At 35.5% G+C, this 260,062-nt stretch overlaps 15 protein-coding genes, 3 long non-coding RNA genes and 1 pseudogene across 21 annotated transcripts; 7 read left to right on the top strand and 12 right to left on the bottom strand.

Moving 5' to 3' along the window:
- Nucleotides 1-2,435: 2,435 nt before the first annotated feature.
- Nucleotides 2,436-4,863, bottom strand: LOC129946098 (ras-related protein Rap-2c). The gene has a single exon (XM_056056134.1). The coding sequence runs from the start codon at nucleotides 3,997-3,999 to the stop codon at nucleotides 3,451-3,453; it is 549 nt and encodes a 182-aa protein (XP_055912109.1). The 5' UTR covers nucleotides 4,000-4,863; the 3' UTR covers nucleotides 2,436-3,450.
- A 9,277-nt stretch (nucleotides 4,864-14,140) lies between these two features.
- Nucleotides 14,141-15,793, bottom strand: LOC129945717 (B-cell CLL/lymphoma 7 protein family member A). The gene is made up of 3 exons (XM_056055584.1): nucleotides 15,464-15,793; nucleotides 15,192-15,394; nucleotides 14,141-15,075 (listed from the first exon to the last, which is right to left on the bottom strand). The coding sequence occupies exons 1-3, from the start codon at nucleotides 15,550-15,552 to the stop codon at nucleotides 14,954-14,956; spliced, it is 414 nt and encodes a 137-aa protein (XP_055911559.1). The 5' UTR covers nucleotides 15,553-15,793; the 3' UTR covers nucleotides 14,141-14,953.
- A 9,528-nt stretch (nucleotides 15,794-25,321) lies between these two features.
- On the top strand, nucleotides 25,322-147,281 carry LOC129948426 (palmitoyltransferase ZDHHC8). Of its 4 annotated transcripts, XR_008781870.1 has the most exons (10): nucleotides 25,323-26,585; nucleotides 103,814-103,932; nucleotides 107,289-107,446; nucleotides 107,511-107,683; nucleotides 119,859-120,053; nucleotides 120,116-120,371; nucleotides 133,408-133,655; nucleotides 137,809-137,994; nucleotides 141,657-141,761; nucleotides 145,374-145,511. XR_008781870.1 is itself a non-coding variant. In XM_056059429.1 (9 exons), the coding sequence occupies exons 1-9, from the start codon at nucleotides 26,494-26,496 to the stop codon at nucleotides 146,572-146,574; spliced, it is 2,613 nt and encodes an 870-aa protein (XP_055915404.1). In that variant the 5' UTR covers nucleotides 25,322-26,493; the 3' UTR covers nucleotides 146,575-147,281. The 4 variants fall into 4 exon arrangements, 3 of the variants coding, with proteins under 3 accessions (XP_055915404.1, XP_055915405.1, XP_055915403.1); XM_056059429.1 differs by lacking the exon at nucleotides 141,657-141,761 and having other exon boundaries at nucleotides 25,322-26,585; nucleotides 107,304-107,446; nucleotides 145,374-147,281; XM_056059430.1 differs by lacking the exon at nucleotides 141,657-141,761 and having other exon boundaries at nucleotides 25,322-26,585; nucleotides 120,116-120,302; nucleotides 145,374-147,281.
- A 13,404-nt stretch (nucleotides 147,282-160,685) lies between these two features.
- On the top strand, nucleotides 160,686-162,542 carry LOC129944960 (probable isoaspartyl peptidase/L-asparaginase CG7860; annotated as a pseudogene).
- Nucleotides 162,543-162,989: 447 nt separating this feature from the next.
- Nucleotides 162,990-163,401, top strand: LOC129944959 (uncharacterized). Its single transcript, XM_056054621.1, has 2 exons — nucleotides 162,990-162,995; nucleotides 163,072-163,401. Exons 1-2 carry the CDS (start codon nucleotides 162,990-162,992, stop codon nucleotides 163,399-163,401), a joined length of 336 nt encoding a protein of 111 aa, XP_055910596.1.
- A 3,478-nt stretch (nucleotides 163,402-166,879) lies between these two features.
- LOC129947563 (uncharacterized) lies at nucleotides 166,880-167,497 on the top strand. Its single transcript, XM_056058173.1, has 2 exons — nucleotides 166,880-167,037; nucleotides 167,091-167,497. Exons 1-2 carry the CDS (start codon nucleotides 167,032-167,034, stop codon nucleotides 167,436-167,438), a joined length of 354 nt encoding a protein of 117 aa, XP_055914148.1. The 5' UTR covers nucleotides 166,880-167,031; the 3' UTR covers nucleotides 167,439-167,497.
- A 4,116-nt stretch (nucleotides 167,498-171,613) lies between these two features.
- LOC129947720 (cuticle protein 16.5-like) lies at nucleotides 171,614-172,203 on the top strand. The gene is made up of 2 exons (XM_056058382.1): nucleotides 171,614-171,748; nucleotides 171,802-172,203. Exons 1-2 carry the CDS (start codon nucleotides 171,743-171,745, stop codon nucleotides 172,147-172,149), a joined length of 354 nt encoding a protein of 117 aa, XP_055914357.1. The 5' UTR covers nucleotides 171,614-171,742; the 3' UTR covers nucleotides 172,150-172,203.
- A 4,478-nt stretch (nucleotides 172,204-176,681) lies between these two features.
- On the bottom strand, nucleotides 176,682-177,295 carry LOC129948115 (uncharacterized). The gene is made up of 2 exons (XM_056058964.1): nucleotides 177,142-177,295; nucleotides 176,682-177,088 (listed from the first exon to the last, which is right to left on the bottom strand). The coding sequence occupies exons 1-2, from the start codon at nucleotides 177,145-177,147 to the stop codon at nucleotides 176,741-176,743; spliced, it is 354 nt and encodes a 117-aa protein (XP_055914939.1). The 5' UTR covers nucleotides 177,148-177,295; the 3' UTR covers nucleotides 176,682-176,740.
- Nucleotides 177,296-179,766: 2,471 nt separating this feature from the next.
- On the bottom strand, nucleotides 179,767-180,358 carry LOC129948060 (uncharacterized). The gene is made up of 2 exons (XM_056058877.1): nucleotides 180,243-180,358; nucleotides 179,767-180,166 (listed from the first exon to the last, which is right to left on the bottom strand). The coding sequence occupies exons 1-2, from the start codon at nucleotides 180,246-180,248 to the stop codon at nucleotides 179,837-179,839; spliced, it is 336 nt and encodes a 111-aa protein (XP_055914852.1). The 5' UTR covers nucleotides 180,249-180,358; the 3' UTR covers nucleotides 179,767-179,836.
- A 3,117-nt stretch (nucleotides 180,359-183,475) lies between these two features.
- LOC129948368 (uncharacterized) lies at nucleotides 183,476-184,303 on the bottom strand. Its single transcript, XR_008781864.1, has 3 exons — nucleotides 184,074-184,303; nucleotides 183,807-183,982; nucleotides 183,476-183,729 (listed from the first exon to the last, which is right to left on the bottom strand). It is a non-coding gene; the product is annotated as an uncharacterized LOC129948368 (long non-coding RNA).
- A 6,060-nt stretch (nucleotides 184,304-190,363) lies between these two features.
- LOC129948079 (uncharacterized) lies at nucleotides 190,364-190,974 on the top strand. Its single transcript, XM_056058900.1, has 2 exons — nucleotides 190,364-190,518; nucleotides 190,583-190,974. The coding sequence occupies exons 1-2, from the start codon at nucleotides 190,513-190,515 to the stop codon at nucleotides 190,889-190,891; spliced, it is 315 nt and encodes a 104-aa protein (XP_055914875.1). The 5' UTR covers nucleotides 190,364-190,512; the 3' UTR covers nucleotides 190,892-190,974.
- Nucleotides 190,975-194,217: 3,243 nt separating this feature from the next.
- LOC129948416 (uncharacterized) lies at nucleotides 194,218-194,703 on the bottom strand. The gene is made up of 2 exons (XR_008781867.1): nucleotides 194,519-194,703; nucleotides 194,218-194,435 (listed from the first exon to the last, which is right to left on the bottom strand). It is a non-coding gene; the product is annotated as an uncharacterized LOC129948416 (long non-coding RNA).
- A 10,215-nt stretch (nucleotides 194,704-204,918) lies between these two features.
- On the bottom strand, nucleotides 204,919-205,409 carry LOC129948414 (uncharacterized). Its single transcript, XR_008781866.1, has 2 exons — nucleotides 205,223-205,409; nucleotides 204,919-205,146 (listed from the first exon to the last, which is right to left on the bottom strand). It is a non-coding gene; the product is annotated as an uncharacterized LOC129948414 (long non-coding RNA).
- Nucleotides 205,410-209,360: 3,951 nt separating this feature from the next.
- Nucleotides 209,361-210,022, bottom strand: LOC129948136 (uncharacterized). Its single transcript, XM_056058992.1, has 2 exons — nucleotides 209,897-210,022; nucleotides 209,361-209,823 (listed from the first exon to the last, which is right to left on the bottom strand). Exons 1-2 carry the CDS (start codon nucleotides 209,900-209,902, stop codon nucleotides 209,488-209,490), a joined length of 342 nt encoding a protein of 113 aa, XP_055914967.1. The 5' UTR covers nucleotides 209,903-210,022; the 3' UTR covers nucleotides 209,361-209,487.
- A 9,490-nt stretch (nucleotides 210,023-219,512) lies between these two features.
- LOC129948398 (uncharacterized) lies at nucleotides 219,513-220,115 on the bottom strand. The gene is made up of 2 exons (XM_056059388.1): nucleotides 219,967-220,115; nucleotides 219,513-219,907 (listed from the first exon to the last, which is right to left on the bottom strand). Exons 1-2 carry the CDS (start codon nucleotides 219,970-219,972, stop codon nucleotides 219,575-219,577), a joined length of 339 nt encoding a protein of 112 aa, XP_055915363.1. The 5' UTR covers nucleotides 219,973-220,115; the 3' UTR covers nucleotides 219,513-219,574.
- A 5,488-nt stretch (nucleotides 220,116-225,603) lies between these two features.
- LOC129948179 (uncharacterized) lies at nucleotides 225,604-226,245 on the top strand. Its single transcript, XM_056059059.1, has 2 exons — nucleotides 225,604-225,740; nucleotides 225,800-226,245. The coding sequence occupies exons 1-2, from the start codon at nucleotides 225,735-225,737 to the stop codon at nucleotides 226,124-226,126; spliced, it is 333 nt and encodes a 110-aa protein (XP_055915034.1). The 5' UTR covers nucleotides 225,604-225,734; the 3' UTR covers nucleotides 226,127-226,245.
- Nucleotides 226,246-230,600: 4,355 nt separating this feature from the next.
- Nucleotides 230,601-231,232, bottom strand: LOC129948205 (uncharacterized). The gene is made up of 2 exons (XM_056059096.1): nucleotides 231,087-231,232; nucleotides 230,601-231,015 (listed from the first exon to the last, which is right to left on the bottom strand). Exons 1-2 carry the CDS (start codon nucleotides 231,090-231,092, stop codon nucleotides 230,704-230,706), a joined length of 318 nt encoding a protein of 105 aa, XP_055915071.1. The 5' UTR covers nucleotides 231,093-231,232; the 3' UTR covers nucleotides 230,601-230,703.
- Nucleotides 231,233-243,754: 12,522 nt separating this feature from the next.
- LOC129947829 (uncharacterized) lies at nucleotides 243,755-244,417 on the bottom strand. The gene is made up of 2 exons (XM_056058557.1): nucleotides 244,271-244,417; nucleotides 243,755-244,192 (listed from the first exon to the last, which is right to left on the bottom strand). The coding sequence occupies exons 1-2, from the start codon at nucleotides 244,274-244,276 to the stop codon at nucleotides 243,869-243,871; spliced, it is 330 nt and encodes a 109-aa protein (XP_055914532.1). The 5' UTR covers nucleotides 244,277-244,417; the 3' UTR covers nucleotides 243,755-243,868.
- Nucleotides 244,418-250,615: 6,198 nt separating this feature from the next.
- On the bottom strand, nucleotides 250,616-253,434 carry LOC129946296 (cap-specific mRNA (nucleoside-2'-O-)-methyltransferase 1). Its single transcript, XM_056056428.1, has 3 exons — nucleotides 253,312-253,434; nucleotides 252,504-253,248; nucleotides 250,616-252,441 (listed from the first exon to the last, which is right to left on the bottom strand). Exons 2-3 carry the CDS (start codon nucleotides 253,213-253,215, stop codon nucleotides 250,700-250,702), a joined length of 2,454 nt encoding a protein of 817 aa, XP_055912403.1. The 5' UTR covers nucleotides 253,216-253,248; nucleotides 253,312-253,434; the 3' UTR covers nucleotides 250,616-250,699.
- Between the last annotated feature and the right edge of the window lie 6,628 nt (nucleotides 253,435-260,062).

Here is a 260,062-nt window from a genome sequence, read left to right as displayed (position 1 = left end):
TAAAATTCAGTGTTAAAACAGTTATCAATCAATACAAATCTCATTACTACAATCCTTGAGAAGGGTTAGTTCTATCTTAATTTTATCATCATTAAAGAAGAAAAAGTTGATGAAAATGTTTACCATTTCTGCTAAAATGCCTGAGAGTTCTCATAATAAACCAACGAAAAAGATTGGAATTTGTCCGTACATTTAATTTATTTCAATTAAATTTGAAAATATTCTTTTGTTTTGAAAAAAAAAAATGTTAAATGCTTTTAGAAAATTAACTTATTTAAAAGAAAACTTTAAAAAAAATACAAAACTCGAACTAAAAAGTTAAAAATAAACAAATTACACATTTTAATTTGAATTGCGCGGAAACCGTTATTTGCATTAAAAAAGTATTAGGTAAAGTTTGAAGGATTAAACATTCTTTATCCATGTCAAAAAACAAATCAAAAATCGGTCCAAATTTGGCCAAGTTACAGGCAGTTAAGAATATATTTCTCCAAAATTATAAAAACCGTTATAACTCGAAAGGGAAGCTGAAATGAAAAAATTATGTCTTAAGCTTTTCGACTCAAAATCATCTCAGGAACCCTTAAATATCTTTTTTGTCGAGATCCGTAGTATACCCTATACATGATGCCATCATAATATTTTACAGACAAATGCAAGGAAAATTTAAAAATTCTCTTTCAAGTGCACCTAAAACGTCTATAACTTGAAAAATACTGCACCGAATTTTATAAATTAGGTGTTTTTAGAAAGCTTAATTTGTCACTAAGACGATACATTCAAAAAAACAACTCGATCTTAAAAATTGATTGAGTTAGACAATAAAATCTAAAAAAATCAAGATTTTTTCAAAAACGGGTCGTATTATTTTTATTTTCAAACCGATTTTCAAAATTCAAATTTCTTTATATTCTTGACAAATAGATAAAAAATTTGGTATATAAATCATTTTGATATGTCTACTACAAGCTTAAATATAGCGTCTTAAACATTGTTCAAAACAAAATTGAGCAAATTTCTAGGCTATTGGTCGTTAAAATTTTTGTTTCAAAAAAAATTTATAAAATTATCATAACTTCGCAAGTTCTTGTCCGATTTTCAAAAAATAGGTATCAAATGAAAGGAAATAAAACAAAGGCTTTTTCTAAACCAAAACAAATGTTTATTGTTTTTCCTTTATTCGCAAACATTTCAAAACTAAAAATACATTTTGTATGTAATAAGAAACTAATTGCAGGGTATCCCAAAATCCTCACCCTCTGGAGACAACGATGGGTTCCTGAGATCATTTAAAGCTCAAAAACGTTTATGAGATAGTTTTCTTGTTTCTGTTGCTTCCTTTTGAAATTAGAACGTTTGTTTATAACTTTTGGAAACATTTAATAAGTTAGCTATAAATTTGTTAAATTTTAGCTGTTTTCCGATTTTTTTATTTCTGTGTAAACAAACAAGGGCCTCTTGACCTTTTTCATTTCCGATAACGGCTTCCAGTTATTTTTTCCTTTTTTTAATTTTGAAGGTTTTTTTTTATGATTTTATAACATTTGTTTTAGAAAAATACGTTGTTTATAATTATATTAATTTTTATTTTGTGTAATGAAAGTTCAATTTGTTGCAAACATTATGTTTGAAAACAGTCATTTACGTATGTTATCGACTTGAATCAAAACGAAGGCAAGGACGAAGCAATTGAATTAAATTATAATTAACTATTCTTAAAACGAATATAATAGTCAAAGATTTATTTCAATAACAAATCTGAAAACGTATGTGCACACTATCGATTAAGTTTTGTCCTTTTTTCCCACACAAATTGGAAGAAAACTGTTGCGAAATCTAAAACAAGCTAGAAGATTCTTGTTAAGTTCCCTATTAACCTAGTTTGATGAATACACATGTTTTCTTGGAGTAGAAGAGCATTTTTAAGATGATCAGAACATAAGAAGACTAACTTATCATCCCGTTTAACAACCTATTTTGTAAGGTTCCCAAAAATGAAATACATCTCCGTCTAAAACATGCATACGCTCTTATTCCTATTCGGACTTTCGTGTATCCATATCCTCGTTTGAAATTTGTTTAACTGCTACTATGAAAACATCTACTGGGTCAAATCCAAGATTAACTAAACAATTGTTAAACAAAAATTACAAAAGTAAATATGTAGACATATTTTTTCGAACACAATCTGTGAAGCAGCTGTGTTTTCAAGAAACTCCCAGATAATAAAATCGTTCTTCTCGACGTCGTCATAAAATTAGGATCGTTTTCCAATGCACTGACTTTTACCTAAACTCATCAAAAGGGTCCTTATCACCATCATTTCCAGCAACTTATCAACGCTTACCTTTAAGATTTTCCAAGACCTGAAATTCAATCAAACGACTTGGTTGCTCGTCCTGCAAAAAATTACTTATAAATGAAAAATTAATACATATTTTTTAATTTTTCATAAAGAAAATTTATTGACTAACGGTATTTTTTGCGCTATACAGTTTCTTAAATTATACAAATTTTGTTTGCTTTTTTAAGAAGAAAAAAAAAATAAAAACTAAGCAAGATTGAAATAATAATTATTATATAAAATATGTAGGTAATATAATATTGTAAGTATTTTTATGTAAAGGGTTCGTTTGTTTTTAATTCTCATAATTTGACAAAGTTTGTTTTGCTTTGGAAAGTTTTTTTTCTTTCCAAGAAAAAAATAATTAAATTAAAAGAAAAATGTAGTAATTTTTTGTTTTGTTTAATTTTCCTGTAGACCAGCACACAACGTACATTAGTTTCTTTTTAATTTTTTATTTTCTTATTTGCCACTCAGATATCATTACATAATTATTTTTGTTTGTTTTAATTTTACCACATGCTTTTTTTTTTAAATTTTTATAATAATATATATGCATATCGTGTGTTGTTGTTGTTGTTGTTTATACATCTAGAAGAGGGAACTAGGTGTTAGAGGGATGATGATTAAGATGGGTACGTTCTTCATTAGTGGACATTTAATTGGGATTGGGATTGCGTTGCTAATTGGGGTTGATAGACAAGGAAGATGCAAAGGAAGAGGAACAAGGTAATAAGGATAAGGGAATGAGGATAAGGATAAGGAGAAAATGCTCTTAATATTTCTTCGTTTCAATGAACATTAAAAAATGCTTAATGCTTCCCATTATCGTTCTCGATTTATCAGCTAAACATGTATATAATATGTATAGAATTTTAAGTTCAATATATAAAAAATTATACATTAATTTATATAAAAGTACTGTTTTATTTTTATTTTTTTTGCTTTTTTTTTGTTTGTTATTTGTCCTTTATTTTGGATTAAGTTTTTTTTATTTTTTTTTTGTTTTTTTTTCTGTTTTTTAGTTCACTTGCACGTAAATGATTATTTAATTTTTTTTGTTTTTGTTTTGATTAATAAATTGCTTTTGTTTAAAATAATATTCGCTATAAGAGCGTGCAACACCAATCACTTTTTTTCTGTCTTTTCTCTGAAGAAATATTCATTTCTCTTACAATTGTTGCAAACACTTCGTTGACATTGATTCGATCCTTTGCCGATGCCTCGATAAAGGGACATTCCCATTGTTGGGCCAAAGCATTGCCTTCAGCTGTGGAGACCTCTCTTTGGCAGTCTAGATCAAATTTGTTAGCGACTAGGAGAATGGGGGCGGGCTGACTGCCCTTGACGCGATTGATGACATTCTTCATGCTGGATATATCCTGGAAGGTCTGGTGATTGGTCAGCGAGTACATCACAATGAAGCCGTGGCCGTTCTTTATGTAGAGATCCCGCATCGAAGCGAATTGCTCTGTGCCTGCGGTGTCGAGGATCTCGAGGACGCATGGTGAATTATCGACTTCAATTTCCTTGCGGTAAAAATCCTCGATGGTGGGGTCGTACTTCTCGATGAAGCAGCCCGACACAAATTGCACTGTGAGGGCGGATTTGCCCACACCCCCGGAGCCCAACACCACAACTTTGAATTCGCGCATTATTGCTTTGCTTTTATTTTTTTTTGTAAATTATTTTCTTTAGTTTGTTATTTTTGTTGAAGTTGTTGTTCCTGTTGTTGTTGTTGTTGGGCGAACGTGATGGTGGTGGGTTGTATGGAGTGGAGAACTGGAGAGTGGCTGCTGACGGCAGGCGGCGGGCGGCGGCGACAGAGTGGTAGTTCTTTGTGATTTTTTTTTCTTCTTTATGTGTTGTTGTTGTTGTGTTCAATGCGATATTGTACTACACCCTCGTACTTGGACGGGGATTCGGAGACGGAAACGGCAGAGGGAGGAGGAATGAAACGACAACGGCAACGACAACGACAACGACAAAAACGAGCCTGCTAAAAGTCGTCGATGTCGATAGTTGGGCTGAGTTTGAGAGGTGCGAAAGTGCAACAGAAGAAGAAAAGATCATGAAATCGAGAGTATACACTTGGATTGGAACAAAAGCAACGATTTTATTTTCTTTGTTGGTGCACCGATTAGATAGATTATTTAGAAAATAGAATTCGCCATTAAGAAGGAATTAGTGTAATTTATTTTCCTCTTTTTTCTATGCAGTAATTAGCAATCACACGAGCCAATGCCTAGTCACTTTGGTCAACACACCCGCACATAATCCACATAGTATAGTCTCGATAAGACCACTTTGAAGTAAAAATTGTGAGCCACTTAATTGGGTATATCCATTATTGAGTTCATTATTTTGATTTAGATGCAATTGTTGCGTTTGTTGAATGCAAAATTAAGACTTTTTATGAACAATAATGAGAAAAATTAATTTGTGTTTTCTTTTATTTTTTAATGTGAAAGGAAGAATGCAGTCCGAGTGATACATACAAGTGCGTTCAGTTGAGCACCTAATGACTAACACGAAAATGGCAGCAGTCAGAGAATATTTGGAATTAATAAAAAGTGATGCCAGTTTTTTTTTGTTGAATGTGATTCGTAATTATTTGTTGAGGGCGATAACACACTTCACTTTATCAAAATGAGATTTAAGATGGAGATTCTTAATTCTATTAGAGATTTCCGTACTAAATAGAAAGCTGTCAAAAAACACTGTTTGAATTATAAGTTAGCAATTTCGCATACCATGCCAAGAATCTGCTATAAAATGTCTCAAATTCGATCACATTAAAAAAAAAACTGTTAGAAATCATAAAAGAATAAAAAAGATTTATTTGTGACTTTTTAGATTTCAGCGAATACGAAGTGAAAATTGATATTTATATTTTATTTCGGCAACGGAAATTTATTGAAAAGGAGACAAATGTTTGATTGTATTTTAAAGCCTTTAACAAAAATGTTGACTTCTTTCTGTGTTTTTTTTTTTGTAAATATTTAAAGAAGATGGCAGTTTTCTATTGCCTATTATTTTTAAAGTCAAGAATATTTTTGAGTACTTCCACTTTTAAACTAAATCAAACATAAACATATTTTAAAGAATTACAGCGTATCTCAATTAAAAGTCCATTCACGTTAATTATCAGTGCAATTCTTAATGTTTGATCTTTATATAAACTTGACCGAACTTAATAACCTTTGGCTCAGAAAAACGTACGTCATGTTTATTTTGCAATCCCGAATATCTGAGTGATTATTATGAGAATGAGGTTAATTTTAATAATTTTAAAATCAAAAACTATACTTTTTGAAAAAAAAAACCATTTGACGTTTAGACATACAAATGTCTGAGTGACATCAGCGATTTCTTAAGAAGGCATCTGCATTCTTTGAACGCCAATCTATTCGAAGACAAATAGTAAGTTTTGCAGGTGTCGTAAACTTGGAACCTTACTTCACTTACGTTGAACTTTATTTATTTGCACAGAAAATACTAAACTATGAGTATGTAAAATAATTTAGCTAAAATTATGGAAACATTTTTAAATTATAGCGTTATAAAGTTTAGCTCTCAGATATCCTATAGTTAAACTCAATAGGATAGCATGGCAGACTTTTCTTAATTGAAAAGAAGTTTATTTAAAGCTGGCCAATTATCTTGAAAAGAGTTCAAAAAGCTTCTGGAATGCCAAATAAAAACGTCAATAAAAATTTAGGGAAATTAGCAAACCTATAGATAATCGGATTTTCGTTTTTGAAATAAACTTCTTCAGTTATTAGTCTTGTAGTACCCGTAGCATGATGGTTAGGGCGTTGGACTGTCATACCCGAGGTCTTGGGTTCCATTTAAAGTTTTTTTTTTCCGAGTACTGCCTCTTGCGAGGAATTGACAAATTTTCCAAGTGCTTTCTCAAATTAGCCGTTTGGATTCGGCGTAAAACTTTAGGTCCCCTCCATTCCTGACAACAGTACTCGCACACAGGAATGGTTAAGAGTTGTAAGTCACTAGGCCCAAGTTCTCAACGGACTGTTGCGCTACCCAATTTATTTATGTATATAGTTATTTGATTCATATACAAAATTTTAGGGTAGGCAAAATGTTACAAAATTATTTTCCTGCGTTGTTTTATAATAAATTAGTTTATTTAAATTTATATTTGTCTTTTAAATACTTCAAGTTTTTTTGCCAAAAGTTAGATTCCATTTTAATAAAGCAAAATTTTGTTACTAAAAACAACATTCATTGAATTCTTTTATTGTTTATTAAAATTAAAATACGTAATGAATTGCAACCGAGAAATCGATTACTTTAAATGTACACCATGTCACAAAAGTCTACATACGATGCGAAATTTCTTAATCATTTTGTTGAAATAAGAGAAAGCTTTTTTTGTATGCACTTTATGCATTATAAAGTATTCTAATATTTATAAGCAACATAAAATAGTAACATTTTCTTACACACCGCAATAAAATCGAAAATAACTGAAAAGAAACGCAAAATAAATGTCACAAAAGTCTACATGCGATCATGGAATTGGCCGAAAATACCGTTACCGCGAATGAAGGTAAATATGATTACACATGTTGTCGTGTTTAAGTAACGTATCTTGCATTTAGTTTATTTTTATTTTGGAAGTATTATAAAAACATGAAATGTCTGGCAGAAAAGAAATCTCATCCGAAGTTCGAAAAATCGTTATAAAACACAAAAAACGAAGGAATGTCAATGGCGAAAATTGGGAAAAGATTGGATTTATATAAGGCCTCAATTCAGACCATAATAAAAAACTATAACGAAACGGGTAACTACGATAGTAGGCGAAGAATTGGACGGCCGAGGAAATTGGATGATCCGACGATGAGGAAAGTTGTGCGAAAAGTTGTGGAGAATCCAAAACAGAGTGCCATAAAACTTGCGGCTGAACTGCAATCATTTGAAAATATATCAGTTCATCCCGAAACTGTTTATCGTGTACTAAAAAGGTCTGGTGTGAGCTCACGAGTAGCAAGAAAAAAGCCATTGATAAGTTCCAAAAACAGATTTTAACGATTGGAGTACGCTAAAAAGTATAAAAAAAACATGTTACTGATAAAAAATTCTGGGAACGAGTGATATTCACTGACGAATGCAAATTTAATGTTTTTTGACGAGATGGAAGGTCCAAAGTATGGCGAAAGCCAAATACAGCGTTCACCTTGAAAAACATTTCTCCAACTATTAAACATGGAGGGGGATCTGTTATGGTATGAGGATGCATGCCGGCGAAAGGAGTTGGGGAGTTGCACTTCATAGACGGGATAATGGATCGGCATAAATATCTTAACATTTTAAAGACAAATTAATCAGGAGCACACAGAAATTGGACCTTGAGTCCAATTATATATTTATGCAAGACAACGAGTGGTTGCTTTACAACGGTAGATCAAAACTTGAACATCCCCCAATATTGCCTGACCATAATGCTATTGAGCATCTATGGGCCCATCTTAAGCAGAAGCTTAGAGAAAGGACCGTAACATTGATTCCAATGCTCAAAAGTGTTTTAGCTGAAGAATGGGCCAATATTTCACCCGAACTTACCCAAAAACTAGCTCTTTCTATGCCATCACGATTAGGAGAGGTTATAACAGCAAATGGTGGCTCAACACGATACTGATAGCTACAAATTCATTACCAAGTAATACCGTATGTAGACTTTTGTGAATACCAAAAACAGACTCGTATAACCTTTTTCTATTTCAGATTCCCAGTTCTGAAGAACTTTTTGTTATTTTTTATTTATTTTCTTATTTAAAAGAAATGTGAAATATATTAATGAAAAAAATCTTATGTTGACTACTTTTTAATAAAAAACAACAATTGAAAACAATTTGAAATCGTATGTAGACTTTTGTGACTTGGTGTAATTTAAAAGTGCTTTTTCCCAAGAACTAAAACAAACATTTTGCAATATTTAATGACATGTAATTAGTTAGTGAATTTGTTTCAATTACAATATAAAGTAATTGAATGGTATATTACTAATTACTCGTAATTGAAATTAAAGTTGAAATCAATTGCAAAAAGTAATCATTATTTCTTAATAATATTGTGGTAATTAATAACATACATTTTTACGCCTCCAATGGCTTGATTTTTTGAGCTGATTTATTTTATAGAATACTTGTTTATTATTTTGTAATGAAAAGAACTTTTTATATACATTTATATCAAATTGCTAACCGAGCTGACGGCAATGCCATAGCTTAGGTTAGCTTAGGTTATATTGGCTGTCCAAGATGGAAACGGACACACTTAGGCCAGTCTAATGGCCCATTGTGATACCACATGAATCTTGAGGCTTCCTCCTAAGCTCAATGGAACCAGCTTGAGTCCCTTACGAAACGTGAGAGGCTGATTATACCGATATGATTTAGATCGTTTAGATCGTTAAAGAAGAATTCTCCTAGGTTTTCGAGCTAGAGCAGTTCATGTGCAGAGAAAATGAAGAACCGTTTCTTCCTCGTCCATACAGCTTCTGCAAAAGTCATTTGAGAATACGCTTAGTGTCGTGGCGTGCTTTAGACAGTGTCTGTTTATCGAGCTTATATGCGATATGCTTAGAGAGAGCAAGCACCTTGAACGTTTTAAATCCAGTGTTGGCCAGGTGTTTCATCTGCCTTACAGTTACCTGGAATAGCTCTATGGCCCGGCACCCAGCAAAGGTGTATATTAAACTGTTGCGCCATCTCCATTAGAGATGATCGACAGTTATGGACTGTTATAGAGTTTGTAGAGACCGAGTCCAGAGATTTGATAGCGGCCTGGCTGTCAGAGAAAATACGGATATCAGATGTTGATATCACGTTTTCTTTGAGCCAAGGCAAGACTTCTTTAGTCGACAAAAGTTCCACCTGGAACACGCTACAATGATTGGGAAGGCGGAATGAGAGACTTAATTTCAGTCGTTCAGAGTACACACCACCACCAACCCCTTCTTTGGTTTTTGAGCCATCTGTGTAAAAGTGGATTGACTCATCCTCCAAGAATGTCCTATCCTCCCAAAAAGATCTGGTAGGTATAGAAATCTGGAAGTTTCTGTAGAATTGTAGTTGGGGGATGATGTAGTCTGTGTGCTTTGGAAATGATTCTAAATACCTAAGAATTACGGAGTGGCCAATGTTGTGGTTAGTCCACTGCGACGAAGCTTTGAGGCGAATAGCAGAGCTTGCAGCTATTTGTTTGCTAAATATGTCAAGAGGTGTAAGGTAGAGCAAGGTGTCCAGTGCTGCAGACGGAGTCGTACGAAGCGATCCGCTTATACATAGGCAGGCTGAACGTTGGACTTTATTTAACTTATCCCTGTTTATATCTTTCTCTAAAGCAGTCCACCATACTGCCACACCGTATGTTAAAATCGGTCTGATTACCGATGTGTATAGCCAATGCGTGATTCTGGGCTCTAAACCCCATTTATTACCAATAGCTTTTTTGCAAGAAAAGAGAGCTACAGTAGCTTTTTTGACTCTTTCCTGTACGTTGCGTTTCCAATTTAGTTTTTTGTCTAAGACAAGACCTAGGTATTTAGCCTCGTCTGAGAATTTTAATTGGATTCCTTTAATATAAGGAGGGTTGACAAATGGAATTTTGTATCTCATCGAAAATAAGACCAGATCGGTTTTGTGTGGGTTAACACCCAGTCCACACCGATCAGCCCAAAGTATTAGTCTGTCCAAGGAATTTTGTAAGAGTTCTTTTAGGATGTTAAGATGCTTTCCTGAAACTGCTTTAGCAACGTCGTTCGCATAGGCTATCATTTTAAAACCCTCCGCATCCAGACTAGTTAGGATTTCATTCACCACTAGGTTCCAGAGGAGAGGGGATAGAACACCACCTTGTGGTGGCCCTCTACTAACGAATCGTCTACCAGAAGAGTTGTCCAGTTTTGAGTTAATTATTCTGCTAGTAAGCATTGAATGCAGATGTGTCCACATTGTTAAAGGCACCTTCGATGTCAAGGAAAGCAACCATAGTGAACTCTAAAGTGTGTAACGCTGTTTCCACCGATGTTGAGACGAAGACAGAAGTCTTGTATCGATACGTGCCCTTAAACGGATATCAATCAATCTTCACAATATCTTAAGAAGGAATGATGATAGACTTATAGGTCGCAGATCTTTAGGATTGATTTGCGAGCATTTACCTGCTTTAGGTATAAAAACAACTTTAACTTCTCTCCATGCCGAGGGAACATAGACCAGGTAAAGACAGTTGGTAAAAATTGCCTCAAGGATTGGTGCAATTATATCAGAAGTCTTTTGTAATTCTGCTGGTATTATTCCATCTAGTCCTGCAGCTTTAAATGGTTTGAAGGTGTTGAGAGCCCATTGTAGCTTATCCTTTGTGATCAGACCTTGTGGATATGTTGTATTTGAACTTGAACGTATAAAACTGTTGCAAGTTTCGCTAAGAGAACTACCAGGAAAGTGAGTGTCCAATAGTAAGTTCAGCGATTCATTACTTGAATTTGTCCAGGAGCCGTCTGTATTTTACAAGCAGCTTGGCATAGATGGATTAGTTGAAAGAATTTTCCGTAACCTAGAGGCTTTAGAAGTTTCTTCTATCATGCCACAGAAGGATCGCCAAGAAGATCGCTTGGATTTCCTTAGTGCCTTCTTGTAGATTCTTAGGGATTCTTTGTAGGAGTTCCAATGAGAGACTAGTCTTGCAGCTTTGGCCCGGTTGAAAAGTTTCCTGCATTCTTTCTTGAAAGAGTCAAGCTCTGAGGCCCATCATTGTGGTTTCCTCTTTCCTCTTTCCTCTTATGTGTATAAGTGGACAAGCAATTTCTAGCGATCTGTTCATAGCTGAGGTTAGGTCATTGTCTTTGTTGTCAAGTTCGTTAGCGTTAGAGGAAGGACTAGATAGTCCAGGTTCTAGTAAACTCTGTAATGAGTTCCTGTATGAAGCCCAGTCAGTTTTCCGATAGTTTCGAAAAGTCAATGGACTCGGGTTATCATCCTCATTTATATTAAACTGGATATATCTATGATCAGAGAACGAGTGTTCTTTGGATACTTTCCAGTCCAAGATCATATGGTGTATACTATCTGAGACAAGAGTTACGTCTAAGACTTCTTGTCGAGTTTTTGTTATGAAGGTTGGTTCATTACCAACATTACTTACTAAGAGGTTAGTACCAAGAATATAATCAAAAAGAGACTCACCTCTGTCGTTTATATTCATGCTACCCCATACAGTATGATGAGCGTTAGCATCGCTCCCAATAATTAGGCGGATCCTTTGCCTTTCCGCTTCAGCGACGACTTTCTCCAGGGTTTTTCCTGGCCGATACCAGCCAGAAACTCCCTTTGGTTGTTTCCAGCCTAGCTACGGTGGTATTTCTGTCACTGAAACGATGGAGTAAAAATACATTAATGCTGCGTTTCACTAGTATGCAAGATCTAGGTTCACCTTTATCTGTCACACAAAGTGTGTAGTATCCAGGAGTCCTGAGTCCTCGAACAACGGATCCTACAATCCATGGCTCTTGGATCAGGACAATGTCTTCCCCGTTACTCGCCAGACGGAGAAGAAGTGAGGCCGAGGCCTTTATGGAGTGTTGGAGATTAATCTGTACTAACTGCAGCATTATGGCTACAATTAGGCAGATCAACCTCCACCACGGGTTCATCCTCTAAGTCTGAGGATGAACCCAAGAGTTCGTCCTCGCTCAGAAGGATAATGTTAAGGTCGTCCTCAGTCTCCATTAAGGATGGACTGTCTACGACTTTTGTAGAGGGTGGAGTCACAATTGGAGAGGGCATGGGTGCATCGTCACCCTCTGTTAGGAGAGAAGACGACGTCCCAGGTTCACCAACCGCTAGTTCACCTTCGGTAGTTTTTGAAGGCCCGCTTTCCGAGTTAACCTCATCTTTTTTATAAATTCTAATTTTGATGGATTCGAAGCCATAGTTTACGGAGCCCTCGTTTAGGGCTAGAGGAGCCAAGGATTCTTTATTGAGTACCACAATGGCGCTCCTATAAAGACCCTTCACTTCCTCTAGCTTGGCTATTTTCCAGTTATGCGTCGAAAGGGACGGGTTACACACTTTGACCATCTCGAGAATGTCCTCGATACCAGCAGGTTCGATCGGTATCCAGATGCGGCCTCTAGGTCTGCTAGGAATGTCTTCCACAGCGACAACCTCGAGCTTCCCACCTTTCCAAACTTCACCTAACCGGCTGACAAGAAGCTTGTAAAGCTCACAAGATCTCTGTTCGCCACAAACCATGAGTTTGACATGGCCTTGATGCCAACCCTCATCGCTTATGGAAGGAAGTGGTCCTGGAAGCTCTATCAAAATGCTCAAAAAGCCACCCGAGAGCTTAACCTTGACCAACTGCCAACGATCAGCCGACATTGTGCCATCATCATCGCTCCTGTCAATTACCGCAACCACGACTTTGCCCTTCGCGACGTCACTGAAACTGGATTGTTTCCTGATGGGATTGAGGGGGGTGCTGGTGTTATGCACCCGAGGCCGTTTTGGTGTCGGTGCGGCCCCCTCAGGAGATCTTTCTCTTTTGGACGTAGAGTCCTTATTGGATCTTGTTGTAGCAAGTATGCTTCTGGCCCATTCGACACTAGAGGTTTGCTGCGGTGTCTTTTCAGCCCCCGATGATGTACCAGAGGCCTTCAAGATTTTCGCCGCTTGCCGCCTTTGTCTATAAAGGCCTTTAGAGAGTTTTCCATTTCTGGAAGTATTCTCAGTAGTAGTGGTAGGGCCATTTTTAAAAACCCTACCACTACTGAAATTAGGTATCGCTACCTTTTTATTCTCGTTGCTACCAACAGCAGAGGAGGGTCCATGATTAGCCACTACTCCCTTCTCTGTGTTGGCCGCAAGAGATTGACAGTATGCTTTGACACACAGCTGCCGCCCGGTCCTGAAGAGATACCGGTCTCACATATGTTTTTATTTTTGTTGTTTGTTTTGTTCATTTGTTGGTCCCACGAGACGCGAAGAAAAAAAGGTCCATCCGCACAGAGATTCGCATGTACAGATGAGGCTAGTTAATCCGGAGGTCGCCAGGTATCCGGATGCTCCGTTAAAGACTGGGCTATTTTCGAATTGGGCCCCCAGCCAGGCTGATCATCGGCACGGGTCGTTTAACACCTTAGATCCAGCCCAATAATGATGAGAGGTGGTTGGGGAGGAAGAGAAAGGGTGAGGAGTCAGTTGATGTTAATTCATCATTCTGACGTGTAAGGAAAAGATTGGGATTCTGTAACAGCAATTCAGCTAGGTTACCTAGAGTAAGAAGGAGTATAGGAAATAGGACCGTTGCTAGCTTTTTAGCCATTAAAAACGTGGGAGGTGGGATGAGAGTTGGTGACATAAGCGTAGGCTGGTATGCCTTGTTTATGTGGGAATGGATGATGATTTTGGGAAGGTAGAGGGATAAGAACGTCCTTTAGTTTCAGGACTCATCTGGAGAAAATTCTCGAGAATCATTGACCTTACTCACCTTCTACAACTCGACAAATTCGACGTTCAGAGTAGTTATGAAGGTTGGTTCATTTCATGCCATAGCTTTAAATTCATTCAATTGTTAACAAATGTATTAAAACAACGAATCAATAAATGAATACTTACTTACTTACTAACTGTAGTTTCAAGTGAGTTATCTGATAGTTTTCTACACTGCTTTTTACAGTGACAATTTCCTTTTCTAAACAAGTTCAACGCTTGGAGAAATCATTTCAAAATGGCGCAACTTGGAAGTTAAAAGTAAAACCATTAATGAAATTCATTACGTAATTTATTTATGATTCAATTCATTTTTAATTTATATATATAATTGTATTTATAAATAGGAAAACGCACTACAAATAATTTTTTTTAACTGTACAGTTCTTAATAACACTTATGCAATATTATTAAAAGAAAATAGTAATAATAATACAGAGCTGCGTCAGTACGAATGAAGAAAATAGAATTTTATGAACCTAAGACAAATATGTTGAAAAAAAATATATATATTTATGTATATAATGAATACAACTTTCTTTCGCATAATTAAGTGAGAATGTAATATAATAATTATTTTTTGAAATATAAATCTTCTCTTTGAATGTGGCTAGTTGATTAAAATCTAAAAATAACTTTCAAGCTTTTATTTATTTTGTTTTCGTTTTTAATTTTTTTTTTAAATATTATTTGTCACTAATTTTTTATATTGATTTATTTTTAAAATGAGTTGTTTTTAATTGTTTAATAAATATTTATTTATGTATCTTCAGTTTCACTACTAATGCTTTTTCTAATTATTATTCAACTGTCTTTCAAAAATTTTACTTAATTAATTGTTTTGTTTTTATTTTTACAACCAAACCCTTATGACCATCAAACTTAAGGGAGAACCTAAGAAAATAAAAAATAGTGACTGACCCACGACCACGAGGGCGAATAGGTGTTATCGTTTTCGCGTAATCGTACGGCAGTTACATTAGCAATAATTACTTAACTTATTTAACTTAACATTTACAGAGACGAGGACGACAAGAGGATGGTGGTGTGGTGGAGAATTGAGCGAAGTGAGTTGGGTGTGTTGGGCTTAGTCGCTCGTCTTCAAGCGTTTCACAGGTCCATCGCTGCCTTGAGAGTTCGAGTCTTCGGAGAATGGCATACTTGAGACGAACTCGGTGGCACCTTGCGAATCACTCACCATTGAGAAACCTGCAAGAGGAGAAACATAAATTTGGTTTGAACACACAATGGTCTTTGGGGTTTTGAAGGAGGCTTGAGGGAGATTCCCTATCGATTTGACTTTTGGGTCTACGGTCGGGACTCACAAGTGTTTGAATCCTCCGCAGTGAGGCCTCCGGTATAGCTGGGGGTTATTTGGGGCGGTGTGCTCTTCTGGGACGTGTTCTCCTTGTCTTTGGAATTCGAATGGTGCGAATGGTGGTGGACTTTTTTCTTTTCGCTATTCGATATTGGCACCCATTTGTAAATTTTCATCGTTGTATCACCGATTGTAACCCATTTCTTTTCCCTAGAAAGTTGAAATTGTAGTCGATATCATTATCAAAGGTTTTTATTTTATTCTTTTTTGATTTCTTACCAATGCCGAACCTTATCGACGGCTTGCATTACACGCTTGATGTCGTCTTTGGCACGACTTCGTGTCTCAGCGCGTACACTACGGGACATTGTGGCGGTAGCAATTTTAATAGATTTTCAACCGACTATAAATTGAGTGAATTTTGGTGGTAATTTATTAAATTTTTATTTAATGATATGCACTCTGAGAAATTGTAACTTTTTCTTTCGAATGCACCACCTTGCCAAAGGATGAATAGATGTGTGTGAGATTGAGATTGAGAAACAGAAAAATGTAAACATATGAAATTTTTTAACAAATATGGCGAAGCTTTGATGTAAATTTTGTGACAAGCAGGGAACGGATGAGTTTTGAAATATGGGTGAAAACTTAACGAAGGGTGTTTTTGTATTATTTAACGATAACACGAGAACTGCATGGGCTTTATAGTTGTACTAAGAACTTAAAATCCACATTGGGTTCGTTTAAACGTGGCAGTTTTTTATTACCTCGAAAATCAAAACGAAATTGTGAAATGCAATTTTATGAATTTTATAATTTAATTTCAGGCAACTGTAAACTGATACTGAGATAAGTTTTTTTTTTGATATTTTTTGGCATTAACTTTTTTTTTTATTCTAATGCAGCCTATAGGACGGATAGTAAGCGAGATATTCGCATTTTAAGTTTGAACTTGGATTTTTGCCCATAACTTGTTGTAAAATTGGTCTCATTCAAAGATAGGTGCACCATTGGAAAGGGAAGGAATGATTCGTAGATCACAATCCTGAAACTTCAGCTATCTAGGTGTTTTAGATCGAGAGATAATCTTCTTCTTCTTAAGGTGGCGCTACAGTCCGGGGTGGACCTGGGCCTCATCCAACAAGCGTCTCCAGCCAGCTCGGTCCCTAGCTACATGTCTCCAGTTTCGCGCTCCACTTCACTTCCACCTTCCACTTGTGCGCGCCAACTGATCCACGGTCTTCCTCTACTGCGCTGCCCTGTGGGTGTGGATTCGAAGACTTTCCGGGCCGGAGCATTGGTTTCCATGCGCTCTACGTGACCCAACCATCGTAGTCGTTGGACTTTTACTCTTCTGTCTAAGTCTACGTCGCTGTACAGCCCGTACAGCTCGTCGTTCCATCTTCTCCTCCAATCTCCTTCACTACATACGGGACCGTAGATCACACGAAGAACTTTTCTCTCAAAGCGAGATGCCTTCATCCGCTTTGGTCATAGTCCATGCTTCTGCACCGCATAGCAGAACGGGGATTATAAGGGTATTACATAGCAACACTTTGGTCCCTTGAGAGAGGACTTTACCACTCAATTGCTTTCTTAGTCCAAAGAAACAGCGGTTATCAAGAATTATTCTGCGTTTGATCTCAGCGCTGGTGTTGTTTTGTGCGTTTACACCGGAGCCTAGGTAGAAGAAGTCCTTGACTACCTTAAAGTTACGTCTGTCGATGGTGACGTTTTGACCAAGACGTCAGTGTTGTAAGTCCTTTCTTGACGACAACATTTATTTTGTTTTGCCCTCATTAACCGTTAAACCCATTTTTGCCGCCTCTGCCTCAATACTCACAAAAGTCTCATTGACATCACGCTGAGTTCCTCTGATTATGTCAATGTCATCAGCATATGCCAGTAATTGGACAGACTTTTGAAAGATAGTGCCTCTAGTGTTGACGTGTGAGCTCTGCACTATTCTTTTAAGTACGATGTTAAAAAAATCGCATAACAGCGCATCACCTTGTCTAAAACCTTTTTTGGCATCGAAAGGTTCTGTTAAGTTGTTTCCAACTTTTATGGAGCAGCGTGAATTCTCCATGGTCATCTTGCACAAACGGACGAGTTTGGCAGGGATGCCAAAACTAGACATGGCTCTATACAGCTCGTCCCTGTAGATGCTGGGTGTCGATTTGGTGTTCTTGGGTTTTTTCCAGGATCTGCCGTAATGTGAATATTTCATCAACTGTGGACTTTCCTGGTCTAAAACCACACTGATAAGGACCTTTCAGGTTGTTGACGATGGGCTTTAGACGTTCACATATTACGGCAGAGAAGATTTTATAGGCAGTGTTAAGTAGACTGATTCCTCTATAGTTGGCGCAATTTAGAGGGTCTCCTTTTTTCAGGATCGCGCAAACAATACTGAGGTTCCATTCATCGGGCATGCTTTCTTCCGTCCATATCTTACAGATAAGTTGGTGCATGCTCCTAACCAACTTATCTCCAGCTTCTTTAAAGAGCTCGACATTCAAGCCATCCGCTCCAGGGGCTTTATTAGACTTCAGCTTAGACTTCGTCTAAGTCGGGAGGACGGGATTGTTGGCTTTCGTCGTCTATGTTGAATGGAAACGGAATTCAGTTCGTCGTCGCCGTTATACAGTCTGCAGAAGTGGTCCTTCCATATCCTCAGCATTGACTGCGGTTCCACTATGATTTTTCCACTTTCGTCTTTGCAGCCTTCGGTTCTAGGTTTATGTACCTGTGAATTTCGTTTCACCTGTTCATTAAACTTTCGAACCTCATTCCTGCTTTTATACCTCTCAACATCTTCGACCGCACGCTTCTCATGCCCTCTCTTTTTCCTTCTGAGAAGTCGGCGTTCCTCTCGCCTCTTCTGCTCATAGAGCTCACGAGCAGCTCGTCCTTTTATGCAGCGCCGCTTTGCATGCCTCTTGCTTGGCTGCATTTGCCTGCCGACATTCCTCATCAAACCAGGGGTTCCTTGTTGGTGGCTGTTTGAAATCCAGCACATTAGAGGCGGCTTCTCTGATTGCATCTTGGCAATGCTGCCACTCGTTTTCGATACATTGTGTTGGCAGCAGAGAACTTCGAGAGAGGCTACTTGTAAATCGGTGGGAAAGGATTTGGCGATCTCTGGCGATTGTAACCGTTCGACGTTGTTGTCCCAGCAACTCCCTGTTTTCCCTTTGGTCTGGAAATCCGAAGTGCTACCTTGGCTGCAACGAGGTAGTGGTCCGAGTAGATGTTAGCTCCTCGGAAAGTCCGGACATCCATGATGCTGGAAGCGTGTCTGGCGTCGATCGCATTTTGGTCAATCTGGTTGACGGTAGATTGATCTGGAGAAGTCCAAGTTCCTTTGTGGATGTTGAGGTGTAGAAAACGCATACTGGCTACCATGACGTTTTGCGCTCCAGCAAAATCTATGAGCCTGAATCCGTTGTCTGAAGTGTTATCGTGCAGGCTGTTCTTCTCGATTATTCCACCAAAGATGTCTTCCCTTCCTAGCTTGGTATTAAAATCGCTCTCGACTATTTTAATATCGTAGCTAGTGCACTGCTCCTATGTTTTGTCTAAGAGCTCGAAGAACATATCTTTGGGGTTGTCGTCTTTCTTTTCTGTGGGGGCGTGCGCGCATATCAGGCTAATGTTGCCAAATTTAGCCTTGATGCGTATGGTCGTGAGGCGCTCATTGATGCACCTATAGCTCAAGACTTCTTGCCTAGGTCTGGCTCCAATGACGAAGCCACATCCAAATAAGCGCTGTTGGTTTTCGTGGTAGCAGTCACCATAGTAAATATCTCAGTTTTTCATCCTCTTTTTGCCCGGCCCATCCCATCGTATTTCCTGGATGGCGGTGATGACTGCTTTATAGCAGTCTAGGGCCTCCGCTAGTTCGAAGTTCGTTGTCCTTTATTCGTTTGCGTTGGTTGTCAACAGGAAATCCGTCCGTATCCGAGGCTTGTTGGTGCTTCGCAACTATGAAAGCTTTTACGTGGCCAGGAATCCTGCAAGCTTATCTAATCGTTTTTTTTTAAAGGGATCGGTTTGGGTTAAGGGAGAGCTTTCATATTTTTGGGCGATAGAATTCCAACTTAGGTCGATTGACATTTTAATTTTTGTTTTTATATTTTCAAATAATATGCCTCGCAAAAAATTATCACAATTGTTTATTTTTGATATTTTATAACGTTAACAATATCTTAAACATACGTTCTGTTTTATTTATTTTTAGACTATAGGTTATCGTTTTAAAATGTGTTTAAATTTTCTATAAATAAAATAAACTATAGTTTAGTTCAGCAAAAACAAAATCAGACCTTATCCAAGAACTATGGATATGACCCAAAAATTTAATTTTTAAATAAAATGGTGAGACGTAAAAAAGAAGCGCTTTTAAGTGGGTTCATATAGGAAGACCGTTTCATGTTGTGTTTTGTAATATTAGCTAAATTTTCGGTGGAAAAATTTGGTTAATTACACATTTTATGCCTAGGTTCTTCTAAACAATTTCAGAATTGATCCAGATAAGTAGAAACTTGTCTCAAACTTTAGAAAACGCTTCAAGGTTGACTACGTTCTCCTTTTTTTGCATTTCTTACAATCTGAACTCACAAAGAACCTCTATATTGTAGTATAAAATTAAGGCAACTATCATTAATAATGTGTAATTCCCCTTATGTTTAGGTTTCAGAGTTTCGTAGCTAGATGTCGCACGCTGAGCGCGAAACTCTGAAACCTGAGACATAGAAGCGAGACAAAAGGTTGTTTGGCTCGCTCTCATAAAAATTTGTATTCTAACGTCTATTCTTTTCAACGGACGCGCCCAAGCCAGTCGAATTAGATTTGTAGTCTTTAAATAAGAGTTATATTTTAATAAAGAAATTATATACCACAACGTCAGATGTGGGGTAATACACCAAAAGAAAACTAAATTATTGTGTATATTACCTCTTTTTGCGGATTTAAAGCCAGCTATGACAAAACTCAACAAAGCACAATTGGTTGAAGCACTTCAGAGCGCTGGAGTAGATGTGCCAGACACGGCTTCTCTAGCTCAACTTCGGGCATTGTATGAAAGTACAGTTACAGTGGCACCCCAACAACCTTCTGGTGAGTTAACTGAGAAAACTCCACCTTCTGCTGAGCTAACCGAGGAAACTCCACCTTCTGCATCTCCGAATGGAGAGAATACTTCCGAAACACTGGCCGCTTCTGATAACAGGCACAGTAATACAGCTTCTGATGTCCAAGACTTGGAAGAAGAACAAGAGCTGGCCAGACTTGAGCGTCGGAAAAAAATCCTTGAGCTAAGGAAAGAATTGGACCAGATGGAAGCGCCCACAACATCTTCGGTTGCACCATGGCGTGCAGTGGACTTCTCAGACATCGAAAATGCTGTTCCTGCATTCAACGGTGACGATCCATACAGCATCACTAAATGGATAGTTGACTACGAAGATGTGACCGACTCGCTGGGATGCGATGACCGATGCAAGTACTTGTCTGCACGCCGTCTCATGCAGGGAACTGCGAAAATGCTGTTACGCACGGTCTACGTTGACAACTGGGATTCTTTGAAGCAAATACTTATCAAAGAATTCGACCATAAGATGAGCAGACAGCAGGTCTATCGTCAACTGAGTGAGAGAGTACGTCGTCAGGGCGAGCCACTTCTTCGATATGTCATATGTATGCAAGAACTTGGGTCACATGCTGAAATCGATGAGGCAGAGTTGATCGAATTCATTATCGATGGTTTGAGGGATTCACCAGCAAATGTCTCTATTCTTTTTGCCGCCAAAACTATAGTAGAGCTCAAAAACCTCTTGCCACGATACGAAAAAAGAAGAGTTCCGAGGACTATGGTTGCTAGGGCAACAACTTCTGGAGGAAATATGGTTCCCTCAACTTCAGCATCAAACAACGAGCAGTCCAAGAGATGTTTTAATTGCTCAAAGTATGGGCACATCGCAGCAAAATGTCCAAAGGAGCAACGACCAGCTGGATCCTGTTTCAAATGTGCTGACGAGGGGCACACTTACAAAAACTGCCCTTATATTGTGAAGACCAGAGTTGGAGCCGTGAACCGGGATGCCCTACATGATGACACCAAGGAGCTGACTCAGAGTTTGGATGCTGTTCAGATGGTGAGTGTCGCCTTTATGACAAATAAGAATAAGTGCACAAAATTTATCGATTGTTGTTCTCTTTTGGATACCGGTAGTCCGATTAGTTTCATACGAAAGTCTGTTCTGCCTGAAGAAATTAACGTTCAAGAATCATTAACGTATTCAAGATTTAAAGGATTAGGAAACATTAAACTCTTTACGTACGGTACGATTAATTGTTATATTAATATAAAAGATAATTTAAATCTTGTTTCCCTTATGGTTATTCCAGATGAAGTAACTCCTATACCTTTACTTATTGGTCGTGATCTCCTTGAAATCTTTAATATAAAACTTAACATGAACTGTAATAAAGTTAATATAACTTCTGAGCAGTGTCAAAATGAAATTTGTTCGAATAAAGTTTTTCTTTCTAACCAATTGTATATGTGCACTTATTCTGATGAAAAAACCGAACCTTCAGAGTGTAGTCATTATAAGAACAACATAAATGATGTTTTTGGGAGCAGCGTATTAGCCGGTGAATTAAAGATACAACCTAAAGAACTTAGTGATTGCTTCAAAGACAAGTTGAATACATTTGATCATGATCGGATTAAGCTTAAAGACGATCTTGATGTGAAGAGAGAATACAATAATGTTGAGGTAGATAGTGATTTATTTGGCTGCCATGCTTTTGAGATTATATGGGATAGAAAAGATTATATAGATATTGATTCAAATCTTAGTTTAGACATTTCAAAAACTATTAAAAATATAGTATCTCAAAATTATTTGAATTTTGATAAAACTATGGTTTCACCAAAGGATTTTGAGATGCACATTAGACTTACATCTGATATTCCTGTTTGTTTTGCTCCGCGAAGGCTATCAGTCTCAGAAAAAGGTACTGTGAGTGAAATAATAAAAGACCTATTGGAAAAACGAATTATTCAGCCAAGTAGTTCTCCGTATGCTGCACCAATAGTTTTAGTTAAGAAAAAATCTGGTGAAACCAGAATGTGTATAGACTATCGAGCATTGAACAAACGTACAGTAAGAGATCCTCATCCAATACCATTGATAGACGATTGCATTGAATACCTGGAGGGGAAGAAGGTTATGACCTTATTAGACCTTAAGAGTGGGTTTTACCAGGTAAAGGTAGCAGCAGATTCAACACAATTAACATCTTTCGTAACCCCGAACGGTCAATGGGAATTTCTTAAAATGCCTTTCGGCCTTAAGAATGCGCCCAGTGTTTTTCAGAGATTCATAATTCAAATTTTTCGTGAATTTATAGACAGAGGAGATATAGTTGTCTACCTAGATGATATATTAATTGCTAGTAAAACTATTACTGAACATTTTGAGATACTTACTAAAATTTTATGTTGTGTAGCGAAGAATGGGTTGGAGCTCAACTTGTCAAAATGTCGCTTTGCATATTCGAAACTTGATTACTTAGGGTTTAAAGTAACGGAACATGGCATCCAACCTAGTGATTCCCATATTCGAGCGATTGCTCAATATCCTGTGCCTAAAGACAGAAAGAAATTGCATTCATTTTTAGGACTTTGTTCATACTTTCGCAGGTTTGTCGAATCCTTTTCAAGAATAGCAAGACCTCTTTATAATTTATTAAAAGCTGAAACTCCTTTTAGATTTACTTCCGAATGCGAAGATGTTTTTCAGACTTTAAAGGAACGGTTAACATCTCCACCTGTATTGGCAATCTATAGTCCAAGGAAAGAAACAGAACTGCATTGCGATGCAAGTTCATTAGGGTATGGTGCAGTTCTACTCCAACGACAAGAAGATGATAAATTACATCCGGTAGCATTCTTCTCTAAAAGCACCACTGATCAAGAGGCCAAATACCATAGTTTTGAATTGGAAACTTTAGCCATAATTTCAGCTTTACGTCGGTTCCGTGTTTATTTGCAAGGTATTCCTTTTACAATCGTAACTGATTGCAGTTCTTTAACAATGACACTGAACAAAAAGAATGTTAATCATAGAATTGCTCGATGGGCCTTAGAGCTGGAGGATTATGATTATAAGGTCAAACATCGTAGTGGTGCCAATATGAATCATGTTGATGCCTTAAGCAGATGTAATGTTATATCCGTTATTGACTCTGAGGATGTTGATTTCCAACTCAGAGCAGCCCAAAATCGAGATGTAAAGATTTTGGAAATGAAAAACAAACTATATTTAAAAGATAATAATTCGTTTTTAGTTCAGGATGGTATTGTCTTCAAAAAAAATAAAAACGGTAAACTTCGATTCTATGTCCCATCTGAAATGGAAACTAATGTTATAAGAATGATCCATGAGAAAATTGGGCATTTAGGTGTAACAAAAAGCTCTGATCAAATTGGCCGTCACTATTGGTTTCCGAATGTTCAGGAAAAAGTTGAAAAATACATTAAAAATTGTATCCGTTGCATAATGCACTCAGCACCAGTTCGATCTAATATACGCAATTTGTTCAATATTCCTAAGGAGCCCATTCCATTCCATACAATACACTTGGATCATCTTGGTCCTCTCCCTTCAATAAAGTCAAAGAGAAAACATATATTAGTGGTAATAGATGCATTTACAAAGTTCACTAAATTATACCCAGTTGTATCTACAAGCTCAAAAGAAGTATGTGCAGCACTAAGAAAATATTTTGAGTATTACAGTAGGCCATCAAGAGTAATTACTGATAGGGGAACCTGCTTTACATCACTAGAGTTTAGTTCATTTGTTATAGACCAGAATATAGATCATGTTAAGGTGGCAGTTCATTCGCCACAGGCCAATGGTCAAGTAGAGCGAGTCAATAGGGTATTAACTGGCATGCTTGCTAAGCTTTCGGAACCAATCGAGCACTCAGATTGGGTTGTTACTTTAACACAAATAGAATTCGGACTAAATAACACTATACATCGCGCTATTCAAAATACACCAAGTCAATTGTTATTTGGTATTAACCAAAGGGGAGTAGTAATCGACAAATTAACAGAATTTCTTGATGATAAACAATTAAGTCAACTGGAAAGAAATCTTGAATTGTCAAGAGAAAAGGCTTCAGAAGCAATCACTAAGATTCAGGAATATAATATTAAATATTTTAATGAGCATAATAACCCGGCACGTATATACGATGAGGGTGATTATGTAGTAATAAAAAATGTAGATACAACAACCGGTGTAAATAAGAAATTGGTTCCAAAGTTCAGAGGCCCATACGTTGTTTACAAAATTCTACCTAATGATAGATACGTAATACGCGATATCGAAGGTTGTCAAATCACACAGCTGCCATATGATGGCATTGTCGAGTCTCGAAATATTCGACTTTGGAAGAATCGAGACTCTGAAGGTTCGGTTGATTAAGGGCGACACCTACCATCTCATGATTATAACTTAAGACTTGTTTGTTTAATTTAATCGTGGGCGATCAAATTGTCAGATTGGCCGAGTTGTAGTATAAAATTAAGGCAACTATCATTAATAATGTGTAATTCCCCTTATGTTTAGGTTTCAGAGTTTCGTAGCTAGATGTCGCACGCTGAGCGCGAAACTCTGAAACCTGAGACATAGAAGCGAGACAAAAGGTTGTTTGGCTCGCTCTCATAAAAATTTGTATTCTAACGTCTATTCTTTTCAACGGACGCGCCCAAGCCAGTCGAATTAGATTTGTAGTCTTTAAATAAGAGTTATATTTTAATAAAGAAATTATATACCACAATATTTTGATCTTCTGGCTCTATTTCTATAATAAACTTTTTACTTGTATTACAGGACTTCAATGCAGCTACATGTAAATCAATTATTATACACGGAATGGATTACTGAAAATATAGAATCACACATACGTGTAGATCTATCATTTATAGCAACCCTGATTCAATGGAAGAACACGTTCCACTATCCACTGTCAGCCATATTTGAAACACAGAAATTTCGTTAAAATTAAATCCACCACCACGAAAAGAGCAAAATGACAACAAACTCAACGATTGAATAAAGAAAAACCAGAAAAGTCAGACTCAGAGCACAGGTGAAAAATTGTCGTCTCGGGAACATGGAAGTGCGTGAGAAAATTTCATAGAAAAAAGAAATTACCAAATTAACACAAAAAAAGGTTAAGAAAAAAGTTAAAACCAACATAACCATCATCAAAATCTCCAAAAATAAAATTACCACATAACTAGCAAAATCGATTCCTCTTCCATCCAATACCTTTTCCCTTAATTAAACGAACGACGACGACGAGTCCAACAACAAACCAGCAACCAGCAAGAAAGAAAATTTCATCCCAACTAGAGAAGAGGAGAAAATTCCAAACTTTCGATCGCTTCCATTTTCCGCCGCTTTAAGAAAATATAGAAAAATTACAACACAAAAGCAGAAAGAAAAGAAAAACGAACCACCCATTTTTGATCATAATTCATAATTCATTAATCAAATATCGAATTAAATCATCCGCGAAAAATATTGCGTGCGATTAAAATTCTGTGTGCCTTTTTTCGTGCAAGAAAAATATAAAAAAAAGAAAAAGAAAACCCTCCGCCCCTCTGTTTATAGCATAAAAGTGTGTGTTTTCTGAAAAGAAAAGAAAAAAAATCGTTATCAGAAAAGGAGGTTCCCTTTTCCACACGAAACCAGGCAAAATATAAGTAATTCCAAAAAATAAAATTAATTTAATAGTCGGGCGCAGTAGTGGATTATCTTTTTTGAGTAATACAAAAGAAAAAGAGTGCAGAATAAATAGAAAAGAAAAAGTGTTCAGCGTGTGTATATATAATTATTTTATACACCTGTCTGTATTCTCTCGGTTTTCGCGAACAAGAAAAGAAGTAGGCGACGAAGAGGAAAAAAAAGTCCATCAATGGATGAGTGAAATATTGCCTAATCCCGAAGGACACTCTAGAGAAACCCCCTTCTCTCTCTGCGTTGTGTGCAAAAAATCCCCAAAAAGAAAAAGAAAACGGAGGAAAAAAGTGAAAGCAAACCTTTCCTCAAGCTTCGCATCAGCATAAGCAAAAGCAAAAAAGAATCAGACCAGAGCGCAGCAGCTTCCTAAATCTTTCACAATTAGTTTCTTTGAATTTTATTTCTAATTTAATTTTAACTTGAACACAAGACAAAAAATACCCAAAGGATAATTAGCAATAAGAGCAGAAAGGAGAGATGCCGAAATGCGATGTCAAAACTCGATATATTCCTGCGACATTTGCCTGGATCCTGCTCCTGTCGACAACCTTCCTGTTTTTCTTTTATCCGTGAGTACCTATATTGCCGAGAGATAGATATATTTATTTTTGCTTCTTTCGATTTCAGTATAAACGTTTGTATACTTATATTATGTACTGTACATTGTACAATGTTCATATGTAAGCTTTGTATAGGTATGTTGGAATGGAATGCTTTCGAAAGAAAAATGTGTCTTTCCAATTCCTGTTCTCATTTTCCTTTCTTAGTCTCCGATCTCTTAGTCTCAGTACCAATGCCAATCATCATCAACATCATCATCGTGTTCGCATAAAAAATGCTTTTTCCAAGAAAACCTCATAAATTACAACAACCAGTAGCTTATCGACTGAAATGGATAAAGACGTTCATGATGACTTGTTCTCTGAACATGGCCTTTTCTCGTTGTCGTTGTCGTTTTCGTCCGACGTCGCGGTCGTCCTCAGCTTCGTCGTTGGTTGTTCTCGTTCTCGTTTAAACAAGAAGAATTGAAAATTGTAACCAAATGTTTTGTTGATTTTGTATGTGTTGCCCAAAGTTTTAAGTTTCTTTAAAACATTTTATTTGTTTTGATTTAACCGACTTCCAATTGAAAAAGGTATTCTTCACAAATGAAATATTGAAAGAATGGAATTAATGGTGGCAATAAGATGGTTAGGGAACTATACTAATTAGGCACCTATGTTCTCGAGATATTTCAACTATTTTAAAGTCTATGGAAATTGGTATTTCTAGGAACTTTTTGTAGGTCTTAGGACCGTTTGCTGTTACGAACTTAAGCCTTTATGTTCAACATAAAAGCTTAAGTGACACATATTGCTTTGTACCAAACTCAAACCTAAACATAAAAGTCATTAAGTCAAACATAATTTATGTGTAAGAGGAAGTGTCGCATAAATTATTTAAGTAAGACATAAATGATTGAATCAATCGTTATAGCAATTTTTGGACGTTCTTGTAAGCTAATATAAATAGTGATTAAAAAAAATCAATATCAATAAAACAATATAAAATGGACTTCCTGGATGTATTTGATGATGACGTTGAAATCCTTGAAATTGCTGAACTTGGGGTTCCTCGTCAAATATACAAGAAAAATGAATATTTTGTGTTGTTTTATGAGCTCTCGTTTTCCAAAAGATTTCTATTACCAAGAGAAATAACCATAGTTGTTTTAGAAAAAATAGAAAGCTTATTAGAATGCCCTTCAAACAGGTACAGTCATTTTAATAAAATTATAGAAACTGAATTTTATTTGTGTTCTCAGAAACAACTCCATCGCTCTTATCAACCAACTTTTGGCCGCCTTGCCGTGTTTTGCAACTGGAAACCACCTTCTAAGCATAGCTTGATTTTTGGAGAGATGCATGTTTCGACAGTTTCAAGGATAGTTTTGAGAGTTTCCAAAGCAATAGCTAGACTTGCTAATGACTACATCCCATTTCCTGATAGTACAACTGATACCTATATTAAAACCTATAAGGGATTTTTTTGAAATAGCATCGTTTCCAAATATTCAAACACATGTTCAAACGCTTTAGAACAAGGTTATGAAGTTGACTGTGTATACACTGACTTTTCTAAAGCTTTTGACCAACTTAACCACGGAATTATTTTATTTAAACTTAAGGCTCTTGGTTTTCCACCATTTTTCTTAGCTTGGATTAAGTCATACCTTGAAATTGTCATTCTGAACCTTTTGTTGCTCAATCTGGTGTTCCCCAAGGAAGTCATCTTGGCCCTTTTCTGTTCATCCTGTCTATTAACGATGTATCGTCACGTCTGCGCTCAAGTGAAGTTCTCATTTTTGCTGACGATATGAAGATTTTCAAAATAATAAAGTCCACCCATGATCGTATTATTGTTATAATAATAATTATTATTATTATAAATTCTTTATTTGACCAAAACTCGATATACATTTGAAAAATTATATAAGAACATTAGCATGGCAAAAAATATATTTGCCGTCTGCCTGAAAATTGACATTTATCGAGAATGAAAAAAAAGAAAGTTTAAGATTATAGTAAGTTTATAAATAGATTATGTAGACAATTGAATAATTAGATTGAATTTAAATAAGCATAATATCCAAGTTTATAATATATATTTCCTCGTTACATCTTAGATAATGATACATGAATATACATATATTTAAAAACTTAAAATTACTCTAAAAAACTGTTTCGGTAATCTAAGGCATGATCAATAAAATTGTAAAGGTCCTTCCAACCCCACTCTCTGTTTAAAATTTGTTTCGCTTCCTGGTGATTTAGAAAGCTTTTTGAAAAATAAAGTCTTCGGAGTTCTTGTAGAATTGGACAAACGGCTAAAAAGTGGTTGACGTCTTCGATTTCATTTCGATTGCAGAGGTTACACTTGGGATTATCATTTCTGTGAGGTTTGTAATTCAGATTTAGCATCTCAGTTCTTGCTTTAAACAAAGTACCTATTTGATTTGCCGAAAGATTACTATTAAAATAATTGTTTACAAACAAAGTGTGATTGAGCTGCTTATAGACCAATCTTCTTGGAGAGGTTCGAGCCCTATTCAAGAACTTGAGATACAGTGAATCATCAACCAACGCAATACATTCATAAAACCTACCTTTCCAATTATCAAGAGAAGTTGTACCAAGGTTTAGATTAAATCCGTGCGCATTTGCTATTTCATACCATTTTTTAAACGGCGATAAATTCCTTCGGAATGCGAAATCCATCATTTGCTTATGAAGATTTTCATTTGACCTTTGCATTACTTTTATTATGTAATCGGCATTAAATTTACGATTTTTTAGAAAAATCGGAGAAATCCCTAATTCCACATGTATATCGTAAGTTGGTGTATAGTTTGGAAGTTTAAATATTCGTTTAAAAAAGAAGCGTTGCACTATCTCAAATTCATCAAGATCTTTGTAACCAAAAACTTGACTGGCATAGCATAAGCATGAGTTTTTAGTAGCTTCAAAAACTCTAAATTTAGCTGAGATGTCTATGTACTTATTGCAGAAGATTTTGTTCCATATAAGGTTTATTGCAGTTTTGCCGATAAGCATTTTTCCTTAACATGGGACCTGAAATCTAGATTGCTACAAAATAAAACACCTAAATACTTAAATTGGTTAACCACCTCTATAGGTTCACGATCCAATGACCATGCTTCTAGCGGGGTTCTCCTTCGACTGGTGCTTTAAAAAAATCATAATTTTTGATTTTGAGGTGTTTATATTCAGGTCCCATTTATCACAAAAGTTTTTAAGTCTATTAATTTGTAACTGTAATGTCGTGGGGTTGTCCGACAAAACAACAAGGTCGTCCGCATAAAGTAGTACCTTAATAAGTATATTTCCAAACCTGACACCCCCAGGAAAATCACGGGAGACATCGTCAATGAAAAGGGCGAACATAATCGGGCTTAAGGGGCAACCTTGGGTCACACCGCAATCAGTGTTAAAGAAGCTGGATATGGAACTCCCATTTGACACAGTAGCGCAAGTATTTGTGAGGAGAAGTTTATAGAGTCTTAAAAATTTCGTCGATATACCAAATTTTGATAATTTATAAATTAGTGAATTCCGGTTGATAGTATCAAATGCTGTCCTAAAATCAATGAAAAAGACATAAAGTTTTTGTTTGTTATCGATGAAATGTTTTGCTATATTGGAGAGTGCGAAGATTTGATCCACAGTTGAAAGACCAGAGCGGAAACCAGCTTGGAAAGTGCTGAGCAATTTGTTTTCTTCTACCCACATAAGCCTGCAGTATAGAATTTCTGTAAATATTTGTCTCAAACAAGGAAGAATCGAAATGCCCCTATAGTTTGCTGAAAAAAATCAAGAAGAAGATTTAGGAAAGACGGGGATGAGTTTTTATAAAATTCAGCTGGAATTGCAACTAGCCCGGTTGCTTTGTTGTTTTTCTTGTTTTTAAGGGTTGCTTGCAATTCATTTAATGTAATAGGGTCGTTTAGGTCTGAAATAGTGATTGAGGGTGAAGCATATTGAAATAGTTGTGAGTTTGTTGAGGCGTTAAGAAGTTTCTTGAAATGGTTTGCTGGTAACTCTACATTTATTGAAGTTGCTGAACCATTTTTAACGCTACCTAACAATCTCACTTTAGACCAAAATGATTTTGAGTCTTTACAATTTGAATAACCTACTGCTTAACCAGCCATAAAAGTTTTTTGTTTATTTTTGCATACTCGCTTATACGTTTTATTTGTATCTAGGTAGAGCGATTTAAAGAAATTAGACTTTGTTTTCCTAAAAATTTTAAGCATTGCAAAGGACTTTTTTCTGAGTATTATGCATTCCCAGTCGTACCACTCAGCAGTAACATTTTGTTTCCTATTGGGTGGCATGGCTGAACTCTTAATAACTTCTATTATTTCGCCAGCCGACTGCTCACAGGACCAGGAGACATGATCGTATTCTTTTACAAGCCGACATTTATAGTTTTACATTTTGATGTGGGAAAAATAGCCTTTCACTCAACCCTTCAAAATGCCAGACGAATGGGCAAAGGAGTTCAATGATGCCTATGTTACCCTTTCTTTGTATAATTGCCATGTTCGTCCTCATCTTGAATATGCTTCGCAGGTATGGACTCCCTATTACGAAATTCATAGAATCAATTCAACATAATTTCATTCGCTTTGCCCTAAAAGGTCTTCCTTGGGAAGATCCTTATGATCTGCCTCCTTACTCCTTAAACTTACTACTTTCTGAAATTCTGAAGTGCAAAAATGTTATTGGTGCCATTGAATGCCCTCATGTTAAAATTCAGTCTCATGGTAAATATTATTTTTTTTTTATTTATCAAAATATGGATTACGAATATTTTAAGGTGGCTTGATGCAGAAGTTTTTCGAAACAGAAAAAACCTTATTTGATGACGCCACTGCAGAACCCACATGGCACAGCAGAACAGTTGTATAACGAGTCTCAAATTCTTTCGAGAGGAGTAATCGAAAAAGCTTTTGGCATTTTAAAACGAAGATTTCCCATTTTCGCCTACGGTGCCCGTTTGAAATTGAGTACTGTATTAACCATTATTGTTGCAACCTGTGTTTTGCACAATATATTGAGGAACAATAATATAATCGATGATCTGTCTGAAAGCATAAACTTCAATAATAAAGATCTAGAACGTGTTATCAGCGCTGGACAGATGGATATTGAACATTTTACCCAAAAAAATAATTCAAGAACAACATGCAAAACTTAACATGCAGAAACGTATGAATTTGATAAATAATTATTTTACACGCTTGTAACTATTAAATAAAAGATAATAAAGCGCATTATTTCGATTTATATAAAGAGATTTTTTACACTCTAAAACGATAACAATATAAATTCATATAGGATTATAATAAATGTCCATATTATGCAGTATAAAACATGTATCAAGAAAAGTTTGTTTTTCCGAAGGACATATTTTTAAGAAAGCTTTTCTCGGGTGATCTCGATAAGATAAAGTTCAATGTCATTTAAAATATTTTGAGCATCTTTGGCAGTGCAGTCTTCCTTTCTGATTTTTTCAAAATCTCACTTTTTATTTCAATATCGAGTTCCATGTATTTCCACTTCAGGTCATGCTCGATATTTATCTGATATTTTTTTGCAATAACTTCTTCTTTCAAAGTATCGTACTGCAATTTGCAAGTTCTATTTTAATTCTAAAAAGTTCTGAATACTGTTCACATATTCTGTTGTTTGGTGGACTTGAGGCAACGGGTCTTCTTTTAGTAAACCATGGTGTATTCACCTCTAGCGAACTACTCTCAAATTGTTTTTTGAAACCTTTTGACAAAACAACTGTTGGTGGATTTGAATTTCAGGCAAATTGCTTTCTTCATTGAGATCCTGTAAATCGGTGTCACTAATGGTATGAAGTGGGGTTCTTAATTTGGGATAAACAGTTTTCTTCAGCATAAAGGGTTTGTAGCAACCCCAGTCGTTGTTCGAGTTTTCTGCAATCTAAAAAATAGTTAAGAAGTCAAGCAGTGAATTGTTGTTTTACAATTACCATTTTCGCCTTGTTTTTCTTTGACTTTATTGTCACCGTCAAACTCGTTCTCCAAGCAATGAACAGTTTTTGGGTTTATAATACAGATAGCCAGTTCAAAATTTGAGTCTGTTGGTTTGAACGGCTTCCCACCTTTGCTAAGTTCAACATAAATTTGTATGTGCAACATAAATAAATTTATGTTTTACTTAAACTCTATGTGAAACTAAGCTAGTAACAAGATTTATGTTTCGTATCAGCAAACGGGCCTTAGTCTCATTTGATAAAGCGAAACTTAAATTCCTTAAAAGATCTTATGTGACAGTTAAAGTTGAGGAACATAACCTTTTCTGTTGAACTTAATAATTAATGGTTCCTGGTATCAAGTTTATGATTTTGTAATACTCTATGAAAATGATTTCACACATCAATCCAAAACGTAACTTAAGATTAAAAGCCACAGAAAATTAAATTTCCCTGGTGTTAATACAAAGAAGGTAGTATCTTTGCGGATAGTTCATAAGCATATGAACATAAGTGATAGTGACCGCAAATAAGATTGATTGAATCTCAAGACAGCAAAATAGTTCATTTACCTCCTGTGAGACGTAGTAAAGGGTGATTTTTTGAGGTTAGGATTTTCATGCATTAGTATTTGACAGATCACGCGGGATTTTAGACATGGTGTCAAAGAGAAAGATGCTCAGTATGCTTTGACATTTCATCATGAATAGACTTACTAACGAGCAACGCTTGCAAATCATTGAATTTTATTACCAAAATCAGTGTTCGGTTCGAAATGTGTTTCGCGCTTTACCTCCGATTTATGGTCTACATAATCGACCAAGTGAGCAAACAATTAATGCGATTGTGACCAAGTTTTGCACTCAGTTTACTTTATTGGACATTAAACCAACCACACGAATGCGTACAGTGCGTACAAAAGAGAATATTGCGTCTGTTTCTGAGAGTGTTGCTGAAGACCGTGAAATGTCGATTCGTCGCCGTTCGCAGCAATTGGGTTTGTGTTATTCGACCACATGGAAGATTTTACGCAAGGATCTTGGTGTAAAACCGTATAAAATACAGCTCGTGCAAGAACTGAAGCCGAACGATCTGCCACAGCGTCGAATTTTCAGTGAATGGGCCCTAGAAAAGTTGGCAGAAAATCCGCTTTTTTATCGACAAATTTTGTTCAGCGATGAGGCTCATTTCTGGTTGAATGGCTACGTAAATAAGCAAAATTGCCGCATTTGGAGTGAAGAGCAACCAGAAGCCGTTCAAGAACTGCCCATGCATCCCGAAAAATGCACTGTTTGGTGTGGTTTGTACGCTGGTGGAATCATTGGACCGTATTTTTTCAAAGATGCTGTTGGACGCAACGTTACGGTGAATGGCGATCGCTATCGTTCAATGCTAACAAACTTTTTGTTGCCAAAAATGGAAGAACCGAACTTGGTTGACATGTGGTTTCAACAAGATGGCGCTACATGCCACACAGCTCGCGATTCTATGGCCATTTTGAGGGAAAACTTCGGAGAACAATTCATCTCAAGGAATGGACCGGTAAGTTGGCCACCAAGATCATGCGATTTGACGCCTTTAGACTATTTTTTGTGGAGCTACGTCAAGTCTAAAGTCTACACAAATAAGCCAGCAACTATTCCAGCTTTGGAAGACAACATTTCCGAAGAAATTCGGGCTATTCCGGCTGAAATGCTCGAAAAAGTTACCCAAAATTGGACTTTCCGAATGGACCACCTAAGACGCAGCCGCGGTCAACATTTAAATGAAATTATCTTCAAAAAGTAAATGTCATGGACCAATCTAACGTTTCAAATAAAGAATCGATGAGATTTTGCAAATTTGATGCGTTTTTTTTTTTTTTTTTAAAGTTCTCAAGCTCTTAAAAAATCACCGTTTATTTACTTGAGACATACGTACGAGTATCTATGTACATATCTTACATACAGATTTAAAATTTCTCGTCCTGAGTTACCTAAGCATTCCAAATAAAAAACATGTTATTAGATCATCATTTAAAAAAAAATGTATATAAAGTTTATCGTCAGTGGTGTAACAAACATTGAGTAGAACTTTCCTTATCTCATGCACAAAAAAAAAAAAAAAACAAATTATTACTTATACACAAGTGTATAAATGACAAAACTGCTGACATACCTAAGTATAGTTTGTAGAAAATACACTGCCAATCACTAGGATGAGGCCACCTATTTTTCAACCGATTTTCGTTCTTTATACCTGCTGGAAATTTCGTACCAATAAAAATTTACTACATTTGAGTAGGTAGATATTTTCTTTAAAAAAAGTAATAAATTTAAGGGGTTAAATAGAAAAAACAGTTGGAATTTCCCTACATTAATTAAAGAGCTACTTAAAAACAGTATGAAAAAGTGCGTCACTTGGATGAGGCCACATGAAAAATCTTATAAAATATCAAAAAAATGAAAGAAATGTTTACAGTTTTTGGTCAAACATTTATTTATTAAGTTTTTCTAAATTAATAATGAGTATGCCCCCCATTTTTCGATATGACCTCTATTAGACGGTTTGGAATGGAATCATAAAGTTTTTTTTAAATAGTCAAGTGAAATCTCGTCCCAGGCATCACGGATAGCTTCAATTAAGGAGTCCTTGTCTTCAAATTGTCTACCGCCTTCATAAACTTTTCGAGATAGCCATGCCCATACGTTTTCGATTATGTTCAAGTCCAGTGAATAGGGTGTCTATGGCAAAAGCTCTACGTTTTCTGATAAAATCCAGCTTTTGACAACCCTGGAAGTGTGGATGGGGGCATTGTCTTGTTGGAAAATCCAAGGCAGAGGTCCAAAAATATTTTTCATCTTCGGAAATGAGCGCTCCAACAAGTATTTGTAGCTGTTTTCGTTCATTGTTAGAGAAAGAAACTCCAATTCGATTTTGCCATAGTAGGTGATAGCTCCCCACACCATAACACCTGATATACGGCTGTGATGTCTTCCCAAAATTAGTTCCTCTTTTCTTAAATCATGGAAATAAAAGTTGTAACCATCGGGGCCGTCAAGGCTAAACTTTTTTTCATCCGAAAAGACGACGCGTTTCCATTGACTGCTCCAAGAGACATGTTCTGTTGCAAAGTTCATTCGCAGCTCCTTGTGTACTTGCTTTAGAACAGGTTTCTTTTTGAGTTTTCTTCTCTGGATAGTACCATCTTGTCTTATTATCCTTCGGACTGTCGAAATACTGGCTGATAATCCGCTTTTGGACCTTATTTTAGTAGCTGATTGAGTAGAATTTGAAGCAATACGTAAAATTAACCGCTTTTCTCGGGATGTTGTTGCTTGGGCTGTGCGTCCTTTTTGGTTTTTTCCATAGTTTTGAGGATCAGCAAGATAGTTGTTTACAACTGTCTTACTTCTGTTCAGCTTCCTTCCTGAAAGCTTGAGAGTCCCATTTCCTTGAAAGCATCGATTTGTCCTCTTTCTGCTACTGTCAACGTCTTTCCGGAACCCATTTGTAGTTGAAATTTAATAAAAATAGTTATTTGTAAAACGTTCTGAAATATTGTAACCCAAATTTTGAAAAAAATTGCTGATCTGAACTTCTACAACGAAATATTCGCAATGGCCTCATCCTAGTGACTCACTTTTTTATATCCTTTTTAAGTAGCTCATTCATTAATGTAGGGAAATTCCAACGGTCTTTTCTAATTAACCCTATAATTGTATCACTTTGTTTTAAGAAAATATGTACCTACTCTCATGTAGTAAAATTTTCCGGGTTAAACAAATTCCAACAGGTATCGGACCGAAAATCGGTTGAAAAATATGTGGCCTCATCCTAGTGATTGGCAGTGTATACCTATTGTTTTTCATTCAACATTTTGGTCAGTTTATTTTTGTATAAACATTAAATTTTTCTTCGATCACGTCACTATTAAAGGCCAAGACACATAATTTCGCGAAAGTCAGACAAGCTTTCCTCATTCGTATCTTTTAATTTGATTAACACTATCAATACTTGGTAAAAACTCTGAGAAGCTGAGGTATCTTATTTCTTAAACATTTCTTAAATTTTAAACAAATTTACAAATATGTTAACAGTCTTGGTACCAACATTTTAAATGAAAGCAGATATAAACAACTGATTGAAATCCTAAAACTTAAATGAATTCTATTACATACCTTCTTTGTTTGAAATTAATATCTCTTCTATGACAATTGAAACGATTTTTGAATACAAATTTGTTGTCATAGAGAGTAAAACTTTATGTTGTAATAAAATAATTGATTTATAATTTCCTCACCTCAAATTCTCAAAGCAAAACACAAACAATTTTAAACTTTTTTTTTCTAGACCAAAGCAAAAAATAAAAACAAAACAAAACAACAGAACAAAAAACCAATAAGAGGAAAGAACAAAACATTTATTGTGCAGTCTGAATCAAGGACGATACTGTCAGGGAAACTCTAAGGCTTAAGGTTAAGGTTAGAGGTGTAAGAAAAAATAAAAGCGAATTGGTAAACTAGAAGCAGAGAACATTTAACTCCATTATTATTACACTTATAAATTGAATTTCTAACCTCTCTAATACTAAACCACCACCACTACCTGCCAACTTTGAAATCAATTCCACTCGTTCTGATTTATAGCTTTTCAAAGTTTTATTGTTTATAACCTAATTTGAAGGACGATCGATAAAAGACGCTCCTTTTGTTAAGCAAAACCTATTTTACGCTGTGTTATAAAAAAAAATAGTTCCCACTCAAAGCCAAACTCACTGCTATTGTCAGGGTTATAGAATAGTGTTTCATGCATTATAATTATTCGCTAACGCCTTTGCTCTTTCCACTTTACCATCGTCCGTTGGCGTCGCCGCCGTGGCTAACATAAGTTTACCTGTATACACCTTGTTTATTCATGCGACTTAATAGTGACAGCAAGTATGTAGTAGCTAGTGTGTGTTTTGGGGGTGTTTTTTCATTACTGGGGCAGATGGCAAGGTCGCATTGGTATCATCTTTCATTCAGTATTATTTCCGCATTGGTTTTCTTTTGTTGAAATGAATATAATTCTCTAATTGGTTTCCTTGAAAGTGAAAACAGTGAAATGAAATAAGCGAAATTTCCCTGCTGCTTCTTATGCGGGGGAGATTTAATAACTTTCGATTGAAATGCTATACCTACTTACTAATCATTACTTAGTTCACTCAAGTTCATTGGGTGTCGGTTTTTTTTTCTGAATACATTTTAGGCATTTTTGTTTTGGGATGTATTGACCTTTGTTGAAGAGACAGACTCACGTGGAAAGCCAAATACACATGCAAAAGTGTTTTACTGTGTCTCATTTGAACACAATTTTGCATGTTTCCATTATGGTATGGTAATTTTTCTATAAATAATAATTTAATCGATCTATTTTGTGTATTCTATGCTGAATAATTATTATGGCCTTGAAATCAGCGACACATATATAGTTTTTTTTTAATTTGAATTTTGTATCGTGAATACAAATTGTATGCTCAATTATTTTGTTAACATTTGTATTTTAATGTCTTTAAACCGATTTTGGAACAAATATACATAAAATTTAAATTTTAACTACAAACAATTTTCAAACAAGATATTTCCAACTGAGCTGAGCACGTATCGTTGGTATTTAAATAAAAAAACAATTAGTTACTCGTTTATTTGGATGTGGATATTTTAGGTAAAGTAAAATAGTTCCTTACAACTAAATTAATTTCCTAAGCTTAAATACTAGTATCTTATTAGGAAGAAAGCTGTCATAGTTGCACGTAACCCATTAATCATTCTGACATTTTTTCTTTCTGTACCTGGCTTAAACAAGATCTACAAACTACAATAAACTGTCTTACCAAAAAGTATTGCCTTTGCTTAAAATATTGTATGAAACTTGAACAATTCTTAAATCAAAAAAATTAATATCATATACATACAGTGGCTCCCACGACTAATCGAACATAGAGAATGTAAATTTTCGCAATGCAATTTCTCCAAGAATATGTATAGAAACAGTAGAACTTAGTTATAATTTTGTAACATATTCAATAAAAAAAAGCAATTCAAGTTATTAATTAAAAAAATAAATAAGGTGGCGCAACAGTCCGAGAGAATTAGGGTCTAGTGACTTACAACTCTCGCTGGGATGCGACCCACACTGATAACTTTCCATCCCGTCTGTCGATTTGTCTTGCTTAAAAGTTTGTCTATAAGTACTCGTATCAATTTTTACCAAATTTGCGTACTATTTTATATATATTTAATATTTTATGAAAAAACGGACTGTTGGATTTTTATATAAAAATTACTGAATATCGAAAACAATATTTCTGTGATATAAATAAGTTTGAAGCCAATATTTCAAATTTTTTTTAAAGAAATTAAGTCGAAAATCAATTTTTACCAACTTTTGTTTAATGTTTTTTTCCAAAATTTGTCCTAATGTTGAAAACAATATTTCTTATAAGTAAAAACTAGTCAGAAGCTATTATATAAAATTTTTGAAAAGATATTTGAGTCAAAAATCATTTTTTACCAACTTTCGTTATTTTTTTCGGTTTTCAATTTTTTGTAAAAAAAACTGTCAATTTGATTTTTTTCAAAATGTTACTGAATGTTGACAACAATATTTTTTGAAAGATAAAAGTAAATTAAAGTTTTAAAAAGATATTTAAGTCGAAAATCAATTTTTACCAATTTTTATCCACTTTTTTTAGGTTTTTATTTTTTTTTGTAAAAAAACTGTCAATTCGATTTTTCTCAAGATTTTTCAAAATGTTAAAAACAATATTTCTTATAAGTTAAAATAAGTTTGAAGCCTAAATTTCAAGTTTTTGAAAAGATATTTGAGTCGATATTCAATTTTTACTAACTTTGAGTAATGTTTTTTTTAGATTATTATTTTTTATAAAAAAAACTGTCAATTCGATTTTTCTCAAAATTTTATGAGATGTCAAAAACATTATTCTTCGGTGCACAAAATTGTTTTGGAGATGAAATCATATTTTAGTCGTAAAATTTTGGTGGTGACAAATTTTTTTTTCAGTTTTTTTTTTGATTTATAAAAAAAACCGTTAAATGGATTTTGTTTTTTTCAAAAAATTTACTTCTTTAATATCACGTTACAATATATTATATAAAATTTAATTCAAGTCTCTAGCGTTTTTGGTTCGTAAGATATTTAGGGTTAACCAAAATTTTCACCTCTTTTTCAAACTGCTATGGTAAAAAAACCACCCACGCAATTTTCTTGAGAGCCGTTTCTGGATCTTTCTGCCTTATTATCTGTATAACAAAATTTATTTGAAGTCCATATCTCTTCTGGTTCTTGAGTTTAGGAGGACGAAAAAAACGTCGCGAATGTACGGACGTACAAACGTACGTACACACGCACGCACAGGCATCTTTCTAAAAAATATTTTCTTTCGACTCTAGGGACCTTGAAACGTCGAGAAATGTCAAAATTTTCAATTTGACAAATTGGACCCATTACAATAACTTCCTAGGGGAAGTTAAAAAGTTTTCCAAAATTTTGTTACAAGTATGCCAAATTTATGTTAACAAGTCTGAATAAGTAAACCATTATTATTTATGATGAAGTCCACTCTTGTGTTGTTAGAGAGCCTCAGAGAACCTGCACAATTAAAGAGTTACTGAGAGTAAGATTGAGGCGGTTGAAATAGCATTGCGCTAATTAGTTAAAAAAAACCTTTTTTTTTGCTCTGCTCAGCTTCTGCAGGGAAAATACAGTTATTCTTATTGCATTTTTTTTTGTTACAAGTAAGTGCTGACTGTTAAGCTATTTATTTTGGGTGGTGCTGTGTTTTTTTTTTTTTTTTAAGGTGGCGCTACAGTCCTGTGTGAACTAGGGCCTCACCCAACAAACTTCTCCATCTAGCTCGGTCCATAGCTAGATGTCTCCAGTTTCGCGCTCCAAGTTGGGTGAGGTCACCTTCCACTTGTGCGCGCCACCTGATCCGCGGTCTTCCTCTACAGCTCTGTTCTGATGCGGGTGCGGATTCGAAGAAGCATTGGTTTCCATGCGCTCTACGTGACCCAGCCATCTTAGTCGTTGGACTTTTGCTCTTCTGGGTAAGTCTACGTCGCTGTACAGCCCGTACAGTTCGTCGTTCCACCTTCTCCTCCACTTCCCTTCGATGCATACGGGACCGTAGATCACACGAAGAACTTTTCTCTCGAAGCGACCCAAGGTGCTTTCATCTGCTTTTGTCATGGTCCATGCTTCTGCACCGTATAGCAGGACGGGGATGATAAGGGTCTTATATAGCAACACTTTGGTACCTCGAAGGAGGACTTTACCACTCAATTGATTTCTTAGTCCAAAAATCAGCGGTTAGCAAGAGTTATTCTGCGTTTGATCTCAGCGCTGGTGTTGTTTTCTGCGTTTACAGCGGAGCCTAGGTAGACGAAGTCCTTGACTACTTAAAGTTACGTCTGTCGATTGTGACGTTTTGACCAAAACGTCGGTGTTGTATGTCCTTTCTAGACGACAGCATGTACTTTGTTTTGCCTTCATTAACCGTTAAACCCATTTTTTCCGCCTCTGCCTCAATACTCACAAAAGCCCCATTGACATCACGCTGAGCTTCCGATTATGTCAATGTGATCAGCATATGCCAGTAATTGGACAGACTTTTGAAAGAAAGTGCCTCTAGTGTTGACGTGTGAGCTCTGCACTATTCTTTCAAGCACGATGTTAAAAAAATCGCATTAAAGCCCATCACCTTGTCTAAAACCTTTTTTGACATCGAAAGGTTCTGTTAAGTTGTTTCCAACCTTTATGGAGCAGCGTGAATTCTCCATGGTCATCCTGCACAAACGGACGAGTTTGGCAGGGATGCCAAAACTAGACATGGCTCTATACAGCTCGTCCCTGTAGATGCTGTCATATGCGTCCTTGAAATCGATTAAAAGATGGTGGGTGTCGATTTGGTGTTCTTGAGTTTTTTCCAGGATCTGCCGTAATGTGAATATTTGATCAACTGTGGACTTTCCTGGTCTAAAACCACACTGATAAGGACCTATCAGGTTGTTGACAATGGGCTTTAGACGTTCACATATTACGGCAGAGAAGATTTTATAGGCGATGTTAAGTAGACTTATTCCTCTATAGTTGGTGCAGTTTAGAGGGTCTCCTTTTTTCAGGATCGGGCAAACAATACTGAGGTTCCATTCATCGTTCAAATGGTAGACATGTGCATTCAAGAGGACACAAGCGTCCACAGGTTTTTCTAAAAAACAACATCTGTCTATCAACTCCTACTCTCACCTCCCCGTGGTGAACATCGGGTGCCTAGTACCTCAACTGGAGATTGGGTTCCAACCCCAGTGGAAAGTTGTTGGGGGCAGCAAACGAAAGAGGTGGGGAGAGGTGTTTCCACTAAGGCTCCTCTCCTTATCCAGACGGCAGCGGAGGAATTCCCGAGATGGAATCAACGGTGGCGTCTACAGTTCCAGTAAGGTTGAACTACTTAGTGAACACCTTATAGGGCTTTTTCGATTTATTCGGAGCCCAGGCCTGTGAGGAGCGGTTTTATCCGGCTCCCCATCCTTGGAGTAATACTTAGGATCTGGCCCTCCAGTTTGGGCGTTGTGCGTCGGGGTGACTTCCTGGCCACGTAAAAGCTTTCATAGTTTCGAAGCACCAACAAGCCTAGGATACGGACGGATTTACTCGATTCTAACTACTGCCGGTAAATAATATGGGTTCCAAACCACAGAACAATCAATGCGCGATTTAAATGTTAATTTATTTGTAATGACTCGTTGCAGAGTTTCATCTTGCAAACCGTAGCTAAAATGAATGATATCTTTTTTCCTGGAGCAGGAAAGAACTTGGCATTTCGATACGTTCAAATGCAGAGAATTTAATTCACACCATTCGGAAAGTCTAGAAAAATCGTCTTGAAGTATCTATTTTTCTATAAAGCTTTAAGTCATCAGCGTATAAAAGGCACTGAGAATTTGTAAAAATCTCAGAAATATCATTAATAAATAAAAGGAATAACAGAGGGCCGATGTGGCAACCTTGCGGAACTCCTGAAGGAACATGAATATAGTCTAAAAAAGAACTCTCAATTTTTACAATCTGTTAAATAAAATTCTATCCACTTAAGGAGGTTGGAGTGAAAACCTAGGCATCCAAGTTTATGAAGAAGAAGCTTGTGGCTTACTCTGTCAAAGGCTTTAGTCCGTAAAGATAGTATCTGTTTGGGAGTTTTTCTCAAAGTTTGATAGAACATAATTGACAAAAATTGTAAGATTTGTTAAAGAAGACCTTCCTTTTATAAATCCGTGTTGGTAAATTGATAAATGCTCACGCACAACGAAGAATATCTATAATTTAAAATATCTTGTTTGGAACCCGCTTTAAAGATAGGAGTTAGAAGTGATACTTTCTATTCATTCATGAATAATCCACTTCGAAGAGAAATATTAAATCATATTGATAATGGTTCTGCTAGAAAAGCCGCTGCTTTTTTAGCAGAAATGGTGATAATTCATCAGGTCCAAGAGATTTGGAGTCATCAATTCCCTTCAAAGCATTTAAAACTTCCTCTTTGCTAACATGAAGGTTGCCAAGACTAAATTTTTGAGGAACAGTTGGCAGATATTGAGACGGAATGTCAAAAGCATAAATTGATTTGAAGTATCTCGCAAACAAAACACAAATTTTAGAAATGTTACTTGTCGAAGAACCCAAATAACTAATACAGCGCGGAAACCCTGTAGTTTTTCGTTTAGAGTTTATACATTTCCAAAATCGACTACTATCATCCTTAATTTTAGCCTTAGCTGAAGATATGAAAAATTGCCTCATAGTTCTTCGGAACTAACAATTTGTGAAAGGTAAAATATATCAAATAACTAACATCTATATTTTCGTACAACGTATGGGGTCCAGCGTCATGGAATCCAAGACAATTTCATCTTGTACCAGGAAAACTACCCAAAGCACACATCTTATACGGAATGATCGCGGTTATTATATAACTGTCCTACGGTGCTTATAACACTGAAAAACTTAACTGACATAAATACAATCGGGCATATTTGGGATGAGCTTGGACATCTCAAATCAAATCAAATGGGGTGGCGCAACAGTCCGTTGTGAACCAGGGCCTAGTGACTTATAACTCTCAACCATTCCTGTGTGCGAGTAATGTTGTCAGGAATGGAGGGGACCTACAATTTTATGCCGAATCCGAACGGCTAGTTTGAGAAAGCACTTTTTCATGACAAGAATTACTCTTGAAGGATTTGTCAATTCCTCGCAAGAGGCAGTACCCGCGAAAATTAATTTTTATTTTAAATTAAGGTGGCACAGTCAGGGATTGAACCCAAGACCCCTTGCATGACAGTCCAACGCACAAACCATCATGCCACGGAGCTTGGACATCTGGTTTGTTAAAAAAAACTTTAGAAACATTGAGGACCTTAAAATGGGCCTTCAAGATACGGAACTAAGTACAAGTATTACGTGTTTGATTATGTGTGAGGTGTTAAATTATAGAGTTGCTTTTGTTTTTAATATTAATGAATTAATTATAAAGTTTTACTCCCTCCATACATTTTCTTGGAGAAAATGCATAGCGAAAAAGTATAGTTCATGTGTCCGATTAGTCATGGGAGCCACTGTATGAAGTTCATACTATGAACATATGTATATACATTTATTGAACCATGTTATTTTTCGAAGTCATCAAGTGGTTCAAATACTATTTTGAAAACTATTTTTAAATTATATTTGGAACATTTTGTTTGACACAGAATAAAACGTTTGCCTTAAATTCGGTTGCCATAAGAAGACCCTTCTTGCGTAGATAATGTAAAAAGAGGTGCTACTTATTATTTATTTCTATTGCTTAATTCTCTTTGAAAACTTTGATTCCAATTATTGATTGTCAAGTGAATATGAGTTGTTCCAATATTTATTACTTATTATTATTATTTTGTATTGTTAATTTGTTGAAGTACGAAATATAACACTTTCAATTATAGTACCAAATTCTTATTATGCTAATTGATACTAATTTGATTTCAATTATCAGTTCGTTATACATACCAATATACCAGTCCTCAAAACTTCAACATATTTTCAACTGTATAACTCATTCTTATGTGTACAATAGATCAAGTTCAATCTTTATTCTATCCTAGAAATTGTGAAGTTATTATAAGAAGACTAAGATCTAGTACTATTAAGATCAATTATTTATACTCACACTATTTGAAAAGTTGATAAGATTTGCATGAGAAATTAATTCTAAGCGCCCCGTGTAGTTGAAAACAGCTATTGAAGACGTGATTCTCAATATTATGAGGATTTTTTCTATTAAATATGTTTTATTGTTTACAGATTTGAAATGTTTAACAAGTGTCATATATCGTTTTTCGCTTGGCAAATTTTTGAAAGTATTATAATTGATTGCTGAATTAAAAAAATCAAGGAAGGTTCAATAATACTTGTGTTTTCTTAAGACCCAATACATAGTGCAGTAAGAAACTGCCAAAAATAAACAATACAGTTGAATTGTCGGACTAATTTAAAAATATATTTAGCAAATTTTAGTTCTATTTCACTAAATACATACTTTTCACTTTGCAACTTTGCACTTTTACTTTGCAAATAGTAGCAATCACATACACATATCGAGATTTCAAAAACATTGATTACTCCCAACTCGAAGCAGATACCGAAATATAGACTGGCACAATATTTTTAACTTGTCTTCGTCCACTGCAGAGGTGCAGTTTTTTAATAATAATGTTGCTCAACTTTTTAATAGACACGTTGCCTTAAAAACTTTACAAAATAAATCAAAAGATCTCAACTGGTTCACTAGTGAAATACGTATCTTAATGCAGCAACGTGATCGAGCGTGTACAACTCGTGGAAAATGTATATCGTTTACCTGAACTTAGACAAATATATCAGTCACTTCGCATTAGAGTAGTGATGGAAATTCGTTCAGCCAAGACTAGGATTTATTCGGGTAAACTTAATACCGCCGGCTTTAATAACCGACAGCTGTGGAGTAATCTGCGTAGCATTGGGCTTGGTAAATCAAAACATAGTCATATCGAGAATGTTGACGGTAACTTTTTGAATAGAAAATTCGTCTGTAATCCTCTGCCGACTTCTCTATCTAACTCTGTGCTTCCAGTTCAAATTTTATCAGCGCAAAATACTTCCTCCAACTTTGGCTTCACAGGTGTTAGCTAGCAGTATTGAAGTTGTTGATAGCCTACTTTCAGTAAAGCCAAATGCCATAGGACTCGATGAAATGCACCCTTCCTTTTTAAAAATTATACTTCCCGTTGTGTTACCACTATCACTCATATCTTCAATACTATAATTACTACTGGAGAGTTACCTTCTGACTGGAAATTGGCAAAAGTTATACCTATACCCAAAAATGCTAAGTGTAGCGAATATAGGCCTATTTCCATTTTAGCTCTTCTTTCAAAAGTTTTTTCCTTAAGGAGAACAATCTTTTAACTCCAAAACAGAGTGGCTTTCGAGAGCTGTGTTACGGCTCTGCTTGATGTCATAGAGTACTTCCGTCAAGCATTGGATTGCGATTAAGTTAATTTTTTAGTCCTCCTTGATTTTTCGAAGGCATTTGATACTGTGGTTCACAGCAAACTCTCAAATAAACTTCACCAGCATTATAACTTCTCCTCTGATGCAGTAAAACTTATTTATTCCTATTTATCCGGAAGAATGCAAGCAGTTGAAGTTGGTAACAGGTTGTCTGACTTTCTTCCAACCACTACTGGAGTTCCACAGGGATCTATTCTGAGACCATTACTTTTTTCTTTATATGTAAACGACATTCCCTCTGTAATTCATAACTGCACACTGCACAGTACATATGTATGCTGACGATGTACAGATGTATCTCGGCTGCGATCTTAGTCTTATTGAAAATGGTGCTTACCGCTCAAACGAGGACCTTGAAAAACTATCAGGTTGGGCACAGTTTAACAGACTGACATTAAATCCATCTAAATCTAAGTGTTTAGTTATATCTAAAAGAGTTCTGGATTTGTCATTCTTCCCACAAATTATTTTAAACAATGCAACTATTGAATATGTGGACTCTGCTTGGAATCTTGGAGTCATTTTTACTCATAATTTGACATGGGATAAGCATATTAACGCTATAATTGGAAAATCATACGGAGTATTACGCATGCTTGGGGTCTCCCAGGCTTAAACACCTATGAAGACGCGTGCAATGCTTGCAAAAAGTTTAATTCTTCCAATTTTGGCCTATGACTGTAAGTAAGTGTAAAGTAAGCTTAACGTCATTTTCAACAGCATCATCAGATAGATACATTTATGGGCTTCGTAGACACGACAGAGTATCTCATTTTAAAAAATAGTTTACTTGACATGCCACTAGAGAACTATTTTCAGTTTCGTACCTTATCATTGTTTTCCGATGTCCTGAGAGAATAAGAAGGGCTTCTCCAGTTAGGTCTGACCAGTTGATTCAACCCCGATATGCCTCCCTAACATCTGAGCGCCAATTTTTTATTAATGCTTCACGTAAGTGGAATTCTTTGCCTCGCCATATTAAAAGAATAAACAACATTAAAAATTTTAAATCCCAATTACGTCAATTTTTATCAGTATCTTAATTTTTTTTTTCCGTTATAGCTTCATCTTTCCTCTTTTCTCCACCTCTCCACTAGAATGTCTGCAGATTTGTTCATCGAGTGTTCAATATTATCTTTGATAAATTTCTCTCAGACAGTTGCTGGGCACAAAATTTCCTTATGTAGCTGGATGTGTTGAAGGTACCATGATAGATGTTGATTCATCAATTTTTTCAATGCATATTTGATCTTAATAAACATAATACAAGGTCCGGAAAAATGATGGGTCCGGCAAAAAGATCTCACATATTTTAATGATAATAATTCCTATAAAGCAACACTGCTATGATTTCAAAATTCCGTATAATTCGATCAATCGGTAAAAGCTTACGCTTTGGACTGCAGATGCTTACTTACTTAAGGTGGCGCTTCAGTCCTGTGTGAACAAGGGCTAGATGTCTCCAGTTTCGCGCTCCAAGTTAGGTGAGGTCACCTTCCACTTGTGCGCGCCACCTGATCCGTGGTCTTCCTCTATTGCGCTGTCCTGTGGGTGTGGATTCGAAGACTTTCCGGGTCGGAGCATTGGTTTCCATGCGCTCTACGTGACCCAGCCATCTTAGTCGTCCGACTTTTAGCCTTCTGGCTAAGTCTACGTCGCTGAACAACCCATACAGCTCGTCGATCCATTTTCTCCTCCACTCCCCTTCGATGAATACTGGACCGTAGATCACACGAAGAACTTTTCTCTCGAAGACATGGCTCTATACAGCTCGTCCCTGTAGATGCTGTCATATGCGCCCTTGAAATCGATGAAAAGATGGTGGGTGTCGATTTGGTGTTCTTGGGTTTTTTCCAGGATCTGCCGTAATGTGAATATTTGATCAACTGTGGACTTTCCCGGTCTAAAACCACACTGATTAGGAGCTTTCAGGTTGTTGACGATGGGCTTTAGACGTTCACATATTACGGCTATGTTAAGTAGACTAATTCCTCTATAGTTGGTGCAGTTTAGAGGGTCTCCTTTTTTTCAGGATCGGGCAAACAATACTGAGGTTCCATTTATCGGGCATGCTTTCTTCCGTCCATATCTTACAGAAAAGTTGGTGCATGCTCCTAACCAACTTATCTCCAGCTGCTTTAAAGAGCTCGGCATTCAAGCCATCCGCTCCAGCAGCTTTATTAGACTTCAGCTTAGACTTCGACTAAGTCGGGAGGACGGGATTGTTGGCTTTCGTCGTCTATGTTGAATGGAAACGGAATCCAGTTCGTCGTCGCCGTTATACAGTCTGCAGAAGTGGTCCTTCCATATCCTCAGCATTGACTACTATTCCACTATGATGTTTCCACTTTGGTCTTTGGAGCCTTCGGTTCTAGGTTTATGTAGGTACCTGTGAATTTCGTTTCACATGTTCATAAAACTTTCGAACCTCATTCCTGCTTTTATACCTCTCAACATCTTCGACCGCACGCTTCTCATGCATTCTCTTTTTCCTTCTGAGAAGTCGGTGTTCCTCTCGCCTCTTCTGCTGATTGCATCTTGGCAATGTTGCCACTGGTTTTCGATACACTGTGTTGGCGGCAGAGAACTTCGAGAGAGGTTACTTGTAACTCGGTCGGAAAAGGATTTGGCGACCTCTGGCGATTGTAGCCGTTCCTTCTCCCAGCACCTCCCTGTTTTGCCTTGGGTCTGGAAATCCGAAGTGCTACCTTGGCTGCAACGAGGTAGTGGTCCGAGACGATGTTAGCTCCTCGGAAAGTTCGTACATCCATAATGCTGGAAGCGTGTCTGGCGTCGATCGCAATATGGTCAATCTGGTTGACGGTAGATTGATCTGGAGAAGTTCAAGTTCCTTTGTGGATGTTGAGGTGTGGAAAACGCGTACTGGCATTTAAATCGCCCAGGACTATTTTAATATCGTAGCTAGGGCACCGCTCATATGTTTTGTCTAAGAGCTCGAAGAACATATCTTTGGTGTTGTCGACTTTCTCTTCTGTGGGGCCGTGAGCGCATATCAGGCTAATGTTGCCGAATTTAGCCTTGATGTGTATGGTCTTGAGGCGCTCATTGATGCACCTATAGCTCAAGACTTCTTGCCTTAGTCTGGCTCCAATGACGAAGCCGCATCCAAATAAGCGCTGTTGGTTTTCGTGGCAGCAGTCACCATAGTAAATATCGCAGTTTTTCATCCTCTTTTGGTCCGGCCCATCCCATCGTATTTCCTGGATGGCGGTGATATCTGCTTTATAGCGGTCTAGGGCCTCCGCTAATTCTCCGGCCGCACGTGGTCTGTTAAGGGACCTAACATTCCACGTGAATATCCGAAGTTCGTTGTCCTTTATTCGTTTGCGTTGGTTGTCAACAGTAAATCCGTCCGTATCCGAGGCTTGTTGGTGCTTCGCAACTATGAAAGCTTTTACGTGGCCAGGAAGTCACAACCCCCAACCTGGAGGGCCAGATCCTAAGAAGTACAAGTAGTTTTCTAATAATCATAAACATTAAGTGTTTTATTAATACTCGTTAAGTACAAACATAACTTAAAACAATTATTTCCCTCGTCCCCACAACCTTTAGTTCGAAAATGTATTATTCGTGTTTTTATATTGATAAGAGTCAATAGGTACGTATGTATGTAGGTACATATGTTACAACAGAATATTAATTGATTCGTTTTATTATATTGACAATGTAATAAATCCATCCTCGATTTCTTAATCATCGTGAAATTCAATCTAATAAATATAAATCAATTTTATCACACAACACCTACTGATACCCCAGATACCTAGAATGAAACTTCTAGTCCCTCATCCACCTCATAGCTTCTAGAGCTCTCTCATGACTAATGACACCACTAATTCTCACTTAAACCTGCCACTGCCACCCAACAAAATAAACACATACCTTCAAATTCTATACACTCAATTTTATCTTATAATACTCGTACATACATATGTTAATAGGTATATACATACATACTTATGTATTTACATACATATTTAAACAACAAAAACAGCCGCAAATAATGTTGAACATACATATTTATAGGGCTCTTGACATTGTATCCGATAACAAATCTATTGCAGCGATTTTCAAACAGCAAAGCACAAAATAAAAATACAAAAACAAAATCTTTTCGAAATAAAATAAGACTTCAAAAGAAAAACAAAATATTCCCTTTGGTGTTCAGGCCTTCATTTACAACTTACGACCACTTATACCAGATGATGTATAGACAATCTTCTCTATATAAATGCTCGAGGTAATAAGATGAAAATGTTGTAATTTCTGGAAGCATTCCAAAAACTGGAGGCCGTCTTCGTCGTCGAAATAAAACAAAAAAATTTCAAAAAAAAATCAATAATGAAACGAAAGATCGAAAGAAAAATCTTAACACCTATTAAATTGAAAAACAGGCTGCGAAATACCGTTTAAGAACAAAAAAAAAAAACAAATAAACACAAAAAAGGATATAATTGAGGTAATAAAAATGCACCAAATAAAGTGACACATTTGTATGTGTTAAACAGTGTCTTATTTTTTTTTTTTTTCAAAAATACAGCCTTGACAAATATACTAACTTTTTAATTATGATAATGAAGCAAATGTGGCGTATTTTGTAAGCATAAGTAAATTTCATTTTTTAGAATTGTTTAAAATTCGGGCTATTTTTTTTTTCAAATTTTACAAAATAGCCATACGGCTTCATTTAAGTCGAAATAAAATACAAATCTAAAAATAGTTGACAAATTCAACTCGACGCGATTGAATTATCGTCTTTTAACACTTATGAATTCTTGAATCGATTTGACTTGAATGATTTTGCATAGTTTTTTAAATTAATAGGAACATGGAACCCAATTTTAATCGTTTTTCAAACTTCAAAATGTCTATTAATACACTGAAAGCCATCCCTACAAATTAAGATATCTTTTTGTTTTAATAGAATCATTAGCAGTGTTTTTTTTTGTATTGTATTTTGGAAATCCCGTCAGTAGTACGGTAGAAGTTCATATAAAAAGCAAATACAATATCCGAGATGATAGAGATTTGAATTTTATTCCAATATCAAAACCAATTTCGAGGTTTTCAGTTTTAAACGTCGTTAAAACGTTTGATATTTGATGGCAGTGATCGTAGTTTAGTGTCTAACGTATAAAACTTCGATATTTCGACAGAAGTTATTTTCAATTTATTTTAACTAATTTTTCATAATTTAATTCCTCCAATAAGCTTAAGTAGCAATTTTGGTCACGTATTTTTTGTACATGCATGTTTCTTATAAGTTCTGCAACATTTTCTGGCAACTCATTAGGGTTAAGAAGGTAAGTTTCCGTTGTTTTAAAGCCAATCCAATTGAGGAAAACCGGAATAAGTTAAAACAAGCCAGGAAGGCCTGCAACGCCCATATTCGACGGACCAAATTTTTACATGACCAAAATTTACGGCAAAAAATACTGCAATGTCCCAAAGGCAGTACAAATTTTTGGTCATTTGTAAAAAACATGAGGAATTCTTCCTCTTCTTCGGTTCCTACGCTCGTTGTTAATGACACTCCTTTTGTTAGCTCTTTAGAGAAAGCTAATCTCTTTGCTAGGCAGTTCGCCGCCAATGCTACGCTGCCAGTGAGTGTTATGACTCCGCCTGTACTTGAGCGAGTTAGTGATTCTATGGGACCAATCTTTTTTCGCACTCGTACTGTGGCAAGAGTCCTAAGAGATCTAAACACACATAAATCCGCTGGTCCGGATGGTATCCCCGCTATTGTTCTGAAGAGGTGTTCTTCAACGCTGGCAAAACCACTGCGTAAGCTTTTTCATCTGTCCTACTCCTCAGGTCTCGTTCCGAGCGGATGGAAAACGTCATTTGTCCAGCCTATTCCCAAAAAAGGCGAATCTTCCTCACCCTCTAACTACCGACCGATTGCACTTACGTCCCTTCTTTCCAAGGTCATGGAAACGCTGATTAATTATCAGCTCAAGAAATATCTTGAAGATCGAAAGCTTCTTAATGACCGGCAATACGGTTTTCGTAGCAATAGGTCCATTGGTGATCTCATGGTTCATCTCACCGAACAGTGGAGCAAATCTTTACATCGTTTTGGAGAAAGTAAGATTATTGCACTTGATATTTCAAAAGCATTTGATAGGGTTTGGCATCAGGCTCTCTTATCGAAAATGCGTGCATTCGGTTTTCATGAATCCCTGCTTCATTGGATTAGTAATTACCTTCGGATCGTTCAATACAAGTAGTATTGGATGGATTCAAGTCTGAAAACCATAAAATAAATGCTGGTGTGCCCCAGGGCTCTGTTTTATCTCCAACACTCTTTCTCATTTTTATTAATGATCTTCTGTCTGCAACATCTAATCCAATACATTGTTTCGCTGACGATCACTCACTCACATCCCTCTTCTTCGGATGTGGAACTGCAACGACAAAATATGATAAGCTCATTAAATTCCGATCTAAACACCATTGTTCAATGGGGATTAAAAAACCGCGTGGAATTTAATGCTTCGAAAACCCAATGCTGTCTTGTATCGTTAAAGCGAGATATACCCCCATTGCCATTATCCATGGATGGCACTTGCATCAATGAGACTGAACACCTCGATATTCTCGGTATGTGTGTCACCAACCACCTCTTATGGAATAATCACATACGCGATGTTGCCAAAAATGCCGCAAGGTGTTTGGGTTTTCTTAGGCGATGCAAGAAATATTTCACCCCTTCTGATCTGGCTGTTATCTACAAGACTTACATACGTCCAAAGCTTGAGTATAACTCCCATCTCTGGGCTGGTGCTCCTGCAACTTACTTAAGCCTCTTAGATAGTATTGAACGTAGAGCATTTAAATTGATAGGTGATAATATCATCAAAAGTTCATTTACTACGCTTGAACATCATCGTAAGGTCTCTTGTCTGACCCTTTTTTACCGTTATTTTAACGGCTTATGCTCTAGTGAAATAGCCAGTTGCATTCCTCCCCTTAAACAGTTCAACCGTAATACTCGCGCTTCTAGGAATGCTCATCAGTATACCCTCGAGCCCAACTTCGGTCGTACTGTCAAATACAGCGATTCGTTCTTTAGCCGTACTACGCGAATGTGGAATGCCTTACCACACTCTGTCTTTCCTAGTCATTGCAATATTCAGGAATTCAAAACCAATGTGCACCGACATCTCTTTTTAAACCCTCTCTCCTCTTCCTAGTGCTCACACTGTGCATCTGCATAATAAGGGTAGTAATATCCCCTTGAGTGTGTGTATATTATAAAAAAAAAAAGTAGCAATTTTTGTCACATATTTTTTGTACATGCGTGTTTCTCACAAGTTCTGCAACATTTTCTGGCAACTTCGTTCCGTACGGTAAAATCTAAAAATTACCATGGTAAGTCCTCCGAAGAAAATACTGATACAAAATTGAAATAATAATTCCTATTCTGGTTTTTAACTTTGCTCAGATTAAAATTTGATATTTGAGTACCCTACGCTTCCTTATATAATTTTGTATTCTTAATTGTTAAGAAAAATAAAAATATAGTTCTAATTTCGGTAAGCTGACGTCTTGACTGAGTTTCTTTATTAAACGGTAAGCTGTATTATTGTTTTTGTTTTGTTATTATTATTATTCCAAGCTTTATTCACTCATTGATACTTTAAAATTTACAATAATTTTATAATTACCATTTGATAGAATATATTTACATTACATTTAAACAAGTATGTGTACGTAAAATTAATTAAATTACAAGAAACAAATAATTCAAGCAAGGTTTAAAACTAATTTAAATATATACATTATTTGAAAAGAGAGGTATAATTTTAGGTTATCTGAGCATAAGCCTCCCCCAGACTTCTCCATCTTCTTCTATCTAGTGCTTCTCTTCAATAAAGTGGGCATATTTTTCGGATGTCATCCTTCCAGCGTTTATGTTGTCCACCTACGCTTCTTTTGCTTTCTAAGGGTATCCATTCGGTTACTAATTTTGTCCATCGATTATCAGGTGTACGTATTACATGTCCTGCCCATTCCCATTTGAGTTTCTTAAGCCTGTGTCCAACGTCTTCAAAATTAGTTTGACTTCTTATATTCTAATGCTTAATTTGCTGGGCAATATGAACGTTCAAAATAGCTCTCTTCATTGCTCTCTGACATGATTATAGTTTCATTTCAGTGTTTTTGTGACTTGCCAAGTTTGGCACCCATAGGTGAGGACTGGAAGAACTGTTGAGTCATACACATATTTCCTTGTTTTATTCGAAATATTCAATTTAAGAAGATGCTTAACGTTCCAGAACTGCCTCCAAGCGTTCGTCATTCGCTGCTCTATATCCTTTTTTTCTTTGTCTTTGAATGAGATAATCTGACCAAGGTATGTGAAGTCTTCAACGTATTCTAGTATATTTTTATTAAAACGAACTGGATCATAAGAACCATTTGTCATAATTTTAGTTTTCTGTTGATTTGTTGACAACCCAATATTTCCGCATTTCGAGCACAGTTCGTTCAGCATCGTTTGAAGTTCTTCACTGCTGTTTGCGAGGAGGTTTGAGAGACATTTGCCATTTATCTTCAATCCTTTGTCTTCCCAGTCTAGCTTTCTAAATACTCCTTCTAAGGCTGCGGAAAAGAGTGCTGGTGAAATTGGATCTTCTTGCCTTACACCTCGCGATATTTTAAAATTTGGTCCGATGCATTCTGTTTTTATGTGGAATGTGCTCCTGTCGTACATTTTCTTTAGGATTCGAACTATTTTATCGTCTACACCTTGATTGAGAAACGCCTTCCAAATAAATCTCTGCTCTACTGTGTCAAACGCTTTTGCAAAATCGATGAAGGCAAAGTATATTGTGATGTTATACTCTTTTCATTTTTCTATTATTTGATTAACGGTTTGTAGATGATCTATTGTCGAAAAACCTGATCTAAAACCGGCTTGTTTAAAAGGTTGATTTAAATTAAGAGTGGTTTTCATTCTCTCAAATAAACACTTCGCAAAAACCTTGTATATCGATGATATTATGCTTATCGGACGATAATTGTTGATATCGTCCCTGTTCCCTTTTTTATGTATGAGAATTATTTCCGATTTCGTCCATTGGTCTGGGACTTCCTCGGTGACCAAAACCTGATTGAAAATAGTAGTCAACCAGTTGGCCAGTGAAAAGTTGCTGAACTTTAGGTATTCAGCTAATATCCCATCGTTTCCTTTGCTTTTTTCATTCCTTAAACTATTTATTGCTTCACTTTTAAGAAAAGGTGGAAAATCTTCTTCCTGGTTTTGTCGCTCTAGAAATATATCATCAGTGTCTTCTATGCGTGTTTTGTATAGATCAATGTAGAAGTTTGCAGCTATTTGGTTAATATTCTTCATTTCATGAATTCTTTTATGATTATCCGCCATTGCTGTTATCTACTCTTTATAATCTTGGATTGCATTCTTTGCCTTTTTTATTGATCTCGTTTCTTCGATTACTGTCTTTAAGAGGTTGTGATTGAATTTTTGGATGCCTTCTTGACAACGTTTCTTGATGTTATTTCGTATATTTTTCAGATCCTGTTTTTCTTGGGCATTCAGATTGGTTTTTTTTCGAATACTATCACGAAGTGCTATCATATTTAGAGTTTCACTCGATAGTTTTTGCGGTTTTTGAGATACAGCAGTAAGAATATATGTTACATGTTCTGTGTTTGGTATTCTACGTTTAGTGTTCGATAATTGCTTGCATTTTGCATCAAATACGTTTTGTGTTAATTGTTATATCGAACATGTTGCATTAACCTTAATTTGTAAAGTGGTGCATTGTTTACAATTTAGCTATTTACAAAGTAGCTATTTTTTAAAATAAAGAGCATTTTTAATTGAAATCGATTTGAAAGGAATATATGTTTGTATGTATGAACGTTGGTTAGCTTTTTGGGTATTTAAATCCAATAATTTTTATCTGATCACATAACACTTCAAAGAAGCCTTATATATTTCTTAAAGATCGGCAAAAAGTCTGTTAGCTGCAATGCTTTTCTCTTCATATCACATCTTGCAAAGGTGTTGTTGTTTTGGCAACAAGGCTTTAACCTCCAGCAAACTTATAATTGTGTTAAATTTACAGAAATTGAAGTCTTTTCGAAGTAATTTTATAGTTATAATAAACTTACAATGACATTTAAAAAAGTCAATTGCTATTAAATCCTTTTATTGTCCTTTACTTACTAAGAATTTAATTAAAAATTAAAATAAATTGCATGTCTTGAGAGGGAGAAACCAAAACAACCAAAAAACTGTCATTTTTATTAAGTACTACAATCATTTATGCATATACATTCATACATATGTAAGCTATGTGGATTTGGAAAGCTCAGTACACTTTGCAGGCTTTATTAAAATCAAACAACCAACACACAATAAATATAAAAAAATGAATAAACTAATTCATCCTGCTAGGCAGGCAGGCAGGCCTATAAAAACGCAATAAAGCAAAAAGGACACATATAAGTGCAAAATAAAAAAATAAAAGGATAACTCCACTTCACTCCCACACACAAGTGGAAATTGTTTATCCACTATTAATCTACAAGAGTTTAATATGAAACTATATATAAACATAATGTATGTACGTATGTATGTATGTTTGTACATCTCCAATATAGTTGTCATTCAAGAGAAAAAAAAAAATAAACACAAGCAACAATAGAATCCCCATCAGGAGCAGAACAATGGAAAATGGAGCACTGCAGGCAGCAGAATGAAAAAAGTCTATAAATGTAGAATGTACGCTCTTTTGGATCTGCCCTGCACTAAAAACACACTTCGCCGTGAATGCAAATGCACTTTTGTAGGAAAATTAGAAAGTCAGAGTAGGACGACAAACTTTGACATATGAAATTTGAAATTTTTCAAAACAAATGTGCATATGGACTAAATTGGATGGTGGGGGCTTTGAGATTGAGCGAGATCTTGTAAGGTGTGGGGATAATGTAATGTCGTAATGTGAATTGGTTGTCATTTTATTAGAACTAAACAAATTTGGGTCTTAATTTCATGGAAATAAAAAAGGGTACCCTAAATAGCTTTAGCTAAAAATTCTAGCTTACACTTCATGTTTTAACTAAATTAAATAAATAAATTGGGCGGGGCAACAGTCCGTTGAGAAGGAGGGTCGGCTCGGTCCCTAGCTAGCTGTCTCCAGTTTCGCACGCAAAGTTGTTTGAGGTCCCCTCCCACCTGGGTGCGCCACCTGAGTCGCGGTCTTCCTCTACTGCGCCGTCCCTCGGGATTGGATTCGAAGACCTTCCGGGCTTGAGCGTTGATGTTCATCTGCTCTACATGGCCTAGCCATCTAAGCCGTTGGACTTTAATTCTGCTAACTAGATCAGTGTCGCTGTACAGCCCGTACAGTTCGTCAGTTCTCAAAGCATCCTAAGACGCTCTCATCTTTTTTTGACAGGGTCCAGTCCAAAGAAGCAGCGATTTGCAAGTGTTATTCTTCGTTTGATTTCAGCGCTGGTGTCGTCATTAATAGCGGTGCCTAGGTAGAGAAAGTCCTTAACTACCTCAAAGTTATAGCTGTCCATGGTGACGTTTTCTCCAAGACGTCGTTCAGTGTCCTTTTTTGATGACAGCATATACTTGGTCTTACCCTCATTGACCCCTAAACCCATCTTCTTCGCTTCCGTGGAAATGCTCAAAAACGCTCTATCGATATCACGCTTTGGTCTCCCAATTATGTCAATATCATCTGCGTATCCGAGTAATTGGATGGATTTTTGGAAGATTGTGCCTCTAGTGTTGACGGTTGAGTTTTGCACAATTCTTTCCAGAACGATGTTGAAGAAGTCGCATGACAGTGCTTCGCCTTGTCTAAAACCTTTTTTGACATCAAGTGCATCGATAAGATCTTTTCCGACCTTGATAGAGCAGCGTGCATTCTCCATCGTCATTCTGCACAATGGATAAGTTTGACAGGGATGCCAAAACTAAACATTGCTCTGTAGAGCTCTTCCCTATAGATGCTGTCATACGCGGCCTTAAAATCGATAAAGAAATGGTGGGTATCGATTTGAAGCTCCTGGGTTTTTTCCAAGATCTGCCGTAGTGTGAAAATTTGGTCGATAGTGGACTTTCCTGGTCTGAAGCCACACTGATAAGGACCAATCAGGTTGTTGACGAATGGCTTCAGACATTCACATAATACGGCAGAGAGGATCTTATACGCAATGTTAAGGAGACTGATGCCTCTGTAGTTGGCGCAGTTTAGAGGGTCTGAGATTTCACTCATCGTTCCTGCTTTCTTCCGACCATATTTTGCAGATGAGTTGGTGCATGCTCCGTACCAAGTCATCGTCTGCTGCTTTGAATAGTTCGGCAGCGATGCCGTCAGCTCCAGGAGCTTTGTTTGACTTAAGTTTAGGTATAGCTATCTTCACTTCGTCAAGGTCGGGTAGGCGGAATTGTTGATCTGCATCGCCGAAGTTGAGTGGTTCTATCTCCCTTACAGTGGAATTCGGTTCGTCATCGCTGTTATATAATTTGGAGAAGTGGTCTTTCCATATTCTCAGCATCGATTGCGGTTCTACTACGATATTCCCCTGATCGTCTTTACAGGCTTCGGTTCGTGGCTGGTACCCTTGGGAGGTTTTTTTACCTTTTGGAAAAATTTACGAACCGCATTCCTGTTGTGACATCACTCTATCTCCTTGATCGTGCGCTTCTCATGCTCTCTTTTTTTCCATCTAAGAAGCCGGAGTTTCTCTTTCTCTTTTTCTGCTCTAGTCCTTTTGTGCAGCGCCGGTTTGTAAGCCTGTTGTTTCGCTGCGTGCGCTTGACAGCATTTGTCGTCAAACCAGGGGTTTCGTGGTGGTGGCCGTGTGAAACCTAGGACTTCAGAGGCGGCATCTCTGATGGCTGCAAGGCAATGTTGCCACTGGTTTTCAATGCCTAATACAGGCTGCATAGTTCTCCTTAAGAGGTTACTAGAGACTCGATCGGAAAAGGACATGGCAGTCTCTTGCGATTGTAGCCGTCTAACGTCGGATCTTCTCACAGTACTTCCTTGTTTTGGGTTGGATCCGGATATCCGTAGACGTACCTTGGCTACAACGAGGTAGTGGTCCGAATCAATGTTGGCCTCTCGGAATGTTTGGATATCCTGGATACTGGAGAAGTGTCGTGCGTCGATCGCAATGTGGTCAATTTGGTTGACGGTTGATTGATCAGGAGATTACCAGGTCCCCTTGTGGATATTAAGATGTGTGAACTGCGTACTAGCTACCAGAACGTCTCGCCCCGCAGAGAAATCGATCAGCCTAAATCGTAATCTCCTAAGACAATTTTAATGTCATAGCCAGGGCACTGCTCATATGTCTTGTCCAAGAACTCGAAGAGCTTGCTCCATATAGGAACTATATATATATGGCAAGTATTGCATCCCCAAACAAAAATAAAGCTCGAAGCGTGTATGGCACAAATTTCCGATCGTTTGTTTTAAAACTTTGACTGGCGCGAATTCTAAGAAACGGAACTATTCAAAGCTTTCTAGTCAGAGGTTCAGGAATTTTAATATTTTGTACCTTTAACTTTTAATTATAGCTTAAGCTGTTATTAATCACTCAATTTGGGTCTTAAGCTGGAAATACAAGTTAAAGCTACATGAATCTAGCTTAGCTATATTTTGATAATGTTTGAATTCGTATTTGCCAAGAGCCAAAATAAAATAAACTTTCAAAAGTGAGTCTGGGATTAGGTTATAAAGTATATAACTTTATAAAGATGAAGTGTCAATGTTTAGGAATGAAACCAAAATAATTAAAACTCAGCGAAGTAATAAAACAAAATATTAAAGTTAGTTATTCTTCAGCTATGTCGGAATATCTCGTGTACCGATCTGTGTTTTCGGGTTCAGTTAATCTTTCTACGAGTATGATTCTGATATGAAAAAGGTCATCTGTCTTAAAGGAGCTGTAGCTTCAAATTGTTGGTAGTTTTTTCTAGTTCGTATCGTATCTCCTTGAAAATATGCTAGAACTTCTATGTAAAAGTTATTTGTTAGGAATAACCTATCAAAGCTTTCTAAACTTTAAGCAATTAATCGCAAAACAAGACATTGACAAAGCATATCAAAATAGAGCTCGTTTTGGGTTTCTCAGATTCGCCGAGGTTACATGCGTGGGGTTGGGTATGATTGACCGCGCATTTTAAAATCTCATTTTTGAATCCTCGCATATAAAAATCTCTCGTAATGATTGCCCGCAACATTCAAATCAAAAGATTTTAAAAATGATAGATTTCGAAATATGAGATTTAAAATAAGCGAGATTTCGTTACAAGAGATTTTAGTTAGACTCAAGTCCAAATACTTCGTTTACATTATGGAAACCCGAATATTAAAATATTGGCCATGTTTTAAATGAACTAACTCCAGCCGTTTTAGCCATAAGATGTAATTAAACATTTTCCTAGAGCAGTATGGCTGAGGATTGTTTTTTAAATTTTCTATTTATTCCCTCCACTTTGTGTTTTGTTTTTCGCTGTCAGTTATTTTTGTTGTTGTGTGCTGACGCATTTCTATAGAGCAATAAAGCAAGCGCCTGCCACATGGCAAGAACGGTTTTCTGAATTGATTTTCTTTCCATTCTATTTTTATTCGAATCAGTATTTTTATAGGCATTAGTCACAGTCACATTAGACTTGCTTCTAGCTAGAGCGTTCCACAGCTACGGGAAAGTACGTGATATGTCAAAAATAGGATTGTTTCTCTTTTCTGTGTGATGAGGAGTAGACAAGGCGGACGCATTGACGACGTTTCGTTGTACACAATATTTAAAAAAAAAAATTGTATACTAAGCTTCTGTGACGCGCGCCACATCTTTATTTTTGTTATGCAAACAAATTGATGCATGATGTCGAAAAACTTATTAAAAACCAACTAAGCGAGAGGGTTGAAGGACCTGTTTGATGTGAATATTATTTTTGTTTTTTTGTTTTATATTTTTATTTAATGATTCTTTCACTGTTCTGGTTAGGTTAGTTTCTCTATCAATTAGCTGAGCTACAGTACTGTGCAAAACACTAGCAACTTTTATCTCACAACTAAATTTTAAACTATTTTCTTACTTCAAGGCAAGGAAATGTTAATATTTAATTGCGTACCCTTTATTGTTTATAACGGCTGTAGGTCTTCTGGTTGTAAGCTAGAAGGACATTTATAACTTTTTCGAAATGTCATTCCAATGCCACTGAATTCCAGCGAATTGGTCACTTAAAAATGTTGCTCCCAATTCTCCTCTTTACAATTTCCCACGGGTTCTCTATTTGGGTTTTGGTCTGGGGATTTGGCTGGCCATGGTAAAACCTCAATCTTCTTTTTGTATAATCCACTTTGTGTTTAACTTCGACCTGTGTTTGGGATCATTGTCGGGTTGTAACGTCCATTTCCCAATGGGCATGAGGCACAATGGCGCTACAAAGGATTTTTACACAGTTTTCAGACTTCATTATGCCCTCCACTTATCGAATTGGCCAGATTCCTTGGCTAGAGAAGCAGCTCAAGACCAAAATTGACCGTTTCTTTAGTGTATTTTGCATTTAGCCTCTCACCTCTTGGCCTCTTGACATGTTTTCCACCCGATGCATGCATATTGAACTTTTATTCGTCAGAAAACAAGACCGCATCCCCTTTTGGGGACCCCAATTGAGATGAGTAATTCTGCTTCCCTGAAAACCCGTTGAGTTTCTTCGGAAGAAATTTGTTATTTTCATCTTTTGCAGTGGTGCTTCCTCCTCTATCATGGTTAAGTTAGGTTAACGTGTCTGATGCGGATTTAGAATCCACACACTTAGGCCAAAAGAAAAGGCCCATTGTGATACCACATGAATCTAGAGAATTACTTCTTATACTAGTCGAACTGTTTTGAGCTTTTTATAAAGCGAAGAAGATATTTGATATCCTTTTTAGATAATTCACTGAGATTATCGAAAAAGTAGTCTCCTAGATGAAGTTTGCGTCTTAGTGAAAGAGCAGGGCAAGTGCAGAGAAGGTGGAGATTGTTTTCTCTCCTTTTTCGTCCATACAGAAGTCATTTGAGGCTAAGGCCGTTTGAGGCTAAGGCCATTTGAGGCTAAGGCCAAGTCGTATTGCATATATGCCTATAAGACAGTGTCTCGTAAGGACACCTATTAGGGAGCTAGTATGAAGTCTGCTTTGAGATAACAAGTCCTTAGAGCGCTTTGGCCATATGAGTTTTGTGGCTGCGCATGTTGGTAAATTGTGCCACCTAGAATTTGCCATCGCAAGAGCTGTTTCTTTTAGCATAAGTTTACATGTCGCTATCGGTATACCTATATCCTACCTTTCAGGTGAAATAGGCATGACGGTTCCATTTTTAGCGAGTTCATTGGCTCTACAATGTCTTTGTGGTCCGGCACCCAACATAGGTGAATGGTTAATTACTGCGCCATCTCCATAAGAGACGATCGACAATCGAGGACCCTTTAAGATTTGGTTGAGACACCGTCAAGAGATTTAATAGGAGCCTCACTGTCAGAGAAGATGCGATATCAGAAGTAGATATCAAGTTTTCTCTTAGCCAGGAGAGAACCTCTTTGATCGCTAAAATTTCCGCTTGGAAGACGCTACAATGATTAGGGAGGCGGAATGAGATGCTTAGATTAATCTTTCCTGCTGTTTTAGAGTAATGAAGATTAATCTGTAGTATTTGCAGCATTTTGGCTACAAATAGGCAGATCAACCTCCACCACTGTTAAATCCAGCTCATCCAGATCAGACGAAGAGGAACCTAATAGTTCATCTTCTTCCTCCCTAGGAAGAGCTTTGTCGTTTAAGTCATCGGTCTCCATTAGGTATAAACTTTTGACGTTTTCAGAAGAAGACTGTGCTGCGACAGAAGAGGGCCCGCCGTCTTGCGACACAGCCTTCGAAGGGGGTTGTGGAGGCTTGCATGAAGCGTCTACCTAATCTTTTTTATAAACGCGGAGCGTGACTGACTCGAAACTATCTTATCACGCCCTTATCTCGCGCCAGAGAAGCCACAGAGTCTTTATTGATTACGATAATCGCACTTGGATAAAGACCCTTTAGCTCGTGACAACGAGGTTCGGGTTGCGGATCCTGATCATTTCACTAATGTCATCTGGACAAGAGGGTTCTTTCCGGGTCCATGCGCGAGCTCTCGGCCTGCAAGGAATATCTTCCTTTGCAACGACCTCGAGTTTTGCGCCTGGCCAGACTTCGCCCAGCATTCCGAAAGCAAGCGTATAGAGATCGCGCGACTTCTGATCGTTACAAGCGATGAGTTTGACATGACCTTGATGCCAACCCCAATCGCTTGTTACAAGTGGTGGTTCCGTATGCTCTCTCTTGACTTTGAGAAAACCAGCCGAGAGCCCCAGTTTCACTATCTGCCAACGGTCAGAGGTAATCGTGCCATCAATATTGCTCCTATCAATGACCTCGACTATGATCTTTTTAGGCTCTTTAAGTACATCACTAAAAGGTTTACTGAGAGGTACTCTAGCCATGTTGGTAGTGCTGGTGTTCTGCACTTTGGGCTTTTTAGGGACGGGAGTGGACTTCTGCAAAGACGTGGAGTCGTAGCGACTAGTTTTATCTATTCGTAGAATAGATTTAACCCACTCTTGCCTTCTAAGGATGGGATTACTTCTATCCCCTAATGTTGAACCAGGGGATTTTAGAATCCTCATCACATAGCGCCGTTGTTTATAAGAGCTCATAGGAGCATTCTGGAGAGGTTAACTCTCTTTAGTAGTGAAAAGATCATTATTCACGATCTTTTCACTACCGACCTGAGAAAGCGTTTTCGTCAGTGTTACATCCTGCACCGCACAAGAAGATGGGCAGTGACTTGGCACAAGCCCTTCTCCGGTGTTTGGCACAAGAGTAACGACAGCCGACGTTGCCGCCGAACTGCCGAACTGCTACTCGTTTAAACTTACCAACTTCAAAATAAATCAGATTAAACGTCATCAAAATGAGACGAAAACAGATCTGGCCACTAGTTGGAAATGTTTTCCGCAGCTGAAATCATTATTGTTTTTGAAAAAGCAGTGCATTTGTAGCAATTGCCTGTGGATCAGTGCTTTAAGATAATAAACAGTAAGTTGACACATACAAAAGTCTAAAGCAATACAAATAAAGTGATGGGAACAACTTTTAGATATACGACTGTTCGTTTTTTTTTTTTTTGATAGGCAGTGATAGTTGCAAAAGTTTTGCACAGTACTGTATATAATAATTTTAATTCTAGTTATATTTGTTTTATCTTAATTTTGGAAGTGATTGCCGTTGAATGATCAGATATAGTTTTGTATTGACATAATTTTTATATGTCAATCTTTATGGTCGATATTTATGATTAAAATCTTAAAATTCAAAATAAGACACTTAATACGAAAAGTTGAGCCTTGAGTTCTTTTTCTTCTTCGACCTAAATTGTAGTCTTTTTTCTACTTGAATATATATACCACAGGTTCTGATCAATGATTTAAGCTTTCAAAGAAAATACTGACGAAAAACATTTTAAAATTAAAAAATTCAACATATGATTTCAATTCTTAAATTAATAACTTTTTTATCATTGCTTTTTTTCTTATGGAATGAGTGAAATGTTGTTTTTTTGGTTTTGGGTGTTAAATTAAGAGACTGTTGAAATCATATAATAATTTAGTTGGCAATTATAATTCTTATAAGCGCTTCATTGAAATGATTTTCGATTCGAGTGTCCAGTATTACAGTAAACGAACTTCTCATGAAAACACATGGTTTTGAGGCAATTTTTGTTTGCTGCATGCAACATAGCCATATAATTTTATGAAATAAGAATATATACTCTAAATTGTTAAGAATAATTTAAAACAATTAAATACAAATTATTAACAAAAAAGGAGGAAATTCCTAAAAAATAAATACAAAAGTTTTTATTAAAAACAACGGTTATTTGGTGATCAGAAAAATGTAATTGATTAAATCAATATTTTATAGAGCCACCACTTGTTCTTACCACCGATATCATTCGTCTTGGTATAAATTCCACACATGGGCGGATCCAGACTTTTAATCAGGGAGGGGGGCGTTCACAGACCTACCATATAGATGAGTAGGAACTCACCGCTTAAAATTGCTCCTTAATGATCTGTAAAATAGACTGACAACATTTTAATAGCATAATGTATATCTTAACCTTACATCTACAAATTTCAGGGTCTAAGTAACGACTATGATTATTAAAGTTCTTAGGAACACTGTTGTCCAGCGAGGTATTTTCTAACTTTTTAATTTGGACGGTTTCATACATATAAAAGCATTCCAAGATTCCGATAACTTTTTAAACATGTCCTATTTAAGAGCTAAAACACAACAGTTTAGAGGGTTTTTGGTGCAATTTTTTTTTCCAGCTTTTATAAGGATTTTTATAATGTGTGATACCACCAGCCTTCAAAATAACTTCAAAAATTCTATCTTTAAAGGATTTATAAAGAGATTCCAAGTAGACCAGAGAAATCTCACTCCAGGTCAATTTGATACCATGAATTTGCGCTTCCTTGTCATCGTATTGCTTTCCTCCCTGATGTACCTTACGTGCAAAAAGCTCGTAATATTGGGGAATACTGATTTCAGGAAGGCTTTGTATGTTTTCCTAGTCATTTGCTATCTTGGGCTACCAAGTCTTTAGCGCCATACAATAAAATTGAGCCCCAGGTGATAACGCCTCCTTTTTTTTTTTTGCTATGGTGGCGGTTTAAAAATCACTTCTCTTTCCTCAGGTGATGAAAATAATAATTATAATAATCTGGCCCATCTATGTTAAATTTTTGGTCGGAAAAAAATAACCTTCCGCCAATCATTTGTGGTCATTCCATTTTGCACATCTCAGCTCATGTAATCTTTCTCGAAACACAAGCGTTGCTTTTCCTTGCGTCATTAAGTGGTGGTTTCTTCTTAAACTTCAGATGCTTCAAGTGTTGTGCATTTAACAGTCGATAAGCTGGCCTTAACATAAGCTTTCTCCTTCAGCTGCCGATATAGCTGAATTTGACGCTATTCTAAGGAAACTTCGCAATTCGCGAAGTCTTAAGGCAGAGGAAGTGTTTTTTTTTTTAATAATTTTTGGAGAAAGACGATGGTTTTTAAATGATTGCTGACACAATAATCAGTTCTATTTTTTTTCGGGCTATAGCTAAGAATTAAAGATCTTTAGAGCTCTTTCCTCCACTGTTAAACATCTTTGTTGCCCATTTCTATTAACACTCAATCAAGAACAATTCATTTATCAATTTTAACGTTTTTCAAAAAAAAAATTTGTGAATGCTTCTAATCTAATGACCCGACTTATTTTCGCATGGAATTGAAGGATTATAGTTTCAGGAATTTAAAGGCAACTTAATATTAAATTCACAATCTCTTATCCGAGATTTCTTTTTAAGAACCTGACTATTTGCTCTTTTTTTAGAAACAAAATTTATGAAAATAGTTTAAAGCTTTACCAACGTTTTTCCAAATTCTAAATTGCGTGAAAACAATAATTTTTGTTGTTTTTTTACTTATATAACTTAACTGTATAAGCTGTATGCCTCATATATATATTGGGTGGGCAGCACAACCCCCTCCCCTTTCCTGGATCTGCAATTGATTCTACAACTCTATCCTGTTCCGCGGACACTCTTGAACGCTGTTAAACTGGCGCCCGTTTGCATAAATACGCCTGGCTAGTACTCCCCAGAGATTATCTATAGGATTTAAATCGGGACTTCAAGAAATGATTTTTTTTTTAAATTCACAAGCACTCAAGGGGTTATTAGTACCCTTTATATGTTTATATTTAAACACAGTGCGAGCGTTAGGAAAATAGGGAAGGATTTAAAAGGAGATACCGGTGCACATTGGTCTTAAAGTTCTGAACATCAAAATGGGAGGGAAAAACAGAGTTGCCCAATGCATTCAACATTCTCGATGTGCGATTTAAGAAAGAATATCTATACTTGACAGTACGCCCTAAATTGAGCTAAACTGATGAGCATTCCTAGAAGTGCGAGTATTACGGCTGAATTGTTTAAGGGGTGGAATGCAACTGGCTAATTCGACAGAACATTGTTTGTAAAAATATCTATAAAATAACGAAAGACATGAAACATTGCGACGATGTTCTAGCGATGTAAATGTTTCGATTTTAGTTCTGTCGCCTATCATTTTTAAAGACCTTTTTTTGAATTCTATCCAAGAGATTTAAACTTGTTTTGGGGGCACCTGCCCAGATATGTGAATTATATTCAAGCTTCGGACGGATAAAAACTTTGTAGATTTCTTGCATCGTCGGAAAAATCCTAAGCACCTGGCAGCATTTTTGGCGATATCGAATATGTGATCATTCCATAAGAGGTGATCTCTGATATTCATACCGAGTACTGAAAGTTGATTAGTTTTCTGGACGCAAGTGCCGCTCATGGATAGCGGCATCGGGGGTGGGTTACGCTTTAACGACAGGAGACAGCATTGAGTTTTCGAAGCATTAAATTCTACACGGTTTTTGATTCCCCATTGGACAATGCTGTCAAGATCAAAATTTTATGAGCTTATCATACGCTGCCGTTTTAGTTCCACATCCGAAGGACAAGGATGTGAATCTAAAAACGAATATGAAAAGCTGAGGGTACTGCCGTCGGCAAAAAAGTTTAATGGATTAGAAGTGACAGACAAAAGATCGTTTATGAATATAAGGAAGAGAGTTGGAGACAAAACGGAGCCCTGGGGAACACCAGCATTTATTTTATGAATTTCAGACTTGAAACCATCCAATATAACTTCTATTGAACGGTTAGAAATGTGATTTCTAATCCAACGAAAAAGAGATTCATCAATACCGAAAGCACGCATTTTCGATAAGAGAGCTTGGTGCCAAACTCTATCAAATGCTCTTGAAATATCAAGTCCAATATTCTTACTTTCCCAAAAAATGTAAAGATTTGTTCCACTGTTCGGTGAGATGAACCATGAGATCACCAGTGGATCTATTGCTACGAAAACCATACTGTCGGTCATTAAGACGCTTTCGTTCTTGGAGATATTTCTTGAGCTGATAATTAATCAGCGTTTCCATGAACTTGATAAGGAGGGACGTGAGTGTTATTGGACGATAGTTTGAGGGAGAGGAGGATTCTTCTTTTTTAGGAACAGGCTAGACAAATGCTATTTTCATCCGCTCGGAAAGAGACCTGTAGAGTAGGAAAGATGGAAAAGTTTACGCATTGGTTTTTGCCAGCGATGAAGAACACCTCTTCAGAACAATTGGGGAGATACTATCCGAGCCAGCGGATTTGTGTATGTCAAGGTCTTTCAGTACCCTTGCAACTGCACGAGTGCGAAAGAAGATTCGTCCCATAGAATCATTTACGCTCTCAGGAACAGGAGGACTCATGACACTATCCGGTAGCGTCGAATTAACAGCAAAATGTGCTGCAAGCAAATTGGCTTTATCAATCGAGCTTACATAGGGAGTGTCATTGTGGACGAACGTTTCAACCGAGGATGACGTGGTGTTTCGTACGCTTTTTACGTTTTTTACGTTTTTTACAAATGGCCAGAAATTTTGACTACCTTTGCAAATGCAAACATTTGGTTCGTCGAATATGACCATTACAGGTCTTTCTAGCTTGTTTAAACTTATTCCGGTTTTCCTCAGTCGGGTTGGCTTTATAACAACGGAAACTTACATTTCTGAACCTAATAACCTCTTTACAGCACAGCTTGAATCAAACCATAAGTTCTCTTTGGGTTTGATAGATTTCACCCTATTCGGGATAAAATTTCCCATTCCACAAAGAATTAAATTTGTGAATTGGAAGCATAGTGACCAGTTAAAGTTCCTGAAGAATTCATTGAGACCGTCCCAGTTGGTTTTCCCATATTGCCAAACGGTTCTCATAGGAGTTTTTTCTTTAACTGGGTTTTTTTCGACATGAGAATTTTGCAGATACGATACAATGGTCTGATGTGCCTAGAGGCGGTAATACACTAATTGTGTATTTATTAGGTTCAGAGGTAAGAAATAAGTCTAGGGTGTTGGCGGATTGACGTGCGACGTCAGGGATTCGAGTTGGCTCATCGACAAGCTGAGTTAATTGATTTAACTCAGCAAAGATCTCAACATACCTCCCTTCCGGTGTTGACTGGCCAGAATAACGAAGCCAAGAAGAATTGGGTCCATTGAAATCATTTTATCATGCATTTTAGATGCAAAAGTAAAAAGTGCTGCCATGTTTGCAGCCGGTGCAATGAAAGTCGCAGTGTTTTCATGGGTATGTCCTCTACTGTAGTTATTGGAACTTCAAAAACAAACGAATTTGGAAAATATTGGGGTTTGGTTTCGAGTGAAAACGGATATTTTTTTTTTGGAAATCGAATCTATCATCATTTCTTATTAATAATGTTTCGATTTGGTCGAATCCCAATTATTTTCAAAGTTTGATTGTTTAAATTTATCAAAATAAGTTAATAAATTAATTTCTAGGAAAATACATAAATACATTTTTGATGGACCTAAACGAGAGCTATAACTGGTGCCATAGAACTCAATTCATTACAAATTTTTAATGTGGTATCAATAAATGTAGCAAGTTCATTGGATCCCGACCTGCATTTTATTTCCTGGAGTAAGTACCCATACGACTTGGAGGTTATTCGACTGCACATGGCACATCATCATCATCATCGTAGGCGTGTGCTACGTGGGTTGCTTCTTAAGTAATTTGATTGACCTATTTGGTGTCAATCGCTCAGCGATACAATTTCTTTTAACCAATTACATATTAAAGCTACTCTCATTCAGAATTAATACAAATTTGAAGAACTGTAAGGCAGACAAGCCTTTTTGTATACCCTCTTTGCCTTTGTCATTGGCATCGAATTAAGTGCAGTTTGAATTGCACGAATCGGCTGGTAGAAAATTGTTTTCGAGATGTTTCATGCTTTTTTCTTCTTCAAGTTTTCAAGTTGATGTATGCGAGTTTAAAATGCATTTTGAAGCCGGAAGATAATGTTAACAAGAAAGAAACAATTCCAATGAGTTTATTGATGAATGTGAACTTTTTGGAATGCTGCCAATATACTCGTGGGGCTATAGATGGAAATCGTACATCTTCATTATGTACTCTTAGAAAATTGATAACGAAAAGCAATTAAGTTTGTTTTCTAACTTATTTTATTTTTGTTTATAATTTACCAGACATTTGTTTCGTTTATTGTTTATTTCTAGGAAATCAAAGAAATAAGCTTTTTTCGAATATGGCTGAAGTGAGGAATTGTATTCCAATTATTGTAAAGTGTGATCAATTGAGTCGTCTTTTATTTTTTTATTTTGGCAGATCATGCAAAAACGTTAATGAAAAGTTAAGTTTACAATTGTTTAAAGTAAACATTTCAGAAACATCTCAGCAATGTCTCTGATCTGCATTTTTGATGTGGAGGCTTTGAAAACACTTCTTTTATTTTTAATGTTTCTTGTTTTCCTCATCTTTTCCACAATTATTTTTTCCAAAATGTTCAAGAGCGAATATTTCAGAAATGTCTCTTTTTTTTTTAATGTTTCACTTTTTCAAACTCCCCAATATTCTTGTAATGACAAAGACGAAGGGGGTTTCCAATTATTTTTCCGGATTTTGGTCCCGACATTGAAAATAATTGTTTACTGTCCAACTCTATAACATACTGTCCAACTCTATTTCCTCAATTTCGGGACAGAAAAGGTGTGTTAACTTAGATAGGAAATAACGAAAACCATTGAAGGTAACTGCTTAGTCAAAATCATTTCCTAAAAATTAATGCCCGAAGACGACTGCTTATAAACCACGTTAAACAGTCAACATTTTTTTTGGAAGCATTTCAACAATCTTTCTTTCTAAGTTTTCAAATGCAACAATTCAGCTTGGTAATGTGAATCCACTGTGGTGAAAGTGTTTCGATTATAAAGGGTGATTTTTTTGAGGTTAGGATTTTCATGCATTAGTATTTGACAGATCACGCGGGATTTCAGACATGGTGTCAAAGAGAAAGATGCTCAATATGCTTTGACATTTCATCATGAATAGACTTACTAACGAGCAACGCTTGCAAATCATTGAATTTTATTACCAAAATCAGTGTTCGGTTCGAAATGTGTTTCGCGCTTTACGTCCGATTTATGGTCTACATAATCGACCAAGTGAGCAAACAATTAATGCGATTGTGACCAAGTTTCGCACTCAGTTTACTTTATTGGACATTAAACCAACCACACAAATGCGTACAGAAGAGAATATTGCGTCTGTTTCTGAGAGTGTTGCTGAAGACCGTGAAATGTCGATTCGTCGCCGTTCGCAGTAATTGGGTTTGTGTTATTCGACCACATGGAAGATTTTACGCAAAGATCTTGGTGTAAAACCGTATAAAATACAGCTCGTGCAAGAACTGAAGCCGAACGATCTGCCACAACGTCGAATTTTCAGTGAATGGACCCTAGAAAAGTTGGCAGAAAATCCGCTTTTTTATCGACAAATTTTGTTCAGCGATGAGGCTCATTTCTGGTTGAATGGCTACGTAAATAAGCAAAATTGCCGCATTTGGAGTGAAGGGCAACCAGAAGCCGTTCAAGAACTGCCCATGCATCCCGAAAAATGCACTGTTTGGTGTGGTTTGTACCCTGGTGGAATCATTGGACCGTATTTTTTCAAAGATGCTGTTGGACGCAACGTTACGGTGAATGGCGATCGTTATCGTTCAATGCTAACAAACTTTTTGTTGCCAAAAATGGAAGAACTGAACTTGGTTGACATGTGGTTTCTATGGCCATTTTGAGGGAAAACTTCGGAGAACAATTCATCTCAAGGAATGGACCGGTAAGTTGGCCACCAAGATCATGCGATTTGACGCCTTTAGACTATTTTTGGGGGGCTACGTCAAGTCTTAAGTCTACACAAATAAGCCAGCAACTATTCCAGCTTTGGAAGACAACATTTCCGAAGAAATTCGGGCTATTCCGGCCGAAATGCTCGAAAAAGTTACCCAAAATTGGACTTTCCGAATGGACCACCTAAGACGCAGCCGCGGTCAACATTTAAATGAAATTATCTTCAAAAAGTAAATGTCGTGGACCAATCTAACGTTTCAAATAAAGAATCGATGAGATTTTGCAAATTTTATGCGTTTTTTTTAAAAAGTTCTCAAGCTCTTAAAAAATCACCGTTTACTAAACAACAAAATAACGAAATTAAAGAAATGCATTTTGATTTGAATGCTTTATTTTAACGGGGTAGTACATTGTACACTGCCGACCACTAGGATAAGGCCACAAATTTTGAAAAACAATTTCCAACTGGTGGAAGTTTTGTACCCGAAAAAATTTACTAGCTTTGCATTGATACGCATTTTCCATTACAAATTTATAAAATTAAAGGTACATTGGGAAGGAGCATTGGAATTCCCGAAGATCAAAAAATTTAATACTTAATAAAGGTATACAAAAATGCTTTAAAAGGATGAGGACACATGTAAAATTCTAGAAACGACGAACAAATTTATGAAATGTATTCATTTTATTGTTTTACAACATTTGTTTGTAAAGTTTAAAAGAATGAGTGTAATATTTATACGACGATTTGGAGTAGAATAAAAGTTTTCAACTTCTCTCATGAAGTAACTGTAATCGGTCCGAAATATTGAATTGCAAATTTTAACATTTCTTGAGGTTTCAAGGTCCCATAATATAAATAACATTTTTTTTTTAAAAGACGTACCACATCTCAAGAACTAGTATAGAGAGATATCGTCTTCAAATAAATTTGTCATAAAGTTAATGTTGTTGAAAGATGCAGACGGACTTTTAGATTAACCCGAAATATCTCACGAACTAATACAGTAGAATTTAAATATTATATTGCAGGTATATATTGTGACGTGATATCAAACTGATATGATAAAAAATCAAATTACGGTTTTTTGTTTAAATCAAATGAACTGAAGATAAAAAATTATTGTCATCTTGAATATTTTTTGACATCTAGTAAGATTTTGAGAAAAATCGAATTGACAACCTAAAAATAAGGATTACTTTACTTTATAGTTTTCAACAGTCATCAAGATTTTAGTAATGATCGAATTGACAGTCTTTTTATTACTTGGCAAAAATTTATTTTCTACCTAAATAGCTTTTGAAAAATTAAAGATATTGGCCTCTAATTAATTTCGTCTTATGTTTTTAGTTTAACTTTTATAAAAATCCAACAGTCAGTTTTTTCATAAAAATTAAAATCTACAAAAAATAGGACACAAAATTGGCAAACATTGATATTCGATTCTCGATATCTCGTAAGTTTATGAAAGTATTGACTTCAAAGTGGTTTAATTCTTTGTTGAATGTTGTTAACGTAAGATATTGTTCTTGGAAAAATACAATCTTTATTTGTTTATATTAGAAAACCAAAATTGATAAAAATAGGTTTTCGACTAAAGGTCTTGTTAGCAAGAATAGATTTTGTAATCAAACTGTTTTATCATATGCAAAATATTACTTACTTAAGGTGGCGCTACAGCCCTGCGTGAACTAGGGAAAAATATTATTGTTACAAAAATTCAACTGACAATTTTATTAAAAACACTACAAAAACAACAAAAAAACTGATAAGAAATGGTTTTCGACTGAAGTATTAGAAAAAAGAAAGATATTGACTCACACAAAATATTGTTATAAATATTTTGTTATAGTACTTCATATTTTGAATTGACTATTTCAGCAAACACTTATAGTATTTCAAGCAGCCACCAACAAGAAACTCCTGGTTTAATGAGGAATGTCAGCAGGTAAATGCAGCCAAACAACAGGCACGCAAAGCGGCGCTGCATAGAAGAACGAGAGCTGCTCATGAGCTCTATGAGCAGAAGAAGCGAGAGGAACACCGACTTCTCAGAAGGAAAAAGAGAGGGCATGAGAAGCGTGCGGTCAAATATGTTGAGGGGTTCAAAAGCAGGAATGAAGTTCGAAAGTCTTATGAACAGGTAAAACGAAATTCACCAGGCCATAAACCTAGAACCGAAGGCTGCAAAGACGAAAGTTGAAACATCATAGTGGAATAGTAGTCAGTGCTGAGGATATGGAAGGACCACTTCTGCAGAACAGCGACGAAGATCGAAATTCCGCTGTCAGGCAGGGTGATCCATTCAAAAAAGACGACTAAAGCCAACAATCCCGTCCTCCCGACTTAAATTTAGTAAATAAAGTCTAATATAGCGCTGGAGCAGATGGCTTGAATGCCGAGTTTTGGAGATAATTTGATTTGCCCCAACTTATCTGTAAGATTTGGTCGGGAGAAAGCATGTCCTATAAATGGAACCTTAGTATTGTTTGCCTGATTTTCAAAAAAGAGACTACGCCAACTATAGAAGCATCAGTCTACTTAACATCGCTTGAAAAATCTTCCCTGGCGTAATATGTGAACGTCTAAAGCCCATCGTCAACATGCTGATAGGTCCTTATCAGTGTGGTTTTAGACCAAGAAAGTGCATAGTCGATCAAATATTCACATTACGGAAGATCGTAGAAAAAACCCAAGAACATTAAATCGACAACAACCATCTGTTAATCGATTTCAAAGCCGCATATGACAGCATCTACGACTGTAAAGAGCCAAGTCTAGTTTTGGCATCATTGCCAAACTCGTCCGTTTGTGAAGGATCACCATGGAGAATTCACGACGCTTCATAAAGGTTGGAAACAACTTAACAGAACCTTTCGATGTCAAAAAAGGTTTTAGACAAGGTGATGCGCTTTCATGCGATTTTTTTAACATCGTGCTTGAAAGAGTAGTGCAGAGCTCACACGTCAACACTAGAGGCACTATCTTTCAAAAGTCTGTCCAATTACTGGCATATGCTGATGACATTGACATAATCGGAAGAACTCATCGTGATGTCAATGGGGCTTTTGTGAGTATTAAGGCAGAGGCGGCAAAAAAGGGTTTAACGGTTAATTAGGGCAAAACAAAGTACATGCTGTCGTCAAGAAAGGATTAACACTGTCGACGTCTCGGTGAAAACCTCACCATCGACTGACGTAACTTTGAGGTAGAAGGACTTCGTCTACCTAGGCTCCGCTGTAAACCCAGACAATAACACCAGCGCTGAGATCGAAGACAGAATAACTCTTGCTAACCGCTGTTTCTTTGGACTAAGAAAGCAATTGAGTGGTAAAGTCCTCTCTCGAGGGACCAAAGTGTTGCTATATAAGACCCTTATCATCCCCGTCCTGCTATACGGTCTTGGAATATGACAAAAGCGGATGAAAGCACCTTGGGTCGTTTCGAGAGAAAAGTTTTTCGTGTGATCTACGGTCCCGTATGCATCGAAGGGCAGTGGAGGAGAAGATGGAACGACGAGCTGTACGGGCTGTACAGCGACGTAGATTTACCCAGAAGAGTAAAAGTCCAACGACTAAGATGTCTGGGTGACTTAGAGCGCATGGATACCAATGATCCGGCCCGGAAAGTCTTCGAATCCACACCCACAGGACAGCGCAGTAGAGGAAGACCGCGGATCAGGTGGCGCGCACAAGTGGAAGGTGACCTCACCCAACTTGGAGTGTACAACTGGAGACATCCAGTGAGCTGATCAAGAAGTATGTTAGGTGAGGCCCTAGTTTACACAGGATAGCGTCTTCTTAAGTAAGGAAGTTAGAGTTTTAACCGTTTATTGTTGTGGACAAAACCGATTGTGGTGCAGTCGCTTAAAGCACCCAACACCGTTACTCGTGCGGTAGTTGTAGACTATTAAGGAAGCAATTTGTTTTCGTCCCAAAAGACAACGCGTTGCAATTAACTGTTTAAAGCAACATGTTCCCTTGCAACAATCATCCGATGCTCCTTGTGTTATCCTTTGAAGTGTTGTTATGCTGGCTGACACTCTACTTTTTTGTGGACCAGCAAGATATTTACTTACAACTTTCTAGCTTCTGTTAAGACTCCTTGCAATTTCAAGTCCTGAGAGTCAGAAATACCATTATCCTAATGAAGCAGCTTTTTATTATCTTTTTCAGAAGTTTTTTTTGTTGTACCCGTGGCATGATGGTTAGTGCGTTGGACTGTCATGCGAGAGGTCTTGGGTTCGATCCTAGCCTGTGCCACGTAAAGTTTTTTTCAAGGGTACTGCCTCGTGCGAGGAATTAACAAATTCTCCAAGAGTAATTCTTGTCATGAAAAGAGCTTTCTCAAATTTGCCGTTCGGATTCGGCTTAAAACTGTAGGTCCCTTCCATCCCTGACAACAGTTCTCGCACACAGGAATAGTTGAGAGTTTTCAGTCACTAGGCCCTAGTTCTCAAACGGACTGTATTTATTTTTTAGAAGTTCATTTTTGATCTTTGGAACGCTCGTTTCTAACTTGTTTTTATTTTATGAATTCTTGATGGGTAATAAAAACAGCTTCCGGATGTAAAACTTGCACCAGCCTCAAGAATCAAAAATCTGTTTCTTAATTGTGTGGCCTCATCCTAGCGGCTTGCGGTGTATATATGTCCGTGGTTTAATTTATCAAGGACTTAGAAAAGGAAAAGTCAAAAAGAAACTTGACATTAATGTGTTTCTCGCAATTAAACAAACTAACGTATTTTAATTAATGTATAAATACAAATCATTATAAGAATCAAAACATAATAAAAAAACTCAAATCCCTTAGAAATTGCTGCCTTTTTTTTAAATACCCCTGGATATTCGAATGGCCTTTGGAAAGAGTTATGTAAAAGGTTCAGCTAACCATATGATTGTATATAGTTCAAATATTCAACAAATTATTATAAACAAAAAAATTTACTTACATGACTCGAAAATAAAATTGAAATAGTAAAATAAAAATAGTTAACCCACCTTTTATCCGTTGTCATTGTTTGCTAATGGAATTTAAGTACCTTCATAGTACAAACTATTAATAAAACTATTAGGAACTATTTTTTTTGTTGTTGTGTGTATTCTTTTCCAGACTTATTGTTCCTCGTGTAGATTTATAACACTCAGAATAGAAAAGCTTTTAAATAAAAAAAGGAAATATTGTAGCGTGTCCTTGTCCACTTATCGATTTTCCCTCAACTATGTGAACTGACTATATACTAATATGTACATAGCTTGTACATTGTACATATGTATATTTGTATAAACATAATTTGCTTTTGTTGTCTGTGCAATTTTTCTCAGCTATTTTTACCTATTTTTTTATTCTGTTGGTTTTTACTAAGTACAGGAACAGACAGATTAATGACGCATTTAATATGCATTTAATTACTTGTGATCAAGATAGAACTTGTAACAGTATTATGCATTATCATTAACAAAATAACCTTGACTTCTTATTGTTAATAATTAACATAATGATAATGAAAGAGGAATAAAAATAATAATAATTTAGGAAGGAATAAAATAGACTGCGATTAATCAATTTTGGAAAAAAAAAGAAATAGAAAACAATATGCACTTTCTTGAATCCTTGTCTTTAGGTTTATATAGTTTAATAGTCTTTGGTAGAGATGTAAACGAAAAATTCCGGGTACTTTTTGAACACACCTCGTGACTAGTCGTACGTAGACTTTTGTCGGCCACTGTATGAACAAATATTTTCTTCCACCACATGAATTCAAACATCAAATTATTTCAAATAAATCACCGATTTTTATTTGTAGAAAATTATCATTATAATTGAAGTGTTCTGGTACCTTTTAAAATTAAAGACACATCTTAATTCAATAATTCATTTAATTAATAGTTAAGTTAAAATATATAAGTATGAGTCTTTCTTTAATGGCGGCTTACGATTGAATAACTGCAAGACATTACATGTCAATGTGAGCTGTCAAAGTTGACTTGACAGAATGGCTGCGTTCAAACATCACACTCCTCCCCTCTTAGATGTAACTACCAAATTACGAATCCTCTCGGAACGTCTAGGCTCAGGTAAGGCTTGCTCTGTTTGTGATGCAGCTTCTGGTGGTTTTGATTGTTGTTGTTCTTGTTTCGGATCCGGTTCATTATGAGTCTCTGGACTCCTATGTCGAAGTTGGTCTGAATGTCTGCGAACCGTTTTACCATCATCAGTTCTAACTAAATATGATACTGGACCCGTTTGCTTGCTTATTTCTGCCGGAATCCAAATAGGCCCTTTTGAATAGTTTCTTATCCAAACAGGTTCATCGGTTTGTAATTGTAGATCATTACCTGTAACGTTATCTTTTTTGGATGAACGAAGCGGTTGACTATCAGGGTGGATTTTATCAAAGTATGTCATCGGTCGACGCTTGAACAAGATTTCTGCCGGAGATTTGCCAGTAACTGTTGATGGTGTAGTATGACTAAGTGGCAGGAACCTTGCCAGGCGAAGCTTAACACATCCGTTGTTATTCCGTTTGAGATAATCCTTAGTAGTACGAACCATCCTTTCTGCCTTTCCATTGGTCGATGGGTGAAAAGGAGCAGAAAGGATGTGTGAAATAAGATTACTCCTACAAAACTGACTAAAAACCTCAGAGGTAAAGGCTGTTCCATTGTCAGATACAATTGAATCTGGTAATCCATGTGTCGCGAATATAGAACGAAGACTGTCGATTGCACAGCTTGTGCTTGTAGTAGATACTAATTTGACTTCTAGCCACTTCGAACAAGAATCTACTAGAATAAAAAAGATCTTACCTTGAAAGGGACCTGCGAAGTCTACATGTAGGCGTGACCATGGCTTTGAAGGTTCTTCCCAAGGATGTATAGTTGACTTAGACTTCTCTGGTCGAGATTCTTGACAGGTGATGCACCTTTTTACCATCGCCTCAATGTCACCATCCATTTTCGGCCACCATATGTAGCTTCGGGCAAGACTTTTCATTCTAACCACTCCCGGATGGCCAGCATGTAAGATTTTCAGCAAATCGTTCCGAACGGCTTCTGGAACAATAATTCGGTCACCAAATATTAAACAATCTTTATTTACCGATATTTCATGGCGACGTTGATAAAAAGGTCGGAACTCCTCCTCCAAAAGTACGGCAGGCCATCCTTTCAACGTCCAAGAAAACACCCTCTGTAGAGTTGTGTCTTTTGAGGTCATCTTCGCTATGTCACTTGATTGGAGAATGTTTGCATCACACTCCTCCAACATATTAATTTGAAACTCGTCTGCGAGTGGTGAAGGGGTGGGCAGTCGGCTGAGTGCATCCGCGTTGCAATTCTGATCACCTGGTCTGTGCACGATCTTGAAATTATACCCATTTAAGAACACGCTCCATCGAAGCATCCTCGGCGACAGTATAATTGGAGTTGGTTTCTCTGGATTATATAAACCAAGCAACGGCTTATGATCAGTCACTATTTGAAATTCCCTTCCGTAAAGAAAATTGTGAAATTTCTTAACACCTGCGATAATCGCCAAGGCCTCCTTGTCGATCTGCGCATAGTTTCTCTCCGTAAGTGTTAAAGTGCGAGAATAAAACGAAATTGGACGCTCCTGGTGGTTAGGTAAAATGTGTGACAGCACAACACCAAGTCCATAAGGGGACGCATCACAAACTAACGCCACTGGTAATTTCTCGTCGTAATGAATCAGTATACTTTCATTAGTGAGCAAACTCTTCAGCTCTTGAAAGGCAGTTTCGTGCTTTGAATTCCATTGCCACTTGTTGTTTTTATCGAGGAGTCTGTGAAGAGGTTCGGCAATTGTCGCTTTGCCTTTTAGAAACACATGATAAAAGTTTATAAGGCCTAGGAACGCCTGCAGTTGTTTTTTGTCGGTTGGAGCTGGAGTATTCCTTATTGCGATGACTTTTTCATCAGATGGACGAATTCCTCTGCAGTCGACAATATACCCCAGGAAGTTGACAGATGGTAAATCAAAGTGACATTTGTCTTTGCGCAACCGTAGACCAGCCTCCTTAAGACGTTGAAAAACTTCTCCAAGAGTCTCAACGAGATGTGAGGAATTCTTGCAAGCAACGATGATGTCATCATAGTAAACAATAACACCACTTATTCCTCGTAGAATGTTCTCTATTCGTTGTTGGAATATTCCGGGTCCCGCAGAAATACCATATGGAACCCTCTTTACTTTAAAAGCATTCTTATGTGTAGTAATTGTAAGTACTTTGGATGTTTCCTCATCAACAAACAACTGTTGATAGGCCTGAGCCAAATCTATTTTTGCGAATGTATTCCCTTTTGGAATTGAAGCTAGGATATCGCTTATTGCAGGTGTCTTGAAACAGTGCGGTGACAGTGCTTTGTTAACAGTGCACCTGTAATCGCCGCAAATACGAACTGACCCGTCGGACTTGGTGACAGGTACTATAGGAGTAAGCCACTCGCTGTATTCGGTTGGTTCTAAAACTCCTTGTCGAACCAATTTATCTAACTCAGCTTCAATTGCTTCTCGCTGAGCGTAAGGAACCTTCCTTGCTTGAAGTTTGATGGGTCGTACAGCCTGGTCGAGATTTAATGTAATTTGTTCACCCGTATATGCACCTAATTCCTCAGAAAATAGAACTGCGTACTTTTCCAACAGATCATCTATTGGGGAACGCACGCTATGAACACCTTGAACCACTATTCCCATCTTGTCAAACCAGTTACAACCCAGCACATTTGTACGATTTCCACTTGCAATGTACAAAGGAAGATTTTTAATGTACTTCTTGTTGTAAACAATGTCTACGTAGGTAAGACCTGTAATGGGAATGTGATTATTACCATAATCAAAAAGATTTAAATCCGTGTCAATGGTTTTAGGTAGGTTATGGCTCCAAATTTTATTTGCATAAATCTCCGATATAATTGAATAATTTGAGCCCGTGTCAACCTCGAATTCACATTGTATACCATTGATAATTACAGTTGCTATTTTCTTGCAGTTGCCGAACCGATTTATTGCATTAACTTGATGTTTCCCTCTGTTGCTGTTGTTAGAATAATTGTTCTGCTTAGTTCGACATACCCTTTTAATGTGACCTATACGTCCACATTTGTCACATTTAGCAGTACGAAATGGACATGCTGAACGAGCATGATAATTCCCACATCCGAAACAGGTTTGTTGCTTTTGATTCTTCTCTCTGCTAACTGTTTTATCATCATCAGCAGTTCGTGGATTATGGTGCTGGTGCTTTTGTGGTTTGGATTTTATAGCATGAACATGCTCTTGCTGCGGAACTGCTTGTTGAATAACGAGCTGATTTTTGGCTGCAGTCTCTGCAGCAATTGCACGGTCTTGGACTGATTTAAGAGTGAGTTTCGTTTCGGCTAAAAGACTCTGCTGCAAATGTGTATTTCGCAATCCACACACCAGTCGGCCACGTAACATTCGATCTACCATGGTTCCATCAAAATTGCAATCAATTATAAGATGCCGAAGTTCAGCAATGTACTCTGCAACAGACTCATTACTCTGTTGATCGCGCTTAAAAAATCTATAGAACGACGCAATTTCAGATGGAGCTGGTGTAAAGTGTTGAGTAAGTTCTTCGATAATGGATTTGTAAGTGTGTTGCTCCAATGTCTTAGGTGAAATCAGAGATTCCACCAAGTTAAAACAATGAGATCCACAAATTGTCAGGAAAGTTGCTTTCTGGATCTCCGCCGTTGTGATGCCGTTGGCTAGTAGAAACATTTCAAACCGTTTTCTATATGATCCCCATGCTGCAGGGTTTGCTACATCAAATGCTTCTATTGATCCAATCGATGCCAATTTGCTTGAATTAAAGAAGATTAGAACTGGAATCAGTTTTAGTTTCTTTAGATTCTAAATCGATTTTAACCTTTTTCCCGGTTTTTGCCATGTGGTTGCTCACTAGGAACAACCAAAAATAATTATTATACTATGAACAAATAAAAAAGGCTTAAACACTTGTAATGAAGTTGATTGCTCTGGAAAGCAATTCCCAAATCCTCGTCGCCAGTGAAGTGTTCTGGTACATTTTAAAATTAAAGACACATCTTAATTCAATAATTCATTTAATTAATAGTTAAGTTAAAATATAAAAGTATGAGTCTTTCTTTAATGGCGGCTTACGATTGAATAACTGCAAGACATTACATGTCAATGTGAGCTGTCAAAGTTGACTTGACAGAATGGCTGCGTTCAAACATCACAATTATATTTTACTGTCAAAATGACATAAAATAAGATTTTGTTAAATTTGTTATAAGTCAACTTTGAAAAAAATGAAACTTTAATACTTATGGATATTTTAAACATTAATTTTTTATCGTCAAATAAATAAATGTAAATGCTCATTAAATTTGTTTTAAAAACTTTTTTTATCGATTTTTAATTTGTTTTGTTTCACTACTCTAAAAAAAAATTATTTTTCAAGTAGCAATACAAAAAAAAATAAAAGAATTTTTAATACACTTGATTTATTTTATTCTACTAATGTGCTGGGGGATGTTAAGTAAGTAAAGTGCTACTTACAAAATATGTATGTATGTACTTGTTTAGGTATATTTTTATTTTATTTTTCATCACTAATACATATTTCTTAAAAGTAAGCATTATAGATTTTATGACATAAGTTTCAATGGGATTAGCAAAAAATATATTTTGCTGTTTTACGATTTGAATAAAAGTTTGAAAATGACGTAAGTCCAAATATAAATTACATACATACATATGTACATACCAGCACACATGTACATATATATGTATGTAGTTGGCCTTATTCCATTTTTCATGTGAGAAAAAAAGGACAAAATACGACAGTAACAAAAACGACTGCAGATTATTTTTGTAATACAATAAAAAAGTGCGTATACGCCCGATTGTCCTTCTTTAATCTTTTATGTTTTTTTTCCTTAAAGAGGACAAGACTTGGGTAGATCTATTTCAAGATATGTAATTATATTTTATACTAATTTAATTAGTTAAAGTTTATAAGACCTATGGGACAAAGGGCCTCAACTACTCCTACGGGCAAATCTACGGAGACTGCCCTCCATGAAGTAGTGCGTACTGTAGAACAAACATTCCATTATAAAGAATTTACTCTTGCCACCTTCCTAGACATAGAAGGTGCTTTAACAACGTCCTTATCGAATCCATAGAAGAATCGCTCGTTAAGCTCGATGTAGAAGACTGCATTCGAGAATGGATTATTTCCATGCTCAGTGGTAGGAAGATTCGAGCCACTCTAGGCAATACAATCGCAACAAAACACGTGAGTAGGGGAACACCCCAGGGTGGTGTCCTTTCGCCTCTTCTATGGCTTCTGGTTATGGATACAATTCTCGTTAAATTAGAGAGATGTGGAGTGAAGGCGGTAGCCTGTGCAGATGATTTGATGATATTGGTGTCAGGAAAGTACACCTCTGTGACTAGTGAAATCACGGAGTCAGCTTTGAAGAAAGTTAGCAACTGGGCCACTAGTTGTGGACTAGGAGTTAATCAAAGTAAAACTGAACTGTTGCTCTTTACCACCAAAACTAAAGTACCGCCCTTCACGCTACCTCGACTCAACTGTCAAATCCTATCATTGTCTTCCAGTGCAAAATATATGGGAGTTATACTCGACCCTAAACTAAACTGGAAACTAAATATTGAAGTACGGGTTAAGAAGGCCTGTGTTGCCTTCTACCCCTGCAGCAAAATTTTCGGCAAAAAGTGGGGACTTCAGTCGAAGATGATTTTATGGACATTCACAGCCGTAGTACGTCGAATCTTAACATATGGGTCGATTGTGTGATGGCCTGCTCTTAGCAAAGCCTATAATATTGATAAGCTAAAGAAGGTTCAAAGAACAGCTTGCGTGGGCACCACAGGGGCCATGCGTACGTGCTCAACGGACGCCTTAAACGTTATTTTGCATCTTCTACCAATCGACCTTTTTATTAAATACATAGTTTCCTGCAGGGCTATTAGACTGAAGGAATCAAACAGCTGATTGTCAAAACCTTATGGTCAGAGCAACACAACGAAATTGATTCCCTCAGATATTATCTCGGTAGACACTGACTACTGCACTCCTACTTTGAGCCTTAGTAAGGGTTTTAAGGTTATTTTCCCATCCAGAGAAGATTGGGAGGATGACATCGTGTCGATAGGTTTCGACACATTCATCTTTACTGACGGCTCAAAGATGGAGTGCGGGGTTGGTACTGGGATCTTTTCTAAGTCCCTAAATGTAGCTAAATCCTTTAGGCTTCCTGACTTTGCTAGCGTCTTTCAGGCTGAACTGCTGGCAATAAGGGAGGCATGTAAGATACTTAAACAAAACCCAAATCAAAACCGAAATGTGGCTATCTTTACAGACATTCAGGCAGCTGTCAAAAACCATTAACTCGGCCACATCCTTATCTTATTTGGTCCAGCAATGTCGCGATGAGCTTGCGAGCCTGAACCTCGGTGTCACCCTGATTTGGGTTCCGGGCCATAGTGGTATCGTGGGAAATGAACGGGCTGACGAGCTAGCTGACGGATCGGCCCTTCATAGCTCACTTGCGGAAATGGTTAATATTCCTCTTGGTGCTATGAAGGGTAAAATCTTTTCTATCTACCAAACTGAATCAAATCGAAGGTGGAGCAATTTACCCAACTGCATTATACCCTATAACAAAACCAAGGCAGGCCAGGGCAAGACATAGCCAGGATTGTTGCGGTTTGTACCGGACATTGGCCTATAGGAGTTCATGCAAAGAAGTGGGGTATCTCTTGCAACACCTTTTGCCGTAGCTGTAGTGACCAAAGAGAAAGTGAAACCATAATCCATTTCCTCTTCAAATGTCCTGCTTTGGCAAACACCAGAATGAAATGCTTTGGAAAAGCATTCTTTCAAGAACTCGATGAGCTATCTGAGACAAAGATTAGAGACCTAATCTTTTTTCTCAATGCGACTAAATGGCTCTAACATAATCGCTATGAAGCTTCTCTATAAATCTTTCCCTTTCAATCAGAGGTCAAACGAGTTTTTGGTATCAAAACTGCGCACTATAGTTGCCTTGAGATCGCAATTTCTACCTACCTGCCTATGGTTTTAGGCGATGTGTTTGAACTCTTCCCCTAATCTCAACGATTCCTCCCCAACTGTTCTTCTTCATGTGCTCCTCGGTCCTACTCTTCTGCCTTCATGAGTGATTGGGTTCGACTGAATTGTGTATCCTGCAAGGCAGTCATAACCTTTTTGAAGCGTGTGACAAATCCACTGCGTCAATGGGTTCCTGAACAGTTATCGTATATCGTTCTTAATTAGATGTACGATGTTTTGTAGATAGTCACCTATTAACGAAGGTCTGCAGTTTCCTGGTAATCACTGCTGTCTCTTTACTTTTTCTCTTAGTTTTTGAGCAATGTTTATCATAGAAGATGAGTTTGAGGTTCAGTATTGATTTTCAGCCACGCGATTTCTGCGTCTCTCTCCAATTATAGGAGATAGCAATCAATAGATCATCTCCGTAGTCTAGATGTGTATGGTATGTTGCCAAAGTCCATTTTATTCCTCCATTTCCTGTGAAGGTGCCAGCAGCACATCAATGATAACAATAAGAAAAGAATTAGTGACATTATGCACTTTAATCCGGGATACCCTTCCTCCGCGAAGCAAGTCAGATGAACTCCGTTTTTACGCTGTCAAAAGTCTTATCAAAATCAATAAATCAATGAATCCTGATTGTGCAGCGTCAAGTGCTGCTTCGAGGTGTTTTTTCCCCGACATTTTTAGTCGTGAATCTATTTTAGAACAATTTTTTTGAAAGTTTTAATTTTATTTCAAAAATAAAATGCACGATTGGACAACCTTAAGCTTCGCATCTGACTAAACTTTACCTAACCGGCTGACAGCAAGCTTGTATAAGTCACAAGGCCTCTGTTTGCCACAAACGATGAGTTTCACATGACTTTGATGTCGACCCCCATCGCTTATGGAACGAAGCTCTCTCAAAATGCTTAAAAAGCCACCCGATAGCTTAACTTTGACAAGCTGCCAACGATAAACCGGTATTGTGCCATCATCATCGCTCCTGTCAATGACCACAACCACGACTTTGTCCTTCGTGACGCCACTGAAACTGGTCTGTTTCCTGGTGGTGGAGTGCTGGTATTGTGCACACGAGGCCGTTTTGGTGTCGGTATGGCCCCCTCAAGAGACCTTTAACGTTTAGATGTAGAGTCTTTATTGGTTCTGTTGCAGTAATAACGCTGTTAACGCATTCGACGCTAGCGATTTGCTGCGGTGTGCTTTTATCCCCCAATGATGCACCGGAGGCCTTTAGGATTTTCGCAGCCTGCCGCCTTTGTCTATATAGGCTTTTTGAGAGTTTCCACTTTCCATTTTCCATTTCTGTATTCTCATTAGTAGTGGTAGGGCCAGTTTTCACAACCCTGCCACTAGATATCGCTACTTTCCTACTCTCGTTGCTACCAACAGCAGAGGAGGTTCCATGGATTGCCACTACTCCCTTCTCTGTGTTGGCCGCAGGAGATACGGAAACAGGCTTTGACGCCAAACTGCCGCCCGGTCTTGAAGAGATACCGGTCTCATCCTTCTTTTCATTTTTGAGTTTGTTCGTCTTTGGTCCCACGAGTGGCGAAGAAAAGAGGTCCGGCTGTACAGAGATTCGCATATACGGATAAGGTTAGTTAATCCGGAGGTCGCCAGGTATCCGGGTACTCCCTTAGAGACTGGGCTATTTTTGAATTGGGCCCCCAGCCAGGCTGATCATCGGCACGGGTCGTTTAACACCTTTGATTCAGCCCAATAAAGATGAGAGGTGGTTGGAGAGGAAGAGATAGTGTGAGGAGTCAGTTGATGTTCAGAACATCATTCTGATATGTAAGGAAAATATGAGGATTCGGTAATAGCAATTCAGCTAGGTTACCTAGAGTGAGAAGAGGAGCGCTTTCAACCTTTTAGGCTATTACAACGTGGGGAGGTATGATTGGAGTTGGTGACATAAGCGTTCGCTTGTATACCTTGTTTATGTGGAAAGGGGTGATGATTTTGGAAAGGTAGAGGGGTAAGAATGTCATTTAGTTTCAGGACTCATCTAGAGAAAATTCTCGAGAATCATTGACCTTATTAAGCTTCTACAACTCGACAAGTTCGACCTTCAAAGTAGAAGATTAGTACCCAAGTCTGTTTAGGCTCGTAAGATATTTATTTGATGAACAAAATTTAATTTGGAAGGTCCAGAGGGATACGATTTCTACTTTCACGATCTTCGCAAGGAGGAACACCAGTTGGATCGCCTTCATAGTCGGGTGGGGGTGTGATGGTGGGGGCAGCCATCTCCTACTGCGACTTACAATTTTTTACAGCAAATATGAATGGAAGTACTTACCTAAACGTACTTGCAAATGCTTTTCCCCATTTCAAAAATTTGTTTGGAAACTTACCATGACATTTTCAACACGACAACGCTCCGATCCACACATCCCGGGTCGTTAAGACATGGATCGAGGGACAAAATGTAAGTTTAATTCAGTGGCCGCCTTACTCACCTGACATTAATATAATAGATCATGTGTAGGGGTTGCTTGCTCGTAAAGTTTATGAGTCTGGGAAACAATATTCCAACAAACCAGAACTAATCCAAGGCATTAAACGCTCTTGGTCATCGATTTCCTTGGATTATATTGAAAAATTGTACGACTCGCTTCACAATCGAATCTATATGAGGTCATTGTCAACAAGGGAGGATCTACACACTATTAAATTTATTGAACAATGTTTTAATTACTAAATGTATAAGTTAAGAAATAAGTTCAAACCTTAAAAGCTTTAAACAAAATGAAAAAAGTGATATGCGCTAACCTTATGACTGAAATTGAATTGTTATTTTTTGTGTTATTTAACAAAAATGTTTGTTTTATTTAACTAAAAATTGAATCGGCCATAAATAAAAAATAATATAAAAATCTTAGCTCATTTAGTTTGGTTGGAATCAGTTACGCGAGAGTGTGCTAACCTGATGACACGCAGTGTATATGAAAAATAAAATCAACTACATACATTAATGTGCATAATATTACGTGTATCTTTATATCTATTTTAAGATACATTTTTGAAATCCCAATAGGTTGATATTTCAAGTGCCAAAAGCGCTTAATAAGTTGCAGTCCGTCACTTTTCAATTCCAATCCATTTATGTAAGTTGTTTAAATGCAGTATAGTTATAAAAATGTATAGTAAAATCAATACAATTATTTACGAATATGTACTCTGCATGCATATCTACGAGTATGTATGTTTTAACAAAACACACTGACTTCTCATCGTACTGAACAATTTTGCTGTAGGCAAAAAAAAAATACAATACAAATATTGGGTTTTCTAAGATTTATACCTACGACGACTTTTTTTTAAATAAAATAAAACTCATAAAAAAGTTTGTGGCCATGGCATTGACCTTATTGAAAAGATAATGGACTTCTGTAGATGTTTCTTTTTCTTCATAAAAATGGTTTTGGGCATAGCCTGGCGCCAGTGGCGGAAAGGCACTGATTTATGAGCAGCTTTATCTTGAAGTTCAATTATTTTAGTTCACTCTATCGAATATTACTTACAAATTAATGGAATATTGGGGGGGGGGGAATGGTAGTCAAAATAACTCTCACTTAAAACAGTGAACAATTTCAAAAAAAATCTCAGTTAGAAGTCCTTAACTCAAATGTTTATAGTTCAAGGCTAATGTTTCAATTTGATTTTTCTATAAATCTCAAACAGCGTTAGTCAATTCTTAATCCTTAAGTTTTCACTAAACACCATCCAAACGTCCATTCAAGGATTTTGACAGTATTTGTGCCTTGCACTATGGCTGCGTCCAATCTCAAACAGATAGGGTATCCGGATACCTTTTTGTTAGTGTTTTACATGTAAACTAACAGCTGATCAAAAACAGCTGAGATGTCAAAAAAGAAATCCAAAGGTATCCAAGAATTTCTGGGGTATTCAGGTATCTGACAGAACAGCTGATTCAACACATGGTTAAATTTCAAGAAACTTGAAAATTGATTTCAAATTGTTGGTAAACAAAAAGATATTAATTGTTAGTTGGAGTTGTATTTGCGGATGTTCTGTACATAATAGACTATGAAGAAGATATATGCCTCCGAATTTTAGAAGGTAATTATGATCTATTTTTTTAAATGCATCTATCAATTCATCATCGCCCGACGAATCAGTTGAATTATCCATTATCTAAAAATCCACCTATCCAAGGTACCCTAACCAACACGAAATTGAACGCAGCCAATGAAGAATGATAATTTGATTTGGAGTTCCTTAAATAAAAGACTAGCAATGGAATGTTGTTAGAGGTCGTTGTTGAATAATTCTTCTAGGTAGGTCTTACGTTTTAGTAACTAAGGAAGTAAAGAATCGTTTCCTCCTCTTCCTCGTCCATTCAACTTCTGTATAATTCATCTTAGAATGCGAGTGTTTGGTTGTGACACCAATTATCTAGCTTAATTTGCTTAGAGATGTCAGTCATCTTGACTTATTTGAATCTACAGGTAGGCCAGATGTTTTTCGTGATTTGACAGGTGATATTGTTATTCCAGCTGATGTTTGTTTTCTTTATAGCACCTTATTTAAGAAAAAGCTTGCATGTAGTGATGTTGTGCCGGTGGCGTGATGGTTAGTGCGTTGGACTGTCATGCGAGAGGTCTTGGGTTCGATTCCTGCCACCTAAAGTTTTTTTCACGGGTACTGCCTCTTGCGAGGAATTGTCAAATTCTCCAAGAGTAATTCTTGTCATGAAAGAGTGCTTTCTCAAATTAGCCGTTCGGATTCGGCATATAAACTGTAGATCCTCCATTCCTGACAACATTACTCGCACACAGGAATGGTTGAGAGTTGTAAGTCACTAGGCCCTTGCTCTCTACGGACTGTTGCACCACCTAATTTATTTATTTTTGCATGTAGTGACTAGGACCCGGCATGATTCGATAGTTAGGGACTATAATAGATTTTGTAGAGAAAGACTTCAGAGATTTAATGGTGGCTTGATTACCTGAGAAAATAAATCTTAAAAAGTAAACGGTTCCTAAGCAACCTCACAAGAACATTGACATTAAGGCTAAAATATCGGAACAGTCAGTATGATGAAAACGCGTAAGACTGACATTTCGAAGTATAGCTATAGGGTCCGCCATCTAAGGTTTTTTTTTCAACTATTGCTTATTTCGTGAATGGTAACACTTAGCTCATGTCTGATTTGACAGATAATAAGTTTTATCCTTCCGCTGAACGAATATGGTTGTGTATAAGCTTGAACAACGCTTGGAAATATTGCCTGCGATCGACTTAGAGAAGATACCGATTTTGTCAAAAAAAATCGGTCATCTTTTCAGAAGAAGCTCATTTTGATCTTGAACAATCAAAATTGTTGCATTTGGGTCACAAAAAACCCGCACGCATACATTGAAAAGTCGATACACCCAAAACGAGTCACTGTATGGTACAATTTTGGTCCAGAGACATAACTTGGCCATTTTTCTTCGAAAAAGAGCAAGAGAGGCCGTTACAGTCAATGGCGATCGTTATCGGGCCATGTTGAATTTTTGTTCTAAAAAGGAGGAGAAGGATATCGGCAAACATTTGGTTTCAACAGGACGGCGCTACGTACCACACCCTTAGCTACAGTACTCAATTTTTTGCGACCATTTTGAAAAAAAAAAGTTATTTGGATCCCAGAATTCTTTTAAAACGCGTAAGATAAATCCCACCATTTAGTTACCTTTTTCTACTAAAAAATCTATATGTTTCAAAATATCAAGCTTTTGATCAAAAATTACCCCAAGCTCCTTTTAAGAGGTTACTGTTGAAAGAAATGTATGTATTGTTTATTTTATAAAAAAAATAATTGATGAACGATTTCGATAAAAAGTTACACTTAGACATTTTGCAATTTTAAGGTGTAAGGAGTTAGTCAAACACCAATTCGATAATCTCTCATGATCTTCTTACAATAAAATGCAAACCTGTTCTGTTTTTATACAACTAAGGGCCGCAAACATGAGGCCTTTGAATTTAAAAATACGTTTTGAATGTAACTGATAAATACTAAGAAAAAAAGAAGACCGAGATGGCTTCCTTGAGGCTCTCCCGAGATAGCGGTGTTAAGTGAAAGAGAATTTTATTAATACGATCCTTTCAATATGAATCTTTTCATATTAAAAAGTCTATTCAAGTCTATTTAATACATCAAGTCCAATTATTACATCATTAGACAAAATTGTAAGGTTTGTGCTACCTTGAAAAAAAAAATAAAACATGTTGGCATTTAGAAATAATGCTTTTAAGAATTCATAAATTAATTTTTCAAAGAAATCTGAAATTGTAGCCTCTCTATTGCCTGATTCATAAATTGGTGCATTAAAGAACGTTTCTATGTACAGGGTTTTTTAATAGGGACGTTACAACAGTAGAGCGACAGGGACAGCAAACGACGCAATATTTCTTGCCGCTATTTTGATTTTGACATTTCTCTTCAGAAGGTTTGCCATTTTATGATGGAAAGATATACAAGCCAACAACAAGTCGAAATTATTAAAACTTACTACAGAAATTCGGAGTCAGTGGCCTCAACGTTAAGAGCGCTCCCTTAATTTATAGGCGTCATAAGATCAACAATTGAGCGTCTAGTGGAAAAATTTGAATCCTCAGGCGCAGTACAAAATGTGCCAGTTTGACAAAGAATTGCCCGTAGTATCGAAAATATTGCTGCCGCTGAGGCTTCAGTTGCAGAAAGCTCAAATGTGTCTCTTCCATGTCGTTCTCAAGCGTTGGGCATCACTGACGTCGTTATTGCGAATTTTGCAAAAAGATCTTTGCCTTCATCCTTACAAGATTAAATTGAAGCAAGAATTGAAGACGCTTGGCCATCAGAACCGTCGTATGTTCGTAAATTGGGCTAAGCGACAATTTGAAAATTATTCGGATTTTCTTTGAAAAATCATCTTCATCGATGAGGTTCATTTCTGGCTGAATGGCTTCGTCAATAAATAAAATATGTGGTATTGGTCGACAGCAATCCTCACGTACTCCATGCGCCATCATTGCGCCCCGAAAAATTACGGTTTGGTGTGGTTTATGGGCCGATGGTGGCGTCATTAGGCCGTACTTCTTCCGTGATGATCAACACCGGTACTTTACTGTGAATGGGGATAGCTATACCGTTCAATGATAACTTGGTCCCAATCGGAGTATTGTTGTAGTACCCGTGGCATGATGGTGAGTGCGTTGGACTGTCATGCGAGAGGTATTGGGTTCGATCCCTGCCTGTGCCACCGAAAGTTTTATTCACAGGTACTGCCTCTTTGCGAGGAATTGACAAATTCTCCAAGAGTAATTCTTGTCATGAAAAGTGCTTTCTCAATTTTCCGTTCGGATTTGGCTTAAAACTGTAGGTCCCTTCCATCCCTGGCAACAGTAGTCGCACACAGAAATGGTTGAGAGTTGTCAGTCACTAGGCCCTAGTTCTCAAACGGACTGTTGCGCCACACAATTTATTTATTTATAATCGGAGTATATGGACTTGAGGACATGTGGTTTCAACAGGACGGCGGCGCCACAAGTCACACAGTAAATGTCACAATCAATTTATTGAAAACCAAGCTTCGAGAACGTATTATCTCACGAAATGTTCTAATCGGCGTTAGACTATTTACTTTTTTTTATAATTAACAGGCACTCAAGGGGTTATTATTACCTTTTATATGTTTATATTTAAACACAGTTAGAGCATTAGGAAAATAGGGAAGGATTTAAAAGGAGATACCGGTGCACATTAGTCTTAAAGTTCTGAACATTAAAATGGGAGGGAAAAACAGAGTTGGCTAAAGCATTCCACATTCTCGATGTGCGATTTAAGAAAGAATCTCTATACTTGACAGTACGCCCGAGCTCAAGGGTAAACTGATGAGCATTCCTGAAAGTACGAGTATTACGGCTACATCGTTTAAGGGGTGGAATGCAACTGGCTAGTTCAACAGAACATTGTTTGTAAAAATATCGATAAAACAACGAAAGGCATGAAACATTGCGGCGGTGTTCTAGCGATGTAAATGTTTCGATTATAGTTCTGTCGCCTATCATTTTTAAAGACCTTTTTTTGAATTCTATCAAAGAGATTCAAACTTGTTTTGGGGGCACGAATTATATTCAAGCTTTGGACGGATGAAGGCTTTGTAAATTACAGCCAGATCAGAAGGAGTGAAAAATTTCTTGCACCGTCGGAGAAATCCTAAGCACCTGGCAGCATTTTTGGCAATATCAAATATAGGATCATTCCATAAAAGGTGATCTGTGATACACATACCAAGTACTGACAGTTGATTAGTTTCTTGCATGCAAGTTCCCTCATAGATAGTGACATCGAGGGTGTGTTACGCTTTAACGACAGGAGACAGCATTGAGTTTTCGAAGCATTAAATTCTACACGGTTTTTGATTCCCCATTGTACAATGTTGTCAAGATGAGAATTTAATGATCTTATCATACGCTGCCGTGTAAGTTCCTCATCCGAAGGCCAAGGATGTGAATCTATAAACGAGTATGAGAAACTGAGGGTACTGTCGTCGGCGAAACAGGTTAATGGATTAGAAGTGGCAGACATAAGATCATTTATGAATATAAGAAAGAGAGTCGGAGACAAAACGGAGCCCTGGGGAACACCAGCATTTATTTTATGAATTTCAGACTTGTAACCATCCAATACAACTTGTATTGAACGGACAGAAAGGTAATTTCTAATCCAACGAAGAAGATATTCATCAATACCAAAAGCACGCATTTTCGATAAGAGAGCCTGATGCCAAACCCTATCAAATGCTTTTGAAATATCAAGTGCAATAATCTTACTTTCTCCAAAACGATGCAAAGATTTGTTCCACTGTTCGGTGAGATGAACCATGAGATAACCAGTGGATCTATTGCTACGAAAACCATACTGTCGGTCATTAAGAAGCTTTCGTTGTTCGAGATATTTCTTGAGCTGATAATTAATCAGCGTTTCCCTGACCTTGATAAGGAGGGACGTGAGTGCTATTGCACGATAGTTAGAGAGAGATGAGGATTCGCCTTTTTTAGGAACAGGCTAGACAAATGCTATTTTCCATCCGCTCGGAAAGAGACCTGTAGAGTAGGAAAGATGGAAAAGTTTACGCATTGATTTTTGCCAGCGATGAAGAACACCTCTTCAGAACAATTGGGGTGATACTATCGGGGCCAGCGGATTTGTGTGTCTCAACGTCTTTCAGTACTCTTGCAACTGCACGAGTGCGAAAGAACATTCGTCCCATAGAATCATTTGCGCTCTCAAGAACAGGAGGAATCATGACACTTTCCGGTAGGGTCGAATTAACAGCAAACTGTGCTGGAAGCAAATTGGCTTTATCAATCGTGTCATTGTGGACAAACGTTGGAACCGAGGATGACGTGGTGTTTCGTACGTTTTTTACGTTTTTTACAAATGGCCAGAAATTTTGACTACCTTTGGGACATTGTAGTATTTTTTGCCGTAATTTCTGATCATGCAAAAATTTGGTTCGACGAATATGACCATTACATGTCTTTCTAGCTTGTTTGAACTTATTCCGGTTTTCCTCAGTCGGGTTGGCTTTGTAACTGTAAGGCTACGTCAAGTCTATAGTCTATGACAACAAGTCAGCGACAATTGATGAACTTCGTGCGAATATCGAAAGTGAAATTGCTGCAGTATCGGTCGATTTGTTCTTAAAAACCGTCGAAAATTGGGTTAAACGTCTGGATTTCTGCAAACGTTCTCTTGGTGACCATGCAAAAAAAAATCGAGTTCCATACAAAATGGCATCGAACGCGTACTTTCACAGGAATAATGAATTTCATTGATATCCAGAACAGTTTTTGATACCTTAACACTTTTAAGGAAACGATTAAAAATTACTTCCAAAGGAACTGCAATTACTCTAGCACACCTCTGTAGCATAATAGGATTTTATCCATGTCAAGTCGTGTGTCAACTCTAATTTCAGATAAGGCTCGTTCAATTTCCGAAGTTGAAAGGTTTAAAGTTCCAGTCATAAAATAGCTTTCAGAGTAATTAAATTGGTCATCAAGAAGTATATTCGAAGTAGTAACTAAGTAAACGGATTGAAAAGGTTATACACAACTAAGAGATCAAATGGTGATACGCCATTGTGACTCATTAGATTAGGAATGCTATTTGATGGTTTTTTACTGTTCATGAATGAGCAACTTATTCAAAATATTGAAATTCTTTGCACTATTCGACACTGTTTGGAAAGATCACGGTCATTGTTTTATCTTCAAAAGTTCTGCCGGGAACACTCTGCAGTGATTTTGAAGGCCAAATGGTCGGCTTAATTTTATTCGTTCATAGTACAAGCCCCCCACAAACCCCGTCATTCGTTTTTGATCAATCTGTATAAAAGTTAGGAGTGTATAAATATTAGAACCAATTTACCAGTTGATTTTTGTTGAAAAGCAAAGCAAGTCCAAGTACGCTCGCGGCGGGCAGCCAGCGGTAGCGGAGGTGGACCCTGCCTGGTTGCATTATAGTAATTCCAATTCAATCGCTACAAATGAGATAATCCGCTTTTCAGACCTCAATCTGACACACATGTGACATTGCTACTTCAGTGATTTCTTATCAAACCCAAAGCAGTTACGGTCGTCCAATGAAATAAAATGATATACATTCAAATTAATGATGATAGCTGCTGCTTGGTGTGTGTATTATGCAATGCAGAAAATGATGTTTCTCTGATGGGTGGTGGTTCTCAAGGCTGTTTGCATTCATTGCAAATGTATACGTTTGTATATATGATCCAACCAGACAGCAAATGTTTAGATAGCGATGTGAAACAGCGTGACATCCAATTTGATGAAACCGACGACGACGACGTCGACGACAACGAGTGACGATGTGACGTCTCCGACGACGACCGACGCAGTATGGGGCTGAGCTGTCTGTAAGTGGTGATGTTATGTCATGTATATGTACATTTTACCTCCTATGTTATATTATGTGTATATAGCTTTAAAAGCTTTATGGAAGATAAATACAAGTATGTTGTATGTATGAAGACAGAATGCAGATGTCAGGAGATGAATGGGTTTGGACTGGAATGCCTTAAGTGCGGGGAAGTTCTTAATTCAATCGCTTTAAATTATCGGCTTGAAGGAGTATGACGTGCACAAGTATATTCACACTTTACATAATAAGTCTTTAAGTGAAAGCAACAGGTGGTAGAGAGGTATATCATATAGCTGCTGGTATGAATTTAGCTTTAATCAATTGAATGACACATCTAAAACGTTCGTGCGGTTTACAACAAAAAAGAAGAAATCGAAGTGCTCAGCACGACCATCAAACCAAAGTGTGTGGCTGAAAATGTTAAACCGTATATATATACCTTACCTGGGTATGAGGTAACATTGAAAAAAAGTATCTACTTACATACAATCTACTTCTACTCTATAAGTATGTAGCAGCTAAGATGAACTTGAATGGAATGTTCAAATGAATTTTCTTACTGCAATGGAATTCTCTTGAATCTAAATATAAGTGAGAGTAGGTTCGAAGTGCTGGGCGTAATAAATTAATCTATTTGAATATTAAAATGAACTAGAATTACTTGAGCCATATTAAGCTTTGACAAGGGCATGTGATGAAAACATATAGTGAAGAATATCTAATGAAAAATTGCCTGGAAATTAGCTATGAAGTATCTGAAAATCTTAGAAATATAATTTACGACCCACTTCAATTCAATAATTTGCTAAAATGAAATGAAATAAAAATATTTTCCTTAATTCGTCCACAGCGTTTCCATTCTCGATGTTTTTTGTTTAAATAAAATTAAGCTGTTGTTACCCAAACTACGTCCTCAAAGATTTGTTTCGTAGTTCCTTAACTTTGAAGGTCTATTATTGAACTTGAATAAATCATTTAAAGCTTGTAAGCAACATTTTATCAAAGACTTCTTAAATTAAGTTCTTAATCATGGATATTGTTAAGCATCCAGAAATCATATAAATACAAATTTTCAGACTTAACTCTCTTCAAACTTTGATTGCACTTGATATTTAAAAAGTATTTGATAGGGTTTGACATCAGGATTTTTTGTGGAAAATGTGTGCTTTCAGGTTTTCATGAATCTCTCGTTCATTGGATTAGTTATTAATTGCCTTTTAGATTGGTTAATACAAATATGAAGTACAAATGATGGTGTGCCCCAGGGCTCTGTTTTGTCTCCAACACTATTTCTCATTATTATTAATGATCTCCTTTCTGAAATACCTAATTAAATTTTATAATTCTAAATTTGAAATTTATGAAATTATGAGGATACTACAGTTACTAAACTGAGGATTCAAAATGTCTGAGTGTAACAAAATGTATCTGTCAGTGACCACACTGAGAGACTTCCTTCAAAATGCACTTAATATGGTCACTAGATGGGCTGATCACTGATGACATAGTATTAATCCTCAAAAAACAGACCTAATTGTACCTCCTTCAATAAAAGGTGTACCACTAATTTTTATCAATGAAGCCAAATATCTTGGTCTGATATTGGACAAAAAATTAGGTTGGAAATCTAATATACAGGAAAGAGTTAAAAAAGCTATATCAGCTCTTTTCCTTTGCAAGAAAGCCATAGGAAGCAAATAGGGTTTTCAACATCGCATAACCTACTGGCTATACACATCGGTCATCAGACCAATAATTAATTACGGGGTTGCAATATGGACTGCACTATAGGAAGTCACATACTCCGACAAACTCAGCAGAGTCCAACGCACTTCATGCCTCTGTATAAGCGGGGCATTGAGAACCACACCCTCAGAAGCGTTAGACACTCTCTTCCATCTTAGAACCCTCGACATCTTCAGTAAACAAGTGGCAGCGAGTACAGCGATAAGACTCAACGCCTCATCTCAATGGACCAACAACATTGCGGGGCACTCTATCATTTTGAACCTTTTTGGTTCTATACCAAAGTACATAAAGACACTATTTCTAAACCCCTACTCCATCCAGAGATGAATGGGAAGACACAAAACACCTGGATAACAAAAGTATTCATTTTTATACAAATTGATCCAAGACAAATGAGGGAGTAGGTTGTGGTGTGTACTCAGAAAAGCTTAATCTAAGCATCTCAATTCGCCTCCCTAATCATTGAAGCGTCTTCCAATAGGAAATTTTAGCGATCAAAGAGGTTTTATCAACTACTGATATCCGCATCTTTTCTGACAGTCAGGCTGCTATCAAATCCCTTGACGGTGTCTCAACCAAATCTCTAACGTCCTTCGATATTCGATCGTCTCTTAGGGAGATGGCGCAGCAATTTAACATTCACCTATGTTTTGTGCCGGGCCACAGAGACATTACGGGAAATTGTAGAGCCAATGAACTCGCTAAAAATGGAACCGTCATGTTGGTTATACCGATAGCTCTATGTAAACTTATGCTAAAAGAAACAATTCTAGGTTTCACAATTTACCAACATGCGCAGCCACAAAACTCATATGGCCTTCACTGGACCTAAAGCGCTCTAAAGACTTGTTATCTCAAAGCAGACTTCATATTAGCTCCCTAATAGGTGTCCTTAGGGGACACTGTCTTATAGGCAGACACGCAATACGACTTGGTGTAGCCTCAAATGACTTCTGCAGGAGCTGTATGGACGAAAAAGAAGAGGAAACAATCTCTCACCTTCTCTGCACTTGCCCTGCTCTTTCACTAACAAACTTCATCTGGCAGACTACTCTTTTGATAATCCCAGTGAACTAGCTTGAAAGGATATCAAATATCTTCTTCGCCTTATAAAAAGCTCAAAATGGTACGACTAGTAAGAAATAATTCTCTAGATTCATGTGGTATCACAATGGACCTATTCTTTTGGCCTAAGTGTGTAGATTCTAAATCCGCAGCCACGTTAACCTAACCTAACCTGACCACAGTTGTTGTTATGTTGACTTAATTTTTATATAAAAATGAAAATTAATATAAAAATGAGGATGGGATGCGACCCACACTGATAACTTTCCATCCCGTCTGGCGATTTGTCTTGTTTAAAAGTTTGTAGGTTTTCGTGTTGGGTTAAAAGAGTTGTCAGTTCAATTATTCTTAAAAAAATTAAAATTACCAACAATATTCTCATATCAAGAAAGAGTTTAGTTTGAAAATCTAGTTTTATGAAATAGATTTTTAGTCGAAAACAAATTTTTACCAATTTTAGTAGCATTACATTTTTATAAATTGGATTTATAATTGGATTTGAGAGATATCAAGAACTAAACATCAATTTTTACCAAATTTTGCGTTATACTTTCTATTTCTTGTAGATTTTATTTTTGTATGAAAAAACGGACTTATTGAATGCCAAAAGTAATATTTTCTGTGAAATAAAAAAATAGACAATATTTTTAACTTTTGAAAAGCTATTTCAGTCGAAAGTAAATTTTTACCAAATTTTAGTATTGTTTTTTTTAGGTTTTTATTTTTTGTAAAAAAAACTGTCCATTAGATTTTTCTCAAAATTTTACTGAATGTTAAAGACATTATCTCAAAGTTTTGAAAAGCTATTTGAGTCGAAAATCAATTTTTACCAACGTTTATTAATTTTTTTGTTCAGGCTTTTATTTTTTGTAAAAAAACTGTAAATTCGATTTTTTTAAAAATTTTTCCAAATGTTGAAAATAAATATTTTTATAAGTTTAAATTAGTTGGAAGCCATTATCTTAAGTTTTTGAAAATACATTTGTGTCGAAAATCAATTTTTACCAACTTTTGTAAATTTTAAAGTTTTTAATTTTTGTAAAAAAAACTGTCAAGAATTTACAGAATGTTGAAAACAGTATTTCTTATAAAATAAAATTCGTTGAAAGCCACAACCTCAAGTTTTTGAAAAGATATTTGAGTCGAAAATAAATTTTTACCAACTTTGAGTAATATTTTTTTAGGTTTTTATTTTTTATACAAAATACTGTGAATTAGATTTTTCTCAAAATTTTACCAGTTGTTAAAAGCGATATTTTTCATTGCTCAAAATTGTTTTAAAGATGAAATCATTTTTTATTCGTAAAATCATCGAATTGACAAGTTTTTTTTTCAGTTTTTTCGATTTATAAAAAAAAACGTTAATTGGATTTTTTCCAAAAATATATTGGTTTGGTATGACCTCTTATTTAAACAGCTGTGGTAAAAAACCACCCACGCAATTTTCTTGAGTGCCCTTTCTGCATCTTTCTGCCTTATTATCTGTATATCAAAATTTATTTGAAGTTGATATCTCTTCTGGTTCTTAAGCTATGGACGACGAAAAGAACGTTATACGGACGTACGCACGTACAAACACACAAGACATCTTTCTAAAAATCTTTTATTTCGACTCTAGGGACCTTGAACCGTCGAGAATTGGCAAAATTTTCAATTTGACAAATCGGACCCATTACAAAAACTTCCTATGGGAAGTTAAAAATATCCGAAAAAAAACTGATTAACTAGTCTATTTGTTAGTCTTGAATTTTAAGACAGACTAAGTTCGGAATTTGATTCCAAGAAAATAAAAAGAGGCTGGGATGCGACCCACACTGATAACTTCCCATCCCGTCTGTCGATTTGTCTTGCTTAAAAGTTTTTCTATATGTACTAGTATCAATTTTACCAAATTTGCGTACTATTTTTTGTAGATTTTATTTTTTATGAAAAAACGGACTGTTGGATTTTTATATAAAAATCATTGAATATTGAAAACAATATTTTCTGTAAAATAAATAAGTTTGAAGCCAATATCTCAAAGTTTTGAAAAGATATTTTAGTCGTTATTCAATTTTTACCAACTTTTGTTATTTTTTTTCGGTTTTTATTTTTTTGTAAAAAAACTATCAATTCGATTTTTTTTCAAAATCTTACTGCACGTTGAAAACAATAGTTTTTGAAAGGTAAAGGTGAATTTAAGCCAATATCTCAAAGTTTTGAAAAGATATTTGAGTCGAGAATGAATTTTTACCAACTTTTTTTTTTTTTTTTAGGTTTTTATTTTTTGTAAAAAAACTGTCAATTCGATTTTATTCAAAATTTTATCGAATATTGAAAACTATATTTGTTATAAGATAAAATAAGTTTTAAGCCTAAATTTCAAGTTTTTGAAAAGATGTTTGAATCGATATTCAATTTTTACCAACTTTGAGTAATGTTTTGTTTAGATTTTTATTTTTTATAAAAAAACTGCCAATTCGATTTTTCTCAAAATTTTATCAGATTTCAAAAACATTGATCTCCGTTGCTCAAAATGGTTTTGGAGATGAAATTATATTTTAGTCGTTAAATTTTGGAGGTGACAAATTTTTTTTTCAGTTTTTTTAATTTATAAAAAAAAACCGTTAGATATATTTTTTTCAAAAAATATACTTCTTTGAGATCACGTTACAGTTTATTATATACAATTTTATTCAAGTCTCTAACGTTTTTGGTTCATAAGATATTTAGGGTTAACCAAAATTTTCGCCTTTTTTTCAAACTCCTATGGTAAAAAAACCACCCACGCAATTTTCTTGAGAGCCCTTTCTGCATCTTTCTGCCTTATTATCTGTATAACAAAATTTATTTTGAGTCGATATTTCTTCTGGTTCTTGAGCTATGGACAACGAAAAAAACGTCGCGAACGTACGAATGTACGTACACACGCACGCACAGACATCTTTCTAAAAATCTTTTTTTTGAAACGTCGAGAAATGTCAAAATTTTTAATTTGACAAATCGGACCCATTACAATAACTTCCTATGAGAAGTTAATAATATTTCTTTCACGTATAATTTGAAACATTATTAAATATAAAATACTATTGTTATTAAAATTTAATGTCTAATGTATTTGTGCCTAAAAATATTAACATCAAAATGTCTGAGTTTATAAAATTCCCTTAAACCTACTTCTAAAATGCACCTACTTTATTATTTTTAGTTGATAAAAAATACTGAATCTGAAACGTATTTTCAATCGTATTTTAACTTATTCTGATTATGAAGTTAAATTTAATAATCCCTGCGAAATAGACTCAATTGGTGGTTTTTTAATAAAGCTTATTCAGCTTAATCGGAATTATAAACTGCAGCAAAATTGTTTTTCAACCGATGCCAGATGTAATCAATCTATTAACAAAAAAAAAGGAAAAATCAAATATAAACCAAATTACTACAATCTTTGAATTTCTCAGCTACTTTTTCCATTCAATAAGTTTGTTGGAATTTGAATTGGAAGCTTCTAAATTTAACTTGAATGTTTCTATTAATTGAAATTCCAAAATGTCCATACATATAAACATGTACATTTATCCACTGTCAATACAATCCGATCGCATTGAATTTTAAACAAAAATCAAATCCAAGGATAAAGTCACATCCATTGAATTTTATTTAAAACTAACAATAAACCATTCCATCCCAAAAGGAAACATTTACATTTTTATCTTTTTAACTTTCATTTGGGAATGAAAAACAAAAATAAAATGAAATAAGAAAACAAAATTCATTCCTTCATTAAAAAAAATATATATGTATATTTTTTCATTCATTCATGTATATGTGTATATTTGAATATTCCTAGTAAAATTCGTTTCTGTGTGAGTGTCAACAAAAAGCCTTTGTTTGAATTTATTTCCCTCGATGAGAAATTGCTGTGCATACAGAATCCTTCTTAACCTAAGAGTCATCTCTTCCGTTAAGTCAAAGAAAGAAAAAAAAAAACAAATGAAAGTTCTCTTGAAAATAACAACAACAACAAAAAAAAATAGGGAAGAAATAACAAGGAACACTTCCAAGGCGCAATTAGATTTTATAATGAAGAAAAATCCCCAACTCCTTCCTGGTATCCTTGCTTTGCCTTGCTTCTTTGACTTGCCTTGTGCCTTGTCTCACATTGGCATACCTTAACTTTGCTCTGCCTGGTGATACATGGTAGTTGTTTCTTCATCATATTATACTACAAGGGTAATAATGCTAAATACACTTAAGTGTTCCTCACTGCTCGTTTTGCATAAAACCCCTTACATATTCCACCATATATACAATACAATATATGTACGTAGGTAGCGCGTTGCACATTAAAGCAGTCGTCGAAAACTTAAGCCGCCAGCCGAAGAACGAAGGAGTCACAGGCGGGCGTACGTCGCTCGTCGTCGTACACTTAGTATGTCTATACACTGCGCTTTGTCCCCATTATTTGTCGTTGTCTGTACGGATTTCCGGGTCAATTATTCTGGTATTCTGTCATATTTTTAGTTGTTGAAGTTCTAATTTATGCTTTAGAGATTTTAATTTTAACACTATTCGATGTAAATCGAGTTATGTAATAAGAAGAACTGAAGGTTTCCACTCATGATTTCGTATTCAAAGCTGAATAAGCCCAAGTAGAGTGTTCAAAAATGGTTTTTAAAAATGTTTACCTGAGAATTTGAAAGTCAAAATATGCAATTTGATTCCAATTTGCAATTTAACGTCCCCTGTCAGACAATTAAATTATCAATAATTATATTGTTTATTTTTTTGGAGAAATAATTTTATTTTTGTTTTTTATTTCCAGATGCCAATACTACGTCTACCAACATCCATGGGTGCCAGCTTATCAAGGTGTCATCACGTTTTTCGTTTTAGCAAATTTTACACTAGCGACATTTATGGACCCCGGTGTGATTCCGAAAGGTAATGATGGATGACGGTTTATTTTTTAAAATTTTGTCATGAACGAAAAGGGAAATAATGAATACAATTATTCATTTAAATGTTATTAATGCAACAATAACTTAAATAAGCCCTTGGGTTTTTTATTTAAGGAAAATAGTTACTCACCGACGCACGACGATGCGGGTTAAGGTTCGGCTTTTAATTTATCATGAAAGGTTTTTACTGTCGCAGCGGAATACGAATCTGATCTTTTTTTCCAATATTCAAAAGTTAAGATCAAAGAAATCAAAATACAAGAAATTTTTCATATTCATCATTGTATTTTTTTGCAATCAAAGGAAGCTACAGCTTACAGCGTATATATTCGCCAAAAGTGGTCCAGTACTACCACGTTTCTCTAATGTTGGCATACCAATCCCTACATGTTAAATAAAGTCCAACGTTCAACCTGCCTATGTATAAGCGGATCGCTTCGCACGACCCCGTCTGCGGCACTGGACACCCTGCTCTACCTTACACCTCTTGACATATTTAGCAAACAAATAGCTGCAAGCTCTGCTATTCGCCTCAATGCTTCGTCGCAGTGAACTAACAACAACATTGGCCACTGCGTAATTCTAAGGTACTTAGAATCAATTCCAAAGCACACAGACTACACCATCCCCCAACTACAATTCGACAGAAACTTCCAGATTTCTATACCTACCAGATCTTTTTGGAAGGATAGGACATTCTTGGAGGATGAGTCAATCCATTTTTACACAGATGGGTCAAAAACCAAAGAAGGGATTGGTGGAGGTGTGTACTCTGAACGACTGAAATTAAGTCTCTCATTCCGTCTTCCCAATCATTGTAGCGTGTTCCAGGCGGAACTTTTGGCGATTAAAGAAGTCTTGTCTTGGCTCAAAGAAAACGTTATATCAACATCTGATATCCGTATTTTCTCCGACAGCCAGGCCGCTATCAAATCTCTGGACTCTGTCTCTACAAACTCTATAACAGTCCATAACTGTCGAGCATTTCTAATGGAGATGGCGCAGCAGTTTAATATTCACCTATGCTGGGTGCCGGGCCATAGAGACATTCCAGGTAACTGTAAGGCAGATGAACTCACCAGGAACGGTACAGTACATATTCTCAAATGACTTTTGCAGAAGCTGTATGGACGAGGAAGAGGAAGAAACGGTTCTTCATCTTCTCTGCACATGCCCTGCTCTAGCTCGAAAACGCAAGAATTACCTAGGAGAATTCTTCTTTAACGATCTAAACGATCTAAATCATATCAGTATAATCAGCCTCTCACGTTTCGTAAGGGACTCTAACTGGTTCCATTGAGCTTAGGAGGAAGCCTCAAGATTCATGTGATATCATAATGGGCCATTAAACTGGCCTAAGTGTGTCCGTTTCCATCTTGGACAGCCACTATAACCCTAACCCTAACCCCCCCCCCCAGAGAAATAGTCTGTCAGGCACTTTTTATTCCTTCAATGAGTTCCGCTTCAGTTGGATATTGCCTTCCAGCGTGCTAGCTACCCCCAAACATTTTCCATTATGTTAAGGTCGGGCGAGTATGACGGCCATATCAGAAAGGGTACTTTATGGAGCTCAACCCAATACTTTACGACCTTAAAGGTGTGGATAGGGGCGTTATCGTGTTGGAACTTCCATTCTAAGGGCCCAAAAATATCCTTGATTGCAGGTAACGCCGTTCTTAGTACACCATTGTAAGCTGTGGCATTCATACGACGAGTAAGGAATTGTAATTCAATAGTGCCATAGTACGTTATAGCTCCCCATACCATGACATCACCAGCACAGCTGTGCAGTCGATCTAAAGTATGCTCTTAATTTCGAAAATCATGAAAGTAGTAAGCATAACCATCGGGACCCTCCAAATTAATTTTTTTCTCGTCTGAAAAGACGACAAGCTGCCACTCCTTCGTCCAGAACATTATGTGCTCTGCAGAAATCGAGGCGTTGCGTCTTTCGAAGTTGGTTAAGTGGTGTTTTTTTTATTTTAAGACGCTTTAAATGTTCAGCATTGAAAATAACTCTGCACAGTCCGCACGCATGCTTTTACACCGTTTTTTTCTCTAATCTTGGCTGCATAGTCGTGTGAATTCGATGCGTGCTTCAAAATAATACGCTTGTCAGCTGCTGTAATGACAGAAGATGTCCGGCCCTTCATATTTTTTCCATAGCTATGCTCAGTTCTTAAGAATGAGGAAATAACTTTGCGGCTGCGTTTAATTTTATTTTGGAAATTTGATGGATTGATTGGCCACACTCACTATAAGCCTTTATTTTGGCCCTTTCGGCTTCATTTAACTGTTTTGCTTTCCCCATTTTTACTAAATTTAATTGAAAATTATTCAAAATAAACTAATCATAACTTAAAAAAGAAAAACACGACTACTTACATGCAAAAACTTTTAGAAAACCGTAGAGATGTTAATCGACTGTCGCACAAAAAATACATTAATTTTTGTCACATTTGACGGAATAAAGCAAAGCAAAATAACGGTTCATTTCCAGAACTCAAGTTTTTTTTTAGAGAAAGAGTAAAAAAAAGAGAATGAAAAAAAAAAAATTGAACATTAACATATTCATCGTTCCGAGTTACTTGCATTTACACTGAAAGATTAGATTGGGCGCTAATCGGTTGTCGGGCAGTGTAAGCTTGATGATTGGTGTCATAACCGGAGACTAGTATTCTCAGATAACTTATGGACGAGGAAGTAACGATTCTTCACTTTCTATGTACCTACGCTGTTCTAACTCAAAAGCGTAAAAGCCACCTAGGAGAATTTTTCTATAACAATCCAAACAATCTCAGTCAAAGAAACATCATTCTTTTTTTACGTTTCGGAGGAATCGACAAGTTCTCCAAGAGTAATTTTTGTCATGAAAAAGTGCTTGCTCAAATTAGCCGTTTGTATCCGGCATATAAACTGTAGGTCCCCTCCACCCCTCCAATTACTCGCACACAGAAATGGTTGAGAGTTGTAAGTCACTAGGACCTGGTTCTCTAGGGACTGTTGCGCCACCTAATTTATAATTTAAGGAACCCCAATTGGTTTCATTGAGATCAGAAGGAGGCCTCATGATTTAAGTGGTATCACAATGGTCGAAAAACTGGCCTTATTGTGTCCTACTCCATCCCAGTCGGCCACTTCGAAGTAACTAAGCCTAACCTAAGCTTCCGTCGAATTCAAATCTCATCGACTCAAAAACCCTAATAAAAGTAATTTTGAACATTTTTGAGTTTAGAACAAAACTACTTGGTCATTTCAGTGTCTAGGTGCATTCATCAATGACATTTCATTATATATATAAACCTTTTGCAAAATAAACATTAACTTATATTCTTTCAGCATCTCCTGATGAAGATCGTGAGGAGGAATTTCGAGCGCCTTTGTATAAAAACGCCGAAATAAATGGCATAACAGTGCGGATGAAATGGTGTGTCACTTGTAAATTCTATCGACCGCCAAGATGTTCACATTGTTCAGTATGCAATCATTGTATAGAAGTGAGTTTGTAAAATTCTTTAAATAATAATATTAACATTAAATAATTGTTTTATTTCTTTTCAGACTTTCGACCATCATTGTCCGTGGGTGAACAATTGTATAGGACGAAGAAATTATCGTTTTTTCTTTTTCTTCCTTGTATCATTATCGATACACATGCTGAGTATATTCTCATTATGTTTGTTTTATATTCTCAAACATATGAATGTCATAAAGCAAACAGAACCTATTGTAGCGTATCCTTTTTAAACAAAAAACTACATTTATTTATATACATTTATACTTACATAATAACTTATGATATTAAGAACGTCTTTACCCAAACAGAAATGTAAAACAGAATAAGGATTGTGGATCTTTTTGCACAAGAGTCCTTTATACACTTTTTTCTTATAATAACATTAACGCACGATATATGAACAAATATTGAGTAACATCTAAGGCCATTGAACTTGGTTGGGTTGGCCAGAATGTTTAAGGATCAGTCACTAAATAACAGTCAATTCCTGGTCTAACAAAGACTCAATAGCTGAGACCTTCGTAATTCACATCAAATACAAGAAATATATTACTATAACATTTTTGAAAATACTTTGTTAATTTGTTGGCTGATATTTATGGTTATTGTGACATATGTCGATTCTTACTACTCCCTTAAGGTGTAAAGAATAGAATTTAAAAATAATTATCCAAAATCAACCACTAGTGTTTCTTTAGCCCACTTGTAAAGCTTTCTACTTAACTGAATATGTACAACAATTAAAATTGTTATTGGATTGGAATACAACAAGTTTCTGTTACGTTTGACTTGTCCAACTTTATTTTTAATCATATTGTAAATTAGTTCCATCATGACTCATGCATCCTTTAATAAAAATAGATCACCAAAATTTCACTCCACGCTAACTTAATTGCAGAAATTAAGAATTCTATCCAACCATTCCAAAGTAGTTAGTTCAGTTTTAATGACTTTTTATTCAGATAAGATAAAGATGCAGAAATACAATATTTTGTTTTTTTTTTTACTAAATTCTTTAGGTTTGGCTAAAAGCCGTCTACCTGACCGACATTTTTGTATATTTAATTAGTAAAAATAAGATTTATATTTAATTTATCGAAAATAGAAACAATCTTTTTTCTTTCTAAAAATCAGCATCCTTAATTCTCCTTTTATAATCTAGTGCACTTTTTGTGTATCTGTATAGAGTATCCCATCCACGGTCGTGATTCAGCAAACCCATCAAATCCTCTTTTTCAAGCGTCCTTTCTCCAAAGTAAGATATACGAATTGCATATAAAACTGGGCACACTGCAATAAAATGGTAAACGTCCTCCCTCTCATCACGGTTGCATAGATCGCACCACAATGACACTCCCTATGTAAGCTCGATTGATAAAGCCAATTTGCTTGCAGCACATTTTGCAGTTAATTCGACGCTACCGGATAGTGTCATGAGTTCTCCTGTTCTTGACAGCGTAAATGATTCTATGGGACGAATCCTCTTTCGCACTCGTGCCGTCGAAAGAGTACTGAAAGACCTTGACATACACAAATCCACTGACCCGGATAGTATTCCCCCTATTGTTCTGAAGAGGGGTTCTTCAACGCTGGCAAAACCACTGCGTAAGCTTTTCCATCTCTCCTATTCTACAGGTCTCTTCCCGAGTGGATGGAAAACTGCATTTGTCCAGCCTGTCCCTAAAAAAAGCGAATCCTCCTCTCCCTCAAACTATCGTCCAATTGCAATTACGTCCCTTCTTTCCTAGGTCATGGAAACGCTGATTAATTTTCAGCTTAAGAAATATCTTGAAGAACGGAACCTTCTTAATGACCGACAGCATGGCTTTCGTAGCAATAGGTCCACTGGTGATCTCATGGTTCATCTCACCGAACAGTGGAACAAATCTTTACATCGTTTTAGAGAAAGTAAGATTATTGCACTTGATATTTCAAAAGCATTTGCTAGAGTTTGGCACCAAGCTCTCTTATCGAAAATGCGTGCTTTTGGTATTGATGAATCTCTTCTTCGTTGGATTAGAAATTACATTTCTAACCGTTCAATAGAAGTTATATTGGATGGTTTCAAGTCTGAAATTCATAAAATAAATGCTGGCGTACCCCAGGGCTCCGTTTTGTCTCCGACTCTCTTCCTTATATTCATAAACGATCTTTTGTCTGTCACTTCTAATCCATTAAACTTTTTCGCCGACGACAGTACCCTCAGCTTTTCATATTCGTTTCTAGATTCACATCCTTGTCCTTCGGATGTGGAACTTAAACGGCAGCGTATGATAAGCTCATTAAATTCTGATCTTGACAGCATTGTCCAATGCGGAATCAAAAACCGTGTAGAATTTAATGCTTCGAAAACTCAATGCTGTCTCCTGTCGTTAAAGCGTAACCCACCCCCGATGCCGCTATCCATGAGCGGCACTTGCATCCAGGAAACTAATCAACTTTCAGTACTCGGTATGAATATCACAGATCACCTCTTATGGAATGATCACATATTCGATATCGCCAAAAATGCTGCCAGGTGCTTAGGATTTCTCCGAAGATGCAAGAAATTTTTCACCCCTTCTGATAATCTATAATCTACAAAGTTTTTATCCGTCCGAAGCTTGAATATAATTCGCATATCTGGGCAGGTGCCCCCAAAACAAGTTTAAATCTCTTGGATAGAATTCAAAAAAGGGCTTTAAAAATGATAGGCGACAGAACTTTAATCGAAACATTTACATCGCTAGAACACCGTCGCAATGTTTTATGCCTTTCGTTATTTTATAGATATTTTTACAAACAATGTTCTGTCGAATTAGCCAGTTTCATTCCACCCCTTAAACAATTCAGCCGTAATCCTCGCACTTCTAGGAATGCTCATCAGTTTACCCTTGAGCTCAATTTCGGGCGTTCTGTTAAGTACAGAGATTCTTTCTTAAATCGCACATCGAGAATGTGGAATGCTTTGGCCAACTCTGTTTTTCCCTAACATTTTGATATTCAGAACTTTAAGACCAATGTGCACCGGTATCTCCTTTTAAATCCTTCCCTATTTTCCTAACGCTCGCACTGTGTTTAAATATAATCATATAAAGGGTACTAATAACCCCTTTAGTGCTTGTGAATATAAAAAAAAAAATATAGGCAGCTCAGGACGGTGTGGCATGTAGTTAAGATTTATATATTTACCTCTTACCATAAATAAGTTCTTATCATATCAGTATTATTCCTATCCAAAAAGTATGTGTTTCCTTGTAAATTATATTTAACGCTGCTGTAGTAAAGCTTGTGTAATGAAGACTGAGCTTCATTAACGTATCTGTTGTATAGGTACGGGCCAGATTTTTCCATAATGGTCTAAAATTTGCTCCTCTGAGTAATTTCTCCTTCATTAGCATAGGACGCATCCGTAACAATTTGCAAGTTCTTGCCATTCCCTGACGTAGTTTGCGTTGTTTGAATTTTGTTTTTTTTTTTTCTAAATTTATCGTTAGATTCCAGGCTTTGCAGTACTTTTCAAGTTTGATGATCTTCAGTTGCATACTATTAACTGTATCGGCTGGGAAGACAATATCGTCAGCATACATAAGGCCTGGTATTGTTATAAGGCTAACTTCCACTCCACCCACAATTTCATCCGTTATAACGTTGATAAACAGTATAAAAAGTAACGTGCTCAAAACACAACCTTGTTTCACAACCATGGACGATGGAAATTCATCAGACAAGAAGAATCCATCTCATACCGTTGCTTTATTGTTCTCGTACTCCCTTATATTAACTCTTATTATATTAACCAATTTGCTGCTTACCCTCAACCTGTAGAGTTTGAAAAAGAGTGCCTCCCGTGGAATGGAATCAACAGATGATTTGAAATCTACGAACAAACCATAAAGTTTCGTATGTTTTTGCTTATATATTTTTGCAATGTTAAGCAGCGCGAAGATTTGACCCACTGTGGAATAATTCTCTCTAAAGCCAGCTTGGAATTCGTGTAGGATATTTTTGTTTTGAATCCATTTCGTTAGTCTGCTGAAGATTAGAGCGGTAAACAATTTGGATACAGAGTTTTGGAAGAATATCCCCCTATAATTAGCTGGATTTGTAAAATTTCCTTTTTTATGAAGAGGGTATACGAGTATGATGGTTTTTTTAAAGCTCTTTGGAAAGTCTTCACTCTCGAAAAGTCGGTTAAACTCATCTTTAAGGGCTTGGGCGAATTCAGTACAACCATTTTTATAAAATTCGAAAGGCACTCTATCTTTTCCTGGTGATTTATTATATTTGGTGTTCTTGATGACTTGAATTACCTCAGCTAGTTCAAATGGTACATCTAGATACCCATCGATAATTTGGGGTTCTGCGTAGTGGATACTGGGTGATTTTTGAGGTCTGTTCAAAAGTGTTCCAAAGTATAATTTTTAGATCAGACGAGTAGCAGAAAATGAGGAAAGAGCATATTTTGCTTATGTGTCTGAGATTTCATTTTTCACACCGATAGAAAAGGCACGTTATCATGTTGGTAAGAAAAGTTTATGGGTCAAAAATATGAGGAACATTTCTTTGCATGACTCCCATAAACTTACATTTTTTTAAAATTTGTTTATTTTCCACTCAAAACAATTACAATTAGGTACATAGCTTAAATAAACTTAAAAAAAATAAACTTAAACATTTTAATTTTAGTAAATGACCACGAAGGTACGCATTACTTATGTGTATTATTTAGGTATTATTTTTAATCATATCTACGATAACATTTTTTGTTTTTATATACATAGCTGCAGTCATTTTGGTTGTAACGACTTTATTGGGCAGATTCAGGTAACACAAGGAACTTGAAAGTAAGGCAAGTTTAAAGTGTCCGATTGGCTAGCTGCCAAAAAATTGCCTTCCAATTAAGGCAACTTTATTGGGAAGTTGACTGGAAAGCTAGTCCAAAAAATCTCCCTAACTATCAAGTCAAGTCAACTTATGTCAAAATGACAATCAATGGTGTTTTTTCATTCAACTGAAAGCTGAACTTTATTAATCTGTGATTTATTTATTTATTTTCTACACAATTCTATTTGATGATTTATGCAATAGGGTTCCTTGTCAAATTGGAAAAGGAATAAGTATTATTTCCTTAGAATACGAAATACAAGTCGAGATGGAATTGTAGCTCGCATAAGGATTGTTTTGTAAACAATTATGTTTTTGGTAGTTTTAGTGCGATGAACATAAGGTAGGGGTTAGTGATATAAAGTTCCGAGTTTGAAGTTTACGACACTTGAAAAACTAACTAGTTGCCTAGGTCAAAATCTACGTTCAAAGAATGCATTTGACTACAAATGAAGTCCCTTATGTTGTCTGAACCTGCCCAATGTCAACTGTTCCATAATAACTGACAGCTCTCCATATCACAACACATCCTTCACGGCTATAATTAAACTTTAAACACCCTTTTAACCTTAATCGTATAACTTTTGTTGTTCGTCAAGTTACCGTTTTTTTCTGAAGTCATCCATTTAAGGCGCCAGTTATCGCTTGGTTTTCATCATTGAAAACAAACATTGGAATTTTTTTGACAGGTTGTTTATAGCGATCATTCAAAATTTTTGTCATTGAAAAATATTTCCTGATTGGAATCCACCGAAAAATGTTTACTGATAGAAATATGTCATTGAAATTGTGTGCTATTGGGACACAAATCAGTGGAACGATTCGTTTCACTTTTGAACATAGAAGTATCAGCTGTTCAGGAAAATGCATTTCCGTGCGGAAAATAGAAAAATACATGCGTAGTTACACTTTTTTCCCAACAAAAATTATTTGTGTGATTTCCGATTAATCAGTATATAATTATATTTCTAATCAAAGGAAGCACTCAAACATCGATTTACATTTTTTTTTCGGATCGATTTCAATGATAGCTATAATTGGCCCTAAGATTTTTATTAATTCTTAAAACTGTTGAGGGAATCGCGTTTACATCAATTTTTGAATTAACTGTCGCCACAGAATCAGAATAATCTGATGCACACCTTAAATCTGCTCGTCATTTTTGTCCTTTCTTAATTTTTTTTTTTACGAATCTTAATTTTTTAAATAAGTTTAAAAGTAATTGAAACTTTGGTCAATTGTATCAGCTGCTGCACTTCCGGTTTGGTCTTTGTGTGTGAAAAAATCGATTTAAGCTTTTGAAATACTGCTAAGGCCTATGGAATACTTTACAAGTGGGCACTTTACAAAACCTGCACTTAAATAGATACTCATCATATTATTAAATTTTAAATTAACAGTCAAGTTTTCTCACAAGACCATAGGTTTCTGTCCCGGTAGATCAACAGAACCAGAATGATGTAGATTTTATAAAGAACCTTCCTACGATTATTCAGCCTTTATTTATTAGCAATTAATATTTAATATCTCGTTGAAAACCCTTTATTTTTCAACACTGCATCCATTCGATTTGACATAGAGTCTACCAACTTCTGGCACTTTTCTTGTGGAATCAAATATCACACTTCTAAGAAAATTCTTCATAGATCATTTTTGTTGGTAGGTTTATGCTTACTAACCTCAATCTTCAGTTCATTCCAGAGGTTCTCAATAGGATTTAGATCCGGTGATTGAGAAGACCACTCCAGTACGTCCAATTTGTTACGCTGACACCAGAGCTTTGTTGATTTGGCCGTATGCTTGGGGTCGTTGTCTTGCTGGAAACGCCGTTGAAGTATGTCCACAAACGACTTCTTTGTCATTATGCCATCTATAACGAATATTTGACCAACGCCCCAACAAGAAAAACAACCCCATAACATTATGCTGCCACCGCAATGCTTCACGGTTTTGTGTACCGCGGATTGTAGGCTTTGTTAGAAATAACAACTTAATACAATTTATACTTTGAATATTTTCACTTTACTTAATTTTAACATATCTTCATTTCTTTCCTAATTACTCAATTTATTATTTTCTCAAACTAATTATTATTCTTATTCAAATTGTTCAACTGTTTAGTTCAAATAAACTATTTCCATATATATAATTTAACAGAACTTGGTTTCAATTGAAAATTAACAGGTTATGGGCCCAGGACCCAAAATTTAAATAAGAAATTTTAGAGAACTACTCAGAGTATACGTATATACATTTCCAGCTCATGATGAATGACGACGGAGAAAAATTCAAAATTCCACTTTTTGATGGAACTGGGTTTAATAATTGGAAATTCCGTATAGAAACATTATTGGACGAATTAGAGCTACTTGAATATACCAGTGAACCTTATCAAGAAAAAGTTAAATTTCAAACCGAAGACACAGAAGCTATTCGCCTTCAAAAAGGGAAAGAATTAGCTGCTCATAAGAAGAAAGACCGAAAATGCAAATCTCAACTAGTTCAAAAATTGGCTGACAGTCACTTAGAGTACGCAAAAGATAAAGAAACAGCATTCGATGTATGGAAGACTCTATGTGATACATTTGAACGAAAAGGAATTGCCAGTCAACTATTAATTAGAAAATCTCTTCTCAGCATAAAATTTAATCCAAGAAATGATACTCTTGCAAACCATTTCGTTAGTTTTGACAAACTTATTCGCGAATTGAGATCAACAGGAGCAAAGGTAGAAGAACTCGATATTGTATGTCACCTGCTACTTACTATGCCATCGGAATTCAACAATGTAGTTACAGCAATTGAAACTCTCTCAGGTGAGTCTCTTACTATATCTTTTGTAAAGAATAGATTGCAAGATGAAGAATCGAAACAGCTTGACTCGCAAAAACTAAAACGAGAAGAACCTGTGTCTTCAACAGCGTTTGTTTCACATCAAAATAAGTTTATGAACGAAGCACAAGGTCGTTTTCCATTCAAATGCAATTATTGTGGAAAAGTTGGCCACAAAATAGCAGTTTGTAGAAAGAGAGCGAACGACTTAAAATACAAAAATCAAAATTCGGCCCATTTAGTCACAGAAAATATTAGTCAAAGCAATGAAGACGGTTATTGCTTTTCGGCATCAATTGCAGATGATTTCGATCATCACGTACACTGTTTTCTGGACTCAGGTGCATCGGAACACCTGGTGAATAGCAACATCTCTCTATCAAACATTAAAAAAATTCATGAACCGACCAAAATAAAAGTTGCAAAATCTGGAACTTATTTAACAGCAGATAAAGTTGGAGACATTCAATTGTCAAGCTTCGTTAACGATAAAGAACATTTGATTACCGTAAAAAATGTTCTTTCTGTTCCGAACCTCGAATACAATCTTCTTTCGGTAAGAAAATTAGAAATGAACGGTTATTGCATAAAATTTGAAAATGGATGCGGAGTGATTTCCAAGAATAATCGAACAGTTGCAATTGCACATCGAAGTCCAACTGGATTGTACCAAATAACTTTCCGAAAAACCTCCACGGCTCTTCTGAGCGCAAATGACAGTAGCTATGAAATTTGGCATAAGAGAATGGGTCATCTCAACGCTGATGACATCAAGAAACTTCAAAACCATACGAACGAAATAAATATAGATGTTTTAAGTTTTTCCAAAGAGACATGTGGTATTTGTATTGAAGGTAAGCAAAGTAGTTTACCACATAATCAAGAAAGAAACAAAGCATCACGACCACTGCAACTTATACATAGTGATGTCATAGGTCCTATAAACCCCGTATCTTATAACGAAATGAAATACATAATTACATTTATCGACGACTACACACATCTCACAGTTAGCTATCCTATGAAGTCAAAAACAGAAGTTTTCAAATATTTTAAAATTTTCGAGGCCATGGCAACAGCTCATTTTAATTTGAAGTTAAGTCGTTTTCGGTGCGATAATGGCAGTGAATATATTTCAAGAGAGATAAAAGATTTTTTCGAACAAAAGGGTATTCAATTTGAATTCACAATAAGATATACACCCCAACAGAATGGAGTAGCCGAGCGGATGAATCGGACCATCCTCGATAAAGCAAGATGCATGATGCTCAACTGCAAACTCGGCAAAACTCTTTGGTCTGAAGCTGTTCAAACAGCCGTTTACTTAATAAACAGAAGTCCAACATCATCACTTAAAAATAAAATTCCAGCCGAACTGTGGTTCGGCGAAAAAATAAAATATTCGAAAATCAAGATTTTTGGTTGTGTTGCATATTTGAAGATTCCAAAGCAACTCCTGCAAAGTAAATTTGATTCTCGATCCGAAAAATGTTTTTTTGTTGGTTATTGCCCCAACGGCTACAAACTTTGGGACCCACTAAATCATAAAATTATTCTTGGCCATGACGTTGTATTCGATGAAACGAAATTTTCCTTCGAAACTTGTAACAGTAGTAATAATTGGACTGCAACGGAAAATGAAATTTTAGAATATGACGAACAAACTGAATTAGAAAAACAAAATATACAAGACTCTGAAAGTGGAACTGAAACTCAAGTTAGAAATGACAACGAACAAATTGAAAAAACATTGGATCAGCCTCGTCGATCTAATAGAATTACCAGCACGCCAAGATATCTAGAAGATTACGCAATTATGGCCTTTCATGCTGAATCATTTATAGAAGACGTACCAGAATCTTATGATGAAATTAATTCTAGAAACGATAAAGAAGAATGGTTTCAAGCGGTAAATGAAGAAATGTCAGCTTTGCTTAAAAACAAAACATGGGAGCTTTGCAACACTCCCAAGCACACACGATTAATAAATAATAAATGGGTTTTTCGTCTGAAAAGAGATGAAAACGGAAACGTTGAAAGGTATAAGGCAAGATTAGTTGTTAAAGGCTGTGCTCAGAGAGAAGGATACGACTACAAAGAAACCTACGCTCCAGTTGCTAGACTAACAACTCTAAGAATTCTTTTGTCTATTATCGTAAAGGAAGATCTCTTAACTTGTCATATGGATGTCAAAAACGCATTTTTGCACGGTGAGCTTGAAGAGGACGTATTTATGAAAATTCCAGATGGTTTTGAAAGCAAAAATGGCTCGGTTTGTAAACTTAAGAAAGCTCTCTACGGTTTGAAGCAAGCACCTCGAGCATGGAACAAAACGATTGACAGCTTCTTAACAGAAATCAACTTTAAACGATCAGAACTCGACAAATGTTTTTATATGATAAATTCTGAACAGATTCGAATTTTTCTTCTTCTTTATGTTGACGACATGTTACTTGCGGGGAATAATGAAGCAAAACTGAACGAAATAAAGAATGCTCTCAAAGAAAAATTTGACATGAAGGATTTGAGAACGCCAAAAACATTCTTAGGAATAAGCATCGAGCGCACCAACAGAGGCCTTCATTTGAATCAACAAATCTATTTTAAAAGAATTCTTGATCGTTTTAATATGCAAGACTCGAACCCTACGGATATACCTATGGAAACCACCTTTATCTCTTCTAACGAAGTCGACAAAATTCAAGATACAAAACCTTACCGTGAACTCGTTGGATGTTTAATGTTCGGGATGTTAGCTACAAGACCCGACTTAAGTATAGCTGTAAATTACTTTAGTAGATATCAGCACGAACAAAATGAAATGCGTTGGAAAGGTCTCAAAAGGATACTGCGATACATAAAAGGAACCATCGACTTTGGCTTACAGTTTATAAAAGAAGAAGAAGAAGACGCACCCTTGACATGTTACGTCGATGCAGATTTTGGAAGTGAAAAGGATCGCAAATCAACATCTGGTTTTCTTGTCAAGACCTTCGGTAATGTCATCTCTTGGACTACCAAAAGACAAACTTCAGTTTCACTCTCTTCAACTGAAGCTGAATATGTTGCTTTAGCATCAGCAACAGCCGAATTAATTTGGATTAAAAACTTTTTAGAAGAAATACAAATTATCAGCGACGACGTTTTACCTTTGATATTCGAGGACAATCAATCAGTAATTCATCTACTCTCTAAGTGGGAGCATAAAAGACTTAAGCATGTTGATATTAAATATAACTTCGTTCGTGATTCGTATGAAAAACAAATGTTCACTATAAAATACATCAATACAAAAAATCAAATAGCAGATATCCTTACAAAACCACTTCCAAAGCTCCAGTTCATCAAACTTCGTGACAAGCTTAATTGCGTTAGTAAAAGTATTTTCATCAAGAATTCACAAACTTAAATGTTATTAAGTTGAAGAGGAGTGTTAGAAATAACAACTTAATACAATTTATACTTTGAATATTTTCACTTTACTTAATTTTAACATATCTTCATTTCTTTCCTAATTACTCAATTTATTATTTTCTCAAACTAATTATTATTCTTATTCAAATTGTTCAACTGTTTAGTTCAAATAAACTATTTCCATATATATAATTTAACAGAACTTGGTTTCAATTGAAAATTAACAGGCTTCACACTTTGGTGACGAACAAACTGTTTTCAATCCATTCCAAATAAATTTATTTTCGTTTCATCGCTCCAAAGCACATTTCTCTACTGCTTCTTGGCCGAAAGTGGGTCGTCTTTCATCTGATGCCTTTTTTGGTTAGGACACCTTCCTTGAAGATCGTGCATGAAAGCCAGCATCCTGCAAGATACGACGAATAGTTCTAGAACTTACTGACGTTCGTATTTCTTTTGAGGACATAAACGGATTCGTTTTAACTTTTATCACCAACGTAGTTTTGTCTCTTGCAGTCATTTTAGATGAACGCCCTCTGGTTTCTTCAACATTTTTGGAGTTTATAGCATACCACACCATTCTGGCAGAGCGTCCAATGACTTTTGCTATCTCTCTCATGGATCCACCGCTGTTATGCAGAGCTAAAATGGCTTCTCGTTGGCCTCGAGTCCAGTGCTTCGCTCTTCCCATTTCTATGTGCCATATCTAAATAGAGAGCCTAAAATTTAAAAAATATTCTCACATTAACAAATCTCACCAAAATTTTGACTTTTTCAATCTAATAACAACTTTTTTTCTTACTTTAATTCCAATGTTGCTATTTTTTTGGCGAGCAAATTTTGTAGTTGCTATCTACTGAGTGCATAATATTACAAATAACTTTGTTTACCCACAGCATCAAGCGTTGAATAGATAGGCAATATAATAAATGTTACAATAACACAGCTATTTGTTCACATGTTCGCCTAACTAAAGTGTAAGATATAGTATTACCTAAAAGTAAGAAGCGTTGATATTATTTTGGCCATGGCAAGTTCTAAAATATTGATTTAAATTTGTTTTTGATCTAAACAATAGGTACTTACATTTTATGCGCATAGGATCATCTTTAACTTAGCCCTCGACGAATATATTTAAATAAAAAACGTCAGAAATTACTTAAAAAGATTCCAGTATTAGCTGTTGTTGTTTTTATTTTGGTTTATGAATAACTTAAAATTAAATATAAATAACCTTACAATATCTGAATAACTTTTCCTTAACTCTGAACACATAACAGTATTTGCCTTATGGGCATTGTAACAGTTTTAGCAATCCCAATATTTGGTTTAACTGGATTCCATATGGTATTGGTTTCTCGTGGCCGTACGACGAATGAACAGGTGACTGGAAAATTCAAAGGTGGCTATAATCCTTTCTCACGTGGTTGTTGGCACAATTGTTGCTACACCCAGTTTGGTCCACAATATCCGAGGTAGATAATAATGATATTTTTGTATTAACTTTGTATTATTAATAATTAAAAAATAATTTCAGCTTGCTTAAGCCCGAAAAATATGCTGCTCGTCGATCGCATAAAGATAACCAAGGCATCAGTACAATAACCAGCGATAGGGAGAATAATACAGCGGGAGGCGGCGGAATGGGTCGCAATAATGCAACTAGCCAAAATTCTACAGGGATGCAATCAAACTATTACGACCGGGACAGACATCATACTCAGGTAAAGACTTATACGGACCAGGGCAATGGTTATAATCAACGGTCGGGCAGTTCAACGCTTTATAGTAAGGTGGGTACACTTGTTGTTCTTTTGGAGCTTTTTTATTTTCGTTCTTTCCATCTATCTTTTTCTCTCTCTATTTGTCTATTTATATTTTTTTTTAACTATCTATCTATCTCTTTTTTTATTTAATTTAGTTTAATAGTTTTTTTTTTTTTTTTAATTTTAATAATTTGTATTTTAATATTTAATTATTTAGTTAAGGTTTTTTTTGTAATTTTTATGTTGAATAATTTTTGGATGATAACGTTTGGGTGTTATGCTAAATATTATGAAATTTATCTCAGTACGTAGAGTTAAAAGTAAAAATGTAGTTCGCATTTGTTTTTAACAATAAATTAACGGTTGGAATGATTTGAATTTTTAAACAGAAAATTATGTAAATATTACAGATATTTTAGAGTTGATTCTTAAATTCTAGAATTTTAAGTAGAAGTTATTTAAATTAATAAATTTATTGCTTTTCTTGCTTTGGCGAAACTATTAGTGAAAATGTGAAAAGGAATGCGCTTCAAAAGTTAATTTTTTGTATGAATTTTTTAAAATCAAGCAAAAGCTTTCTACATACATTGCATTTTGTATTTGTATCAATTCCCTTAAGTTAATTACTCAAAATATTCAGATCAGACAGAACATTGGACTCCCGGGGGTAAGAGATGAAGAAACTGCGATTGAAAAAAAGTTATATACATTTAGACAAAAGAATTTATTTTCGGTAGAGTAAGAAACATGGTAATCAGGTCTCTTAGCAACGATTATTATACATTTGTGTACCAACTGATATTTATGAACCTTCAAAGCCAGTGCAAAATATTCGGTAAAAAAATATACATTACTAGCGGCCTAATGACCTAAATTATATATTGTTTATATTATATTTATCAGCAAAGAGTAAAAACTAAGAAATAAAAAACAATTTTGTACTCTTACTATGGGTTAGTCTAAAACAGCTTTTTTATTTTTCCATTTTGAGCAGGAATAAATAAAAGGTTGGGGAGTACCGACTCTGGAACAGGCAACATGAAGTTGGCCATGTGAAAAACCTGATTCCTCCAAATTGACACCACAAACGTAAAGTGTTTGCCCTTGGGCCTTATTTATGAACATCGAAAATGATAAACGCAAATGATATTGTAATCTTTTGAATTCCTATTGCATATCATTTGGAATCATAGCGATACTCGGTATCAAACAAGCTTCTTGTTTTGATTTACCAGTTAAGATTGTAGCTTCAATCAAATTTGGCAATAACTTTTTCACTGCCAATGTGGTGCCATTACACATTTTTGGTGGATTCTTTTTTCGCAATAATAATAAAAGAACCAATTTTCAGATTCAAGCAATGCGGTACTATACCAGCCGGTTCCAATGAATTTAAAAATTCAATTGGATAATTCATTGCCTCATCTTGATTCATAACACTGTCAATTGATTTATGTGTCGTGAATAAACCTGGCAGTTTCGTTTAAATTTTAAATTTAATAGCATTGATATGAATGTTTTTCGGTCTCAAATGGCGCGTTCCCTCAACCAATCATGATTTCTGTAATTCTGAAGAATATTCTAAAAAACACATTAAATCAACTGATTTATAGATTGCGCAATTTTAAAAAAATTGTTCTGAAAAGTAATCAATCCGTTGGTTCTGTCGATTGGTATTTTGCCATCACCAATTTCTAACAATTGTTATGAAAACTCATTGGCAGTTGTGTCAGTGTCAATTTTCGTACATATCTCCAAGGAACTGATGACTTCAAACAGGCGTTGATTTCATCATCAGGAGTTGATCGAGGAACGATAGGCAATGTTTGACGAAAGTCCCCTGACAGCAATATCAGAGCACCACCAAAAAGCTTTTGATTACCGCGTAAATCTTGCATTGGTCGATTAAATGCTTCTATTGATTTTTTATTCGCCATTGTGTACTTATCCCATAAAATAATTGATGTTAATCGCAGAACTTTTGCTATAGCAGATTTTCTCGAAATATTGCAACTTTTAGTTTCAATCCCCTTTACATTCAATGGCAATTTTAATGCAGAGTGTGCGGTCCGACCACCTTCTAATAATGTACCCGAAGATGCAAGTGCCAGTGCAATTTTCTGTACAACGAAAGTTTTGCCTCAACACGTTGCAACTGATTATATCTGCGATGAAGTACAATATCACGGGATTGAAACTGATCATCAAGAATAACCTCATCAATTTTCGAAGCATTGAATAGTCTTCCATGTTCTCCAAAAGGTGTTCTATAAGCCCTCATTACAATTTTGTGATTATTAGATGACAAAAGATCAAGAGCATTTTTGAACAATTGAACTAATGCGTTATGCTGATGGACAAACCTTTGTAGCTCACGAATTATTTCTCGTCTTGTATTTAACACAATTGCACAACGTTGATCCAATTCACGATATTCATCATCAATAAAATAGATTTGCACAAATTAATGATCAGCGTCGGGGTATGGCAATAACTAACCAGCTTGATGATAAAACTGTCCCTGAATCTGTAACATGTAAGCAATTTTAGATAGATGTTGAATCAGAGTTTTTAAGACTTTATGATTCAGATTGATATAAACATGGGACAATCCTGTTGAGGTATTTACCTTTAATGGCGGCATAAAATTATCTCTAATAATTTTAGTAGCACTAAAAGAAGTGATTTGAAATGCCGAATTTTACTGTTGAATATTACTCAAAAACTGCTTTGCCGTTTGAGATGTCCGCATCACAATGTGGACATATTGCGTCCATCATTCCAATGTATTCCGTACATACTATAATCAATCTGACTATTGTAATTAAAAGCAGCACGCAGCATATTTCATCTCAAACATCACGACGTATTCGTGATCCCCGAGCAAGATTAAGCAAAGGTACTGGGTCAACAGATCTATTCTGTGCAGTTGCACTTGATTTGCATTACGCGATCGACGACCTATTTTTAGTCGTCTTGCTCGTGGCATTTTACCCTCACTCAACAACTCAACAATATTTTGGAAAATATAAACAACAAAGCAATAACTATCGCTAAAAAAATGAAATGACATATGATCACATTAAATATGTTTAACAGAAAATTCTTTATGTTCTTCGATTGTTTTACCAAAGGTTCAAATCGGCTTTTAAGTATTAGTACAAAATTGTTTGTGTATGGAAGTATAAAAAAATGTAAATTTAACACTTTATCAAGACTTTTTTTAAATTTTCTCTACGTACTAACCTTCTCTGGAGTTCCACGAATAATTCAAGACCAAAATTAGCCAAATCGGTAAAGGCATTGTTGATTTATAACATTACAACGAAAAGTGGCATTGATTTTTGTATATATAGATTTTTCCATTGAACTTAGGCAACAATGAGTTCGAAATATTTTAAATTGGTTTAATCTTTTTCGTTAACAGTTAAATGTTTGTATTTAAAATTTCTGTTCAATTGTTTGAACTATTACTTTACTTAAAAAGGGAGGTTTTGATATATTATGGAATAATATTTCTTCCAAAGGACTTCTTGCCAACTAATTTGTCTAATTAATTTTCCATGTCTTCCGCTCTCTTTTTATTCTGCTAGGGATTAAAGTTCAACGCAGAAACCTGCTAGAGTATCCTTATTCTACTTAATGTTACCTTTCAAGTCTGAGGATATGTTACCCAAGATTTCAGAAAAACGCTGTCTGCATTCAACTCTAAGTTCTGATTTACCTGAAAGCAGTCAACGCCAGGGCCGGACAAAGCATATGTGCAAGATGTGCAAATTCACAGGGCGCACAATTCTGGGGGCGCATAACCAGGAGAAAGAAAATGTAATCTGATCTTGCGCAAACAAATATGTACTGTTACTATTTTCCATTTTTTTTAACCACAAACATTCTTAAAATAATCTCAAAAAAAAATTCATCACAACTGTCCTAAGATATCTCTTGCGCACTAATTAACATCACTTTCATGATTGCATTCAATGAAAATTTAACTCAAGAATATGACTGACTCAGTTGATTTTAGACAAGTTTGAATTACATGGAATTTTAATAAGCAAGTGTCGAAGCCAAAGTTATGATAATGGTTCCAATATGAAATCGAATCGAATCAAATTCGAACCCTGGAACTAAGAGCATTTTTCGTTCCATGTTGCTCGCATTCTTTAAAATTAGTGGTTAGTGATGCTTTTTCGATTAAATTTAATGTTTGTATAACTTTTTTTCAAGTTCCACAACGAGGTGGGATATTTATAAGAAAAAAATTTCAAGTCTTAATTTGAAACCCCTTTCTTAGACTAGATGGAAGAGCAGGTTAGAAGCATTGAGACCTTTTAAAAACAAATTAAGAAGAAACACATTTAGCCCTTATATAGAAATAGGAAATCAAGAGGCAAAAAACATTGCAGAATCGTTAGGAAATAACATTTTTGATTTTACAATTACTTGTTGCCTGAAAATTTGGTTTGATGTTTTAGAGCCGAGTAAATATTTGCAATGTCCGTCCGTTAATCTGTCAACTGGCATAAAAGTTTTAGAAAATACAAAAAACAGTTTAATTTGAATGCGTTCCGATAAAAAATTTAATGGATAGGTTTGTTCAATTAACCGAGCGTAACCTATTGCTAGTTCCCTAGAAATACTAACAATGTTTCTTGAATCTTCATCATTGCGATTTCAACGAAGACAAAGAAGACTTTATGCTGATGAATGCCTTGAAACTATATTAGACCCGAAACAAAGATTTTAAGTAGATTTTTTCCCCAAATTCTTAATGAAACCATTCAATCAATTACAGAAAGGTTTGAACAGCTTGATACATATAACATCAATTTTTCATTTTTATGTAACATAAGCGAATGTTTAAAAATTAAAAATGTACCTGCGTCATGCCTTAATTTGCAGAATGTTTTAACATTAGGTAGTTTGAAAGATTTAGGTGGAAAAGAATTGTTTCAAGAGTTAAATTAATATGCCTGCTTGTTACACCACAAAGCTCAAGTTTAGATGTGCTAAATTTAATTTTTAGTTAAAACCTTGAAGATTTTGCTCCGAATTTATTTTTTCTCCAAATCCCTTATACAATCCCGGCCACGGTAGTTTCAGGAGAACGTAGTTTTTCTAAATCTAAAATTATTAAAAATTATCTTAGAAAAACCATGACTCAAGAGATCTATATTGTCCATGGTAGCTTCAGGAAAATGTAGTTTTTCTAAACTTAAAATTATTAAAAATTATCCTAGAACAAACATGACTCAAGAAAGATTGGTAGGCTTATCTATAATGTCCATTAAAAAGAAATTATTAAATTGTTTAGACTTTGATGATCTCATTTCTGAATTTGCAAAATGTAAGGCCAGAAAAGTAAGTTTCCAAGTTTAAACGTTTCCCCTCTGCTCATTTTATCGCTGCGTTTTAGTTTATGGTTTAGGGTTACTTGGGATACCTCAATAACAAAAAAAGCACTGAGAGTCTGAAGGTCTACCTCCTGAGTAATGTGGAAAAGGCTTATGCTTGTGTATCAGTTTATGTGTGAAAATATTAAAAAGCGGCGCTTTCTACTAATCTTGCACAGGGCGCAAGATTGCCTGGGTCGGTCCTGGTCAACGCTTTCATTCCTTTATTATACCAGAAGACTAAGGGCATTTTGGGCGTAAATTCAACAGAAATAACTACTGCATGATTTCAAGTTTCAAAAACGCCGATGATCAATTTAAACCGTTTGATGTTTTTGTATAAAATGTGATTTTATGAACCTTAAAGTTCGATTTTTTCCGTAACTTCTTAACGGCACTTGATGACTTATGCATCAAATGAAAGTAATTTTTTTCAAAAAACATACATTTTCAGCTCTTTCTCTTTATATTGACAAAATAATCCTCAGAGTTTTAAATGCCTTTTGATTTTTTCATTTTAAAGGGTTGGTTTAGTATTCCTATACAAATTCTCCCAAGGTGTTTAAATCATTGATGTTGCTTTGGTAGCCCTTGATCATGTTTCTTATTCTAATTATGATTTTGAAAGCAAGTAATTCGCAACATTCAACACTTGCCGATAACTACAGCCACTCCGATGCTCAAAAAGGACCATTCCATTGCGTGTCCTTAGAAAAATCCAACAAGGAATTCCTTTAAAGAGTATCCGTAAAGCATATGGGCCTACGTTTACCTGAATTGCCTCTGAATTTATGTAATCATCTTCTTTTTAAACATCGATCGCCTTAAGGCGGTTTTTTCCAAGTGTTTGTCTTATTGGATCTCTTAAACTTCATTTGCCAATGAAGTAGAACGAGCGTCCATAATAAACGTCTTTCGGAATAGTTACTCAAGTTCTGTATGTATGATGCGTTAGTAAATACAGTTAGGGTTTCCTAGGAGTGCAATAAAGCCCTTCCAGTTTTTACAATCATTAGTTCACGTTGAACATCCAAAGATATTTCCAGTTTCTCAATCATAGATAAACCCAAGTCAGGCTCCAATGCAATGATCTTTTGTTATTTGCAGTGCTAACAAATCCTCATTTATAGCTTTGAATACAGCATTTCTTATCATGCCTAGCTGTCTTGAGTTAAGAGATTCCACACCTCAACAGCTGCTATGTAATTAACAGCAGCATGCTTAGTCACCAATCAGCTTACCGAGGTCACGAAATTTTGGAAATCTTATTTATTTATACACATAATAAGCATTTAATGCAATACAAACATAGTGTAGAAACTTAGTTTTCCAGAAAGCGATCACAATTTAACTAAAATTGATGTTTTATTTCAAAAACTTTGAAATCCTTGCCTTGAAAAACTGATCGACTACAATTTAGTTCAGCGCAAAAAGTGTCTTTTTCAATTTTTTCCTGGGAAAACGGAGTAAATATAAGAATTTTCTTATTAAACTTTAACAAAAAAAAAGGAATGATTTATAAAATTGTATCGTACTCGGATGTTTTGTTATTTTGTTTTAATTTACTATAATTTGTTTTTCTTTTACTATTCTTTATTTCTCAATGATTAATTTCTATAAATTTTTATTTACGAAAAAAATATTATTTTCTGTGCTCACACATTATATCACGTAGATGTGCGCATATGTAAGTTTCCAAATAAAATTGAAAGTATACGTATAAAGAATTTCAAAAAAAAATTAAATCCCAATTCAATAAATGTATTGTGAATCCTTATTAATGTTGATCAATTTTTATTTATGTTAACCGTGTAATTAATTATTGTTTTTTTTTTGTTTTTGTAGAAACCTAAAATGTTGTAAAAATGAAGTGTTTTTATTTAGTTTTTTAAGTTAGTTTCCAAATTTTTAATTTTATTTCTAATTCAATTATTAGTTTCAGTAAATTGCTAAAAATATTGTTGTAATAGACAGTATGTTTTTCTTCTAGACAAATTTGAAAGATTTAAAAATTGATTCTAATAACTATCTAATAACTCTCCGTTTATTTTAAAAAATATTTATAGCTCGAGCATTTCTTCACTTTCTATAATTTCCTTAGAACTCAGTGTAAATTTACTGAGTTTTAAGGACTTAGATATCCGTTTAATAAAACAAAGTTCTAACGAATTTAAAAGTACATTTATAGCACCCTGGTTGATTTTTTGACATACATAGATAAATTTCTGAGATTCTATCGACTAATAAAATGGAATGTTTGTCAGTATTGATTAAGAGGCAAACATTTTGATTTTAGGTTATTTAATAAATTGTATTTTGGTTCTAATAAATATTCGAAGTGCTCGGTGTGACTAGGTCTATGGCAATAATGATTTGCACAATATTTGCGGTTAGAATGTCCATGGACCTCTAAGTTACTGAAATTTAAACAGGGTCTATGGATCCTATGCCTTCCTTGGAACGGTTATAGAATTGAAGTTATCGTGTCATAGGTGAAGGGGTGCTCCCGTACTGGGAAAACATTTTTGACAGTAACACTGATTTTGCTGTGCAATTTAAAAAAGTTTTTTAACACAAAGTAAAACTAAATAAACAGCCCTCAAGAAGTTGATGAAGTATATTTTCATAATCTTCACACCTCTTCGCAAACTAGCTGTAGTCATATACCTGTGCTACAGAATACGGTCCTTTATCTTTTTATGCGTTGAATGATGACTGCTCAGCCGGTCCTGATGGTATTCCCCCATAGTACTAAAAAAGTGTTACGTTTTTATTCAAACTTTTTCTAAAAACGGGCAAATTTCCCAGTATATGGAAGAAGTCATTTCTAACACCAATTTTCAAGAAAGGTAACAAGTTGGATATAAGCAACTACAGGCTCATTGCAAAGCTTTCATGCATTCCTAAAGTATTTCAACAAGTTGTTTGTGAAAGTGTGTTTTGTGAAAAAAAGATCAACCGTTACTAATCTGCTCACATTCTGAATCATATATTCAAACGCTTTAGAACAAGGTTATGAAGTTGACTGTGTATACCCTGACTTTTCTAAAGCTTTTCACCAACTTAGCCACGGAATTATTTTATTTAAACTTAAAGCTCTTGGTTTTCCACCATTTTTCTTAGCTTGGATTTAGTCATACCTTAAAAACAGATCCTACGAGGTAAAATTTAGAAATTGTCATTCTGAACCTTTTGTTGCTCAATCTGGTGTTCCTCAGGGAAGCTATCTCGGCCCTTTTCTGATTATCCTGTCTATTAACGATGTATCGTCATGTCTGCGCTCAAGTGAACTTCTCATTTTTGCTGACGATATGAAGATTTTCAAAATAATAAAGTCCACCCATGATCGTATTCTTTTACAAGCCGACATTGATAGTTTCACATTTTGGTGTGGAAAAAATAGCCTTGTCCTCAACCCTTTAAAATGCCAGACGATAACTTTTACTAAAAAACGAATCTTTAGTGTATTTGATTATTGTATTTGTATATCACAGCAAAAGCTCTGTCGCGTCTCCACATTTAAAGATTTAGGTGTACATTTCTGTTCAAACTTAGAGTATACACATCACATTAATTTTATTGTTAATAAGGCAAGTTCTATGCTTGGTTTTATAAAACGCTGGGCAAAGGAGTTCAATGATCCCTATGTTACCCTTTCTTTGTATAATTGCCATGTTCGTCCCCATCTTGAATAAGCTTCGCAGGTATGGACTCCCTATTACGAAATTCATAGAAAACGTATTGAATAAATTCAACATAATTTCATTCGCCTTAAAGGTCTTCCTTTTTTTTTTTTTTTTTATATCTACTTCTTCAAACGCAATCTCTCCATCAAAGGCTTGTTAATAATGACTTAGTTTTTTCATCAACTCATTAGTGGTGAAATTGATGCACCTCATTTGCTTTCTTGTGTACATTTAAATTACCGGGGCGGAACTCATTACCTGCGCACATTTGATTTTATGCATATTGACTTCCATAGAACTAACTATGGCAAGAATGAAGCTTTAAGTCGAATGAGCATTTTATATAACTTAAACTGTTCATCGATAGATTTAAATTTAAATAAGGTGGGATTAAAATCATTGTTTAGAACCAGTGCTCCACTATCGTAAACGTTATCATTTTATTTCTTGTTTTGTTTAATTAATAGTTTAATGCTAATTTTGTGCGTGTGTTAGGCTATAATTGTATTATTTTTTACTAACGACTAACACATGCACTTATGATGAGCCTCTGATCGTAGTTTGACGCTTGCTATAAGCTTATTACTTTCTGCAATTCTGAAGTGTAAAAAAAATAAGCATGCCTTCTTAAAAAGACATAATGTCCACACATTCCAATTAATTTCTTTAAGCAAACAAAATGTCTACCTATGGACATTACAAGGTAATGGGAAGCTGATTTAATATCAGCTTAAAAAATACCTAGAAGAACGAAATCTTCTTAATAACAGAAAAGCTTTTGTAGCAATAGGTCCACTGGTGATCTCATGGTTTATCTCACCGAACAGTGGAATAAATCTTTACAGTAAGATTATTGCACTTGATATTTAAAAAGCATTTGATAGAGTATGGCTCTCTCATCGAAAATTCGTGCTTATGGTATTGATTTGATTCTTCTTCTTTGGATTAGAAACTACCTTTCAAAACGTTCAATACACATTTTATTGGATGGTTTCAAATCTGAAACTCATAAATTAAATGATGCAGAGCTCCGTCTTGTCTCAGATTCTCTTCCTCATATTCATAAGCGATTTCTTGCCTGCCATGTTTAATCCATTAAACTGTTTCGCTGATGGTAGTACCATAAGCTTTTCATATGTTAGGGTGTCTTGGTTAACACAATTGTCCTTCAGATGTGGAACTGCAACTGCAGCGTATGATAAGCTCATTCAATTTCGAACTAGACAGGATTTTCCAATAGGGAAGAACTGTATAGAATTTATTGCTTTAAAAACTTAATGTTGCCTCCTGTCGGTAAAGCGTAATCCTCACCCCCAATGCCGATATCCATGAGCGGCACTTGCATCCAGTAAATTAATCAACTTTCAGTACTCGGTATGTATAAACAGATCACCTCGCAAAGAAAGTTAGCATATTTGATATCGCTAAAAACGCTTAGGATTTCTCCGACGTTGCAAGAAATTTCACCCCTTCTGATCTGTGGGCAGGTGCCCCTAAAACAAGTATTGTACGTTTGAGATTTTAAGTTATTTCTTGACAAATTGTCCATTGTTTTAATATTGTCTTGTGTAGACTTAAAGTTTAGAAGCTTTTTGTATTTTTTTTAGTCTTAAAGTTTCGATATGGAATTGTTGGCTCCCATAACTGTTAATTACTACGCACGTTAAACAAATTAGGTGACCTCAAATTGAATAAGACATTGGTCGGATTCACAAAGCTAGTGGCTACGTAGTCAAAATTCTAATAGCTTTGTGAATGCAAAACAACACTACAAGACTAGTCAAACTGGAACTTTTATATTATTATCGACAAATACAAATATATAAAATAAGAAACATTTTTGATTTGATAACTTTAACTTATTTTTTGTAATAATAATAATAATTTAAGACAAAATTTGAAAGATTTATATTTGTATTTATACCTAACCTAACCTAACTTTGTAGTTGAATTTTTTACACTACGCCGCCGGAGGGGAAATTTCAACTACTTTTGCAGTTAGATTTAGCCAATTAGAATCCCTTGACTATGTAGCCACTAGCTTTGTGAATGCGACCAATGTTTGTCTCCTGTCGGTAAAGCGTAACCCCTATCCCCGATGCCGCTATCCATGAGCGGTACTTCCATCCAGGCAATTAATCAACTTTCAGTACTCGGTATGTGTATCAAAGATCTCCTCTTATGGAATGATCTCATATTCGACATCGCCAAAAACGCTGCTCGGTCCTAGAATTTTTCAGACTGATTGACAGACAGATTGTTCACCCTTTCTGATCTGACTGTAATTTACAAAGACTTCATTCGTCCAAAACTTTAATAATACTCACATATTTGGGCTGGCGCCCCTAAAAAAGTCTAAGTCTTTTAGATTTCAAATTATTTCTTGACAAATTGGCCATTGTTTTTATGTTCTCTTGTGTGGTCTTATAGTTGAGAAGCTGATCATTAAAATTAAAGCTCTAACGCTCCAGAACTTGATGAAAAAATGAGTCAGAATACAACCGAATTCGAATTTTTATTAAATCGAGTTTTAGGGACTAGAAATTTGTCAAAGAATTTACCGTAAATGTTTATATTTTTAAATATTTTGTTATTGACTAACTGAAATTGAAAAAAAAGTACTTTTAAAATAGTGGTTATTTATTTAGCATTGATTTTGGGGATACCTTAAGGGAGAAAAACTTTGAAAGGTTCTTTATGAAGAATGATTAAGAACTTTTTACTTTGAAATGTTCTTGAAAATCGTAATAAACTACACAGATGCTATTAGTTAAACTAAAATATTTAACCATTTCGACCTTGTGTTTTCTTGGAAATTATGTTGAAACTAAATTATGGCGGCGTCTTTAGGCCACAAAGTAAATACATTTTTTAAGGATACATTTCTCGTTGTTTTATACCGGTTTTTTAGGTAAGGTGATGATATTGTTTGACACGGAATATTTTTTGAAGGTGTTTTTGTTTGGTACTAAATATTTTTTTTATTTTTAATTTAAACAATCGTAACTTACATAACCGTACACACATATCATATAAATTATATTATTAATGATTAGAATGCTAGTATTAAAAATAAAACCTAAAACCTCACTAAATCTTCTCATAAGCTAATTTTTGTCTTACCAAAAAAAAAAAAAAAATTAACACTTAGTTGAGTGCATGCAAATTTTTCCTTTAAGTTTTGCTTACTGATTCTTCTTTTGTAAATAAATTGGTCATAAAAACTTGTCCACACTAAAAGAACGCACCGAACCGAAGGTAAACCAATAAAAAATATTTGTTTTATTTACAAAAAAATCTAATCTAATGTTTATTAATATTATTTTTTTTTTCAAATAGAATTTAAGATTATATTTGTTCAATAAATTAATAATATTTATTTTTAATATTCGTTATCTAAAAATTACATAAATATTTTTTAACATATAAATAAAATAACTTTTTTTTTTTAATAAATGTTCATTGTGTTTTAACATAAATCTTATTTGTTACATAATATTCTATATCTTTCAATTTTATTTATGCCACCTTTCCACAATAATTATTAAAAAAAAAAACAATCAATTATAAATGTGAATATTTAAAATTTAATTCTAAATAAAATAAAATAAAAGTAAAGAGTAATGTTTTTTTTTAGTAAATAAATATTTATTAAATGATAAATCCATTTACATCTAATGTTTATGTTATCTTTCCTTTTTGGTTTATATATATATACAAAAAGCATTTTTCTATTTACATATATAAATGTATAAAAAATAACGTTTACAACAAATTAAATACTTCTTTATTATTTTTTAATAATAAATTATGCAAAATTAAAGTTATTTATAAATACGTTTTATTAATATGTAGTATACGGCATAGAATACAAAATCAGATTATATATTTTAAACTTAGGATTTTAACATTTAAATAATATTAAATAAATAATTTAATTTAAAGAAAACATTTTGAAAGTTTGACTATATTCCATTAATGCAGCTTTCACCGGGCCGTGATTGCTCAGATACTGACATGGATCCACCACAAGCATCCCAAAGTCAAGATTGCGAGCCAACCCCACCGTTGCAGAGGCATAATTCAAGTAATTTTTATCTGCCCCCAATTGAGAATACAAATATGGTGGTTGGTGCAAATGGACCTAGTGGTGTAGGTGGAGGAGGTGGTCCAGAATCTCCGCGTCACATGAGAATGTATCATCCGCGGCATAGTCCTCATTCAAGACAGAGGTAAGTCAAAAAGTTGGTATTTTTGTAGGGTAACATTTAATTTTAGGTTTGTATTATATGAAATGTATTATTATTAACACAATTGAGTATGGCTAAGACTTTCCAGCTTAAGGCAAACTTATCTATATTATGCAGATATTTATAAATGAGATGAGCAAAATCGTGTCGCACAAATTTCTTAAAAAGTATTCTATCTTACTTACTTAAGATGGCGCTACAGTCCGGGACGGACCTGAGCTTCAACCAACATGCGGTACCAGCCAGCTCGGTCGCACTACCAGTTAGTTGATATCCTATCCCACCTGCGTGCACCAATTTAGTCGCGGTCTTCCTGTACTGCGCCGTCAAACGTAATTGGATTCGAAGACCTTCCGTCGATGTCCATTTCCTCTACATGACCCAGCCATCTAATTTAACCGGATCAGTGTCCGTATAGTTTGTGGTTGTATCTTCTTCTCCACTCTCCATTTATGCAGACGATACCAAAAATCACACGAAGAATTTTTCTCTCGAAGCATCCTATGACGCTCTCGTCTTCTGGATAATGAGCGTCTTATAGATGATGACTTTAGATGCTCCTGATAGGACTTGCTTTGGAAAGAATCAACGATTTGCAAGACTTAATCTTCGTTTGATTTCAACGCTGCTGTCGTTGTATACATTTTCAGCCGTTCATAGGTAGGCAAAGTCTTTCACTACCTCAAAGTTATAGCTGTTAATGTTGACGTTTAGTCCAAGACGGCGTATCGTTGAATATCCTTTTTTGATGCCAACAAATAATTGGTCTTGCCCTCATTGTCCACTAAATCCATCTTCTCTGCTTCTCGCTTTAATCTTCCAACGAGGTCAATATCGTCGGCGTATCCAAGTAATTGGATGGATCTTTGGAAGATTGTGCCTCTAGTGTTGACGTGTTGGTTTTGCACAATTCTTTCTAGAACGATGTTGAAGAAGTCGCATAAAAGTGATTGCCTTGTCGAAAACATTTTTTGACATCAAATGCATCGGATAGATCTTTTCCACCATTGATAGAGCAGCGTGTATTCTCCATAGTCAAGTTCTTGGATTTTTTTTTAAAAGCTCTGCTGTAATGTGAATTTTTGGTCAATGATTTACTTTCCTGGTATGAAGCCACACTGATAGGAACCTATCAGGTTGTTGACGAACGGCTTAAGACATTCACATAACACGGCAGAAAGAATAAGGAAACTGATGCCTCTGAGTCTCCTTTCTTATGTTTTGGGCAAACAAAAAGTTTTCATCCCATTTAAAAAAGGGCCGTAGTTGTGCATATGTAGGTAGGTAGAAATGGCGATCTCAAGGCAACCTAGCCTGAGATCCAATTAGTGCTGTAGTGTACCAAAAACTCGTTTGACCCTTGATTGAAAGCAATAGATTGATAGAGAAGCTTCATAGCGATTATGTTAGAGCCATTTTTTCGCATTGAGAAAAAAGATTAGGTCTCTAATCTTTGTCTCAGATAGCTCATCGAGTTCTTGAAAGAATGCTTTTCCAAAGCATTTCATTCTGGTGTTTGTCAAAGCAGGAAATTTGCAGAGGAAATGGATTATGGTTTCACTTTCTCTTTGGTCACTACAGCTACGGCAAAATGTGTTGTAAGAGATACCCAACTTCTCTGCATGAACTCCTATAGGCCAATGTCCGCTACAAACCGCAACAATCCTGGCTATGTCTTGCTTTGGCCTGCTTAGAAGATCGTTTGTTCGGATTTTGTTATAGGTGGGCCATATCTTCCTAGATATAATGCAGTTGGGTAAATTGCTCCACCTTCGGTTTGATTCAGTTTGGTAGATAGAAAAGATTTTACCCTTCATAGCACCAAGAGGAATGTTAACCATTTCCGCAAGTGAGCTATGAAGGGCCGATCCTTGCTGGCTAGCTCGTCAGCCCGTTCATTTCCCACGATACCACTATGGCCCGGAACCCAGATCAGGGTGACACCGAGGTTAATATTCAGGCTCGCAAGCTCATCGCGACATTGCTGGACCAATTTAGATGAGGATGTGGCCGAGTTAATGGCTTTGACAGCTGCCTGTCTGTCTGTAAAGAAAGCCGCATTTCGGTTTTGGTTTGGGCTTTGTTTAAGTAACTTACATGCCTCACTTATTGCCAGCAGTTCAGCCTGAAAGACGCCAGCAAAGTCAGGAAGCCTAAAGAATTTGGCTACATTTAGGGACTCAGAAAAGATCTCAGAACCAACTCCGCACTCCATCTTTGAGCCGTCAGTAAAGATGGTTGTGTCGAAACCTATCGACACGATGTCATCCTCCCAATCTTGTCTGGATGGGAAAATAACCTTAAAACCCTTACTAAGGCTCAAAGTAGGAGTGCAGTAGTCAGTGTCTACCGAGATAATATCTGAGGGAATCAATTTCGTAGTGTTGCAGTGACCATAAGGTTTTAACAACCAGCTATTCGATTCCTTCAGTCTAATAGCGCTGCAGGAAACTATGTATTTAATAAAAAGGTCGATTGATAGAAGATCCAAAATAACGTTTAAGGCGTCAGTTGGGCAAGTACGCATGGCCCCTGTGGTGCCCACGCAAGCTGTTCTCTGAACCTTCTTTAGCTTATTAATATTATAGGCTTTGCTAAGAGCAGGCCACCACACAATCGAACCATATGTTAAGATTGGACGTACTACGTCTGTGTACGTCCATAAAATCATCTTCGACTGAAGTCCCCACTATTTGCCGAAAGTTTTGATGTACTTCAATATTTAGTTTCCAGTTTAGCTTAGGGTCGAGTATAACTCCCAAATATTTGGCGCTGGAAGACAATGATAGGATTTGACCGTTGAGTCGAGGTAGCGTGAAAGGCGGTACTTTAGTTTTGGTGGTAAAGAGCAACAGTTCAGTTTTACTTTGATTAACTCCTAGTCCACAACTAGTGGTCCAGTTGCTAACTTTCTTCAAAGCTGACTTCGTGATTTCACTAATCACAGAGGTGTACTTTCCTGACACCAATAGCACCAAATCATCTGCATAGGCTACCGTCTTCACTCCACATCTCTCTAATTTAACGAGAATTGTATCCATGACCAGAAGCCATAGAAGAGGCGAAAGGACACCACCCTCGGGTGTTCCCCTACTCACGTGGCTCGATCTTCCTACCACTGAGCATGGAAATAATCCATTCTCGAATGAAGTCTTCTACACCGAACTTAACGAGCGATTCTTCTATGGATTCTGTAAGGACGTTGTTAAAAGCACCTTCTATGTCTAGGAAGGTTTCAAGAGTAAATTCTTTATAATGGATTGTTTGTTCTACAGTGCGCACTACCTCATGGAGGGCAGTCTCCGTAGATTTGCCCTTAAGATATGTATGCTGAGAGCTTTCGAGAGGTCGTCCAACTAGGATTTCTCTAATATGGTAATCAAGAATGCGCTCCAAGGTTTTAAGCACAAAAGATGTTAAGCTTATTGGTCTGAAATCCTTCGCGGATTCGTGACCTCGCCTACCCACTTTCGGGATAAAAACTACTTTGACCTGTCTCCACAACATGGGCACATGTTTGAGAAGGAGACATCCTTTGAAAATTTGTTCCAGCCATGGAGCTGCCACATCATGCAACTTTTGAAGCATAACTGGCAGTATGCCATCCATGCCTGGGGATAAATATGGAGAAAAAGTATTGATGGCCCACAAAATATTTTCTCTGGTTATTACGGAATTGACTTGCTCCACATGAGGTACGTTTAGCTCTGTGGTTTCAAGCTATTCGGGGTTATCACTCTCGCAACCCGGAAAGTGCGTCTTCATCAGTAGCTCAAGAGATTCGGCTGGAGATGGAGAGGCTGTCCAGGTTCCATCAGGCTTTTTTAGAAATGAAGGATTACAATGTTCGTTCGATAAAACTTTGCTGAGCCTTGCGGAGTCCTTTATGTCCTCGATTGTGCAGATGTTCTATTGTATACCTAAGATACTTAATTTCGACTTTATTTCTTTAAGAAGATCAATTTTCAATCTTAAAAGCTGTTCAATTTAAAACTCTCAGTTTACTTTGTTAAAACATATTTCCAGATACCTTCTAAGAAATATTGGATTTTATTTTTAATTGAAAATATGTATATATTGATTTAATTATAATTTATATGAATTGTGTTTAATACTATAATCTTTGTATCCTCAGAGGGCTTGAACCACAGCGAGTTTATAATCCTGATGCACTTTCGCCTGACCATCCAACGCACCCGGGAAATCCAGCAATAGTGGCAGCACAAAATCGAGCCGTTACCTCAGCCACACCCACAATGCAGCAACGAATCAAAGCACTGGGCGTAGCGACCCCCTTAGCCATGTCTAGTCCAGTCCGAAGGTTAGTAAAAAAAAAGAATCGAAAAAAACTTAAATATATTATTTCCTTCAGCTTTTTCTTTACTTTTAGTTTTTCTTCCAATTTAATTTCTTTCTTTTATTTTTTCTTTACTTACATTTTTATTTTGCGAAATTACATAGTTGTAATTAAAATTGTTAATAATGTAAAAAAAATACTTTTTATGTTATGTTTTAACATTAATTGTATACATAATATTTTATTTTTATTTTTTTCTTTCTTCTGATTGAAAAAAAAAATATTGATTTGCACCTTATTGCGAAAATTTGCAAAAACCAATATTTTCTTTGTTGCCACACAAATTTGTTTGTGTTGCAAAACTCGATGGTTGCGAACAGATGGACATAGCTGGAAGTACCTTCGATTTATATTTACCTTTACCGGTAATTTTATTAAACAAAACCATACAAATGAATTTAGAAAATTGTTTTAGGTTAAAATTCTTCCATCGAATTTCGTGATAGATTTGTGTATTTTAAATATGAGTACTTGTATTGTAGTCTTTTTTTTTAAACGTCGTCGTATAACATCAATATTATTTTATATTAATTTATATTATTACATACATAATTATATTATGTTGATTTTGTATTATTTTTATATCTCTCGTCGCAGCCCATACACAGCGCTTATATGAACATTAAAATAAGAAATTAAATAGTTTTATGTTTGCTTTTTAGTATGTTTTTAAATAAAAATTAAATAAATTGTTACTTGGTTACATCATTTTGCAAACATTTCACATAAGGAATTAATATGTGCCTTTGTTTCTAGCACGATTTACTATTTTGAGTTAAGGTATTATTTCGTTTTAAATTTCTCGCAATTTTTCTGAAGTAGAAGAGTAAGGAAAACTGAAGTAAAGGGAGTAATTTGCTGTTATTTTACACTTATTCATTGTTTTAAAACCGTCCGCAATTTGATTCTTTTGCCAGTTAGAAACACTTGGTTCAAGCAAAGCTTCTGCAGTTAAACCTTTTGTTTAAAAATGTATTAACAAGTTATTCTTGTTAGTCTATACGTTTGTATATTATTAAAATTATCGTTCGAAATTTGGAACTCTATTTCTTCAAAAAGTGAAAAGTAATTTCCAGGACATTAAATGTATTTTGTACATATTTATTTAAAAATGTATCAGCACCTTTATTAACTTTCAGTATTATTTGGAAAAAAATATAATACTTATTGTTTAATAAATCCAAGTTGTTTTTTAATATTTTACATTGAGGTTCCTATGTACATAGTTTTGGTAGCGTTTCGAAATTTGTGTAGTTGTTGTTCAAATTTGTTTATATGAAAAAGCAACCTTTACAAAATACCTGTGTGAAGTACAAATTTGTTTGTATGTATTAATTACCTCGTTCTTGTTTTCATACATCTCCAAACATCTTCAGAATTTAAAAATATGGAGTATTATATGTCAGGAAAATGCTTGTAAATAAACCCTACAGATTTACCACCTATAAGTCTATCATCATTGCTTTTCAAGACCTTAGAAAGATTGATTGATATTGATTTAAGGACAAGTATTGATATAAGACTTCTTTCTATGTCTCAACTTGCCTACTATAAAGGCAAATCAGTGAAAACGGCCTTGCACACCTTAATACCCACCTTCGAATACTTCATACTTCATAAAGAGTACACTATGGTTGCTTTCCTTGAAATCAAAGGTGCTATTAACAATGTAGACACATCTGCGCTGACATCTCAACTCAAAACTCAATAACTCTACTGCTAGAAGATTTGTAACCAGAGAGACACCACAAAGCTGTGTTCGATTCCCTCTGCTATGGAACCCAGTTGTAAATAAAATCCTAACTAATCTGGATGCGAAAGGTTTCAGAGTGATTGTCAATCCAGATACATTGTTATAGCAGTTTAAGGAAAACAGCTTAACACCCTAAAAGAACTCTTACAAACAGCTTAGATAAACTAATACTTTGGGCTGACCGGTGTGGACTGTGTAGATACAAAATTCCATTTTTTAACCCTCCCTATATTAAAGGAATCCAATTAAAATCCGCAGACGAGGTTAAGTAGCCATTTTTCTTAGGGTCTTATTTTAGGGGAACAAAATTAGAAACTACTTTAGCTCTCTTTTCTTGAAAAAAGGTATTGGTAATAAATGTGGCTAATAACCCTGAATCACGCATTGGTTATACATATCGTAATCAGGCCAATTTTAATGTACAGTGTGCCATTACGGTATAACTAACTAAAATCCATCGTTCAGCTTGTCTATGCATAAGCGGATCACTTCGCACAACCCCATCTATTGACTGGAAACCCTTATCAACCTAACACCTCTTGATAAACTTAGGAAAGAAATAGCTGCAAGCTTTGCTATTCCCCTCAAAGCTTTATCGTAGTGGGTTAACAACAACATTATGAGTGTTCTTAATTAATTAGAATGCATTCCAAAACACACAGAATACACCATGTCCCAGCAACAATTCCAGATTTCTATACCTTCCAGATCTTTCTGGGAGGAGATTTATTCTAAAACGATCTAAACGATCAATCTTAATCTGTCTTTGACGTTTCGTAAGGGACTCAAAATAGTTTCATTGCGTGATACTATTCATGTGGTTTTACAATGGGCCATTAAACTGGCCTAAGTGTGTCCTACTCCATCCATCCCGGACAGCCACTTTGACCTAACCTAACTTAATGTCATTGATGCATTTATATGTTGTTATCAGGTTTTTGAATTAATTCGTTTACTAGGTGCCCGAGTTGTGCGAATAAGGTCATTATCGCGTTGATAAGTCCTAAAGATGTCTTGCATTATGATTAATCAAGCAAACATACAAGAATTGGCATTCATTTCTTTAACTTGAAAAATGATATTTTTTCCAATGTGAAGTTGTGCTCTAATGTACATAATTATGATAGTTAAAATTTGCCTCAATTAATTCATCATTACTGGCCTTTTTTTGTTTTCTTAATTTTTTTTTATCGTCTAACCAAATGTGCCCAAATTGTAGTTCGTAAATATTTGTTCTCCTCGTTAGTCGTTAATTTTCTTAAAACTGAGTTTATAAATTATTTTGTTAATTAAAATACAATAAAGAATTAATAAAGACAAAATTATCCATTAAGTTTACTTTATTAACTTTTCCAATACCACAATGATCTCCAAAGCTTCCCTTTAGTTAACATATACTTTTTCAATGAAATTTATTGAGGAGGGTTTTTTGCTTAATTTTAAAAAGTTGTAATGCAGAATTGTGATATCAGTGGTATTGAAAAAAGGACTTAGATTCCATAAAATCATTTATTAACTTATCGTTAATTCTGACAATTTTCAAATCGAGAAGGAGAAGTAGAGATTTTTGAAAAAAGCGTTCCCCTTTGAAATCTATAAAATCGCCTCCCCGGTGAACTTTCACTCAAAACTCGGTATCCTTAATTTATGATCATGATACATATTCTTAAATATTAAGTGTCGTTGCGTCAGTTCTTGTGTCAATTTTTATTTATTTGCATTTTAAAGTTTATCGCTATTTATTTTCATTGAACGTTAAAATCGAATAAAATACAAAACCCATTAAGAAAACATGGTTTATATACATTCCTAAATACAAAATAAAACTATTCAGCAAATATGAATACTAATATCAATTTTTTAACTATCGTAGTCTCCAAACATCAGATTCAAACTCAATTTGCTAGAGTATCCTCGTCGTCGCCTTCGTTCTTTTCATCGTAATACATATTTAAAAAATAAAAAACTATCAGTTGAGGTGAGTTTGTGAACTATTAGTGCTTTAGAAAACCGAATTTTGTCGATTTCTTTATTTTCTTTTTGTTAACATTCAAAAGCACTGTCTTTGCAAATGGTTTCCATTCACATCACATAAATATAATACAAGTTTGACAAAAAAAAAAAGATTTATTTTGGAGCTGTGGTTGGGCTTATGTGATTCCAATTATTATACATAATTATTTTTGTTTTTAATCTTCTGTTGTTTTCTTTTTATTTGTAATAAAGTATACTCATAATATTAAATTTTGTTAAAAAGATTTTTGTCAATGTTTTTTATGCTTTAGATTTGTGTTTTGATTTATGCTTTGATGTGTCCGTTTAAATAAAACGTTAGCGTGGTTAGAAGAAAATAATATAATACTTATATAAATAAAACATTCATTTAGTATGTACTCGTACTTTTCGAATAATCAAAAAAAAAACAAACGATTTGTAAACATTTATCATAGGTATTTTCAAGTCCATTATAATTATTCAATCATTGTCATGTATAAACATTTAAAAATCAATCAAATAATCAACAAACTAATGTTCAACAACCTAAACATATTTAATGAATAGCTTTAAGACTTATTTTGTTGGTACTCTATTTTTCAGTTTTAAAGCCACTTTACTTATGATAATAGAGTGCTGCGATTCAAGAAAGCTGAACTTATTCTCAAAAAGTGTAGTACATTTCTTATTTTTTCCTTTCCATACTGAAGTTACACAGCTTTCGACTAAAAACCATCTGCAGGAAATACCTTAATATAAGATTTGAGTGGATAATTAAGTTATTAATTGGTTTGACCATTGTTTGACTTGAGGCTTTGATAAATCAAGTGTGATCTGTTGCGTCGTCTGCATCGGCAACAAGTTCTGTCCTTAGCATTGAATTTCTTAGGATCTCACCGATTTTACGAATATCTTAGTTGAAATCCAAAATACTACCTTTGAATACATTTTTTACTAAGTCTTAAAAATACTAAGGTATTGTAAAGAGGTTATTAGGGTCAAGAAGGTAAACTTCCGTTGTTTTGAAGCCAATCCAACTGAGGAAAACCGGAATAAGTTTAATCAAGCCAGGAATGCCTGCAACGCCCATATTCGACATTACCAAAAATTACGGCAAAAAATACTGCAATGTCCCAAAGGCAAAACAAATTTTTGGTCATTTGTAAAAAAATATGAGGAATTCTTCCTCTTCCTCGGTTCCTACGCTCGTTGTGAATGACATCTCTGAAATCTCTTTGCTAGGCAGTTCGCCGCCAATTCAACGCTGCCAGTGAGTGTTATGACTCCGCATGTACTTGAGCGAGTTAATGATTCTATGGGGCAAATCTTTTTTTGCACTCGTAGTGTAGCATGAGTCCTAAAAGATCTTAACATTCATAAATCTGCTGGTCCAGATGGTATCCCCGCTATTGTTCTGAAGAGGTGTTCTTTATCGCTGGCAAAACCACTGCGTAAGCTATTTCATCTGTCCTACTCCTCAGTTCTCGTTCCGAGCGGATGAAAAACAGCTTTTGTCCAGGCTATTCCCAAAAAAAAGCGAATCTTCTTCACCGTCTAATTACCGACCGATTGCACTTACGCCCCTTCTTTCCAAGGTCATGGAAACTCTGATTAATTATCAGCTCAAGAAATATCTCGAAGATCGAAAGCTTCTTAATGACCCACAATACGGCTTTCGTAGCAATAGGTCCACTGGTGATCTCATGGTTCATCCCACCGAACAGTGGAACAAATCTTTACATAGTTTTGAAGAAAGAAAGATTATTGCACTTGATATTTCAAAAGCATTTGATAATGTTTGGCATCAGACTCTCTTCTCGAAAATGCGTGCTTTCGGTTTACATGAATCCCTCCTTCATTGGATTAGTAATTACCTTTCAAATCGTTCAATACAAGTTGTATTGGATGGACTCAAGTCTGAAAACCACAAAATAAATGCTGGTGTGCCTCAGGGCTCAGTTTTATCTCCAACACTCTTTCTCATTTTTATTAATGATCTCCTGTCTGCTACTTCTAATCCAATAAATTGTTTCGCTGACGATAGTACTCTTACCTTTTCATATTCGTTTTCAGATTCACAACCCTCTTCTTCGGATGTGGAAATTCAACGAAAAAATATGATAAGCTCATTAAATTCCGATTTAAACAGCATTGTACAATAGGGAATAAGAAACCGCGTGGAATTTAATGCTTCGAAAACGCAATGCTGTCTTGTATCATTAAAGCGAAATATACCCCACTTGCCATTATCCATAAATGGCACTTGCATCGAGGAAACTGAACATCTCGATATTTTCGGTATCTGTAACACCAACCACCTTTTGTGGAACGATCACATACGCGACGTCGCCAAAAATGCCGCAAGATGTTTGGGTTTTCTAAGGCGATGCAAGAAGTTTTTCTCCCCCTCTGATCTGGCTGTTATTTACAAGACTTATATACGTCCAAAACTTGAGTATAACTCCCATATCTGTGCTGGTGCTCCTGCAACTTACTTAAGCCCCTTGGATAGTATTGAATGTAGAGCATTTAGATTGACTAGTGATATTACCATCATAAGATCATTTACGTCACTTGAACATCGTCTAAATGTTTATTATTTGAATGTTTTATGCTCTAGAGAAATAGCCAGCTGCACTCTTCCCCTTAAACAGTTCGACCGTAATACTCGCGCTTCTAGGAATGCTCATCAATATACCAAATATACGAGCCCAACTTCGGTCGTACTGTCAAGTACAGAGATTCGTTCCTTAGCCGTACTATGCGAATGTGGAATGCCTTGCCACACTTTTGCTTTCCCAGCTATTGCAATATTCAGGAATTTAAAACCAATGTGCACCGACATCTCCTTTCAACCCCTCTCTTCCTTTCCTAGTGCTCACACTGTGTCTACATAATAAAGGTAAAATATCCCTTTGAGTGTGCGCTTATTATAAAAAAAATGAGGAGAATTTGAATTTTGTATTATACACTTAATCGATATTATTTATAATACAAAATTAAAGACTTGTTTGTTTTCCAATGCTTAGGTCAAGTTTTTGTTTAAATTCTGAAAAAAGAGGCCTACAGCAGAAGTGAATTCTCTAGTCTAGTCCATTTAAAAACATTTGCGATGTTTTCTCATTTGTAGATACATAACTTTAGCGGAAAATATCCGACTCAATAATAATTAAATCAAAAGGTCTAAATGTATAGAATTTTAAATAGTATAGTTCATTAACATTTGATTTAGTAATCTTCATTTCGAAAATTTTATAAAATTCTTACATAAATAAAATTTGTTCAATTGATGTTCAGTATTCCATTTTTCATAAAATAATTATTTAACAATGCAGTTCACATCTTTTGAAGACATTCTGAATTCAAAAAATAACTCCTTCATTATATATACAAACATAATATTTATATTTTAAAAATATCTGCATTTTGATTGAACATTAGTTTGTGTTTTCTGTTCAGAGTAAAACAAAAAAATAATAAAATCTGTTTTGCCTGCACTCTATGTTGGCACTAGAATGAAAAATCTTACTATTAAAATGTTATTTGGAATCTAATGTTTGTATTTTGATTTCTTTTGTTGTCTTCTTTGCTTTAGGTCTAATCCTGGCACCCCAACTCAACCACGTCGACCAGACTTCATAGCCGTTGGCTTAAATCAACAACAATCGCTTCAACCAAACAACAATCAGCAGCAGCAACAGCAACAACAGTCACAAATTTACTATGAATATGCTCCGGGGCTGCCCACACAACAGCAGCAACAACAACAACAACAGCAGCAGCAGCAACAACAACAACAAATGATGATGCACCACAATGGTTTATCACAACAACAACAACAGCGTGGCATGGGAGTTGGAAGTGCCATTGGGGGTATGATGTTAGCAAATAATAGTCAATATGGATCGCCCCAGCGACGTTTTCTTTCTGAAGGTGAATTAGTTCGACAAGGTGGAGGAAGCAGTGGTCCCTCCGCCAACGAATTGTCCTACGCTCGAACGAACAACACAGTCGACAATATACGCGAGCTCGCTGGTAGCCCTCAACGTGGTGTCTATATGTGGAAGGATACATCGCCAGGCTTCAATAATGGCAGCAATGGTGGCGGCGGTAATAGTGCAGGCACTATGCCGAATCATCATCCAGGCCAATATATGAATATGGCGCAACACCCCTTGAGTCATGTTCTCAATCAAGTCCGCCTACCATTGAACGAATACCATCAGCAGCAGCAGCACCAAATGCAATACGACATTCATCACCATCGATCGAATCCGACGAGTCCAACTATTGTTGTGGCCACCTCACAGCATTTATCACCAAATCCAGTTCAAACATCACAGCCATACGGAATGATGCGATATGGCGGCGGAGGAGGCGGTAGCAATAATTCATCAACGAGCACCGTGGTGGCACAGTCATCGTCGACGAATACAATGGTTGGCAGTGCGGGTAGTGGCGGTGGTGGCTATCAACCAGCCCTGAGAGGTGGCGTCCCTGTCTTTCCTCCGAATCCGAATCTACAACAAACACAACCCTCGCCGCAGATTAAACGAAAGCAAACACCCACACGACCGATGTCATTTGTTCGAGCTCTAGAAATGACAGATTCCATGGAAATGCAATCAATGGATCAACAACAAGCTCGAAATAATGGCAGTGTAGTGAATTCAGGAAATAACATGTCGAACAATAGCTTAGGCCCTTCATCATCTGTGGCCAATCAACAGAGGGCAACTACACCAACACCAGATCGAGCAAGTGTATATGATATGAATTATGAGATATCTGTATAACCCATTAAGAAAGTTTCACCTAATCCTGCCTTTGGTCCAGCTTCAAAACCTAAGATATTATCTACCTTTTTTTGAGGTCCTTTCTTTATACAAAAGAAATAGCTTTAAGAGTGTTTGTGTTTTGACAGAGCAAATATATATTCTACAATCGGGATAATTTTGTCCTAGTTTTGTCTTTGTTCCAAAACTTTCGACATTCTTTTACCCTAACCTTGACCTAAAACTAAACTTAATTAAAAAAGTATCGTGTCGTATTTTGCATTTAATAAACTTGGTCATCCTACTAAATGAGCTTCAAGATTGCAAACAATCTAAACAATTCGACACAGGATGTACAATTAAAAATATTTTCAATTTGCTTCAAACACACAAACCAGCTCCACTATTTTCAGGAATTCTTATATTTAAGTTCCAATTTCCATGCATCGATCCGCGTAGTGACAAAATTAGTTTTGTATTCAAAAGTAAAATTTTTGTTACCAGCTTACTGGCCGTGCCATTAAGATGTTTACATCCATTTCTAAAATGTGAGCTGCCTCAATTTAAAACATTGGCAAACGAAAGTACTCTTTTATACGCGTTTAAAACGCTTTGACCAAAAAAGGCAGGATATTCCCTTTGCTGTTCCTTCACCTCATAGATAAAGTTTTATTTTTTTTAATTTTCTTTTTCTAAATAAAACAAAAAAAAAAACAACTTTTCTACTTCTACTAACATCAATAAATGTTAAACTAACTTATACCCTCAAGCCCAAAGGAAATAAATACATTTAAAACAAAATAATTAATAATAATAATAACAAAAAATGAAAAAAAAAAACAAACAAATTATTACTAAAGTTAACCCCCAAAACAAAAGAGTTGTAAATTATTTTTTTACATGAATGATTAAACAAAATAATTTTACTTAAACAAATGAAAAAGTAATAATATTAATAAAGTAAATGTAAATGTGGATTTTAATGCAATGAAAGAAGTAAATTAATTATTATATTAAATATAGTCATTTATATGTATATCGATTGAATGGTATTACGATGTGGTTAAATACATTTTAAGATAAAAGTAAAAACAAAACAAACAAAAAAAAGAAAGAATTTTAAGTAATAAATTAATATTAAATAAAACAAATTACACTGTGTAAAAAGTACATCTATCCATAAACCATTATCTTTATATATATATATAAATACATATATATTATACACAACAACAACTCCATCCCCAAACAGGCTAAGTCAAACCTTAAATTGTTTTATATTATTTAATTTTTAGTTTTTAATGTTTTCTATTTAAATAAAAAATTTAATGAAGAAAAAAAGAAACAAAAAACAAAACTGAAGTTTAATTTTTTTTTTTAAATAATTGAATTAACAAAAACAAGCAAATAAATATTCAATCATGAATACGACATTAATTATGTAAATATGAGCAAATAAATTGTAAATAAATTATTTTATATTTAGACATTGTATAAAGGCAAACAAGTTTCTTATACCAAGTTAATCTTTTACGTATTTCGTTATTAACTTAAACTTGCTTAACTTTTTCAATGGTATTTACGATGGCAGGTCAATAAGTCCGTGACGTTTTAAATTTCTGACTTCTAAACTTGCTGCGTCAGTCAGTTTGTGTTTGACAGATATTTTTATCAGACTACTCAATAATTTGAGGAGAAAATGGAAAAAAGTGAATTTCGTGTGCTTCAAATCAAGTCAAATGGGGTGGTGCAACAGGCCGTTGTGAACCAGGGCCTAGTGACTTACAACTCTCAACCATTCCTGTGCGCTAGTACTGTTGTCAGGAATGGAAGGAACCTACAATTTTAGGCCGAATCCGAACGGCTAGTTTGAGGAAGCACTTTTTCATGGCAAGAATTACTCTTGAAGGATATGTCAATACCTCAATACCAAGAGGCAGTACCCGCGAACATTTTTTTTTTTAAATTAAGGTGGCACAGGCAGGGATTGAACCCAAGACCCCTTGCATGACAGTCCAACGCACTTTTTTTTTTTTTTAATTCATTTTTATTAATTCATTCTTAAACCTATCTTAAAGCCAGACAAAAATTCATAAAACTAGCCTAATTATCCATAACTTACAACTAACTTAATGGTCCCATACGGACACTCTAAGTTAAACTATAACACTTAAAACTAATGCCTTTCGGCCCTGAGATCTATTTTACTTCATTTTAATTTTATTTATTTTTGTATTTATTAGAAAATTTGAAAAAAAAAACTAATATCAATATCCTTTTTTATTTTTACTTACAAACTACTTAAAATTAGGTCCTTAAATAAAACTTAAACTACCTATTCTACCTATAAACTACTTAAAACTAGAACAACCACAGCAGCAAATCTAACTATCTAACATTTTTGTTTTTCATATTTTGTTGTCTTTTTTTATTTTTTATTAATTATTTATTTTTTTTAATGCTTTTTGTTAATGTTTTTTATTTTTTTTTTTTAAATTTTTTTTTTGTATTTTTTTTTGTGCCACCATGCCTATTCTCCTTAAAACTAAACCCTAATACTATTAAACAAGTATGTAAGCCGGCAAAGGCTTAAAACCCCATCACGACTACCCACTATCAAGTGCCGATTGAAGCCACCAAAACTGGTTCTCCTGCTTCACCCTATCAGTTCGGTCCCGTTCGGACACAGCCCTACTGAACCGAAGGAGCTCTGCTCCGCCCTGTGCCATGACGTCCCGATTGTACAGGAGTCGCCTATCCACGGTTCTTCGTCTGACGTGGTAGATTAACGGAACTGCCAATCTATCATGTATCAGACCGCATCTATCTAAAAAGAGGAATGCCTCTGGGGGAATGAAGCCGCTCAAGCGTGCACTCTCAAAATACTCGTCGTTCGGATAGAACGCCCCGATTAAATTAAATTAAATTGTTGGTCGAAGACATAGCTCTTGCAATGTGACCTCGAACGAGTTTTATCACGAAATTGTCAATTCTGTTGATTCGAGCCCCGTTGTATAGGACCTCGTTTGAATAATAATGCACATAAGAAGATTCGGCTGTTCGATATAAGCCGGTACAGCGTCGTAAACACTGCCGCTAGAACACCCGAAACCTTTCCATCTGGGAAGGGGCAACGTTGAACCACACAGGACAACCATAAACGATCATTGGCCGTATGAGGGCCATGTAGCAAATTACCTTCACTCTGGGGTCAAGCCGACTGCTAAAAAACAGCCGTTTCGTCAGAGCGAAGGCTCCTCTGGCCCTGGTCAGAGCAGCATTTATATGTCTGTCGAAATATAAATACTGATCTAACCAGATACCGAGGTACTTCACTACACTTTTGCTCGCTAATGGCTGCCCGTGAAGATCAACGATAACCATCTTGCGCCAATTCTTACACGTATCCCTCGTGGCCCTAGCCAACGAAGTCCGAAACAGAATTGTCTCTGACTTCTGGACATTTATTTTCAGTTTCCAGTCGTCGCAATATCGCTGAATCTTGTTGAAATCACACTGCAAGAGAATTCTAATAACCTCAACTTTTCGGGCCGTTCTGTACGCAATTAGATCGTCAGCGTACGCAATTGCCTTTGTAAGACTACCTATCAGATCGCTGGTGTAAATGCTGAAGAGAATCGGCGAATTCACCGCTCCCTGTTGAAGACCATTTTTAATTGAGAATGTTGTGGTAGAAGTTACACTGCCACTTTTGACAATAAACTTTCTACCGTTAAGCATATCATAAAGTATATACAACAATGGCTTGCTTATGCCAAGCCTGCTCAGTTTTAGGTAAAGACCCTCTAACCATACGGTGTCAAAGGCCTTTTCCAAATCAACCAGAACAGCATCTGCGCATTGTTGTTTTGATTTATTCCATTGAACCCGAACTGTTTATCCGGAATTATTTTGTTGTCCGCAGCCCACTTAGTCAGAGCCCTATTAATGATCTTTTTGAAAACTTTGCTGATGCTCGGAAGAAGACTTATCGACCGAAGATTTGACGGGTTGGAGTTGTCCTTTCCCTTTTTCGGGAGAGGATGAACCACAGCGGTCTTCCAATGCGCTGGATAATATGCATTATTCAGTGCATTATTGAAGAGCGTGGTGTATATGTCAATTGCTTCCATCGGTAAATGTCTTAGTACAACGTTGGATATACCATCGACACCTGCTGACAGTCCAACGCACTGACCATCATGCCACGGGTACTACATTTCGTGTGCTTATTAAGCATTATTTCTTACGAAAAAAAAACCATTACCGAAACCAAGGCTAAGCTTGATAAATACTATGGGGGCTCTGCACCATCGATTTCAATGGTAAAAAAGTGGTTTACTGAATTTCGTTATGGCCGTACAAGCACTGAAGATGCCGAACGTCCTGGACGCCCAGTTGAGGTCTCTACAGCCGAAACAATCGAAAAAATTCACGATATGGTGTTGGCCGACCGAAGATTGAAAGTGCAAGAGATTGTGGAAGCCGTACGGACCGCCCTCGTAGTTTGAACATTTTATTAATATACAAATATCATTCTAATTGAAATTTGACATTTCATTTTCAACTAAGTTCTTATAACTATAGTAGTAGGGGAGCCCAGGATGCTAAATCGGGATTTACTCGAGCGTCAAAGAGACTTATTGGATTGCGAAGCTTAGATGATAAGAACAAAAACATGTTGTACCATATGTACACTTTCATCGGTGGGGGGAGCGACTATAAGTTTTCATAAATGTAAAAAAAAAAAACAGTTGCATGGACATACTCGAGCGCGTCAGATATTAATAGCATCCATGTTCTACGTATTTTTGAAAATATACGTATGTTAATCTGACCGTTTCCAGCGCGTCAGATTTTCAAAGGGGTTGTTAAGCGAACCTAAAAGAACGCTCTTATGTAATAATCTGACGATTTGGATGTGACCCAAACTCGCGGCGGTTATTAGAACTTGCAAAAAAAAATCGCCATTTTGAAATACTCGAGCGCGTCAGATTTTGATATATACGGTTCATGTATATACCCTAAACGTGTTGTCTCTTAATCTGACGATTATCTGACAATGTCACCTAATCTGACAATGGAAAGATTAGAAAAAAAAGAAAAAATATACCTAATTCTGCAGTATCCTCAAAAATATCTGGTGTTATGACTACATCTTCATACGCCTTTGGCAATTGATCATTTGGTATTTTTCGTCGACAACTCTCCACCCATAGTCCGTTGGTAAAAGATCAATAATTTTTGCTTTATGTGCATTACTCCACAAGCATGCTATGAATCTTGTACGTAACACTTGTTGGAATAACTCCGATTGACACGGTGGCAAGTTGCAAGCATCGTAATTCCGGATACTCAAGGAGAAGGGTTGAGACTTGTCTTTTACCTTGTACGTCTTATTGAAGATAACAACTCTGGCTTGATTAACATCGCTTAACTTCTTTAACCCGTTCTGATTGGAATAGTAGAATCTTCTTTTTTTTGGCAAGCAAGAAATGCTATCTTTGTAACCGCTTCTTCGTGGTCAGGGCAAGACAACTCATAATTAATGATGCGCGTTACTTTATTATCGGTAACAGAATATTCATAACACAAATCATGTATTATGTAAATAACCTTACTACCGATAATCGCTTCCATCTAATGATCAGCCGAATGATCGATGAGAAACTTAACAATAGCTTGCTTAAAGTTTAGATTTTTTAAATCTTTTGTTAAATCTGCTGGTCTCATTTGTTGAGGGCCGGTGATAAGAAATTCCTTGTCGTCTACGTTGCCTCTCGTAATCTTTGATTGAGGGTGTCATGGAGCGGCCAAATACAATGGCAAGACATAAAATCATCTAGTTTTCAGTTTTTGATCAAAAACAAATAAGAGTAATAAATTCTGAAATAAAAACAATGGTAGATAATCTTGAAGTATTGAAAAATTACACTTTAAACCTTTTTTTTAACTTTTTTTTACTCAAATTTAAAATTTTTCAAAAACTAACGCATAGTTCTGACTTGAATTAAAAACTAGCTAATAAAACAGAATGTTGGCTTTAAAAAAATGTATAATTATTAATTGTAAGTATCACCGTTATTTTTTAATTATTTTTTACCATTTTAAATAATAAGTTTTTTTTTTTAAATTGCCCATCCCCTCACTTCGGCTAACGGAAATCGTCAGATTATATAACATTTGTGAACGTTGAATTATTACCTTCAAAATAAAAAAAATTTAGCCACGCTCGAGAAAGTCAAGATGACGTTTTTTTTACAAGTTTGTAATCGTCAATCGTGTCAATCGAAAATTGTCAGATTAGTGGAATATACACTTTTTAGCATATAACTAACTTACCCTACCTTAATCTTACGCGCTCGAAAATTTCAGATGATAAATTTTTTTTACTAATCTGATCCTTTATCCTTGACGCGCGGCCACATATACGGGGCTAATACTTGGTGGAGGTATTCAATGGGGTACTAGGTACCTCCCTGTATATTAATCTGCCCCGCTGTAGTAAATCCCAAAATCCCTTCTTGGGCTCCCCTACTATAGAACAAATCAGTTTTCTTTCGATCTTTATACTGTTTTTAACATATGATAACACCGACTTTGTGTTAGCTGTCTGTTTTTAGTAACTTTTCAACAAAGTGCAGTTTTGGTATTAGGCCACCTTAGGGACAAAAATAAAAAAAGCATTTTTGGTTTTTTTTTTTCAGAAGAATGATAATATATATCACAATTACAGAAACGGGTTTCAAAATGATTTCTTTGCAGCGTTTTTGCGACGACGTGTTTTTTGTTGAGGGTCTAAGCCTAGACTAACATTTCCTGAAATCTTAAATCACTGCTAAACAATTAGGTAGGATTTTTGTGATGTATTGATTTTTGGCCAAATGGTGCCCTACGTAAATGAAAATACAAGGTTTGCTTAAAAAATCGCCACATAATCGTTAAAAACAAATGACGTTAAAAAAATCCTACTTCGATTGAAAATGCAGTTTTAAAGCCTTATTCTAAATTTAATTTCGAAACGCGAGTACTAAAAAGTTTTTCCTGTTATTCTAGAATTTTTTTTAGAACAACACAATTAATGTTTTCTAAAGTAGGTTCACAAAATGTAGATAACATCAACCTTACATTAATATATTTCAAGGAATAAAGTTAAAACTTGTATTATTCGTTTATTTTAAAACACTTGACAAGCAAGATATGTTCTAACTATTTAATTTGGCTGATTACCTAAATATGAAAGATTCCAACAGTTTTCCAAATATACCATATTAGTCCAGGAGGCGGCGGTCAAAGTTCCTACCTCATCGAGACAATAGAAAATTTGGTCATTAACGAATGGTAAATGACACGAATATTACAAAACCGCTGGTCGGACAGACTTTTTCCGGGCCTTTTGGCGGCAAAATGGCCACTTCCGGTTGCCTTTTTTGGTGTTGGGTTATACCATCAGGTCAATGGAAAATTAAAATAGTAGTTGGTAGAAATCTGGTGGTAGATTTAAAATCATCAACGGTATTTTCGGTGTTAAACTACCTCATCGGGTCAATGGACAAATGGGGTATCAAATGAAAGCTTGGACCGTCTACTTCAAGAATCTACTGGTCGGACAAACTTTTCATGGGCCAAATATACGTGCGACCGCTTTTTCCACAAAAAATGCTTTTATTTTTTTCATTTTTTTTTTCAACTCAAAGTCAAAAAATTTAAAGTCAAAGTCAAAAAATTTAAAGTCAAAGATTGACATTGTTACCTAAATAAGTTATTTAAAAAAAGTTTTAAAAAAAATTACAAAAAGCCATAATAAAATCTATTAATAATTTTGTTCTCAGGAAATTATTTTTTTTTTATAAATTAAATAAATGACATACTTACCGACGAACTATCTTAATACTTCCAGCAAGGAAAAGTTAATCCAAATTATTAATTGAATGTCCCACATGTCTACATGTCTATATTTTATTTATTTTTCAAATATAAGATGAATTCTTTTTTCAAAAACGATATAAAATAAACATTATGTCACATATCAATACATACAATAAAAAAAAACTGCACATTATATCTCAGTAATTATTCAACGACAATTTAAATAATAAAAAATTAAGAAATATCGTCTTCATCAGAATCTTCCTCACTCAAATATTACAATTCTTCTTCTTCTTTATTGTCTTTTAAAAATTACCTACCGACGTATTTTTAGAAGCTTATATGTATTGAAACCTTTGAAATCTAGCTTCATTTACACTTTTGAATTTACGTAAAAGATACTTATGTGAAGTAAAGTTTTGAATAACTTCTGTATCTTTTTTCAGTAAAAGATCAGTTTGTTTACACAATGCTTCAAAGGCAGCTTGATAACAACCATTTTTTTGAAGGATTTCTAGAAGTTTACTTTTTCTTTTTCTTAAAAAAAACTGTCCGTATAGTCGCAATCTGTCAAGGCATAAAATGCTGGTAACGCAGCACATAAATTCACTCCCAATGTCGAAGCTAGTTGCGTACAGTTTATGCAATTGAAATTATTTTTTTCGAGCTACCACATGCTAACCAAATCTCTTAGTCTTGAATTTGTGCATATTCCCCAGTAAAATAATGAGTATATCTTTGTCAGATGCTCGAAACATAATATTGGAATTAGGTTTTGATTGGTAAATTAATCTGGTAAAAAAACATTTTTTGTCTCCTAAAATTAGAATCAAGGAACTATCCTTCCAATGCAGCCCTTCAAATCTTATGAGCGATTCTTTAAATTAAGGGTTTTTAAGGCATTTAAGAAAATCATCTGTTCGTTTTTAAAGTCGTCCAGAAATCGTGAAATTTGAGACTTCTACTTCATATCGAACGCAATGTTCAGAGCCTTTGATGGATGGGTGTAAATAGATATTTTTTTTAAGCATTTTGATGCGAAGTTTAGAATATTGTTGTGCTTTAAAGGTTTTTCAAATCGACCAATGTTTTCAGAACACGCTTCAATAAATGTTATCTTTTGTTTTCCCTGTTTCATTGACATTCAGAATGGATTCGTTTACTAATTAAAGTGCTTGCCATCAAGAAATCCGTTTACTGATCCTTCGGCCAAAACTTCAGATTATACTAATATATCGACTATTAAAGAACCATCAATACATTTTCCGAGGGCTTTAAAAAAGCCATTTAAATATGAAATGCATCTAAATTAATGAAAACATTATTAAAATTATATAAAATATTTGAATTTGCATTGCCATTTTCGCAATAGCTAAGTCATATGTGAAAATGATTTCTTTCTGATTAGAAGTTCTTTGAGCATGATTAAGAGTTTCAAAAACAACGGTATAGGATGTGGGTGACAAATTAATTTTTGGTAAGTAATCTATGACTTGAATCTCAGTATTATCTATTATAACCATACTATTAAATCCTATCAACATTAGTAAATGTTAATTCAGGAATTTTGGATAGTCAAACTGCCCAAATTAAATTAAAATTATAGCGTTCATTTCTATTTGCGAAGATTCGTTGAAATAATATATTATAATTCTATTAGATACTTCCTGCTATTTTAAGTACAAAAAAATGGTATCTTTCTTACGGTATACGCAAGGGCGGATCCAGACTTTTCATCAGGGGGGGTCACACACTTAGATGAGTTTTTACTCACCGCTTAAAAATGTTCTCTAATTTTTTGTTAAGGATGCTAACAAAATTTAATAATTCCTAAAATGACAACTTTAGTTATCAAATTATTTAGAACACTGTTGTCCAGCAAATTATGGTCTTACTATTTGATTTGGATGGCTCATATAAAAGCATTCCAAGATTCGAACAGTTGCCTAAATATGCCATATTTAGGAGCTAAAATACAATAGCTTAGATGGTTTTTTTGTGCATTTTGCGCAGAAATGTAGGAAATTGTTTTGAAACGTTGCTTTTTCCAAAAACAAAACACACTTTTCTTGTTTTCATTTCCATTAATGCGAAGAACACTGCAAAACTTTAAAAATCCAGAAAATGAGAGAGGATCTGATATGTAAAAATATCGCGCTTTTTTTGACGTAATTTTTTCGAACTCAATTTCCGTCTGGGTTGCAAGAACTTGATAATTTCTTCCAAAAAGTCTGTTTAAAAATTTTTCCTATATTTTAAGATTTAAAAACAACTTTTTTTTTCGATAATCATTTTGAATTTTGTCCTAAAAATATTTTTGGTAAGCACTAAATAAAGTGCTTACAGATATACATTTTATATTTAAACTTCGTTTTCGAGTTTTATACAAAATTTTTTTTTTTTTTTTTAAATCAAAACATCAATTTGATCATTAACAAGAACTTGGACAGAAAAAGAAAATTATTGAAATCGGTTTATTAATTCTTGAGAATCCTTAAAAAAAATTAAGGTTTTATAAGGGGTACCCTTCTGGAGCAATACCAAAATGTGTTTTTAGAAAGAAGCCAAATTAATAGAACAAAATTTAGAGAAAGTTTTACAAAATCAAATATTTTCAAATTGACGATTTCTTATTCAAGGTTTCTTCTTAAGAACCTGAATATTTACTCTTTTTCTTAAAAACAAATGTTATGAAAATAATTTAAAGCGTGACTAAAGTTTTTTTCAAATTCTTAATTGTGTGAAAATAAAAACTTAAGTTGTTTTTCACAGCAAGCCGCTTTTTGGTGAATGTCGTTAAATTACTAGCAAATCTTTACTTATATATACAACTTAACTGTATAAGCTTTATGGCTCATATGACCCCCCCGGGATCTTCCACTGGTCAAAAGTTGATGAATTTGTGCTGTATTTTTGGAATAGGTCTGAATATCTGATTCATATTATGTTCTTGGTCCAGTCTTCTGTTAAAAGAAGTCTTTTTAGCAACAAATTTTAAGGAAGTAAAATACAAATTTTGTTTTCATATACAAAAAATTAATAATTCAAAATATAATGGGGGTGATGTCCATTAACACAATACGATTAGTTTTGAATTAAATTCGTTCGAAAACAAATTATCTCCCAGGGAGGTGTCATGCACCCGCTTCCACACCCTTGGATCCGCATTGATAAGAACAATCATGATATTGAATATGACGAGACTAAAGCTGCTTCTTAAAGCTATAACAACTGCTAAAACTACAAATTCTTTAAGCCAAGGAAGTAAATTTTTTTTCAAACATTGCCTCTTTTGTCTTCTTTTCTAGAAACATTTTATCTATTTGCATTGTATATTTTTAATGTCAAAACATTAAAAAAGTGCTATCGTGACTTTCCTTATCGTTATTTTTTTTTTAATTAAAAAGTGAATGTTAAAAGAACAGTTACATATATTATTTAGAAGCTTAAACGTGCGTCGGTTCTATTACTAAAGTATGAGTAAACAACATTTTTCAAAAACCTTTTCAAGACAAGTGTGTATTATTAGAACGGCTTAATATGGATTGCTATACATTTTGTAATCATCAGTGCATTTAAACTTGCTAGGGAACACAAATCTGACTATCTATTGGGACCTACTGGATTTTCTGTCCCGAAAAAATTATCAGGGCATATTCGCATTGCCCTTCGAAAATACAATACTTTCTTCGCTGATACAATAAAAACAATTAGGTACATTTAATTAAATTTTTAATCGTTTGAGTTGGTAAACAACGATTAATTTATCAACTGAGTTAGATTGATTCCATCAGAAATTAGTGTTAAGAATGAGTGGTAAGGTACAAGCACTAACTTATTAAATCTGTAAGACATGTTAATGCAGTCGTATATAGCCAGGGTTGAAATCGGCTAAGGTGATAATTGACTATCATACTTTTGATAATCAAATTTGACTATCATTTTCCTTCCGTCTGTGTAAGATAATTAAACTCCATTCAATTCGATTGAACAATTTCCGATTATTTAAAATGTTTACTTTTCTTGTTTTTCGAATGTCGAATGTGGGAAGCTTTGTCGGTCACAAGAATGTGTTTTTTTGTAATGAAAAAAAGTTAAGTAAGAAAATGTTCCACTAGTTTTCGTGAGCGTCTGGTAGCTCTATTCGGAATAATCATATTGGTTTGAAAATGACTATCACATTTTTGTTGTGACAGCCTTTTTAGGTATAAATTTGACTATAACCTTTCATAGCCCAAATTCGATTATTTTGATATCAACTTAGCCAATTCCTCCCCAGATGTATTAAGACTTATTTTAAAAAAGTTATATTTTATTTATATTACCAACATAAGAACACGACTACGTCCATACATATCTGATACAATTTTCTTATCGCCGATAAAGTGTTTATCAGTAATGTTAATAAACTGAAAGCATTAATGTAGATATAAAGTTTATACGGGTGATATCTTTAACTCTCAGTTGTATTATTTTTGTCCTCCGTAGATCTATAGAAATGGCAAAAATTAAATGTGTAAGAAAATTCAAATTTAAATTTTATGCGCTTGAAAAGTTCTTGTTCAGCTTTGTAAATAATAATTGTATATAATAACAAGAGACAAAGTTCATAACGATTAACTAAAGTATTAAATTAAATCTCTCTTAAACTGCAATAACAAGTGTTTTTAATAATACCTACAAAAAACACAATGTTTTAATTGTCTTCGTCAATTTTATAAAGAGTTTTTCGATAAGGGCGGGTAGATGTTTAAATGAAATAACCAAGTTGTGTGTGAGGTATTAACATATTATTTTTTTATTTGGTAGACGCATGTATGACTTTAAGTGTGGAATCGGCTTTTCACGATGGGCACGTATTCGAGTGGTCCAATTTTCAATGACTCTTCCGCATAAATCAGGCTTAATTTGAGCGATGGCCTGTGTAATGTTCACTTCACATAGACTTGCGACCTTAAGAAACCCCTATTCACATCACCCCTGCAAGAGATAACCTTACCCTCAAATCGTTCTTGTAAAATGTTAATTGTGGCGGTTACTGTGTGGCACGTAGCGCTAGCGTCTTCCTGTTGAAACCATATGTCGTCTAGGTCCATATGGTTTAATTTGGACCATACGAAATTTTGTATCATCCTTATGTAGTGCTCGATGTTGTCGGTGACCGATTCACTAAGGTCGTTTTTAAAAAAGTCCGCAACAATTACGCCACGCTCTGGCCCAAAATTCGCACCACATCAGTTACTTTTTGAAGATGTATAATCACCTGGTGAACCTCGCGTGGGTTGGTGTCGTCCCATATACTGCAATTTAGCTTGTTAACACAGCCATTCATCCAAAAATGCGCCTCGTCACTAAAGATGATTTTTCATCCAAAATTGGGGTCCTCTTCCAAACGATTCGAAGCCCAGTCAGCGAACAAACGGCGTTTTCTATGACTGTGAACTTTAAGCTCGTGGGTCAGTTGGATCTTGTACGGGTGTAGGCCCAAGTCCCGACGCGAAATTCGCCAAGTTGATGTCTGCAAAAGGCTGAATTCTTGTGCACGGCGAGGAATGGGCTGCCTCGGGCTCTGCTGTACACTTTCACGGACCGCGGCGATGTTCTCCGCCGATCTTGCGTTACTTCAATATATCGGTATTGGCTGATTGTTTACTGAGCCGGTCATCTCAAATTTGTCCAACAAACATTGAAGAATCGATTTCACAATGCGCCCAACGTTTAAGTTAACGAAGACTCATTTTTATAATAAAGTTTTATGATGATTTCGCATGAACAACAGAATAGTAAACAAAAAATTTGACAGATGTCACCAAACAAATTGGCCACTACGGATCGCCAAAATCTACCCGCGCTAATTGCAAAAACCCTTTATTATATCATTACAATAACCTCAAATTCTATAATATGGTTCTCGAAAGTAACAAGTCCCGAAATATAGCTTTGAATTTGACATTGTCAGTTTTTTTAAATTTTTTTATTTACATTTCATTTTGATATGTTGCAGCTATTAGTTTTTAATTAATAGAAACTTGACTGACAAATGTCAGGTTTAACTAACGACTAAAGAAGATGCTCTGTTTTTCTATGATGCCTAGGCCTAGGGCGCACATCTATGAAACTTGTACCCAATGAAAACATACATTTAGCTCAAACTATCTGCCAAATTTTTTTTTAAATTTCACTGCGTCGATCTTGAAAAAATGGACTTAAAGTTGAGCGTCGGAAATGGGAAAAAATTGACATTTAACGTATGACGGAGGATAATGACTAAGGTAACATATGAAAGATCACCTCTTGCACATAAATATTTCTTAATCGATAACCTTGAATTTTATATATGATAATAAAATTGTTGTGCTTTATATTATTAAGAACAAGATTATTTTTTAAAAATTCAATTAAAAATTATGAAAATGAGTAATATTAGTTATTGTGTAAATTGTAGAAGGATGGAATCTACCTTTAAACAAGTTCACACTACTCTTTCGAGTCACATGCTACATAAATTGGTTTAAAAGGGATTTTAAACTATTTCGACAAGATTTTATTTTCAATCTATCTTATGGGCATTTAATTGACGGCTTTTAAATTGCTACTGCACTTATTAATAAGATTTATCCACCACTTGAAAATAGTGGTGATGCTATTAGAACTGGCTTTAAATCGTTTGAATGGTTCTAATTATTAAGGCGACTTTATTAAAGAAAATAATCTTAAAAGAACTAGAGCTGTATTTAGCCATCAAAGGAAATATCCCGAGTTTGAGTAGTTTCCCAACACTCACCATTCAAAAACTTACGAGTAGTATGATACCATTGGTGAATAATCAAATTAACCAGGCCCGAACCTACTGCAAACAAATATAGATCGCTTATTTTTCAAGATATTGGCTGTCGATCGTTAAACGACACTGTAGTTTTTCAAACAAGTGTTAGGTTGTGGCAAAATTTAAAAATATTTGGCAGATAGCTTGAGCTGAACGTAAACTTGTCTAGTTCTAAGCTTGGTATGATTTCACATAACCTGGTTCTTCACGATTGCTACTTATTGGTACATTGTGTACAAATTCTCACTTTGCCTAACTTTTATTTTTTCAAAGCTATTTTTATTTTGCAGTTGGTGATTTTATCCTTTGCTGTTTTCAGCTTGATAACTAACGCTAATGCTTTTGTGGTAAGTATGGAGGTGCTGGCGATATATCTGATGACAAAATTGAAGGAAAGTTTAAGGGTGTTAAACAAGCTGCTCGAACAGGCTATATGATTCTAAAAAATGGTGGCACTGTCCTAGATGCCGTTGAAGAAGCTGTACGTTCTATGGAATTAGATGCAAATTTTAATGCAGGGTATGGTGCAGTCCTCACATGGGATGGAGAAGTAGAAGCGGATGCATCGATAATGAATGGACAAGATCTTAATGGTGGATGTGTTTCAATTGTAAAGAATATATTACATCCGATTTCCGTTGCTCGCAGTGTCATGGAAAAGTCCCGACATACATATCTAGCTGGTGAAGGTGTAATGAATTTTGCTTCAGACCAAGGTTTTGAAATCCTACCCAATGGGACTCTGATTACAGAATCGGCTAAAATTGCATTGGAAAACTATAAAAATAGCACAGCTGAATTGAAAAATCATCGATATTTTGGCGAACCGGGTACAGTTGGTGCTGTAGCTATTGATGCTGAAGGGAATGTGGCGGCTGCAACTTCTACTGGAGGAATAACTGGAAAACTACCTGGTCGTATTGGTGATTCACCTATTCTAGGTGCTGGAACTTATGCTGATAATTCGATGGGAGCTGTTTCCGCAACTGGCCATGGGGAAACAATTATGCGCTACAACTTAGCTTCACGTATTTTGCATCTTATGCAAATGAAAGGAATTTCAGCACAAAAGGCTACGGAAATCGGTCTTGAAACTATGACAAGACAACTGAAACTGCTGGGGTGATCACAATTGGTAGACTAGGAGATTTAGGGATTTATTTTACATCAAGAAGAATGGCATGGGCTTATCAACAACACAATGAATTTCATTTTGGTATAGAAAAAGGTGATGATTATATCGAGGTTGCTAATGTTCCACATATTTAATTTTCTTAATAAAAACAATGTGCAAAGAAAAGTATCTGTGTTAGTTAAATTATACTCAAAAGTCTTGAGTGGTTCAATTTGAATCAAAAGAAAAGAAGCGAAATTGGGATCTATTTAAATTTATTTATGGATTACAACCTATTTTTAGCAAAAATTGATACAGGTGGTTACCAAAATATTTTAACTATATCTATTATTGTCAGGTTATAGAAAAAATTGTTTGTTTTTCTTGAGGTATTAACCATGAACAATTGGCCACACTACAATATGTGGGCCTTCTTATTATACGTAAGTAGCCAAACTGGTTATCAAAATAATACGAAGTTTGAATAAAATATTGTTCCGGGTTAATTGTATCAAAACATACGAAAATCAAATCCTCATTAACTCTTAAAGGTATAAATTTTCGTTCAATTGAGACCAATTCATCATTGACAAGTACTTCGTTCTGTCTTCAACAACTAAAATCATCATGAAAGTAAGTTGCTAGTTTTTAAAATTAAGAATTTAAGTAAGAATCAAATTTAACAGTTTTCTAACTCCTCGTATTTTAGTTCCTTTTGTGTCTTGCCCTTTGCTTCGCTGCTGCCCAAGCTGGACTTGTAGGAGTACAAAATGCTCTCGCTTACTCTGCTCCTTACACAACTTACTCAGCAGCAGTAGCTCCAGCACCAGCACTTTACAATGCTCCATTGGCCTACTCTGCATATCCTTCGGTGTACAGCGCAGGATTGAACGCTCCAACTGTTTACAGCACTGCTGGTCTTGGAGTTGCTAGCCCTCTCGTTAGATCTGCCTATTATGCTTCTCCAACTGTATACTCTGCTGCTCCAAGTGTCTACTCTTCCGCTCCAGTTTTGACAAACACTTTGTTGAAGAAGTAAATAGTCGAAAAATGATTTTTGGCAAATGTTGATTGGAAATAAATAAAGAATATTAAAAAATTGAAAAATATTAGGATTTGTCTTTACTTAAGAAATATAAATTTACTTGCTGTCTAAACCATTGACAATGTTTAAGTCAGACTTCAACTTCTTGAAATTGGTCGATTTGGAAGGAAATTTATTAACCTACGATAACATTCAGAATTTTAGAAAAAGAATATATGTATGTACGTATTTTGTGGGAAACCTTCCAGCTTTTCTAGGTGTTTGGTCTAATTTTAACTCGGAATAAGAAAAAGCAAACTGGAAAACTCCGCCTTGATGTTATAAACATTGGGTAAAAAAAAATACAACACTATGTCGTAGGATATGGACCTTCAAAGCTTCGAAAATACCTTTTCGTATATCTTCATTTGTATTCATACCTAAGTTCACCCATTTTTCGCATTATTTTACTGTAACAAAATGCATTTTTTCTGTAAATAACGCTTACTAAATAGTTTAAACTTGTGTTTATGTATATTTAGGATTTTTATTTTTGAATAAAAAAATGTCTAATTTCCAAAATATAATGCTCTTATTATACAAGATGGAAGGAATATAATTTGTATATTTTGCAGGACTTGAAAATAAAATCTCTTGTTCCTTATTTTTATTTTGGGTGTAGGAAAGAAATATACCCAATTTACTTCTTAAAAAACGTGTCCATATCCATTCCGTCTGACTTTTCTGTTCCAATACCTTAGTTTGAAAGTTTCTGTTTCCAAATACTGAGTTAAAACAAAATACGCGTTTTCAACTTTATATTTATAAAGGGTGTCCCAAAATTAACGCAAGATTTGAATTAAATAGAAAACGCCGTTTTTAGTCTTTTGATAGTTATATTTTTATTGACTCGTAAAGTATGGAATAACACATCGGACAAATGGCCTCCACGGCTTTGCATGCACATGCGCACTCTTTTGTTGAAATTTTCCATGACCATTCTGCATAAATGTGGCTGAATTTCGTTGATGCAGCGTTGAATCGCCTCCTTTAATGCACGGGTGGTTGTGGGCTTGTTGACCCCATAAAAAGAAGTCTAATGGTGTTAAATCACACGATCTAGGAGGCCAATTTTAATCACCGAAACGAGAGAGGACACGACCTGGAAATGTCTCATGCAGTAATTGAATTGTTTCAACCACATATTGGACACATCAATATCATCCAATTTTGGCAGAAAGAACTGTGTAATCATGTCGCGATATCGAGCACCAATAACAGTCACTGCTTGACCAGCATCATTTTCAAAAAATTATGGCCCAATTATGCCCCCAGCCCTCCACACCATACAGTCACGCGCTGTGGATGCATTTGTTTTTCGACAATCGCGATTGACAAAGCCATCAAGATGAAAATGTGCTTCATCGCTTACGATGATTTTGCTCGAAAAATCTGGGTCCAAAAACAAATACATTGTTGATGTTCAATAATCCATTCAACGAACTCTCTTCTGTGTCCATGGTCATTAGGCTTCAATTGTTGTGTTAATTGAATTTTGTAAGCATGAAGACACAGATCTTTGGTGAGTATACGCTGTAGAGAGGTTCTTGAAATTTGCAATTCTTGTCCACGACGTCGAATTGAGGTTCCTGGATTGTCAGCAACACTCTCACGCACTGCTTCGACATTCACATTCGAACGGCTTGTTTTTGGACGACCAGTGTGTTTGGCGTCTCCAACGCAGCCGCCAAGCTTTCACTATTTTTGAAATATTCTTTAATAATGAAGACACGTTGTTCTATCGTGTAACGCTCCATTCTTAATAACACTATACACACTTCACTGCACAAATGGCGGCAAATTCAAATCTTGCGTTAATTTTGGGATACCCTTTATTATATTAATGCACCCGAACTGAAACAGAAAAAGGACTTATTAGTGAATCTGGAGTTAAAAATTCAAGAGTATTTTAGGACGTTGTCATGCTTTAAATCCTTTTGAACTTATAAACAGGTACGTTCTTATTTTTCCAAATAACATAGTAAAATAAAGAATACAGCCCTGAAATATTAAATTTCTTAAACCAATGCATAAACAAAAAAGGGTGCGACCCACACTAATGACTTTCCATCCTTGCTCGTCTAACAATTTTTCTATCGATATTTTTCTTTGTTCCCTTAACGCTTTTGTTTTTTTTTTTACTAAAATTAAGCAACAATATTTCGCACAAGACAAAACAAGTTAGATTTCAATACCTGTTTTTGTTCCTGACATTTTTGGTCGAAATAAAATTTGAATTAACTTTTTTTATAAAAAATAATGTTTGGACTTTTCCAAAAACCAAATTTTGCATATAATAAAATAATTTTGAATCCAATACCTTCATCATATCTCCAAAAAATTCGAATTGGATACCAGTTTTTCCAATTTTTGTAGTATTTTTTGAAGAATCTTATTTTGTATAAAAAAAACTGAATGTTGAATTTTTCTAAAAAAATAAGTAAATGTTAAAAACAATATTTTATATCAGATAAAATTTGTTGAAAGGCAAAATCTTTAAATTTTATCAACATACTTGATTCGAAAATCGATTTTTACCAACTTGTAGTAACATTTTGTTAAGGTTTCAATTTTTTGTAAACAAAAACATTTAATTCGATTTTTCTTAAAATTAGCAAAAGTCAAAAACGTTGTACTTAGCTGCATACAATTATTCTGAAAGTAATACACATTTTGTATTCGTAAAATATCAGAGGAAACAAATATTTTTTTGATTTTTAAAAAAACCGCGCATTGACGTTTCGTTCAAAATTATACTAATTTTGTCACGTCATATTGATAATATGCAATTTAATTGAAATCGCAAGACCAATTGGTTCATAGGGTATTGAGGGCCAACCGAATTGTTCACATTCTTTAATTTTCTGTAGTAAAAAAAACACCCATTCAATTTTTTCGAACGCCCTTACGCATCTTTTGATGTTATGGTTTGCAAAAAAAAACTTTTTGGAAATTCATATCTCTATTGGTTCTGAGATATGGACTACGAAAATGGTACCCCGAATGTAAGTATTTGTGTGCATACATACAAGTTAAAGACAATGCACTTATTACTGGAATGTTGAATTATAAATTGGAAATACGAGTAGCTTTGCGGCCTGAACAATTAAGAGTGTCGTATCCTGGTTTCATTTGCATTTAAAATTTTGTTTACACTATTTCTAAATAAATTGAGTTTAGTTCAATTTGATCAAAATTAACTACAAACATACATACGTATATATTCTCTATTAAATACAATACAACCAAATAAAATAAGATTTAGAAGTAAGTATTCATACAAACTATGAAACAAACCGGACAACATATACTGTTTTGATTAATCTATCAATTGTCAACAATTGGCCACACTTCTGATCTGAAAGACGTGGGACTTCTATTATTAGCAAAACTCGTTTCCATAGGTACAAGTAGACGTTGACACAATAAGAAGGTTACCAAAAATAATAATTGTTCCGGATTATGACTTGCAAAAGATCCAAAAACATCATTGTCATTTGGGGGTATAAATTGTCGTCCAAATGAGATCGATTCATCATTGACAAGTACTTCGTTCTGTCTGAAACAACCAATCTTAAATTCATCATGAAAGTAAGTTGTGTTTACCTGTAGTTTGACAATTTTGTAATTCTTTGATTTTTCAGTTCTTTTTGTGTCTCGCCCTTTGCTTCGCTGCTGCCCAAGCTGGACTTGTTGGAGTACAAAATGCCTTCGCTTACTCTTCTCCCTACAGCACTTACTCAGCTCCTTACACCACTTACTCAGCCGCTGTAGCTCCAGCACCAGCACTCTACAATGCTCCCTTGGCCTACTCCGCTTATCCTTCCGTATATAGCGCAGGATTGACCGCACCAACTGTGTACAGCACCGCTGGTCTTGGAGTTGCTAGTCCTCTTGTAAGATCTGCTTATGCTGCTCCAACTGTCTACTCTGCTGCTCCAAGTGTCTACTCTGCTGCTCCAGTTTTGACAAATACTTTGTTGAAGAAGTAAAGAGTCGACGAACGGATTTGGACTATGTTGAATAAAGAATATTTAAAAATTTAACACTATATGGTACAAATTATTTTTTTACTAAGAAACTACTCGTATTTTTTTAAAAGTAATTTGTTGATATCCAAATTCCGAAGGATTTGCAATATTTCACTCAGTCTAATTGCACATGAGTTTTTCGGGAATGATATTATTATGACCACGTGAATCAATTGGAGAAAAAACAACATCTAATTCAAAACTTTGGGAGCAAAAATGCATTTTGGGCAAATACAAGTGAAAAGAAAAATGTTTTGGTCTTGATGAATATAAATGTTGCTTTTTAAGGGGAAGAGAAAACATCTAAACTAACGGGAAAAACAAAGTATTTAATCGCAGCAAGTTAGCTAAGACCTTTCAAGACCATGAGGAATCCTTGCATTGGACTGTCATGCCAAAGGTCTTGGGTTCGATCCCTATAAAGTGTCATATAAAGTTTTTTTCACGGATACTGCCTCGCGCGTGCAATTGACTAATCCTCCAAGAGTTATTCTTGTCACGAAAAGTGCTTTTTTAAATTAGCCGTTCGGATTTGGCTTAAAACTGTAGGTCCCCTCCATCCCTGACTATAGCACTCGCACACAGGAATGGTTAAAAAGCTCAAGTTGCACCACCTTATATTTTTTCAAAATCGCTAACATTTCCTTCGGTTAAGATGAAAAATTGCATTACTCAGTAGTTTTCTGTATAGGCAAAACACATTTTTTCGATCGAGATTACATAAAGCTTTTTGGATGTGTGTAAATTTAAAAAGAAAAACCTGGATATTCCCGTAGTGTTTGGAGTTTAACAATTCTAAGTCCAATGATTTAAAATCTTCATGTAATTTAGTTGGTGATTTTTTATGATACTGATAACAATATTGGCGACCTATACTCAGATTTCTCACACCTAAATGAGTTTTCTCTAACAGTAAACCATATTGTATTATAGAAACCAGGCAAAATGTGTCCAGATATTTGGAAGTAATTCAGGAAGAATTACCTATTTAACCATTCTTGCTGAGAACATTTCCCTGTTATTCCTCTTTGTTTAGTTTATTTAAATAATAAACATTTAATTTTTCTGCAATATTCCTTAAAGATCAAAACCAAAGTCATTTAATAATAACTCTAGAGTTTACGCATTTTTAAAAGACCTTGCATTGATCTACCTTGATCGTCAACAAAATTAATATGATCTTAAAAACAGAGATTTGTATTGAAGATAACTCCATGATCTTTGTTAGTTGCAACCTTAGAAGTAATTGATCAAAACATTTGTTTTCAAGACATTTTTAAAATCATATACATATATCTGAGAATAATTTAACATTATTGGCGTACAATAATTAACAGGAGTGGCCCTAAATGACTACCATGTGGTTAACCTGATAACACTCTTTTTAATTTTGAGAAAAACCCATCGATGTGAAACACTTGTTTTCTATCAGACAATTAAGAACCTAACCATTTTATAAAATTGGGATTGAAGCCCAAATTTGCAAATTTTGCAAAAGTAATCTATGGTGAACATGATCAAATGACTTCACAAAATCAGTATACATAACATCAGTAAACAAAACATTAATTTCGTCAAAACAGAAATTAGTAAAAGTACAAAGACTTGTACTAGTTGAGCGACCTTTAACAAATCCATGTTCTTTGGGAGACTGTCAATTTTTAACAGCTAAATAGAGAGTTACTCAGTGATGATTTTTTCAGGATCTGTAATTTTTCACCAAATATGGAATATATAAAAATTCCAGATGAAATTCAGTTTCAGTTTCAGTTTATTTATTTATAACGCTTACACAGTAAGATAATAGATATCTTATAAATTAGTGAAAGCCTATGACTTAACTTTATATAACAATTCAATTTTTAAAAAAATACGGTAAGAAAATAATATAAAATTAAATTATATACAAAAAAAGAAAGAAAATAACAATAATTTATAAATAAAATATAAATTGTCAATAAAATAGAAATAATAGAAATACAAGAAGGAAAAGATAGTTAAGTTAGTTAAAGTTAAGAAGAGAAGATAGTTCATTAAGTTAAGTTAGTTGCTTTGGTTCGAAAAGAAGATTTTAATACTTTTTTGGAAAATATGTATATCACTTATATCCCGCAAATGAGTTGGAAGTGAGTTCCAGAGGCGACATGCAGCGATGAAAAATTGCCTTTCTGAGGTCAAACACGAAAAGCGTGGCAAAATTACCGATGTCGATCTATTCGATGTTGACATTCTGATTTTTTCAAACAGATAAGTTGGTTGGCGTGTTTTCAAGATTTTAAAAAACAGTATCAATGTTCGAAGCTTCATAAAGTCATTAAAAGGCATACTAAGCAGAATCTCTTGCAAATGTGAAATATGGTAGTACCTTCTTAAGCCAAAGATGTATCGAATGATACTATTGAATGCTATGTTTAATTTATGTTTGCTGATGGAATCGCAGTTGTAAAAAATTTCGCATCCATGAGTGAGAACAGGTATTACAAGGGTCCTTGCAAGCATTAGTCTGGTTTTAAATGGAGTGATGTTTTGGGCGGTCCACAGCGTTCTAAGCGTTCCATAAGTTTTACCTACTAATTGGTTGATGTGGTCATTCCAGGTCAATGTTTTATTGAAGATTACTCCTAGATTTTTACTAAAATTTACGAATTCTAATGGATTCTGGTTTAGAAATATGGAAGGAAAGTATGTTAAGTCTAATTCTTTTCTTGATATAACCAGGCATTTACATTTGTTTGCGTTGAGAACCAACCCATTGCACGACGGACGCCCAGTAGACAAAGGACAGCTTTTGTAAATTTGAATGTCATCGGCATAAAAATGTTTTGATACTTCATTTATAATGAAACCGATTTCATTCACATATAATGAGAATAGAAGGGGAGATAAAATTGATCCTTGAGGAACTCCTTGTTGAACCGCAAGAAAATCGGAGAGATTTCCATTTAAGAAAATGGGTTGCTTTCTATCATTCAAAAAGGAAGAAAATAGTTTAATAGCTTCTGAAGATATGTTGAATGTGTGACGCAGTTTATTCAGAAGTATCGAGTGATTCACCATGTCGAAAGCTTTTGAAAAGTCTAATAGGACTAAAAAAGTTACATTATCAATATCGAGTTCAGTCCTTATGTCTTCAATTATTTTAGTTAGTGCCGTTATACAGCTATGGTGCGAACGAAAACCTGATTGAACATCGACTAAAAGGTTATTGCGACTGATGAAGTTGCTTAATTGTTTTTGCATTATCCTTTCACATACCTTAGACAGAAATGGAAGTATTGAAATTGGTCTAAATTCATTGCAGAGAGAGTTTTTGGGGATGGGAAGTTGTTCTTAGCTGCATACAATTATTCAGAAAGTAATATAAATTTTGTATTCTAAAATATTAGAGGAAACAAATATTTTTTTCATTTATAAAAAAACCTTACATCGATGTTTTTTTTTCAAAATTATATTAATTTGGTATCACGTCATATTGATAATATGCAATTAAATTGAAATCGCAAGGGCTAGTAGTTCGTGGAGTATTGAGGGCCAACCGAATTGTTCTTTAATTTTCTGTAGTAAAAAAAACACCCATTCAATTTTTTCGAACGCCCTTACGCATCTTTTGATGTTATGGTTTGTAAAAGAAAACTTTTTTGAAGTTCATATCTCTACAGGTTCTGAGATATGGATGACGAAAATGGTATCCCGAACGTACTTATTTGTGTGCATACACAAAAGTGAAAGACAATGCACTCATTACTGGAAAGTTGAATTATAAATTTTAAATACGAGTAGCTTTGCGTCCTGCACAATTAAGAGTGTCGTATCCTGGTTTAATTTGAATTTAGAATTTTTTTTACACTATTTCTAAATAAATTGAGTTTAGTTCAATTTGGTCAAAATTAACTACAAACATTCATACGTACATATAATATATTCTCTACAATACAACCAAATAAAGAGTAAGTACTAATACAAACTATGAAACAAACCGGACAACATATACTGTTTTGATTAATCTATCAATTGGCAACAATTGGCCACACTTCTGATCTGAAAGACGTGGGACTTCTATTATTAGCAAAACTTGTTTCCATAGGTACAAGTAGACGTTGACACAATAAGAAGGTTACCAAAAATAATAAGTATTCCGGATTATGACTTGCAAAAGATCCAAAAACATCATTGTCATTTGGAGGTATAAATTGTCGTCCAATTGAGATCAATTCATCATTGACCAGTACTTCGTTCTGTCTGAAACAACCAATCTTAAATTCATCATGAAAGTAAGTTGTGTTTACCTGTAGTTTAACAATTTTGTAATTCTTTGATTTTTCAGTTCTTTTTGTGTCTCGCCCTTTGCTTCGCTGCTGCCCAAGCTGGACTTGTTGGAGTACAAAATGCCTTCGCTTACTCTTCTCCCTACAGCACTTACTCTGCTCCTTACACAACTTACTCAGCCGCTGTAGCTCCAGCACCAGCACTCTACAATGCTCCCTTGGCCTACTCTGCATATCCTTCGGTGTACAGCGCAGGATTGAACGCTCCAACTGTGTACAGCACTGCTGGTCTTGGAGTTGCTAGTCCTCTTGTAAGATCTGCTTATGCTGCTCCAACTGTCTACTCTGCTGCTCCAAGTGTCTACTCTGCTGCTCCAGTTTTGGCAAATACTTTGTTGAAGAAGTAAAGAGTCGAAGAACGGATTTGGACTATGTTGAATAAAGAATATTTAAAAATTTAACACTATATGGTACAAATTATTTTTTTACTAAGGAACCATTTTTTTTTAAATTAATTACTTGATATCTAAATTCCGAAGGATTTGAAATATTTCACTTAGATTAATTACACTTATGGCAACGTGAACAAATTTGAGAAAAACAACATCAAATTCAGAGCTTTGGGAGCAGAAATGCATTTTGGGCGAATACAAGTGAATACAAAAATTTGTTAGTTTTGCAGAATATAAAAGGGTTCTTTTTAAGGGAAACAGAAAACTTCTAAATAAAAAATTGTTGGGGGTATAGAACTTTCTGTTTTATACAGCGTGATGCGTTTGACTGTCATGGCAGAAGTATTGAGTTACAGTTAATGCCTCTTGCGAGGAATTGACAAATCCTTCAGGAGTTATTCTTGTCATTTGCACACAGGAATGGTTTAAAGTTTTAAGTCACTAGGCCCAAGTTCTCATTGAACTGTTGCGCCACCTAATTTTGAAAATTTTAAGTCCAATTATTTAGAATCTTCTTATTACCAATATTGGCGAGGTATAATCAGATTCCTCAAACATATCTGATTTATCTCTTCTTTATAATTATGATGTGTTTAGATATCTGAATAATTCACATGAATTTACGAAGACTACGAGTAGATATGATTCGATACCACATATATTGTTAATGCAATGCTAACTCTGTTGGGCACTTCATATTTAATAAATCAAGCTCGGTGATTTGTATAAATCATTGCGAAATAAAGTAGTTCAAGAGGTAAGACACGCAAAAGTACAGTTCTACTCTAACCGTCTAGAACTAAAATCGGATAGTCGTAAAATATGGAACAACCTCCGGTAGCTAGGAATAGGCAAACAAAGAAATAATTTTCCAGCTGAATTGAATATTAATTAGCTAAACAGTAAATTTGTTTCTACACCTATAATAACTCTAAGAGACCATGTATCTCTTAATACCATACCTCCACCTTCTACAGACACTTTGTTCAGTTTCGATTGTGTGAACGCCTTAGACATAGTTGAAAGTTGTATAAGTATAAAGTCAAATGCCACTGGTGCTGATGATTTAAATCCTATTTTCATTAAAGCTATTCTTCCTTTGCTTCTACCCTATTTTACACATGTAATAAATTCAATCCTTACGACTGGCATTTTCCCACATCAATGGAAAAAAGCAAAACTAATTCCCATCCCCAAAAACTCTCTCTGCAATGAATTTAGACCAATTTCAATACTTCCATTTCTGTCTAAGGTATGTGAAAGGATAATGCAAAAACAATTAAGCAACTTCATCAGTCGCAATAACCTTTTAGTCGATGTTCAATCAGGTTTTCGTTCGCACCATAGCTGTATAACGGCACTAACTAAAATAATTGAAGACATAAGGACTGAACTCGATATTGATAATGTAACTTTTTTAGTCCTATTAGACTTTTCAAAAGCTTTCGACATGGTGAATCACTCGATACTTCTGAATAAACTGCGTCACACATTCAACATATCTTCAGAAGCTATTAAACTATTTTCTTCCTTTTTGAATGATAGAAAGCAACCCATTTTCTTAAATGGAAATCTCTCCGATTTTCTTGCGGTTCAACAAGGAGTTCCTCAAGGATCAATTTTATCTCCCCTTCTATTCTCATTATATGTGAATGAAATCGGTTTCATTATAAATGAAGTATCAAAACATTTTTATGCCGATGACATTCAAATTTACAAAAGCTGTCCTTTGTCTACTGGGCGTCCGTCGTGCAATGGGTTGGTTCTCAACGCAAACAAATGTAAATGCCTGGTTATATCAAGAAAAGAATTAGACTTAACATACTTTCCTTCCATATTTCTAAACCAGAATCCATTAGAATTCGTAAATTTTAGTAAAAATCTAGGAGTAATCTTCAATAAAACATTGACCTGGAATGACCACATCAACCAATTAGTAGGTAAAACTTATGGAACGCTTAGAACGCTGTGGACCGCCCAAAACATCACTCCATTTAAAACCAGACTAATGCTTGCAAGGACCCTTGTAATACCTGTTCTCACTCATGGATGCGAAATTTTTTACAACTGCGATTCCATCAGCAAACATAAATTAAACATAGCATTCAATAGTATCATTCGATACATCTTTGGCTTAAGAAGGTACTACCATATTTCACATTTGCAAGAGATTCTGCTTAGTATGCCTTTTAATGACTTTATGAAGCTTCGAACATTGATACTGTTTTTTAAAATCTTGAAAACACGCCAACCAACTTATCTGTTTGAAAAAATCAGAATGTCAACATCGAATAGATCGACATCGGTAATTTTGCCACGCTTTTCGTGTTTGACCTCAGAAAGGCAATTTTTCATCGCTGCATGTCGCCTCTGGAACTCACTTCCAACTCATTTGCGGGATATAAGTGATATACATATTTTCCAAAAAAGTATTAAAATCTTCTTTTCGAACCAAAGCAACTAACTTAACTTAATGAACTATCTTCTCTTCTTAACTTTAACTAACTTAACTATCTTTTCCTTCTTGTATTTCTATTATTTCTATTTTATTGACAATTTATATTTTATTTATAAATTATTGTTATTTTCTTTCTTTTTTTGTATATAATTTAATTTTATATTATTTTCTTACCGTATTTTTTTAAAAATTGAATTGTTATATAAAGTTAAGTCATAGGCTTTCACTAATTTATAAGATATCTATTATCTTACTGTGTAAGCGTTATAAATAAATAAACTGAAACTGAAACTGAATTTCATCTGGAATTTTTATATATTCCATATTTGGTGAAAAATTACAGATCCTGAAAAAATCATCACTGAGTAACTCTCTATTTAGCTGTTAAAAATTGACTGTCTCCCAAAGAACATGGATTTGTTAAAGGTCGCTCAACTAGTACAAGTCTTTGTACTTTTACTAATTTCTGTTTTGACGAAATTAATGTTTTGTTTACTGATGTTATGTATACTGATTTTGTGAAGTCATTTGATCATGTTCACCATAGATTACTTTTGCAAAATTTGCAAATTTGGGCTTCAATCCCAATTTTATAAAATGGTTAGGTTCTTAATTGTCTGATAGAAAACAAGTGTTTCACATCGATGGGTTTTTCTCAAAATTAAAAAGAGTGTTATCAGGTTAACCACATGGTAGTCATTTAGGGCCACTCCTGTTAATTATTGTACGCCAATAATGTTAAATTATTCTCAGATATATGTATATGATTTTAAAAATGTCTTGAAAACAAATGTTTTGATCAATTACTTCTAAGGTTGCAACTAACAAAGATCATGGAGTTATCTTCAATACAAATCTCTGTTTTTAAGATCATATTAATTTTGTTGACGATCAAGGTAGATCAATGCAAGGTCTTTTAAAAATGCGTAAACTCTAGAGTTATTATTAAATGACTTTGGTTTTGATCTTTAAGGAATATTGCAGAAAAATTAAATGTTTATTATTTAAATAAACTAAACAAAGAGGAATAACAGGGAAATGTTCTCAGCAAGAATGGTTAAATAGGTAATTCTTCCTGAATTACTTCCAAATATCTGGACACATTTTGCCTGGTTTCTATAATACAATATGGTTTACTGTTAGAGAAAACTCATTTAGGTGTGAGAAATCTGAGTATAGGTCGCCAATATTGTTATCAGTATCATAAAAAATCACCAACTAAATTACATGAAGATTTTAAATCATTGGACTTAGAATTGTTAAACTCCAAACACTACGGGAATATCCAGGTTTTTCTTTTTAAATTTACACACATCCAAAAAGCTTTATGTAATCTCGATCGAAAAAATGTGTTTTGCCTATACAGAAAACTACTGAGTAATGCAATTTTTCATCTTAACCGAAGGAAATGTTAGCGATTTTGAAAAAATATAAGGTGGTGCAACTTGAGCTTTTTAACCATTCCTGTGTGCGAGTGCTATAGTCAGGGATGGAGGGGACCTACAGTTTTAAGCCAAATCCGAACGGCTAATTTAAAAAAGCACTTTTCGTGACAAGAATAACTCTTGGAGGATTAGTCAATTGCACGCGCGAGGCAGTATCCGTGAAAAAAACTTTATATGACACTTTATAGGGATCGAACCCAAGACCTTTGGCATGACAGTCCAATGCAAGGATTCCTCATGGTCTTGAAAGGTCTTAGCTAACTTGCTGCGATTAAATACTTTGTTTTTCCCGTTAGTTTAGATGTTTTCTCTTCCCCTTAAAAAGCAACATTTATATTCATCAAGACCAAAACATTTTTCTTTTCACTTGTATTTGCCCAAAATGCATTTTTGCTCCCAAAGTTTTGAATTAGATGTTGTTTTTTCTCCAATTGATTCACGTGGTCATAATAATATCATTCCCGAAAAACTCATGTGCAATTAGACTGAGTGAAATATTGCAAATCCTTCGGAATTTGGATATCAACAAATTACTTTTAAAAAAATACGAGTAGTTTCTTAGTAAAAAAATAATTTGTACCATATAGTGTTAAATTTTTAAATATTCTTTATTCAACATAGTCCAAATCCGTTCGTCGACTCTTTACTTCTTCAACAAAGTATTTGTCAAAACTGGAGCAGCAGAGTAGACACTTGGAGCAGCAGAGTAGACAGTTGGAGCAGCATAAGCAGATCTTACAAGAGGACTAGCAACTCCAAGACCAGCGGTGCTGTACACAGTTGGTGCGGTCAATCCTGCGCTATATACGGAAGGATAAGCGGAGTAGGCCAAGGGAGCATTGTAGAGTGCTGGTGCTGGAGCTACAGCGGCTGAGTAAGTTGTGTAAGGAGCAGAGTAAGTGCTGTAGGGAGAAGAGTAAGCGAAAGCATTTTGTACTCCAACAAGTCCAGCTTGGGCAGCAGCGAAGCAAAGGGCGAGACACAAAAAGAACTGAAAAATCAAAGAATTACAAAATTGTTAAACTACAGGTAAACACAACTTACTTTCATGATGGATTTGAGATTGGTTGTTGAAGACAGAACGAAGTACTTGTCAATGATGAATTGATCTCATTTGGACGACAATTTATACCCCCAAATGACAATGATGTTTTTGGATCTTTTGCAAGTCATAATCCGGAACAATTATTATTTTTGGTAACCTTCTTATTGTGTCAACGTCTACTTGTACCTATGGAAACGAGTTTGGCTAGTAATAGAAGTCCCACGTCTTTCAGATCAGAAGTGTGACCAATTGTTGACAATTGATAGATTAATCAAAACAGTATTTTGTCCGGTTGTATGTATGTATGTAGTATGTTGTAGTTTGTATGAATACTTACTTGTAAATCTTATTTTATTTGTTTATATTGTATTTGATAGAGAATATATATATATAAGTTTGTAGTTAATTTTGATCAAATTAAACTTAACTCAATTTATTTAGAAATAGTGTAAACAAAATTCTAAATTCAAATTAAACCAGGATACGACACTTTTAATTGTTCATAACGCAAAGCTACACGTACATCCGTACATTCTTGATGCCGTTTTCGTCGTCCATATCTCAGAACCTGTAGAGATATGAACTTCAAAAAAGTTCATCAAAAGCTGCGTAAGGACTTTCGAAAAAATTGATTGTTTGTTTCCTCTAATATTTTACGAATACAAAATTTATATTACTTTCTGAATAATTGTATGCAGCTAAGAACAACGTTTTTGATATTTGGTAATTTTGAGAAAAATCGAATTAACTGTTTTTGTTTGCAAAAACTTGAAACCTAAACAAAATGCTACTAAAAGTAGGTAAAAAATCAATTTTCGACTCATTTTCGATTTTCGAAAAATACAACATTCAGTTCTTATACAAAATAAGAATCTTCGAAACATAATACGCAAAATTGGTGAAAATTGATGTTCAGTTCGATTTTTTCGAGGAAAGATGATGTTTATTACATTCCATGCAAATTTCGGTTCCTGAAAAGGTCAGTATTTTGTTTATAAGAAAAAAATTAACAAAAATTGGTTTTCGACTAAACATGTCAGGAACAAAAACAGGTATTGAAATTTAACTTATTTTGTCATGAGCGAAATACTGTTCCCTTTCAGTCAATTAAAAAAAATATCAATTGACAACTTTTTTTTTACAAAACGCGAAAAGCTACAAAAACAACAAAAAACTTAAAAAATGATTTGCATTGAGAGAACAAAGAAAAATATCGACTTTAAATGTTTTTTGTTTTTATCCCACATAAAATATAGTTATTAAAATTAGATTCAGAAAAATTGTCAAACGAGCAAGAATGGGAATTAATGACTTGTGGGTAGCACCCGTTTTTGTTTATGTATTAGTTTAAGGAATTCAATATTGTAGGGTCGTAGGTTTTATTTTAAAATGTTATTTGGAAATAGAAGAATGTACCTGTTTATAAGTATAAAAGGATTGAAAGCATGACAGCGTCCTAAAATACTTTTGAATTTTTTAATTAAAGAGACAACAATAAGTCCTTTTCCTTTCTAGGTCGGGTGCATTGAGACTTACCGAATAACACTTTCTATTATTGCTTTCGTGAAAAATGTGTTCCTGGATTAAAATTTTTAAGAGTGCTTTATGTAAAGTAAAGCACATAAAGTTGAAAGCTCTTATTTTGATTTAATGCAGTATTTGGAAACAGAAACTTGCAAATAATAGTCCTGGCATAGAAAGTCAGACTGAATGGATATTGACACATTTGAATGGATAAGCAAATTTGGTATATTTTTTTCCTTATTCAAATGACTGTGCACCCAAACTAAAAAAAAGGAACAACATTTTAATAGGAATCCCAAAAACCCAAAGCCATACATAAGAATATAATCTTTTCTGTATTTTGAGTAAACCGATGACTTGAAAGTGTCGATCCATATTTCGTATCAGACAGCCCAAGAGATTTTCTTTTCAAGTCCTGCAAAATATACAAATCCTTCCCATGTTGTTGATAAGCACAACATTTTTTTTAACTTACACGTTTTTTTATTCAACAAATAAAAATCCTAAATATACATTAAACACAAGTTTAAACTATTTAATAAGCGTTATTTCCAAAAAAATGCATTTTGTTGCAGTAAAATAATGCAAAAAAATGGGTGAGCCTGGGTATGAATACAAATGATACGACAAGGTATTTTCACAGCCTTGAAGGTCCATATCCTACGACATAATGTTGTTATTTTACTTTTTACTCAATGTTTATAACATCAAGACGGAGTTTTCCAGTTTGCTTTTTCTCATTCCGAGTTGAAAAAATTATTTAACTGCACTTATCTTTGGTTTAAATTAGCCCAGTTTGTCCAATTTTTACCCACATCTTCAAATTAAGTATGTTCTCGGAACCAATCAAACCAGAATCAACCATTGATTTTTTCTTTACAACCACAAATATATTTTAAAAAAAAATACATAGAAAAGCTTAAAGGCTTCCCACAAAATACATCCAGACATATATTCTTCTTAAATTCCTAATGTTATCGTAAGTTAATAACTTTTCCTTCCAAATAGACCAATTTCAAGAAGTTGAAGTCTGACTCAAACATTGTCAATAGTTTAGACAGCAAGTAAATGTATAATTCTTAAGTTAAGACAAATACTAATATTTTTCAATTTTTAAATATTCTTTATTTATTTCCAATCACCATTTTCCAAAAATCATTCTTCGATTGTTTACTTCTTTAACAAAGTGTTTGTCAAAACTGGAGCAGCAGAGTAGACACTTGGAGCAGCAGAGTAGACAGTTGGAGAAGCATAATATGCAGATCTAACGAGAGGGCTAGCAACTCCAAGACCAGCAGTGCTGTAAACAGTTGGAGCGTTCAATCCTGCGCTGTATACGGAAGGATATGCAGAGTAGGCCAATGGAGCATTATAAAGTGCTGGGGCTGGAGCTACTGCTGCTGAGTAAGTGGTGTAAGGAGCAGAGTAAGCGAGGGCATTTTGTACTCCTACAAGTCCAGCTTGGGCAGCGGCGAAGCAAAGGGCGAGACACAAAAGGAACTGAAATACAACGAGTTAGAAAATTGTTAAATTTGATTCTGATTTAAATTCTTAATTTTAAAAACTAGCAACTTACTTTCATGATGATTTTAGTTGTTGAAGACAGAACGAAGTACTTGTCAATGATGAATTGATCTCAATTGGACGACAATTTATACCCTCAAAATACAATGGTGTTTTTGGATCTTTTGCAAGTCATAATCCTAGCAAAATCTGTATGTAGTAAACCTTCTTATTGTGTCTGCGTCTACCTACAAAAACCAGTTTAACTTCCCATAGATGTCCCACGTCTTCAAGAAGTGTGACCAGTTGACACTGATGGAAAAGGTGTGTTGTGATAATTTTTTTAATTCTCAATTTCTTTTGATTTGAACTTCATCTTTATTTGTATAGAAGCTGATAAAGCCTTGTAAATTATAATTGAATTAAACTATAGCATTTTTTAAAGGAGTAATTTTTCGAAGAAGTGTAAATGTTAAATCTGAAAATTGCATTCCAGAGTAGGCCTTAAGAATTAATGGGACCTGTAAAATGTATGCAAAATGAAGAACCTCCAAATGTCTACTATGAAATGTCGCGTCGCCGCTATAAAAACAATTAATGTTATAATTAATAAATTTAATAACAATTTTGGGCCTTCTTATTCGAGCAAGTTAAATAATATGCTTTTTTCGCCTGTTAAACAATGAAAGATTTTGGCAAGAACTAAGCAATGATGTTTTTATGCTTGCGAGATGAAATGTTTTGGTTATCTCAAAATTACCATAAGTGCTATTCTTTTTATTGTTCTCACAAAGATGGTGGCACTATTGGCGTTTTGGTTTTGGCTCCACAGAATTATCTGGGAGATCAGATTATATTTGAAGCCCTATAAGACATTAGCTTCCAATCTTATGGGGCTTTCCATGAATAAAATAAATCAATTTATTTTTTATCTAAATCTGTAAAAACACAAATTCCTTAGGTTTTGCATTCTTTTGGGCAAAATAAACTGAGTTTTTTTTTTATTTAAGATCAAATCTACAGATTTGGATTTTTGGAAGATTAACCCTTCTGCACTCCCTGCCTATGACATCCAAACTTTTTTTCACGGGTACTACCTCTTGCGAGGAATTGACAAATTTTCCAAGAGTAGTTCTAGTCATGAAACGTGCCTTCCCAAATTTGCAGCTCGGACTCAGCTTAAAAAAATCTTTAGGTCCCCTCTATCCCTGACAACACTACTCGCACACAGGAATGGTTAAGAGTTGTAATTCACCAGTCCCTAGTTCTCAACGGACTGTTGTGCCACCCTATTTATTTTTATTTATTTATAAACTCTTCTGCGCTTATACTAATACAATTATAAAAAAAAGTTGATTTGGAAATTTGACAGATAAATCGCAATCGTTTACACGTACACGGAATTCCTCAAATACAATGACAAAAAAGAAAAAAACAATTCCAATGGTGTTCCATGCGCCTATAAAAAAATCAATTTATGACGGAAATCTGAATTTACTCATGGAAAATCCCATTATATATTTTTAACTTCCCATAGGAAGTTATTGTAATGGTTCCGGTTTGTCAAATTGAAAATTTTGCCATTTCTCGAAGTTCCAAGGTCCCTAGAGTCGAAATAAAAGATTGTTAGAAAGATGTCTGTGCGTGCGTGTGTACGTTTCGTTGTCCATAGCTCAAGAACCAGAAGTGATATCGATTTCAAATAAATTTTGTTATTCAGATAATAAATTTTGTTAAAATATAATAAATTGTAACGTGATATAAAAGAAGTATATTTTTTGAAAAAAACGATCTAACGGTTTTTTTATAAATCAAAAAAACTGAAAAAAAAATTTGTCACCTCCAAAATTTTACGACTTAAATATGATTTCATCACCAAAACAATTTTGTGCAACGAAGAATAATGTTTTTGACTTCTGATAAAATTTTGAGAAAAATCGAATTGACAGTTTTTTTATAAAAAATAAAAATCCAAAAAAAACATTACTCAAAGTTGGTAAAAATTGAATATCGATTCAAATATCTTTTCAAAAACTTGAAATTTAGGCTTTAATCTTATTTTATCTTATATAAAATATTGTTTTCAACATTCAGAAAAATTTTGAAAAAATCGAATTGACAGTTTTTTTTACATAAAAATAAAACTCAAAAAAAAAAAACAATACTAAAACTTGGTAAAAGTTTGATTTCGACTCAAATATCTTTTCAAAAATTGTAGATATTGACTTTAAATTCTTTCATCTTTAAAAAAAATATTGTTCTTAATATTCAATAAAATTTTGAAAAAAATCGAATCGACAGTTTTTGTACAAAAAATTAAAAATCTAAAAAAAAATTAACAAAAGTTGGTCAAAATTGATTTTCGACTCAAATATCTTTTCAAAAAATTTAAAATATTGGCCTCAAATTAATTTTTTCCTATGAGAAATATTTTTTTCAACATTCAATAAAATTTTGAAAAAAATCGATTTGACAGTTTTTTACAAAAAATAAAACTCTAAAAAAAACAATACTAAAACTTGGTAAAAATTTACTTTCGACTCAAATATCTTTTCAAAAATTGTAGATATTGACTTTAAATTACTTCCATCTTTTAAAAAATATTGTTGTTAACATTCAGTAAAATTTTGAAAAAAAAAACGAATAGACAGTTTTCTTACAAAAAAATAAAAATCTAAAAAAAAAATAACAAAAGTTGGTAAAAATTGATTTTCGATTCAAATATCTTTTCAAAAATTTGAAATATTGGCTTTAAACTAATTTTATCTTATAAGAATTATTGTTTTCAACATTCGATAAAATTTTAAAAAAATCGAACAGTTTTTTTTACAAAAAATAAAACTCTAAAAAAAAAAAACAATACTATAACTTGGTAAAAATGTACTTTCGACTCAAATAGCTTTTCAAAAATTTAAAATATTGGCTTCAAACTTATTTTATTTCATAAAAAATATTGTTTTCGATATTCAGTAATTTTCATATAAAAATCCAACAGTCCGTTTTTTCGTAAAAAATAAAATGTACAATAATAGTACGCAAATTTGGTAAAAATTGATACGAGCACATATAGACAAACTTTTAAGTAAGACAAATCGACAGACGGGATGGGAAGTTATCAGTGTGGGTCGCATCCCAGCCTCTTTTTCATCCAACATTTTATCTTGAGCAAATTCACTTAGCTCCTGAGCTAGCACCGATGCATCAAGTTTATGATCCAATAAATGCACAAGAGCTAAGAAAAACTGATTTTTTACACTTCTATAAGTCTCATAGATTTGTTTATAGAAAATAATTTTATCAATTTTTTTTATTTTACATATAAATATTTAATTACATAAAAATATACATATATTAGGTTATTTTAATTTACTATTGTGAACCTATTCTTAAAGTTGAATAGGTCGAGCTGTTACCGTTGATCGTACAACTTCTATTTTAGGGTTTCCATTTGAATTCGTTAATACACCAATGGCCGTTGTCTTGATTCCTGGAATTAGAACTTGAGAATCAACCAAAGCTGAAAAACTCAACAAAATGCTCGCCACGACACAAAATATTATCTATAGAAGAAGTAAAAAAATTAAATTTTAATGATTAAGTTGTGAAAATAATTTTTTTTTTCAATTTCTATTCAAACCTTAAAATTCATTTTGAAATTTTCGAAAAAGTGTTTTGATTTTAAAATTTGTTTGAAAGTGCTAAGGATGCTCTTCCGTGGTTGAATGATGAAAGAAATAATTGTATCAACAATTTATACACTTCTTCATTTTTCTTTATGCTTTAAATTTAAGTTTCATTTTCATTTGTTTCTTCCTTACCAAGTCATTAAATTGTTTACAAATTCGTTTATAAAGTTTAAACAAAATGTATACAAAAGGGAATGTAAAAAATTAAGTCTACATACGTCATCGATTAGCTCCTTAAAGGTTCATTTTTAGAATATCCGTGGTCAGTATTGCGTAATTTTCGTCACGTCACAGTATTACTTTTTATTTTTGTATATCGGGAGCAATAACCAGCAATATTTTAATGTTCTTTAAATACATTTTTAAACGGTTGTTGGCTTACAACTTTTTTTCAATCAAACAGCTTTGATTCATTGTTTTCAATAACAATTATCACATAAAAGCGGTTCTAAATTGGTTAATCAATTTACATAATGACATAACAGCCTGGGAAAGGAATTGAGTCACACAAAAATATGACATTTTGATTAGAAATTTAAAATCCAAGTATAAAAAGGTGAGTTTATTTACGAGTATTAAGACTTATTTTTGATCTTGAAGTGACTGAAAATATCGTTAAAAAATAAAAAATTGATGGTACTCGTAATTTTTAAGTTTCTTTACGTTCTTGTTGAGCACATTCGATAGCCTATACCAGAAACTCTTGAATCGCTTTGAATTTCTTTCGATAGCTTTCAAAAACTTTTTTGAAGTAGATTTTAAAAACATTCTCCGATCACTCCGTTGGAGGTCGCGTTTTAGTTAAAAACAGGTCGTGACGAAACAGCGGTTTCGGGATTTTTACTTCTACCGAAATTTCATTGGAATGACCACAACAGAGAAATTTTTTGGTGCAGTATAAACAGACAGATAGATTTGCTGATAGCCAGAGAAGTTCCAGAGAACTCCGACCTAAACGTTGACACAGTCGTAACTTTCATAAAAAATGCAGCTTGTCAAAAAACGTTTGAAAGAAAGGCCATTTAATTACTAATAAGCAAAGCAAAAGTTTGGCAGCAAGAAATCTTTCTTTTGCGTACTTGAAGTTACTCAGAACGTCAGAAAACATAAAATTTAAAGTCCTGTATGCATCTGCAAACAAAAAAAATAAAGCGCTTTGTAAGCTTATGATCCATTCAACATAGACGACGAAAGCCAACAATCCCGTCCTCCCGACTTAGACGAAGTAAAGATTGCTATATCTAAGTTGAAGTTTAATAAAGCCGCTGGATTGGATGGCTTGAATGCCGAGCTCTTTAAAGCAGCTGGAGATAAGTTGGTTAGGAGCATGCACCAACTTATCTGTAAGATATGGTCGGAAGAAATAATGCCAGATGAATGGAACCTCAGTATTGTTTGCCCGATCCTGAAAAAAGGAGACCCTCTAAACTGCACCAACTATAGAGGAATCAGTCTACTTTACATCGCCTATAAAATCTTCTCTGCCGTAATATGTGAACGTCTAAAGCCCATCGGCAACAACCTGATAGGTCCTTATCAGTGTGGTTTTAGACCAGGAAAGTCCACAGTTGATCAAATATTCACATTACGGCAGATCCTGGAAAAAACCCAAGAACACCAAATCGACACCCACCATCTTTTCATCGATTTCAAGGCCGCATATAACAGCATCTACAGGGACGACCTGTATAGAGCCATGTCTAGTTTTGGCATCCCTGTCAAACTCGTCCGTTTGTGCAGGATGACCATGGAGAATTCATGCTGCTCCATAAAGGTTAAAAACAACTTAGAGAACCTTTCGATGTCAAAAAAGGTTTTAGACAAGGTGATGCGCTGTCATGTGATTTTTTTAACATCGTGCTTGAAAGAATAGTGCAGAGCTCACACGTCAACACTAGAGGCACTATCTTTCAACAGTCTGTCCAATTACTGGCATATGCTGATGACATTGACATAATCGGAAGAACTCAGCGTGATGTCAATGGGGCTTTTGTGAGTATTGAGGCAGAGGCGGCAAAAATGGGTTTAACGGTTAATGAGGGCAAAACAAAGTGCATGCTGTCGTCGTCAAGAAAGGAAATACAACACCAATGTCTTGGTCAAAACGTCACCATCGACAGACGTAACTTTGAGGTAGTCAAGGACTTCGTCTACCTAGGCTCCGCTGTAAACGCAGAAAACAATACCAGCGCTGAGATCAAACGCAGAATAACTCTTGCTAACCGCTGTTTCTTTGGACTAAGAAAGCAATTGAGTGGTAAAGTCCTCTCTCGACGGGCCAAAGTGTAGCTATATAAGACCCTTATCATCCCCGTCCTGTTATAGGATGCAGAAGGATGGACTATGACAAAAGCGGATAAAAGCACCTTCGGTCGTTTCGAGAGAAAAGTTCTTCGTGTGATCTACGGTAACGTATGCATCGAAGTGGAGTGGAGGAGAAGATGGAACGACGAGCTGTACGGGCTGTACAGCGACGTAGACTTAGCCAGAAGAGTAAAAGTCCAACGACTAAGATGGCTGGGTCAAGTTGAGCGCATGAAAACCAATGCTCCGGCCCGGAAAGTCTTCGAATCCACACCAGCGCAGTAGAGAAAGACCGCGGATCAGGTGGAGCGCACAAGTGGAAGGTGACCTCACCCAACTTGGAGCGCGAAACTGGAGACATCTAGCTAGGGACCGAGCTAGATGGAGAAGTTTGTTGGGTGAGGCCCTAGTTCACACAGGACTGTAGCGCCACCTTAAGTAAGTAAGTAAGCTTAAAAAACGAAATTTTGACCTCAGAAATATTGAAACAATAAACAAGGCTAAAAAAACAACTGATTTCTGGAAAGCAATCTGCACATAGACCTTCTTAAAACACGTTTTTCCTGTCTTCTTATCACCACCAATTCAATATGCAACCCCTTTAATAGCCGATGAAATGCTTGATGCTCCATTGTCTCTATCCGAAGTTAAAGCAGCTATACAAAATTCTAAAGATAGCAAAGCTCCTGGGGAGGACAGAATACTTTTTGAATTTTATAAATATCTTACTCCCAAATTTCTACAACTCCCCTTGCATAAAAATGGCAACCCTAAAGATTCAACAAGCTACAGAGACATTTAATTATTAAACACTGCTACAAAGGTTTTTAGTTTAATATTGTATACTAGATTATCCAATTGAATTTAAAGCAAGGACATTTTGACTGAGTTTCAAGCAGGGTTCAGAAAAAATGAGTTTCGGACCTCAATAGGAGGATGCAAGGATGCGTTTTAAGCGCGCTTCTATTCAGTCTATGCATAAACTATATAACAAACTTGGTGAGACATGGTATAGTGCTTAGTGGAAAATGAATTCCTGGTCTTATGTATGCTGACGATATAGTTTTAATGGGTGAATCTATAGCCGGAATGCAGCTGATGATGAATAGACTTCAGTGTTATTGCAAAGTCTGGAACCTATCAGTTAATTTAATTAAAGTCCAAAATAATGATATTTCGAAACGCTGGAGGGAGATACTCTAGAATGGAAAAATGGACTTTTAGAAAACAAGTCGTAGAAATAGTAGAGAAGTAAAAGTATCTCGGTATATTGATTACCTCGAACCTGAATCTCGATAGACACCTCCAAAAAAATTTGCGGACGTTAAACGTGCAATCTGTAACGTGTGAAGAAGGTGTTATTTAAGAAATTACGTTTCACATATTGCTTAGGGAGCGCATCGTTCAATGCAATGGAAAAGTTCCTCCGTTTTTTCATCAAAAGCACCTTAAGGATTGCCGAGTACGACACCCTACTTTGAGTAAGTGCCCAGCTAGAAACAGAAACAGGCTCCTTTTCTTAGATACTCTCAAATGACACTTTAATTATGTGGCAAGAATTATGATAGATGGGAGAAAACAGAATTACGAGGCTTGTGCTAAGTCACATTATTAATACTAGATGAGCATGCGTAGGTGAGTGTTATAAAATGGCGAACGATTGCTCAACAACTTTTTCAATACCAACTGAAAATAACCTTTCTTCGCTTAGTTCGAAATTTGATGATTTGATGAAATTCAAAAACAGGATGTACGATCAGTTAACTGAGGAAGTGGAATCATCATTAGATAAAGGTTAATTAAATTAAAGTTAACCAACCACTTTTTGGAAAAAAAGACCTACTTCTTCCAGTGAACTTTTCAGTAAAGTTGCCTTAATTGGAAGGCAATACTTGACAGCTTGCTAATCAGAACTTCAAGGAGCCTATATATATATATATGTAGGTTATATATTTTATATCTCCTGCGTCTATTTATGCATGTTTTTTGTTCTAAGTTCAAAAAAACTTATGGGAACAAATAAATCTTGTTATGATTTTGATAACCAGTTTGATAACTTATTAATTTAGTTAAGATTTAGTAAAATGTTAAAGTCATTTTTAGCAATTTACTAATTTTGAACAATTTTAACATCCAACTATCTCTTAACCATTTACTAAAGTTAAATTCACGGAATGGCTACTGTAACTTTAAGCAATTAAAAATTATGTTTATAAAAGCCGTGGATGGAATGGTCGATCAATCAAGAGTTTGGAATTCCAACTAATATGTCCGTATTTGCTTTGTTTATTTGTTTTTTAACACTTAACAATAGGTTGCTAAAAATATTTTGTTTAAAACAATGAAATGGAAATGGTTGTTTTCTTAAAATTGATCGTTCTAAAAAAGTAGGTGTTTTAAGAACAAGGTTATTGGTTTTTAGTTTTGTTATTAATGAAGAATCAGTATTTACAGTGTTTACAGGAAAAATAATCGAAACGAGCTTTTTAAGCACCTTCTTTAAGTTTTTTTTAGCGCGGGTAGATTTTGGTGTGCCGTGGCTGTCATTTTGTTTTCGGCCGAAAACATCGCCGCGGTCCGTGAAGGTGTACTAGAGGCAGTCTATTCCTCGCAGTGCACAACAACTTTTTCCTTTCGCAGACTTCAACATAGCGAATTTTGCGTCGGAACTTGGGCCTACACCCGTACAAGATTCAACTCACCCAGGAGCTAAAGGTTAATTATCATAGACAACTCTGTTTGTTCGCTGACACTCTGTTGTGAATCAGGGCCTAGTGACTTACAACTCTAAACCATTCCTGTGTGCGAGTACTGTTGTCAGGAATGGAAGGGACCTACAATTTTAGGCCGAATCCGAACGGCTAATTTGAGAAAGCACTTTTTCATGACAAGAATTACTCTTGGAGAATTTGTCAATTCCTCGCAAGAGGCAGTACCCGCGATTTTTTTTTAAATTAAGGTGGCACAGGCAGGGATTGAACCCAAGACCCATTGCATGACAACGGTAACTAATTTCTTATGGAACAAATTGAACCATATGGAACTAGACGACACATGGTTTCAACAGGATGGCACTTGGTTTTATGGCATGGTTATCTCGTACAGAGGTAACGTGACGTGAATTACCCACCAAGATCGTGTGATTCAACCTCTTTTTGGGCAAGTTTTTGAGGTTTTGGCAAGTCCGTTTTCAACGAGACATCGGTCGTATTCAGCCTGATTTATACGCCAAAGTAATCGAAAACTGGATCAATTGAATGCACGCCAATCAGCTAAGGCATGGGGGCTATTTAAATTTCAAATCATATGTTATCGATAAGGCTTCCAAAAGTTCGTTAAAATTAACTTTCACTTTAGTCGAAAATTGATTTCAAAAATTAAAAATATTTGTCCTCAAATTAATTTCATCTTATTGAAAATATTGTTTTCAACATTCTGTAAAATTTATATAAAAATCCAACATTCATTTTTTTCATAAAAATAAACAATTGATGTTCAGTGCTCGATATCTCGTTTCGTTCATCCAATTTCATCTAGGCGAAAAAAAGTTGGTTATCATCAATATATAGCGATTGCTGCTCCGCCGCCGTTGACGAAGATGGCCTGGCCAGAATCATTTTTAAAGAAGTACGGACTAATGAAGCCTTCAGCCCATAATTCACACCAACAAACAGTTAATTTATTCAGATGCTTTTTAACCTCTCGTGAAGCTCGCGTGGATTGGTATCATTCCAAATCCAGCAATTATGCTTATTACCATTTTTTTTTCTTATTACCCATTCATCCAAAAAATGGGTCCCATCTCTTAAAATGACTTTTCGACCAAAATAGAGGTCAACTTCTAAATGTACCAAAATCCACGAACACCAGACGCTGTTTTTGGTCGTCTGGCTTTGGCAGCTGGGTCAGTTGGATTTGGTATGGATGCAGGCTCAAAACCTGATATAAACTTGACATTTAAAATTGTTTCGAATCTTTATTAAAAAAATATAGTATTTCCACAATATCCTATTACAACAACGAAAAAGTAAGATCTTGATATTGTTTTAATATTCCGAAGAAAACACTTCAGAGAAAAAAAAAGTTAACAGAGGTAGGTACCTACTCTTTAATCCCTCATCAATGATTAATTCTCAATGTCAAACGAATACCTTAACGAATGTCTTATAAAAATTAAAACAGGTTACCAAAAGTGTAACAACCTCAAATCGTGGCAAGAGCAACAGAAACGGCTCAATTGTTGGATTTTATTACTTCCTATTATTTCAAACTATAAAATGTCGTACAATTGACACCTATTGATCAGTTATAACTTTGTTCTTTCAAAGCAAATAATACCCAAGAAACATCAAAATGAAAGTAAGTTCTTGACTTTGGACTTGTGGTCATATAAAATTTAAATGTTTTTCTTTTATTGTTAAAGTTCCTTTTGTGCCTTGCTCTTTGCTTTGTTGCTGCCCAAGCGGGACTCATTGGAGTTCCTAGTGCTGTAACCTACTCTGCTAGTGCTCCATACACTACTTACACCGCCGGAATCGCTCCAGCTCTTTATAATGCTCCTTTGGCTTACACATCAGGATACCCATCAGGATACCCATCAGTTTATAGCTCAGGTTTAGCTGCTCCAGCTGTGTACAGTTCATCTGGATTGGGTCTTGTTAGCTCTGCTTATGCTGCTGCACCTGCAGTGTACTCCAGTCCAAGCGTCTACAGCACATTGTTAAAGAAGTAAAAACTACTACACTGTTAGAATAATGGATTTCTGATGCCGACCAATCAATTAAAACAATAAATTAATTATACTTACTAAGTTGATTTTAGTGTTTTAATTTTTATGATTAGGTTAAATATTGGTTCAGTATAAATTTAATACTGACATAGAATTGCAATTCCACCTGTGTTGGGTTCATGTGTCCATATTACGAGGGCGTGTCAATAAGTCCGTGACTTTTTCAACGTAGTCTCCCTTGAGCTCTATACGCTTCTCCAATTTTTGTATCCCTTCCAAAAAAAATGATTTGTCGAGGTCGTCAAAATAGGACTTTGTTTTCGAGATGACTTCATCATTGGAGTCAAATCTTTTTCCACCAAGCCATTTCTTCAGGTTTGGGAACAAGAAGTAGTCGCTCGGAACCAAATCTGGAGAATAGGGTGGATGGGGGAGCAATTTATAGCCCGATTCCCAAGTTGTTACACGATTGCGTTTGTGGTCGACTGTGAGCAAACGCGGCACCCATCTTGCGGAAAGCTCTCTCATGCCCAAGTGATCATTCAAAATTGAAACCACTGAGTCATGCGAGATCCCTCCGGCTTTCACAATCTCTCTCTCGCACTTTCAATCTTTGGTCGGCCAAAGAGACCTTAACTGGGCGTCCAGGACTTTCGGCATCTTCAGTGCTTGTACGGACACAACGAAATTCAATAACCACTTTTTACCATTGAAATCGATGATGCAGAGCCTCCATAGTATTTATCAAGCTTATAGCCTTGGTCTCGGTAATAATCAAATTAGATGTCAAACACAAACTAGCTGACGCAGCAAGTTTAGATTTTGACAGAAGTCAACTGACAGATGCCTGTTGACAGGAGCAGTGTTGCTGTCAGTTAAAAGGTCAGAAATTCCAAAAATTACGGACTTATTGACCCGCCCGCCCATTAAGTCGATTGTGTTCATGCTTGCAAATAGAGGTATACATTGATTCGCATTAGACGTTTTTCATTTTTTTGTAAGACTAAACATATCAGGGTAACTTATACAATTTTCTTTTTCTTTAAAAATTGTTTGTTGAAAAAAATGTTTTTTACTAAATGTCCACTTATTTTTTTTTTTATTTGGCTTCTTTCAATAAAAAATATATATATGTTTAATTTTACTTTTTAACGTCTCAAAAAATTGAAAATTTTGCTATTTCTCGACGTTTCAAAATCCCTAGAGTTAGACAAAAAGTACTAAGAATGGGACCAAATGGAAGCTTACAGAAACGCGACTATTGACACACTATGTAGGCACAAGAGTGGCTTACAGACAAGACTCAAAAACTTGTACAGACGACTTACAGACATACATGACTTGGAGGTTAGGACACTGAAGTCGTTAATAAAAAATGTCAATCTGTTGATTAAGAAGAACTTCAGGTTATCAATTACCAAGTACTGGGACCGCAAGATCCGGTCAGTTAATTCCAGTGACCATAGTATGTTCCCTAAATTCAACAAGATATTTAGGAAAAATAACTATAATGACCGGCCAGGTCTGAAACTCCAAAAAAAACTGAAGAGAGCAAAGACTTACTTAAGAAGCGAAAATAGATCCTAAATAAAAAACAAAAAGTCAACAGATGTCGATAGTATATCCAACGTTGTACTTACGACATTTACCGATGGAGCTAATTGACATTTACACCACACTCTTCAATAGTGCATCTTATCCAGTGCATTGGAAGACTGCTGTGGTTCGTCTTCTCCAAAAAAAGGGAAAGGACAACTCCAACCCGTCAATTCTTCGGTCGATAAGTCTTCTTCCGAGCATCAGCAAAGTTTTCGAAAAAATCATTAATAGGTTTCTGACTAAGTGGGCTGCGGACAACAAAATAATTCCGGATAAACTGTTCGGGTTCAAGGCGGGTCATGACACAATTTATGCTGCGTCTAAACTAGTTTCTGATATCCAATGGAATAAATCGAAACTAATATGTACAGGTGCTGTTTTGGTTGATTTGGAAAAGGCCTTTGACACCGTATGGTTGAGGGTTTTTACCTAAATCTGATAGGTAGTCTTACAAAGGCAATTGCGTACGCCGACGATCTAATTGCGTACAGAACGGCCCGAAAGGTTGAGGTTATTAGAATTCTCTTGCAGCGTAATTTTGACAAGATTCAGCAATATTGCGACGACTGTAAACTGAAAATAAATGTCCAGAAGTCGAAGACAATTCTGTTCCGGACTCCGTTGGCTAGCGCCACGAGGGATACGTGCAAGAATTGGCGCAAGATGGTCATCGTCGATCTTCACAGGCAGCCATTGGCGAGCAAAAGTGTAGTGAAGTACCTCGGTATCTGGTTAGATCAGTATTTATATTTCGACAGACATATAAATGCTGCTCTGACCAGGGCCAGAGGAGCCTTCGCTCTGATGAAACGGCTGTTTTTTAGTAGTCGGCTTGACCCCAGAGTGAAGGTGATGGCCCTCATACGGCCAATGATCGTTTATGGTTATCCTGTGTGGTTCAACGTTGCCCCTTCCCAGATGGAGAAGTTTCGGGTGTTCGAGCGGCAGTGTTTACGACGCTGTACCGGCTTATATCGAACAGCCGAATCTTCTTATGTGCATTAATATTCCAACGAATTCCTATACAACGGGGCTCGAATAAACAGAATTGACAATTTCGTGATAAAGCTCGTTCGAGGTCACATTGCAAGAGCTATGTCTTCGTCCAAAAATTTAATTTTCGGGGCGTTCCTTCCGAACGACGAGTATTTTGAAAGTGCACGCTTGAGCGGCTTCATTCCACCAGAGGCATTCCTCTTTTAAGACAGATGCGGTCTGATACAAGATAGATTTGCAGTTCCGCTTATCTACCACGTCAGACGACGAACCGTGGGTAGTCGACTCCTGTACAATCGAGGAGTAGAGGTCCTTTGGTTCAGTAGGGAACTAATACGTTGAAGCAGGAGAACCAGTTTGGTGGCTTCAATCGGCACTTGATAGTGAGTAGTCGAGTTGGGGTTTTAAGCTTTGGCCGGCCTACATACTTACTTTATAGTTAGTTGTGGTTAATTAGACTAGTTTTATGAATTTCTATCTAGCTTTAAGATAGTTTTAAGATTGAATTAATAAAAATGAATGTCAGAGGTCTTGGGTTCGATTCCTGCGTTGGCATCCACCTAATTTTTTGCAAATAAACTCCGTGGAAATTTTTCAACTAAAAATCTACCAATATCGTAAACAAAAGTAGGTAGGTATGTCATTGACTTAGTTAAAACAATAATTTTAAATCATCGTCGTACCTGGTACAGCGGTACATAAATTACACCAGAAAATGAAAATGCATAAGTACATATATTTTAAAACATACCAACTTTTATTTAACTTATTCTCATCGATAATTAAAAAACAATTGTTACATATTTGGAATTTTAATTGTCCTTGAGTTGACGACCTGTCCCAAGCTTCTAGCTTGAGGTAATCCATTTCTATTAGGAATCGAAGCTTCACACATGTTCAACGACAATTGTAAAGCCACAATTATAACAAAGATGACAAAAACAGCTATAACCTGTAAGTAAAACCAAATTTTGTTTAAACGTTATTGTATTACGAACCCACTCATATCTGCGAAGATCAGATATTAACAATTACCTTAGATTCCATTGTTAAGTCTTTAATTGGTAGAATTGCTCGAATATGATTGTTTGAAATCCGCCAGATTAAACCTGGTCGACGAGTGGTGTTCACTTGAATGGTTTGTTTAGTGTTGGTTACATTGTTTTATACACTTCAATCGCTGATACATTTTTCTTTTTTATTTAAAGAATACTGTTAAATGATTCATTTATCCACAATGTGAACAATTGGGTAAACTGCGTCAGTAAAAGCTTATGTAGAAATGATAATTTTAAAACGATCCAAAACACAAATTTATATTATTAAATTTAATGTAATTATGAATAATGAACAGGAAGTTTATTTTTGTCCGTTCCAGTGCCGGATCTGCCAAACTTTAAGTGTAAAAGGTTTTGGGAATCTATTTTCTCAATTTGAATTAAAATACCATATTTCTCAGGAGCTCTAAATTTCCAAAGCAAAATTGATCGAACTTTCTTGCTTGTTGCTGAATTTGCAAAAGTTATTCATAATAAGTTTATATTCTTTGGGTTTCCAGTTAAGCGGGAATCAAGTGTGGTAAAAATTTGTTATTGTGTTACAAAAGAAAAGGGTTTACCAATAAGAGGTTTTGCGTAGCAAAAAAATGTCGATGGAAAATAGCAACAAATTCTTAGCTATTAAAAAGTAATGAGGTTTTCCATGGGTAAATTCAGAATTCCTTCGAAAATTTTCCTGGCTCATATGAAACACGATTATAATATTGTTTTGCTTTCTAACTTCCCATAGGAAGTTATTGTAATGGTTCCGATTTGTCAAATTGAAGATTTTGTCATTTCTCGACGTGTCAAGGTCTGTGCGTGCGTGTGTACGTACGTTCGTACGTCCGTACGTTCGTGACGTTTTTTCTTCGTTCACAGCTAAAGAACCAGAATAGATATTGACTTAATATAAATGTTGTTATACAGATAATAACTCAGAAAGGGCTCTCAAGAAAATTGAGTAGGTGGTTTTTTTTACCACAGCAGTTTAAAAAAAGGTGAACATTTTGGTTAGCCCTAAATATCTCATTAATCAAAAACGCTAGAGACTTAAATTAAATTTTATATCATATATTGAAACGTGATACAAAACGATTATATTTTTTGAAAAGTATCCAATTATCGTTTTTTTTATAAATGCAAAAAACTGAAAAAAATGTGTCATCTCGAAAATTTTACGAATAAAAAATTATTTTATCTCCAAAAAAAAATTTGTGCCACGAAAAATAACGTTTCTCACATCTGGTAAGATTCTCAGAAAAATCGAATTGACAGTTTTTTATACAAAAATAGAAACCTAAAAAACATTACTCAAAGTTGGTAAAAATTGAATTTCGACTCAAATATCTTTTCAAAAATTTAAGATTATGACTTCTCACGTATTTTATCTTATAAAAAATATTGTTTTCAACATTCGGTTTGAGTTTGTTTACAAAAAATAAAAACCTAACCGAAAAAATTAATAAAAGTTCATAGAAATTGATTTTCGACTCAAATATCTTTTTAAAACTATGTTGTCAACATTCAGTTTGAGAAAAATCGAATTGACAGTTTTTTTACAAATAATAAAAACTTAAAAGAAAATTTAACAAAAGTTCGTAGAAATTTGTTTTCGACTCAAATATCTTTTCAAAAACTTGAGATTATGGCTTTTAACTAATTTGAACATATAAGAAATATTTTTTTACCAATTTGAAAGTTTGACAGTTTTTTTACAACAAATAAAAACGTAACAAAAAAAAACTTCTTAAACTTGGCAAAAATTTACTTTCGTCTAAAATAGCTTTTCAAAAATTAAAAATATTGTCTACAAACTTTTTTATTTCACAAAAAATATTGTTTTCGATATTCAGCAGTTTTTTTCATAAAAACCCAACAGTCCAATTTTTCACAAGAAATAGTGCGCAGATTTGGTAAAAATTGATGTTCGGTTCTTGATATCTCTCAAATTAATTTCATTTATCCAATTTGTAAAAATTTAAGTAATGCCACTTAAATTGGTAAACATTTGTTTTCGACTAGATTTTCTAACTAAACTATTTCTTTATATGAAAAATATTGTTGGCAATTTTAAAATTTTAAAGAATAATTCAACTGACAACTTTTTTAACCCAACACGAAAACCTACAAACTTTTAAGCAAGACAAATCGACAGACGCCAGACGGGATGGAAGTTAGCAGTGTGTGTTGCATCCCAGCCTCTTTTTGTTCATTGCCTTAGTGTAACTTCGTGCACGTTTTTACGAGTACAGTAAAGCTGGCAAACACCCAGCTAAACATTTTCAAAAATTATATTAGTATTGCTGCAAAAAGGGTTAAATTGCTGAAAAATCCAGATCATTTTCATTTCATTCCAATTCACTCAAAAACGAACCAATATACTTTTTCTTAAATTTACTAGCTTTACTTTGCGTCTTGTACTTTAACCTTTATTTTGTTTCACAATTTTCTCTAGGACAACATTTTTTTTGTTCAACATTCTATATCTCGAAAACGCGTCAACGTTTTTTAAAGAAAAACAAATATAAAATGTACTTTAATATGTTTCAAATAACAGCATACTACAAATATTTTAAGGGTACCAGCCACGAACCGAAGCCTGTAAAGACGATCAGGGAAACATCGTAGTAGAACCGCAGTCGATGCTGAGAATATGGAAAGATCACTTCTCCAAATTATATAACGGCGATGACGAACCGAATTCCGCTGTAAGGGAGATAGAATCACTCAACCTCGGCGACGCAGATCAACAATTCCGCCTACCCGACCTTGACGAAGTGAGGATAGCTATATCTAAACTTAAGTCAAACAAAGCTGCTGGAGCTGACGGCATCGCTGCCGAACTATTCAAAGCAGCAGGCGATGATTTGGTACGGAGCATGCACCAACTCATCTGCAAAATATGGTCAAAAGAAAGCATGCCCGATGAGTGGAATCTCAGCATAGTGTGCCCGATACATAAGAAAGGAGACCCTCTAAACTGCGCCAACTACAGAGGCATCAGCCTCCTTAACATTGGGTATAAGATCCTCTCTGCCGTATTATGTGAACGTCTGAAGCCATTCTTCAACAACCTAATTGGTCCTTATCAGTGTGGGTTCAGACCAGGAAAGTCCACTATCGATCAAATATTCACACTACGGCAGATCTTGGAAAAAGCCCAGGAGCTTCAAATCGATACCCACCATCTATTTATCGATTTTAAAGCCGCGTATGACAGCATCTATGGGGAAGAGCTCTGTAGAGCAATGTCTAGTTTTGGCAATCCTGTCAAACTTATCCGTTTGTGCAGAATGACGATGGAAAATGCACGCTGCTCTATCAAGGTCGGAAAAGATCTTAAGGATGCATTTGATGTCAAAAAAGGTTTTAGACAAGGCGATGCACTGTCATGCGACTTCTTCAACATCGTTCTGGAAAGAATTGTGCAAAACTCAACCGTCAACACTAGAGGCACAATCTTCCAAAGATCCGTCCAATTACTCGGATACGCAGATGATATTGACATAGTTGGAAGATCAAAGCGTGATGTCAGTGGAGCGTTTTTGAGCATTGCGACGGAAGCGAAGAAGATGGGTTTAGTGGTCAATGAGGGCAAGACCAAGTATATGCTGTCATCAAAAAAGGACACTCAACGACGACGTATTGGACAAAACGTCACCATGGACAGCTATAACTTTGAGGTAGTTAAGGACTTTGTCTACCTAGGCACCGCTATTAATGCAGACAACGACACCAGCGCTGAAATCAAACGAAGAATAACTCTTGCAAATCGCTGCTTCTTTGGACTTAGAAGGCAATTGAGAAGTAAAGTTCTCTCTCGAGCATCTAAGATCACCATCTATAAGACACTCATCATCCCGGTTCTCATTTATGGCGCTGAGGCCTGGACCCTGTCAAAGAAAGATGAGAGCGTCTTAGAATCCTTCCTTAGAGAGAAAAATTCTTCGGGTGATTTTTGGTCCCGTACGCATAGATGGAGAATGGAGGAGAAGATATAACGACGAACTGTACGGGTTGTACAGCGACACTGACCTAGTTAGCAGAATTAAAGTCCAACAGCTTAGATGGCTGGGTCATGTAGAGCGATTGGACACCAACCCTCCAGCCCGGAAGGTCTTCGATTCCAATCCCGAGGGACGGCGCAGTAGAGGAAGACCGCGACTCAGGTGGCGCACCCAGGTGGGAGAGGACCTCAACCAACTTGGCGTGCGAAACTGGAGACAGCTAGCTAGGGACTGAGCTGGCTGGAGACGCTTGTTGGTTGAGGCCCAGGTCCGCCCCGGACTGTAGCGCCACCTTAAGTAAGCAAGTACAAATATTTTAAAACAAAAATGTAAATACTTTATATATGCTAAATTAATTTTTGAAAAATAATCCCAAGGATTAAAAATTATATTCAATTATTATTTATATTATATACAACTCTCAACCATTCATGTTAGTTTTAAGCCGAATCCAATAGGCCAATTTGAGAAAACACCTTTCATGACAAGAATTACTCATCATCATCATCATCAGGTCCTCTAACCCCGTACGGGGCATAAGGCGTCAACAAAACGTCTCCATCCTTCTCCATCTGCAGCTAGATACCTTAACTGTGGCCAAGTCTTTCTCTGGGAGTTGCTTCCGATAGCACTGTATAAATTTCCATGTTGTTCTTGGTCTTCCAACCCACCGTGGCCACTGAGGATTCTATTCAAAGGACTGCTTCGCAATCTTATCGTTTGGTTTTCTCAGAGTGTGACCAATCCATTGCCATTTGCGCTTTCTGATGTCGATGTCCAAGCGCCTCTGACCTGTCCTACGCCACAATTCCTATTGTGTGTGTTTGTGGCCAGCGAATTTTAAGGATGTGACGCAGACAGCGGTTCACAAAAGCCTACGATTTTTCCATGTTTCACAAGCATATAATAACACGGATTTCACATTGGATTCGAAGAATCTCAGTTTAGTGCGTAAGGAGACTTGACTGAATTTCCAAATTTGTGACAGAGCACCAAAGACAACGCGAGCTTTATTTATTCTACTTTTTACGTCCAGATCCGTACCACCATTTGCTGATACAATACTTCCGAGGTAATTAAATTGTTCGACCTAATTTTTTTTGTCGTTTGCTATTTATTTTAAGACCGAACGATTCTCCTTTCACCCGTAAAGTTTGACACATCTCGTTCAGCCTACTGATATTATTTGCCATGAGACATACATATATCGTCGGCATAGTCTAAATGGCTAAGCATTTCAAAAAGAAATGGCGATAAAGTATCCCCTTGTCTCACACCCTGACGCACTTCGAAAGAGTCGGATAGCTGTCCATTATGCAACACGAAACACCTTGCATTGTTGTAGTTCTCCTTTATAAAAGCAACAATTTTTGGCGGAATTCCTCTCCCAAGAATTGATCTCCATATACATTCTCGGTTAACTCGATCAAAGGCCTTCTCAAAATCTACAAACATGAGGTTTAGCGTATAGCATATAGAGGTTGAGTGTAGTCTCACTTCTAGCCTTTATCCGTTCGAGGATTACTCCGCCAAGCCCGGCTGCCTTGTTGTTTTTGATGAGATTAATCGCTGTTTCCTTTTCCGCTACTGAAGGGGGTTCGATGTCAATACCCCTGTAGGATCTGCGCATCTCGTTAAGTTGGGGCACTTCAGCATTCTGTTTAACGGGGTCCTCATTTAACAGGGCACAAAAGTGATCCTTCCACCTGCGAAGTTGATCGTCAATTGATACCAATAGGGTCCCATCCACATCCATTACAGGATGATTGTTGTTGCTTTTTTCCCGACAACTTCTTTGGCTATTTGGTACAATTCTTGGATATCTCCTCTTCTTGCAACGTTTTCAACATTATCAGCGAGTCCATCTATCCTCACCCTCCTGTCACGTCTCACACAAAGATAGACCATCTTGTGTGCAATCCGATATTTGTTTCGCTATTCAGCCTTACGTTGAGTGTCTGTCTCGGCGTTTATTTGCAGCTTCAACGATTTACGAAGCTCGATTTTTTCCCAGGTGTCTTGGGATATCCAAGAGTCACTAACTCTAGTACGCCTAGGCACAGTCTCGGATCCAGCCTCCATAAGAACACTTTTAATTTCATCCCACATCTCGTCAACATCTGAGTCAACACTCACATTTAATGACGAAGCTCTGTAGTTAAGGGTGTTGATATAGCTACGACTTATGTTGGGATCACTTAAAGCTTTTGTATTGAATTTTCGATTTCTTGCTGCATTCGGCGATTGTCTTAATACAGCCGCGGTTTTTAATTTGAGACTCATGACAACCAAATGGTGGTTGCTTCCCACATCGGCATTTCTTATATGTCGGACATCACACATAGACTTCCTCCATCGCTGCTGAATCATGATGTGATCAATTTGATTTTCGGTATGACCATCTGGGTGCACCCATGTGACTTTGTTGCACGTCTTATGTTTAAATGCAGTCCCACCAATTACAAGACGATTACAAGCGTGTCACCGTTTTCATTACGTGATTCCAAGCCAATTTTTCCCATAACTCGTTCCAGACCGTAATTAGCTGCACCGACTGGAGCGTTGAGGTCTCCCTTGACGATTATGATATCGGCTCTCGGAACACTGCTGTAAACCGAGTTAAGATGAGTGTGCAACACGGTTTTGTCTTCACTGAACGATTGTGATGTTGCGAATTTTTGAGCGGAACCTTGCAGTCATTATTCTTTCAGATATTGGCGCCCAGGAAATACGACTGCGCCTAGCTACTTCGTTAGACATAATTCCAACACCATGCAACCTTTGGCCACCTTCTCTTTCATCCTCTCCGGAATACAGCATTCTCGTTTGTCCAGTGTCAGAATTTCTCAATTACTTAAATTGTCAATTTCTCGAAAGAGACAGTTTTCATAAAAAAAAAGATTTGGGTAGCAACGGCAGCGATTGGATGGACCCCAGACCAATAGTATGACAGTCATACGCACGATGGTTATAAATAGCGCCACGGGTACTACAAACTTGGCATATTTTTAAATCTTAAATCGAAGGAACTTTTGTTTAAACAGACTCTTTAAAAAGTCGTGCATTTAATTGAATATGCGTTAAGTTTATGGCCAGATAAGTAACATAAAATAATTAAACCTCTACGTTTTTATCCGGCTCCCCATCCTTGGAGTTATACTTAGGATCTGGCCCTCCAGGTTGGAGGTTGTGCGTCGGGGTGACTTCCTGGCCACGTAAAAGCTTTCATAGTTGCGAAGCACCAACAAGCCTCGGATACGGACGGATTTACTGTTGACAACCAACGCAAACGAATAAAGGACAACGAACTTCGGATATGCACGTGGAATGTTGGGTCCCTTTACAGACCACGTGCGGCGGAAGAATTGGCGTAGGCCCTAGAACGATATAAAGGAGATATCACCGCCATCCAGGAAATACGATGGGATGGGCCGGGCAAAAAGAGGATGAAAAACTGCGATATTTACTGCTACCACGAAAACCAACAGCGCTTATTTGGATGCGGCTTCGGCATTGGAGCCAGACTTAGGCGAGAAGTTTTGAGGTAAAGGTGCATCAATGAGCGCCTCATGACCATACACATCAAGGCTAAATTCGGCAACATTAGCCCAATATGCGCGCACGCCCCACAGAAGCGAAAGACGACAACACCAAAGATATGTTCTTGGAGCTCTTAGACAAAACATATGAGTAGTGCCCTAGCTACGATATTAAAATAGTCCTGGGCGATTTTAATGCCAAGCTAGGAAGGGAAGACATCTTTGGTGGAATAATCGGGAAGAACAGCCTGCACGACAACACTTCCGTCAATGGATTCAGGCTCATAGATTTTACTGCGGGGCGAAACGTCATGGTAGCCAGTACGCGTTTTCCACACCTCAACATCCACAAAGGAACTTGGACTTCTCCAGATCAATCTACCGTCAACCAGATTGACCACATTGCGATCGACGCCAGACACGCTTCAAGCATTATGGATGTACGAACTTTCCGAGGAGCTAACATCGACTCGGACCACTACCTCGTTGTAGCCAAGGTAGCACTTCGGATTTCCAGACCCAAGGCAAGACATGGAGGTGCTGGGAGAAGATACAACGTCGAACGGCTACAATCGCCAGAGATCGCCAAATCCTTTTCCGACCGAGTTACAAGTAACCTCTCTGTAAGTTCTCTGCCGCCAACACAATGTATCGAAAACCAGTGGCAGCATTGCCAAGATGCAATCAGAGAAGCCGCCTCTGATGTGCTGGGTTTCAAACAGCCACCAACAAGGAACCCCTGGTTTGATGAGGAATGTCGGCAGGCAAATGCAGCCAAACAACAGGCACGCAAAGCGGCGCTGCATAAAAGGACGAGAGCTGCTCGTGAGCTCTATGAGCAGAAGAGGCGAGAGGAACTCCGACTTCTCAGAAGGAAAAAGAGAGGGCATGAGAAGCGTGCGGTCGAAGATGTTGAGAGGTATAAAAGCAGGAATGAGGTTCGAAAGTTTTATGAACAGGTGAAACGAAATTCACAGGTACATAAACCTACAACCGAAGGCTGCAAAGACGAAAGTGGAACCATCATAGTGGAACCGCAGTCAATGCTGAGGATATGGAAGGACCACTTCTGCAGACTGTATAACGGCGATGAAGAACTGAATTCCGCTGTCAGGCAGGATGACCCATTCGATATAGACGACGAAAGCCAACAATCCCGTCCTCCCGACTTAGATGAAGTAAAGATTGCCTTATCTAAGTTGAAGTCTAATAAAGCCGCTGAAGCAGATGGATTGAATGCCGAGCTCTTTAAAGCAGCTGGGGATAAGCTGGTTAGGAGCATGCACCAACTTATCTGTAAGATATGGTCGGAAGAAAACATGCCCAATGAATGGAACCTCAGTATTGTTTGCCCGATCCTGAAAAAAGGAGACCCTCTAAACTGCACCAACTATAGAGGAATAAGTCTACTTAACATCGCCTATAAAATCTTCTCTGCCGTAATATGTGAACGTCTAAAGCCCATCGTCAACAACCTGATAGGTCCTTATCAGTGTGGTTTTAGACCAGGAAAGTCCACAGTTGATTAAATATTCACATTACGGCAGATCCTGGAAAAAACCCAAGAACATCAAATCGACACCCACCATCTTTTCATCGATTTCAAGGCCGCATATAACAGCATCTACAGGGACGAGCTGTATAGAGCCATGTCTAGTTTTGGCATCCCCGCCAAACTCATCCGTTTGTGCAGGATGACCATGGAAACAACTTAACAGAACCTTTTGATGTCAAAAAAGGCTTTAGACAAGGTGATGCGCTGTCATGCGATTTTTTTAACATCGTGCTTGAAAGAATAGTGCAGAGCTCACACGTCAACACAAGAGGCACTATCTTTCAAAAGTCTGTCCAATTACTGGCATATGCTGATCACATTGACATAATCGGAAGAACTCAGCATGATGTCAATGGGGCTTTTGTGAGTATTGAGGCAGAAGCGGCAAAAATGGGTTTAACGGTTAATGAGGGCAAAACAAAGTACATGCTGTCGTCTAGAAAGGACATACAACACCGACGTTTTGGTCAAAACGTCACAATCGACAGACGTAATTTTGAGGTAGTCAAGGACTTCGTCTACCTAGGCTCCGCTGTAAACGCAGAAAACAACACCAGCGCTGAGATTAAACGCAGAATAACTCTTGCTAACCGCTGTTTCTTTGGACTAAGAAAACAATTGAGTGGTAAAGTCCTCTCTCGAGGGGCCAAAGTGTTGCTATATAGGACCCTTATCATCCCCGTCCTGCTATACGGTGCAGAAGCATGGACCATGACAAAAGCGGATGAAAGCACCTTGGGTCGGTTCGAGAGAAAAGTTCTTCGTGTGATCTACGGTCCCGTATGCATCGAAGGAGAGTGGAGGAGAAGATGGAACGACGAACTGTACGGGCTGTACAGCGACGTAGACTTAGCCAGAAGAGTAAAAGTCCAATGACTAAGATGGCTGGGTCACGTAGAGCGCATGGAAACCAATGCTCCGGCCCGGAAAGTCACCCACAGAAAGTCACCCACAGGACAGCGCAGTAGAGTAATACCGCGGATCAGGTGGCGCGTACAAGTGGAAGGTGACCTCACCCAACTTGGAGCGCGAAACTGGAGACATCTAGCTAGGGACCGAGCTAGATGGAAAAGTTTGTTGGGTGAGGCCCTAGTTCACACAGAACTGTAGCGCCACCTTAAGTAAGTAAGTAAGTCCTGATTCTGGAAAAGTTGTCATTTTGACATTTAGCCTTGTGTTTTCATGAGAAAACTATTTTTAAACAATGTTTCTTGATAATTGTAAAGTAGGTATTTAAAAACAATTATACTTTACAATTCACGTTCAAAACATTTAAATTAAACTTTACTGTAGATAGATTTTGATTATGTTTTTATTTGAGAGAAAGTTTTGTGATTTACAAACCGCTGTTATTTTTTGATCTAGCAAGGTTCCTTGAAGAATGGCCAGACGATGAGCCCCCACCATGATTTGACGATCCCTGGGGAATTGCAGGCTGATGAACAAGTACTGGTGCATAAGATGATTTTGCAATTGTAATACAGAGCAATATTACAAATAACAAATTCATTAAAATTGTAGCCTGAAATGTCAAAATTAAAACAAATACAAAAATAAAAATATAAAATATTGTTAAGCACAAAAGAAATTGAACATACCTTGAAATTCATTTCAATCGATTCTATATACGAGGTATTATTCTTGATGAGTAAGAGGTAGGTGGTACCTGATTGAGTATTGAAATCTAAATGATTCTTCCAAGCCAATAGGACCGGTCTTTTTATACTAAATTCACTTAGAAATCTGATTATTTGTTTTGTTATTAAAAATTATTCAAATGCATGCTATTACTATATAAATAAAGTACATAAAGAAGGTATATTTAAATTTGGTAAATGAATATCAAAAAGTACATAAATGTATCATCCCTTTTCAATCATCACATTTTGAAGCTTTCAATTAAAATAAATGATGGAGTTTACAAAAAAAAATATTTACTTAAGTGATGATTGACGACTTTATTGACTTTAAATTGTGAGCTATTAATCTTAAAGAGGTTGGATAATATAATAAAATGATCATCAGTCTTTTCATCATTTACAACAGAAATTTGCAAAGAAACAGAAGATTGTGACTTCTGTCCAATTGATACCACACCTGAATTTTTTTCAGTTTCCATATTTTGAAACAAAAAATGAGAGCTTTTTTAATATTTTAAGTTCTACTGAAACTTGAATTTTATCAAATTTTGAGATTTCCTTTAAATATTTATTTCAAATACTGTCTATTTAGTTCATATCATTATTGTAATTGGATTTGATACCGAAGTTTTGAAGGTCTCAAAAATATCGTTTACAATATCGATCTGCGCATTCAGTTTAAGATGTAGCAAATACATCTACGGGATTTCGAAATCACCGGAATACTAACTGGGAGCGTTATAGGGAAGTACTAGCACAACTGCTTAATCACAACCTTCTTAAAAGCTCCTCCGGTAAAGATGAACTAGACCTCTCTGTAAATCATCTCACCGAAGCCTTAAATAATTCAATGAGATCTTCATGCCCTGTAACCATTTTAAAGGGTAAAAAGAAACCTTATTGGTGGCGTAAAGAACTAGAACCATTCAGAAAGAGCTGTCGCAAACTCTTCAACAGATCTAAGTACACTAGATCTCCTTCTGACTGGGACTTATACAAACAAGCTCTAAAGCAATATAAAAAAGAATTAAGTAAGAGGTCTTCTTGGAGACATTTTTGTGGTAAAATAGAAAATACTTCAGAAGCCTCAAGACTCAGTAAAATTCTCTCAAAAAGTCCAACAATACCCAGTGCTTTAAAGACAGAAGCAGGCACATGGACTATCACAGGTGAAGAATCTCTTAATCTGTTATTAGACACTCACTTTCCAGGTAGCTCTAACATAATCAATGACTTAACATCAGAGTCTTTAGCTTATACAAGCGATTTAGTTGATCTAATAACGCGGTAAAAGCTGCAATGGGCCATAGACAGCTTTGATCCATATAAATCTCCAGGACCAGACGGAATTATTCCGGGCGAACTACAAAAATGATTATTCCACCATTGAAAATCATTCTGACAAGCTATGTAAGGTTGAGATATATTCCCAAAGCCTGGAGAATGGCAAGAGTAGTCTTCATTCCCAAAGCAGGGAAACCCTCACACGTTAACCCTAAAGATCTACGACCAATCAGCCTATCATCCTTCCTTCTTAAAACCTTGGAAAGATTGATTAAAATTTATATCAGACATAATTTAAAACCATGTCTCAATTCCACAGCTCAACATGCTTACTCTAAGGGAAAATCAGTAGAATCAGCACTTCACTCACTGGTACGTACTATTGAACATTCCCTCGAATACAAAGAATATAACCTGGTAGCGTTCCTAGATATTGAAGGAGCTTTCAACAACGTCAGTTACCAGGCGATCACAACAGCAATGGATAAGCTGAAATTAGAGAAGTCACTCATAGATCTTATAAGTCTCATGCTCAAAAGCAGGACAATAATTTCTAACATGAGAAGTTTTACTACCACCAGATCGGTGAATCGAGGCACTCCCCAAGGTTGAGTTCTTTCGCCTCTTTTATGGAACATGGTAGTAAACGACCTACTTACAGCATTGGAAGCAGAGGGTTTTAAGGTGATTACCTATGCTGACGACGTTGCGATATCCGTATCTGGGAACCACCCCCAAGTTCTCTCGGACCTCCTACAAAATGCCCTAAACAGGCTAACTAAATGGGCTAAGCAATGTGGATTGGACGTCAACCCACACAAAACAGAATTAATACTTTTTTCGAAAAGATATAAAATTCCTCAGATTACCACACCTAAGATTAGAGGAATACCATTAAGCTTTTCCGATCAAGCTAAATATTTGGGCCTCATTTAAGACAAAAAACTAAATTGGAAGGCAAATATTGATGAAAGAGTCAAAAAGGCTACTGTAGGGCTTTTTACTTGTAAAAAGGCCATAGGATCAAAATGGGGCTTCTCCCCAAAAATAACCCACTGGCTATACACTTCGGTAATCAGGCCGATACTCATTTATGGAGCCGTCGTATGGTGGACCGCACTGGACAAGATGGTAAATCTAAATAATTTCATCAAAGTCCAGCGGTCAGCAGGTATGTGCATCACAGGAGCACTTCGCTCAACACCAACCGCAGCACTGCAAGTGCTTTTAAACTTAACACCACTTGACATCTTGTCTAAAAAGGTGGCATGTGTAAGGCTTAGAGCCACCTCTCAATGGACCAGTAACAATACTGGACATACTACTATTCTAGACAATTTCAGATCTATCCCAGATCGCTTTGACTATACCACCCCAAAAATGGTATTTGGTAAAAGATTCCATGTGTCCATCCCTTCAAGATCCTCCTGGGAAGAAGAGAGACCCCTGGAAGACGATGCGGTACACTTCTATACTGACGATTCAAAGACCGATCACGGAGTTGGAAGTGGTATCTTTTCAGACTTCCCAATCAATGTAATGTATTCCAGGCAGAAGTAATGGCGATTAAAGAAGCACTATCCTGGCTCAAAGAAAACGTTATATCTTGTAAGGATATACGAATCTTCTCAGACAGCCAAGCCGCTCTTAAATCTCTCGCGTCTGTCTCCACAAACTGTCAAACAGTCCACGATTGTCGATCATCTCTGAATGAGATGACGGAACAGTTTAACATTCACCTCATTTGGGTGCCGGGCCACAGAGACATTCCGGGAAATTGCAAAGCCGATGAGCTCGCCAAAAACGGAACACTTCTGCTTCTGCCTTATGTTAGACAAAAACATAACATAGGAACACCACTTGCTACATGCAAATATCTTCTCAAGTAATATGCTCTAGAAACAACAAATGCTAGACAACAAAGTACCACTTACCTAGCAACCAAGCAAATATGGCCAAGTATTGACTTAAAACGGTCAAAAAGCTTGATATCACTGAGCAGACAAAGTATAAGCTCTACAATTGGAGTAATAACGGGACACTGCCTCATAGGAAGACATGCTCTGAGGCTAGGGGTCTACACAAATGACTTTTGTAGAAGCTGCATGGACGAGGAGGAAGAGGAAACAGTCCAACACCTTCTATGTACATGTCCAGCACTCTCCATTAGAAGGAATTACTTTCTCGGTAATCCCTTCTTCGATAACACCAGTGAACTGGCAACGATTGACACAAAACGTCTCTCTAACTTTACTAAAAGTACAAAATGGTTTGTTTAAATTCATTACTCTCCCATGAGTAACCTCATTAGTGGTATCACAATGGACCCTTGAGGTCTACGTGTGTCAATGACATCTGGACAGCCACTCCAACCTAACGTAATCTATCGATCTGCGAACTGCTCATCTTTTTAATCGAAAATAAATTAGGAGAAATCAGGGTTTAGAACCAATTAATTGACTCATCAAATATTATTGTCTCCCGAAATTTCTTCATTGACTTTGAATCTAAGTTTATACCGACAAAATCGAACAGATTTCACTATCGCTTAAAAAATACCCTTTAATTGAACTTTTTGGCATATCCTTAAATTTTACCAGTAGATAGAAACAGTTCTTGTATTATAACTTCACTATTTCCCCCCCCCCCTTTTTTTGACTTAAAAAACAGCTCTACAAAACTTCAATGATGGAATTTTAATAGACTTTCGAAATGAGAAGATGAGGGGATCTTAAAATGTCCTGTAATAAGCTATACAGTGGATTTGCATTTTAAGGATTAAAAGAGGCTATAAATAAATAAGAAAACAAAATTGTTTTAATTTAAAAAGTTGTATATTTTAATTTCATAACAAAAGATGTTTATATTTTATAGATCATTACAAATTTATTGAACTGCTGAAAGCAAAAATTTAAGACAAATAATAGGTATGCTTTGATTTAACCCCATGCCCAACCTTTTTGAGCTGTGATGGGCTGAACAGGTTTGACAGGCCTGCGTGCGGGAGTTGGAACTGGAACAACCTTAATTGCTAAGGACTTGTATGGTGCAAAAGTTGGCTTTGGTTTTAATTGTTGTGGCTGAACTGATATAAGTACTGCTTTGGGCTTCGCTACCTGAAGGGGCAGTGGTTTGTATGGAGGCAATGTCGGTTTTATCTTCAAGAGTTGTGGTGCAGATTTTATAAGAATTATTGGTTTGGCCTGAGATGCCTCTGCCTGCGGAGTCTCTGCGTTGACTGCAACAAATGCCAATACGACCAAGCACAAGAAAGTCTGTACAAATAAATTAATTAAAAGAAAATATTAAAATTAAAAATAGTTTTTTTTTAACATAAGAAAGTCATACTTTCATATTTGTTAGAATATTTATTGGTGTCTTCAAAGAATAAAAGATAGCTTGTGATACTGTTTTCTACATTATCCTGCTCTTTTATACCATCAAAATATCTAAATTTCAAAAACACGATCTGAAATATGTATCTATACAGTACATTATTACATACCTTTGATTTAGAAATAAAATTGAACTTTTTTCAATGAAAATAAAATGTTGTTTTGTTTCGAAACAAGTTATTTATCCTAATTGAAAATTTTAAAAACAATTTAATTCACCTCTCTTTGTTATTTGTTGTTTAACTTATTGATCTAAATCAAATACTGATTTGATATGAATATAAGACCTGTTTGGATTTAAATTACCTTTATTCAATTTATAGCTTATAATAATTTTTAAGTAAACAAAAATTTCGATTTATGCAAGAAGTAACACTAGTTTTACAAACAAATTGAACAAAAGCAACCTCGATACTTAAAAAAAAGAGGCTGGGATGCGACCCACACTGATAACTCCCCATCTTGTCTGTCGATTTGTCTTGCTTAAAAGTTTGTCTATATGTACTCGTATCAATTTTACCAAATTTGCGTACTATTTTTTGTAGATTTTATTTTTTATGAAAAAACGATTTTCTTCAAAATTCTATCGAATGTTGAAAACAATATTTCTTATAAGATAAAATTAGTTTCAAGCCAATATTTCAATTTTGTGAAAAGATATTTGAGGCGAAAATCAATTTTTACCAACTTTTGTTAAATTTTTTTATATTTTTATTTTTTATAAAAAAACTGTCAATTCGATTTTTCTCAAAATTTTATCAGTTTTCAAAAACATTAATCTCCGTTGCTCAAAATTGTTTTGAGCAACGTACACACGCACGCACAGACATCTTTTTAAAAATCTTTTATTTCGACTCTAGGGACCTTGAAACGTCGAGAAATGTCAAAATTTTCAATTTGACAAATCGAACCCATTACAATAACTTCTTATATGAAGTTTATAATTAACTTGATAAAGTTTTGTTCCTCAATCAAATTGCACTTTTCCGATGGATTTTTAAGCCTATAATTCGAATTCAACTTCAAAATAACTCGCAAAATTCGCAAAAAAAAACATAATTATTTTTATTTATGTACATATATTCATAAATTTGTCAATAAAATTCGTGATGGTTTTCCAAATCTATTATCTCCATCTGCAATATTCAATTGTCTCACATAAATCTGAAGGAAACGCTGAATAATTTTTGGTAAAAACGTTTTTAACAGAAGAAGGCAAAACGTTTTGGTTATGATTTTTGTTTTTGTAACGAATCAGTCCTCTGAACAGAGCTCCAATACCAAGATTTTGAAATATAATTTGTTAAATTTGAGCAGATAGTGAAAATTGAAATTAGTTTTCGAAATCAGTACTATAGTCTGTCCGATAAAAATTGGCAGTACAGGCCTTATGGGAGAGCTTTTTAAAAATCAGTGGCGCGCTATTTTCTACACCATACCCAACTGAAGGAAACTCCTTTAAAAAGTTTAATAAAACACCCATGAATTTTCGATGGCATCCAACGTATATCCCACAACGACCTACCTGGCACACACTTGAGCATGCACTGATCGTTCTCTGCTGCTTTTCATCCCTCATTAAATCACACACATTCAGAGTTGCCTTTTTCAATTTCTTAACTCACTTCGTATTTTTTTCTTACTTTTTCAATGGGTTTCTGTTGAGGAGCTTTTGCTTTGAGAGCTTTTTTAAAAGTTCTTAACGATGAGTGTTATCGTGTTGTGTTTTGACTTTTGCATTTCTTTTAAAGTTCTGGAAATCAGTTAAAATGCAGTTATAAAAATCAAAGCCATTTTATTTGAGGAAGTATATTATTTGCGTAGATTCTTGTGCCGGGCGGTAGGTTTGTTCATTTTGCGAGTTATTTTTGTGCATTATTGTAATAATTTTGTTGTGCTGTTGTTGTTCTATTGTTGTGTGGTTTGTTTATTAGTGTTGTGCCTTTGTTGTTTTGTTTGTATATTATCTTTATGATTTTGTGGTGTTGTTTGTATTTTATTGTTGTGTTTTTGTTGTGCAAATTAAAAATGGCTTCAACATCAACAGGCTCAAAGGACTTGAGTGCCGACAAAAAAAAAGAAATAGTTGAGGCGACAAAAGCTATTTGTAAGAACCTGCAAAGCAAAACCGAGGCTGTAAGGCAGGTTGTTGATATTTTTTCTGTATCTGAACGAACAGTATACAGACTTCTGAAGGAAAACAGCACCAAAGGCCACAACTCACCACCAAAAAAGAAAAACCAATCTGGTCGCAAAATTAAAATTGATGATTTTGATAAATGTGCAATTAGACAAATAGTTCACCAATTTTTTTCAAATAATGAATTACCGACGCTTGACAAAATACTGAATGAGGTAAAACTTAATGTCAACATCAACAAAATCAGCAGGTCTTACTTGCACACGATTTTGACAAAAAATCTTGGCTTTAAGTTTGCCAGTCGCCAGCGAAAAAGTGTATTATTAGAAAGAAATATTTCATTTGATTTATTTCATTTTCATATATAATTATGAACGAAATGAAATTTCAATGTAAAAAAGAAGAATGGTAACCCTGCAGTTATTTTTTTTAGCTTTTTAAAATTCAAAATGCGCATTACGGCAACCTTGTAAGAGTTTTTTTGAGAAAGGTACTTATGCGTAGGAAAAGAGTGCGAACGAGATGCACATATCCCTATCTTCCCTGTATTGCCAATTTTTATCGGACAGACTATAAAAATCAACGTGTTTTTTGAAACCACGAATGTGTTAAATTTAAGATTTCTCCAAACTTTATAAATACGGGCACCATCCGTTCATTATTTGAAGAAAATGTTCATTATTGTGTGTCGGAAAACATAAAAATGTTCATTATTTTAGAAATTGCTCATTATTTGTTCATTATTTTATGATTTTTTTCTTTGAGGAAAGCCTAAGCATGAAAAACGTTAAATGTTTAATGAAAACGTACCCTTAAATCATAATTCGTTGTCTTTCTTTTTCGGAACACTTACTAAAATCAGATCAAATTTTAAATCCCAAAATACAGGGAAAGTTAAACTAATACAATTACACTTGCGCACAGGATGACTTTCACCACTGGAAATTAATTTTACCATCGAGTTTTACTGGCCATGACAAAGGTGAAAATAATTTTCAGTGAATGTGAATGAAACTCATCTTTTTCCCATTTGGAATAGTTATGGCATTTCCAAAAGTAATTTTGAGAGTGCACTCCAACTGTTAGAATTATTGCATTGTTGAAAAATCCTTCACTCCAAAAATAAATGAAGAATGAGGATTACACTCCTTCCTGTGACAAAGTGGAGTTGAGCTTAATATAGGTATATTATGAAAAAAGAAGCAATATTCGATTAATGACACTGATGTTTTCGACAAGTTTTCATGTGTACAAAATTATGTTTCTTCAGAATGTGCTGGAGGTAGGTGGGTTGAAGTTTTCAAGTTTTCAATTAAAAAAATGATACAGTATGAAAATATTTCAAAAATCTTTCCCCATAGAGAGAGTTTTCTCAATTTTAAACAATGTATGAACAAACGAAAAAAAAAAAACAATATGAAAATTGAAAAATCCAGGTTCATTTTAATTTGCAAATGCAATTATGAATTAAATTGCATCGAATATAAGAATTATTAAAGGAAAACTAGAATTAATTAAAAAAATGTATTCTTCCAAAAAGTACTTATTTAAGCAATGTTAATATATTGTTATTCAATGACAAAGTTGTTGTATTAGCCAATATGATATAAAAGAGTTTAGGCCTTTGTTTATTTTTATTGTAAATAAGTTAGAGACTGAACAAATCTGTGTTGTTTTGTTTATTATCGATGAAAGTTTCTTCTTTGTTTAGTTTATAAATACATATACTTAATTATACTATATTTATTAATTAATTTATATTACATTATATTTATTTATTATTACTCAATGAAATACAAAAAAATCTTGAAAACTGCTTTTTGGGTACTGTTCATTATTTTGTCTCGGAAAATAGGGTCACTGTATTTATAAAGTGAAGACTCACAACTAATCCAGAAACTAAGTACACTAAAATGATATAAACTGTACCTAAGAGGCAAAGATTTGTACGTATAATTTATATTGTTAAGATATATACATATTGTCCTTGAACTAACTTAACAAATTTTAAGGGGAATATTTTAAAAACCTGAAGTAATAGAAAAATGTTACAGCAAGATTCGATTTCAGGAAAACATATTCCTTAAAAAAAGTACTGTTTTCTTTGTGTGCGATAGAAAAATAAATGTATTATGCTTTTTATAAACACTTAAAATGTAAAATAGCTAAATATTTTTAACTCTCGAAGGAATCAAATATCGAATCTGAAATTTGTAAAAAAGTAAAAGAAGTAAAGGTGGGCAGGTTCAGACAACATAAGGGACTTCATTTGCAGTCAACTGCCTTCTTTGAACTTAAATTTAGACCAAGGCAACTAATTAGTTTGTAGTACCCGTGGCATGATGGTTAGTGCGTTGGACTGCCATGCAAGGGGTCTTGGGTTCAATCCCTGCCTGTGCCACCTTAATTTAAAAAATTAATTTTCGCGGGTACTGCCTCTTGCGAGGAATTGACAATTCCTTCAAGAGTAATTCTTGTCATGAAAAAGTGCTTTCTCAAATTAGCCGTTCGGATTCGGCCTTAAATTGTAGGTCCCTTCCATTCCTGACAACAGTACTCGCACACAGGAATGGTTGAGAGTTGTAAGTCACTAGGCCCTGGTTCACAACGGACTGTTGCGCCACCCCATTTGATTTGAACTAATTAGTTTATCAACCCGAGTGGAAATTTTGGCCCTATTTTCGGTCCCAAAATTAAGGTTCTCTGAGGTTCAAAGAGATTCAAAAGAGGATCACTTACTGTTAAAATGTTGCTCCTCATTTGATCCTAAAAGAGGCAGTTATAGGACAAAATACGACCAAATGAGGACGATAGAAAAAAGCCTCAAATGAACCTTTTTCGTCTTGACCATAACTTTTTTCTTTGTTCATTTACTCTCTCTTTCTCTAAGATAAGTTTATTAGACAATCTCTCGCTCTCTTTCTTATTTTCTGTTCTCTTTCTTTTTCTTTCCTACTTGCTTTTGCTCTTTAGGTCTCACATTTAGAAGCATTAGGAAGCTTTTTTTAAAAAAATAATATAAATTATGTTTTAATTTTATTCTTTTTGTATTCCTTTAACAAAGAAGTTTTTATTAACATTATTGATTAGTTTAAAAGTAATAATTCTTGGTCGAAATCGTCTTCTTCGTTGTTGTTGTAATCGTTGGCTTAGTCTTCGTTCGTTGGTTTCGTCGACTGTACCAGCTCCATCGTTACCATCTTCACTATCACCAGCTCCATCCTTGTCATTTCCACCATCATTGTTGTCATTGTCATCATCTCATTCATCGGAATTTGTAAACAACATGAATATCAACTTAAAATTTTCTGAACTTGAAAAAGTAGATTTATGTTCAAGTTCTTGAGGGATATCACTTTTAAATGCATTGGTTATTCGTTTTCAAAGCAACACACATAAAAGAACTTATCATTTCAGAATATTATTTTGTAATATCGCGTAAAGGTAGTACCCGTGGCATGATGGTTAGTGCGTTGGACTGTCATGCGAGAGGTCTTGGGTTCGTTCCCTGCAGCCTAAAGTTTTTCACGGGTACTGTACTTGCAAGTAACTGACAAATTCTCCAAGAGTAATTCTTGTCATGAAAAAGTGCTTTCTCAAATATTAGCCGTTCGAATTCGGCATAGAAACTGTAGCTCCCCTCCATCCCTGCAATTAATCGCACACAGGAATGGTTGAGAGTTGTTAGTCACTAGGCCCTGGTTCTTCACGGACTGTTGCACCACCAAATTTATTTTATTTATAATATCACGTAAAATGTTTATGACGAAAATAATATTTATCTACGTTTATGTTTAATGTCTACTATAAAAATCATTACTTTTATTCCATTACATTTATGTACATATATATGGAACAAACTTTCGCTTTTTAATTACATGATATGATAATTATTATAAGCTTTTTATTGCCTTATCGTTTTAAATACATTTAAATACATCTATAGATACAATTTTTAATTTTTTTTAATTAGAATTTTTACAAATTATTCGATAGAATAATATAAATTACAAATATAGAATTATTAATTAGATAATGGTAAAGTAATATAATTGATATTTAAAAGTTTAGTTATTTATTTTTTCAATTTTTTATTATTAGTTTTTGGCGTAAACCTCCCCAAAGCGCTCCATAGGTCTCCATTTTTCGCCTCACTGTACCAATTTTCGTTTAGTTAGCAAAGATCGTCGCTCCATCTCTTGTTCGGTCGGCCTGTTCGTCTCTTGATTTCAGGTCTCCATTTTCTTGACTTTGTCCATCTTTGATCCTGTAGTCTTGAAATATGTCCTGCCCAACTCCATTTTTGTCTTTTGGTGCTATCTATCACGTCAATTATTCTAGTACTGTTTCGGATGTCTTCATTTCTTATCCTTTCGCTGGGTCTTATTCTGAGGATTTTTCTTTCCATTTTGGATTGACAGATCCTTAGCTGGTCAAGAGATTTCGTAGTCAAGCTCAGGGTTTGTAGTCCATAAGTAAGCACCGGCAAAATAGCGGAGTCGAAGAGATATTTTCGTGTTTCTGGACTTTGGTCCAGTTTTAAAATTTGTTTGAAGCTCCAGAATTGTTTCCAGCTGTTTGTGATGCGTCTGTTGATTTCTTTTTTCTCTTGGTCCTTTAAAGATTTTAGTTGTCCCAAGTATATGTAGTCCTCTATGTATTCTATTAACTTCCCATAGGAAGTTATTGTAATGGGTCCGATTTGTCAAATTGAAAATTTTGACATTTCTCGACGTTTCAAGGTCCCTAGGGTCGAAATAAAAGATTTTTAGAAAGATGTCTGTGCGTGCGTGTGTACGTACGTTCGCGACGTTTTTTTCGTCGTCCATAGCTCAAGAACTAGAAGAGATATCGACTTCAAATAAATTTTGTTATACAGATAATAAGGCAGAAAGATGCAGAAAGGGCTCTCAAGAAAATTGAGTGGGTGGTTTTTTTACCATAGCAGTTTAAAAAAAAGGTGAAAATTTTGGTTAACCCTAAATATCTTACGAACCAAAAACGTTAGAGACTTGAATTAAATTTTATATAATAAACTGTAACGTGATCTCAAAGAAATATATTTTTTGAAAAAAATCTATCTAACGGTTTTTTATCTAAATCAAAAAAACTGAAAAAAAAATTTGTCACCTCCTAAATTTAACGACTAACATATGATTTCACCTCCAAAACAATTTTGAGCAACGGAGAATAATGTTTTTGAAATCTGATAAAATTTTGAGAAAAATCGAATTGACAGTTTTTTTTTATAAAAATTAAAAATCTAAAAAAACATTACTCAAAGTTGGTAAAAATTGAATATCGATTCAAATATCTTTTCAAAAACTTGAAATTAAGGCTTCAAGCTCATTTAATGCTATAAGAAATATTGTTTTCAACATTGAGTAAAATTTTGAGAAAAATCGAATTGACAGTTTTTGTACAAGAAATAAAAACCTAAAATAAAATTTAACAAAAGTTGGTCAAAATTGATTTTCGACTCAAATATCTTTTCAAAACTATAAAATATTGGCTTCAAACTAATTTTATCTTATAGAAAATATTGTTTTCAACATTCGATAGAATTTTGAAGAAAATCGAATTGATGTTTTTCTTACAAAAAATAAAACTCTAAAAAAACAATACTAAAACTTGGTAAAAATTTACTTTCGACTCAAATAGGTTTTCAAAAATTTAAAATATTGGCTTCAAACTTATTTTATTTCACAGAAAATATTGTTTTCGATATTCAGTTATTTTTATATAAGAATCCAACAGTCCGTTTTTTCATTAAAAATAAGATCTACAAAAAATAGTACGCAAATTTGGTAAAAATTGATACGAGTACATATAGACAAACTTTTAAGCAAGACAAATCGACAGACGGGATGGGAAGTTATCAGTGTGGGTCGCATCCCAGCCTCTTTTTTTTCATGGTCCAGAATTATATCTTCTCTGATGTGGTTTGTCATCACTTTTGTTTTTGATTTGTTGATTTGTAGCCCATAGTTCTTGCACAAGCTAGTAAGTTCTGTTGTCATTTCTTGTATATGTTTAGCTTTTGTAGATATTAGTACTATATCGTCCGCAAATCTAAGGTTATTTAGAAATTGTCTTCCAGTTCATCTTTTGAAAAAAATATCCTCTAAGACTGCACTAAATAGTGGTGGTGAAAGCGGGTCTCCTTGTCTGACGCCTCTTGTTATTTTAAATTTACGTCCTGTACTCTCTGTTTTTATTTGTGCAACATTATTTTTGGATATGTTTTTTATAGTCCTTATGATGTTTAAGTCCATATTTTGATTTTCTAGAGATGTCCATATTGTTCCGTGTTCAACGCTGTCAAGTGCTTTACTGAAGTCTATGAATAAAAAGTATATTGGTTGTTGAAATTCATTGCACTTTTCTATTAATTGATTCATCGTCTGTAGGTGGTCTGTGTTGAGAAACCTTCTCTGAATCCAGCTTGTTCCCTAGGTTGTTTATTGTTAAAATCTTGTTTGATGTTCCTGTAGATTGTTTTTGGAAACAGCTTATAAATTGTCGAAATGTTACTTATAGGTCTATAGTTGTTCAAATCGTCTTTTTTTTCCTTTTTTATGTATAAGTGTAATGGTTGTTTCTCTCCATTGCTTAGGGATTTGCTGAGTTCTTATGATTTCGTTAAACATAAATGTTAAGATTTCGGAAAGCGATTCTTTCATGTGTATTATCATTTCTGCAGAGATTCCATCATTTCCAGTGCATTCGTCCTTTTTCAAATCGTCTATGGTCGTTTCAATATTTTCTTTGCTAGACATGGGATTTTCTATAGTTAGGAGATTGAAATCTAGTTTTCAATATTTTCTTCTTCAGTTATAGGCTTGGTCGAGAGAATAGTTTTTCGAAGAACTTAGTAGCATTTTCGTTTAACTCTTTCTATCTGTTATGTTGCTTGCATGAAATGATTAGGAATTGAAATAATGTAATTTAAAAGTAATTGAAAAAATTTTATGAAGATTTGTTGTATGTTTGTTTGGTTATCGTCCTTTTCAGGGAAAGGTGACTAAACTATCAGCAAAAAGGTGGATTTAGGAGGGTTTTGAACACAATACAGCTACATTGATTCCAATCAAAAAACTACATAAATTACTCATTTGGACCCTAAACCCTTAGATATATTTTGGCGGACTACTTTTTTCTAATATTTATTATTCTAATTATAATTCACGATTTAAAATAAACCACATAAGAAAGGAAATGGAATCTAAGGCTCAGTTAGCTAGCAATTTAATTAATTTTTAACTTCAACCTAACTTCTTGAAAAAGTTTTTCATAGAAACAGAAAGAAATTGTATCCTCTCATTAAAAAGAATTTTAAAAGGAAAAAGAAAGGAACGTTCGATTTGGTATATAAAATATAATAAAATTGTCTTAACTCAAAAAGTTGTATATTTAAGGAAACATTATATTTATTATTAATATAATATAACATAATATATAATTATTGAAAACATAATTTAAGGATTTCATTTAACCAAACCATGCACCTTTTTGGGCATTAATTGGCTGAAGAGGCTTATTGGGCTTGCGGGCGGGAGTTGGAACTGGAACAACCTTAATTGCTATTTTTTTGTATGGAGCATATGTTGGCTTTGGTCTCAATGGTTGTGGTGGTCCTGATATAATTATTGCTTTGGGCTTCACTACTTTAAGAGGTAGTGGCTTGTATGGAGCCAATGGTTTTGGCTTCAAGAGTTGTGGCGCCGATTGTACGAGAATCACTGCTTTAGCCTGGGAGGCCTCTGCTTCCGGAGTTTCTGCATTGACTGCCACAAACACCAATACCACCAAGCATAAGAAAAGCTTTACAAAATAAATAGAAATAATAAAGTAAATATTCCTTTTAAAATAGAATATCTTACCTTCATATTGTTAACAATTATTTTGAGTGCCTTAAGTGAGTTGAAGATAACTTGTGATAGTGTTTTCTAAATTGCCTTAATCTTTTATACCATCGAAATTTCTAAATTTCACAAAACAACGACTTTAAAATATTTACCCCAATAACAAAAATAAAAAGAAATGAAGCTAGAACCAATATTGATTTACTTCATTAAAAAACAAGGTGTTTTTTCCAAAACAAGTTATTTCGCTTGACACAAAATTTTGAAAACAATTAAATTGACCCTCTTTTTATTGTTTGTTGTTAAACTAACTGATCTCAATTAAATACATATATCAAAATAAAACCAGTTAGGGTATGAAATATCTGCATTTTATTTATAACTTATAATAAATACATTTATTTAGTAAACAATAAGTGCAACTTACACAACGAGTAACTCTAGTTCCAAAAAGGACTAAAAACATACACAAATCGAAGATATTATTTTATTGTTTATTAAAATTAAGGTTGTACAATTTAATTAATAATAACAATTGTTTGTGTTATGATTCCTATGGGAAACTTGTTAACATATTTATGCGCTTGCAGAATTCTTTTGCAGGATTATAAATTAATTTTATTAAACGGTATTGCGACTGCTAACCTTCCATACTTTTAGCCAGCTGTGAATTGTGTTTGAATTGATTTGGGAATAGAAACTTTTTTTATCATTTGTCGATTTTTTTTTTTGGAATTTTGGAGCGTTTTATTTTTGCAATCAATTTTGTACAAATAATTCTTTTTAAATTGTTGTTTCAAAATATTTTTGGTAGGTTAGTTATGTATGTATCTTTTACTCTGAATCTCGAACTTGTCGAGTTGTAGAAGCTGAGTAAGGTCAATGATTCTCGAGAATTTTCTTTTTCTTCAGATGAGTTCTGAGAAATAAGGACGTTCTTATCCCTCTACCTTCCCAGAATCATCACCCATTCCCACATAAACAAGGCATACCAGCCTATTTTTATGTCACCAACTCCCATCAAACGTTGTAATGGCGAAAAAGCTAGCAGCGCTCCTTCTCCTATGCTCCTTCTCACTCTAGGACTCAGACGGACCTCTTTTCTTCGCATCTCGTGGGACCAAGATGTATATCTTCAGGACCGGACGTATCTCCTGCGACCAACACAGAGAAGGGAGTAGTGACTAACCATGGACCCTCATCTGCTGTTGGTAGCAACGAGATAATGAAGGTAGCGATACCTAATTTTACTAGTGGCAGGGTTGTGAAAAATGGCCCTACCACTACTAATGAGAGTACATCCAAAAATGGAAAACTCTCAAAAAGCCTTTATAGACAAAGGCGGCATGCGGCGAAAAACTTAAAGGCCTCTGGTGCATCATTGTAGGCTGAAAGGACACCGCAGCAAACCGCTAGCGTCGAATGGGCTAAAAGCATACTTGCTACAACAAGGACCAATAAGGACTCTACGTCTAAAAGAGAAAGGGCTCTTGAGGGGGCCATACCGACACCAAAACGACACCAACACCAGCACTCCCCTCAATCCCATCAAGAAACAATCCAGTTTCAGTGACGTTGCGAAGGATAAAGTCGTGGTTGCAGTCATTGATAGGAGCGATGATGATGGCACAATATCGGCTGATCGTTGGCAGTTGGTCAAGGTTAAGCTCTCGGGTGGCTTTTTAAGCATTTTGAGGGAGCTTCCAAGACCACTTCCTTCCATAAGCGATAGGGGTTGGCATCAAGGCCATGTCAAACTCATGGTTTGTGGCGACCAGACGTCTTGGGATCTATACAAGCTCGCTGTCAGCCGGTAAGGTGAACTGGAAGATAGCCAAGCTAGAGGAAGTGAAGGGTCTTCATATAAGTGCCATTGTGGTACTCAATAAAGAATCCTTGGCTCCTCTAGCCCTAAACAAGGCTTCATAAACTATGGATTGTGGGATCCGTTGTTCGAGGACTCAGGACTCCTGGGTAATACGCACTGTGTATGACAGATAAAGGTGAACCTAGATCTTGCATACTAGTGAAACGTAGCATTAATGCATTTTTACTCCATCATCTCAGTGACAAAGATACTACCGTAGCTAGACTGGAAGCAACCAAAGGAAGTTTCTGGCTAGTGTCAGCGTATCTTGGCCATGACCACCTTGGCCCTGGAAAAACAATAGAGAAACTCGTCGCTGAGCGGAAAGGCAAAGGATCCGCCTAACACATATCATACTGTATACTGTATGGGGTAGAACGAATATAAACGACAGAGATGAGTCTCTTTTTGATTATATTCTTGGTACTAACCTCTTAGGAAGTAATGTTGGAAATGAAGCAACCTTCATAACAAAAACTCGACAAGAAGTCTTAGACATAACTCTTGTCTCACCATATGGTACTATACACCATATGATCTTGGACTGGAATGTAGCCATAAAACACTCGTTCTCTGATCATAGATATATATAGTTTAATATAAATGTGGATGATAACCCGAGTCCATTGACTTTTCGAAACTATCGGAAAACTGACTGGGCTTCATACAGGAACTCATTACAGAATTTACTAGAACCTGGACTATCTAGTCCTTCCTCTAACGCTATATGAACTTGACAACAAAGTCAATGACCTTACCTCAGCTATGAACAGATCGCTATAAATTGCTTGTCCACTTATACACATAAGAGGAAAGAGGAAACCACAATGGTGAGCCTCAGAGGTTGACTCGCTCAGGAAAGAATGCAGGAAACTTTTCAACTGGGCCAGAGCCACAAGACTATCCTCTCACTGGGACTCTTACAAATAGTCCCCAAGAATCTACAAGAAGGCACTAAGGAAATCTAAGCGATCTTCTTGGTTATCCTTCTGTGGCACGATAGAAGAAACTTCTGAAGCCTCTAGGTTAGGGAAAATTCGTTCAACTAGTCCAGCGATGCCAAGCTGCTTGAAAAATGCAGACGACTCCTGGACAAATTCAAGTAATGAATCGCTGAACTTACTATTGGACACTCATTTTCCTGGTAGTTCTCTTACCGAAACTTGCAACAATTATATACTTTCAAGTTCAAATACACCATATCCACAAGGTCTGATCACAAGGGTCAAGCTACAATGGGCTCTCAACAGCTTCAAACCATTTAAAGCTGCAGGACCAGATGGAATAATACCAGTCGAATTACAAAAGGCTTCTGATATAATTGCACCAATCCTTGAGGCAATTTTTGCCAGCTGTCTTTACCTGGTCCATGTTCCCTCGGCATTGAGAGAAGTTAAAGTTGTTTTTATACCCAAAGCAGGTAAATGCTCCCAAGACAATCCTAAAGATCTACAACCTATAAGTCTATCATCATTCGTTCTTAAGACCTTGGAAAGATTGATTGATATCCGTTTAAGGGCAAGTATCGATACAAGACTTCTGTCTTCGTCAACATGCCTACTGTAAAGGTAAAGCGGTGGAAACAGCGTTACACACTTTTGTACGCACCATCGAATATTCCCTCCATCATAAAGCGTTCACTATGGTTGCTTTCCTTGACGTCGAAGGTGACTTTGACAACGTGGACACATCTGCAATCACATCTGCACTGACATCTCTAAATGTAGAGAGTTCGCTTCGGGAGTTCGTTCATTTAATGCTTACTAGCAGAATAATTAACTCAAAACTGGGCAACTCTTCTAGTAGACGATTCGTTAGTAGAGGGTGGAGTTCTATCCCCTCTCCTCTGGAACCTAGTGCTGAATAAAATCCTAACTGGTCTGGATGCGGAGGGTTTCAGAGTGATAGCCTATGCGGACGACGTTGCTATAGCAGTTTCAGGAAAGTATCTTAACATCCTTAAAGAACTCTTACAAAATGCCTTGGACAGACTAATACTTTGGGCTGATCGGTGTGGACTGGGTGTTAACCCACACAAAACCGATCTGGTCTTATTTTCGAGGAGATAAAAAATTCCATTTGTCAACCCTCCTTGTATTAAAGGAATCCAATTAAAATTCTCAGACGAGGCTAAATACCTGGGTCTTGTCTTAGACAAAAAACTAAATTAGAAACGCAACGTACAGGAAAGAGTCAAAAAAACTACTGTAGCTCTCTTTTCTTGCAAAAAAGCTATTGGTAATAAATGGGGTTTACAACCCAGAATCACGCATTGGCTATACACATCGGTATTACTGCCCAATTTTAATGTACGGTGTGGCAGAAGACAGAAGTTTCCAGATTTCTATATTTCCAAGATCTTTTTGGGAAGATAGAACATTCTTGGAGGATAAGTCAACCAATTTTTACACAGATGGGTCAAAAAAAAGGGGGTTGGTGGAGGTGTGTACTCTGAACGGCTAAAATTAAGTCTCTCATTCCACTTTCCCAATCATTGTAGCGTGTTCCAGGCGGAACTTTTGGAGATAAAGGAAGTCTTGTCCTGGCTTAAAGAAAACGTGATATCAACATCTAATATCCGTATTTTCTCAGATAGCCAGGCCGCTATCAAATCTCTAGAATCTGTCTCTACAAACTCTATAACAGTCCATAACTGTCGATCGTCTCTAATGGAGATGGCGAAACAGTTTAATATTCACCTTTACTGGGTGCCGGGCCATGGAGCCATTCCAGGAACGGTACAGTACAGCCCATCCTACCACGTTTGGCAAGTACTGGCATACCAATCGCTATTTGTAAACTGAAGCTTATGCAAGACGCTGTGACGCAGGCAGGCACCAGGTGGAACAACATCACCATGTGTCAAGCCACAAAAAACATCTGGCCAACATTTAAAACGTTAAAGGTGCTTTCTCTCTGTAAGCAGATCGCATATAAGCTCGATAATTCAAATTCGACACATTCGGGTCTTTGGCAACACTTTAACTTACAGAGCTATATTTTCAATGGTACGAGCGAAACTATGATGAACAGGCCTTACAATACCAATCCAGTCTCTTGAAATTTCTTCACAGTTTTGCCAATTGGTTGTAAACCATAATCTCTTCTTGAAGCACGATATATGGCTGTGGCAGAATCACCATTTTTGTAGTAGGTTTTAACAATTTGTATGCATTATGTGATAGTTAAGCGATACATTTTCAACTAAAAAAAAATTGGTTTAACAACTTAGTTTTACAGATGTCAAATTCCAGCCCTATACTTTTGAAACCACAAAATGGATAACCCGTTATAGATGGGAAGCATTCGCAATACCGTTTAGTAAAATTAATTTATAATCTTGCAAAAGAATTCTGTAAGCGCATAAATATGTAAACAAGTCAATAGAGAAGTAGTCCCCATATGAATCATAACAAAAACAATTGTTAATATTATTTAAAATTTACTAACTACATTTTAATTAATAATTCATTCAATATTATAAAATGTTTGGCTTGTGTATGTTTGTCGTCCTTTTTTAGAACTAGTGTTACTCGTTGTATAAATTACACTTATTGTTTACTAAAAAAATTTATTAAATAAAATGTAGATATTTCATACCCTAACTGGTTTTAATTTCATATAAGTGTTTGATTTAGATCAGTTAGTTTAACAACAAACAATAAAAAGAGGGTCAATATAATTGTTTTCAATATTTTGTATTAAGCGATATAACTTGTTTTGAAAAACACCTTGTTTTTTAACAATTTTGGTTCTAGCTACATTAGTATTTTATTTTTGTTAATGGGGTTAATGTTTTTAAGTCATTAGTTTGTGAAATTTAGAAATTTCAATGGTATAAAAGATTAAGGCAATTTAGAAAACACTATCACAAGTTATCTTCAACTCACTTAAGGCACTCAAAATAATTGTTAACAATATGAAGGTAAGATATTTTATTTTTAAAGGAATATTTACTTTATTATCTGTGTTTTTTTTGTAAAGCTTTTCTTATGCTTGGTGGTATTGGTGTTTGCGGCAGTCAACGCAGAGACTCCGGAAGCAGAGGCCTCCCAGGCTAAAGCAGTGATTCTCGTACAATCGGCACCACAACTCTTGAAGCCAAAACCATTGGCTCCATACAAGCCACTACCTCTTAAAGTAGTGAAGCCCAAAGCAATACTTATATCAAGTCCACCACAACCTTTGAGACCAAAGCCAACATTAGCTCCATACAAAAAAATAGCAATTAAGGTTGTTCCAATTCCAACTCCAGCACGCAAGCCCGTTAATATCCAAAAAGGCGCAGCCGGTGCATCGTGGTGGGGATAAGTTTCAGATAATCTCTGGAATAAGTCTGAAATATAATGTTTTACGATACATGCATTGATATGACAATACATATATAAACAAATTTCTTTTTTTAAATTAAAAAACATAATTATTTGCAATTTTGTCTTAGTCTACGAAAAATATTAAAAATATCTTTAAACCCAACAAAAAAATTGAATTCAAGAATTTTTATAATTAGTTTCGCACCAGAATTGAATGAATTTGAGGCCTTGAGAGCGGAAGTGACGTAATATAAAATTAAAATTTTAATTAAAGTTAATTAAAAAAAACTACTTTCCTTGAATTTAATGTTCAAAAACCATTCCGTTTCTTCAGTTCAGAACGGTAAATTTGGAATTGAAAAGCAATATGCGAATATTAGAACTTCGATTGTCCAAGAATTTTGTATTCTATATAAATTAGGTAATCTATACCTGCTCTTCTGCCTTTCTTACTTTCAGAAGTCGTATGAAGAAATTCAAGCCTTGCATAAACAATACCCCTGTGTCGAAAAGAAAAAGCGTGACTAAAAAAAGTGCTAAGGTTCTTCTCAGATATGAACTACTAGTTTATAGTTAAAGAAACAGTCTCAAAATTATTAAACTTTCAATACAAATCTCGTTGGGCGTTTTTTCAAAAATTCCCTTAAGATCAAAATTAACAGTATTACCCATACATTTTTATTTGTGGAAAATTGAATTGAAAATTCGAAGGCACTCAAAACTTCTTAACTTTGTTTCTTTAAATAAAATAAACGTATTTTCTTATTGCTCTAAAAGGGTAACCCCCATAGAACTTATGAACCGATGGACCAAGTTGGTTGACGGTTGAGTTTTGCACAGTTCTTTGCAACAATGCATCACTTAATGTAAAACCTTTTTTGACATCAAAAACGAGCGAACAAGTTTGACAGAGATGCTAAAACTAGACTAGTAGAGCTCTTCCCTATAGATGCTGCCATCCGCGGCTTTGAAATTGATAAATAGATGTTGCGTATCGATTTAAAGTTTTTTTTGAAATTGCTATCAGTTCCAGCAGCATTGTTATGGGCTTCAGTTTCGGAGGAATTGAACCGTAGTGGTCTTTCCATACTATTTCAATGTTTTTTGAACGTAATGGTATAATTTACGAACCTCATTCCTGTTTCGTAATCCCCCTATCTCCTGGTTCGCGCGCTCCTCATACTCCTTTTTTTCACCTAAGTAGCCGGTGCTTCTCTCTCCGTGTAAAACCTAGCACTCCAGGGGGGCTGCTATGATATCTGCAAGACAATGTTGCCACTGCTTTTCAATGCTTAATGCAAGCAGCATAGGTCTTCTGGATGTCAAGATGTGTGAACTACATACCAGTTCACCACAGGGAGCCTGAATCCTTTGTCGGAGGTGGTGTCGTGCAGGCTGTATCTCCATTTGATTGACAGATTAAGTGTCAAAGAAGGAAGTTCGCGTTAAAATAAGCTCTTGAAAAAAGTTAATAAATAATCCAAAATATACAGAAAATTATCCTTAAATTGTTTTCTTTATAACATTCTTTTTCAGTAAGTAATAGTTATGAGTTATTAAGTTACTAACTGGTAGCACAAAAAGAAGATTACGCTTTGTACATAACCTTAAGCGTGTTGTCCAACTGGCTAATGCATAAACATCGCCCGAGTCTTTTGGAGCAGAAAAACGTCAACAAACAAGTTGCACTATGAGCAGCGTAGGCACTATGACTACTGAATAGTATCCTCGAGCGAAACTTAAGCAAACTGGCCACAAGAGACGCGACATTGCATCATTGATATTGCTGAACTGTGAGCCAACCATAGACATAGACACCACACTGTCAATGGCAAGATCTTTTGCTGAATTTTGGAAAGGAATGAAGTTAGTATGTGGGGCTAAGCTTAATATGAGGTGCGGTCTTAATACGTCTGATTTAAAGAATCATTTTTATTCGTTTCTCAATACGTTATGTAAGGTCTCAAAGTTCCACTATGCTGCGCCATATATCAAAGATAATTTTCTGGATTCAACCTTTTCGGAAGAAGAATTGATTGCAGCGATAGACAGAGCGAAACAACACAAGGCACAATTTTTGAAGTATGTCTCCCTCGATTTAATATCCCAACTTCTTTGTTGTTATAATGAAATCTTCGAGTTTGGAGTCATTCCTCCTAGTTTTCTGTCTTCGGTGATTTTCCCAATATTTAAAAAAGGAGATGCATCTGTTCCAGAGAAATATCAAGGGATATCGTTTTTAAACCCGTCTGTGAAGATATTTGCGAGTATGAAATTCAGTAGACTTACTTCGTGGGTCAACGTGAACTACAGATTAGGTGTTTCTGCTACTTAATATTGCAAATGTGTACTTAAATCTTGGACAAAAACTATATGCCTTTTTTATAGATTTAAAGGCAGTATTTGAGAGTATTGAGCGAGAGGCACTTTTTCTAAAACTTTTGAATATCGACATATGTTCCAGAATTATCAGTATTTTAAGAGCACTTTATGCAAAAGATTCAATAGCCGTTTGGGATGGAGAATGCCTTTCCGAAGATTTTAGTTCTTCAATTGAAATAAAACAAGGATGTGCGTTGAGTATTTATTGGAGCACACGAGAGAAGGGGTGAACTTTGCGGGAGAACTTTTATCGGAATCCCCAAACCAACTGCAACAAATGAGCGCCAAACTTGGAAAATACTGCGATACATGGAATTTATCGGTGAACTTTAGCTATTTGCTTCATATCGAAACATGTTTGCCACCGTTGTTTATCGACATGTTCAAGATTCATCAAGGCTGGTCAATAGAGTATTAAAATTTATCTTGCTAATTTACGGGTGAATCGATTGAATTTGATTTGGACTATCTAACAGCTTTTAAGGCCCCATTTATTACCAATAGCTTTTTTGCAAGAAAAGAGAGCTACAGTAGCTTTTTTGACTCTTTCCCTTACGTTGCGTTTCTAATTTAGTTTTTTATCTAAGACAAGATGTAGGTATTTAGCCTCGTCTGAGAATTTTAATTGGATTCCTTTAATATAATTTTGTATCTCCTCGAAAATAAGACCAAATCGGTTTTGTGTGGGTTTACACCCAGTCCACACCGATCAGCTAAAAGTATTAGTCTACCCAAGGCATTTTATAAGAGTTTTTTAAGGTGTTAAGATGCTTTCCTGAAACTGCTATAGCAACGTCGTCCGCATAGGCTGTCACTCTGAAGCCCTCCACATCCAGACAGTTAGGATTTCATTCACCACCAGGTTCCAGAGGAGAGGGGATAGAACACCACCTTGAAGTGTCCCTCTACTAACGAATCGTCTACCAGAAGAGTTGCCCAGTTTTGAGTTAATTATTCTGCTAGTAAGCATTAAATGAACTAACTGCCGAAGCGAACTCTCTACATTTTGAGATGTTAGTGCAGATGTGATTGCAGATGTGTCCACGTTGTCAAAGTCACCTTCGATGTCAAGGAAAGAAACCTTAGTGAACGCTTTATGATGGAGGGAATATTCGATGGTGCGTACAAAAGTGTGTAACGCTGTTTCCACCGCTTTACCTTTACAGTAGGCATGTTGAGACAAAGACAGAAGTCTTGTATCGATACTTGCCCTTAAACGGATATCAATCAATCTTTCCAAGGTCTTAAGAAGGAATGATGATAGACTTATAGGTCGTAGATCTTTAGGATTGACTTGCGAGCATTTAGCTTGTTTGGGTATAAAAACAACTTTAACTTCTCTTCATACCGAGGGAACATGGACCAGGTAAAGACAGCTGTTAAAAATTACGTCAAGGATTGGTGCAACTATGTCGGAAGTCTTTTGTAACTCGGCTGGTATTATTCCATCTGGCCCTACAGATTTAAATGGTTTGAAGCTGTTGAGAGCCCATTGTAGCTTGACTCTTGTGATCAGACCTTGTGGATATGGTGTAATTGAACTTGAACGTATATAATTGTTGCAAAGTTTCGGTAAGAAAACTACCATGTGGCGTTTTTAATTTTAATTTTGTTAAGGTATTTTTTTAGATACTGTGAGTACTTAAAAATCCTTTAAAGGTCTAAACTTCTGTGTTCGTTTAGATATAAAAAAGTGGGTTAAAATAGTGTTGAGATTAAATTCGAGTTTTAAACACCGAATACAACTAATTAAATGAGGTTTTGAGACTTTTTTAACTATTATGCAGGAAAATAGATGTTATTTAACCTAAGATAAAATTGTTTGTTTGTTAAAAAGATACATATTAATTTTTATTTTATGAAACAAATTGAATGATTTTTGTTTTTAATGCATTTCATTCAAATTTTAATTTTATATCAAGGCCTTAAAATAATTTTAAGGGGAAACAACTCTGGGCGACACTAATTGTAAAAATTCATGAATTAAATTATTTTTTTAGGTTTGAAGATATTTTTAATATTTTTTGTAGACTATTAAATTAAATAATTATGAACACACATGAGTTTAATTGCAAAAATATTTGTATGTATATTTTAATTTAAAGAAAGGAATTTATTTATATATGTTTTTTTTTGATATGTATGCATGTATCTTAAAACATTATATTCCCCATTCCGGACATTATCTAAGATTTATCCCCACCAAGCTCCACCCTTTTGGATATTAACGGGCTTGCGTGCTGGAGTTGGAACTGGAACAACCTTAATTATTTGTTTGTATGGAGCTGGTGTTGGCTTTGGTCTCAATGGTTGTGGTGGTCCTGATATAATTATAGCTTTGGGCTTCACTACTTTAAGAGGTAGTGGCTTGTATGGAGCCAATGTTGGTTTTATCTTTAAGGGTTGTGGTGCCGATTTTACAAGTATTACTGTTTTGGAGGCCTCTGCTTCCGGAGTTTCTGCATTGACTGCAGCGAACGCCAATACCACCAAGCACAAGAAAAGCTTTACAAAATAAATAGAAATAATATAGTAAGTATATTCCTTTTCTTTAATACAAAAATTAAATATCTTACCTTCATATTTAAACAATTATTTTGAGTGCCCTAAGTGAGTTGAAGATAACTTTTGACACTGTTTTTTAGATTGCCTTAATCTTTTATACCATCGAAATTTCTTTATTTCTTAAAAAGCTGTTTTTTAAATTATTATCGGAAGATAATTTAAAAAACATTAACCTCAAGAATACAAATAAAATATATTGTATTTAGAACCAAAATTAAACTTATTTTATTGAAAACATGGTATTTTTTTTATCAAAACAAGTTCTTTCGCTTAAACCAACATTTTGAAAACGATTTGATTGACCCTCTTTTTTATTATTTTTTGTTAAACTGAGTGATCTAAATCAAACACTAATATGCAATTAAAACCAGTTAGGGTTTGAAGCATCTGGGTGTTATTTATAACTTATAGTATATTCATTTAGTAAATAATTAGTGCAATTTATGCAACTAGTAACTCTAGTTGAACAAAAAAAACAGAATGAATTAAGAACATAAACAAATGGAGCACCCACATTTAGTAAACTTTGTATTTAATGTATTGTTTATCTAATCTAATTAAAGGATGAACAATGGATGATTTGTTTATGCCATAAATTCCGTTAACTATAGGGGACTACTTCACTATTAAATTGTTTATTGTGACTATTAATCTACAATATTTTGAATACAAAAATTTGTGTTGCTGACACAAAATTTCTTCGAGCTGTCGATCATACCTATAAAGTAGTTACAAAACTTTAGTTTTAAGTAAAATAAGATATAAAATTGTTAAATAAGTTACATATTAAAATAAAAAACATTGTAACGAGTGGAATTATAGTTTTCCGTCAGCTTTTTCGGTCGCTGTCATTTTTGCAATTAAACAATTAAGTTTCATTAACTTTCTCAACGTTTCGGCAGGGATTGCTGCCTTCTTCATCAGGGGAACAATATTAACACAAAAATACAAATATCTCTCTTTTCTTATTAATAGAGGTAAGTAAGTCCGTTAACTACAAAATCCATTGCTGATATTAAAGGTGTTGGCAAACGAGTGCCAAATTATAAGGAACAAAGGCATTGGGATACTTCAAAAAACTTTAGACTAGTTGAGATCACAAAAGCCGAATCAACAGTGGATAACCTAGCCAAATGGAAGCAGTATAAGAACCCGATGGTCTTTAAATTGGTAAGTTTATTTTAATTGTATTTTTAAGAGCTAAAATAAGAAACAATATAAAAATATTTTCGCGTTTCAAGGCATTGTAACCTTAAGTAACGACTGATAATAATGCACTTATATAATATCTTTCAGATCAATATGGATTTCAAACACCTATATCTTAAAGCTGAGAGTTTATTATTAAAATATGATGATTTTTCTTTAAAAATTATATCTTTTTTTGAAGACGAAGTAAAGGCCAGACCTTAAGCGAAATGATGAATAATGGACAAATTTTACCCGAAAGTAAGTTTACTTTTAATCATTGAGTAGTTTGACATAAAAGATTAAATTAACCAATTTTCGAATTTCTTTAGAAACACCTTAAAGTTATATTTTTTTTAGATGGGCGTGCCTGTGGATTTTTTTCATTTAATTCACAGTCTTCTTATACCAACAGCTAAACTTATCACTGTCAGTGGATCACAGAAGGCCATTACTCGTTTTTCTATTCGGGACTCCCAAGCTAGATTTCTTTTAGTTGGATCAACAGTAGCTGCATGCGACGAAGAGATTCTCCGGAGACAAAAAGAAAAAAAAACATTCAACCACTGGTCATTGTTACTTTAACAATTTTGGATCCTAAGGACATCGTTGTATTTTTCGATGGTATAAAGTTCAAACAAAATTCAATTATTTTAGCAATCGATCTGTGTTTCAAAATTTTAAATTTATTTAATTTGGAATACCCTACTGTTTGATGTTTGGTTTGGGCCTTTATTCAAAAAGGTTATGCTTGAATCACGACTTGAGAAAACTTTTCGCTGTGGGTGGAGACTTTCTTATTGGTGGTGATTTCAATTGCAAACACACAGAATGGTATTGCATTAGGGCAAACTCCTTTGGAAATATTTTATATGATCTGTCCAATAATTTACCAGTAAATGTGTTGTTTCCTCCCAGCCCTACTTATGTCCCCAATAGTTCTCGTGGAAGTCCCTCTGTTCTCGATATTTTTGTAACAAATGTGTCTAGTCAATTAACCTCACCTATTACTTTAAATGAGCTCAGCTCTGATCATTATCCTGTATTATGTGAACTTCTTTGGTCGGGAATAAAACAAGAAATACATTACCTAGATTTCAAAAATGCAAACTGGACACGTTTTAGGTCAATTTTAAAAAGTAAACTTCGTAATATTCCTACTGGTCTAGAAAGTGTAAGCAGCAAGAATGAAGTTGATAACATTGTGCATAACTTTACTCAAGACATTATTGCCTCTGTTAATCGATGTATTCCAAAAGTTATTAAAAAACCATTTCACCAAAGTCTCCCGCCGCATATATTGGAACTTATAAAAAATAGGAACATTCAAAGAAGAAACTGGCAAAGATATCGCCAACCTATTTTTCGTGATAACGTTACATATTTGAATCGCCAAATCTCTTATGAATTACTAAACAAAAGAAATCTTGTTTGGAATAATAAAGTACGTTCCTTAGAGAAAAATGCGAAACCCTTCTGGAATATTGTAAAAATTGTAAAAAACAAACATCGACAGGTTCCTTTTCTGAAAAACGATTCAAGAATCCATTATACGGATTTGGAAAAAGCTAGTGCTCTTGCTCTTAGTTTCTCCCAAAACCATTCTGTAGCACAACACCTAGGAGATGTTTCGACAGATCTTATGGTAGATACAACTATTCAAAACTTAAACCAGATGATTTTTGACACACCACAAAACATGTTCGCAACTCAAGAAGAAGTAGCTGCAGTTCACACACACTTAAAACAAGGAAATCTAGTGGGCTCGATCAAGTTAAAAATCTATATTTAAAAATGTTGCCTAAAATCGGAATATTCTTCCTTACATTCGTCATAAATGCTTGCTTGAAAATGCAATACTTTCCTACTACTTGGATATAGGTAAGGTAATACCAATTCTCAAAGCCGGCAAAAACTCTGTTAGGACTGAAAGTTATAGACCAATCAGTTTACTCAGCAATATCAGCAAAATATATGAAAAAATAATTAAAAACAAAATTGCTAAAACAATAACTGATAACAACTTATATCCAAATGAACAATTTGGTTTCAGGAGATACCACAGTACATCTCATCAAGTGCTTCGTATAAGTAACTTAATTAAAAGCAATCGCTCCCAAGGTATGTCTACTGGAATGATATTGTTAGACATCGAAAAAGCGTTCGACTCAGTTTGGCACAATGGTATTATTTATAAAATGATTTCCCTCAATTTTCCACCTTATCTGTGTTAAATTGTTCAAAGTTTCCTTTCAAATAGATGTTTTATGGTACATGTAAACGGTAGTGTCTCGGAAAGAATACATTTTGATTTTGGTGTCCCTCAAGGATCTGTCCTTGGACCGACCTTGTATAACCTGTATACCTCTGGCTTTCCCAAATTACCATCCTGTGAAGCAGCAATTTTTGCTGACGACTTTCTTCGCATACGTTTGGTCTCAACATTGAGACGAACTTAAATAATGCGATGAGAATATTATACCAATATTACAATCGATGGAAAATCAAACTTAATGCTGACAAGTTACAAGCCATCTTTTTCACAAGCAAAAGAAAAGCTTGTTATCTCCCAAGCAATAATTTGCAAATTTTAGGTAGAGCGGTTTCTTGGGACAATCAAGTGAAATATCTCGGTATCTTCCTTGATTCTAAATTAACATTCAATCACTAAAAAAGTCAAGATAGCAACCAAACTGCTGTTCCCTTTTATTAATAGGAAGTCTTTACTTTTAATCGAGAATAAAACGATAATTTGTAAGGTTATATTTCAGGCAATTCTTTTGTACGGTTGTCCAGTATGGAAAAGCGCAGCTAAAACTCATATAAAAAAACTACAAATTGCTCAAAATAAAGTTTTAAAAATGATGCTCAATCTACCCTGGCATCATTCCACCTTAGATCGTAAAGGCGAATGTCGAATTGATCGAAGATAGAATCATTAATCTAACAACAAAATTCTTTGATCGACTTGATCTTGCTGCGAACAATTTGCTTAGTGAACTTAATAATCCAAATTAAAAATTCTATTTTTTTTTTTTTACCTGTGATATATTTATTTATTTATTTACTTGTTAATTTTTTTTTTGCTTATTTATTTTTTTATTATTTATTTAGTTACTTATTTATTTATTTATTTATTTATTTATTTATTTATTTATTTACTTATTATTTTTGTTAAAATTATTTATTTATTTATTTTATTTTATTCTATTTATTCAATTATTTACATTTTTATGTAATTTATTAAATATTTATTCATACTTATTGTTAACAAACTATCATTTATTGGTTCATCTGTTAACCTAATAGACTTCATACCCTTACTAGTCATTAGCTTTATGATTTTATTATATTCTTACATTAAATGGAGGTTTTTATTGTTTTTTCCTCCGGTCAAAATTAAAATTATAATTATGTAAACCTTATTGAAAATTTATAAAACTTATATACATACTATTTTAGCTGAAAGATACATTGTATCAAATCACTATATTGTAAAATGTGCGGTAACAAACCATTGTAAAATTTAAACAAAATCAATAAACTATCTATCTATTCAAAATTTTTTTTATAAAATTGAAACTAGTTATGATAAACACCATCCAAAAGTAAACTTACTCATAAATAAGTTAAATAAATCTTAAGTTCAGTATTTAGTATATATAATTATGTAAGTACATACATAAGAGAATAAACTATAAACATATTCTTGTATTTAAGAAAATAAACTATTTGTTTGTCTGTTTTCCTTATTTAGATTGTATGGCTACTAACTTACATTTTTAGGATACCTTTTAAATATTTATGTAAATAATACAGTAATCAGTAAAATTATTTTTCAGGAAATAAATTTGTTTAAAGTAGAAAAATACTTTCTACTTTAAAGCGAATTAGCGTTAAATGAAAACAAAATGTTGTTGTTGTTCAAAAAATTCAAAAGAAAAATCAATAATTTGAAGAATATAATGCTTTATATTGAAGAAACAATTAGGTTAAAATAACAACTTTTCTTCAATTTAAAGAAATAATAATAATAAATAAGTTCAAATGACTAAATATTCATTAACTTAAAAAGCTTGACCCGTCAATTGGAAGAAAGTTTCTTTATTATAAAGAAATGGGTAAGTTAAAATGAAGAATTATTAGTTAAATTGAAGAATTATTATTCACTAAATTTCATGAAACAATGATGGATATTAGTCAAATTGACAAATTTTTGTAGATTTTACTGCGTACACAAATTTTAACCATTTCTTCGAAATGACGGAACTTCTTGAATCTAAGTATATATTCGTCAAATTGACGGATAGGAGGTGTTGACCGTATATTAATCACCCTATCTTCAAATCTACATGCTTTTTCATCAATATCACTACCAAATTTGGTTCAGTGTTGATGGTGGAGTAAAATCTTTCAAAGCTGTACAAAAGAAGCCTTTTATTTACACCAAAAACAAGCTAGCGAGATTATAATTTGCTCATGACCACATCAACTGGACCGTTAGAAAATGCAGGAACGTACTCTTTTCGTATGATTCCAAATTCAATGTCAAGAGTTCCAATGGATTCTGTCGTGTTCGCAGTGGCGTCTTTAGGCATGGTCCCGGTGGGCCAGGGCCCCGCAATTATTTGGCCCCCCGATTCCAAAAACTCAATGAATCTATACAAGAATTATATAGAAAACGAAATAAGGTTAGCAGACAGTAACAGAAAAACAAGTTTCATTTTACTCTCAGTTCCGTTGAAATTCTCATCCTCAACATTTTAAACTTCTGGCAACACCTGCACACGCTGTCAACATTATTTTAACAACTATGCTTTCGTTCTACTCTACAATTCAGCACACATGTTGGCTTTTCAACACACTCCATAAACAAACACAAAGTCGTCCCATGTTCTTAAAATGTATACCTATTCAAGAGCAAAAGTCTGAATATTTGGCTGACACAATCTTGACAATTCTGGAAAATCATGATATTTAAATAGAGGATTCTAAAGGACAAAGCTATAATAATACGTCTAATATGTCGGAAAAATATCTGGTTTGCAAGCAAGATTAAAGGAGAAGTGCGAATTTTCTAACTTTGTACCTTGTGCAGCACATTCTCTTAATTTGGTAGGCCGTCATAGGGATGGTTGTGTGCAGGATGCAACAAGCTTCTTTCAAGAGGTTCAAAAGTAGCACATAGACACGGCTTGTCTAAGAAAATGTCAACACTGGAGTTCCTCATTTTAACAGAAATTTGGAGAACAATATTAGAAAGAGTTCATAATACTATCAAGAGCCTTCAAAGAGAAACAATAACGATTGACGGTGCTGCAAATTTGCTTTATTCACTTACATAGAGAACAAATGCTCTAAGGGAGAAATGTGATAAACTTGAAGCGTGTGCCAAATTTCAGAATCCGGATGCTAATTATAAGGATTTGATGCAACGAATAATAGTACAAAGTTCCTCCAGGCCTGTAAGGAGCGGTTTTATCCGGCTCCCCATCCTTGGAGTTATACTTAGGATCTGGCCCTCCAGGTTGGAGGTTGTGCGTCGGGGTGACTTCCTGGCCACGTAAAAGCTTTCATAGTTGCGAAGCACCAGCAAGCCTCGGATACGGACGGATTTACTGTTGACAACCAACGCAAACGAATAAAGGACAACGAACTTCGGATATGCACGTGGAATGTTAGGTCCCTTAACAGACCACGTGCGGCCGAAGAATTAGCGGAGGCCCTAGAAAGATATAAAGCAGATATCACCGCCATCCAGGAAATACGATGGGATGGGCCGTCCAAAAAGAGGATGAAAAACTGCGATATCTACTATGGTCATCGGAGCCAGACTTAGGCAAGAACTCTTGAGCTATAGGTGCATCAATGAGCGCCTCATGACCATACGCATCAAGGCTAAATTCGGCAACATTGGCCTGATATGCGCGCACGCCCCCACAGAAGAGAAAGACGACAACACCAAAGATATGTTCTTCGAGCTCTTAGACAAAACATATGAGCAGTGCCCTAGCTACGATATTAAAATAGTCCTGGCCGCTAGGAAGGGAAGACATCTTTGGTGGAATAATCGGGAAGAACAGCCTGCACGACAACACTTCCGACAATGGATTCAGGCTCATAGATTTTGCTGCGGGGCGAAACGTCATGGTAGCCAGTACGCGTTTTCCACACCTCAACATCCACAAAGGAACTTGGACTTCTCCAGATCAATCTACCGTCAACCAGATTGACCATATTGCAATCGACGCCAGACACGCTTCCAGCATTATGGATGTACGAACTTTCCGAGGAGCTAAAATCGACTCGGACCACTACCTCGTTGTAGCCAAGGTAGCACTTCGGATTTCCAGACCCAAAGCAAGACAGGGGAGAAGATACAAAGTCGAACGGCTACAATCGCCAGAGATCGCCAAATCCTTTTCCGACCGAGTTACAAGTAACCTCTCTCGAAGTTCTCTGCCGCTAACACAATGTATCGAAAACCAGTGGCAGCATTGCCAAGATACAATCAAAGAAGCCGCCTCTGATGTGCTGGGTTTCAAACAGCCACCAACAAGGAACCCCTGGTTTGATGAGGAATGTCGGCAGGTAAATGCAGCCAAACAAGAGGCACGCAAAGCGGCGCTGCATAAAAGGACGAGAGCTGCTCGTGAGCTCTATGAGCAGAAGAGGCGAGAGGAACGCCGACTTCTCAGAAGGAGAAAGAGAGGGCATGAGAAGCGTGCGGTCAAAGATGTTGAGAGGTATAAAAGCAGGAATGAGGTTCGAAAGTTTTATGAACAAGTGAAACGAAATTCACTGGTACATAAACCTAGAATCGAAGGCTGCAAAGCCGAAAGTGGAAACATCATAGTGGAACCGCAGTCAATGCTGAGGATATGGAAGGACCACTTCTGCAGACTGTATAACGGCGATGAAGAACTGAATTCCGCTGTCAGGCAGGATGACCCATTCGATATAGGCCAACAATCCCGTCCTCCCGACCTAGACGAAGTAAAGATTGCCATATCTAAGTTGAAGTCTAATAAAGCCGCTGGAGCGGATGGCTTGAATGCCGAGCTCTTCAAAGCAGCTGGAGATAAGTTGGTTAGGAGCATGCACCAACTTATCTGTAAGATATGGTCGGAAGAAAACATGCCCGATGAATGGAACCTCAGTATTGTTTGCCCGATCCTGAAAAAAGGAGACCCTCTAAACTGCACCAACTATAGAGGAATCAGTCTACTTTACATCGACTATAAAATCTTCTCTGCCGTAATATGTGAACGTCTAAAGCCCATCGTCAACAACCTGATAGGTCCTTATCAGTGTGGTTTTAAACCAGGAAATTCCACAGTTGATCAAATATTCACATTACGGCAGATCCTGGAAAAAACTCAAGAGCACCAAATCGACACCCACCATCTTTTCATCGATTTCAAGGCCGCATATGAAAGCATCTACAGGGACGAGCTGTATAGAGCCATGTCTAGTTTTGGCATCCCTGCCAAACTCGTCCGTTTGTGCAGGATGACCATGGAGAATTCACGCTGCTCCATAAAGGTTGGAAACAACTTAAAAGAACCTTTCGATGTCAAAAAAGGTTTTAGACAAGGTGATGCGCTGTCATGTGATTTTTTTAACATCGTGCTTGAAAGAATAGTGTAGAGCTCACACGTCATCACTAGAGGCACTATCTTTCAAAAGTCTGTCCAATTACTGGCATATGCTGATGACATTGACATAATCGGAAGAACTCAGCGTGATGTCAATGGGAGTATTGAGGCAGAAGCGGCAAGAATGGGTTTAACGGTTAATGAGGGCAAAACAAAGTACATGCTGTCGTCTAGAAAGGACATACAACACCGACGTTATGGTCAAAACGTCACAATCGACAGACGTAACTTTGAGGTAGTCAAGGACTTCGTCTACCTAGGCTCCGCTGTAAACGCAGAAAACAACACCTGCGCTGAGATCAAACGCAGAATAAGAAAGCAATTGAGTGGTAAAGTCCTCTCTCGAGGGACCAAAGTGTTGCTATATAAGACCCTTATCATCCCCGTCCTGCTATACGGTGCAGAAGCATGGACCATGACAAAAGCGGATGAAAGCACCTTGGGTCACTTCGAGAGAAAAGTTCTTCGTGTGATCTACGGTCCCGTATGCATCGAAGGGGAGTGGAGGAGAAGATGGAACGACGAACTGTACGGGCTGTACAGCGACGTAGACTTAGCCAGAAGAGTAAAAGTCCAACGACTAAGATGGCTGGGTCATGTAGAGCGCATGGAAACCAATGCTCCGGCCCGGAAAGTCTTCGAATCCGCACCCACAGGACAGCGCAGTAGAGGAAGGCCGCGGATCAGGTGGCGCGCACAAGTGGAAGGTGACCTCACCCAACTTGGAGCGCGAAACTGGAGACATCTAGCTAGGGACCGAGCTAGATGGAGAAGTTTGTTGGGTGAGGCCCTAGTTCACACAGGACTGTAGTGCCACCTTAAGTAAGTAAGTAAGTAAAATAAAAAAATATATATATAAAAACATTAGAAATCAACCAAAAAAACAATAAAAGGTATCAAAAATCAACTGTAAAGAAAAATGTTCAACTATTGAAGGTAAATTTAAAAAAAAAAACTATAAAAGTATACAAAAATATCTGTTTTTTAGTTCTTCATTTTAAAATGATTTTCTTAACCTAAAAATTAAAAAAAAAATATTATATCTACTTTCTCCTATTGGGCCCAGGTCCCCCAAAAGTCTAAGGACACCCCTGCGTGTTCACAGACCAGCCAAAGAGGCACGAAATCCACGTTATACCAAAGCTACTGCGAAACACGGAGGAGGTAACGTTATAGTGTGATGATGGTTTTCAGAGTAATAAACTGGGACCGATTCAAGTTATCAAAAACAAGGGGTTTGCTTTCAAATACTAGAAATATTTTAGCAAGACTAAAAACGTATTTGTTAAAAGTAGTTTTGTTTTGACCAGCCTAATATTGAACTAATTGTGCAAATTATCTTATATTGAATGAACTATAACAAAAACAATTTTATTTTCCATTAGAAACTGTAACTGTTGGGTTAATCCGCTTGGCTGTTGAAGATTTTTGAATCTCTTTATAAGAAAAGACAACCAAATGCAATTTAGAACAAGTGGTTCTTTTTTTATTAATTCATTTTAAAGAATATTAAAATTCCTAAAATAAATTGTTATGCTTTTAAACTAATTAGAATAGGATTTAATAATAAACTTGCTTTTTGGTTTAGAAACCAAAGGACTTAATTCTTTCGTGTACCAAGGATGGCTAAAGTTTGTATTTCTTGATTTCTTTATCGGTACATTTTTTTCAAAACAATAATTAAGGATCCTATAATAAGTTAAAACTGCTTAGTCGATGTTAGAAAATGCTAGTGTATCAGTAATTCCAGAAATGGTTAAATCTTCAGACAACTGCTGGAAATTGGCTCTTCTGAAATCAAAATTATATAAGCAATCAAAAGAATTACTGTGATTAGTAAGGTGATTACTTAAGTCAAGAAAATCGTCCAAAGGGAAGTGATATTTATCTTTATTAGTAATTCCTGATCTAGATTCTAGAACAAGAATACTAATAGCGGCAGAAGAAAAGACTAAATCGAGAATTCGATTTTTTGAGTTTTTAATACAGCTTGTTTGCTGTAAGTCAGTAAGAAGGACTTCATCGGGAAGAGATAGTCATTTGTAAAGAAGAAGGAGAGGCTTCAAAGCAGGATTCGTCTTCGGATGGAATCCAGTCAATGTGTGGTAAATTAAAATCACCTAGAAGTAAGATATTGGTGTCAGAGCTGGACAAGTTTATAAGATAGTCTAATACCAAGGAGAGATCGTTATAAACAGACTCCAAACTTTTTGGAGGAATGTAAACGTTTAAAATAAAAAAAGTCTAAGTCTGTACCATTATCTTTACACATACCAGTTCAATTGATAATACAAATGGAAAAGATACAGAAGAAGAGAAATATGTATTTTTTACCGCTATGAAAACACCTCCACCTAAATCCTTTGCATTACCAACATGACGATCGTTTCTGTAAACTTCGAACTCTTGACTAAAAAGTTCTGAATTAAGCCACGTTTCTGTCAAAACGAATACGTCGTGTGGAAATGGTTGGGAGTTAAGAAAAATGTCAGTAGTCTTGCTACGGAGTCCCCTTACGTTTTGGTAGAAGAGCACAAGCCTGATAAGTTTTTTGATTTGTTTTTCAAAGAAACACCCTGTTTTTGACTTTGAGTAAATTCTTTGACTAAAGTCTCTGCGGGCCATATATTTGGATTGCAAATAGAATCAAAGTAAGCGGGATTCGTTATTAATTCAAAAGAGGAAACAAACCTTCTTGGTTTACTGATCTTAGTACACCTTATAGATGAGCTGGAAGGTATGCTCTTGGTAGATACTAAGTGGGAAGTTATATCTTCTGGCGTAGTAACTGGGTCCAGACGAGATATAAAAATTATTTTTGGTTTGAAGACAGCTTTGATAGGGATGACGTTGTTTATTACAGTTCCTGTAACGGTGTCACTATTGGAAGCTAAATATAGGCAACAATTTGAGGTATATTGGGAGTTCCGGTGGGATCTGTAGGTATTGAAGTGATGTTGACATTTGTTCTTTTTGATGGTGGGGTAGAATTTCTAGCAAGTTCAGAGTTTTTTCGGCTTCTTTTCTTAGACTTTTTCTTTTGTTTCTCAGGTACACTTTCTGCGTTATTAACACCAGAACCTGATTGCGCGAGAATATCTTCACATGTAGAAGAGAAAGTAGTGAGAATAGGCTGTGCCAAATCATTAGTCGAAGTAGAACTATCGACCATAATGTTGGTTACAGAATATGCATTTAATTTGCTAACTGCAGTGTTGAAAGACTTCAGTAGCTCTTCAAAATCATTAGAAAGTTTTAAAATGTCAGCCTAAAAAGAAGACATTTTAAAAGCTAGTTGAGATACAGAGAGCTTACGGCAGTCGTGACAGTACCAGTAAGCAAATTTCGAATTGGCTATTTTTTCATATCTAGTTTCTAAAAAGAGACATATAACTTTTCCAAGGTCATATTGTCTCTTTGGTTATATTTATATTAAATCCAGAATCGATACAATAAATAAATGCAATAAATAAGGGGACCTACAGCCGAATTCTAAGAGCTTATTTGAGAAAACATTATTCATCAGAAAAATTACTCTTGGCGGATTTGTCAAATCCTCGCCAGAGGCAGTACCCGTGAACAAAACTTTAGATGGCACAGACAGGGATTGATTCCCTCCCAGGCAGAGTCAATACAATACCAAAAAATTATTTCAGTTTGATCAATTGCAGCTTTCCTTTTCTTGAATTTGAAAGATATTTCTATTCAGGATACAACTTTGCGATGACACTAATCATAAAAATCAAAAAATTTTATTATTTGGAGGGTTTGAAGATATTTTCAATATTTTTCGTAGACTTTAATATAAAATAATTATCAACAGCAAAATCATCTTAATTGCAAAAAATTATATATTTTAATTTAAAAAATGGAATTCTTTATATACTTTCATATGTATGCATGTATCTTAAAACATTATATTCCGTATTCCGGACATTATCTAAGATTTATCCCCACCACGCTCCAGCGCCTTTTTGGATATTAGCGGGCTTGCGTGCTGGAGTTGGAACTGGAACAACCTTAATTGCTTTGGGTTTGTATGGAGCTAATGTTGGCTTTGGTCTCAATGGTTGTGGTTGAACTGATATACGAACTACTTTTGGCTTCACAATTTTAAGAGGTAGTGGCTTGTATGGAGCCACTGATGGTTTTGGCTTCAAGCGTTGTGGCGCCGATTGTACGAGAATGACAGATTTAGCCTGGGAGGCCTCTGCTTCCGGAGTCTCTGCGTTGACTGCCGCAAACGCCAATACCACCAAGCACAAGAAAAGCTTTACAAAGAGATAAAAGGAGTAAATTAAATTGTATTCAAAATAATATTTGTCTCTTCAGAAAAAGGAAATTCTTACTTTCATATTTGTTACAATATTGTTTAGTGTCTTCAAAGAATAAAAGATAACTTGTGATACTGTTTTCTACATTGTCTTGCTCTTTTATAACGCTGCATTTCAAAATTTCACAAAAACATGATCTGATACCAAAAACATTTACATATGCACCTCAAAAACAACAAAAAAAAACAAATACCAATGTTTAAGAATAATGATTAAACTGATTTAATTAAAAAACAAAAAAAAACAAGATGTTATTTTTTCAAAACAAGTTATTTCGCTCAATAAGAATTTTAAAAACAATTAAATTGACCCCTTCTTGTTATTTTTTGATAAAATTATTAATCTGAATCAAACACACAATATGAAAACGATACATGTTTGGGTGTAAAGTATCCATACTTACTTACTTACTTAAGGTGGCGCTACAGTCCGGGCGGATCTGGCCTCAACCAACATGCGGTTGAAATCTTCACCCACCTGAGTGCGCCACGTGAGTTGCGGTCTTCCTCTACTGCGCTGTCCCTCGACTGGATTCGAAGGCCGTCCGGACTGGAGCGTTGATGTCCATTCGCTCTACATGACCTAGCCATCTAAGCTGTTGGACTTTAATTCTGCTAACTAGGTCAGTGTCGCTGTACAACCCGTACAGTTCGTCGTTATATCTTCTCCTCCATTCTCCAACTATGCGTACGGGACCAAAAATCACCCGAAGAATTTTTCTCTCTAAGGATCCTAAGACGCTCTCATCTTTCTTTGACAGGGTCCAGGCCTCAGCGCCATAAATGAGAACCGGGATGATGAGTGTCTTATAGATGGTGATCTTAGATGCTCGAGAGAGAACTTTACTTCTCAATTGTCTTCTAAGTCCAAAGAAGCAGCGATTTGCAAGGGTTATTCTTCGTTTGATTTCAGCGCTGGTGTCGTTGTCTGTGTTAATAGCGGTGCCTAGGTAGACAAAGTCCTTAACTACCTTAAAATTATAGCTGTCCATGGTGACGTTTTGTCCAAGACGTCGTTGTTCAGTGTCCTTTTGATGACAGATTATACTTGGTCTTCTTGCCCTCATTGACCTCTAAACCCATCTTCTTCGCTTCCGTCGCAATGCTCAAAAACGCTCCACTGACATCACGCTTTGATCTTCCAATTATGTCATTATCATCTGCGTATCCCAGTAATTGGATGGACCTTTGGAAGATTGTGCCTCTAGTGTTGACGATTGAGTTTTGCACAATTCTTTCCAAAACGATGTTGAAGAAGTCACATGACAGTGCATCGCATTGTCTAAAACCTTTTTTGACATCAAATGCATCGGTGCGATCTTTTCCGACCTTGATAGAGCAGCGTTCATTCTCCATCATCATTCTGCACTCCATCGTCAGTGATGCCAAAACTAGACATTGCTCGGTAGAGCTCTTCCCTATAGATGCTGTCATACGCAGCTTTAAAATCGATAAAGAGATGGTGGGTATCGATTTGAAGCTCCTGGGTTTTTTCCAAGATCTGCCGTAGTGTGAATATTTGGTCGATAGTAGACTTTCCTGGTCTGAAGCCACACTGATAAGTACCAATCAGGTTGTTGACGAATGGCTTCACATAATACGGCAGAGAGGATCTTATACGCAATGTTAAGGAGACTGATGCCTCTGCAGTTGGCGCAATTTAGAGGATCTCCTTTCTTATGTATCCGGCATACTATGCTGAAATTCCACTCATCGGGCATACTTTCTTCCGACCATATTTTGCAGATGAGTTCGTGCATGCTCCGTACCAAGTCATCGCCTGCTGCTTTGAATAGTTCGGCAGCGATGCCGTCAGCTCCAGCAGCTTTGTTTGACTTAAGTTTAGATATAGCTATCTTCACTTCGTCAAGCTCGGGTAGGCGGAATTGTTGATCTGCGTTGCCTATAGGTTGCGTGGTTCTTTCTGCCTTACAGCGAAACTCGGTTCGTCATCGCCGTTATATCATTTGGAGAAGTGGTCTTTCCATATTCTCAACATAGACACTGCTGTTCCACTCAATGGCGGATCCACGGGGGGGGGGGGGGGGGGGGGGGGTTCGTAGGGGTCATGACCCCCCCTGGGAGATAATTTGTTTGCTTTTTCATAGGAATTCCCTTCAACTCAAAACTAATCGTATTGCTTTAATGGATATGACCCCCATTATATTTTGAATTATTTATTTTTAGTATATGAAAACAACATTTGTATTTTACTTCCTTAAACTTTGTTGCTAAAAGTACTACTTTTGACTTAAGATTGGACCAAAAACATAATATGAATCGGATATTCAGCCCTATTTCAAAAACATAGCATAAATTCATCAACTTTTGACCAATTAACAATCCAGGGGGAGGGGGTCATATGAGCCAAAAAGCTTATACAGTTCACTTGTATAAGTAAAGATTTCATTTAAAGATTTATTAGTAATTTAAAGACATTCACCAAAAAGTGGTTTGCTGTCAAAAACAGCTCAAATTTTGTTTTTCGCTCAATTAAGAACTAGAAAAAAACTTTAGTCATGCTTTAAATTATTAACATAAAAATTCTTTCTAAGAAAAAGAGCATATATTCAGGTTCTTAAGAAGAAACCTTTAATAAGAGATCATCAATTTTATATTAAGTTGCCTTTGAATTCCTTAAACTAGCCTTCAATTTTATTATTACATTTTTTTGACACACATAAATAGTGATTATTGAAGCGATTTTTACTGCGACATATAGGAACTATATAGCAAGTTTTGCATTAGTAAACAATTTCAAACTAAAGTTTTTAATCAAATATAACATTACGACGGTAGAGAAGTCGAAAAAAGTGGGTACCTCGGTTCCTTCCGTCTGTCTTTCCTGGCCCCTACAGTCCAAACAATTGTGTTGATTGAAATTAAGATTTTCAGATGATTAGTGTAAGGAATTTTTATCATTTTATTAATACAAAGAATAACAGCAGTCCTTACACACATTTTTCGGTTCAACCATGCGATTTTTGTAAAACTTTCTCAAAATTTTGTGTTCTTAATTTGGCTTCTTTCTACAAGAAAAACATATTTTCGTATTGCTCCAGAAGGGTACTCCTCAAAAAAATCTTTATTTTGTTTTTAAGTTTTCTCAAGAACTAATGGAACGATTTCAAAAATCTTCTTTTTCTGTGCAAGCTCTTGTCAATGATTAATGTGATGATGATTTTGTATGATCAAAAATGTATTTTTTTTTATTTTTAATAAAATACTAATTTTGTTTACAAAACTCGATGTCTCAGAAAGGGAACAACATTTTTTTACGAAATTTAAATGTTCATATATTTATAAGCTCTTTATTAAGTGCTTATACCAAAAATATTTTTAAGACACAATTTAAAATGATCTTCGAAAAAATAGGTTAATCTAGATTTTTTGACAAATAAAATGGCATTTAAATTTTTGAGAAGAACTTATTTTGGAGGTACATTTTTTAAATCTTAAAATATAGGCAATATTTCTAAACAGACTTTTTGGAAAAAATTATTAAGTTCTTGCGACCCAGTTGTGCATTTTATTTCTTTCAAAATTGGTTTTCTGTTGAATACAAAAGATCTTAAAAATTAAATAAATCTACTTTTGAAGTCAATTTGCTTTGGATGCTCTAGAACCGAGATTCAAACACGAATTTCAATATAACAAATGCCCCAAAAAATCAAACGACACTTTTGTGAACTAATGGCTAAAGTGAAAAACTTTCGAAAGAAAAATAGCTGCTTGACTGCCTTGTTAAGTGTTTCTGATGATATTAGACAAGCAGTTGATATGGACAACGTTACTTTCCTAATTCTTCTCGATTTCTCTAAGGCCTTCGATATGGTAAATCACAACATTCTTTGCCTTAAGCTCTCAAATTATTTCAATTTTTCCTCCTCTGCAGTCGATCTATTGTTTTCTTATTTAACAGAACGTGAACAGACGGTTGAACATAAACAACAAAAATCGATCTTCTTACCTGTTGCGAATGGTGTTCCACAAGGGTCAATACTAGGTCCCTTGTTCTTTTCAATGTATGTGAACGAGTTGCCTAGTATTGTAAAAAATTGTTCCATTCGCATGTATGCCGACGACACTCAGCTCTACCTAAGTTGTCCCTTAGGGATGATTAAACACTACGTTGCATGTATTAATGAAGATTTAAAAAGAATCGATCAATGGTCTATATAAAATTGCTTGCTACTTAAACCGATAAATCGAAATGCATCGTCATCGCTAGGAATAAGATGGATGTGTCATATTTTCCTCAAGTTGCTCTCAAAGAAAATGCCATCATGTATGTCGACAAAGCTGTAAACCTCGGTGTTTTGTTCAATATGACCCTGACTTGGGAGGACCATATCAATAGAACTGTGGGTAAGTGTTATAGTGTCCTTCGTATGCTCTGGCCATCTCAATATTTAATTCCAATAAAAATCAGAGTTCTTTTAATAAAAACGTAGTTTCTGCCTTTAATCACTTACGGTTGCGAAATTTTCTGCAAACTTGACTTCGAAAGCAAAAGAAAACTTAGTGTCGTCTTTAACTGTGCTGTTCGTTATGTTTATGGACTTAGACGTTTTGATCGAATATCCAATTACGTGATTCAATTTCTCGGAATGACATTTACAAATTTTCTCAAATATCGAACTTTAACTTTTTTCTCTGATATTCTACAAACCCGGCAACCTGAATACCTTTATAATGAGATAAGATTCCTAAACTCAAATCGTTCCACTCAAGTTTTGGTCCCGCGTTTTTGTTGTGCGACATCTGAACGCCAGTTTTTTGTAAACTCCTCACGAATGTGGAATTCGTTACCACGTGAAATAAGAAGTTTAAATTGCGCAAAGAAATTAAAAAATGAATTAAAACTGTACCCTAGCAATTAATTACAACTAAAACAATTAATAATACATTTTTTAAATTCATCTTTTTATAAAATTGTATAAGTACCTTTTCTTATTAATATTTTTGTTATTATTATTCTCTTTCTTTCTTTTTGTAATTTGATGTTTTAACATTTTAACTTATATTTATTGTGATACAAAATGCCGTTGCTGCTGTACACTTTAAAGCTTTACTATAAATAAGAATTTAAGTTCTTACAATATTATATTTAAATACTAAATACTAAATACTTTTCATATCTATTGATATAAAAGCTTTGAAACGTGTAATTTGTGAGTACAACAAAACTTATCTTCCCAACTTATTTGTTTACTTACCTTACTTTGTTTTAATTTAGTTTTTTTTAGAGAAATTATGTTCTTAAATACAACTATTTCCTTAAACTCAAGAACCAAACCTTTTTGTCCCTTCAACATTTAAGTTTTGTTGACTCCTTTATAAGATCCAAATACGAGTAAGTAGATTGATAACGTTAATAATAAGAGACTCCTGGAAATTGAGTTCAAAAAGACTATGTCAAAAAGAGCCCGACATTTTAACATATCAGATCCTCTCTCATTTTCTGGATTTTTAATTTTTTTTCAGCGTTCTTCGCATTAATTGAAATGAAAACAAGAAAAGTGTGTTTTGTTTTTGGAAAAAAGCAAAGTTTCAAAACAATTTCCAAAAACCCTTTAAGCTATTGTATTTTAGCTCTTAAATATGGCATATTTAGACAACTGTTCGAATCTTGGAATGCTTTCATATGAGTCATCCAAATTAAATAGTTAGACCATAACTTGCTGGACAACAGTGTTCTAAATAATTTGATAACTAAGCAATTATAAAATTTTTTTAGCATCCTTTACAAAACATTAATGAACATTTTTAAGCGGTGAGTAAAAACTCTAAGTGTGTGACCCCCCCCCCCCCCCCCTGATGAAAAGTCTGGATCCGCCCATGGTTCCACTACGATGTTCCCCTGATCGTCCTCACAGGCTCCGGTTCGTGGCTTGTACCCTTGGGAGTTTTTTTTTACCCTTTTGGTTTTTTTTTACCTTTACAAACCTCATTCCTGTTGTGATATCCCTCTATCTCCTCTATCGCGCGTTTCTCATGCTCTCTATTTTCCATCTAAGAAGCCGGTGTTCTTCTCTCCTCTTCTGCTCGTAGAGCTCGCGAGCAGCTCTAGTCCATTTGTGCAACGTCGTTTTGTATGCCTGTTGTTTCGCGTAAAGTAAAGTCGAGTTCTATAGGTACTAGGAAATCAGTTATTAACTGAGTTAGATTTTCTCATTTCATAGTCAGGGAAATGTCCAAATGCAATTATAATAAAACATGCAAGTGGTTCCTTTGATTTCCTTGCAAAAGGAAACAAAAAGGAAGTCATTTTTTTTCCTCACCCATTGAGCTTCTATCGTTTGCTATTCTCTTTCGAGTACACTCGAAAATTATTTTTAACATAAATAAAATACAACCATACATTTTTTTATGCTCTAGTAACATAACTTTATTGATAGAAGAAAAACTACCTAAAAGCTAAAATTCTGACCCTCATAGATTCTTAGCGTTTTAAACGTTCTTGCAGGAATTCACAAAAGTCCATACGAAAGAGAGTACCATCTTCACGCATATCCTTTGGCATGACTTCGTGCACTTGATACACATTTGTCCACTTCCACAATTGACGATGGATAAAACAGTTCTTGAACGAACTAAAGACCCTTAGCATATGATTTGGGAAAAATGATTGCTTGGTGTCTAGGTTGTAATAGTAAATGGTATTGTGTGTGCTTGAAATAGCGGACACAAAAGGGTGCATCAACTCGTTGAGGAACATCATGCCACCGACAATGTAAAACCGTTCGGCTGTATCATCGCCGGACCGTATTCTAATGCCCAGACGTTCGTTGCTATTGTTTTTCATCTTGTATGGACGCATTTGTTGGAAGAAATTATTAAACTCAGATAGTGGAATAAGTTTTTTGCAGCGGATGGGTGTCATTTGGACGTGATTGCCGTCTGCACTTGTTGCCTTTTTATTGGGTTTATTGAGACTGCGCGCAAACTTGTCGCAGAGCTTAAGGCGCTCCTTTATGGGCATTCGAGCAATATTCAAGCCACCTAGGCAAATTCCGTCAATTATGTGCAATGCTCGTACCATTATACCTTTACTTCCTTCGCCGATTTGCTCCTGAACAATCTCTCCGTATATCAGGGTTTTCGGAGACATCTCCAGAACACAGTCACATGGCTCCCACCTGCCCGTGGTTGACCATTTCAAGATAATACCACGTCCACGACTTAGAAAGAACGTCGCAGTATCACGGGCATTATCCTCGCTGCGGGACAAAGGCACAAAATACCAATCCGGCGGATGGATGATCTTCTGACTCAACGTCTTTTTGCTATCCAACCTATTTGCTGGAACTGACATAAAGTCCTTATCGCCATTCCAATCGCTGAGCAGTTCTGCCAGTAAGACATCTGGAGTCTTCATTTCCGGGGCTTGTCGCATCTTATCGGGTAAATTCCACAGTTCCAAGCACTTACTACGGTATTCTGCTTGGCGTGGCTCTTTCAGATCGGGGTTGTTGCAATATGCTGCAATTTTGATTAGTCCAACAATCTGATTATGGCCGAGGCGGTTGTTGCTCTCAGTAATATATTCAACAAATTCTTTGTCACGAAAGAGAACATCCAGCGATACCAGTTCCCTTACATCTGTCTCTGCATTTGGATTATCCCACATATCCTGATTTATCGACGATAGATGCCGCCTCACCGTTTCTGTGTTCGATTTCTTCCACTTACATATAAGATAGCGCTCTGAGTTCGCTGGACGACTAGTGTTTGGTTTGCAAATACTTATCTCTTCGAAACACTTATACATGAGATAAACAAGGCCTACACTAAAAGGAGTGAAAAGATCAAACAGTTTACACACAAAGTGACCCTTGTCGCGGAGAATGCTAAGAGCTACCAGACACTGACACATGTACAACTGTTTTGATAGAATCTCTTGAATATTCTCTTTGCCATCGACGGAGAAACCCCCGTCTGCCATAACAAAATGCACGCCAGCTTGTTCGGTGCCCTTAAGAACGTACTCCGCAAAAGATGTTTGGTTGGCCGGATTGAAGATATCTCCATCGCCGGCAGTTCCGTAAAATGGATCAAAAGTCTCCGGGGATGCTGCGAAAAAGTTGTCCAACTTAAAGTCATTCTGACCTCGCAGAGTAAATCCGAAGCCTTTAGCTTGCCAACCTTTTTTGTAGAGAACATACTCCGTGAATCCTCCAGGTCCTGCAAATGCAACTTAAATATTAGGACTGCCACTCTAAGGAAACTAGTTGATATTTACTCACCGGCGCATATGTCGGCAAAGTACAATAAGTCATTGTCCTTGACCAAAGACTTGTCGTTCTTGTCTTTTGGGTTTGTGAACATAAAGTCGCATAAGGAGTCTATGTTGGCCATCTTTACGGCGGCACGGTTTTGGAAAATTGAACCCCTAATAGTTTCGAATGGGTTAGAACGTGTGCGAGCCCTTCTCATGTCATTACCATCAAGTTCGTCAAATGCACTCTTCGAACTCAGAACATTGCGGAGGATTTCCGGATCGCAGAAGTTTGTTTCGTCATCTATAATTTCTTTTTTCGGTGCCTGACGAACCCATTCGGAGAGGTCTTCCATTGACAAATTGTCCAAATCATCGCAATGGTTTTCGATCCAGTCAATCCTCTCTGGGATTCGAATTTCCTCCAAGTTATCGCGCCATTGTTCGGCAGCACTCGATATTTTTTCAAGTTTCAAGCCAAGACCTCGTCGGCCGTCTTGCCTGGCCGCTTCTACTGGTTCTAGCCGCCCCTGCCCCAATTTACCAAGACCCTGATCTTTTTTGTATCCCATATTGGTCATCATTTTCTGGACAGTACTTGAATAGCTATTGGACCACCCGGTTTTGACTTTCTTTGGTTGAGGTTCATCTGGGGCAGATTCCTCATCTGGAACCGCCTCAAATTGCTCAGACCCTGTGGATTCGGAACCATCCGAGTCGTCATCTGATGAGGATGACATCGTGTTTCTATTCTTTTTACTGCACCTTTTATACTAAAATTTAAATGAATAAAATTCAGCTTTAACAAAATCTTATTTATAATAATATAATTTTACCTTGCAAAATTGATAGTTTATTTTGTTAATCTATTTTTTAGATATTTTATTTTGTTATGAATAGAAATATTTATCATGCGAAAAATTTTATAGAAATGTCATTCCAAGAATTTTTTGTTGACTTGGAAAATGAGACTGGAAAAAAGGTTAGTTTGTTTTTACGAAATATAAAGTGTTCTTACCCTTCGCTTACACTGTAGATACGAGTGTGGTAAATGGATATTTGTTTTTCTGGGAATTTTATTTTATAATTTGGGTTATAATTTTAAATCATGGAATCAGGGCAATGATTTTTTCAAAAATATGAAGCTTCTTATCAAGATTATTTGCAAACAACTCAGCGAAATGTTTTAATGCATGATTTTAAAAAGTAAAAAGTGCGAAGAAATATCTTATCATAATTTTCTAGACATTTATTTTTGAGAATTTTCGTTGGCCAGTTTAGATTTCTTAAATCCCAGAGATTTCTTTTTTCTCACAAATATAATAAACTTCTGATACAAATATCTCACTTTTGCTGTGAGAAATCTGATAATATATTGCATAATTAAAAAACGAAGAATGAACGTTAGAATGAAAAGTGAATTTTGTTTATACTTCATTCTTCTGATTTGTAAAGAACAGCTGATCCAAAACATCTGTGATGTCAAACAGGGAATGAAAAGGTATCTAGGAATTTATGGTAAATGGGGTTATCTGACAGAACAGCTAATTCAAAGTATGGAATTAATTTGATGGAATTTGTATCCTTTTTGGTGAAAATTTCGGTGAATTAATACAAAAGTTTTGGACCTAGAAATCTTAATGGCTGTCTGCTTTTCGCATTGTATATATATTTCCTATAGTACTCCTATGGAACGAACATTTTTATTTCATCTCCACGCCGTTTATGGCGCTGCGTGTATCAAAATCCTTGGTAGGAAATCAAGAATGAGGAGAAAATTACTAAAGAAAGAATGAGAAAGGTAAATTTGTTTAGGTTCCATAAGCATTAATATGTTCGAGGGAGATAGCCAAAATACAAATTTCAAACCAAAAAGGAATAATATTTGTTTACATTTTTTTTGCTTTCACGTGTGAATGTAGAGGAGATGTGCATATGTGCTCATATGCTTGTAGCTATGTATACTTTAACGTTGTAGGTATTTTGAATTTAAAAATTGTCGTTAGATTTTAAATTTTCAATTTTCAATTTTTGTGAAAAATTAAATGTTGCCATATTTGGCATATACAAATACATATGTTTGTAGCTATGTATACAATAACGTTGTAGGTATTTTGAAATTAATAATTCTCATTTCATTTTAAATTTTCAATTTTTGTTAAAAATGAAATGTTGCCATATTTGGCATATGATGCATTGAAGATTTTAAATATATTCAGTTATTTTGTTGTTGTTATTCTTGCGTATTATTTGTTATTTGTACGCATCAAGTATAAACACAATCAAAAATTAAAATTTATTCAAAACTTGGATGATTTTTGTTTTTTAACGGCTAAATAGGGTGTAGGTACTGAATTGAATTTTAAATTTTTATATAAAAACATTCAAATAAATAAATACAATATAATATAAAACTAGGTTCAAAAATTAACCTTACAGATATCAATGCCTTAATTGGAAAGATATAAGCCTAATATATAAGATATCGTGATTTTGACAGAATGGAAGTGTTTCTTGTATGGAGATATCATTATGATAACATTAATTGCTTCCATGGAACTCTTCGATTCATATAGTCCAGAATATTTTACTTTTTTCGGTTTTAATCTTTTAAGGTCTTTTCTTGTAAAAGATACAAACATACTTGTTAGTGCATTGTATGCCGAGTTTGCACCTTGTATCAAGAGTTTTTTTACGGCGGGCATTTTAATTAGCATGTCTAGGAATTTAGCAACAAAAACTTCTCAAAAACGGATATCTTATCAGAATAAATAGCCAATTTGACTCTAGTATATGAGATCTTAATAATGAATTGGTAGAAAGTTTGAGGTTTAACTGCAAGTACTGACGAAATCAAAATTATTACCGAAAAGCTAATCAAGAAAAAAGTCCTTTTCAAAACAAAAGAGTCCCTTTTGAAGTGAAGGGAGATTTTGTAACTGTTATCTTTTTGGCAAAACTGGTTAAAACAGCTGACGCACGTTTCGTGTTTTGTTTCACTATCAAACGTCTTCAGTTTGGTCTACGAGTATAATTGCACCATGAATCGTCTTACAAACGAACAACGCTTGCAATTTATTGAATTGAAATATTGAAAATTGGACTAAGCGAATGGACGCCTTGAGGCGCGGTCAAGTTCAACATCAGCATGAAATAATCTTCAAAAATTAAATTATATGGATCGTGCTATACATTCAAATAAAAATTTCATGCATTTTTCCGAATTGTATGTATGTGTTTGTTTTTAACTTTCATATATTTTTTAAAAATTCACCCTTTATAAATATATACATATACATATGAAACTGACAAACTAAAGGAATTACATGAAACTACATTTTTGGTATAAAAAAGATAAAATATAATTTTTTTTTATTTAAGAGTCATATCAAAAATAAAGACAATTATCAGGAACACCCTTTTGAATTGAAAAACAAATATATTAAAAAATATATTATATTCACTACCTACCTCAAAAAATACTCTTGGAGTACTTTTTTGCGTTGTTATTGTTTCTCTTATAAATATTTTTTCTATTTCTTTCCAAAGCATAACCGTAAAAACTTTCCTCTTTAAGTATAATATGCATACACACATATAATGTCAAAAAGTTGTTGCTATTGTCTCCCTCGATCTCCTACTACATTTGCATATGTTCTTCTCTATTTTCTATTCTTTAATTATTGTTGAATTTTCCTTCATTCTCAACTATTGAGGGGTATAAAAAAAGGGATCAAATTCAATCATCTCCACGCCTCTCAGATGTCGCTTCGATCGTTCCTCTTCATGAGAGTACTATAGAAAATATATATACAATGCTTTTCGTACACAGCTGGAATTTGATTTTAATTTTTTGCCAGCCATCTCAATTTACACTCGTCCAATAATACTATCTAAAAATCCAAGGATCCAGGAACAAATAATATTTTTCTTTTACACTTTTCTAAATTTCTTTATTAAGGAGTTTATTGTTAGTAGTTGCGTTTTATCGGTTTCAATACCGTATATGACAGCATCTACAGGGACTAGCTGTATAGAGCCAAACTCGTCCGTTTGTGCAGAATGACCATGTAGAATTCGCACTTCTCCCTATAGATAAGAAACAACTTAACAGAACCTTTCGATGCCAAAAATGGCTTTAGACAAGGTGATCCGCTGTCATGTGATTTTTTTAACGTCGTACTTGAAAGCATAGTCCAGAGCTCTCACGTAAACACTAGAGTCACTATCTTTCAAAATTCTGTCCAATTACTATAGCATATACTGATGACCCAAATGGGTTTTACGGTTAATGAGGGCAAAATAAAGTACATGCTGTCGCCAGGAAAGGTATTACAATACCAACCGACGTCTCGGTCAAAACCTCACCATCGACAGATGTAACTTTGAGGTAGTGAAGGACTTCGTATACCTACTCTCCTCTATAAATGCAGAAAACAACACCAGCGCTGAGATCAAACGCAGAATAACTCTTGCAAAGCCCTTCCTCGAGGGACCAAAGTTTCACATTATAAGACCCTTATCATCCATGCAGAAGCATGGACTATGACAAAAGCGGATGAAAGCACGTTCGGTCGTTTCGAGTATGGATAGAAGGGGAGTGGAGGAGAAGATGGAACGACGAGCTGTACGGGCGGTACAGCGATATAGACTTAGCCAGACGGTTCCAAGTCCAACGACTAAGATGTCTGGGTCATGAACAGAGCATGGAAACCAATACTTTGGCCCGGAAAGTCTTCGAATCCACACCCACAGGACAGCTTAGTAGGAGAAGACCGCGGATCAGGTGGCGCGCACAAGTTGAAAGTGACCTCACCCAACTTGCAGCGTGAAACTGAAGACATTTGAAGAAAGAAACTACATAACATTGGATCTGACTACAATATACAAAACCTGTCTTATATTGTACATCCTCCTTTTACTGCTATTTTAAATGACTATGCTTTAAACCGAAATTAACAGTTGCAATCCTCCCTTCAAACAGTCTTACAGTTATATTCGAGCTTCTAAGAATGCTCATCTGTTTACCCTTGAGCCCAAAATCGGCTTTGCTGTTAAGTGTTGAGATTCATTCTACGCGAATGTGGAATGCCTTACCACGCTCTTTTCTTCTTAATTATGTGCTAACATTGACATACTATACATGGACTGCTAGTAGCCAACTTCACGATGGTTCCACTTTTAACGGACAAAGCTCTAGCGCAAAGAGGGATATGCGGAAAAACTGCAGCCTGCTTCTGCTTCATTTCGCATGAACTGTCAAAGTTTTTCAATAACTTTTGTCTATTATACTAGGTGTTATTATACTTTCTATGTCAGAAAAAGCTTATCTTAACTAAATACAAAAAGATGTCGCTAAATATTTCATAACTTTTTTAGCCACTGTGCCTGGAAGGGTAGCTTATTTGAAGTGGAACCATTTTATTCAAATTTTGTGTGGAAAATACACACCACTAGCGTACATGTAGATTTAGGCAACATAAGGGACTTTATTTGCTGGTAACTTCATTATTTGAACGTAAATTTTGACAAAGGTAACTAGTTAGTTTTTCAAGTGTCATGCATTTCAAATTCAGAACTTTACTTCGCAAAGCTCTACCTTCAGTTCATAGTACAAAAAGTACCAACACAATTACTGTCTACAAAACACTTCTCAGGTAAGCTACAAGTCCTTCACGATTTGTATTTTGTATTGTAATAAAATATTATTATTCCTTTTTAAATTTGATTAGGAACCATTTTACAAAAAAACATTAAATAGAAATGTGCAGAAAATAAATAAACCACAGAATAATAACGTTCAGCTATCAGATGAATAAAAAAACATGATAAATTGTAATTTTGACATAAGTTGACTTGACTTGATAGTTAGGGAGATTGATCGCATTCACAAAGTTAGTGGCTACGTACATAGTCAAGGGATTCTGATTGGCTAAATCTTACTAGAAAAGTAGTTGAAATTTCCCCTCCGAAGCAATTTAAAAAATTCGGCAACAAAGTTAGTGGAGAATGATTTTGACGTTTCACAATGAGCTGCTCATTGTTCAATTTATAGACATGTGCATTCAAGAGGACACAAGCGTCCACAGGTTTTTCTTAAAACCAACCTTTGTCTATCAACTGCTACTCTCACCTCCACGTGGTGAACATCGGGTGCCTAGTACCTCAACTGGAGATTGGGTTCCAACCCCAGTGGAAAGTTGTTGGGAGCAGCAAACGAGAGAGGTGGGGAGAGGTGTTTCCACTAAGGCACCTCTCCTTATCCAGACGGCAGCGGAGGAATTCCCGAGATGGAATCAACGGTGGCGTCTACAGTGCCAGTAAGGTTGAACTACTTAGTGAACACCTTATAGGGCTTCTTCGACTTATACGGAGCCCAAGCCTATAAGGACCGGTTTTATCCGGCTCCCAATCCTTGGAGTTATACTTAGGATATGGCCCTAAAGGTTGGAGGTTGTGCGTCGGGGTGACTTCCTGGCCACGTAAAAGCTTTCATAGTTGCGAAGCACCAACAAGCCTCGAAGAATTAGCGGAGGCCCTAGAACGATATAAATATCACCGCCATCCAGGAAATACGATGGGATGGGCCGGGCAAAAAGAGGATGAAAAATTGCCACCAACAAAGAACCCCTGGTTTGATGAGGAATGTCGACAGGCAAATGCAGCCAAACAAGAGGCACGCAAAGCGGCGCTACATAAAAGGACGAGAGCTGCTCGTGAGCTCTATGAGCAGAAGAGGCGAGAGGAACGCCGACTTCTCAGAAGGAATAAGAGAGGGCATGAGAAGCGTGCGGTCGAAGATGTTGAGAGGTATAAAAGCAGGAATGAGGTTCGAAAGTTTTATGAACATAGGTGAAACGAAATTCACGGGTACATAAACCTAGAACCGAAGGCTGCAAAGACGAAAGTGGAAACATCATAGTGGAACCGCAGTCAATGCTGAGGATATGGAAGGACCACTTCTGCAGACTGTATAACGGCGATGAAGAACTAAATTCCGCTGTCAGGCAGGATGACCCATTCGATAGAAACGCAGAAAACAACACCAGCGCTGAGATCAAACGCAGAATAACTAAGAAAGCAATTGAGTGGTAAAGTCCTCTCTCGAGGGACCAAAGTGTTGCTATATAAGACTCTTATCATCCCCGTCCTGCTATACGGTGCAGAAGCATGGACCATGACAAAAGCGGATGAAAGCACCTTGGGTCGCTTCGAGAGAAAAGTTCTTCGTGTGATCTACGGTCCCGTATGCATCGAAGGGGAGTGGAGGAGAAGATGGAACGACGAACTGTACGAGCTGTACAGCGACCTAGACTTAGCCAGAAGAGTAAAAGTCCAACGACTAAGATGGCTGGGTCACGTAGAGCGCATGGAAACCAATGCTCCGGCCCGGAAAGTCTTCGAATCCTCACCCACAGGACAGCGCAGTAGAGGGAGACCGCGGATCAGGTGGCGCGCACAAGTGGAAGGTGACCTCACCCAACTTGGAGCGCGAAACTGGAGACATCTAGCTAGGGACCGAGCTAGATGGAGAAGTTTGTTGGGTGAGGCCCTAGTTCACACAGGACTGTAGCGCCACCTTAAGTA

This window comes from Eupeodes corollae, chromosome 2 (genome assembly GCF_945859685.1).
Source record: "Eupeodes corollae chromosome 2, idEupCoro1.1, whole genome shotgun sequence".
Lineage (NCBI taxonomy): Eukaryota > Metazoa > Arthropoda > Insecta > Diptera > Syrphidae > Eupeodes > Eupeodes corollae.
Note: the sequence above shows the minus strand (reverse complement) of the source record. Positions and strands in the feature narration are given on the sequence as shown.

Coding starts and splice junctions, on each gene's coding strand:
- LOC129946098 (XM_056056134.1), bottom strand. CDS start 3,999: ATGCGCGAATTCAAAGTTGTGGTGTTGGGCTCCGGGGGTGTGGGCAAA.
- LOC129945717 (XM_056055584.1), bottom strand. CDS start 15,552: ATGTCCCGTAGTGTACGCGCTGAGACACGAAGTCGTGCCAAAGACGAC. Junction 15,395..15,463: donor GTCGATAAGGTTCGGCATTG/GTAAGAAATCAA, acceptor TCAACTTTCTAG/GGAAAAGAAATGGGTTACAA. Junction 15,076..15,191: donor TGCGGAGGATTCAAACACTT/GTGAGTCCCGAC, acceptor CTCCTCTTGCAG/GTTTCTCAATGGTGAGTGAT.
- LOC129948426 (XM_056059428.1), top strand. CDS start 26,494: ATGCCGAAATGCGATGTCAAAACTCGATATATTCCTGCGACATTTGCC. Junction 107,447..107,510: donor TATGCAATCATTGTATAGAA/GTGAGTTTGTAA, acceptor ATTTCTTTTCAG/ACTTTCGACCATCATTGTCC. Junction 120,372..133,407: donor GTTCAACGCTTTATAGTAAG/GTGGGTACACTT, acceptor CCATTAATGCAG/CTTTCACCGGGCCGTGATTG.
- LOC129946296 (XM_056056428.1), bottom strand. CDS start 253,215: ATGTCATCCTCATCAGATGACGACTCGGATGGTTCCGAATCCACAGGG. Junction 252,442..252,503: donor CTTTGCCGACATATGCGCCG/GTGAGTAAATAT, acceptor TTGCATTTGCAG/GACCTGGAGGATTCACGGAG.